We start from the raw sequence: 273,166 nt of genomic DNA, 5'->3' as shown, positions 1-273,166 counted from the left end.
TCTTGCATCTTTCATACCGGTAACACTTCCCCCCCAATTTTAATTGTACGCTTTTCTTTTTCCATCAGGGACTGAAAAGCAGAGATTCATTACAGCTAAAATGTGGACAAAAACACAATCGCAATTGATTCTGGTAGAAGTCCAGAGTGTAAAATCAAACATTTAGTTGCGTAGCTGTCTGTGTGAGAAGAAGAACACAAGGCTACAATAAAATAAAATTCAATATAAGGTTTCAGGAAACAAGAGTTTATCTGCAGTCCTGTGAACTGCGGTAGTTTCAGCTGAGATCATTATCGTGCCTTGAGTTCGCCTTCATGTGTGGAAACCAGCGTGCATCCCTGCTCTCACAGAGGCAAAGGTCAAGGACGGCAGTATCTGCAGTGACTTACGATGTGAAAAGAATTGCTTTCTCTTACAGTAAACTCTCAACGAATGATCCGTGAGGAAAGCGTCATATTCAATACCGCTGCCTACCACTTATCCTTTCCATGCAGCCATGCATCTGGAGTCATATGTTCTCTGAGTTCTGCAAAAATAATGAGAGTGGTCATCATAGTTAATCACAAGGAGCAGAACGCAGATATGATGCTTAGCGTCACATTATGTGTCATGTTTTATTCGTGAACACACGCTGTGAGCTGCTCCACATACATGGTTTGGATTAAGGGGAACGCAAATCACCGTTTATTAAGGAGCACTCTCGCTCTTTTCAAAACAGGCTCCACACGTCTAAATAATCAATCACCAATCAATTAATGCAAAGCAGTGCCACTATGAACTTGAGTAAGATCCTAGTTCCACATAATACAAGTGCAGACTAATGCAAGAGTGGCAGAAAAGGGTTTTAACTACAGTGTGCTGCAGTTTTGAGAAGCTTCTCTGTCAAATATCAATGAAGTGCACTGTCAAAAACAAGGCCCCGGCTTTAAATGATGACACATTTATTTAAAAAAAAGCAGGCAGATAACTAGCATACGCATACACTGAAGTCTGGACAGCTGCATTGAGAAGCTGCACACAATCCCATTTGTTTTTCAGAACACTAAGGCTCCTATGTTTTGCTGCTGACAGATAGCTAGAGGGTTTAAAATATAGCAATATCTCACTGAGAAATGTGAATACCTCTGCTGCTGTAAGGTTAAGTGAGTGTTCAAAGTAAGCAAGAATGCTCGGAATACAAAACAGCAGGAATGTTTAGGACACCCATTCCCCCTGCACAACGAATTCTGGAACTGAAAGCAACCACACATGTGATGATTGATTCTGTTAAGCTCTGTGTTAGAGCGATAAATATTTAGGATGCGATCATCGGTCAGTTATGCACTTCTCACAGGAGATCATATCAGCTCACCAGAGTGAGATAGAGCAAAACCCTTCAGGGTGAGGAGTCAGAATGAAACAAGCAGCATTCTCCCTTTTCCAAGTCAGTGAATTTTGAAGTTTCAAGGTAAAATCATCATCTCTAACCTTTGACTGTGGCCGTTTGGAGCAATCATGAGTATGTTTAGAATTGATGACTGCAGCAGCAGAAAACCTCTGGTACTTAAACCTGCCATTTTGCTGCAGTGATGCAGAATTGCACTCCAGTGTGGTTCTATTGCTTTTCTTGCATTGTGTGTGGTAGCTAAAGCATCACCCAATGATATAACGGCATGTGCTGGCAAATCAAATCAGATTAATGCAAATACAAACGCATACTGTAACATTCCAGGCAAGTGCAGGAAACTGTGATGGAAATCTTTAAAGCATTGCCGCCACTTGCATGTGTGAGAAAAAGATAGATATTCCAGATATGAAAGCTGCCAATTGTATAATTTGCATCCAAACCTTAGCGTCCTATACTGGCTGCGCACGGTGGCGTGTCGGTGCAGAGCGAGGGAGGGATAGAGGAGGGGAGTCAGCAGGAGAGGACAGTTTTGAGAGAGAAGCCAGCTGATGTGGATCCCTCACTGCAGCTCCTAACGAGAGCCCCTGCAGGTCTCAAGCCTCTGGCAACGCTTCGGGGAGATTCAATTTATACTAAACTTCCATACATGGGCAGAGCCTTGAAGATGTGAATAATAGAAAAACTGCAAAGAAGCCCAACTTAATGTGGGTGAAGATCTCCATATTTCAGCTTTGCAGAATGAGGCTTTCATGTACATTCAGTATAAATGTTTCAAAGAACCCCGCGTGGTGGCAGCAGGAGCCTGGTACCTGAGGAGACTCAAATCATGACTCGGAGGCTGCGGCTTGAATCTCACCGAACCACCTGGAAGAGGAGGACATGGGAAATGAACGAGACATGCTCATCCTGCTCTGCAAAAAACATCTGCGACTGGTGCCGGAAAAAGTTTGTGAAATGAACATGATGACTTAAAAAAAGATGTTGTAACATGCTTCATGCGCAAGGAAAAAAAGAGGGAGACATTTTTCTGACATGAAAAGTTTATGAAGGTCAGGTTGTACACAGGAAACAAGGGAGCGCTCAGCCCATACAGGACATGTGTCACTGGGTCACATGGACAAATCCGGTACGATAGGGCACAAGAGAGAGTACAGTCATGATTGAGAAGAGTCATACAATTAGAGGCGTAAAGTCGGAATTGAAATGAAAGTATTCTATATTATATTAAAGGATTAAGTTGTCATTTCATGAGAAAAAGTCATAATATCACAGGAATAAGGAAATATTTTAGGAAAATAAGTATCTAGGAATAATTATACTTTCTAATAATATTACTATTAATATTCTCGTAATTTGATGACTATATTCTCGTTGAATTATGACTTCATTCTCATAAATTCTCTTTTTTCTCATGATATTTCTTTATGGCCATAAAAACATCACGTTCTTATCGAAATTACCCATATAGACATTTTTCGTGCCTTCTTGTTCTTCCTTTTTTCAGATTTCCACCGGCTCACTGACTTAGACAAATAACTGTTTTACTTTGTTTCAGATTCTAGATTTTGAGGGGAATCTCCTTAGAAAGAAAACACGAGCCCTCACCTCAAAATGGATTTTGTTTAAAACCACTTTAATCGGCCAGATGTCCGAGACATTAATAATAAACACACGTGTTATTTAAAATGATGGATTATCCTTGTCAGAGCAGCGGTGCCTCTCCGGAGGTTGTTTTTTAATAGATCTTGGAAAACAATAGGAATCGGTGACCTTCAGGAGGAGGGTGAATCCGTGTTGCCTGTGACACACAATACTCTCTTTTTATTGGCTTGCATTTGTAACGATGAGAAAGCACTGGTATCATCATATTTATCATGTTTACCGATGTGGGTTTTGCTGCCCGAGCTTGACCTCAATTTCCACTGCACTAAATCTATCCTTTAGTTATTCAAATGCTGACGGTTCCTCCGGTTCAAACTACTGCAAAAAACCTTGTCTCTACACTTCAGTGTACTACAGAGTTTGTGCTTATGCTGTGAAAACCATAGGTACTTCACCAGCACCTCACATGGTGGAAAACGCACCCCCCCCACTCCTGCGGCCGCGTCTCTCGACTACTAATCATCGATAGTGAAAAAGGAATTATCATCTCAGTGAGAATCATCTCTTGCCGTGCTGTTTCACTCCTAAATGAATTTGATTTTAGTCTTACTTGTCCTGTAAGCACTTTTCTCCTGCCACATTTCATTATCTGCCTCCCTCTTAGACTTTGATCACATTATGCACATTGCAGAGTTTGAGAACATCACGGGGTGTGTAATGTACATGTTTGGGCTGAGGAATACTCTATATGAAGTAGCTTAAGTAAAGACAGCTAGTTGACAGTCTCCCACATCAAGGCACAGGCTCGCAAACTGCTGCTGCAATTGCAGCGACTGCGTCTGGTGGCCTTGCCTTGTTCAGAAAGAAGTGGTATAGAAATAGCAGCATTTCTTATAAATGCTGACAGCTCCCCAGATAGGCCAAGGTTAAAGGTGTTAAGTTTTTATTTCCTCTAAATCTTTCATCAGAGTGAAACATGAGCTTGAGAAGCCAGAACTTTGACTTTCTAATTGAAAAATTGATTATTTGAATCCTTGAACTCGTGGAGCACCCGCTGAATGTTTGAGGACTGGGACTTCCTAATGTGTCTCTAGTGGCGGAGAAATGCCACACAACAAGGCTACTACTATGCAGCCTCATTGAAAATTACGCTGCAGCTACTAGTTGGAGAGGAGCCTATGATTTTCAAATGCTGTGCTGACAGACCCAAGGAAGTTGTTCATCATGACGTTATAGTCACAAAAAAAATGGCACTTGAACAAACATCAGCGTGATAAGAACTAACTAAAATATTTTTGGGAGAGTGCACCTTTTAGTTTGGCCCATGTCTCATCCACTAACATGGAAAAGGCAGGGTTTATAGCCTATACTGAGGCCATCCCTCTTCAGTCTCTGGTCAGACCAATTGAGTTTGCATTGTCCAAACCTTGAGTGTATTAAATTAAGAAAGGTCACATTTAATTGCTTGTCGTTCTTTAGTGACACTTGCAGGAGACCACACAGGGAGAGAAGTACAGACAACAACAGGTTCTCTCTAATTGAAACAGATGCAGCTGCATTGCTGCACCTGTCTCCCCCGCTGCACATCCAAATCCCACTCTGATCGGGATTGTTCCTGCAAAAAATAATCACTCCTCAGATGAGCTGTTTACTGGGGAGCTTACACACATGCTAATGGAGTCACTGGAGGGAGGGCTTTAATAAGGGAGGTAATCGATAAGGCAATTTAAGCTAAACAGCTGAGTTCATCTCTTGTCACAGGTAATGATTAGGATTGGGGAAGAAAGGCGAAATGAATGCATTTATCAAACCTTTTAAATGGGAGGTAAATTAGCCACCTTAGAGCATTATAACTCCATGTAGAGAAGTAATCAAGATCTAAATTTGTGTCTAATAAAACAAGTTATTTTCACAAACTCATTGAATGTGCTCATACAATAAAATGAAATATAAAAGAATCATTGTTACAGCCCCATGTCAGATCCATTAAGAGCTCTGTAAATCAGGTATCTCGCTGTGTCATAGAAAAAAGTGAATCATTACATTTGAGCAAATAATAAAATGTATAATACAAGTCTACAAATTGAATCAAAAGTCTCGCAAAAATGATGCTAACAGGCAATAATTTACTAGTTTAACATGGTAGGATGCTAACATTTGCTGATTGTCACTACATCCTCTGAGGACCATGAACATTTGGACAAAATAAGGAAACTAATCTAAAAAATGTTGATTTTGGAACAAAACATGTTCCATGTTGACCACAGGAATCGAATCAGTTATTCTTTATGCAGTACTCTACTGATTGATTTAAAGGGGGGATTTACATATATACACTCATGTGTGGCGTGAATCTCTGAATAAAAATGAGTGCAGAGTTCCTCCAGTTTGAGCCGTTCAATCTTTACTCTTCATAGGTTGCACAGTCTGTGTGAACCCAGAACTTCAGCTGCTGTTTTGCCAGTGATTGTGTCCATCCAAGCTTGATGTAAGGGAAAAAAAGATAAAAAAACACGAGCCCCCGCAGGCAAGCTCCTTGTTTCTTTGTGCTGGAATAAATTAATAGGCAGGAAGAGAGTTTCAACAACTGACTTCTCCTCTTTTCCCCGATGCATGTTTGGCTGTGTCTAAGAAGTCGGACATAATTTATACCAGGATTTAGATGGGGACAAAATTTCTAGCCATGCAGAAAGGAATTTGGATGAATATTAATAGCATTCTTTTTTATTCGACACCATGTTGCATCTCTGAGGCAAAATTGCAAATGCACATCATGAAAGTTAAATAAAGTGCTTTCAGGGAGGTTTTATCACTCCTTTCTGATTCATTATCTTGTCTGCTTGGGTCTACATGAATGTATGCTCGTGTGCATACGGTGTATGAGTGTATTTTGCAGAGCAGGAGATGTCACTGGGACTCAGCTGTGTGTGGGTTGACAGCGGCTAAGGGGCCCATTGTGGCACGCTAAAAGCCAGGTTAATGCTTTCCATGCACAACGTGAAAGCTGGGGCAGCAGCGGCACATCTCCTCTCATTTAAATCTCACCGGCTTGTGTAACATCTTTTATTCCTTGAGTGGCAGCTCTCTGTCGTTTTTCTCCCCCCCCCCCCCCCAGCGGCTGCTTCCCTCCTCGTCCGTGGCGATAAGCGTTCTGTCTTGCAGCGGGGGCTAAATGCTGCAGCAAGATGTTTGAGCCCCTCAACCTCCCGCTTCATTTGAAATGTGCTCTCGCCACTTATCTCCACAACATAATAACAGCACCACAGGTACTGCAGCTCGAGGTGTGTGTCCTCATTGACTGCGGCATTGATTTTCAATAAGCATCACTAACTTGGCTCTGACTGGGCGTTTATTCAGATTATGCAGTGGACAGAGCATGATGTATTTCATGTTGACGCTTCTTGTTAACAACAACAAATCCATGCATCCGTACCCTTTCAACTCGAGGATTTTAAAGTGCTGGTTGGCAGGTTTTTTCCTCTAATACGGTTGCTGCTAGGTGGTCAGTTGCAAAGCCTGTGGGTTATTTGGAGTCATCCATCATTAAAAAAAATGTAGCAAAATCAAATATTTATCAAACAGCCTAATGTGTTAGTCTCCAGTTAATCTTTCTACATTTCTTGTGTTGATTGGCTAATGAGAGGTGTGGTGGGTGAATTTTTGAGAGATTTTAAGGGACCCAGAGATGGACGGACACATAAACATGTGGACAAGTAGAAATCCATCATCTCTGATCAGATTTTTCTCCATCGGACCATCCCGCCCTGGTCAGCTAATAGAAGCAAATGCACAACGCGTTGACGCACCAGCTGAGATTAAAGGACTTCTAACTTTATTATCTGTCAGTGACTGGCAACCTGGGCAATGAGCTCAGTCACTTAGGGATGCCCGTCTCCATTCGCCTCTTCCTCGCCGCACTCCTTACTTGTCAGCACTTCTTACCCTTGATGCAATCTGCACGACCTCCCATCGCTCCGGTTTATTGTTAGTCGGGGGGGACAGTAATCATGCACTTGGCTTGGCTCCACATGTCAGAGGGGGGGTGGGGGTGCTGGCGTCTCTTCAGTCAGGAAGGTGGCTGATGCACTTCAGCGTAAAGAGGCCCAATGGGGAAACTTCTGTTTCTTTTTTTTTTTTGCATTTAAGATAATCAAGAAAATAACTGAGTTGTAATCAGATCATTTACAGGTTGGTTTGCAGTCGGCACTTTTAAAAATAATCTAATCAGAAAAACGCTGCAGTGATATCGCTTTCCTGGACCAAAACAATGCACAATTACCATTTAAAAGATTGATGAGGAGGGTTTTTGCAGTTGTAGCTGTTCTCCAACACTAACGCTTATCCCTGTGAGCTCAGGACTTGATGTTCGACTACATCTTTGTCATGTCAGCAAAGGGGGTCGAATGGGATGCACGGAAACAAGGTTATCTGACCTCGACGTCACATTTTGGATTCAGTGCCATGATCTGATCATTCATGTAAAAGCTTTGCCGCTCCGTGCTTGTAAAAATGTCCCCTACATTAGCTGATTTACATCAGCTCCAACATGTCAACCCAACCGATCCAGGGCTTCTTTTCTTCCTTCCACGTCCATGATAACCCTGACCTCCCTCGATGGAACTTAACACCCTTGTCGGCCTCCATCGCCGCTAATGTTGCTGCGATTTTTTTTTCCAGCTCCCGATGTCGCCTCCTAGACTGAGCCTTGCCCTTTTATCTGTGTAATCACAAGCCAGCGAACAGAGATCAGACACACTGTCCGAGTGACTCCCCTCACAGGAATGCGAGCGCTCAAAAAACGTAAAGAGTATGCGACAGGACGGGAAGGTGTTATGTTTGCGAGTGTGTGTGCGTATTTACATTTCTCTTTTAGTGAATCTGTGAGTGTCGAGCCGCGCGGTCGAGTGTCAGAGCAACAACTTTCTAGTGCAAACACTGCTGGCAGCTCTCCATAGTAATCAAATCACACATCACAGAGCCCAGCGTGGATCAGCTCGGAAGTTCAGTCAAGTTAAAAGTTGTGTGGGTTGGAGTTTGTCTGTGTATGTGTGTGTGTGTGTGCAGCACAATGAAAGAATTAGCTTATATGTGCGTTTGTGTGCCTGTGCCGCTGATACTCCAGGGTCACAGGGGTGCCATTCATAGTCACAGTTTGTGACGGGTGCTTGACAAGCCCCGCAGGAGACGGCTTGATGTGCTGATACAGACAAGAATGTTTCCTTAAAGTGTTTTGCCATGGAAGAGAAAAAAGAAGAAGAGCGCAGGTCAACAACACGCTGCACATGCAAACTTCACTAACTGGAACAAAACAAATGAGACAAGTGAAGATAATGAAAAAGGGGGATGGATAAATCCAGCAAGGAATATCTCCCTTTTCACATGACATGCAAGTGTCTTCATCCGTGAGCGAGGTATTTCATGTGTTTTATCCTGATAGCAGATCCCGTAATCAGATTGTCTTGTTAAGTTCTTCTTCTAAATGCCGACAGTCACAAAAACACGGGGAAACTATTTGTTTTGACAACAACGACTCTTTTGTTGAGGTGATTGGAAAAACGCTGCCTCATTTAATCTCTGTTATGTATCTTTTTCAATTTTAGGTGTGTTGAGCACAACAAGTCCAGATCTGCATCTGCCGCAGTGCGTGTTGCGTGACAACTTTATATGTTTCTGTGGAATATGCACAAAGCATTTCTCAGAATGTAATCGATGGGATCAAACCACAGACTTTTTAATAAGTGGACAACCCGCTTTACCCCCCTGAGCCACAGCTGGCCTCGACACACAAGGAGATGGTGGTCTGTGAGGACTTTAAACATTTGCAGAACTTCCTAAATGCAGCACAGTTAAAAATAATTGAAAACAAGCTGTTGGAGTATTTCATCTTTTTGCAGACATGTCTCTGTTTCTTGTGAACACGAATCTAACAGTGAAGAGAGAGGGAAGAGTCTCAAAAGAATCTCTGTCTCTGGATTCTTGTACTGGCTAAACTTCAGCAGAAGAAAGCAGATAAAAGAGAATCATCAGCCTCCAAAAGTGAATCTGGCAGAACAGAACTGATGACCACAGGCCAACCCTAGATCAATTATTGGATGTTCTAAATAACATCTGCATAAATATCGTGAGGATCAATTATTATCGCCCCCCCCAAAAAACTGCAGCAGTGTCTCAGATCAAAGATTCAAGCACAGATTAACATCATTACCACTGAGCTTCCAAAGAGGAAGGACGGATGAAAAGGGAGACGGATGATTCACTAATCATCATCTACGAACTGGGGCTCGTATTTTTTTCAGCAGCTGCCCTCTTGACTACATCCGTTTGAACTCAGCGCCGCAGCCTCTCATCATTGGGAACATTTCTGTATCTGCGGCATAAAGGAGGAATGAGCGAGACCTTGGTGAGGACCATCTGTGTTAGGGAGGCTGTAAAAAAATTAAATGTCACCAATTTTTGGATATCGCTAAAAGCAACAAGTGCTCTTGAATAATGAATGAATGCATTCCGCTGGAATCCTTCTCTCTTTTCCTGGTTTATTTCCCACCTCACATTTCATGTGTGTGTGTGAAAGGGGGGGGGGGTCTATCACATTTGTCTCTATAGCAAACCCTGAAGCAAAGATAAATGAGTTTAAATGATAGAGTATTTGCATCACTGAGCAAGATTTTGGATGAATGAGCCGCGGCTCGGGAAGAAATTCGACTCCGGGCTCTCGGCGTGTAATTCCAATCACACGTGAGGCTTGTGCACTTCACTCGCTCCAGCAAGAGATGTCGTATTTACATTTGCATGCAGATTGGGGGAAGGGGGGAAGTGCGGATGTGTGAATGGGTTTTATTATGTCACGGGAGATAAATATAAGTGAGAGAAAACCCACAGGAGCCAGGAGTGCCATTTATTTATGTATTCTTAATTATATCTTATTTTCTCTGTGTCTGTAGTTGTAATATTTATAAGCCCGACATCATGGATAATTCAGAGAAGCATATACAGAGTGAACAGAGTGAAAGTGGCTCAACTTTAATGCATGTGGCTGTTGGTCTTGCTTCTGTTGTCCGTTGCGTTCTCTAACAGGGGACACGCGTAATGCAAACATGCATGAAACTTTTATCTATCAGGAAACACCCCAGAGAGAAACAGCTCTGTTTAGCATGTTTACTGCGCAATCTGTTTGTGCGGTCTGAGCTGACGAGGACAGAGCTGCTTTAATCCACTTCCTACTTCCTGCCGAACCTCCCCAGTGGGGTCAGTGGCTGTGTGTATCTGAATTTGCACTTAAGACAGTATCTGTGCACTCCTGCACCATTATCATCAAGTTAGATGTATTTATAGCAGGGCGGCACAATTAGGTAATAAAAACTCCAGTCACACACATTCAGGACTTCAGCTGCATCAAAACAAGCACTCCTGCTTTCTACCTCAACCAATGACGCGTGACATTACCACACGTGAAGCAGAAAACAGGGGAATGAGGAGAAAAGGTTTGTGTGAAGGACAAATTATATTTGCCAAAAAATACAGATAGAACGCAATGCTGGGAAGCAGAGCTAAGTCAGAGATAGTAGAAATCTATATAAAAACAGGTGTAGTGGTGTATTTATTGGGACTTTCTTACTTTAGTCATTTCTTTGAAAGGTGTGATTGACCTTTTTACTTTCCATCTATGTCTTCACTCCTGGAAGGGAGGGGTGAACTTTTGAGCAACTTTTAATAGTGTGTTTTGGGGTCACCGCACACTGACGGCACAGGCAATGTGTCACAGTTGGTTCCCAAGTTCGGGCGCGCAGTCCCGGAGGATTCGATACTCCATTAGGACTATTATTTCAAAAGTAGATTAATCCCTGTCATTTAATGCTTGGCTGATGTCCATTTGAAGTCATTATGAAGAAGCACTGACATTGTTTCATAAATTATTCACAACATTATCTGGGTCGCTCCACGCTCGCCGAGCAGGGCCTGCGGGCTGCATCGCTCGTCAATCGGAGGAGCGACTCGCTCACGTTCGCTGATGACATGGATGCATTGTTTTCTCCGAACAAGCGTGCAGGTGCAATTTCACAGGGAGTCTGTCGGGCGCGGTGTTGATTATGGGTCAGTTCATCGGTTAGAAATGTGCATTAGTGGCAGTATCCCTCCACCCAGGAAAAGAAAAGGTGGATTTTGTTTGCACAGCTTCAAATAAAACAAGACGCAGATTAATTTGCAACATCTTTATTTTTATCTACATCCCCCTATGTTTGTCAGCTAATGCTCAGTATGTTCTTTTGCTGGATACATTTGTGGCATTAGCTTGAATACACCACATTTGATCTATTATTATCTGTGTCTATGCTGCAGCAATAACCCAGTTTCCCCCACAGGGATGATTAAAGTTTCATCTCATCTAATTCAGGAGGTGGATTTCCTTTAAAGTCCCAAAAAAAAAAATATATATATATGTAAAAAAAATATGAGGTCTGTGAAGGAATTCTGAGGAATAAATAGTGACTTAATTAAATGATGGGGGGTAGTGTGAAATTCACATTCATGAGTGTGTGTTGACATTTAATCTGTCACGTTAAAACATGAACTCTGCTGTACAAACACAACATCTCCTTGTTTTTCTTTGTATTACGTGTCCGTCGTCAGTTCTTTAGAAGGCGAGCGCATGTGAATTCAGAGGACGGACGTTTTCCATTGTGTTGTTGACTCAAAGAGCGATCGTGGCGATATTAAGGATTTTTTCGTATTGTGAACAAATCCCATCAAACAAGAGCAAAACCAACTGTCGACTGATCCCACTGACAAACACGGCCTGTGGAGCCAAAGCCTGAGCGCCAATGTTTCTGATAACTATTAGAAATGCATCAGTGACCCACAATGTTGGACATGAACACAACCAACATATAATATACTTTTTTAAATGTACTTAATGTACAATTCTGTACATTTTATTCCCTTTCCTGTGTAAATTAAGGATTTTGAACCAGATTATTCTAAATGTAAAAGTTACTTCCTGCTTCATTTCGACATACTTAGTTATTAGGAGCAAAATAAACAGCGGAGGTGATTGGAGCCACCCCGGGATCCCCTTGGAGAACTCTGGAGGATCTGCTCAGTCCGCCACCCTCGCAACCATTGAGCCAAAAGCAGATTCTTGCCAAACACCACACATGCAGTTAATTTTTTTTTGTGTTTGCGTTGGCAGGATGTTTCACCGACATGCAAAGAAGGATTATAAACACCACACCTCTCTGTTATCATACGCCAAATCTACCTCAGGCATCTTCATGTCACGGAGCATCAAAGATAAACATTCCAAAGTGCATGAATGCTTTTGTCTGCAAAAACAACTGATGCTCATTTTTCATTTGTCAGCGATCTGATCAGTTTAGTTCTGCTTTCATGTTTTTTGGACTGACACGTTTCTTTATTGTGCTGTTTGAGCCGTCACTGACACAATGCCACACATCCAGCAACCTGAACATAATAATTATTGTGCATGAAGTTTGTTACATCTCTCTCATATCTACAACTCTCATAATGTTGCATTTTCACATGTTAAAACATTCATCCTATTTTATTCTACCCTCGTAATCCTTCTCAGGGTCCCAACAATAATTAGCTCCATAATAACGTCCCTGCTTGGTGGATATTGATGCTGTGTGTAGTTACCATTCCTCCCCTTGCCAATTATCTCAAGGCTGGCTTTAATATCTTCGCAGAGGGATTCACGAGAGTATGTCTAAGTTAATATCTCGCTAATTGATCTTTGAGTAAATACTGCCCGGGAGATTTTTAGATGGAAACCACTCGTTTCAATCATGAAATTAAAGATGAAATGATTGATTTTTTTGAAGTTGTGGTCACTCTGGGCTGCAAATGCACATTAACAAATGCATATTTAAAAATTTGCATTAATTTAGAGTGGTGCTTGTAGCCTCCTTACAAATATCAATAATCATTCTCCTTCCAGCTCAGTTTTCCTATCAACTCTAATGGGAAATATGTGGCTCTTCAGCGGCTAAATGCTCCACCATGCTCTCAAGCTTATTGCCAATTTTCTCTGTCAGCTGTTTGGGGCTGTGCAGGTATCATGCATTGGGTTTTACAAGACTGCTTCCTTAAAAACAGTGAGCTTGATGAAACCAAAGCACAGCTAAAAAAAATGTAAATGCTCACCAGAGCATCTGAACATCTAAAGATGTATTAACATGAGCCACCTTATCTCACATTACTTATAACCACTTGAGTCTTGGTGATTTTGGTGTTGTTTCTTGGAGAAGATGGACAAGGTTCTTCTCCATGTGGAATAGTGGCGGAGCTCGGATTTTTCTGGCTCATAAAGGGGCGACAATCTACACAGATGTGCTATTTAAATATGCACAACTCCTGATTTAGTAAAATGCACATTTAAGTCCTTATTAGTTTATTGTTCCTTGTTCAAGAACGCTGTGCATGTTAAAAAGCCTGCTTGCTAAATGTCATATTTATTCCAAGTATTGTCAGTAAGTGACATAGTTTATAAAACAAAAGAGAAACTACAAGCACACTTCAAGGGTTGATAAGATTCGCCCCCTGTGCCACGATCTTGGAACCACGCGACACGAGAGACATCGAACTTAACAAAATAAAATGTGCACAAACACAATAACTCAAAGAAGCGAGAGACGATGATTCTCACATGGGTGAAAAGTAATGCAGTGTTTATATAGCTCTCTGTGTGGTGACACAAACAACACAGAGACATAACTCATGTGGAACCAAAGCTTATGTCTTTCCTCCAGTGACTGTGCCCTTTGTCTTAACATGTGTCCTTAAATCATCTTCAATGGGAAAGAACACATCAGTAGTGATGTGTGTGGAACATATGGACCGAGCATGTGTGAGAATAGTCAATGCAAACACATGGTTGGCACATAAAAACATTTAGAGCAGATTTAACTTGCAAAGAGTCAAATAATCAACAGTTTCTATTCAACTTTTCAGCATTTTCCCTGGAAAACAAGCTCAGAATGACTTCCAGCACCTGTGTGTGTATGTGAAAACACAGCACCCACACTGGTGACATGTACACAACAAAACATCCTCTTGTCACACAGACTCACACACCTCACAAGTCACCACCCCTCTGTTTATTTCATCTGTCATCTCTCGTGCACTTTTCCCCTCCCTGCTGGCAGCCAGTTGTCTCTTCCTTGTTTTTCTGTTACTGTTACAGGTTTGCGCCGCAGCTAATGGATCCTAATGAAGCATTTATAATCATAATAACGATGAGCCCTGCAGCCAGCGGACGCAAACACCAACTCGCTCCAAGACGACTCCCAGGACCTGAGGCGCCGGGGAAGAAAAACCCAGGCAGGATGCAGCAGGTTGTCACCTCGCATTACCTCCTGCGAAATTATCCAATAAAATAACCTCATCTCGCTTCCCTGCTCCCTCCTCCTCCTCCTTGAAAGGAAATGATATTAAAATGTTTTAGAGCAGCAGGCATATATATATTTATACAGCAGCATGAGATGAATTTCTTTTTTAAAACATCACCCAAGAAGGGAGGGAATTACATTTGCGGTCGCACTTTTTTTGGGGGGGGGGCTTCCATGTTGATTTCTTTTTTTATTTAACAACAAGAAAAACTATTTTGGTTGTCATGCCACATTGCAGAGCCACAACGAACCCTCAGCCACGTGGAAATGATCAGCAAAGTAAAGTTTATGTCGTTGCCACAACTCAGGAACGCCACAAACCCCAACCCCTTTAATAACAAACATAAAACTACACAATACTTTATTTCTCATATACCCTTTCAACTTTTTTTACAGCTCTTATCCAATATAATTAAACTCCAACCTCAAGCTCTTTGCATTCATTTTTCATGAAGACGACCTTGATTATTCATCATGAATTCTCCAAAGTTTCCGCGCCACAGGAAAATTCTTCAAATACCAAGTTGCCAATAAATGCAGCAGAGCTGAACTAAGTAACTCTGCGCTCTGCTCAATCATCGTCGTTTGCGCTCTGCTCAATCATCGTCGTTTGTGCTCTGCTCAATCATCGTCGTTTGCGCTCTGCTCAATCATCGTCGTTTGCGTGGTTGAAAAGTGGAACTTTCCGGAAAAAAAGAAGAAGTTTATTTGCATCTAAATATGAACTGTTTCCTGGCATGTAAAACTTCTTTTTGTTGTTATTTTTAGGTCCTGCGTTCACTTTCGTCATCTCTGCCTCCCCCTCCTCTCTCAGGCGTCACCCATTATTTTTGTCTGTGCATATGGGAGTGATATTGCAGAGTGTGCTTCAAGTCATTCTGTCTGGCCTCGTTCGCAGGCCGTGGTCCAAGCCGCCATATTTCCTGTTTGAATTAACACTGACCCAGAATCGACTGCCAGGGATGGAGTCTGTGCCAAGGTGGAGGGACTTCAGCTGCTTTTTGTTTTGAAATCCTTCCTCTTGTTTTGTGGAGAGGTATGTATGACTTTGAACACATCTTGGCGATAATGTAAAGAGCATATGGGAAGCTTTCCCTGAAGCAACTTCCAGTAAAACTTGTTTTTAGTGGCAAACAGCTGGTTTTTATTTGCATCTGTGCTCATTTGACACAGAACGGTTATTGAATATGCCTTGATCAAACTGCATGTCAAATGAATGTTTGGAAAGAATACCCTGACACATCAATACACAATACTTTGGCTTCAGATCGAAATAGAGGGAGATAGCGGAGACAGTCGTCCATCTTTATACACAGTCAATGTCTCTGCTTTGCAGTTTGACCACGGGGACCCACAGCATGAAGCTCGTGATGAACAACAGCTGTGGATAAACGATTTTTACAAATGACCAGGGCATACATTGGTAGTACTGACCAAATGGAAAGATGGCATCTCATGGTAAAAGCCCCTGAACTCGTTATTGCACTGAACATTTTTCTTGCCAGTGGAGATGCACGGCTGAGGCAGCCAAATTCTCCAACTTAATGAGCATCCACATCTTTGCATCCACCTGTGGTCGTGTCTGATGATATGAATGACAGTATAGAACAACCAGCTCCCTCCACTCACCATAACTAGGTTTAAAAAAGCAACATAGCAAATATCTCATCTTCTCCAGTGCAGTCCTCCCTCTTTTGTTCTTCCTTTTTTTTTTCCGCCTCTTTGTTTTCAAGGACACCACTCCTCTCCTTTCATTCCCCCACATTAGCAGAAGCCTGCCAGTGTCGTCCAGGCATTGTTTGTGTAGCTTCAGCACCATGTTGGACTCATTATTGATTTCTTGAAGTGGCACGCCTCCATCTTGGCTGCTGAGTGCGCCGCCACCACCGAAGCCTTTTGTGCCCCCTCCCCCTCCTCCCCCTCAAACAAGCATTTTCAGTGCTTCGGTTTATTCGAAGGCATTTCAGATTATATATTTATATTCCGGAGTGGAGTTTGAAGTCAGCCTCCTTCCCTATTAGGGAGGGTAACCTTCTCCTCGCTGCTGAGCCTCTTCTCCAATTACAGTGACTATTGCTGATGAAATGGCGGTGCAACACGGTGACTTGTCATTTGGCCAATTATTCTTAATGAAGCACCACAGAGAGGGATAACTGTACGGTGCCGTGCTGCGTTTGTAATTTCTGCACAGAGACAATAGCGTAAGTGTTTCTGATTTGACTAATCCATCGTTCTCACCATTTGTCATACTCGGATCTGTCAAACTGTAATGGCCTCTGTAAGTCAACAAGCATTTGAGATGTGAAAGAATTCACATCACATTGTTCTAAATCCTGGAAATGGAGCTTCAATGTAGCTTTTACTCATCCAGGGAAAATCTGCTGAGCCGCATCCCTTGTCTATGCCTTGCTTCTCATTTAGACAGTTAGACTCGTTCACAGCTGGGAGCTGCTCAGCACAGCCACAATCTTCCACTTCTGGCCACTGAGCAGCTCCACTGGAGCATTTAGTAGTTAAGCGTCTTTCTTGAAGATACATCATGGGGCGATCTTGAGGGAATGGGAATGGAGAGAGCTGCTTATTCATTACTCCAGGCCTGATGCACACAGTCTATATCGAAATCCAAACCATATACTGTTGCATGTATTGTATTTATTGATATCTTTATGTGACTTGTTTCATGAGTGCTATTTAAAAGCTTCATGCAAGTTTATTTTTACTCTGTAGTGATAATAGCTTTATTGGATTTCTGTAATCCCTAGATAAAACTCTAAATACTTAAAATTATGAACCTCCACTTCACCTCTAATGCATTCAAACTCTGAAAATAGACATTATAATACCATTAAAACGAGGCCGAGGCACACAATGCAAGTGAGAGCTTCCCTCGCAGGCAAGAAATGCTTGACAGCCATTTGACTCTATCTGGTACAAATGCCCCTGATGTCTTAGAGACACAGACACTAAGACAAGCCAAGAAATATACAGTAAAATCAATACAAAGAAGGAGAAAATGAAAATAAACCAGACAAAAGGATTCAGGTGCAACCACATATCCAGTTTACAGCAGGTTTCATCAGATAAAATGAGTTCTCTCCCAGAAAAGTTCAGACAATAACTGAATCGGAAGTAAAAACGTATTCTCTGATCACTAAAGGATCAAAAGAGCCGGAGCCTCTCAATATTCTATCGCTGAATATTCAGTGAGACATCCACATCAGAAATACAGGCTTTTGTTGCAGGAATGGTGTCATATTTAAAAAAAAAAAAATCTAGGGACTCAATTTTTTCTCAGCTTCTCCAGCTGCTGTAAAAGAAACTTCCACTTGAGCTTTGTAAATCCTGTCTGAGTTCCATGTACAATATCATTTTTATGGCAGAGTTTCTTTATTTGGTTGTTTAGAGATCTGTTTGCTTTGTGATGACAGTTTTCTCCTCCTCTTTGTTTCTGCAGGGGCAGAGGCTGCAGATCATCCCACTGCAGCTACTGAATCTTTCACCAAAGTTGAAGGTTGGGATGGTGGTGAAAGAATAAAAATCATCCCTGAGGATCAGGCTTTTCTGGGACTTTATTTTTGTTATATTGCTTTAAAAAATACATTTACCAGGAATTATTTTATTTTGGCTTTATGAGGACTTCAATGTACTAAAGGTACATGGTTCCAACTGGCTGGTATCAGGTTCTGTTGATGAAGATGGATGACGTCCCGCAGATATACACGTTTGGCCAATCATGAGTGAATCTCAGGTGTCAATCATTTTGACAATTTTTTAAAGCATCAAACTAAAAACAAAACTCCAAGAAAAATTCACACTTATACAAAGGTTATTAACCTAAAATGACAGAAAACATCTTTGAGTAAAATGTGTTTGATGTGTACTCTGTCCCATCTACTAACATTGAAAAGGCAGAATTTATGACCTATACTGCAACAAGCTATAGGGTGGCTTTAAACACAGTCTATGACAATAAGTGGCAATTTTAGATCAATGCTATGTTTGGAGCAAAATATTCGACTTGGGCCGGATTTGGTCACATTGGCTTGGTTACTTGATGTTTTAAACTACACGAGTCTGTAAATTAGGAAAAACATCCGGCTCTGGTCAGGTTCAGATAAAACATTAGTTTGAGAACAAGTGATTCGTTATTGTAAGGTTCGTCTTTACATAACCATAGAAAACAACTACATGAGCTGCTAGAGGGCCTGGCACCACTGAAATTCAGGGGATTATCTGGAGAAACATACATTTTGTTGCAACCTTCCCACTGCAGTGAGTCTGAAGTTTGAACACAGCTTTCTGAAAAGGCTCAAAAGAACTCGGGAATGCAATGCTTGACTCGAAGGCAAGGAGAAGAGGTCAAGAAGGTCCAAAAAAACAAAACAAGAGTCGAGCAAAAAAGGCATGCAAGGTTCTGAAAACAATGTTGACCCCAAAAAGGGCAAAGAGACATGGCTGAGGGGCAGGTGTAGTGCAAACGGTGGAGATGATGAGGAGGACGGTGTGGAAAATACTGACGACTCCAGGTGAGATTAATGACTGCAGACAAAGGGTTAAAAAAAGTTTCTAAATGAACTTGATCGCCTTACGTATTCTTTAACGACCTTTCCAATTAGTATTCTATTGACCTTTACATCCAAGCCATGCTCGAACACCCCGCAAGGCCACCGCTATTACTTTTTTAAAAGGAGGTGCTGCAAGTTTAATTTTAAGTTGAGGGGAATTTTCAATTTAATTCAGTATGGATCCATGAAGTGTTAAATAATGTGTGGAGGTATTAAAGGGTCGATAGCAAATTTCTCCGCAGCCTCTATGTGGACACACTCATCAGCTAATGGAAGGCCTTGTTCATCTCTAATGCAGTGCCGCTTTATGTTTTCTGGCAGCTGAAAAGTGCGTATTGCTCACTTCCTCACATCTCGCAGAGCAAGTGATAATGTGAGGCAAATCACAGCCGTCCCTCATCTTAAATGAATGGCTTTCTTGACTGACAACCATAATGCATACAAATTACACTGCAGCACCTTCCCAGAAAAAAAAAAAAAAATCTAATCCTGTCTGAAGAGGGCTTAAGTCATGTTTGATGCAAATTAAACAAGAAATGATATAGTCAGAGCTGGAGGGCATGCACCTTTAAAAGCAGCGTGCCGGCCTTGGAGGAAATACTGGTACCACAGCGAAGTTGTTGTACCCAGTCCCTTTGAGAAGACTCTTAATTAGGGCACCAAATGGAAGCAGATGGTCCAATGGTTGAATATCTCTCCAAAGGAGTCTATTATTTCAAGGCTAGGCAATTGTGCTCCTTTAACACTTGCTGCTGGAAATTTGAAAAGCCTTTTCACTTCAGTTATTTGGAACCTTTAGATGATTTATTCCTTTCAGTTCCGTTAGAAACGCGAGTCTGCAACTAAGATCATCCCACCCACCCGCCCCCACACACACACGCACACACGCAGACACACACTAACGCATGCTAACACCACCCACCTAACAACAGAAGCGCACGTAGACGTGCAGACACAAATCCAAACAGATGCACACGCTCGCCCACGCAGCCGAAGACGCACATGAATGCACCCACACGCACGCACACAAATGCGGGCGTGCACAAAACAATCAAAGGGAAATGGTGGGCACGGCTCATCTTCCCGGTGGATTTCTTAAAATTCAAAGAATACAGAGACGACAAACAACATGTGGGCAAAATACATTTTATATAATCACCTCATTTTAAGTTCAAACCCACCCAACTGGATCTTTCGAAGTCTTTGGACTCACTGTCGAGGAGTCTTCCTTTTAATAATGCTGGAATGGGATTTGACGTGGATAGAGCTGAGAGAAAGGGATTTCTTTGGAGTAGTAATCACAGGTTAAGGATGAAGGGGTGGAGAGATGAAAGGAGGGAGTGAAGAAAGGTGAAGGTGGTGGTGGATGACCAACAGCCTGTTTCTTTCCCTTTTATTGATTTCTTTTGTATAGTCCTGCAGGCTGTATTTATCTTGCAGGTGCACATTGACATTTACTCAAACATACATACAGTACAAACACATGGACAGAAAGCATAGTCCAAACCTTGTCCACTAAAATGCATTAAGCTGCTCAGTGTCGCACCAGCTGATAGTTGGAGAAGTTATTACAGATTATAGTTGAGTTAGATGTAATTCCGGGATTAAAGCCCGAGTCGGACCAGAATGTAGCCGCTGCTCCAACACAAGTCAGACAATATACAATAAGTAAACAACAGCTACATTTATATTCTAATAATCTTTAAAATGTACAAGGAAATATGGTTTGTAAATTCAAATTTGCCATTCACAAAAAAATCAAAGATACTTTTGTATGATGTTGGTATATTTGGGTTTATTTTAATGTTGTATCGGAGCTGCACATGTTTTCATTTTTGCTTCTTCCTTAATTAGCATTGCAGCCGTTGCCAGCATTGATATTAGTCTACCATTACCATATTAGGCTGACTCAGTGACTCATTGGCAATAAACAGCTTTGACTTACAAGCTGAATATTTTAACAGTCCACACAGACGTGCAGGATTTTTTCGAGCGCTGCTTTACTTAACCCCACCAAAAAAGCCTGTATCTGTGTGTAAGGCCACTGTCTGACAGGGACAAAAACACGACTGCACTCCTGCCGATGGAGTCGTAACTTTCATAAATCATGAGGACATCTCATAAAATCAAGTTTGGTCCAAGACTGGGAATAAGATGTACACAGAGTCTGTGGGTATGTGTGTGTGTTGGAGTCTCCAGATTTAATTCTTAATCTTCCCACTTGCTGTTTCATCTGTTGTTGTGGGGGATTATTATTATTTCTGGCGTTCCTTGATGCCAGGTTTAATAATATCATTCTTCAGAGATAGATATCTCTGCCCGAGAGCCAATAACAGATAATTAAATCTGAAAACTGCTTTGTTAAACTATTACACACATTAAATACACATAAACAAACAGGTCATGAGCTCTGGGTTGTGTTTCACAGTTGTGGCGAGGTGATACAGTAATCCCAGAGACGGACGCACCACCTTCAGGATGATTCCACTTGACTTCTCCCCTGAGCAAAATCATCCCTCTCTTTTTTATTTTACAAATAAAAAAAGGAGGGACATATGTCCTCGAAGCAGTAATTCCAACCATGAATCATTGATTAATGGCTCACATCTGGCGGCGACAGTTGTTGCTGCTGACACACCGTGTCCCCTCTTCGGTGGTGGAGCTGCTTTTCTTTCCATCAAACGATTTCTGTCACTGCGCGCTAACCATCACCTCAGGAACCCGGCATCCCGCCGTAAAGGAAGAAATAGAGTCCTGCTCAAGCCAAGCGACGTGTCATATTCTTTTTGTTATTACCCTGAGAAACCTTTTTTATCAACTTTGTTAGTGGTGACAATGTGTTTTCTTGGGGAGCGGATGGTTTTTGACCTTGGGATGGAGCGCAGGATGGAGAGACGATACAGAGAGCGGCTTTGTTTTTCCATTTATCTCTTTCATTAACTCGAAACCACAAAGGCTCGATAGCACTCAGCGTTCTTCAGAGGAGGCTGGTTTTGTATTATTTTACATGAAAAAACACCTGAAAACACTATTGATAAAATAATAATCCGTTGTGTAAATGTTTAATGACCAAAGGCCCAATTTAAACTTCTAAAAATCTCAGTTTTAGTGACTTAAAACTCGGTCAGTGCATGAATGAGAGGCCCACGCCCGGAGGAAAAAGTTTGTTTTGCAAAATATCTGCATTAGTGCAGACAAAGCATAAGTAAAGAACATAAATGCACATAGGTGTGTCAGTCACCAGGTCAGCATATCTGCAGTGAGTGCTAGAATGAGTGATGAGGAGTGTGTCTGCCTTTATTGCCCTCCCGAGTCCATGACTGCTCAGGTGTGCATCTCTCACCAGGTCTCACTCCACCCATCAACTGCTGCCATATGAATTTGACGTTTATAAGATACCTCCTAAACTTCATTATTTACTGTATGTACCTCGGCTCCATTCCCTGATTGCCACTGTGCAGACCAAATGCGAAAGATGACAGCGTTTGTATCCAGGATATTGTCGGATTCGTTTCTGGATAGTGGAGACGCGACGGCCATCTTTATATACACTCTATGGATTGATTATTACAAGTTTAAAATGGGCCTTTGGTCATGAAATACTTTTATAACTTGGTGGTTATGTTTATATTGTGGTCACATTGTGCATATACTGTATCTATAAGGTTTTTGTGAAGATGATATGATACATAGTCAATGCGTTATTCATCTGACCATGACAGTGAAGATATTGATCGCAACGGTTGTTAACACAGTAAAATACAACCAGAGCAACGTGGACTCGTTGCAGTCATCTGGGCTCATCTGGGACAAAACTTGACAGGAGACACGTTACACAACGTTACGGTCAGCTCATCACTCCGGCATCCACACGGCGAACTACATCTGCAGCAAAGTTCCACTTGTCAACTCTTCGCCTTTGTCTGGAACGCTGGGAAAAGAAAAAAAGGAGAAGTGGCGAATTGGTTTTTAAAGTGTATTTGATCTACAGCATGGGCGAGGATGTCGGGGAGCCAGGGAGCATTAAGCCGCCAGGTTTCCGCAGATGCAGTTTGATGTGACATTCCCTCTCATCAGTAGAGAAAGAGAGCTGGCTAGTCACTGTGATGTGATGGTCCTGCGAGTTCTCTCTGAAATAAGCCAAGCCATGCTGAAACAATGTGAAATAACTGCACTGTAATTATGTTACAACTTGCAGTGTGAATTAAAAGGCGATGAGGTTTTCTTTTTTATGCGGGACAGCCTCCATTTTATGGCTCCCTAAATAATCAGAACTGTCTGTTGAAAGTGAAGACACAATGTCTTTCTTCCAAAGTTGGTTTGATATATTATGCATTTGATCGATTTTTTTCCCCCTTTTTCAGATGAATAAATAGCTAGAGCAAGAGCAATGTTTGTTTGTGATGTTTTATTATCAGCAGCAGAGTCAAAGTGCTTCTTTTGGAGTGCAGGAAATTACATGGAGGGAAAAGCAAATGTTTGGGTCATGTTCTGGGTGATGTTTTCCTGCTGGGGGCCTAAATTTGAAAATCATAACAAAGAGAAATGGCTGTATTATTATTTTTTTGCACAGGAAGGTTTTTATTTTTTATTTTTTTTACATAATCATGCAACATTCCTACATGAAAGGCTGAGGGCAAAGTCTGTGAAACAAGTCAATGGGCCCCAGAGCGTTGATAGCGCAACTGCCCGGCGATTCTTACATGGATTTTCTTTGTGCTTTTCTTCATGGGTGTTTGTTTTTTTCCCACTTTATCTTGCATGCAGCCCACAGAAAACAAACTACTGTTGGCGAAAGATAAACAGAATAAGTACATGGAGTTTCGCCATCGCGGGACGGGGGCGATCTCCTGCCTCGTCTCTTAATACCGTTGTCTGGTCGCTGGCCTGAGACCCAGCTGCTCCCTGATCTGCATCGGGTTTTTAGTGTCTTCACTCAGGGGAAGTCTGCACCACTGCACCAAGCATGACATCAGCCAACACTGGCTCGCCGTAGCCTTAGGAGACGCATAGAAGCCATGGTTGGCTTTTGTTTTTGTTGGATTCACATTTAATACACTTAAATGCCCCTCGGCTTTCTTTTTCTTTTCTGCATTCATGTTCCTTTCCTTTTCCCTTTTCCTCTTTTTCTTTTCCCTTTCAACCTCGGGCTGCAGGTTCTGTATCATAAAACTCTATTTGTCTCTTCGATTTAGCGCTTTCCACCCAGATTTGCTTTTCAAAGATTTGCAGCACCTGCTCTTAAAGGTTAGGTTCACTGTCGGAGAGGCGTTTGCCTCAGAGCATGCAAGGAAAGAAATGAAAAAGGAAGCTTTCTCTGCTGATTGAATCCACTCCCAGGTGTCAGGTGGAGGAAACTCGTGTGTGAGCTGAAACAAAGCTGAGTGATTGAGGCTATGGTTTTGATTTGTCAGAACTCGAAACAATGCAAAGGTTCACGGTTTGTTGTTTTGCAGAATTTCTGGCTCCTGCATGCTGGAAAACAACAAGAGAGTAAAATAACTCACTCAATGCACTGGAGAAAGAAGTTTGTTGATCCAACTTAAAAATATACTTCAATTGATAACACAATTTAATGAAGTTTAATCAAATCATGTGGCTGGTTTAAGACGTCACAGCGTAAAACACAGAACCACATGGAATTATAACTTGTTTTGTGTTGATAATAAAAATAGAGAGATATGATAAATGCAAATTTTTTTATAGGCAACTAGAAGTTTGTAAGAGAGTTTGTTGGAGGCATTGCATTCGACTCACCTTAATTTTTTGTCATATTGAATCGGCTTAAATGTAACATACGTTTTTCATCTTTCTATTTCAGTGTGGATGTGTTCTGCTGCCACATTAGATCGATTGTTTTACGAGGTCGAGAAAAAGCCCAAACGAAAAATCCGACGTCTCAGCTCTGAACACTGTTTGAATAGTAAGTGGAGAGTGATTCCAAAGCAATCATGACACAACAAATGCCAGAAGGGAAAGATTCTTGAGGCTTTACCACTTTCAACACCACTTTCCCCCCCTCAAATATTCCAAAAGCTATTTATTTTCCGGTCACAGTTCCGGACTAGAGGCCGTGTGTTCAACAAGGCTTAAGACTCCTTTCAAATCTATTCATCACCATTCAGCATGTAAAAAGTCACAGAATCTCCCTTTTTTTTCTTTTCTTCTCGAGATCCCAGAGCGGTGCCTGTTGTACATCTGATCCTTTTTGTACGCTGGGATAAGAGAGCGGGGGGGGGGGGGGGGGCTGACAACAATGAGGAGAAAGTAGAGGATACGTTACATCGCAAGGGGGTAATGGGAGGTCGTAATGGACCCGTGGAGATTTTGGGATGGTAAATATTAGAAAACTTGCCTGTGTCTAGCGTGTGAGGGAGGAATTCAAAAGAGGTCATGGCCGGTCGCTCGCAGAGAAAGCGCTTATCTTTGCTATCTGACGACGCTATCTGTCGCGCAACTGGATAGACAGGAGTCCTCTTTGACTCGGACGGCATATGTGTCACTCAACAGGCATGCCTTTATGTGCCGCTCCTTCCCCGTCACTCTGGATTACACAGCTCCTGCTTCGTCGTGGATAATACTGCACAGCGACATTTCTCCCTTTTCTCTCCCCATCGCCCCTCTCTGTCATCTTCCTCTGTAACACTACCTCGGCCCCATTCTCTCTGTATGTACGCGATGCCACAGACGGCACATGAGCCGCAATTCAAGTGTCATGCATCTCCTCCACTTTGATCAGACGGGCCTATTGTCTGCAACTCCGAGACACAGTTTGGAACTGCCTCATGATATGCCGCCGCCCCCCCCCCAACCCTCTTTCTCTCCATCTCTCTCTCTCTGGTAAAGTGAGATGTGAGCCCCCTCTGTGCTCTCGCAAACACAGGGGGCTTTTGTGTGCATCTATGTGTGTGTGTGTGTAAATGAGAGAGGAGCGAGTGCGGCAGTGCATTAGCATGGTTTGCTAGCCTGCACACTAATGCAGAGCGAGGCCCTATAATAGCCGGGGTTCATTCTGAGTCACTCTCCCACAGATTTCAGCAGCAACACTCTATATGGTGGAGGAAAGAAGAAAAAGGAGAATAGCGGGGGAAAACCTCTGCAGATGTCCGAGGCTGATTAGGGTCCCCTCTCGTTCTTTATCTGCAGCCACAAAGAACGGCCATATCTAATTTCCCTACATATGCCACAAGTATCGCTGTTTAACGCAGCCGTGGAACCACCCCACACATCTCATAGCAGCCAATTAAATTAATGAATGGGTCGTTTTGATCCGGCGGCCGATAGAGTTCCATCGATTCTTCAACTCTTGTCAACAAACGCCTAATTATTATTTTTTTCCCTTCGCAGCCACGTCGTCACTTGCCAGGAGAAAAAGGAAAACCAAGAGACAGCGACAATCCCTTTTCTCGTTATGTTAAGTTTTTTTTTTTTTTTGAGAGAGCGGAAAAGTGGCATTAAAAAAAAATGGCTTGCATCTTGATTAGAAGAGAAAGAAGAGGAGAGGAGGGGGGAGAGAGTGAAAGGGAGAAGGTTGGAGTGATTCAAATGAGTGCTCGGATATGCCTGGGGTTTAAGAGCCTTAAGAAATACAGCCAAAATGAAACAGGCAGCAGAGCACAGAGGGAAGGCTCCCATCCAAAACACTATTATTTCCCAGCAGTCAAATTAAGAGAGGCACATTTCCCCCCCCTAAAAAGGAAGGAGAAAAAAAGAACTTACTAAACTATTAATAAACTTAATAAACTATTAAGAGTCATGGAATATGAAAGAAATAAAATATATATTTTTGAAATGCCACCCAGAGCAGAGTTTGTTTTCAATATAGGTGGGTGGGACTATTTTTTATAACCAGCTTCATTTGACTCATTTACTATCCAGCACTGACGATTAAGTATTATAACATGACACGACCGATTATGTCCAATGATCTACAATCATAATTGCAGAAGATGAAGCAAAACATCTCCATGTGTCCGATGCATGTGCCCACATAAACCTGCTCTAACAAGGGCTCCAGCAGACTGATAACATTCCTGTGTAATTGCCGTCTGGGATACAATTTAAACCAGGAGGTAGAAAAATAGAAACGTCCCGAGCATAACGCGAGCAAAGCATCCGTGCTTAACCTGCTTGACCCAGCATGCTCAGGAATGGGCCTGCTAAGGGCGTTCACAACCTCCAGTTCTGATGCCCCAGAATAAATTAAAATATTTGACATGTTTAGAATTGTGTCCTTTTCTACGAGCAGATGATATTCGTGGGCAAGAAGTCTTGACTCACACTGAAAGTGTTTTTACCCAAAAGGTATTTTGTGAGTTAATATTAATCATATTCACGGACCAAGTAACTCTATTAAATCAGCACAAGAATCATTTGATATGAAAAAGGAATATTCCTTACCTTCATCTTGTTAATGTGTCATATAATGAAATCAGTAATATTAGCAATACTTTACATAACCTGACTAATATTGACATCATCATTTACTTGGCAGCATTCACCTTAATGAAACCCCAGTTTGCATGATTACACATTACTGATTGGGGATAAACACTTCCATATGGTCCTGATCATAAAAGCCTGAATGGATTATTCCAGGTTAAATAGATATGCAAAACAGACATGTGTAAGGATAATACACCTCCCGCAGTCGTGCACGGCAGCTGGCACGTAATCCGCGTTAAACTGCGATCAGCTTCTCCGCAAATTGCCTCATCAGGACATGGGATTACGACGCAGGAATAATGGAGTCATATGCTTAACCCCCAAAAAGGTAGAGAGGATCTGAAGCCAGTGTTGACTATTTGGGCCGATGATCGATGCCAACAAAAGAAGTTCTGTTTGAACCTGTCGTTGCTGCTCGTGCTCAGCGTGCCAGCCTCCTGAGCTCATGATGTTTGTTAGCAAGGAACCTTATTTGCATTGTCAACCAGGTGTCATGTGTTTTATTAGCTGAAGCGATACTGCACACGAACCAATAAATAATAAAAAACCGAAACCCTTCCGGCTTTGTCTTCAACCTGTTTACTTGTTCTGCTTAAATTAGAAGGTGAAAGCACTTGGCAGTTGGAAGAACTTGGCCTTGCACTTTTCCACTTTCTTTTGAATCCTGCCAACGTGAATCGTTACTTTTTCCAGCAAGTGGCAGCAACATAGAACCTCTCAGCAAATTTTTGGGTACTCAAGTTGGCCCTCAACCATTTTACATTTTGGGCTCTTCATGCAAAGAATATTTGGTGTTTTAAAGTGCATGTGTTCTTTGTGTCCTCCACGGTTTTATTAGACCCATTTTCAGGCCCTAGCAAGTTAAATGAAGCAAAACAAAATGTTCCTAAACAAAAAGTCATTTTCTGTTTTTAATTTCTCTTTCCCTCATTTGCTTCCTCGTCGTTATGGGCATATAACTATCAGCAGTAGGTCTGGGTGTTGAAATTACCAGCTTAATATACTTTCACTGTGTAAATCAGCATTAGATAAATGACACATGCTTGAATATACAAATGAGCTCCTGCCAGGCGAAGCACAACAGCCATTTAGAGTTTCTTTCTTTTTCTTTTTCAATAAAACATACAAATCTTGCACTTCATTAATTACCTTTGGTTTATAAATTCACCGTGTCACTTTTAAGTTGTCCCAGTTGTGCTGCTGATGACAGGAAAATGAAATGCAGATTTCAGCGCCGCAGACTGAACTCGTGTGTGTTTCGCTGTCAGTTTGCAAGATCAGTGGTTGAGTTTGAAACATGTCAGGAATGTCAAAGAAGTTGTCATGGAGGATATTAGCATTGTAAACTCCACGTGACCCTTTGAGTAATTCTGTGCCGCAGTACTGGACATATTAAAAGTCATTATTTTATTATTAAAGAGTGAATTCTTTCAAATTCGAACTCCAGATGTCATAATGCAACAGGAGTCAGAGGAGTGAAACCACAAACAACTCACACGCTCGACAAAGAATTCCAGTAAAGAACTGGAAAACCTGTCCACTTTTATTGTTGCACACCCTATAATCACTTTGTCCATACCATTAAACTGTAAACTGTGTGGTTTTTCTTAGCTCTTAAACATGTTTACCTTGCTTTCACTAGACTCTGAAATAGCTGCACCTGATTATCACTTTCTACAAGATGGATTCCTGTAAACGTTTTGCACAGATATTTTCAGAGAATGTACCCTAATGGGTTTGGTGGCTTTTCCTGCATGAGGTCGACATTATAAAGTATAACCCTGATGATTTGAGTGGGAACACAGACTTTAAAGCAGCAAACAGAGGAAAACATCATTGCTGCCTTTCAGAAGACTGATTTATCGACTTCGCATCATCTACTTCACAGATGTGATCATGGTTTTAGATCATGGTAAGGTTTTTTAAAAAGAAAACCACATGTCGTTGATAAAAGTTTATTTTGGTAAATGTTTCTTTTATCTTGGAGACATTTGCATGTGGTTAATTTAGCTAACAAACATAATATCATAAAAAAGGTGTTTAAATACTATGACAAAGATGAATTTCCATGACAGCGGATGACAGCTATATTAAAGTACATTAAAGTAAAAAAAGATGAGATTTATGAGAATAAAGTCCTCACATGATGACAACAAACATAATCCCCTCGTGGTCCACCTCTGCGGTTCTTTCTTAAGAATGGCCAGTTTATTGTTCAGGCTTTTTAAAATCCTGAAAATGATGATAATGTGGAGCTGATGAGCCAAATTATTTGTGTGTAACGACCTCAGACACGAATGCACGACTCGGTAAAAGTAGCGAATATAACAAAGGTTTATTTCTCGACAAAAAGGTGTACGAACAAAAGGCGCTCTCTAGGAGGATAAGAAACATTACAAAATAAACACTTGCAAAACCTGATGACGAACATAAACTTGGCTTGACGGTGATACTTCCATAAACACTCATGGACAGAACAAGAGGAACTGGCACAGGACAAAGGGAGACGAGGACTATTTATACATGAGGAAGGGGAAAACAGGTGAAACCAATCAGGGGCGGGGAAGACGATCACCAAGGCGGGAAAATCACACAAAAGGAGGAAGTCAGTGTCTGAAACGAGAGGGAAAAGGTGAGTACAAAATAAATCAGGAAGTGCAAGACGAGACTAGACATTTAACTTAAAATAGAGTGCTCAAAAAACACAAGACTTCACATGAACTAAACTCAGCTGACGAGACATAACAAGATGCTCCAAAATCCGGACTGACCTTTAAAACAACATATAGCCTAAAATCATGGCTTAGATCGAGTTAAATTCAACTTTTTTCTCATTATTAATCCGATTTTATCATCGAAATGTCATTTCCCTTAGATTTGGTCTAATATTATGTCGTACAGGGTAGACAAGTGATAAACAAGAAAAGGCTGAGGGCCACATGAGCGTCAAACTCTAAAAACTCATGTCCTCTTGCCATTATAATCACAATGACACAAACAAACACGAAATAAATAAGGGTACATACAATACAATTTCAAATATTGTCTCGCCATGTTTTTCACTGTCTGATGTGTATGCAGCTGTGCTTGTATCAAATTACGTCTTAAGATGGTTTCTGCTCGGACTTGGAATCAGCCCCCGGGATCAAAAAACCCATTCATCACTTCATTGTACAGTGTTATTGTCCCCACGGTTTGTTAAATACATGAATTCTGATGCAATTTATTCCTTATTATTTCCCTTAACCTGCATTTTATAGCTTCATTTCCAGACCCAAGGCCACAAAGCATCTTTATCATACACCAAACCATACCATGTGCCTTGATGAGCATGTCCCTAAAGAGCAGCCACAGATGAACAAGAGAGATGCTACAGAAGAGAAGCAAGGACATCAATTTAATATATTGTGAGCCTTGATGGAATATCATATGGAGAGCTGCAGTGATCTAATATAATGTCTCTGTTGGGCGCTTGAGCTCTCGGAGGCATATATTCTTGCACTTCAAATCCCACGTGAGAACCTGCACTCATCCCTGTGGCCTCTGCTGTTATTGTGCGACTGTTGTGTGAGGATAGATCCTCCCAGATTCTCGCTCAGCGCCTCAGCTCCTGCAGGTCCTGGGTATTAGGAGAAAAAACATTCTAAGGCGGATATATGGTCACATGTCTGTTGTTGAGAACACGTGGCCCACCTTGTGACTTGCTCTGTAACCTGTGGCTATGTTGATATAGATTCTCACTCCTCTGCTCCCGGCAGGGATCGCAGGCGAGGAAAAACACAATATGGTTTCTATATAATGACAGCTCATGTAAATCGTGCCCACGAGCGCACGCCGACATAAATCCACCGCTTCTTCTCTTACATTAGTGATCCCTGCTGAAGGGGGTTAAACGTGTACTTGAATCCATTCCGGGTCATGATTTGAAACCTGGAGGTCGCAACTGTTCATTTGGAACACCTGCTACTGGGTGGGCTTAGTGCAACCAGGTGTGAAACTGATGACCTCTGACCCCCCCAGGGATTCAATTCCCAGCAAATAAGGTAGAGCCACATGGCAGAAAAAGGAAGTTGGTGAAGTGACTCTGCATGTAACCCTTTTGAGCATAAATATCTCCCTTAGCCAGGAAGGATTCATTTGCTCTTTTGCTGACAAGTAAATCTTTGGTTTCCCGCGTGGAGGACCTGCAGTGAAATCCTGTCTGTTGCATAAGCAGATCTTTTAAGAGGCGCCGCAAAAGAGCTTAAAAAGTAGGCGTTTGCCCACTGATCAGAGCAGGAGCACTGATCTATAAGATCAAGTCATGGCCAGTTTGGTGTATTCTCTGTTATCTGCAAAACAACAGTCAGTCTGTGTTTGTATAAATGAGTGATTGATCAATAAATGAAAGTGGATTGAAAAATAGAGCGAGCTGTATTAAATGTGTGTGCAGAGCATGAACATGTGGCATCAGAATCCCTCTGCTGATATCATATGCGTCTTGATTCTGCCTCAGAGAGGCAACAGCCCAATTTTGATAAACATATAAATACATACAAAAAGGACTGAATGATGATGCTTAAAAAGAACTTATGTTTTGATGAGGAAAAGGGAGACTTTTAATTCTAACTCATCTTTATCCCCAGTTCTATGAAAAACAGAGGGAATGTCTGCAGGGTATGATAAACTCAGGGTGTGAGGTTTTCAAACCCAAAACTAGGAGCATATATGTATATTGCATGTTTGAAGTCGTGTATGCACCAATGGCATCGGAATTATTGAAATTATTCCAGCGCTTAACACACCTTTCCACCTTTTAAAAGCACACATGCTGTGAATTTTGCATTTTTTGTTTCCTGGAGTCAAGTCTGTGTTAAAATCCAGACACTGACAAATCCCAACACACAAAAAAACACCGGATCCCACGAACCAAACAGACAAACTGACAAAGAGAAACATGGAGACTAAAAGGGCAGCAGAGACAGCTGAGTACAGGGGAAACACATTGTGACAGGTGCGGGAAAACACAAGGAGATTTAAATATCCCAACAACGGAACGCAGCGGGAACAGGAAGCAAAGTCAGGGATAATTTGGTCCTGGATTTGGGCATTTTAGTGTTTTACTGATATTTGAGAGGATTGCGAAAATCCCCATTTGAAACCGCAATAAATCTGAGCAGAAAAGAAACACAAAAAGTGATGCTCAATAATCAGAATCCATAAAATCTCTACAGAACAAAAGTGCCAGTGTCAAAAACAAGCAGTTTTGTGAACAAGTTGTTATGCATAATAAAGCACTATTTTAAAAGCGCTCCCCAGCCACATGTCCCGTGATGGCTCCGGAGGTCTCATGATTAACCATGTAGCACCCTCGTTTATGAAATATACACAACATAACTTGATAACAGATCAGTGTCCTAGAGAAAAATAATAGCTCGGAGACTCTGTTAGTCTCAGAGGTTTGATACCTAAACATGTGAGCCTGCACAAACTGACTCATGATCCTCATACTGGCTTTGATAGTGTCACTTGGCAGCAGCACCAGCCTCAGGCCAATGCTATCCCGCTCCTTAATTTGTTTTATCAATTGCATTTAAATTACACAGGCAGAACATACCTTTCCAACTTCTGTTGCCATGACTTCATAAACAGGATTTGTTTTGATCGAGATGATGAGTATTAAGTGTAGCTTGTTGCTGGCACTTACATTGAGAGCCTTCTTGTATCAAAAGTAAAAGGAACATAGGGAGAAATAAAGTATGACTACATTTGTATTCATGTCATTGCTTGACCATTTTTCTCAAACATAAAAATCTTTACAGATGCTTCACAGTTTATAAATACAACGACATTTCTATTACTCAGACATTTCCTCCAACAGCTGAATACTTTAACTGTGAGCAAACATTACTCAGACAGGCGTAAACGACGAGCAACTAAATATACTTTATTCTGGAGAAAGCTGCACCACCAATCTGATTTTGTAGGCTAATGGGCAATTCAGCGTTACTGAAAAATAAGAACTTTAAGTGTTTAGCATCTTGAGGTCCAATATATAATTTTTTAATTGTGTTAGACTTGCTTTATCCGTGGCTTTGCCTGTCCCTGATAGAAACTTCTAGGCAAACAACGTACTCAACGTATGGCCAGTCGGCTGCTTATTCCTGCCTATGTTCCGCTGCTGCATGCTCTGTTGGCTGTAAAGGTGGTGAAGACAAAAATGTCCATGATCCCATGCAGCTTCACAATGTCATCGAAGTAGATCTGTATTATTTTGATTGAGGAGTGAGACATTTAGTTTCCTACTCTTGATGGAAAACTGTGCATTAGACTTGGAAATACTTCTTCCCACTGGCCTCTTTGCTGAGCAGTTCATTAATTAATCAGTCAGGCTCCAGAGAACGGCGTCCTGCCTGCTTCAGGGAGACAGATATTTTGTAGGTATCCGGGTGCCAGGAGAGACATCTTGTCTGTAATCAGGTAAACAAATTCCTAGGTCCTTATAACAACAATAAGACTGTTCACTGGAAATGTAGCATGAATTTCCACCAGTGTTCCAACAGAAAAATGTACCGCTGCTAATTAGGCTTGGTAAACAAGTTCACAGCAGCGAGGGATGCAGCTCTGTGTTTTGTGGAGTTCAGAAACAGGTTTTTTTCCAAATGAATTATAAATGGACAATGATAATACCTATGAATCTGATAAACCTACATATTTTAGAGTTTAAGCTTCAGATTTGCTTGATATCCAGTGTGTATTTTTAAATGTAGCCGCGAGGATAAACAGAGAGGACATCTCTGAGGAAAAAGATGATAACAGTCATTATCAGATTAGACAATCAGTCATCCGTCAGCAATGCAGATTTGCTTTTTACTGATATGTTGCCGGCCTGTGTATGGGAACTCTGAGACCAGCAATTTCACATCAGTTTTCTTAATGTTATCAACCATCACCTTTCTATGGGTGTATTTTCTCTTGTGGAAAAACATTGAAGTGATCTGACAAGCCCCTAAGGCTTTCATAGCTTTTACATTACTGTCGCTGTGTAACCATATTGCTCTGCGCTGAATGATGCATTTGGCAGTTTCAGAAATTCATATTCCTTCTGAAGCATTCAACTTAAAAACTGCAATTTGTGAAGCAATATGACACGATACATTTAAATTGGAATGTGTAACTATGAACGCAGATTTTAACATATATTATCATATTCTCGTTGAAAAACAACTTTGAGACATATTCAGAGTTTCATTTTCTGTACAATGAGGTTCCTGAAATAAATAGTAATAGTAAAAAAGTATAGTAATTTGCATTTTTTTGTTCATTACAATGCTAATTTCAAATATCTGGTCTTCACTTGTTTGCATCTATTCCTGATCTGGCTTAAATCACATTTGTTTTAATCTCTTGAACTACTTCAGCAAATCACTCAATTAGAAAACATTATTATTTGTTTATTATTATTATTATTATTTTGAAGGAATTTTGTGAGGATGGAATATAGATAATATTCCTTGCTGCTGCAGATTTCCATTAGATTAAGTAGTTGCTGATGTCAGCTATGTAGAATGAGAAAAAGGTATCACCTTTAATGTGGGGATTTGTGCCTACTGGAACTACACTTCCTGTTATCTTTCAGTTTCACTACTATTTTCTCTTGGGGATACTTTTTTTTAAACTGAAAGAAAGCACAAGTCATACAAGGAATAGAAAAGAAAGATACAACAGAGGATATAAATGATTTTCTGTGAATGGGGGGATTGTTTACGATCCCGCGGTGAATCCATTTATTTCGGCCTGATACTCTATTCCAAGTCATCCAGGGTGCAGTAAAAAGATCTTAGCATTAAGAGGGTGCAACCTGAGCTGGGATTAAGTCTCCTCAGTGTACATTTTATGCACTGATTGCTACTGTAAAAGTGTGGAAGGAGTACGTGGTTCTTGTTTTCTGTTCAAGAGCTTGGTTTTTCTGAGGCACCTCTACTTTTGTGTCAGGTTTTTATTTCCTAATTTAAAAAGATGCTGGCTGTGGTGCGCACTGAAAGAACGACTCAAGTAAAAGGTTTCTTTAAGTATATTTGTGTGCAGAATATTGAATGAATATTGTGTTACATATGAGAGTGTACGTTTTTCCACATTAAGCTAATTCCTGTCGAGGACGCAGCATTTTCCACTTCGCATTACATTTCAGAAATTCACATAAACAGTGTTAGGAAAGTTGAACCCAAACACAGGCATCAGATTTGAACTCATGTTCATACTGCTGGAGAAAAAGAAGCATCTGGGTGTTTTATCCCATGAAACCACCACTTTTATTATTATTATTATAACCTTCTTTTTAAATTTGTCAACAGATACATAGTGCAGTTCAAGTTTCACTGAAAGCAAAACGTGGCCCGACACAGTTCAGAGCTATTTATTTTTGCCTTGGGCTCTGTGCAGTTTTTCTTACAGCTGAGTGAGAGAATGTACGAGATGAATTTTCTAAATGGCCTCGGATGAGTTTTTGCAGAGAGACGGTTTATATTAAAAATGGATAAAATAAACAAAACCTCCCAATATATTTTTTCCACTTGGGATCAGCTCAGACTGGCAGACCCTATAGAAAAAGTAAAACTCATTGCGTTTTGCCAAGGAGCAAACAATAAGGTGAGGAGTTGGTTTCACTATGGAAACCAGATGAATCATTTCTGGAGGCCACATAGACTTTGTTGCAGATGAAACATGAACATGCTGTGTAAAGAGTTAGCAGGGGTGACGTGGATGTGGCCTGGTATTTACGTAACCCGCTGACCACAGAGGATCCAGCCGCTCTGCAGTGCTGCAGGAGCAACCAGAGGGAATAACAGAAGAATAACTTGCAAGGATCGGACAGCGCATCAATGCGATAGCACACCAAGAAGGTGTCATTGGCTTAGAGGCAGCGCGAGTTGAATCTGCCTAAACTTGATATCCATGCACATCGCCACCTCAAGGCATCTGGACGCACACACACAAAATTTGCAAGGTCGCGTAAGAACACGAGAACCTCACTGAAAGGTTTCAGTGGCTTACAGGCAGCGTTGTCATGGTGGGAAAGAAGTTGGAGTTCTCGATGTGCAAAAGCCTCACAAAGCCCAGTCGGTGAATACATTAGTTATTTTTGTTGTTTCCCAAGAACTGATTTATCAGCGAGGGGATTGTTTTTATCTTTGCTGAGGTGTGTGTTCTCAGCGGTGTGTTGGAGCGTGCACATGTGCACACGGGGGATGAGTTTGCGTGTGCTCGTTCCCTCAGACCCCTCGTGCTTAACAACAGAGCTAAGTGGGTCAGCATTCCATTTCAAATGCTCCGGCAGCTACATTTTGAAGGCGAGCTTCACTTAGAGCAGCAGCAGAAGCCTTGCAGGACCCCGTCCCTCTAAACAGGTCCTAACAAGTCTGCTTTGCATTTTTTTTTGTTGTGTTCATGCATGTATAACGACAAGGGTTGGGAGAGGAGTGGACATCCACTCTGTGCACCTCTCCTCCGAGGGGAAAATATATTAGTGTGTGCAGGCAGCTTGTCAAACAGTCGTGGACAGGAGCTATAAATTGTGTTGGTCCGTGTAAACACGATTCGTTATGTGCCACAAGGTGCCTGGCAGGCGCCCCTCTGTTGTGAAACGTGAAGGGGAGTTGTCATGCTTCTCCTCGTCCCTTTATTAGTACATGCCACACCTGGCAAACACACACCAGCTCTCCCTTGAATCCAGGCTGCAGCAGAAGGATAAGGCAGCATGGAGCAATTAGTGGCAAACATTAAGGGCTGTAGTTTAACAATCTTAGCATGTGGTGTGAAGTGCAGGGTGCTGAACATGAAAAGATGGTTGAAAAGGTTTGTACTTTGTCGCTTAATTAATCATGAGTGTGACCTGGGTGTAGCAATAAACCAATTCTTAGTAGGGAGCCATCTCCTGTTTCCTTTGAAAGCCACATGTTCTTGCATTTTAGTGGATTCCTCTAATGAATGGACTTCTCTGCAGATCTACGCATGTGTATGAAGAGGAGACTTCCAGTAGTGTGGCGTTAGTCAAAGCTCGGCAAAATGTTAACAATATGTTCGTGTGTCATATGCAAGACTTTAGTTTCAAGCTGTATTTTGAAATGTCAGATTTTGAAATGTCGTCTTTGTCCCACAGGAAGCCAGTGTAGTGATTTAAGGGCCGGTGCACAGAAGGCTGCAAATAAATGCAGCTTTTAAATATGCTGTTTAAATCTTACCAGGTTTGATAGCAACACAGGGTCAGTAGCATAAAGCGGTTAAATTATGTTATGTAAGTTGTTTTTAAACGCACTGGTAAAATATTAATACTGGATATCGGCCGATACACAAAGTGTAGGTTTGGGAAAGGGAAAAATGGAATCAGGAAATCTCTACTAACACGTCTATGGTCACTCAGATGTGCCCAAGTGCATTTTCTATTCTAAGTGGGGCCCTGAAGGCATTAGTCTGATTCCATCAAAAACACTTTCAAGGTGCTTGACCCCACTTTGCCAACAGTACTTTGTCCAAGTTTGCAAGTGGAGAGTTTATAACAATAGGTCACTGCTGATGCATTCAAAGTTTGTTTCTCAAAATCACTATCCGGTATTATCGCAATTCTCAAAAATCAGATTTCTTGATTTCCCTAGCACTTTGTTGTTCCTCTTTTAATTTCCAGACATAAGCAGTTTTACATTCAAGGGCTGTGACAAGTCTTTATGCTTTAGCACAGATGAGGACTTTGATTTGAGTTGTTGGCTCCCGCAACGTACATACACTCTTTTCCTGCTTAAACTGTCTCTCCATCCCTGCGTCGTGACAGCTCTCGCTACCCCCAACACTTATCACATAACTCTGCATGAATTTATAAATGTGCAGGCTAAGGAAATACAGGTTTACGGGTAGAAAATATTGTTGCAATTGCTTTCCTCGCCCAGCCAGAGGCGAGAGAAGGGATTTGTGTGGATGGAGATCAATGTGTAATTATTGTATTTTATGTGCACCCTCACAATCAATCATTAACAATGGGGGAAAGTGTGTTAAAAATTATGGGATCGTTATTTTTAAGGTTTCACTGGCATTGTATTGAACGAAACAAACTCTGCAGCTGGCTGGCTCACTTTTCACACTCAGCGTCGATAATATTGAAAATAAATGCACAGACATGTTTCACTGGGTCAAGCGAAGATAAGAGATGGCGATAATCAGCTGGAAATATGTGGTTGGAGGGAGTCTGCGACTTTTTAAAAATCATTTTATCACAGATTAGCGGCAGAGAAACTCAGAACTAAAAAAGCTTCATATCTTTCTATGAAAAGTGTTTTCATTGACCTTAAATTAGCATATAGGTTGTTATAGTCAGTGTTTCAAGGTAATACTGTTAATGGCACAAAGATCCTCTTTAATTGAAGCCATTAGGGTGATGTTTACATCTGTTCTTATTAAGCTTTCATGTATTACTCTCTCGACCTTACCCTGACTTCAGGTTATTTCTTCCAAAGTGATTACAAAGGGTAAAGGTTTGCATATTCATCAGTGAACATTGGTGGCATGGACACATTGCAACCCAAATGACTGAGAGTCCTTGTGTGCACAGGCCTAAACACTATTACGAAAGGTGCAGCACCTCATACTATGAGCAGCTTCACACATTTCAGAAGTTATTATGGTTTTTGTCCTTTTTCTATCTCTGGGGCACACACAGATTAGAGGGACATGAAACCTTTCCATTGATTTTATTTCCAAACAGAATACAAACAGGCACTACATTCATAGGTTGATACAAATGTTTTCAATTTCCCAATGATTCTTTGTTCATTATAAATGACAGATGCAACAGGTTACTGAAAGGTTCAAATATAAAAAAATACCGTGAATGGATATTATGCTGTGAATCACATAATGACAGATATAAGAAGAAAATAATATTGTACAGAAAATATCAATATCAATGATTCATCATTCATTATTTGTAGTGAAGATTTCAATTTAGTTTCCGTTAGTTTTTAAGATTCTGTTGTTTCATGTGACATGACTTTAAGAAGACATTCAAATTAGAATTAGATTTAAAAGACAAAGCAAGGGAATTCAAATTGCTTTACAGAGCACATAATAATCAAAAAAAATTAAGATAACAACACATTAAAATTGCATTTAAAAGGCAATATAAATACTTCGAAATTAAAAAAGAGGTTGCGAATGTTATTAATTGGGAAGTTTTCATAAAGCTTGTTCCACAGGTAGGGAGCATAGAAAGTAAAACCCGCCTTTCATTGCTTGCTTTTGATTCTGGGAAAATTGAGTCCTGTTCCAGATAACCTGAGGGGACTGTGTGCTTAATAACGTACAAGTCAGTCAGAGATGTTCTGTATTTAGGCCTGAGATCACTTATAGACAAGTAATTGGATTTTGAAATGTCGTCTTTGTCCCACAGGAAACCAGGGTAGTGATTTAAGGGCCGGTGCACAGAAGGCTGCCAATAAATGCAGCTTTTAAATATGCTGTTTAAATCTTTTCTTTCTTTTTTTTTTGTTTTTAAGATTTTAAGTTGATGCTCAAATTAAGTGATTACATCAAGGTGTCTGGCTTTATTTGTAGTTTCTAGAGTGGTGGATTTAAGTTGAGCGCTAATCTTTCCTTTCTTTGGCCAAAAGCAATTAAGCAATAAAATAATTATGTCAAGAAAAGTATTAAAAAAGATGTTGAATAGAAGAGGACCAAGAATGGACCCTTGAAGAACCCCACATGTTGTTTCATCATTAAAAACGGACAAAAAGAAGTTCCTGATTGAACTAGTTCAATACACCTCCCAAATCTTTCTCCACTTTCCCAATAATTGTATTTTTGCCTTTTTGTTATCTGTAAGATAAAACCCCCTTGGGATAAATCATTTCATTTTTAAGTGGTTCCTGTACACAGAAGACACTAGCTCTTTCAGTATCTTCTAGTCAGCTTTTGAAAGCAGCACTTCAATTTATTGACACATCACCACTCAAATAAAACAGGTGCACCGCAACATGTCCTTCACCGTCTTCAAAAAGCTTATTCACTTAGCCCAGGGAATATCTGTTGAAGAGACGCTTTTCATCTCTAAAGTTCCAGACACTTTTAGAATCTATGCCAACTGTCTATGCCAACCATCTGCACAATCCCATACCTCAAAATGATGAACACGGAAGTTCTCTGTTGACATCTTTTATTAATTTAGCCAACAATATCAACTCATGGTAGATTTAAGTATAGTTAGCTCTAAGAAGGTGAGTTATGAGGCAGCACAGACGTTTGACCAGAGCTTTGCCCTTAGTGTTAAACCTTCCTGTGCTTAGAGCTGCTCCCTAGGTCTGTTTCATTTATCGGCTGAACAATTAAATTAGAATGAAGTTTGATTTAATACGCTGTCCAGGAAGGACTCTGGTTTCCATAAAGGGAAATAGGTTAAGTAAAAGAAAGCCTACGCTCAGTAATCAAGCCTCTCCTCTTATTTTGTATGTGTGGGGAAAATCATCTTGCTGAGGTGAAGGTCTCACAGCAGTTGAGAAATGATGGAGGGAAGATATTTTCAGCATCGTTACTCTCCGCAGTCACAAAATCACTTTCTTGATCTACATTGAGCTGAATCTGTTTTACATGAAAGTGATTCAAGTGAACACTTCCTTTAAAAAATCTTTAAAATCGAATTACTAGGGGACAGAAAATCAACTGGTGGTATACTGTGAACACTGGATTAGAAGAGACATTAAAGCGTTTGTTATGCTTCCGTATTGTCAGCTGCCAGACAGATGCTACATTTGCCCATGTGGTGGAATCGAATTGGTACCACTGAGCCTGTGTAATCAATCACAGAGAAAATAAACAAAACAGTGTGACCCTGGTCTTGTGATAGAATGGACAGTCAGAGAGAAAAAGCTACAGGCATATCTTCCAGTATGGAAATATATTTGAATAAGTCATTGCAGTCAAAGCAGCACTGAAGAGGCAATCGCTTTAATATTCCAAACTTGAATCCGTTCCCAATTTAAAGGGAGCAATTCAGTAAGCTTTACATCAGAGAGAAAACAGAGCAGGAGGAATATGAGGGAAAAATGGAGCTGAACCCCCCCCCCCCCCCGCAGCAGTCACAGAACCAGGACAGTTCCCTCGGCAAGCATGCAAGTCAACTCAGCGACTGGGGGCAACCCTGAGGATGAGTTTTTGTTCACCTTTACCTGTGATGATGTCGCTCCCAGAATCCTCACATGACTTTAAATTATTCAGCTCACCAACTGCAATTCTGGCTTTTCGCTCACAGATGCATTAAATATTTATTCTGTTCCGACTTAGTAAAAAAAGGAGTTGATTCAATAAATTGTTGCCTGTTTCAGGTGACACTATGATACTCCAAAATCTGTCATTCAAAATATTGCAAATCAAAACATGAAAATGAAATGACCAAGGAATGAAACTATAATAACATTCAGGCTATCAATATTTTAATTTACATTACCTGGTCACCAGGAGTCAAATGTTTAAGCTTCATATCATTGTGCATTAACATTTGTGTTTGATGCCCTTTTTTTTATCCACAAAGTCATTGTTGCTTTTCATGAAAGATTCCTTGACGGCCTAATTGCTGCTTCTGAAGCTAATTATGCAAATTTACGCTCGCTGTCAGCTTCATCAGTGCAATTGTTGTCAGCTCGTGATCGTGCCATCAGTTTGTTAAGCTTTCCATCGTTCCACTTCCTAAATCTGCCCATGATGAATCGCCGTCGTGATGATTCATGGGGACCAGTTCTGGGGGATTAAGATACTTCATCTCTGCCATCATACTTTATTCCAACTTTCAAGGATGTGGGTACTCATGGTAGTTTCATATCCTCAGGAAGAACTACATTCGATCTTGTAAATTGGTAAAGGGAAATTCATGTTCTTCATACATTGCTGCAGCAGATACAGTTCAGCATCTCTGCGCTTTTGCTTGGAGTATTGAATTTTCCCCTTTGGTGTGTGCAGCCACTGGAAAAACAAGTTGGAATTCTTCAGTGGCATTCCCTGTTGCTGCGGTAGGTTGACCTTGCAAGGTCTCATGAGGCGCAGAACCCAACTGTAAAATAAACATCTACCAAACCTCTCCCGTATATACCAGTCTTTAATCTGTCTGAATCCCCCTGTGATGGCTGACAGAGCCCCCCCCCCCCTCCTTCTTCTCAGGGAGAAACACAACCCTCTTATGCTCACTCAAATTTCATCCCTCTCAGGTTTGTGCCTCAGTCTCATTTTCACTGTCCAGGGATTGAGAGCTACCATCTGTCTGGGTCATCAACACTCGCCTGCAACTGTTTGACTCAGGAGCCTTTTTGATCACACGCAGTCTCTTGGCTTATTGATATTCAAATAACCCTCATCTGGGATTTTCAAAGCACTCATGAAAGATGCAACAGCCGAGGAGAAAAATTAGGATATGATTCTTCTCTCTGTTTTAGAAGTTAAAATCTCAATCTGAAAGGGATTAGATCAGAACATAAGGCCTCATTAGCACCATCAGTGGTCCATGGGATTTAACAAAGAGGAGGAAGTGAGTTCCAGCCGATTCTGAATCTCAGATTTCTGATTTTGTCCTTTCTTTCCCTTTTTATTTTGGCTTGATATTCCAGCTGCCTGGTAGAAACCAACAAACAGTATTGGTGCTACATTAAAAGTGAGGGGGCTATTAAAATTATTATGATTCATGCTAATTTTGTGCTCATTTATCCAATTCTTTTAAAGAGCTCTGAACCAGAAGTAAACATCTCAAATCTCAAATTAGGCCCAATCCATTAAGTCGATGTTGGACTACTTCTCTGAATAAATCAAAAGGAAAAGTCAGTGGCCTTACAAAGTCATTAGAAATGATCCTCTGCAGACTGAGAACATTTGTACCAAATTTAAAGGAAATGCATCCTCTAGCTATCAAGATCTTTGCAGTGAAAAACAAAGTGTTGACCATATCGTCACACAAGTTGGAATCTCAAGTGTTTCACTGTCTTCTGGGCAACCAGGATGTCTGTACACATTTTTTTTGTGCCTAGCCAACCTTGCCATCTCAGGAGTCATTAGTTGCTTGTGGGGTTAAAACTGTGTTTTTTGCATCAACTGAGGGGTGAAAAACTAAAAATCAGACAGTACATGAATAAGAAAACACAATTATAGTCACAACAACCCTGATGATATCCTCCCCTGTGCTTATTTAGGCACATTAGGCACCACAGTTAGGAACATCCAACTGACATAACAGCTATAGTTATGATGATGGTTGTTATATTTCAACTGGAAATGAACATTGTATTATTCATTAGAACGTGTTAGTGCATAAATTCCTTTCATATGCATTAGGGAATTGATGTGATGCCATTCTTTCTTTTCTCTTTCTTTTCTGCCACTTTTATAACAGATTTTCAAAACAGGGGCCAATTAGGCCCATGATAAAAAGAAAGAGGTTTCTTCTACCCCCTGATTCATCATCTGACCTCAGGTGTAATTCTTTCTGGATGAGCTCATAGCATAAACAACTATCTTTATCTCACTTTCACAATGCTTCTCCTATAACGCTCGGCGGCTCGCTGATGCATAACATGCTGACAATGAAGAACAAATGTAGTCTTCTGCAAATTATGTCTTGATCTCACGCTCACTGTTCTTTTGTTTGGGTCCTACATTCTCGCTGAGGCAGCAATGCTTTCAACTATTGCCGAAAAAATGAGCAGAGAGAGAACTTATTATGTGCGGGGATGTGGCCACATGTTAGTTATGATGATATCATTTAAATTTAATATGATATAATGTATGCATTGTTTTCTTGTAATAGGAAAATGTGGAAGCAGCAAATAAAAGGCCTGGGGTGATACACACACAGGTATTTAGGTTTTTCTGAGGAAGAAGGGGAAGAAACATTGCCCCAGCTCCAGTAAACGGTCACTTTATCATATACAAACAAGAACTTTATCATATATATGTATGGTTTATGTGTATTAATACTGTCCAGTCTCAGTTCGCCGCAGTTTAATTTACGTCAAAATATAATGAGGTGAACACATTTCAAAATAAAACTCAACACCTCTAGATTATTTCCACTGCTCTGCTCTCGCTCACTTTCATACCATTATTTAACATCAGCTCCACTCTCATCTCCAATAATGTGAAAGTTAAAGGCCTTGGGCGATGTCAAGGGCTATTGAGAGTAGATATATATATATGTGAAGACTTTGGCTGTTTGTGCTAGCGCTGCAGGAACTCAACTCTGACCTGACTCACAGCGGTATTATCGAGGGGGTTTGTGTTCTGGGACGGGCACGTGTACACAAAAAGGACAAACAAATAAGTCTTCATGGAGACATTCCCCACCAGGGCCAGGTACAGTATGGTGACAAGGCAGATGGGCTATGAAATAAGTTTTACAGCCATTAAATATCACGCAGATTCACACACTATTTCTGTTTAGTGTATTGTTGCCTTCAGATACAGAATAACCCGGATCATTAAGTTTAATGATTACGCATAATGTTAAGTTTATTACTGCAATATAGAAAACACCTTGCATGTGTCTTCTTTTGTCTGTACTGTTTTTTTTTTCTTTTTTAGCTATTAAATGTATTTGTGTTTCACTGTTTAAAAAAAAAAACAGTTTATTCCATTTGCTGGGGAAATAACTTCCTCCTCCTGCATCGTGCCCTAAAGCAAAGTCTATTTTTCGCCATGGTGAACAAAGCAGACTCGCCGCGCATCTTGCTGCAGCGGCCGGCACAGACTGGCTCCATGATGACACATGACATCACGTGTCAAGACTTATCTTCAACTCATTTATTGTTGTCGAAATAAAGCAGATTTATGGCTCATTAAGATAAAAACAGATATTTAAAAAGAGATGGATGCACATGCATCTAAATAGAAATTGCGTTGAAATACTATTTCTAAAATTATCACTGGAGAAAAGCCGTGTCTGGACGTGTTTTTGATTTCCTCCCAAAAATCCCGAGCTGCTGTTTGTGTTCCAGTTGGCACGACTGACCACAGTGAGCTGAGCACAGCATTTTGGACCAAAGATAGATGTCACACTGCATTACGATACTAATGACTCAGTAGAAAGGACAGGCACTAGCAATTAGAGGTATGTGTGGATCTGGAGGTAGAATACAAGCTCCGAGCTGTTGTTGCACTGTGTAGAGCCACTCTGCCGCCTTGTTTCTTTACAGCCGAACCCCACATGTCAAATACGCTTTGTTGCAAAGTGGGATTCTTGGATATGTTCATTTACAATTTTGGAAATGTTGCCAATGAACAGATTTGACCCAGTGTTAGAAGAATAAGGCATAAACTGGTGCTATGTTTTATTGCCAATCAGTTGCAAAGTGCACTTGAAGAAAAGGTGAACTTGGGGAAAATCTCTGCCAAGAGTGACAAAGAAATTCAAAAATACACTACAGATTAATGTAAGAAAACTTATAGGACAAACACAAGAAAATAAATAATGTTAGGCCCGTAACCATAGATAAATACATCGTAGACCAGTGTTTCCCGAATAATTAATTCAATCTATAGTCATGCGCAACAGATTCTGAGTGACATACACAGACTAAAGTGTGAACTACAAGTTCTCGCATGAGAGAAAGAACTGCACTGCCACAACTGCAGCTGGAGCTGTGACTGTAAAATAAAAAATACATGATGCGACAGCCTGAGAAAGTGCAAAATAAAATACAATTCCTCCTCAAAGAAATGTGATTTTGCCATTGTGATTTTTTACATCTGCATCCAGGTGGAACAGGGTCATAAAGATGTTCCCTCCGGAGAACTCACGCTCAAACAGACCCAGCCTGTGCACAAGTAAACACAGCGGTTCACTTTATAGTCCAAACCTCTTTCATTTCATTTCATATTGGAATTCTTATTACAATTACAAGAAAACACTTAAACTGTCTCAACTGTCACTTTTCCAGTTTGCTCACAATTCCAAAACAACACACACTGTACATTTTCACAGTGCATACATATCGGCTTTAACAAAATGTAGATGTACACGGATCAGTTTGATTAGCCAGATGTTTGAAAGTTAGGTTTAGGTTAATAAGGTTGTTTGGTAGTTTAATTAAGCCTTATGAGAGAAACTGTGATTTGTGAATATGGGCTACACTAATACAAATTGATTGATCATGTGAAAGAAGTAAAGAATATTTTTCCTCCTGGACAGTTTTTAAATGCTCACAAATCTTTTCCTCACTTTAAATCATTGCTTTTCATTTGATTTGAAGTAACAGGGGTTCAAGTTGAAACGTTAACACAAGTTTCAGTTTGGAAGAAAACTGTTAACTTGAAACTGTACTTTTATACTATATATACATTTATTTTTTCCCCCCCGCTAGAACAATGACATTAAAGTTGTGCGGTGTATTATATTGTGTATTATTTTGTCAACAGAACCCCCCCCTGCAGGTTGTTTGTGTGCGACATGGTTCACTCCATACCCCCCTCCTCTCTGTGTGAACTTGGATGCTGCCCACCTCTGATTGGACAGCTGACCAAGACAAGGTGAAAGTCATCAACACTAATCAGGAAGCAGTGAACGTTGTGTTTTCTAATAAGAGTTTTTATTTTATCACTAGTTTCGATCTTTTAAATCACATTCAGGTAAGAAATATGTTAAAGTTAGTGCTGGTCTTTTTATTGACGCTGTTACAAACGACAGGATGGTGTGAGTAAGCAAGAATGAAATCAAAAATACAGACTACATATGGTAAATACCCAGAAAATGCTCTTTTAGTGGTGACAGCATTGTTATTTTTGTCCATTAGCTTCCTTTAAAAACACAAAATACTTGGTTAAGGTTAAGGAAAGATTGTAGTTTGGTTTAATACATGAATCAGAGAAAATGTGTTTCTTTCCAGTCAACTATAACCACAGACAGGGATGTGGATGAAAAAGCCCAGGCTCTGGTGTGACACATAAATAATCCAGCCAGAGATTTCTTTTCTACAACAACACATGCTGTTTTGTAAAGTAATGTAATCTGGACGAGATGGGATGGATGGAGGAGAATAGAGAGGATTTCGGACCTGTGGTTGAAAGAGGGATGGAGAGGAGTGATGACTGCTGCCGACGGCACCAGATGAACAAAAATGATGAAATGGAAATACAGGCAGGGAAAATAGAATGCCCCTATTGAAAAGAAAATATCTGGATGAGGTTTTTGTGTTATTTATTGAAACTATCCATAGAAATATTTGAGCAAAGATGTAATTGAGTACATGTAAGAATGCATTCTACAGCAAAGCAAGAGCCCGCCTGTGTGCAGGTTCTGCACAAGCCCAAACTTGAAAGAAAATGTTAGAGTAGCAAAGCTGGAGGAGATTTTGAATGTTTCGCCTGTCACCAGTACGTCAACATTGTTTTTCTCTAACCGGATGATTCCAGGTTCAAGTACCTGCTGTGGTAAGGCCAGGGGAAGCTGAATCTTGAAAATAAAGGTGCTGCGGGGGAGAGAGAGACACAGAACTTGGCGGAGCCTGGTAACTTTAACTCTAACAGTCATCTGCATAAACTCACACAGAGCGGTGGCGGTTATGAATATGTATCAGGAACTTATAAAAGCAAGGAATACTTAATCTCCTCACTCTGCAAACGATCACCGTCTGCGTGTAAATGCAAGAACTTTTCTTTTTTTTCTTCTTTCTGTTATTACCCTGGAGCACACATTTTCCCTTGGGATCAATTCAGTGTTTGTCTGTTTGTACAAATGGTAATAGCTCTTAGAGACCACTTTACAATCATAATACATCAACTTCCAGCATGTCTGTTGCAATAGTCTGTATTAGGGTGGCAGGAATCAATGCATACAAATCTTAATGAATCATTTATCTGATTAAGTGAAGGCCATTTTTTGTCAAATCCCATATTTACTCCATCTCTGCCAGTGAATCTACTTATGATAAAAATCTGTTATAAATATAAGTGTGACATGTGTATGTCAGGCTGGGCTATACATTAGTTGGGTTAGTGAAATTCTATTGTTTTACTGTGACTGAGTTTGATGATACTGAAATTCCATAAGACTGTGTATAAAAATGGACAACGTCTCAACTTTGATCCACTATACAGAAATGAAGCCAAATATCCTGGATGTGAATGCCGTCATCTTGTGCGTTTGAAGCCAGAGTCTGCACTGCCGTGGTCTGGGGATGGAGCCGTGGTCGTGAGGTCCCGCCGATACACACACTGGACCAATCGTGAGTCAGTCTCAACTGTCAATCATGACGGTTTCATCAAATAACTAATGAAAACCAACTTTAGAGGGAAAAAATTGCTTTTGTACATTAAGTAACAGTGTAATACGTCACTCACAAACACGGAGGATTAATGACCTATACTGCTGCCAGCCAGCAGATGGTGATCAAGATGCCTGGAGTATCCTATTGTGATTCTCCCTGAACTACTACTGGAAGATGTAGATGTACAGGGGAGTAAGCAGTGTACAGGGATTTGTTCCATCATGAATTCTGTAAGAGCTGCAGGCTGCAACATGCATTTAATTGACCATGTCACATAAACATCAGGTTTCCTGTTAGATTGTAAAATCTATATGTGTTGCCAGATCTGCGTCATGTGCCACCTGGAAAATGTCCAACTGGAAAAACCAGATCATCCAGAGGCTGCGATGGATGACGCTTACTGAGCTGTGCTGATAAAAGAGGTACCTGCTCTAAGCCACAACTACACACATTGACACAGCCTTAGCAGTTTGATCTATTAGTCTTGGAAGGTTTCAGCACTGACACTTCAAGCCATGGTTTTGTAGGTTTTGAAACCACATGCTGAGTGAATCTAAATGAGTGTGGTAATGTCAACCAATATTAATGGTGCCATCGGTCTGCGTTTTGCGCTCAAAGCAATTTTGCATCTCAAACATCCCGACCCGTTTAATCCCTGGAGCGTTAGAGCTTCACCCCATGCTGTCAACAAACTGTGAGCTAATTGCTACTGGCTGGACTAGTAGAAGAGAAGAAGAGCGGAGTCAACTTTGCTCGTCTCTGTTTTACTTCAACACGCTGACTGCGCTTGAGGGCAAAATTAAAAATCTATCCCAGTGATGATTCCTGTCATCAGACACGGTCAACACTGTAGCCTAGATCAGTTGGAGGCTCTTATCTAAATGTAATCTAGATAAAACTGGGAGCTTGTCCTCTGACAGGGGATTGATAGTTTTTTTTCTCAAAGGAGAAACTGTCCTGTTTTCTAAAAACATCATGGAAGTTGTTGTTTATTGATATCGCTTCAGGGGGATCACTTGATCTCATGATGCCATGTTTCTCAGGGGAGCTGTTTAATACCTTTGAGAAACCTCTGCAGATCTCCAATATTCTTAGATCACAGAATGCCAAGATTCATGCATTCTGTCCCAAGATAGATGTTCAATTTGGAGACCCCCTGACACAGCTACCAGGTCCTAGAGGACTGGGAGCAGCCTTGAAACGTTTCCACCAGGGTCTTGTCAAACCGCAAATTTGGCAACAGCAGTGTCCTGCCCGGGTGGCCAGCTATAGAGGTACATCTCCAAAGTGATCCAGAACACATCAGCCTACCTGCGCTTGGACTTGTCTAAATATCTGTGACACAACTCTCGATGCCCTTTGGATTGAGACACTAACACAAAGCCTACAATGTGATGCCACCTGGCTACCTCCAGGCGTTGTTGAAACCTCGTGCTGTGGCAGTTGCTCGCCTGGAGACAGATGCTCACGTGGGTGTTCAAGGAAAAATGTGTCTATTTTCTGTTCTTCTGTTGGAACAAGCTTCTGGCAAAGATCAGAACTAGAGAACACTAAACACCTAACTCTAAAAAACGTTTTTGTATTTCAGTTCAGCTTCAGCAGCATTAGGATTATGTTTTTTTTATATAAGTATGATTGTCTTCATGTGATTTATTGTTTTTCTCTGTAATACACCAACTGTGAAGTTTTAGAAAATATTAGATAACGTTGACATGTGAAAAAGCAAACCAGTATATTTGTTTTGTGCTTTCAACTGAGTCTCAACGGTGATAAAAGAAAAGCTTTTATCAGTACATAAAAACAGCCGAAGCAGCAGAAATATGAACCAAACACATACACACATGCAAGGAGGCCAAACAAAAGACAAATATTTGCTTCTCATAGTTGCACAGTGATACATCTAAGAGATGTGTAAATCAGATTACCTTTAAGAAACAAACATTGCAAGCTACAGTAGCGAGCCAACATAATGTAGCGCTGGGATTCCTGCACAGCATTTCAATTATACACAGTGTCTTATGGTGATGATGCCTGGAGGCCCGCTTATTCCAAGGCCATTAATATGAAAAGCCAGTATGTATAGGCCCATGGCATCTCTCTTTCTCCTTGTGAGAAACATGTGCATTTCAAGTCGTATCACCCTAATCCTCCAGCAAATGGAAGATGTCACATTGTTGTCCCAGTTGTGAATAATAATTAGCCGCTGGCAGCGGCAGACAATGAAAATAACAATTTGCAAATCAGATTTTAAATGGGTGTCACTGCTATATCTTCATCATCGCTTCCTCAACAAGTGTGCGCACCTGGGGCTTTCGAGGGCTCTCTCTTTACGCTATAAAGTAACAACCCCGCCCCCACAATTCTTCCTCACAATGCAAAACACGGACAGTGTTTAATAATTTGTGATTTTGGCTGAGGGGATGTGTCAGTCAGTGTGCACAACTCTGTAAAAAAACAGAACTGCGGTAACTGAGAAAGCTCCTGCTTCCTCGTGGTGCAGAGCAGGTTGGTAGGGCCAGGAGATGAGGGGAAGGGGGGGGGGCCTAATCCCTTGTTACTGGAAAGGAAGAAAAGGAGAAATGGTCAGTGCTGCCACGCTGCACGCACAGGTTGCTTACAGCAGAGATACTGCTGTACAGTAGATTGTCGGACGCCTGTCACAATGAACTCTTCCAGTTTTCAGCTGCTTTCAGGTCTCGATGCACGACCAAACACCACAGCACAATGGAAACGCTGCAGATGAATTATATTGAATGGGTAAATGGAGAGCTGTAGCTCAGCATTGGCATTGAGGTGCAAATTAACTCTGTCACTATTTAGTTTTGCTCACTTCTTAACTGAGGTGAACTATGCTTCCTTTGTAGCAAACGTAAGCGTGCTCAGTGTTAATTTGCACTGTTCAAACTTTCCCTTACATTACCTTATCAGCAATTCCAACCACTGCAAGCAAATCATTAGTCCGCAGAATGAAACGGGACGAACAACTGATTCCAACCAATTGAAACAGCCCCAGCTGTGCATCTCTGCCTCGGTTCCCCCTGCTGCACAGCCGAAACTCATTTCAATTAGGACTGTGGCTGGCAGAGCTAATCATACATCACTTTTAAAATGAACTATATTTCTGAGAGGCTGCGGAGCTTGAATGAGGTGACAGTGTCTCAGGGAGAAGAGGCCTAAATGGAAAAAATGCAAATATCAGAGTGAGCAGACATCTCCATTTTGCGTTTCATCATTCTTTCCACTTGCATCTTCTGATTAGTTCGTCCAATCCCCTCGGCTCGCAGGAGACAAACCCCCCACCCTCTTGAGACGAACGTACTCACACACTGCACAGATTAATTCTAAGAGCCATGCAGTGAATGATACCTACATGTATTTACACCTGGCAATAAAATGCAATGCAATGGAGTTGTGCATCGACATACGACATACATTGTTAGTGGATCTATCTAGTGCTTTTGACGTAATTTGGAGTCTGTGCAGTGGTGGAGCCGGGGTGGTCCCACTGATGAATGTGCTCGACCAATCGTCAGTTTGTCTCAGCTGTCCGTCATGACATTTCATCCTGTTTTTAAAGCATAAATAACTCATTACAGCATAACTTAGTGGAAAATGAACAATTGGACATACATCTCTGTGGTTAGAAAAAGAGGAATTATCAACTTTGAGCCACTAGGGCGCCATCCAGATTATTTTTCCTTGTTTTAGGCGGGCTGTCATGTTGTCCATCATTAAATTCAGTCTATGGTGCAAAAGCAGTAGCCATTAGCCTACGGATAGTCACCATCTTCCTTTTTTGTTGTGTCTTGTTTATCTTTTCGCAGATGGATGTGATGTCAGCTGCACAGAGCAATCACATCTCAATGTGGTACCTGGAAACAGAAATTAACGCCAGGTGTAAATGTAATCTCATTTAATTCCGTGTGTAGATTGAGTCTGAGATTTCCATATGTTAGTTGTTTGCTACTGCAGATACTGTAGTGATTATAATTCAAGCTAAGTGGAAGCAGGTCTGTTAGAAACAGCCTCTCTTGACTCACTACCGACAGAAATCATCAAACATTCCACATCCTTTTCTCTGAGTAGGTGAAGATGGAGATAGATGGAGCCCTCCTGATTGTGGCACTGAGGTGAACACAGCATCAAGCTGTAGGAAACTTTTCCTCACAGCCCTTTGAAGTTTTCTGGGCAAACTGTGGGACCGGCGCTAGAAGCAAAGTCTCCCCTTTTTTCCATTTCTTTCTTTCTTCTTTTTTTTTTTTTTTACCCCAAAAAGAGCAGCAACACTATTAAGACACAAACATGAAAGCAAATAAAGCCGCGGGGGAAGAGAACACTGTTATTGTACAAGGGCTCGGTTCTTGTCAGCCAATTGAGTTGTTTACATCCACAAATTTTGACAAAAGCGCGTGTCCTTGAACACGGGCAGGATGCAGCATGACCCGCAGCGAGGAGGAGGCAGAGGAGAGGTGGCAGGAAACTGTGAAAAGCAGAGAACAGTTTATGAACTTGTCCTTTAGGATTACCCTAATGATAGGGAGCCATTTAATGTTACATATTAAGGGATCACATTATCTGCAGTAGCTTTAAACTAGCACATTTTTACTTTTCTACTCCTACCTTCTCTAGGGAACTTTTTAACAACAGCAGCCCCACAGCTTTCCATCCTTAGCGTCCATTTTTCATTTGTGGCACCAGAGCTGAATAATTAGCATGAAAAGCAACAACAATAAAGAACAAAGAAAAGAACAGTGTGACTCCTACTCAAACCTACTGTACATGTACTGAACACTGTGTGATTGACAGGTGGTTTCTTGAAGTAAGAACTTAGTCGCTGTGATGATATTGCCCGTGAAGTAGCACATATATCAAAAGAATGTGTGCATTGAGTCTCACAGATTACCACTGTGCTAAATGAACACTCTAGCTTTAAGGTAGAAAAGTCATCTTCCCCCACACTGTCTGACAGTATCATATTTATTCATATATATTACATATTCCTCACTGAAGCTTGAGTTGACAGGAGGTTTTCCACTAACACAAATTCTGTATCGACAAAATCTACATTATCCAAGGTTGCGTTCAGTGCCAGGTTTCAAAATTACTTCTTTCTTACAATATGTGTGCATGTGCAAAAATGTTGCAAAGACAAATACAGGGGGATATTAAATAGAAAATCCACTTTCAAAGGAGTGTGAGGCTGATCTTAATTAGGTTAACTGTCACAGTATCGAATAAATTACTGGATATAACAATTCCACTTAGCAAGTGAACACAGAAGACAAAATGGATTGTGAAAAGGAATGGATAAAATGTTAAAGAGCCACTTCAGGTATTTTAGTATAAATGCTAATAGAAAATGGTATTGTGTTAAGAAATATCCACTTAGAAAGTGGTGTTGTTGAAGTAATCATTGTAATTGTAATCAATCTTATAGGGATGTGGGGGTTACATCAGTTTTGTTTGTGACCACAGCTCCACAACATGACTGGACGGGGGGGCAAAGAAACAAGCTGCTTAATCCATTTAGCATCCATTTTAATGTCACTTTCACTTTGCCTCTAATCTCCCTGGACACATCTTAATATCATCACTTGGCCATTTTAAGAGACATGCAACAGACGCTGGTAGGCAAATGAGATGACGGATTTTAGTAATCAAGCCACAGGCACAAGCAACAGTCAATATTTGTGGCACTGAGCGGCACTGGCAGTCTGCAGGCAGGCAAACATGACGTGGAACTGTGTTAGTAAGAGCGATGTCGTCAGGAATTATTCAGCATTTGTATAAATCTTGCCTAATCCAAACTGTCGAGTTTTCCCTTTTCCGCTTACTCGCCATCTGATGTTGTTTGGCAAATATGCAGAGAAATGGCGTCTCGAGGCTGCAGCAGAGTTCGGCCCACACAGGCAGGCAAACTGGCTATTATATATTATCATCGAGTTGACAAATGAGCTGCACAGAGGGGGACTATTTTGTGTATGGGCCACCGCTGTGTGCAGGTTGTGCTGCGGAGTGATGAGCAAGTTTTGAGAAGTAACCAGTGGTGGAGTCGTCATGCTTCGAGTTTGGCTTTTTGTCCATCGCCTACTTGGTTTTTCACTTGGTACCCACACCCCAAATCAGACCATACTCAATCGTCTATTTGACTCTGTATTGGACCGTTATGTACAACGTTACCATCATGCTGTATTGAAGAAGACTTGAAAGTAGCGGTTCAGATCATAATCTTCTTTAGGAAATGCCCCCTCTGCTGGTCATCTGAGGGAATAAATGCTTCAGGCACTTCCGCATCAGCTTCACTTTCCTGATTTCAGCTTTCCCTTTGTCCTGGTTTTGAGTGCAAATCTTCAGACCACTTAAATGAAGCCAAATCATGGACCATAGATCGTGATGGTAGATCGCGAATCATAGATCGTGATGACGAATCATGGATCCTGATGGTGTTGGCAGCTGATCATGGATAGTTGTGCTGGATCCTGATGGTGGATTGTGATCTTGATCTGATCGTGGACTATGATTACAACAAGACTGCTTGATATACAATATGCCTACTCATATACCATTACTGACAATAATTCCTCAATTCATTTGTCATTGCTGCTCCCTTCATCTCTATCAGACTTTTTCTGATATACAAATACTTTAAACATTGACACACTTTTCCATTATGTTACAAATTGTAAAGCTGTAAATACTATTATTACACATGGCATCTATTGCACTACTGTCCGTCCTGGGAGAAGGATCCCTCACATGTGGCTCTCTCTGAGGTTTCTGCCTTTTTTTCCCCCTAGATTTGTGAATCTGGGCTATATAAATAAAAATGGATTGATTTATTGATTGAAATGGCTGCAGTATAGGTTGTAAACAAGAACATAAACTCTTTATAGCAATGTGTCTACTGACATTAAAAATCAAATGATAAGTAGAATCAATTTTTCATAGACTTCTATAGAAATCATCTTATTTTTGCAACCAGGAGAGTCCCCCTCTGCTCGTGCTATACTTATGTAGTCTAGGATTTGCTGACTGTTTGAGATACTAGGGCTTGGATATGAAGCTATCCAACCTCAAACAGTCATGTAATCAATTATCTGGCTGATTAAATCATGCATGCTAATCTGTGTGAACAGGACCAAATGTACAGACAGTGCAGCTGATGCATATTGTCACTAAGTGTGATTTCTTTCTTCAAGCATATGGCAGCTTCTTAAAAAGGCTGCTGCAGCAGACTTTTCTTTTCCTCCGGGCTCATTTTTCATGATGTGAGAGAACGAGGGACAACAAGCAGTTTGAGATTATATAATTGACACAGCATGAGGTTTCTCTCTGTCTTTTTTTCATATAAGGCAGACATATGAAAAGTAGCAAAGTCTTTCCTTTCTTGAATTGCAAGAAAATCTCCCTGCAGCAAAACATGGTGAGTCTGTTTAACCCCAGTTTGGGAAATCTCTAAATTAGCACAAGAAAAAAAAACTTGCACCATGTTTTCATGATTATGTGGATGACATATTGGCGTAATAAAAAATGTTCTACATTGTCATTCCTCCTGCCCCTGGGTTAGAAACTAGCATTCCTAGGTAGCACAATGAGACAGCTAATGTCCGATGCTTGAATAATGCCTCACCATGGCCTGGATACTAAAAAGTACGAGTTCAAGCGCAATATGTTTTAATGAGTGAAGTCCCCAGGGTGAGTCCTGCTAAATTTCTCATTTGAGTTTCAGCAGGAAAGGTTAAACAAGTTCTCTCCTGCCATGGCAGAACAAAAGGAGAGAGCGATGGCGTGAAAAATCCAGCCAGGTTACAGCCACAAAATGCTCCCTTTGTTACCGTGCAGGTCAAATCCACACATTCTCTGCATATGGACTTTTAATTGTCCCCTTATCTTTTTTTTGTTGTTCAATAATTCATACGGTATCCATTTCCAAGCAGAAAATGAATATTGTAATGCAGATGTATTTTATTCAGGTTATTCACTGAGTTAATTGAGCTGCGGGGAAGTCCTCAGAGGACAATGAGTTTCATCTAATCCCATCTGATTATATCTAACCACACAGTCCGCTTTAATTAAGGGAGCTGCTGGGATCGCGTACTAATTATGCGTGCATCAGTTTGACTCTGACAACTCTCTTCATGAAACATGAATTCTTTGATCAAGATCAAAACTTTGAACATATGGAGGGACTATTTCTGCCGTATGGAAAACTAAAGAACGTCTTTTTATGTGTTTTCTTAATGTGACGACATCCTGAAAGGAAATTAAGCTCTTTCGGTAACTTGGGTGCATCTTTACCTCTCTAATCTAACATTATAATTGTTATTACGACACATTGAAGCATGCCCCCCGCTGGTTCTGCTTCCGGCATCTCTAAGCGATGTGGGATCCTTTCAACTATGCTTCATTTGACTCGTAGAGGAGGGGCTTCTTTCCACTAATGACGACAGTAAGTTAATACAACAGGATCAAGTGTGTGACAGCGATTGTGTTTGTCATTGAGCGTGCACCCCCTGCTTTTACAGTAATAAGCAGGGACCTTCTTCCTCACCGCCTCAGAGGCACATCACATCTAATAACAGAGATTATTTTATTTTGACATTACATTTACTCCACTTCCTCCTAGAGATACTACGATTACATTTTGCTCTTATCAATCCCATTACCTGGACTTTGCATACCCTGTTTGGAAGTGATGATTGCTATCACTGTTGTATGGTCTGGTTCAACGCTATAGAATTTCTAATCTAAGAACACTGTTAAATACATTTTAAGAAAATACAGTGATTACTTCCTTTACATAGCAGGAAACGCTGCCTTACATTTTAGCTTTCTGTGGCTAACACTACACGACTGGAATTCACTTAATTAAAACAGTAATTGACAGTGGCAGGGCAAGAAATTATTTTCGAGAAAAGCAAATTGCTGTTCTTGAATTGGTACAGACCCAATGTTTGTATATTGGTATCTGGTATTGGTATCTCCTTCCTGTTTCCTCCTCCTCTCATCCTCACAGGTTTAACCTGCTTTTGCTTCTTCTTCCTAGTTCCTGATGCAGACAGTATCATCCACTGCGCGACGGCTATATGCACACAGTACGCCACATCTCATTTCCCACAGGGTGCACTTGTTCCTCGAGTTAGTAGCCACTTACATGTACATGAATCGTGTAAAATACATTTGCGGTCCTCTCGGGGGACGCCGGTCTGACTCTTAGCATCGCAGGACATTTAAAGGGAACACGACGCCCACAAGCATTTGTTTCAGATGGATGATGGCTCGCCACTGAACTGCTCAGTGGCTTTTCCTGTCCATTACTCTGTGAAGGCGTTTGAAAGAATAAACCTTGACTCTGCGTTTCCCCCTGATTTTCCAGGTCAAACTGGACCCATTCACCAGACTGTAACTGTAGTCTTTGCAAGAAAAGTCCTTTTGCTTTCAATTTGAGGTTTTTATTTTGAATTCTGAACATCGTTTTGCAAGTGAATAGTTTCTTTTTTTGTTGTTGTCAAGATAAACTGCTGTGCTTGGACTTGTCAATTCCATTCAAATCATCTTTTATTTTTACTTCAAAGAAAGAAAAAGTAGTGAGAAGTGTTGGAGTTTGAAACTGTTTCTTCTTTTTGGTATTCAGACGCCTGGTAAAGAGAAAAAAAAGGACTGCAGACACAAGCCACCACTTAAAGAACACACACATTTTGTTCTGGTGAATCAATTATTGATAGCTCGATGTTACTGGTGCTGGAGAATTATATGATCAAGGTGCGGCGGGAGAGCTGGAGTTTCGAAATCGGCAGCACACAGTGAGACCCAGAAGAGATGCTAGTGTGCAGCATTTTTTGTGCTTCCCACTTCAAAAGTGCTGCAGATAATCTCACAGTAGGCACTTCTGTCCTACTTCAAATATAAGTTTAAGCGCTCTGAGCGAGGCATTAGGAAACATCAGTTTCACCTCGGTTGCCTGTGTGATTACTAACACAAGGAGAACTATTTGTATCAAACAGTGGAGCTTATCAAAATAAAAATAAAATCCCCCTCGCCAAATGTGTTGTCCTGAAAAGTGACACAAGTGTGGGCTTGGGTTACAAAATAAAAAATCAGAACAGGCACAGGTCCAGATTTACTCTCAGCGCATTGTCCATGCAATTATTTTTATGTCGCAGCAGCACTGCACTTGCAACTGCCTGCGTTGGCCTGGTTCAAATTGGTCACACTGAGCAAGCAGATGAGAGATAATATCAAGTCTTTTCTTTTGATATAAGTTCTATTTTTCAAGGACAAAGTTAATTGAAAAAGCTGTGTGTCATATGAACGTCTGGTAGAAGACCGAAATGAAAACAGCTGAACGGTCGATACTGAAGTCACCAGGCAATTGTTTGAAAAAATGTTTTTCTTCTGGCTTTGAATACAGTGCATTTGGAACATTCTGACCCCTTCACTTTTAAATATTATATTTGTTTTTGCTAATTTCATGCAGATTTTTTCTTAAATATTTGTTTCCCTTATTAATCAATGCTCAAAAAAACTGTAATGACATAATTTCAGAGGTATTGCAAATATATCAGAAAGGACAAATGCCTTATTTTGTCTCAGAGGTCCACAGGTCCAACGGGTGGACTGTCTTGGGCCAGCCTATCCCAGCATTCATTGCACTTTGGTGTCAGTATTGGCAGAACCTCACTGCCGTGCTTCCAGTGTTCGTATCTGGGATATTTATATACAGTCATTGGTTCGACTTTTTACTTTCTCATAAATTGGCGAGCTATTCTAAAATTCTGCCTTGGCTTTGCCATTATGAAGTATTGAGGGAATATGAAGGGGAAAATTAATAAGACATTTTTTATGTCTGCAAAGTAACACAATGTACAAAAGGGTGATGTGGTCTGAATAATTTTCTTTTTTTTAATATTTATTTTTTCAATTTCCATTAAACAATTAAATGTTTGCTTTTGGCTTTCTGCCTCAAATGGCAGATGAGGATGGTTCAGGGGGATGTTCCATTGATTCCTGTTCACTAAACAAACACGCACACAATATAAAAAAACATAATGAGGTGTAAAGCACGTGTTTTGTTAAGACGAGCACATGCCAATGAGTTTTATTTGGAATATTCTTGAAGGTAGCCCTGACTGAGGATGATGCTAACCTTTAAAACTTGAGTCAGAAATCTTTTTTTAGTCCTCATTATACAACTGTAATGTGTGGTGGAGAGCAGTCAGTTTGAGAGGTCAGATTCTGTAGCAGCTGAGCCTGATGGCTCTGCATGTTGAGATCTGGCAGTAGGATATTTTATTTGAGGGCACTTATCCTGGCTGAGTACCAGCGGTGGTCTGCGTCACATAAGAGGGACCTGACACAAAATGGCAGCATGAGACCACAGTGACGTGATCTCACATTTACATAACGATAAGAGGATTTTTAGTAGCAGACATAATGGTGTTATGTTAAATACGGATATTAGTATGCATTAAAGCGATGAAGATTTCCTAAACACTGGGTCTAACCCAGTTTGTTGTTTGATCCAAGTTTTATTCACTTTGATTTTCTTTTCTTCAGCTGTCTAGACTTTATTTTTGTTTTATTTTATTCATTGTGCGTCACAATGATTAAATCATGATTATATATTCCATCAAACAATAATTCTGCGCACTGCAGCTGGATGAGAAGGATCCTGCACCTCAGAAGGCTTTTGATTAGTTTTTCTTATCTCTGACATGCAACAACAGGAAATGCAAAGCAGTTTGGGAGACGCATCATCATCACAGCGGTCGTAAATGGCATCAGACGACAAAATCTAATCTTTCACTTTGGTTTGTTTGTTTGTAAGTCAGAGGTTAACACAGCTAAAATATAATCCCCCCCAATGATTGCACAGGAGGTCAAATTAACGATTCATTTTCCGCCAAGTATCAAACCTGCTTAAGATTGTAAAGGTGCTCTGCGGCAGTGCAAAGCGTGTCCCATGTATATACATCCTCAAAGAGTATATATTTCTTTTTAAGGTGACACAAATGCCTCAGCAAGCGGTGTCCTGTCTGTGCATCCTCCTCCGGCCCCTCCTCTCTCCTCCTCCTCTCTCCAGCCGAGCAGACTATTTTAACATCTGAGCCGGCGACTTGCATCAGACCAGGCCGAACTGATGCGGCCCGACACGCTTGACATTGATATTCATGGCGATCACGCAGGTCATTTAGACCCGTAGTAGAGGGAATTATGCAGAAAGTGCAGAGTGAGGCAGATTTGTCAGAAGACGAGATCGTCTGGGGCCAGAGGATGCCCTTGGATTGTCCCCCTTCGGTGGACTTCAAGCGTAGTGACAGGAGTGTTTATGTGCGTGTCTTTGTCCATGCTCGTGGACAGATGACAATTCGTAACCGTCTCAATATGTCTTCCTGCTGATGAGCACCTCATAAACTAAAATATCAGTGGCTGAATATGAATGAAAACATGAATATGTGAACGGCGAGACAAGGACGGGCCACATGAGTCTGAAGAAAGCGTCCTTGCAGGAACAGTTTTCACAGCAATCATTCGGGTTTCTACTTTGAGCATGTTGCATCTAATAATAAACAAACAAACACAAAATCCAATGCTACAGAGCTGTAATATTCAGCAGTGACTGAAAACAAACAAACTAAAAGGTGGGAATCCTGCAGAAAATATGCTGGAACAAGACGACTATATTTTTTGATACTCCACAAACTTTTCCCCGCCGCTGGAGCACATCTTTCAGTTCGTTGCAAAAAACGTCAGATGGTTTTGGTGAAAAATACCGAGATTTGCATATTATGCTTGACAGAGTCCTCACGTCTCTCAGCAGAACTGCATCAGCAGTGTGGAGCAAAATGGAAGCGATTCCAGTCACCACAGTCTGCTCGTGTCATTCCCTATCTAGGTCACCCAAACCGGGAGACTGGCGATGCTAAATGGCATCATTACTCCACTAAGTGCTCACCCCCTTTGACTTCTTGTGCTTTTCTGTTGTGCTTCTCAAAATTTCTTTTTTATTTAGGGTGGCAATTTGCGAAGCTGCGGCTGAAGCGAGTGGGATACAAAGCCTGGGTCTGATCTGAGGTTCTGGGGGTCTTTGCACTATCATCAAGCGATGCGCTCTTTGATCGGGACTGATTCTGGGGGGAACTCTCAAGTGAGGTCATCAAGACAACAGAAGACACGGCGGTATCAAAGTGATTGTGTTATGAATGGGAGCACAGTCTTCACAGGAAATACCAAACCGCGTTGGATTCTGGCCACTGAAGGAAAATCTGGCGGTGCCAAAAAAATGCTACTGATGTCACCAAGCTTAATTTGGCTCCTTTGGTCATCAAAAGAATCAGAAGATTTGATCAGAGCATTTCAAATGGATTGTCTAATGGCTTGAAAAGAAAGGAGATAAAAGCGAGTGTGAAATGTGTTTTCGCAGACAGAACAAGAGTTTCCCTGGAGCAAGTGTTTGCCAGTTGTTTGTGGCTTTATTGCACCAATTTCACCGTGGAATTATAGGTAATTTGTAGGGAGGCCGTTCGCACAATTACTGGCTGCAATTTTTTTTTACAATTAGGGAAGAATGGAGCCCAAAATCTTTGTTTTTTGAAGTGTGTTTTGTGATCTGCAACATGAGCTATCGGAAAAATACATTTGTCGCAACATGAAGGATTGTCCTCATTTGTTCTCATCGGGCAAGGATGTTACAAACTGGTTATTTCAGTAAAAGATGTAGAGATAAATGCAAGTGGTATTCCTCCTCAGGTTCACAGTTCTGACTGATGCCGTGTTGGGCGTTGTTCTGCTCGGCCCCCGTCTGTTTAGTGTCGACTCTCAAGTGTTCTAGAGATGGGAAATGTTTACAGTGCAGGGGCCGTGTTCTTTACGACACTGCGGGGGCCGGTCAGGTCTGTTTCCAGTCAGACTCTTACGAGACTTATCTGCTCTCACTTTTCCGCTCCTCTGACATGATGGATGTCCCTCCTGTTGTCAGCGGTTTGAGATCAAGGAAGTTCAGTGGCAGCGGCAGGAAGTGCACTTTACAACCCGCCACATGGTGTCCATTTACCTGTTGTAGCTTTCAGCAGCGCGGGAAATGAAATTCAGGTGTCGTAGTTTGCTTTAACAACATTAACCTGAATATCATGTTCGTGTTCAAGTACAGTGTTTGTGACGTTTTAGGGGCGTAGCTACTTTAATACTAAAACATCATTTGTAGATATTCATCAAAGATTTCCTTTAGTTTGAATTTTTTCATTTTTCAGAATTCGTTTCCATAAGGCTGTCAAAATGATCCAAGTGCATTCTCCAAAAAGATTCATTTAAACATTACAGCAAAGTCTTTTTCCTTATTAAGACAGCTATATAAAATTATTATATATATTACTGTTATCTGACAAATATTACTCAGAAGATAATAATATTATGATATTATTGTAAAACCACACATATTTTCAATTTATTATGCTTATTGAGACCAAAAGAAGTAGTTGAATACTGAAATTTGTCGCAACCTTCCCAGATCTGTGTTGCAACTGTGCCCAGGTTTAGGGTCATTTGGAACATCTGACTTCTTCCATTCAGGTTTGTCGTATGTCATCATCTTTCTCTTTTGTGTTAGCGGACAGATATAAGCTGAATATATGAATGTATTTGGTCTCGTCCTAAGTCTTTTCCCATACATAGCAAGACATTACATTTAATACATAGAAATGTGTTGCATACACTGCATTTACTTGCAAATTGTAGTTATGCAAATAGTGATGTACCATTTAGATGATTGATTTGAATTTCTCTACATCTGTACTGTAATGGCTGCTATAGTTATACAGCTGGAAATGAGCCAGGAAGTCAACTCTAAAATACAAGTATATTTGACTTCATCCTTTTTAAAGTATTTTTAAAATCATCCATTGTACAAAAAAAATGAGACAGCATATATTTATAATTATTCCCAATGACCTATTTTTTTGTCGTCTCTTTGAACAGTGATATCTAAACTGCCTTTCTTCCTGAAACATAACAAATGGTTTCAATCTTTGGCGGTTTACATGACGAGGAAGTTCCCTGTTTCTGTTTTCTTTCTGTACATCCTGGAGGTCAGATTTGAAACATCCGTTATATTCTGTGTTTTCGCACCATGTCTGCCTTTTAGTTGCAGATGATTGAAGTTGTACCATGTGGCTGCCCTTTAGGAGAATATAAACTCATCGGCTGAATCTAAACTGACCGGGTCGCGGGCTAAACAACCACATTTTTCTGATTAAGTATCACTTAACTTAACAGGGATTTTGTCAGACTTTTATTCCAGCTAGAAAAGCAAGACATCATCATTTACCTTTCACACAAGGAAGTACACAAACAAATAACAGTCCAAACACACACACACACAAGTGGCTTTGTTTCAAAAACATGCACTCATATGAAACTCTATCGCACAGGTGTTATAGCCGGTAATTCCTTCTTTACATCATCATGTTGCTCTTTACAAACCTGCTTAAAACCTGTAAAGGAGTAAGAAGATGGCACGTTTTAATCCTCTTACATTCAAAGTCTAGTCTTTTTTGGCATTGCTTTAATTATTTTGAAATCTGACCCACATCTGTCACATCAAAATATGTCTCCAGGCACGGCACCTTTCCCTCTCGTCTGCCTAGACGCCACCTTTCACGTGGGAACATCTTGCGGTAACCCAATCCAAATGCCAGAGTCTTACACAATACCTGCACTATCAGCACTTTATTATTTATGAAAGATGCCTGAGTTCTGAACTCTGCAAACAGTCCCTGGCATCAAAAGGACGCCTGCATTTACATTTGTTAAAATAAACAGGGTTAGGTCTGCTTCGTGCTTCGCTCACCCACCAGGCGAGTCATCGTTATGCTGAGTGTCTGTATGTAAGAATCATCCTCTCTCTAAAAAAAAAGCTCACAGGAGTTTACATTTAACGATGGAAATGTATTCTTGAGAGGGGCCTGTGATAAAGCCACATAAAGGAATTCAATGAGGTTCCACAGCAAAGACCAAAAGTGGGTCACGGGATTATGTGAAAGTATTTCACAAACAATTGTCTTCTTAATGCCTCAAATCTTGCCTGGCCTGCAGGATTATGTGAAGAAAAGAAGCCCACGTTATAAACACGGGTAGATAATGAAAATATTGATGGGGTAGATGGGGCCATCTTTCCTTGAGTCAGTCTGATTCTGGAGGAAATGTTTAAAGCAACAAAACACTCTGGTTGTATTTGAATGTTCAGCAACACATTCTCCAGGCGTTTGAGCAGCATTCAGTGCTTTACCTGTGTATGGACCTTTACCTTTCCAACCCCCCATCCTCCACTCTAATGCATTGCCAAAGCCAAAGGTCATTAGCTCAGATGTCGCACCTTGACAGCTCCACTCTCCTGTTTCAGCAACGAGATACCTGGGCCCTGTCCCTGTGGTCATCTTCATATATACACTCCAGCCAGCCCCCCCACAGTCATGCTTTTAAGTCAAAAGCTCATCAAGAGCCAAGACGGGAGCTCGAGTCCATCGTCATGACTCAAACTGCTATTTCAAGAACTCCGCAGGGTTTGGACTCGGCGAAGGAAACGTTTGTTTAAATGTTGACAGGTGGCAACAGGCTCTGAGCCAAATGTTTAATTTGCAACAGAAACCCTGTGTCAGAGTAATTCATCACCATATTACTGTAAACTGCAGTGATAATTCAAAGTGCTTCATGTCACAAGATTTAACAGTGTTGGTCAGATGAGTCAGAATCCAATCTGAGTGAAGATAAACTGTTGAGTCAAGGTTCATTTGAAGCAAAATGGTGTATGTAGCTGGTTTGTAAACATATATACAGTTTGGATTGTATGTAAACCAACATTTGCCGTTACCATAGAAATGAGGCGTGGAGCCAAATCAACAAGGGCGAACATCCTTTAGAGGAATTATTACTGCAGGCAATATTGACTCTAACTTTTTGGGCCATGCAGCAAAGATAGGAAGCGGCACTTTATCCCCTGTTGCTAACCTGGTTCACTTGAAGTTTATTGCAGGTGATCCCAGATAAGTGTCCCTGCAAGATGTTTTGTGGTGTGAGGGCCCTGAGCACGGGCTCGGAGCCTCTCCCTCTCAAGTTGTTTTACAAGGTCGACAGTCCCATTTGAAACCGCAGGATGACAGGGACAAGTGGTTCAAGGATCCTCAGTGTCGCTGGAGAATAAATGAAAAAATCCTTGTTCCATATTCAAAAATCCATCAGGGATTGGCAGGGGTCAATAATATTAAGGCAGGGGGAAGAGCGGCTTGCAGTTGTAGCGAATGTGGCCCTTTTTATTTAAATGAAAAATATAGAGCCTGTATGTGTTTTCGGCTTCTCCTGCTCCTGTTATGACTTTGTTTGTCATCTCTCGGTCCTTGGATGCCCTTTGCACCTCAATACGTAATAATGGAAGTGAGCTATAAATATAAACACTAAGAGGAAGCGTCAACATATGGAATGCTGAGTTCTTACTGCTAAATGCACTGCAGGGGAAAGCCTTACTTTGAAAGCAAATGGATGTTCTTTACATGAATGTAGGTGCAAATTAAGGAACGCAATCCCAATTCAATCATGCATTCAAGGCTAAGCAAGTTTAATTGCCCTCTAGGGCTTTGATTTATAAGTAAATACATTAGACTAACCACTTACAGTGCCTGGCTTTTAAAATAGTGAGCTGCATTTAAAAACAGCCGAATATAAGAAAACAAGAGGATATTTAATTCCTTCTTACATTAGGGATTTTCGTTCTATAACCGGCCACCCGCCTTCCTCACCCCTTAAATCCTGTGTGCCACTGTTTATCCTGTGGACAAAAACAGTTACCTCACGTTGACTTTTCCCTCGCCGGTTGTATTTAGATTGCCGTGACAGACTACCTGAGCTATTTGGGCCGTGGTAAACTTCGGTTGAGGCCCCACGTTTACTCCTCTGGCTCCAGTAATCATCACAAGACGAGGCTACAGAGGAATTATTTACCCATCCCTCAGCTGGTGCTCAAACAGGACACCCCAACTTGCAGCTTCTCTCTCTCTTACATATCAGGCTTGGGATTATGCACGATAACAGACGTGCTTGTAATTTTTTTTTTTATCATATTACATTATTTGCAGCATGACTGTGGGATAATATCTGCAGCAAGAAAATTATTCATAATGTTGTTAACAGGTGAACCTATTTCCTGAGGCTGAGTTCGTATCTTGTTTAGACACAATCACCATCAGCAGCCTTCCATCCTGAACACAATTGGTTCCCTTGCCCTTGTTTTTTTTTTTCTCAAATAAATGTTTAAAGCAGTGGAAAGGCAATTACTGTTTGCTTTTCACCCCATTCTAAATCCCTAGTAGTTGACTAACCAATGCCAAATAAAAAAAATTTGCAATCTATGTCATTTTGCTTCACTGTCAAAAGAATAACAGTCTTCTTACTTAATTAGATTTCCCTTATGTATTACTTGTATTATGTACATATATCTGTGAATGTATTTCAATGTCACTGCCAGGCATAATGTTAACACTGTATTTCCAATAACAAGTATTGTGGAAATCTTTGAGATGTTCAGAAAACATGCAGCAGTTACAGGTGCAGAAAAGATCGCTGCACCTCTACATTAGAAATAATTAGAAAACAAGTAGAATGCATACATATACAAGGACAAATCTTTCTCCTGTAAGTGTTGGATTTGCTTTTGTAATTGCAGCTGAGTGTCTTTCTCTATGTGAGCACAGACAGCAATCAACTTGTTTCTATGTATAAAGAGATAAAATCAACAAAATCTACGTGGACCCCGGTGAGGAGGCTGGAATTCAACATTTTACACCTGTATGGACGGTGCAGTATTTTCAGAAGGGCCTTATTTTTTCCATCCTTTAGGTTGAAAGGTGACAGACAGAAAGGCACAAAGCAATCAGCCATTTCATAATATGCCCGGTGGCGTTCTAAGAATCTGTCACTGTCTGGTGTTAAAACGCCATTACTACCAATAAGGCTTGAGGAGGTCACATGTGGTAGTATAGAGTCCACTCGGGGAAAGTGACTGGGGTTTGACTTTTTTAGACTTAGTTGATTTATTATTGTTGGTTAAGGCAACCAAAGTACTTATTTACATAGGAAAAGATCCTGATTAATGAGTAAAGTAGTTTGTTGTAAAGTAGATTTTCATTAATGTGGTGGAAGGATGTGGTATGGTTTAGGGAAGAACCCGTTTTAGAGCAGATCCAGGTTATTTTTCTTTGACAAACATATTCTCTTCTAAGGGAATAATTCATTGATAATTCATGTACCTTGATGAGAAACAGACATGTTTAGAGGACTAATATCAATGGGTGTATGGAATTTGATGCTGCTTGATTGAATTAAATGGGAACTGGTTTGCTTGAGCACCTGAGTGCAAATCTAGTTGCACAGGTGCTAGAAAGAGGTCCAGAGTTAAAGACCAAATGACACAGTCACAATCTGTCTACTTTGTGTACTGGTCCAAAACCAGTTAGCTTGCAGGTGTTGTTTCTGGGAATTTGGGGTCACTTATTTTTTTATAGCGGATGAGGTGGTTTGAGGGAATTAGGACTGGTGACCTTTGTAAAATCTTGAAAAATCAAACTTGAGAAATGTTTAAACTGTCGTTATAAGATGATGTTGAAAAATATGCAGCAGCAGCCCTGGGACATTTTCACAGAGCTTGGCTGATCAACAGAGGTAGCTTCTGCTGTGCACTAATAAATAAAATAAGAGATAACTTTATTTATTTTATGCCTTTCCCAACACATATACACTCATTTGCATGAGGATGATTGATGTTGTGCACACACAGCACATGCACGCACCAGGCGACAAGCTTACAATAAGAATACAAAAACTATTTGAATAACAAATAGGTTCAGCTGTTGCTGACGCCCAAAAAGGAGATGCTGCTTTGACAAGTGACAAGTGAAAAGTGACGGTGATACTAGAAGAGGAAAACAAGGCTGGGAGAGAGAAAGCAAAGGGAGACCACCAACTGGGAGAGAGAAATATGTGCAGATGCAGCGATGGTAGAAGAGGGAGTAAGATTGGAGAATTCATGTGTTCAAGGCTGTGGAACTGCACAGGAAGCGAGGAAGGGGACAGAGAGATACATGCGTGCATGCAGGGGGTGCTGAGAAAGAAGAGGGGAAAGACAAAAATAAGATGAGGTAGTGGAAGGGGAAGAAATAGACTCAAGAGAGAGGACGATGATGAAGGGACAATAATAGACAAAGAAAAAGAGACAGTGCTGGAGCTCGCTCGCTGTGTTTATAGGTCCCAGATGTCCGGAGGTAATTGTGCAGAGGGATTGCTCTGCAGACATCTGGCTGCTGCAGATCTCAGTATTCTCTCGAACACACACACATCTATCTCCGCATAATCCCATTGGGTGCATATCTTAAAGCAGAGTAACCTGGGTTAATTTAAGTCCCCAAACAAACAGGATTATTTTGTTAAACTTTGATACCAACTCTGAATAGATAAGAAGCGATGATATCGAACCGCTGCACAGATAAAAAAACATTAACGCCTTTGTATATCGCACTGTTACTGATTGTCTTGGTTAGTTGTCCACCTCTGTCAGCGCCTGAAATGAAGTTGTGCTCTTTACCTTCAGGCGTTGTTTTTGTCTTCTCGCTCAGGTGGGACTGGACGCAGTGGTGCCATTTGATGCCGTTGCCGTGTTTTCTTCTTCTTGACTCTCCTTGAATTTTCATTTTCATACTGATGCCTGCAGTCCACCTCGAGGACCCGACCACAGCACTCTCTATTCCAAATACTCCTGTCTTTCAAGTCCCAGCAGTCGGCATGCGCCTTTGGGAAGTGATCTTGAAACTCTGCTGGCAGAACACCTTTGAAACTTTGAAATCTGAAATGTTTGTATAATGTATTATTCAATTCTGGTTATTATAGCAGCACCACATAACTTGATTAATTCAGCTGTAAAAAAAAAAAATCTGCAGCTGCACCCGAGGCATTACTTTTGGTACAGCTCTCTCAATTGACAATAAGCCAATCATAAGTTAGCTGTCCTGACCTGTAGATTTTATTAACCCTTAACTCTACAATATATTCACACGACTGTGAGGGTTTTTCTTGCGTTACATTCAAATGCTTCATATCACCAATTGTTCTGAAATAAACACAACATAACTGATTCAAAAGATTTATAAAGACAGAAACAGGAAGAAAAGGTTTTAACACATCTGATGCCGATAACAAAATGAAATGCACACAATGAGGTAGAAGTCAGATATCATGGCTTTCTGCTGTGAAAATAAGAGTTCTTGGTATTATGTTTTTATGTTTATTTGAATTCAACAGGATCATGCGTTTGTTCAAGAGTTAAGGTTTTTAATCCATTTACCGCTCTGGTTTCCAGTAAAGCATCATCTGAGGAAGCCAGCAAGCTTCTTTCATCACACTTGTTGTAGGCAGAGCAGCTGTTTACTGTTTTGCGCAGTTTCATTTGTATTATCCAACCCGCCTCCATCTCTTGTCATATCGACCTATGACCTCCTCAGATTTAAAAAAAAAAGGAGTTCTTGGCATCTAATACAATTGCTCTTACTCACATTACTCCACCTTGCTATTCATGCATATATGTACAGATTTGGCCCTTTGGAGAATTGCAGTATTAGTAGTTTCAGTGCTGAGAATACACACTTCATAAAAATACTAAAAAGTAGCATTTGTCTCATAGGCTGCATTTTTTAAAACGAATGCCTCAAGGCAGTGGGTACAGAGTGGTACTAGCTACAGGCTGCTGAACATACAAGCAGTCTGTTAGGCAGCAGGATGCAATGTTAAGCTTCCCAGGAAGCCAAGCCAGAGTAGGTAGCCTGCCAGACAATACCAGATGCCTGACAGGAAGTAAAGCCATACAGGGGCAAGCCTGTCAGATATGAATTTAGCCTCCCAGGCAATCAGGGGACACCATATTGCCTTAAGATTGCCATATGCCTGAGAGAAAGCAAAAGATACTACAGGGAGGGGGGACAGGTTATCATGTTTTCTCAAATTTCCTGGCTTCTTTTCTTTGGCTCCTAGTGCTGTAATCTCCCAGAGTTGTTCTTTAATGTGACCTGTAGCTACTTTGACACATGTGTGCTTGAGCTTTGGGTTGGTTTGCTGGAAAATCTCAAATGTAAAAGTTCTTTTGAGTACAAGCATGCTTCTGGGTAAACACCTAGCAGGCAGCCAAACCCTTATCTGGGAATATTTAGAAAGCTCCTGCCTTGAACCCGGTCGAGCCCTGAGAAAAATAACCAAGTTTCTCTCCCCGAAACCAAACCCAACCATAAGCAGTTATGTAAAGCTCCACTGAGTTTGTCTCACCCTAACCCTCACACGTGGTTATCGATCGTTTTGCCGCAGATTACAGAAGTGCAGTATGAAAAATACTTGTCAAGATATTGAGCGTGAATCAAATCGAGATGGAATCTGCAGTGTTTCGGCAGGGCCATCGAGTCACTTTCTTAACTCAACAACGACGGGAAAATTGGTTCAAAATTGTGTAGCGTGAACTGGCTTTAAAAGAGAATGGATGGATTAAGGACCTTGAAAAGACAGGACATTTCTAGGGGAATTCTAAAGCAGTGCTATTACAATGATGTTTTCTTAACGTTAAACTTCAACTACAATCTGCAGACCAATCAGCCCTTATAGTTAGCAAACTGCCTTCCTCCTATAACTTTTAAATATTCTATAGATGACGTATTTGTAAAATAGTAAACATACAGATGAAGCTGCAGTAAAAGGAAAAACAGCAGCCTTTGGTGATAATGATGCTCTTAATAGATGTAATTTCGTGTGCCAGAGTTGTTAGTGCACTCTGTGGTTGCAAGGTTTTTCTTGAAACCCTTCTTTGCAATTTCTTTCACTGCACGGTGAGGACATGTGTGCATGTGTGCTTTTGTGCTGAAAAACAATTTTAGTTCTTGAGATCCCTGCAGGGGGAGGCGGTTGTGATGCTGGTGAAGCAGGGCAGCTTGTCCCTGAGGAAAGTAATGGCCGGCCTTGGAAAATCTCACAAAATAACTTTTCACAAACACTCACACAGACGCAAGAAAAGGGGGGGGATTTAAAAATTAATTACTCTACATCTTATCTTTACATATTAAGCTGTTGAGATGATATCAGCTTTATTGTACACACAGTATCTTGTCCCTGATAGAATCCTTGTCAAGGGCAAATTCAAGGAGAGGAAAAACGAATTGAGTAAAATATATGAATTGAATAATTATATATAGATATTTACTGGTCGAATAAAAAAAACCCAAAAAAAACAATATTCCTAAATGCTCATCCTAATCCTAAAACATCAACCCTCTTTTAATTATATTTGCAATAAGGCAACAAGGATCTAAATGATTTTCCCGAACAACGCATGCAAGGTTCTATTTACCGTCATGTCCGACATTAATAATTCAGATTCTTGGAATTTGTCAGTGCTTGCATGTACGCACACCCATCGCCATCAACACACCGCCTCCACCTGAGACATTACGAGGGACGACACCGCGCTGAAATATTTAACGCTTTCCTCTGTCTGTTCCCTGTGTCAGACTTATAGGAAAGGACAAGGAGCTTTAGTTGGCCTCCTCGAAGAAGTCGTGACTAAACTGGAGGAGAACAGTGGAGGGAAGACAAATGCTCCCTCCCACCACCGTAGCGCGCAGCCGCTCAGCCGAAGGGTACACAGTGTGAATAAGTCTTAAAACGGATTATACACAGTGGACCTGGGAGCGGTTAAAGTTGGAGTGGAAAAAACAAAATTATGTTCTTTATTTGATCTGAGGCACAATTTAGCAGTCAAAACGGATGTGTCACCCCCCAAAAAATGCATTTTTTACATTACAGTTGGTTGCTGCTCGCTTGCATGATCAAGTGACCACATCAAAGCAAATACACAGGGCGACTGAAATCCTCTTTTATGGTCCAAAGCTGTTACAGTGGAAAATTAACTCTTACAGCCACTTCACTTGTGGCTCGATGAAGTGATCTGTGACAAAACAGTCCATAAAGTAGAGAGAAAGTCAGTTTCATCTTCTTTTTCTTGAACATCTTCCTCAACTTTGAGCTCTCGCTCGATCAGCAGAGCGGGAAATAGATCCCACCGCAACAGTGATGTAACCCACTTATCTAACAGCCAATTGAAAACGATCCAATTTACATCAAGCACCGTCCTGATGTAAATGACCTTCTTCGTGGCACGCTCGGCGCTGTCAAACCCACCCCCCCCTTCCCCGTTAGCGATGCACCCGCAATCAGCTTTGCACTTCGCCACGTCACATCGATATGGCTCGCTATGAGAACACGTCGGACGAGTTGGCGCGCGCACGCACATGCAAATGTACACACAATTCAGTGCACTCAGACCAAGGGTTGTGACAAGGTGTCGAGACAGGGCTATGTGGCCAGTGGCTCTCGGGTCCTTCGGGGATGGCTGGGGAAAAAAATACTGTCACCAACTTTGTGTGTGTGCATGTGTGTCCTTAACTTGTGTCGCTTTTGAGCAACAGTGAGACTCAGTGGCTTGAGGACCATTACTGATATAACCCATGACAGCCATGTAACAACGCAAGGTCATTATATTCAAAATGCAGACTTAATGATAGCTGGATGTACAGTAGAAGGAGTGAGGATTGCAGACTAGTAATGAGCTCTTTTTAGTGGGTTATTTCACTACTGGAGCCCCCCCCCCCTTGCTTTTTCTTTTCAAAAGCCTAAGTCATTAGCCGTGCGGCTCCGGTGATAATTCTGTGGGTTCAGTGTGATAATTTTGATTTAGATGAAAGCAACCAGCTGACAGAGGGATGTTTTTTTTTTTTGCCGTCTTATTTGTGCTCAGAAAGGAAAACAAAGCAAAAGAAGAATGAACCTGTAAAGAAGCTCTGCGAGTATCCCAAGAAAAAGTGCTTATTTCTTTTTTCAGTGATGTTACTTTCCTGAATAAACTTGTGCTTTTTGGCACTTTACACTGCATCATCCTGAGTATTCTGCTGAAGGATCAGGAATTTTCCCCCCTTGCTGCTGGTGAAGAAAAATGTCAAATCTTGAGATGCAAGAGCTGTGTGTGTTTACAGTGGAACAGAATACATCAGTTGGTGACAAGCTACCAAGCTAACCGTATGATTGGCAGGACACGTTCCTGCTCACGATGCAGCACATCCTTCATCGTTTACATCTGATATTCACGAGCTTCTCATTCAAAGGGAGAGTCTTGCTTATATTCACAGAAACATTAATGAACGATCCGGGATCACAAGAATGCCATTATTGCATTCTGGTGCAGTGAGTTCAGTGTTAGAACTGAATGAAAGCTGGAAAAACGATTTTCTTTTTTTTTAAATGCAAATGAACTGTTGTGTGGGAGCCATGGTTGCCCACGTCTTTACTTCCCCCTGAAGGTGTTTATGTCTCAACCCTGCACTGTACAGCAGATTGTGTGAATCACATGTTAACGGGCCGCAGCCTGACTCCGCGCAATTCACACTTTATTTCTCCTGGCTGATGATGAGCATGTTTGAAAGTCTCTGTTGGGAAGTGACACATCATCGCTGTGGCAGCGTGGAACTCTTGCTGCCAGTGCGTGGCACGGTGGCTGATCACACACACTTCCAGCGTCACTCAGAAGAAACGCACGCTGCATGTCTGCTGAGTAATCTCAGCGTTTTGAGACATCAGATGTAACTTGTTTTGAAAGGGATATTAGGTCAAATTAGTCCATGCTTTAACATAAGATAGCCCTAAGCTGTTTTTGTGTTTTCACACGTAGAGCTTAATGCCCTGGAGCAGTTGGAAATTCATATATATAACAAAGAAGAGAACAAAGAAAAGTGTTTTAAATAAAATCCCTCTAATATTACTTTAATTTAATATTTAGTAAAATCTTAAAATATAATCAAATCTTGTGGATTTTTTTATACTTCACTGTCATCAAGTTGCAATATTTTCATACGTATGATAAAGGCACCTTTAAATAAGTGTGTTGTTCCATTTTTGTCACTTAACTCCAGCCGAACACACCTTCAGTCTTTGTTTAACACTGAACTCGGACCTGAAAACCTGTTAAGGCAGCTGGCGTGTGGCCTTTAGCCATTCTGGCAGATGGGGAAACACCGAGCACTGTCAGGTCTGAGGTCTGATCAATACTTACGTACACTTCAATGTTTTCTTCAGCTGTCCTCTTGTGCAGCTGTTGAGGCTTCAGGGTTTAAGAGGATGTTTTCTATGTTAATGCATTTTTGTAACTAATCCATCATGACATGAGCACATGCAGATTTTTACTGCAATCAGGATAAGTACATAGTCACTGGTCAAAAAACCCACGTAGATAGAAAGAAAGGCAAACTTGTGGGCAAACCCACATGTACCTACTGATTTTGGTGTGAAAGAGGTTTAAGTTATAAAGATAATTTAAGTTGTATTAATCGTTAAAGGGATCATTGCAAATCAATATATATATAGAAGTTCTCTACATCTGGGTTACTTAAGTTTGGTGACAGTATAATAGTTCTCGATGCAAGTTTCTGCCGATGATACTGTGATTTTCTTTTCTCACGAAATTGCTATTTAAAATTAAAATATTAAAATACATGTTATAGCTTTTTCCCAAAATATTCAAATATTTATTTACCTCAAAATACTTTTCCTGCAATATTTTCCTGTAATCTTCTGACTTAAATCTCAAAATAGTACATTTTTGTTTCGTATTTTTTCAACATTATTCTAATTTAGAATATTTTACCTGTGAGCACAGCAGAACAGGCGGAGAAGTGTGTTTTCTTTCCTGACACAGTCATCCTTAGAGGAAAGCACGGTCACATTCAAGCAAAAATACTGAGAATATTTCTGCTATTTTCTGCCTGAGTGCACCCCTGAGGTTGCTCGATCAAACAGTGGGAGTGAAGAAAACCGGGCGAGCCACGATAAGCGCAGATCTCGTCAAGAGCTCTCTCCAGGAGTCTATCTGTCAGTAGATGGGGCGAGGGAAGGTGAAGGGGGAGAAATGACATCCTCAGAAAGTTCTTCACAGCCCTTTAACATAATCTGGAGCCTAATCTCCTCTTGTGGCTCACGTCTTGGACAGCGAGCCTCTTCATGCAGGAGTGGCTCTTCAGTGTCTACACGAGGTCTTGATTCAAATGGTAATCACTTGCTTTCTATTGTCTCTCTTTTGCAGTTTATAATCCTCTCACTTTAGTTGCCTCTTTGAGGACTTCATCAGGGAATATCAGCTTTCATCAATACACATGGCCTCGTTTTTCTTTTACTTTTAAGAATTTAGCTCTACTGAATCAAAATCGTCTGTGAGTACGGGACAGAGCCTCTCTGAGGCACAAAGCATGGAGTTAAGAAAAAACGAAATCAATCATTGACTCCGTAGGCTTAAAGGATTTTTTTTTCCAATACGGAGGCTTGTTTTCGTTCCTTCAGGAGAAGCTGTTTGCTGCCACTCAATTCTATACTTGAAACAATTTGAAAAATGCTGTGGCTTCAGGCGAAGGTGATCCATCACAGTAAACATGGAGCCTTAATTTGGTGTTTGTCAGAGTTGGCTTAATTGTTGTTTCATTTGTGCCACAGTTGAGTGTCTTCGTATCAGTGCTGCATTAAGTTACGCTCTGCTTACTGTCAATCACCTGACACCAACAGGAGTGTGGAAGTGTGTGCAAGGGAATGATCCCACAAATCATGTCACGGTAGAAATATGTTTTCCTATTGCACGTCTCTTTTGAAGCTGGGACACTTAATTTTATCTCTAAGAATGTTTAAAAACCAACATTATAAAATGCCTATTGAATACAGTGTGTGCTCCGCAGTAATATGAGGACAAACGGTGTCAAATATGCTCACACTGTGACAAACTGCACTAGTATTCACCTTCAACACGCATGCTTGCTCTGCCATGGAAATCAATCTGGTGCAATATGGCAGTTATGAAGCTGACATTTTGAAATGGTTGAGGTACAACTGAGCTGGCATTTCCAGCAGCAGCTGTTGAGTGTCGAGGGACTCACGTTTCACACATTAAACTCAAAGTCAATCAGGACGGGTACTAGAGTTCAAAAGACATATTTCACAAACCCTTATTCACAAATCACATCTGAAATGCACTATAAAATATGCACATTTTTATATCAGAAAGTATTCTCTAGCTATGTGGCAGAGTGTGGAAGGGTTTGCAGAGGTCATCTACTGTGCGTATTTCTGCTGCACACAATTTATCAACGGCCGTGTTTGCAAAATGTTCCAAGAAGTCTGTGGCTTTTTGTCTTCTTCCAGCTCTGTGGAAGATAACCCAAACAATTTTTCAGCTTTTAAAGCCAAAATTCAGGAAAGGAAATATGTTTCTGACGACGGCCAAGGACTGTTTCAATTTCTGCCATCAACATTCATGAAAGACCAAAAAAGAGAGAAAAACAAATAAAAAAAATACAAACCATATTTATATAATATATCTTAACAATGAAAATTCATATTATTTATTTCAATATTTCCATTGTGTAGATGGATGAATCTCAGGATGAAATAAAACACTATGTGGATTAAATGCCAGTGTTTGCAGACGTTATTAAAAACCATAATGAAAATGCAAAAAAACCAGTGGCACCTGCGACTGAGCTGTTACATAAGTCTGTATGAAGCCACTACAGACACATTTGTTGATTGAAATAACGCCACTTTCGTTCAAACAGGTGACAGCTAAAAAAAGAGAAGTAATAACCGGCAACGCCGAGGCAGAGCATTACACTTTCTGCTCAGGACGCCATGCCTCACACACTTTGCAATCACATTAAATCTTTCATTTCATATTTTGGCAGCCAACAGTGAAGCACTTAATTGTAAATTACATTGCATCTGGCATCTCCTCTCTCCTCATTTCGGTTCCCTAACTGAGTGCACAGTGAGGAAACCTGCTAACGCCAATATTTAATTCATTTGTCTGTAATTGACAGCTGACATTTTCATGCACCGGCAAGTTTTATAGCCCTTGAAAGACAAACCGGAGCTTCACCTTAAAAAAGGCTGTATATGGAGATCCTAGTTTTGCACATAAATATAAAAACTTTTTTTGATGTTATTAAAGTAATCCCATACATAACCTTGCAGTGCTCATTATCTTGACACAAAAGGAAACAGGGCTTATCACAATGTTTCATATTTAATCCGTGATTTAGCGCATTGCTGCCCTGAAGTCACAGTGGCTGCTCCCTACCTGTAGCCCGTGTGACACAGTAAACTTTAAATTTATGTTATCCTCTATGTGCATTTGTGCTGAACTGCAAAGTCCTTTGCAATAACATGATTTAAACAAGCAAGTGGAAACTTAGCTTGTTTTTGCATGTTTTAAACTGCACTTGAAAAACGACCATTAGAGGTAAATTTCCTCTTCCTCAGAGCCATTACCCAGAAAGAACTTTTTTCTTTCCAAACAAGTCTTGGTCATTGGGATGCTTGCCCCTTTTTTATGAGATCATCCATCACTTTTGTCCACAATCAAACTGCTTAAGGCAGCATTTTACTCTGGAGCTGAGGATTCGAGTTCATTAGGTTCTTGATGAGGTAAGACATGCAAGTTTAAAACCTCTTAATTGTTTCCAAACTTAAGATTTAGCACTCTTTTTGGCTGTAAGTGAGTTTAATGTGCATGGTTACAGCTTTTCCGTTTGTAATAATGAACAATTATCAGTCTGTGACCTCGGTCACATAAAAAATCTCACCAAATCAAAGATTAAATGTATCATGCAACAGTGTTTAGGCCTGTTCTTTGCTAAAACTTTCATTCCAATGCTATTTGTATGCTAGCACAGACTACGAATGATGTCACTAGCTCAAAATGACAGCGTTTATATCTGGGATATTATGGCATCATTTACAGTGGGAAGTAGGGGAAGACGTCATTCATATTTTTGTTCAGTCTATGATTAAGATCATTAGCATTCCCTTGCCTGCTATCATATTCTTATAGTTGCATTAAGATAGATTTTAAGTATAGCTGAAAAAAGCAAAGCTAGCCCCCAAATTGAATAACTGTTATTTTAGCAAATCCTCCATGTTCATCCACTGTATGTTGAGGTCCCATTATATGTGCTGGCATATTATTATTCAAATGTTGAGATTTATTTAACAAAAATAGCCAACACCAAATAAAGGGAATGCCTTACAACGCCTTACATCCTTCCATAGCCTGCATACATGCTCAATATGTTTTGCAGAATAGGACCACAAGACCACTCATAACATCAAGTGCTCGACTGATATTTGATCCCATTCTTTCCGTACTCTTTCTTTCACTGTAAAGACACCCTTCAGGGTAACTCTCTTTGATTTTCTCCAAAATGGCAGCTGCTATTGTCGTCTGACTCACACCTGTGGACGTTTAACCCAGTTGATACAGCTGACACCTTGTTTCTAACCATGGTGCCTCAACCACAGTGCTTCAAAAATCACTTCCAGGTACCGAGTGAGCCGAATGTTGTCATGTGATATTTAGTTGTTTTTTTTCTGTCCCTCGTTTTTTTTGGTGCACTCTGTTGGTGTTTGTAATTCTAGGTCACTGCATCCGTTCATTAAAATCCACCAATGAGGTCAGGCTTTCCAAATGAAAGCGCGTATGCCCCCGTCATATTTTTCTTAGGCAAGCGAGGTAGTGCATGCAAAAATACAAAATGCTAAAGAGCTGGAGCAAGATTTAATAAGAGTGAGACAGCAACAAAAGGTCATCATTGTATTTATGTCCTCAGGTGTTGGCGCACCCCTGCAACGCTTGTTTAAACAGCCAGATGTCAAGGTGTTTTTTTATATATATTAAAAAACAAAAACTAAGGGAAAGAGTGTTTTTAACAAAGACATGAACAGTGCCCCCTGGGTTTTCAAGTACACTCTCTAATAGTGATTGACAGCAAAGTGCCAAGAGGACATTGTTTAAATGCCTGAGTGATTTCAGAGTCTTAATGCTCAGAGGAAAATAAACTCAAACCAAACAAGAGGGAGACCTGCAGAAGGCACATGCGCTGCAATCACAACCGTATTATCTCCTCCAGGATTTGTGGACCTGTTCTGCTACACTAGCCCAGTGTATAAAACAGATACGATCTTTGGAGATTTACCAGTCTCGCCTAACTTTCAGAGGTGATGCACACCATATAATTCCAAATAATAAGTCGGAGGAGGCTCATTTGTGTAGGTGCAGCAGGGGTGGCTAAAAATAGCCCAGAGGGTGATGGCACAAAAGACACCGCATGTGAGAATGCTTGTCAGTTGAAGGAGCACGGGACAGGGATAGTGGCATGTCGTTGCATTTTGCGGAAAGGGGAAGAGGGAGCGAATGAGATGGAGAGAGATTGTGTGGGAGTGGAGAGAAGAAAAAAGAAGAGATGAGAAACGGTGACAGGGAGGGAGCAGGATTGAGAGTCTGTGTGTGAAAGAGAGAGAGAGGTGAGGAGAATTGGGGAGAAGAGGAAAAAGAAGAGGCCAAACTCCAGGGGCTCCAACCTCTTTTCACCGAAACTGACAGCAGGCTCGAGCTCATGCAGAGAAGAAGTGTGTGTATCCTGTTACAAAAATCCCCATTTGTGTGTGTGTGTGTGTGTGTGCGCACATTTCTGTGTGTGTGACTCCTGTTGAGGAGTGTGACCTAGCTCACGGTGGATATGGCTGGAGCTCACTTGCAACAGTGTGGATGACAATGCAGTGTTGAAAGCCTGAGCGGTGTCCTCTTCACCCCTTGAACACATCAGATATGCCCCCTTACAAAAAAAGCAGATGAAAAGAGAAAAAGAAAAATGCTCTAAGGGATTTGGGCATGATTCACCGTGTCGGATGGACTCACATTTGCCTGTGTGCATCGTTAGGGAGGGCGAGGGTCTGCACGCAATGTGCGACGAGTTCACTTACGTCCAACAGATCATTTGTGGAGGCAGGAGCTCGTGAATTTGAATCAGATATTGATCTGCAGTCGGCAGAGGCTCACAGAGAATAACCACACATGCAGAAGCACACGGTGATGACGCTGATGCGCTGAGAGGCTGGTGAGGTGAGAGTGTGCATGCGCATGTTTCTGAATGTGGGCATGAAGGAGTGCGTGATGAAGAAATTAGCCCGGGCTGCGAGATGAGTGGTGGGTGGTTTCGGAAAGCACATGCTGGCTTCAATAAGCATGGAAGCGGCAAACTCGAAGGGGGGCCTACACACACACACAGATAATACAAATACACACAAGCCTGCATCCCTGCTCCCGCTGTACCCAGCCATGTGCACTGGGCCTAGTCCTAGCTATCACTCCTAAACAAGCTGGGGCCGTGTGTTGTTTCATATACACATTATGCGGTGTGCTAATCTGCCACATTCTCAGTTCCAGCTGAGCAACATAAACACAAACCAATGACCCACCTTGTTCTCTTGTTTTTGTGTGTGTATGTGTACTTGCACAGATATCTTTGCGAGGATATTTTGGTCGATCCTTTTCCAAAGGGCTGTTGGACGGTGTTAGGGGTTTGGATTAGGCATTTTTAAGTATCGCTGGACTCGTACACACGCGTTGGACCCGTCAATCAAAACGTTGCACATTCACTCGGGTCAGAAGAGCTCAACTTTTCATGCGGCAACGGAAGCACCAGCCAATCAAATCGTGTTAACGTGGAAGCGGAGGCAGCTGGCTAACCTAGTGTGCAATCATCTAGTTGTGCGTTTTATTACCTGTGTACTTCCCTCAATGCGATGTTTTGGTAACTAGCGTGGCACGTGGTCATGCAACTATGATTGTTGTCCCTGTGTCAATCATGCCATGTGGGTGTGTTTGTGTCACCAGTATTTACGTTCTCCTGACATTTATTGCAGGTGTTGGTACAATCACAGCGTCATATAAAACTGTCCTCTATTACATCTTGTGGCTCCTGGTGGATTGGAAATAAAATATAGGAATAAAAGTGTGTTTGTGTGTGTTATTGTCAGACGTGTGCAGTAGATGTAGTTTTACTTAAAACTACTCCTAATTAGGGATATTTTTTTTTTCTGGGTTCTTAAACCACAGTTGGAATAAATAATTTATACGTCCCAGATCTCTGACAAAGAAAAAATAGGCTTAAAAAAATGCCTGTGTGGAGGAACTGTGTGTGTGTGTGTGTGTGTGTGTGTGTGTGTGTGTGTGTGTGTGTGTGTGTGTGTGTGTGTGTGTGTGTGTGTGTGTGTGTGTGTGTGTGTGTGTGTGTGTGTGTGTGTTTAAATGTGCCTCCCTTCAGCTCTTGCAGCCTCTGTGCAACACAGGCCTATGGGTGAGGAATGACTTAATTGTTTTGACTTCCAACGTCAAGAAAACAACAGGAGGAACGCATGACGCCTAGAGCCGATGATGCTCGGATATTCTTGTGTGAATTAAAAGTTTGCCAAAGAAAAAGAAAAGAAGCAAATTCTGCAGCTCACTGTAAATGCCCTAGTTGTTCAAAGATGGCAGGTGAAAGCAACGGCTCTGTCTAAAACATCCACTGCTCTCGTAGATATCAGAAAGCTTAATCAAAATGACTGCCGCATCATTGACGTCAAAATGTTTGCAGTTTCCGCATGTTAAAAGAAAAGCTCAAAAATCAGAGTCACTTTTTAAATGTGGAATGAAATTTTTCTTTCTGTTAAGAACAATGTTTTCCTTTTCTTCGAGAGCAATCAGCTTCTCTTAAATCCACCAGATTAAGGACTGGCTATAATTCCAAATAAGAGGCTTCAAAAATCCACAGAAGAGACTTGAAGGATTTAGTGATTTCACCGGGGGATGGTCCTAAGCCTCTCAGACACACACACACACACACACACATACATACAGTGGAAGTGTGTCGCTTAGTCGTGAAGACTGAGAGAGTGGGGGAACTCCAGACAGTTGGGGGATGTGACCTATGAATCACATTTGATTCATGAGCCGGGCGGACTGGCAATTGAGACAGGTCCGCTGATTTGTGCCAGAAAACTTTAAAATCACTTGTTTCACTTGTTTTCACATGCAAGTGCTCTTTTTCGGGAGATTGAAAAGCAGACAGCGGCTTACTGACAGATTTTGTGCACTAATGACAACATGCAGCAGCTTTGTTCTTCTCAATATTGAAGTTTCCCTTTGTTATCTGGTACCTTACTTTATTTTAGACTTGATTTAATACTTTTATCCACTGGGGTTCTGCATTAATGTGCTTTTTCTCATTTTAAATTAATGGGGTTTTTAATATTATATAAAAAGTGACAAGGCAGGGGATACAACACCAAAGCTTTACTTGCAGACTACAATCCAGACGAGGGCTGGCAAAAGCATTTTTGGGGACCTTCCATAGACTGTATATAATAGACTGTATATAAGATGGACGACATGTCTCCACTTCCTCCCACTATCTAGAAATAAGGCCTCTTTCGCATTCGGACCCAGTCTGCGCTGTAGCAATTGTGGATTTGAGCCGTGGTAGCGAGGTGTCAATCATGACTTTTCACTCTGCTTCTGTAGCAGTTAGATCTGAACTGAAAAACAAGCACTTGAACATGTATCAGTGTGATAATAACTACCTAAAATTACAGAAACTTTAAGGTGTACTTTTTGAATTTGGTCCATGTCCCATCCACTAACATGAAGGAGGCAGTGGTGATTGAGGCACTTTGGCTTCACTTTTTGTCTATTGGCCCATCCAAATACTTTAGCATACTGTAAAATATACTTATTCACTGTTTAGCATATACATAAGCATACTGTACCATATATGTATTCACTGCTTAGCATATACATATACTTTAGCATCTGTAACATTTATTTATTCACTGTTTAAGCACTCCTGGTTGGATGAAAACTGCATTTCATTGCTTTGTACTTGTGACATGTGCAATGACAATAAAGTTGAATCTAATCTAATCTAATCAAAAGGGCCCCAACTCAAACTCATAGACATATCGCTCCTCAGGTGTAAGGCTTCAATAACAACCAAACCATGACAACACATGAACAGATGAACTGGCCTTTTAATTCATTCATTTCTTTCAAAACCAAAGAATCAGCTGGAGCACACGCACAGAACTTTATTTCAATCGTTTTTTTAACCTTTTTTGAGACGTTCCTTGCTGCAGAACTCGCCCTCTCCAATCAAATTTGGATTTGTGGCCCCCCTACTGTGCTAAACATCCTTTTTGTGGTACAAATTAAAACAAAAACACAGGTTTTACAACATCATTACAATAATTCTTGTTTTATTGTACTGACGCCGCAGGCTGAGCAGAGCGCCCCTTTATGAATGTGACTGCTAATCAGTGACTAATGACTGAATGGTATATATGAGTTTGACAGATAAGCACACACTCCCTGCCCTTCAGGCTTCTTATCATAAAAAATATGTCGCATGTGTCACATTGATTTCCACATGCAGCTGCTTTGCACTTTGAAGCTGCAAGTGAGGAGTGTTTTACTTCATGTAGAGTATTATATTGTGTCTTAAATGTCTAGATTAAGTATTAATACCATAAAAATCAATAAATTACTCTTATTCAAATATTAACCATACAATTTAAGTTGTAATGGGGAATTATATATGTCTTTACAGGATTATTCAACCGCTTAATGGTCTTGAATGTATGTAATGTATTTATATCTCGAAAAAGAAAAATCTCTGTTAAATGACTAAAGGTTTTTTGGGACTTTAGCCAACCCAAAACCAGACGTTTTACCATTTATTTTACAGTGCGAATTCTGTCCTCATGACTTAATTGTGAAAGCACAAAACAAAATGAAATAAAAAGCCTTATCTTCTTCGTGAATTGTCTTCTGCACCTGTCCAGTTTGTTCTACTAGATCACATTTGTTTGTTTGATTTGATTTCATAATTTTTACCCTTTTTTCTTCGCCACATCATTGACTTGTCATTGTTAGTATGTCTTTTTTTATAATTCAAAAGGAACAAAAAGGAACAATCTTGATCATTTTTCCTGCAGATGCCTTACAGTGTTGATTTTAGATAAAGAAAGGAAGAAAAGAAAAGATGCCTTTTCTGGAGTATTGATGCTGTGCAGCCGATTGAAAGGAGTTTTATTACTGAGTCTGTAGTTGTTCTTCTCTCTCTCCTGTTAGTCTGCAACTCATAGAATACACTACAGAGAAGAGAAGCAAAGAGGGAAGGTTTGTGTGCATTGTTGCCGTGCAGACAGAGATCATTCTGGGAGCAAAAGTTTAAAGTTTATGTCTCTAATTGATATGGCTTAGATGTACTTCTGGGAAAGTTGGACAAAGTAAAAAAAAAATGAGGCAAACAGACAAAAGAAAAATGAAGGAGAACTAAGAAATAGACTTACATCTCATCTCTTTGTGCTTTGCATGACAGCTCTTTGAGAAAGAAGCAGAAGATAGCTGCGAGCCACTGCAGCGGTAGCACTGATGTTGGCACACCATGTAACATTTAAATTGCACCATCATTCAGTGGAGGAAGGAAACGGATGCCTTGCGTCTTCTCCGAGCCGCGGAGGCCCATCAGTGATCCTGCTCAGTGTTCCAAGCTTGCCGGGCCGGAATCTTTTTTCCCGAAATGGGTCATTAGCTTGTAATATTATTAGAAACACTTAAGGCTCATACTTCAGCAGCATGATCACATGAGGACATTTGTTCTAATGCAGGGAGCAGGGAGTGGGACTTATGACTCTCTCTCTGTGTCATGGAGGATGTTTGCGGCCTCCCTCAGCCTCCCCCCTCTCACCGCAGACGGTCATGTCACACCCGACCTCGCTTCATGCTCGACGAGCTCCTGCTGTGTTTCCAAGACATAACAGGGGAAGATTGTCTTATGGGACACGCATACATGTCCCATACATGTTAAGCGTGCATGAATAGGCTTCTTCTCGGCTATAAAATCCAATTCACTGAATCCACAGAGAGGAAAAAAACTTCTGGGTTGAGGTTCATTGAGCTTTGCATTTTTTTTTTTTTCATATTGTATTGTATAGACAATACTTCTATATATGAACAAAGGCAGATTCACATTAAATTAATAATGTTTAGATAGGTCTTATTTATGTTGACGCTCACTCAACACTACCTCTGTCGCAGTTTAAAACTGTTATTATTTGTCTTAGTGTGACTCTATCTCAATACAAATATAGCATGCTGTAATAAAACTACAATCCAGAACAATGTGGAACTGATAACAAACACTACAAATACTGATCAGAATTTATTGCAGTACACTTGGTAAAGACTATGCGTACTTAATATCTCTGCTTGTAGTTTGCGAGATAATACGGTGTATAGAAGAGTGCTGTCCTCTAGACTACTTCACTCTATCTTCATTTACAGGGAAGTATTTAAGTATTTAATTCTAGGACTCCCTTGGTATATGTGGTACTTGACATACATCTTAGATTTAATTTATTATAGGCTTGACAGGGACTTAATGGTATTTAACATGTTGAAAGCTGCAGAAACCGTATTTTCATCGAAATCAGCTCAGTATGTTTTGTGTTTTTCTGCTGACAAACCAACCAACTACCCAACAAACCAATAGACAGTGGTGAGAATGTATCCTACTTAGCAGAGATAAATAGAAAGGTCCCCTTATTTGCTATGCTGCAAACATTCAATGTCTTCCACCATGGTAAAAAAAACAAGATGCTAAAATGGAAAAAAGACACATTCAGAATTTTGACACTTGGTTATTTTCCATTTTCCCTGTAGTCTGTTCTCTTTCTCCCTCGTTCTAAGTGGGCTGGACTTATTTTTGGAGGAACGTGACACTGACTGTCATGCCCCAATCAGATTTTATAGATATTTTGACTTAACAACCAATCTTAATGTAAACATTATAAAATGATATTGATGCTATACATGGTTTGTAGTCTGTAACAACCATCCGAGATCCCCTGTGAATCATCTCCTTTATAATCAGAGAGAATGTAATAAGGTTAATCCATAGGAGATAATGGCTTTTCCTTAAATGCACTTTACTTTACTATGAAAGAGTAACTGTTTCCCAATTGATTTACGATTTAAAAAAAAAAAGAAGGTCCTTCAAGAGAACTGAACAAAAATCAATCTGTTACTGTAGGTGTCCTTATGTTACCCACCATTAAATCCATCAATTGGTTATGGTCCCACTCACATTGTACATTTCCCTCTATTACTGGCCATCCATTTTCATTGAGCTGTACTGTGCTATATGTGAAACCTGATGAAATGTGGCACACACTCCATTAAAAAGGGAAAATCTTCCCTTAGATACTTTTACCCTGCTAGATTTCATTAATCTGGGGATTTTTCTCCCTCAACACCTTGCAGGAGCACACCTTTTTGGTGATGAAGTGCTGCAATTTGCTTTTGTCGGGCCATTTTATCTCACTATACATTGTTGATTTGTAGTCCAGGTGGTAGTTTCCTGCATATTCCCAAAATTCTGAGATAACGGCCACACTTCCAGCTGTGGAATAAGTAAGGACACACATTAATAGCATTTGGAGAATTTTCCTTCCATGTGTAGAAGAAACCAAACACTTGAAGGCTTTTAGTTTCAAGGCTACATCACATCCTGGTCTATTGAGGTGCAGAAAACTCATGGGCTTTAGAGAGAAATGAGGGTGGATTCTTTATTTCCCCTTTCATATAATAGTTTTTATCGGCTTTACCTGTGAGGCTGCTCTCAGAACAGAACACTCAATACAATACATCCCACCACCAAATACTTCTGATGTTCAGATGCAAAACTGGGTCACCGGCTTGGGTTTAAACTGTGTGCCAAGCGAACAACAGGATATGGGGTTCAGTGTCCATGGCTCCATAGCAAGCTGCTCCCCTTGGCAGCCAGCATCATAAGATCGCCCCCAGGGTAAAGCTGTGTAGCAGACTACAGTTCGGTATGGAAGTGACACACAAAGTCGGCCCTCACAATGGTGCTTCATTCATGGATGAGGCTCCTGAAGACACTACACAGTGCATGTATATAGTCACTTGATATGGATTCATGTCACTTCAGTGCCTCGAGTACATGCACCACGACAGAAACAAGAGGAAATCAAGTGCAGATAAGATCTAATTGAGCACGGTGGAACATTAGCAGGTATTTTACACTGGAAACACCTTTGGCAGCGATTACAGCATCGTCCGACATTTTACTCGACTTAATGCAAATTCCTCTGCTCAGTCTTCTGTATCACTTTACATAAATGTGCTTTTCTTGGATGTCTGTATTGCATTGTGGGATAGGCTCCAGCCAACCCTTACGCCCCATGACCCTGGATGATTAGAGAAAAGCAGGTGTAGGAAATGGATGGTTGGAGGGAACAAAGGGAGTGTGGTTCATTCCAAATCACGCCCCGTCTATTAAAGTTTGGTGATAGACGTGCCATAGAGAGATATCTATGCAGAAGCATCAACTGGCCTCGGATATCGTGCTAATAAACCCATTTTGAGAACCACTGGTGTTTGGAAAAAGCCAAAAATCCCCAGTGTTTCAGCACACCTACACACATACAACTTACATCCTCACCTCCTGCATGCAGTAAACCTTTTTGTTTTTGTTTTCCAGGAGTTGTATCCGAAAGCCTAATTATTCTGTATCTCTGCCACTCATTAAAATACCTCGAGGAATTAAAGGCGAGAAAGAGGCGCAGCCCTCACGTTGCATTGTGTAAGGCATTAATTGACTGAAGCAAACTACAGACGAACCGTGGTGAAACTCTTGGATGCAAACGAACGATCAATAATGCCGCCCAGAAGAGATGTTGTTGTGCTTGCAGATATGAATATTAATGGCTTGTGGTCAGAACGACGATGTAGTCTAACGGACCATTTTATAAAATAACTGGGGGAGATGTATAGATTTTTCAGACCACGCTTTGAAAGCATTTAGCTAATAAAGCTAATATATCATCTGCGGTGGGAATGAGACACTGGACACTCCAATAAGTCCTGTTTGCTGCGTGTATTAATGGAGGGAGCACAAATACTATTATTGCAATAATGTGCTGTGTTGTTTTCTGTTAGAATGAATAATTTATTGGTTTGTTTTTGAGTGCTGGTGGTGTAAAAATTCCCTACTTTTGAGTTTGGCAATTACATTTCAGGTCATAAGATGTGATTCTCTTCTGGCTACGGTGCAAAACAAACACGAGCCGTGTTCAAAACGAATTGTAAATAGTCGCAGTTGGTTACTGGTGTGTTGTTTGCATTCGAGTCTGCGGGTTTGTTTGGCTCGGCTAAATCCAGCTTGTGTGCTTTGTGTGTGTTTAAATATTATACGTCATGCATACCTCTCATCACTTTCAGGGCTAATTCTGAGTCACGACAATTAGAGCCATTGTTCATGTTGCCATATGATTGCATTGTGCGTGATTGTCATAGGTAAGTCAGTGTGAGTGCAGCAGCTGCATCTAAACATGAGCATCCCAGGGTCATTAGAGCTCTGCCTCCATAAGCTTAAATTGAACAAGAGCTACTTACCTCTAATGTACGACCATGTTTCATCATTATTGTGCAAATGTATGCAGCATGGTGCAAACAAACCTCATCACATCAGCTGTAGTGTATGTGCAGAGCCTGTGATGTTGGTGAGAGGTTGTTACTCTTCAGGAAAAAGAAACGCTGAGAGTTAAACTCTACTGTAGTTCTTTTCTTCTTTCTCATATATATATATATTTATATTTTCTGAAATCTGACGAGTAATTAATGTGCTGGGAACCCTGAATGCAAGTTCCAAAACCTTGACACAATCAAAGTTTGCACTTTCCAAATCTTTCTTCAAATTTAAGGACAAGTCTTACAAAACCCTGCTATACGTGTTTGAGTCGTGGTTGATTACCTATCTTATTGAATCTATTAAACAGTGTAGTTTTAATCCAACTTGGGCACCTCAGAGCGTTTTAGCTCATAAGCGATTCCATTTATTTGAAGTCAGCCCCTAGAGTAAAGAATCCCTCTGAACACACTTCTGCACTTTACTAATGTCTCACCTTTGGAGGTGAATATTACTTATGAGCCTCACAGGATCAAGCTGCAGAGCATAATTCATCTTCCCTGCTGTGAGCGTGTGTGTGTGCGCACAGGTCTATTTGCCTCTGTGAGTTTATCCACTTTAAATGATGCATGTCTCCATACAAATCTATCAGCATTTATTTATGTCAGCAGGGTTTCTGTACTCGTGCAGCATGTGAGTCTGCATGGCAAGAATCTGAAGCTGCAAGGTTACGTGCGTGTTCTTGCAAAGAGTGCTTCAGATGCATCAATTATGATAGCAAGTGGAGGAGTTAGAGAGGGTCCAGAGTTTCTCCAGAGAGAGGGGGTAAATTTGAAAGTCATGCAGAAAAGCACAGTGGTGAGAAAACCCTGCAGCCTTTATTGTGTGATTAAGGACTAGGTTTGGGCCGTAGTGGGGGGGCTGAATTATTCACACAGCAGGAAAACAACCACATGGTGTTTACACAAGTACATGCATGCACATGTACATTTGCACTGGGAGGACTGATAGCACAATGGGAGAAAATGTCAATTCTTTTTCCTGTCAGGGTGACTGATGTGTCAATTAAGGGACAGATTGTGCACTGCGGAGAACCTGTAGTTCCAAAGAGCAGGAGCTGCAACATTATGGACTTTGCACGAGAGCCCGACTGATACGGTGGTTGGCTGATACTTCTGCCCCAAATGATATGCACCAATATGAAAACTTGTATCTGAATATAAAAGCAGAAAAGATGTGCATTTATGTTAAGGTAGAAAGAAATTTATATTTTCTGAATTCATGTTTTTTATTTTTTATTTACACTTATAAAGTTTATGGTTAAACAGTAAAATATCAAGGCTCAATTAAATCTTGTTTCGAAACCTCTCTTTATAAAAGCTTTTGGAAATGTTTGATCTGCATTTATTTATACTGTACCTAAACTAAGTATACCTACATACCTACCTAAAATTATTTGAATCAAGGATAGTAGGTGGGGGGGTTATGATTAGGTAAAAGCCTAGTACTATCATCCCCTGCATTTTAAGTCATTACGAGCTGACAAACAGCTGCAACAACAGAAAACTGATATCATTTCAACATAATCACAATTTCTGTAATGTGTCTCAGCATTTACACTTTAACGAGCAGGATTGACTGAAAGGAACATTTATATACCCCAATATCTGCACCTACCCCAAAGCTTCATATCAGTCTGGCTCGATTTTGTACATGAGTTCTTTCTAAATGAAATCCAACTTTATGTGACATTGCAATTCTTTATTTCCTCTTTATCAGTTACAACTTCTGTTTATATTCTGTACAGCACTGAAGGCACACAAAAAAACAAAGATATAATGGAACATAAGTATATACAAAATATACAGAATAAATAATTCAATCTAGTTACGTAGAAAAGCTACAGAGTGTGTGCTTACATGAACCGTTTAGAAGTTGAATGCGTTTCCATGAGTATGAACGGAGTGTGCGGTATAAATCCTGAACTGTGATGTTGTCCACAATTGCAAAATGTCATTTCCCAGCAGTCCACTGCTTTAAATACGAGCTGAGTCTGTGGGCTTTTGGGTAGTAACGTTGCTCGTCAGTAACCATTCATGTGCTAATAGATTAATATTCCCCGACCTTTGATCAGTTCACAACAGTTCCAGGCCTGTTGACGTCGGCATGAGGAGTGTGCGATGCTCCTGAATGCTGTTTGAATATAGTCGGACATAAAATAGTGACATGAAACGCCATCTCTCTCACACACAAACACAAATCATACACATATCTAGCTCATTTTTTTCTGGCAGAATTTAAAAAACAAAACATCTAAAGTTTCAGCAGGACTCCGTTGATTGTCATGCACCATCTTATGGCATTTGATTAGTGCAATGCATTTTGTACAAGATTACAGTTGTGTATTATATACTGTACTTTAAGTGCTCTATTTACTGATTGAGAGAAAACAAAGCATCCTTTCTGCAAATATCACCAGTTTGTATAAAAATAAATAAAACGTCCCATGACTGCAGCTGTGCAGCGCGATAGGTCCATCAGAGGAGCCGACAGGAGAACAGCAGTGGAGCTGCACTCGTATCAGTGCTTTTCTGATGTACAGTTGGCGTTTTGCTGACTCCACGGCACAATGAGCATTCTGGTTACAGCTTTCCATCTGGATTATGTTGACAGAGGGGTCTAATCAGGTCACACTGAGCCAGGATAGACTGATTAAACAGCATTTCTGGGTCAAGTGGTGATTGAAATTCACTAATTTCTTCCCAAACATCTGCTTTATCCTCAGATGTAGGGTGTGTGTGTGTGTGTGTGTGTGTGTGTGTGTGCCGTGTGGATCAATTCATTTGGCTGTGATAAAGCCATGGAAATTTAATCAATCATAAAACCTTGATTGAGTGAGTTTCAAAGATGCCTGCTCAACAGACTGCGACCGCTTCTTGTAAGTTACATTTGGCCAAAAACATATGACACCTTTCACCAGCTACATAAAATGGCTGTCAATAGATAGTAACAAAAAAAAGAACCCAGTTACATTCTGTGCTACTGTTAAACTTAAAGTGATGTGCCCATGATACATATTTCACACTGTGGAACGTACAGCAGGGGAAACGGGACAAGGCACTTGGTTCAAAACATAATATATATATATATATATATTTTTTTTTTTTCTGCCTTAGCTCAGTTAAATGCAGTTTGATGCTCCAGAACCTCCAAGTAGTCCGGCTCAGTATGCAGGTTAGCCTTAAGCTCAAAGTACTCATTCTTAGTTTGCTCTAGCATGACCTTGCGCGGCCTTGAGTACATAATTGTCTCCATCAGCTTTAACTCCTCCTGGTGCCCCGGGACATGCATATCCACAGCAGACTGAAGCTGGGGCATGTTTTTGCGAAGGTACTCGCTTATTCCGAGCTGCTGCAGCTCCTTCTCCTTCTCAAGAATGTTCCTGTAAAAAGAGTTGGGGTTCCCAAGCGTGACAAACTCCGCGGGGCACTCTCCAGTCATGGGTCTGAACTTTGAGCTAGGGTTCCCTGTGAGGGGAGAAGTGTTCTCCTTCTCCATGATACTCCGGCAGACGTGATGCTTGCCGCTAGGCTCGTCGAGGCTATAATCCAAATCTGCGTCATGTTCCTTGTGCTGGGAGCAGTAGGTGGGGTTGCGGCAGATCTGAACAATGGGACTGTGTGATCTGTCCTCATACAGAGTTGCAGACCCAGTTCTTTGGGTCAGAGTGTGGTGTGTGGTTTTCTGCCCATACATGCTGTAATGTAAGTGGATGGGACTACTGTTGGAGTTTTCTCTTGGCTGCTCCTCTGCTGCTTTTTTCTTTGCCCTTCTTCGCCGCCGGTGAACCACAAACACTACCAGCCCGGCAGAGCAGAATATAATCATGAGAGCAAGAATAAGAAGGCTCAAGATGAGCACAGATAGTGGGACAGTGTCTGTGAGTGAGCTGAACAAACCCCTGCCACTGCTGTCAGGCCCCAGTGTGGCTGTCACACTCTCCTCCTCACCTGGGTAGTATGTCCCTAAGCCAGGACATAGCATCTCATGACGAAGGCTTCTCAGCTCAGCCTGCATCACATTCTTTGGGGTGTTACACAAAATGGAACCCACCACTGTGTCCTTTCTGAGTTTCTCCACCCATTGTTTGAGGCTGAGCAAGTCACAGCTGCAGTCCCAGGGGTTGTCCTCTAAATAAATCTGCTCGAGTGCGTCAAGTTGATCAAGCACGTTGCTTACTGGCAGGTGCATAAGTAGATTTTTCCTCAGGTTTAATTTGATGAGGGGCACATTGCGAAATATCTGCGCCGGAAGAGAGCTGAGCAGGTTGTTATTTAATGACAAGAGCTTCAGGTTTGGCAGGGGATTAAATGTGCCTGGAGCAATCTCTTTGATAAGGTTGTATTCCAGATACAGGTATTCAAGGTTGTGCAGCCCCACAAACATTGTGGAGAACATTTTTTCGATTCTGTTGCCGTTCAGGTAGAGTTTTTTCAAACTGCTCAGGCTGAGGAAAGTTTCATTATCTATGTAATCAATTCTGTTATTCGCCAAGTTGAGCAATTCTAAACCATCATATGTGACAAAATCATACTTCAAGAGTTTCTGGATCATATTTCCCGTCATGACCAGCTTTGTGGGGCTTTGCTGAAGTATTCCGATATCTGACACTTTTTGAATTCCTCTGTCCTGACAATGCATCAAAAACCCAGCCACAGGGTGATTGTGGCAGGAGCAGTGTTCCACACAAGGACTGCCAGGAGAGTGAGAGGGTGTCGGTACCTTGGCGTCATCTTTGGCGTTGATCAACTTAGGATTCGGAGACACTTTGGATGAGGGAGTAACAACCATATCCAGTGACTTTGATGGCTCCTCCAGGTTGATAATTGCATGGGACGGGCACAGCACGTCACGCTTCACTCTAGCCAGAATGGTCCCCTTAAGGTGCTGTGGCGTGCTACAGACCACATCCCCGATTAATGACTGGGCTCTCATGTTCTCCATCCATATTTTTAAATGTAAAATATCACAGTCACAGACCCAGTCATTCTCATCAAGGAGAAGTTCCATTATCCTTCCAATGTGCTCCAAGAACCCTACATAGGGCAGTGTCTGGAGCTTGTTTCCACGTAGGTCCAGGTGTGTGAGGGGCACGAACCGGAAAATGTTGTTGGGTAAAAACTCTATGGAATTATCATTCAGGATGAGGACCTTGAGGCGGATTAGTTTGTTGAAGGCCCCCGGCTCAATGACCCGAATGAAATTCGTGTCAGCCTGGAGAAACTCCAAATTCACCAGGCCTTGAAAAGTGTCCTCTTTCAAAGTGACGAGGAAATTGCTATTTATGTGGAGTTTTTTCAGTGAACTAAGAGTGCTAAAGACCCCTGGTTCCAGCTCTTGTATGCTGTTACCCCCAATGTGCAGCGACAGGGCGTTGTTAAGCCCTTCCATTTCCTCTGCACGCAGCTCAACCAAGTCATTTTTGTAAAGGTTCAGGTGGAAGGGCACACCTGACGGGACTTTGATTTGGGAGATTTTGCTGATGTTTCTCTGCTCGCAGTTAAAATGAAGGATGCCATCTTTCCCCTCGCAGGAGCACAAGGAATCACAAGACTCACTAATCGTGGATGATGCCTTTGAGGGATGGATATCTTGGGATTGGACCGCAGTGACAAACAAGGCGATGAAAATGATACAGGGCAGCATTTCGGGCTGAGATATCTGTGGAGAAAAGGATAGAGTGTGGGCAGAAGGGGTGGGGAGGAGAGAAAACAAATTATATAAACATTGTTATACAAGTTGACATGAATTAAATGAATGTTTCTGAATAATCATTCTATTTACATGCCTGAGACATAGATCAAAATTTAATGTGTTACAACACTTGAACTTTGGCTGTTGTACGTGTAAAAAGTGTAACAACGTAAAATGACATTTATGGGTGCATTATATGCATGAAGGGAAATCACACTCGTCTTGGAAGGAAGCATTTGCTAGTGTCGAATTGTCTGAACACGGTGAAAATGCATGAAAAATATATAACTTGAAAAGGCAAACCACGATAACATGCCTACTATTCTACAATTTCTATTTTTCATCATAAGGTTATCATGATTATATGCTGATGTTTTTTACCCATACGTGGTCTCTATACTACTGAGCAACACTTTCCAGTGTGGACATGAAGGATGGCAGCTAAACCAAGTGTAGCTGTTAATGGGAATCCTAATAATCCGTATAAAAAGCAAAAAAAAAAGGGACACTGCAATTTTAGTGATGAGTAAATACATTTCACAGGGGGAACAATGACATTAAGACAGCCTCTTTATCCAGTGACTCACAGTGGGATAATGGCACATATTAAAAAAAAAAGAATGTATTTCTCATTTGAGAGATTTAATGCCCCTTTAAATGGAGACCATTTTGTGTCCTTGTTACAGCTACATTTATAACAGGCATTCACCTCAGTACTGAAATTTAATGGCTTTATTTTTCAACCAATTAGCCCAAGACTCGAGTGGACTGATCAGAAACCAAGCCGAAATTAATCCGATTTCTCATACTACTCTGTTCATGTTACTGCGAAATTCCAAACTTTCCCCAAACTTTGCTGTGAGCACGATTTATGTTGAAAAACAGAGGGAAACACCGAAATGTGGTTTTTATTGACACAAGCCCTCAGCACCACATCTAAATCCATTACGTTAATTTAAATGGAATCACAATGGATCAAAAGGCAGCATCACACTCAGGGGGGAACTGGTGGAGAAGTCATGAGATGGATCTCCCCATGATCAAGGATAACTAAATATCCCGCCTTAGAAGATAATGCTTCAAAGAGAGAAGATTTGGAAGGATGTCAAGAACTCACTTCTGTTCTCGTAAACAAATCTGATTAGCAACTGGAAAACTTAATTCTGACCTGACTAGGCGAGCCTTGTTTGAACTCAACACATACTGACCAAAACCTTGTCTTTAATGTTAGAAGTTGTTACATATCAGATTACAGGAGATGAGTTGATTAGCCCCACATGCACCCGAGGAGTCGCCTGGACCTCGAAGAGATAAAGTCTCTTGTGCATGTTTGAAAGCCCTCTTCCCCCCAAACAGGGCTTTAAGGAGAACCCAATTATCCAGTGGCACTACTAAACATACTAAACGCGAAAAAACGGAGGAGAAGAGAATGAAAACATGGGATTTGAGGGCAGCACCACCATGCATGGAAGGCCATAGCAGGAATAAAAACAGCATTGTTTTAATTGGTGAAGACATATGCATGAAATCAGTATTTTCAGGAGGGAAAAACACACAGGGACATCTTTTTTGGATTATTTTAGGTACATCAGAGTGTAATCTGTAACTAAAGTGTAACAGAGTTTCCCTCAGCTCCCCTGACATTTGTACCATGCTCCTACACTATAACCTTTTTGCCTGTTAGACTTTGTCTGCTGTTGAGAATACTCAAGATCATTGATGAAAACCAAAGTCAACACTATCTCCAACGTTTTTGACGGATTAGTCATATACCCCAAGGTCGCTTCAGCTGAAATAGATGGACCTGAGAAGCACTAACATATTACAGAGAACCCTGAGATCATTGGAGCATATGAAATGGTCATCATCACATCAAACTGAAGACAATAAGATAAATAACAAGGTTAGAAAACGTGAATAATTATCTGTTTTAGGAATTACCACAACATCAGACAGATTACACCAGAATAATTAATCTGTTCTCGCCTCCGGGGACAGCCAGTGCTCTGAGTCAGTTTGCACAGCAGCACAAGAATAGGGAGACCCATTATTGAGCTTTCCAAAAAAGGGCAGCTAATTATAACTCAACAAAAACAAGGATTGTTTCTCGTAGTTTCTCAAATAGTGAGCAGTGATCTTCAGGGAACTGTAGTCAACTGTAACAATATCATTAATTTTAACAAAAAAGGTTTGTCATTCTTCGCCCATCTTTTTTTAAATCTTCATGATTTGTTTTACAAATAAAAAATGAATTGAACTTGAATTATAAACCATTGTATGCAAGTCTATACATTTTGAATCTTTTCTGAATTGTTTTCATATTGGTGCATATCAGCAAATATAAACTTCAATACCAATACATTGTCCTGCTGATATTGTCTGCCATATATTAGTGGGGCTCTAATAGAGACTTTAATTCTGCAGTCTTGATCAACACTTCATAGCTGTTTATGTCACTATTAAAAGCTTAAAGAATAAAACATTTAAAAAAAATTTAAAGCGTACATTATCTACTGAAGATGTAATTATCCATTGTGTTCAGAAATCCTTAGAAAGACGTTTTTGAAAATAGCAGAAATATTTGAAGTTACAATGGCAAACCATAAAGGATTGGAATCTCCTGCCATTGTAAAGCAACACAACAGTTAGGAAATGACCATCTTGAACAAATGACAAGGAGCTATGACGATGAGGTCAAATCAGCCACGTATATCAATGGAAGATAATGTGGTGAAAGTATAATGAGACACACAATTACAATTTGTCAAACCTATTATAAAAGCATTGCTTAGACAGTAATAACACTGAGAGAACGACTCTAAAAGCTGGTGCCAAAAATGTCTTTGGCCATTTTCCATCACTTGTCTGCGTTTTCTCATTCAGGAGTCTGGTGGTGGTCATGGCACCCAAGGCTCTCACCTCTGTGACCCTGATGGCTCGTGAGACAATACGAAATGAAACAAAGACTATTAACAGATGCTATCGCCTACTGCATGATAACACGCTGCTGAGGGCAGATATGGAAAGGCATTAGCTTCATGCAATCTTTGTTCTGTATTTCAAACAGACTCGTCTAACTGATCCATTTTTCAGGCAATCAATGTTGCATGGAACTCAGCGTGACGGGCGCGGGAGATGAAATACTCTTCCAGTGCCAGCCTCTTCTGCCGCACTCTCTCTTTTCCCAGATTCAAATGTGCATCTCTTGCTATTCAGGCAATTCAATTAGAGATCTACTGAAGCCCTATGAGATCTCCCATCATGCGAGTGAAGCCATCTCATTGTCCAACATCAAATGAGACGAGGAAAAGACAACAGAGGCAAAGTGGAGGAGAAGATTCTGTTGATGGAGTATTATCACACATCAAGCCCCTCTTCAGGCTCTGTGACATACACAATAGGCTATGGCCACTTGCACGGGCCATAAATGGCGTCTTCACACTTTATTTGGACCAACCACTATTTTACTGCACCGTCCCTGTGTTCTCTATATCATGAGACATCATTAGTCTGGTATGGTATCATGATGCAGTGACAATTCTTGCAAGTACTCTCACACAGAGAAGTCATGAATACACATGATCATATGGCACGCAGATACTTCCAACAGTGCAGAGCGGAAACAGAGAGAACTCTGAGAAACTACTGTCTTTCCATATTGATTGGATTTAATTATGTCCACCCAGTGATCAATGCATGATAATATACTCCTCTTACTCAATGCTTAAAAGATGGCACTGATATTAATGGGCAATAAATCAGGAGGAGAACGTAACATGGAATGGCCGAACAGAAACAAGCCTGCACATCACTCACAAGAAAAATGTTTAACATGCATTTAGAATTTTTACTTTTGGTCAATGTCCCATAACTTAACTAGGAGGAGACAGGCTTGAGTGCAGCTGAGACCTGCTGCTGTCTAAAGTTTTGTGTCTTGCTCATTGGCACTTCAGTAAGGCAGCCAACACTGCATCCTACTCTGTGAATGAACTCCCCTTGTGTGCTTGTTTATTTTGTACTTTGTCATTTCATTTTCTTCCTGGCTGTCTACTTGTGCGCCACCAAAAGCGGTAATTACAGCTGAGGTATTAGATTCACTGTTACGACCGGTCTCCGGAGAAACCAATGGTAATACAAATATGAACTTATCAAAAATATCTGCTCATTAAAAATCGCAATAGTATCGACACTAACAAACATTATCCTGCAATTATTTCCTTCTCAATCCATCCTGTCTCAGTATTAATGGACGTATTCACAAACATCTGAAAGACAGTGGCTTTCACTCCACATTTGAAAGAGAGAGGACCCCGTCTTGAACATGTTTTCTTTACTGAAAAGCTCAAGGCAAATGTACCCTTGCTTTACATTGATTTTGTACGCTTCATGCACCAAACGTCCAGAGCACTGCAGTATTTGTATCCCGTATACATAGTTTGCACTCACAAAACATAAACCTGGGTTTGAACTGTACCGATTAGCGCGCACATTTTACAGTTGACAGTTTGAGCCATTATTTTTAGATAATACGAACACATCCTGTAGTCATGTTCTCTAGTCGTCACTGTCAAAGTAACTAAAGTCTGCGTCTGGAACCGCAAATAGCCCATAAGGCAGAAGCCTAATTCCATTTTGTGTAGCGTGAGGCATCTTGATGTACAAGAATAAAAGGCTTGTTATCCCTAGTGGCACCCGACAGATAGAGCCATTCTCCCAACTCCGTCAAGACTGATAATGGTCACTCCGCATTTGTATTTCAAATATCGCGTGGATATCTTGTGGATACTCCCGGTGTATCTTGGGTTTCGGCTTGTTTCTAAAGGCTTCGCAGTCAACCTCAGTTCTTAACATTTTATGACCTCAGTCCTCCTCATTGCTTGGCTACCTGCAGTCATGGTGATTTATGGATCTTGACAGAAGCGAGGCTGGTGGGGAGTAAATTTTAATTCACTGAAGGCTGAGGTCCCCTGTCAGAATCGTATAAATGGTGTTTTATATATGGGCGTATCATCTACATGCATAAGACGCTGAAATGTAGATGTGATCTGTTCTCCGTAACATGGATGCTGAACTCTGAGGAGGCAGGAATTGGTTTCAAACTGAATATGTTTCTTAGACTCATTAGTGAGGACTGTGTGGGGAATGGTCTGAGTTTATGCAATATATGGTACCACGGTGGCAGGCTTACGGCTTATGGCACACAGCTTTGGTGTTTGAGGAAAGACGCAGAGAAAGGTGCATGCTTCACCAAGTCAAAAAGTGGCTTTATTTTTGTATTCCTCTGAGCCACTGAGCACCCTTTGCAGTACAAGGAAACTCAAAATCAACTGGACCAAACTGTGCCTCTAAATCAGCCCCACATTCTCCACCTGGATAGGAGTCAGGCTGTAGCATCCCATAGTCCTGTCAGCTGCTCTACCGTCAGGAATGGCCAGGGGAGCGAAGACAACGTCCCGTGCTCTGCTGGGTGTTACAAGGGTGGCGTCTTTAGAAATGTCATCAGAGGCCTATTCGAAAGACAGATCAGCTTTGTCCTCTCTCATGTCATGCAGCAGTTCTTACAGTTGGTGTGATAAGAGGCAGCAGTGGGGCCTGATAAATTGAAATGCCTTACAGAGGGGAACCTTTTATATCTGTGTTACCAGTTTCACTCGCCCTCCCTTGTGTACTGCATTGCCTCCTTACTGTTCTCTCCTGGTGGGCCTTAATGTCTGATTGAGAACATATGCATGATAGAACTAATAATAGCAGCACAAAGACTGTGTGTGGAGGGGGGGGGGGTGCTCGGCTCCCCTGGCAAGCGTGATTTAGCAGGCTTGCATTTCAAATGGTCTGTTTAACTAATGCGCAGTAATTAGTTTCCAGAAATGAGCAGGCGGATTACACCAGTGTATAGTGGCATCAAGGTGCATTTGTTAAGAAAAAAAAACACATCTGCACCAAACAGATGTATGTTTTCAGTGGATTTAATTGTCCCTTTAAAGAAAAAGGATACGTGCTATTCAGGAGTGACTCACCAGTGCCTAGCAGGGCTGGTAAATTGTTGATAATTCCTACAGAATACTCAATACAGCTGCATCTGGAACTCCTGGCAAAACATTAAGTTCAAGCACAGTTTTCTTTGTGACTCATTGGCTGTTAGGGGACACTAACAAAAGACCTGGTTTGATGAAGTCATGAAGCAGCATGGGAGTTCTATTCACCATCATCACCATTGAAATGTTTGATTGACATTATGCAGGAATCAGCGATGAATGTATGTGATGAGTGACATATATACAAACAGCCAACTGGTTAACAGCATGTTTCTCCTTCATCATACATCATTTGCACCAGATGTTATAGCGGAGATGGACAAAACGATGAGTAAAGCTGATTTGATGCAAATAAAAGGCTACAGAATTATTACATATTATACCAGTAATCTTTGAATTAGTCAGTATGTACTTCACATTCCACCTCAAGGTGGATGTCCTCAATTTTCTCAGTATTTATGTATTTGGAATTTTAAAAGAAATCCACCCACAGCAGAAAAATAAGGGCCAAAGGGTGACTGTGATCATTTTAATGACAGTCTTATGATTCACTCCATAAATAGGTGTAGATCTGCTGTCTGATATGCAAGCTTCATTCTGAAAGGAGCTGAGCATTAAAGGCGGACAGACCTGCTTACTGAGCGTAAACACTATGAAAAAAAGGCACCACCCAGAACAGTCTGTAGTGTCAACAACAACAGGACTGAGCAGCTCATTCAATGGTTTTCATTCTCTACAAAAATATGCGTGTAATTTGGTGAGCAAACTTCATTTTATATTACAAAGTAGCCTATAAAAATAAATGCTCTGTAAAAGATGTGAGCCATAAACTGGAGACATGAAATAATTTGGCTGTTTAAATGTTTAATTGGTGTTTCAGTCCAACCAAACATAAGTCTCTTAGGTTTATTTGATTAAAAATGACATGTAGGCTTATGTCCCTGAACTTAAGAACACACTGGAGCACACTTATAGTACCAGCTGTTTAATGGCAGATTACAGTGTTATGCATATATTTCTTATGTTTGTGGCATCCCTAATTAGCAGACACATAATTGGATTAAATTGCACCAAACTAAATCCTTAATTCTTTTTCATTCTGCCTTATATACAAAAGGATATAAGTCTGTTTCAAAAGATGTAACTGCCCGCTTACCTCCATTATGACGGCATGGTTGTTTAGCAATACATCTTCTACAGATCGGTGCAGAGTCAAGAGTTTTTTAACGAATTCCCAAAGTCTCTCCTCAAAAAGTCTGAAATGACTTCATCGTGTCCTATGATCATTTCGATCACTAACTGTCGAACTATTGGCTACACTTCCCCCCGACAGTTTCCTGTGGTAAAGTTGATTATGTCTGATTTGTCCATATCTGTAAGCTTTTATGAGATGAAATGATGAATTCAAACCAGGGGCTCCGTCCATTTCCGTATCTAACGTTGAGCAGTAATGAGCCTTTGCAGTACTGCTGCTAATGGTTGAAGCTACTTGTCATGAATTATATCTGATAAAGTGACAATTGGTTCAGAGGCCTTAAAATAAAATATATTTTAGGAAAAGTAGTGCATGAGATCTTTTTGTATTTAAGTTTTATACTTTACTGATGGCTACAGTGCCAGCATTACTGTCCAAATTGATTCTGTTCATTTTGGCAGGTAGCTGTACCCTTTTTATAATTTATAGAGTTGATATATATATATTTGAATATGTTGAGTCCAAAAATATAGAGATGTAAATAAACAAAATAATAGTGCCCCAATGTTGAGCACTGTGGATTAGCTTTTAGTTAACATAGCAAAGCATGTCCATAGTTTTTTCAGCTCTTTATATGTAGAAAACCAAATACCAGGGCAGGGGATTATCACAAAGTCACCATCTATCTCTTATTGTTTTGAAAACATGCACTGGCAAGTTTTACCTCTGACAGGAAATCGCAGGTTGGATCATGTACACCCACCTATTCTGATTGTTTCTGAGCTCGGCTTTCTCCCTATTTATGTCACAGGGATGAATCATGAGTCATTCCTGTGTCATACTGGGATCAGTATAGGTCGCTTTATGATGCGGGGCCCACATGAGTGAAACTCCAGCCCATCCGATACCCTGATGCAAATTTTGCCTGGAGGAAATCCAGTATATGATCAATGGACATAAAATGACTCAATGGAGCTGCCAGAATCAAGACGGCACAGAGTCTATCAGCACACAGATGGAGGTGGAGTTTCTGGATTGATGGGTAGAAAACATGCACAGGAGAATGACTGGTGCTTGGATCAACTTGACAGCCCTCAACTGGATGAGCTGGTTAGAACATGAGAAGACTGATAGATATCAAGATATCAAGTCAACGCAAGTTTGCAAAAATTAAAATTAGCATTTATTTGCATACAAAAGGATGTTTGATTGCTTTTTGACAAAACATGGAACACAAATCTGAATAATGGTAATTATAATGACTTTCACTGAGTAAAATCTACACTATAAAGCTCAAATTGATGTTAAAGAGACAGTTTTAATCTAATGTGCAAGTCTGAGGACGGTCCTGGGGGGGTCTGAGTTAGTGTGGGGGGGTGCTTTTCCAGAACTGCAGTCCCAGTTTGGGATTAAAGCAGATGAAAAAGGTTTATTTTTATATAAAGGTCTTGTCCAGTCACCAGAGTCAAGTTATTTTAATGCAGATTTCAAGGTAATTTGTATTTTCTGCCTCCTCTGTGTCATTTTTTTCTGGATCGGGTACTACGGCTGAGTTAATTGAGTGTCTGATGACTTAACAACTTCAGAGACTTGAGCTGACCTGCACTGTCCTACAGAACAAGACCTTTCAAGACCAATTAAGTAGGAATGCCACAGCGGGCAGTTAAAGGGGCTGGACAGCATTCTAAAGCTCCTGTTAAAACGTGTTCCAAGAAATAAAGCATCAAGTCAAATATAAAAAGAAAAAAGTCAACACCTCATAATTCCCTGATTGTTTTTTGGACAGCTTACTGCAACGCACCTTTGGCATGCTTACATCCATAACAGAAACAGAAGATTAAATGCATTTACAGACAACACTGCATGAACTGGAGAAAGGAGTATGCACGTATCACACATGACGTTGATGCAACAGAAGGGAGTGTTGCATTTCAAACAAAGGCAGAGCGGTGTTTATTGTCCTAAATAATCTGCTCAATGAGCATTTCATCAGAACTCCAACCACAGCTCTTCACATTGCACGTGCTAATTTCTGAACAGCAGGTTTTCTAATATTCAGACAGCAAATAAACAGATAGATAATTACTGTACTTAAGTAATGAGCACTAGTGCTTCTAAAGGAAAAACCTCTGGAGCCCTGCAAGAACTCTATTGACTCACCAGACTCCAATAAGAGATCCACTGGCCTGAATCTACCACCTCCTATATGTCTCTTGACAGAGAGGGTTCAGAGCAAGAACACCTTTCACTGAAAGAGACTTTTTTTCTTCCAGTTGTTTGAGGCAAACACACACTCCTGGACGACAGCAATGCAACAAGGAGTGACTAAGCACAAACAGATGATACAGAATGTCCTCTCTGATAATTATATAGAATGCTTTTTACAGTGCTGCATCCAACCAGCTATTTGCCTCCAATTTACACCTAACTGTAAAGCAAGAAGCAATATTACCAGGGACAGGCAGGGTTTAGTCTCCCCCCCTCTCTTTCATCCCTACTCATTTTGGGGTCACCAAGTGACAGTTGCGTGCATCCACTGACACTTTAAATGAAGCTGCTTTTGCTCGGGGGCTGAATGAGAACGAGAAAGTAAAATGGAGAATGTGAGATGGCGAGACCTGTTGCGTCCAGCTAGGGGGAGGTTGTTTCATTTCAGCCTGACATGGGATAGCAGATTAGAGCTCCCTGCACTCTTATTGCTTTAGCATGCATGTGTGGGAAAGTGTGTTATTGTCCTTGCGCGCGCACACTCCTGCAGCCTTGTTTAATAAGTACGCCTTTTCGCCCTGACCGTCCATCAACTTCCTGGAGCGCCCCGGCAGTGTTCCCGGGCACCAATTATGGTGGAACTTGTCCCTTTCTTTCCTCTGTATTGGAAGTGATGTGGCTTGCCCTACAGGGTCGACACCACCGCTACACCCACATATCTGCAGAGATTCTGCGAGTGCCCAAAGCCCTCCGCAGCAATCCTGGAGAAATGATAATTATGACATCCGCCCACTCTAGAGGCAAGAGATAGTTCAACTCCCTTGCCCCTTGTTCCAACCTTTTTTTTTTTTGACTGATTCAATATTCTGCTGGCTAGCGCTGCCTACTCTCTCCGTGTCTTAGAGACGCAGAGGCTCTCCCAGTATATCTGCAGGCTCTCTGTCTGAAAGTAGTGTGCTTGAGTAAAGTTTCACAATGCCTCCTCTCATAAAACTGCACACTGATCACACCAATTTCTTGTGATTGTTTCACACATGACAACAACACCTCTTTAAATGTGTGTGTTTGAATAGGTTTTGGTTTTAGTGCAAAAGCAATTTTTATCTATCACTGCAGCACCTGATTTCCACAACTCGGCCAATTCCTAATATTTACAGTACCTCCATGATTATTAGGATTAAAATAGTTGACCTTTAAAGATGAAGAAAATGGGCAACGCCATTGTAAATTGAAATCATTACATGCAGACATCTTGTTGACGACACATGCGCGGAAAAAGCTGGAACTCAAACAAAGCAGCGAACAACATTCCCCCTCGTGTTCTGCATAATTTGTTAAATTGCTCCACAGGGGCTCAGGCCTCTTTAAAACCCATCAATCAATAATTAATCCCAAGTCATTCAGGCACATTAATGCTTTAAGCTGTATGTACATTTATGGTATGGAACACTTATAGACCAAACCACTAGGGTTACGAAACGTCGATTCATCCAACCAAAAAATTGGGATCCAAACTCAATTATGCAGCCCAACTTAAAAGCTAATTAGACACTTCTTTCCTCCATTAACTTGTCCTTAAATGGGAATACAACCTCAACCTCACATGATAGAAAGTGCAAACTGATTCAATTAAGCTGCAGTAAATACAATTATATCCGTTTATGTATGTTTAATACTAACAGGGCAGTATACAGAGATTTAAAGGGAGATTAAAGGAGGAATTAATAAAAACAGATCTCCTTTCTGATTGGCTGAATTTCGTTGGAAGTCGTGTTGCTGTCCCTTTTAAAACCCATCTGTGACCACTCACATGCTTTCAAACATATTCATAAGCCATCACTTCGTTTAGTTCTGTCCAAACAGCAGAAGAAGAGGAGCTGTTAGGCAGTGCAATGTTAACAAGCATTTTACGCATAATATTAATATCCAAATAACTCTAGGGAATTGTAATAAAACAGTGTGTAATAAAACAGCCACTATGCAGGCACAGCAGTTCCCATTTCCATACGCCTGCACAGTGCCGTGAGATACTGTAACTGCGTGTGGAAAACAGCCAGGTGTGCTCGAGGTAATGGAGCCCCCTCGGGGAAACTCGCTGGTCCTCTCTCTGTCAAGTCCAGCCACTTTTCTTTTACAGGACTCTGGTATCATCGTGCACATGATAAATACATTCTGACAGCCCCATTGCCACAAACTGCAGGAGAGTTAAATGTAGCTGTCAAATATGGATGGTTTAAACTGCTCCATAACATACTTCAGCTAGTTGGAACCTGCCCCATAATGGACGCCTGGATTCCATACCTCTCCAAAATACAGCTGAGGGCAACCTCCCGTAAATGAACTAATTAAGCACAGTAATGACTTATTATTTTATGAGACACATATTAAATTATTCACCCCGCTTCTCCGTGTGACTTACCGATTAAAACTGATGGAAAAGAAAAAAGGGAAGGCTATTCCAAAATTCCACCGTTCTCAGTCCATCAGGATGCGGGGAAGCGACGCATTGGAGAGTGGGGTGGGGGGGGCAACCTCCACAACACTTTTCTCACCAGTCCACGAACAGGCTGAAACACCCGGGGGAAACTTCACAGTCAGTCCCTGCTTTCCCACTCGCTTTACGCAGCTGTCACACGCGAGCGACTCAATATTCCGTTGCGCACGGGGAGAGGTTTCCACTCCGGTCCCGGGATGATCAGTCTCTCTCTCCTCCCCGCTGCCGAGCCACACTTTAATTTTGACTGAGTTGCAGGTAAAGAAACAGTGTTGTGGTTAAAAAAAAGACGAGGTGGTTATTTCATCTGTATAAAGTCCACTGACAAACAAAAGCGCGCACCGTGTCCTCCTCTGGCGCCGCGCTGCGCGCTCTGTACTTGACCAGTGCGCGGTGTGAAGCTGCTCAGTCATTTACACGCTGTGGAGGTGCACAGCAGAGGGAAGAGGAAGCAATGCCAAGCCAGCAAGAGTGCACAGCAGGAATTCCGGTGATGCCTTTCAGAGTAAAGCATGTTGAGTGCGTAAAAGGACAAGTACTTCAAATGGATTGTGCATGTTTTCCCCTTTTCCTCTTTCTTTTTTGAATTTTGCAAAGTTGAAGGCGTTTGAATCACGAATAAGCAACACATTTACATATTGATTTAATAAAATCAGGACGGAAATCCTCATTTCCGCTGTTTTCTTGTCAATATGTCCTTACTTTTCATACAGTGGGGGAGGCTCTGTGGCTATTGCTCAGAGCTCCTCCTCTTGGAGGTTCTGGAAGTACCAGAAAAAAAACTTGCATTGATGCTCTTTAAATAACCTGGATGCAGCACCAAGCCTGAAGGATGAATATAAATCTATATTTAATAGACATATAGCCTTCTACTAATTCTTCCAAAACATAATGAGAAAATTGGCCCATGAACATTTTAATATTCAGAGGTTGTAACTGATAGAAACATTTTTTTGCCCGAAAGTCCAGTGATTAAGTCTTAATGGGGGATCGGCGCTGTGAAACAAAGCACAACTTCGATCCTGCAGTGAACTGGGAGTTCAAGCTGGTCTATGTCCTTGAGCATGACACTGAAGTGCACCACCAGCTCCAGCCAAGCTGCGGATCAGCATGACCTCTGAACCCCCCCGGGACCGATAAAGTATAATCATAATTATTCTGTCTCGTGCTTCTGTGCGATGACTTTAAAAAGCCAAACAGTTGGATGTAACAAACCACCGCCAATAACCTTGGGCTGAGGGGGGTGTAGTGGCTGATTCGTCTGCGTGTGAACTCTGGTTGAAATTATGTGCAGCAAACTGGTTGATCACTTTCATATGGGCCAGGAATCTCTCCCTCACGTTGTGGTGTTTTTTTTGTCTCTGCCAAGTTTGTCTCAGCATTAGAGTAAAATTGAACTCCCATCTGGAACAGCACGGCGTGGAGTAGCCTATAAGTCTGTGCTTGGCCTCACTGGTGACCCGTTCCAGATACATCTTCTCAGAGGATGCGGTTGAACGATTTACAAAGCAGAGATAAACAAAAAGGTGGAATATGACAACCCTAAAAATACTTAGAGAGAAGTTATTTTCTCAGCCAAACTTTTATTTGAATCATTGTTTGTTTGATAGTTAGCAGGATTACGCCAAAAAGTCCTGGGTGGATTACCATGAAATTTTGTGGAAGAATACAGAATGATCAGGGTTCAAATCCAGGATTTTTTTTCTCTCTCTTTAAGACACAAAACACACAAAACAGAATCAATGTTTAAACAGTGCGTGTCATTTTAATAGCAGTTATATAAGTTGTGTACACTGTGTATTTACAGATATTATGCAAATTAATCAAAATACCTCCCCGAGCTGATATATACTGTATTCTCACATGTTGAAAAAAGACTATTGAGGAGGCCATTAAGCATTACTGTCAGTATGGTGTGGGTTCTTAATCACATGGGCGTGATCTTATAATAAATCAAATATATGAAGATAAGATGCATATCTGCATTGTTCTCTTTTTTGTTTTGCAGACTGGAGCCAGGACCAAACAGCTGTTGATATTGCCGTCATCTTGACAAGGGCACGGTGAGTTTAATTATTTATTTCCTCTTTTTTATTGATCTATTGTTTGATGGCAGGATGAGGTGCTCTTTGTTCGTAATCAAAAGCAAATATTAACATCGCCGTAGTGCAGATGGCTCATGACGCTCAGCTTCATGCGGCTGGATGAAATAAAGGGTCTTTGTTGGGTTTCGGCAGGGGAAGTTGCACAAAAGGTAAAGAAGATAAAGAAGTAGGAACTTGACTCAAATCTATTATTCAAAGCGTTGCTCACAATTCAAGTGTCACCCCCTGTTTTTCATGCCGTATTGCCGCTCAGCTGTGTGAGGTTAAATTCGCTGGAAGGCGACTTTATACATTCTGGGAACACCTAGGTCACGGGTCACAAAATAAGAGAACAGGGGCCCCACAGTAAAAACACAAAACCACTCATATGAGGCTGACAATGTTTGACTGTTTCCGAAACAGTTTGAGATGCTGATTCTACCTGATGGAGTTTGTTGAAGCCGGAGTTTGTTGCAAGCAAATGTCCTGTCAGTGTCTCTCGGGTGGCATTGACGTCCCGCTTGTGACAACTATGTCTCCGCGTTGCATCAGCTCAAGAAGCAACATATTGAAAGCCCAGTAATTCTTCAGCATGTCTATCAACACGGATGCTGAAGCAGAATGAATTTTATTTACGAGCACCATTTTTGATTTTTTGGTTCCTTTAATGTTTGCTTTTCACCATGGGATTCCCAAGATTTCCCCGCTGCAGTTTCTGAGCCTTAAGATAGCGAGCCAAGTGCACTAGGCTGTAATGCTTGTAAATCTGATTTAACATTTTGTACACTGAACACCATCATTAAAACTAAAAGACAACTGGAAACTGGGGTGTCACTCACAAAGGAACCATCTGTTGGCATCTGCTCAAACACACCTGTCCTATTTTCATCACAATCATCAAATACCTCACAGCAGAAAAACAAATCTTTGCTGCGTATCCACACTGTCTGCAGCCTCCTCCCAGCGCTCCGTCAGTAATGACTAATCTGCTACCGCTGTGTCCCCTCTATATTTTGAAAAGGACGCAGAAGCTATTGCGTCTATATAAATACATGTCTCCCGTGTGTATAATAAAGCAGCTGATATGAGATTTGTGGGTTGGAAATCTGTGGCTGAGCATTGGAAATTATTGTTTAATTTGAGTGTTTGACTTGCAACAACGCTCCTCTAAAGAGGATATTACTTCTGGTAATGTTTACAACAATACTTGTTGGAAGGAATATTCATTGAACTGATATCTATGATTGTATGAAATTTGGTGGCTTGATTGATAATTTAAGGAATGGGCTTTGGCAACAGGATGTTTTCATTTGCATTTGCTTGTTGGTTCGCTAGATTACGCAAAAGCTACTGGACGGATTATCACAAAACTGGGTGGAAGGATGTTGTATGGGTCAGGGAAGAAGCCATTTAATTTTGGTGCAGATCCAGACCAGGGGTTGATCCACATTGTGAAGGAGAGTATTTTTTTAATCCCCTGATTTCGTAGGGGATTATTCAATATCTGGTGTCCCAAGTTTCTTATGCATAATTAAAAAACTCAAGTCGCAGCTTTTTCATGCAAATCTTGTATTTTCTGATAATTGAGTCTTCTGAAGAACCTTCCTTTCACCAATTTTTACATAATAGTTTGCATAATGGCTCTGTAACAATATGCACAATTATCATCAACATATTCCACAGCTGTTTTTGTCCATCAAGGTCAAATTCTGTGCTGCATTTTTAGGAAAGCAAACTCAAACTGTATACATGTGTCCCTGGCTTTGTTTGGACCCGAAGGCTCACAGATTTTTTGCGACCTATCCAGAGCCATATCCTGTCTGCTGCTACTTTTAGTACCTCTGATGTCACTATCAGTCATCCTCATGCAAGCAGCGCGGTGCCCAAGAATCCAAAAGAGTAAAAAAACCCTGCAGCGTGACGAGATTCAAAAGACAGGGCCAACTTTTGCTTCTCTGTGACGAGAATCCCTTCCCCAAATAACGGAAGATCCTTCTTGAATCTGTGTGTTTTCTTTCTTTGGCCTAAAGGAGCTTGGCCCACCCACAGTCCTGCAATGCACAGTTTGTGTGCTGCAGCCTGAGATGTCTCACATGCTCTGCATCAGGGATCCTTATGAAAAAACAGTCTCGCCAGGACCCAAACTGGGTAATATTAGTCTCTCTCTTCGCTATTTCTCCTGTCACAAGAAGACCCATCAGAAAAGAAACAAGCCTTCCAAGCCAAACTTCAGAATCCCATTGAGTCCTTAACGCTGTTTACCTTGAGCTATCTGTCGTGAAGAAGTGGTTAGTAAAAGTCCACAGACTGATACTGTGTGGGATTAAGGTCACTAAAAGCTGAAAGCTGCTGGAGCTCAAGAGATCCCTATTAAAATATCAGTAAGTTTCCTCATTTAATACGATGCTGTTATTTCTACACTTCTGCATCAATGAAAACACTTCACATTTTTTTCATGGCTGCACCATTCAATCAAAACTGAATAACAACACATTGTTAGTTCTGAGCAGCATTTGTATACAAGTCCCCCAAAATCCAACTTGACACTCTTGAGCAGAGTTTGCTTTTCCTCGGTCTCTGCGTGGGTTTTTTTCCGATTTTTTCCTCCCACAGTCCAAAGCCATAAAGCTTTGGTAAATTGAGGACTTCTAAATTGCCCATAGGTGTGAGTGTGAACTGCTGTTTTGTCTCCATGGCTACATCCACACTACTTCTCATCACCGTTCTTATGTTCACGCCTTCCAACCACATTACTCAGAGAAGTTTAGAAATGCTGCTGGTCCCGTTTTAGTTTGAAAAATAAAGGGTGGGAAAAACATTGGTAAATGATGACACAGTCACTTGCATTTGCTTCTGACATGAATGGACGAGGATCACTATAGCGATAAGGAGCTAGAACGCCTGTGTGGACGACCAGATGCATCGCGAACGTTACTCTCTGAATCAGATGCTTTGTAGGCATTTATATTTATAGTAATGGTATATATTGTTAAATAATTTTCAGTGACTGAGTTGTAGCAGTGGGGTTGTGAAGTGATCTGGGTGGTTCAATCACTTTAATAAGGACCCTCTTGATACTTGTCCGTTATCATGAAGAACCAAATCACCCAGAGGACACATGGATGGGTTTCTGTCTTCGCTCTTATCACCTGTTCTTTAAAACCACGTTCCAAAAAGCTTCCTTTTCATGGTTCTCCACCTGTAGCGACTCCTGAACTTTCCCATGACATAACCCAGGCCATGTGATCAGACTTGTTGGATATGGAATGTGAGACAGACGCAGAGGAAGTGGCTGAAACACACCGTCTCCCTTTAACTGTAAACATCTCAGATGGCATTTAGATTCAGTGTGTACTTTAATGGCTGTCAGTGCAAATGAAAAGCCTGAGGAAGCTAAAGCAAACACACATGCTGCTCAGTTGATATTTGCACGAGCTAACTGTTAAAGCCAGCTGATGACAGCCCCTTCATCAAGTCGGGTGAGCAGCGTCTGCCAGCACAGTAACTTGCAGCTTCCTCCATCTCGAGTCCCAAACCCTGCCTTTTTGACAAACACGCATCAGGCGAGATGAGAGGAGCATGCTAATTACCTACGCTGACTCAGGTCCAGGCTCGCAGGATATTTGATCGCTACGCTGCGGCTGTCCAACCTGTCCTTGTGGTGTTGTGCAGTGAGGAAGGAGCATGTTTATATCCACAGCCAAATGCAGAGTACAGAGATCTGTGCCCTTCAAAGCACCGTAGCATCTTCATAGCTCAAGGCTTCATCAGCCAAAATGTTTTTATTCAAGGCGATATGGAAGAACGAGGTTTGGGTGTTATTAAAGTGAATCAGTTTCATATAAAACATAACAGAGAATGAATATCCTAGTCTATAATTTTGGCAGGAAACAGACCTCAAGCTCCAACACGTTTTCTCCCTTACCTTAAGTGACAGTGGTTTGTTTTCTACCTCGTTGCTCTCCCTGTTGTAAGCAATGATTTATCGGTTTGTAATTACTTCCCTCAAAACAAATGGTTGTTTGTTTGAGTTACCACCAGCAAAAACAACAAAAAATCCTCTTTTAAATCTTTGTTAAAGCCACAATTTGTATACGTCTTAGTCTACCTTCAGCTTTTCTACTTCTATGTATTCATTTACTTTCCATCCAGCTCTGATCTTACTGACTATTTAAATAGTTTTATAACATTTTGTATTTACTCTTTTCTCATGGGTAACGTGCAATTATGCTGCATGCTCTTAAAATTGCTTATGTTGCACATTTGAAACCAAAGTCTGAGCAGTAGCGATCAGGGGACGGAGCCACGGTGCTGAGGTCGCGTCGATACCCAAAGTTAGTGTGGTTTTTATAAGAATTACCTAAAATGATAGACGCCATCTTTGAGAAAACTCTATTTGACGTGTATTTTGACTTTTTGGAAGTTGTCATGTTGTCCATCTTTTTACACATAGTCTATGGCGCTGAACTGCTTTGAGGGCAACAGTACAACTCGCTTTAATTTCACCTCCTTCCTTCACCCTTATGCCAAAAGGTCCCTGCTGGCTGAAGGAACCCATACAGCGCAGCTGACATTTTATTCTGGCGGGGCTTTGGTATTTCTCAGGAGTTTCTGCTGGTGCTTTGTTTTCAATTCCACTTTAACACCGTTATTGCGACAAAGAGGGCAAAGGTGAAGGCACGGCAGCCAGATGCAAAAGGCACGGCAGGCAGGTTGTCTGATTTGATCCCCACCCACCCACTCCCTCTCCCCTCAGGGCGACACACTTCAACAGTATGACAGAGTGTAAGGAAACAGGTGCCAATGGCTGCCTGGGCAAGTGCTGAGATCTGACATGAAAGGACAGAAAAGCATAAAAGTGCTGCATTATTTCCTACTGGCAGCAGACAAGAAGAAAAGCTTCAGCCTTAAACAACAAATAACTAAAAACCAACAATGATTCAGCTCAATTTGATCCACTGCGAAAAAATGAGACGTGCAAAAGCTCTCAGAATCCAGCACCTTTTAAATCGGAGCTGATTAAGCGTTCCTGTGCCCCGTTATGCAGGGCAACATGGGAAATGTAGTTCAACAGGCATGGTCCTCCAGATTGAGCTTGAAAACCAAAATAAATGTCTGAAACATAAGACATAAAGGAAAATCAAGGTTGTTATTCATAAACATAAAGTGAAGAAATGGTACAATGCTCTTATTAAAATAAATTTGACTGCAAGGATCTGCTGCTATGACAACACATCAAAATCTATTTACAGAGAGAATAAGCAGAGCTGTAAGAGCTGAAAGCAGCAGGGTGCAAATTATCCCCTTCCTCCCAGCCGCACACACTCGCTTTTCAACTTTCACGCCACCTTCAACCAGTTTGAATTGCGCAAAGCACAAAATGCACGGAAGCCCTCCTCGAGTGTTTTCTCCTTGAGTCGGAGTCGGAGTCGAGCCAGCCCCTCTCGCATTACTCAGGCCGCCTGAAACCCATTGATCTATTATTGAGCCAAAATCGTATTAGCAATCCAATCCCATTTGTCATACAGCGCCCTTCCCCTCAGCATCATGCCTCTTTTCTCTTCTTTGTGCCACGTGAGTCATAAGTGCAATAGGAACAATCCTTGAAACGTCTCTCTTGGAATTTTCCGTCCTCTGCACACCTGTCTGCTCTTTAGAGATGTTAGTTTGACACCGGTCCAGTCACCCTCATGTGAGACCCCCCCCCCCCCCCCCCCCGCGTCCATCACCCCACCCATCCTGCCACATAGTGCTACAAAAGACGACTAGCTGGGCAACGTCCGGCTTATTGTTCACCTGGGACGAGTTTTAATTAAATCCTAACGCTGCTTTTGTGTTTCCAACAAAGCAACCGGTGCCATTGTCGTCAGACAGGGAGCCACCTCTACTTTTTGTGTGTGGGCCGCTGATCTATGAGCCACTTCCAGGTAATGCAGCGAGCGGCGAAACCCCCCCCCCCGACCCCTGTGACGTCAATTCGGATTGAAAGAGGACAGCTTATTTTTTGCTGATGAAGTGGTTTTGTGAAGGATCAGAAAGGCCCCGGGGTGCGATCCCTCTGTCACACGGTCCCTCTGTCCATTGCTCGCTGATTTCCCTCGCAGTGCCTGTCACTGTCTCCTTCTGTTCCTCCTGCCCTCTGCGCTCGCCTTAAATTCCTAGGAGCGACATGCAAAATGTCTGTGTGGACTGGTGCAATTGGTGGCCATTTTGGGTCAGTGGTGTCAGAAGTGGAAAGAAGCGAGTTCAAACAGATTTTTCATGCAGGCGTATTTCCAGTTTATAGGATATAATATATAACAGAAACACAGAGGGGGGCAGAGAGTTTAATTTTGTGGCACAAATTAATTAATTTCATGTATTAATTAATTAATTTTTTAGTGGAAGGGAAAACTAATTAATTGTTTGCATCCCACTGTACATTTCAACAAACCACTGCAGACTTGAGGGGAACATACAAGTGTATTGTTAATTGTTAGTTTTTGTCGCCCTCTGCTGGCACATAACAACAAGTAACACTGAAAACTGAGGCTGATGAAGAGGAGTGAGACAGAAAAACATAAAATACATGATACCAAGTATAATCTATAGTGAAAAACATGTAGGGAAACAATGAGACGTGTTCTTATCCAAGACTGATATAAGGTGATGACGAGATGGCAGCAGCATCATTAAAAATGTCAACCTAAATGATAATATATATTTTCCATGACAAAAAAAGAGATAACAAAACTTTTTCATTTTCAAAGATGAATAGATCTGACAATATATCCCAAATCGATCCACCTGAATCAGACTGAATATTAATAAAAACAGTTTGAATCCACCTTTAATGGAGGTGAAAGCTTATTTCATCAAATGCAGACATGGTAGTTAACCTGTAACAAAGGTGCAAACTGCATTATGGCAAATGTAGTGAAGTAAAAGGGTTAAGAAAAAGGTTCCATGCAGCAGCTGAGATAAGTGCGACTGTTTGTCTAATGACCTTTGATTTTTCACTTCTTATTCATGGGGTTTTGATTGTTTCGTAATTGATATTGATTAAGAGAAAAGCCCCTTCGGAGGTTCGAGTGGGGGTCCTATGAGCACAAATTCAAATACAGACACCTCACTCACCCTCTCAGCACAGCTATTTAGATGAAAAGCAAATTAAAAGCACAGACAGGTGGTCGTGAGATAAGGATTAGTATAAAATAAAAACACAAACAAGTAGACAACAAACCAAGTTCTACTGCAATGTTTACTTTAAAACACTCCACCCTAATGTCTTGAAGGAAAACTTGGAGGATTGTTTTCTGTGACTCTATATTGTCTCTGAATAGCAGAATTAGTTTGAGACTATGTTTTGTATTATTTTCCAGTTGTGTCTTTAATGATTGTGGTAACTGACTTCATGTGTGTTAAATCACATTCTGGATGATTGACTACAACATGGACTATATAAAGTCTTTTTCTGCCTTGTTGATATGACGATGAACATTACAGTATGTACTTAACGCCTTTCACGTTCTAGTTTCCTGAAAAGCTGAACACGTAATTGTAAATTAAAACCGTAGGTCAGGCTCATACACATCTGCCAGGTCAGGACTGTCCACTCTGCAGTGTGAGGAAAGTGCACACAGGTGGGTCACAAACACAACACTATCTATTAATAGACCAATTCATACACTGCATATATTTGTGCATGTGACTAAGCAGAAAATCCACTGTGTGTATAGAGTATTGGCTCATTGGACAAAAGCAGCAGCACACACAAAATACACTGACACAGACACACACCATCTCTGGGCCTCAGCTGCACGTTGCCCTCCACTGGCAATTACTTTCATCCACAGACTGTGACCAGGAACTGTTACCCATTGGGTGAGCGTACACACACACACACACACACACACACACACACACACACTCACTGCTGAATGCTGATTCTGGGCTTGTGTCCACACAGCTCTGGTTTAGACTCTGGGCCTGATCCCTTCCTACACAGTGGCAATCCTCCTAAATGCACCCTGATGGCTGCGTGGTCACTGGTCCCTGCCCGACCATACCGGTGAAACTCATAAAGGCACGCACCCGCACACACTTGGAGTTTTTACTGCCCCACATGTACAGGGGAGGAGGTTAAAACACACACACAGGGAAACTAACCTGTGTGAGCCTTGAAACGCCTTGAAGACAATTAGAATGAGAGCAAATAGTGAGTGAGGTGTTTGGAGAGTGGGGATTAGGGCCCTAGTGTTTGGCTGCTGGGTGCTTTACAAGCGGGAGATAAGCTCTCCAACAACTAAAGTTCACTCACCAAACAGATTGAGTGCTTAGCAAGGATGAGAGGAGGATCTTTAGTGGCAGCCAGGTAGAGCTGAGGAGAGGGAGAGTGTGTGAGGGTGCACATCTATTGTATGTATACATTCTGTATATACTTTGTACGAAATGAGCAAATCAACGTTCTGACAGTGCGTCTCCATGTTTTGAATTTGGTCTGCTTCCACCATCGTACAGTGTAATAATAATATAATGCATTGTATTTGTATAGCACCTCTCATCCGTTAAATGCAGCTGAAAGTGCTTTACAGATAAAAAAAGGATGAAACATGAAGCAAAACATGCTAGTATATAGAGGTACATGAATCAGTAAACATGTTTCATAGGAATCAAATATATAAATTAAAGAGATAAAGTTAAGGCCACAATAAAAACAAACACAAAGAGAGTTAATTTAATTTTTGGTGCCAGACAAATTGAGGAAATACACACACACACACACAAAACAAACAGCTATGCACATATTTCACATGTCATCTTTTTATTGATTAATTTCAAAGTTGGCAATTGTATTTAGAACACAGCCTGGCATGGCAGTGAGCAGAAAAGGAGCCTGACTGACATACGACTCACCATATTGCCTTGTGGGCCGTAAACATCACCGTGGTAGACTGCTGTGGTGTTGGCGTGTTGTTTTTGTGTGTGGTGAAGATCCTTGAACATTGGTCTGTGAGACTTTGAGTCGGGTCATTTAATTTGGGTTCTTTCTCTTTTCATGGAGACTCCCTGTAGCGTGAATGGTGGCTTGTCGCTGTATGTTAACCCTGCGACCCCGTGAATCTCAGCTGGGATTGGCTCCCAAATTGTAGATCAGGGGGTCGATGAAATGTCCTGCGGGGAGGGAACTTGTTGTGAACCAGGTTTTCATCTCTCTGACGTTATTTTCAAAGCAGAAGTTTCATTAGCAGAGTTATTCAAGAGTTCATGATTATTTTAAAGCTTGATGCAGAAGTGGAAATCAAGCAAACATGGAAAAACATAGGCTGTGTCTGACAATCCCACATTCCCTAACTGGCCAAGTGTGTGTTGACTTTCTTTTTTGAATTCTTTACACAAACTTCTCACTTTTCTCTCCGTGTGTGCAGCACTATGAAAGTGAAGGCCTATCAGTATAGAGTTTAAAATATATGCTTTAATTTAAACAATTAATGCATCTCTAGAGAAATGGCTCCCTGAGTAGTTTGGTTGTTTCCTCACTGTCATTCCAGATTTCCCAGATTAGGTTTGTATAACAAGATGCTCATCTTATAGGTGACATAACACATGATTACTTGACTGTTTGAAGACATAATACAATGTAATTTTACAATAGGAAGACTCCAGCCTATTAAACATTCACGTCATTAACTCTTATCTACAATCAAAAAATGCGTGAACTCCCCGTCATGCACTTCAATTAGACGTCTCTGTTCACGTTACAGCTGGCAACACCTGTCAACCCACCCACCCACCTGCGTGCCTGACCCCCGCTGTGATTCAACTCAAGAAGCCCGCTGGGTTTTGTAACAGCCGGCCTTGTTTAGCACCAGGGACAAGGTCGTTTAAGTGATAATGAAATCGTCTCATTACTCTAATGAGACACATTTATAATGAAGGTGATTTGCCCTAAAAGAAAAAGGTGCCTGCTCACATGCAGGTACACGCAATCTGACAGATGAGCGGCCTGATACATGCACCAACGTGCACATGAGACAAAGGCTTTCAACATGGGGACACTTGTGCTCTCATCACAAACACACACCGGCCCTTCAAACGCACACACACATACAAATAAAAAACCCCAGCACAACCTAATTATCCAGCAGGCGAAACATAATGTACAATCTCTGTTTGAGGAGAGTCCCCAGCTCCCCCCCACCCCCTCCACCGTCAGCATCAGTTATATCTGTATCTTTCTATTAGTTTATCTGTTTACTTTCAGCCGCCACCTCCGAGCTAATTACGCCGCAGTGAAGTCTTCCACTGTCAGCGGCGACGCCAGCTGTGGTTTGACTCGGGCTGTTATTGCTGCAGAGCTGGAGAGATAAATACGTTATAATTGGCAGGAAAGTGCGCGTTTGCTTGATTTCTTGTTTTAGCACTTTCATGTCTTACAGCCTTATTATTAATCCAACATCAGGATGATTTATGCTGCACGCAGTGTATGTATTGGGGTAGATAAATTGTGTGAATGTCATTGCTCTTACTTAATCTCCTTACACTTTGATTAATTCTACTAATTCTAATAATAGTATTGTAATTGTGTTGAAAACAGACGGCCCTCCTCTGCTTTTACTGTCAAAATCTGCAACCTCCGAAAACACTTCACTTCCAATGACTTTAAAATACTAAAGGTAAATTTATTGGAATGAAGAGTTTAATTGATTTATTTCAAATTAATCAGATGATAATTAGAATTTGAAGTGCATTTATTTTTAAGAGCTGTCGGGTAAAGTATTGACCCCTTGCAGTGGTTGTGTTGTGCATGAAAATGAATGTGCACACACACACACAATGGAGGTACACGTCTATTTGATCAGCCACAGCTGGTCAGGACTTTGCAATAACTACCATTTATTGTGGATAGTCTAACCAAAACCTTGTACCCAACCTTAACGATGACCAACCCATGCCTACCTTTAACCTGAACCTCAGAAATTAAGTTTTGCCTCATTAAGACAGTGTGTATGCTGGAAAAGGTTCTAACAAAATGTATATACACACACATACACACTTGAGGATGCAACAACACAATGCACTGAGTCTCCCCTGGGCTAATATGGCAAGTGTAGCTTAGCATTGTGCCAACAAAAGGCAGGGAAGTGAGCATGGAGGTAAAAATTTAAGAATTTAAAATGTTTGAATAATCATTATCTCTGTAAATGTTTAATTAGGGATGATACGCAGATTGTATTTTGGTGTATTCTGTATTTTTCCGTTGTTTACAAGGAGCCTCTTTAAATTTCAAAGAGGAAAACACAGAACATGTGATGTAAACAGCTGAAATCATGTTGCTTAACCCTTGAACAGCTTGAAATTCTAGAAAAAATGAAGAGAGATTATTACTCAGTCTGGCCTGGACACGACAGATGAGGCAGGATGGAAACTCTCGGCTTCGCCCTGTGACACATCATGCAAGCTCAACCATCTCATTAGACACACTGAGTTCAAATGAACATATTGTGCTTTAGGACACTAAGATGATCATAGCTGTGATTTTAGACTGAAATATTCCTTCAAAACCCCGTCTGTCACTAAAATGTATCCAACAGCAATGAAGTGTCTTTATTTCAAACAGCTGGGACTATTCAAATGAAGTTAAATGGGTCTGGAACCAAAATTTGGAGGCTGTTTTTAAACACACATTAAGTATTTCCTTGATAAAACTCCAGGGCTCTATTCTATTTCTGTTCCAAGAAACTGTTAAGAGCTGTGTCGCAAACACAGCGGTTTGATTATCACACTGCATTAACGGAAGCGGTCAAAAAAAAAAGAGATGTGACAGAAGTCGAGAGGAGTTTAAACGAGGAGAGGGGGAAGAATTAGATGACACGAGGAACACAGGTTGATGGATCTGTTTTTTTGGGCAAGTCTTTTTTGATCTTAATACAATGTTTGATGTGCTCTTATGTGGGGCAACGTGATTTATTAACAAGTGAAATCAAATAATAATGCACTGGCAGCTAAATGTGCTTGTTTTTAGTAAGAGTGTGCTTAGACAGGTTGAATTTAAATTTGACATTTCTGCTGTGCAGGCTGTGCATGCCCCCCCTGCTGAGTCACACATTTGCCAGACTCGCTTGGGACAGATTTCACTGCATCCGTGTGACACTGAAAGGTTCGCTCTCTTATTTTGCTCATCCCTCTTCAGCAAAACCCCAAATGAATGTAATATTTTTTTAAATAGCAGCTGTGGAGTTGATGTTTGGACACAAGAGGGCACTGGTGCTTTTCCAAAATGCTTTACTGCAAAGCGTCCATGCAAGTCAATCATGCTGCATTGCCCCTGTGCATGTAGCTGCTTAATTCTGGAGCTTGTTCATATATAAATACCCCCCCTCCCGCCATGCCCAAGGTGAATATCCTATAAATTGCTTGTCCATGAGTAAAAGGTATCACAATTAGGTTTGTCATTGAGACTGAAAAACAGAGTGAGACCTTATGTCACTCTCTTGCCACCGTGCATTTATTTCCCCTGTTTGCGTCTTCGGCTTACAACAGGCACATCAACTCCATAACTCACCTTTGTAGTAGTAATGGCCACAAAAAGGGCCCCTCCATCACAAACACACATTCCAGCCCCCTATTATTTTGTCAAGCGCGCCCAACAGACAAGTCTTTGAGGAGAGACATGCATCTCGCCGGTCCTGGCTGTCTGTCTCGCGTCTGTTGCGTTGCGGATGAATGGACGCGGGGCTGTCTTGTAGTGAGTCACAGGGGCGAGGAGATGAAAGCGGAGTGGGCCCCTGCGAAAAACTAAAAAAGAACACGGGCGCATGCACATCGCTGCAAAGCAAGTGAGAATCCATGACAGATGCAACAGTGTGAATGATGGGTAAGACTAAAAGGTACAGTCAAAGCTTGAGAACATTGTGTGTGTGTGTGTTGTAGTGAATATTTATTTCTTTATATCAGATTCCTTTTTATGCATTTGTTTATGTTGACATCTGGGTGTGCTTCCAATGTAAGTGCTTGGGCTGTGTGTGTGTGTGTGTGTGTGTGTGTGTGTATGTGTGTTGCTTCTCATCTGTGGTTTATTCATCCCTGTGGATAGCAAGACTGTACATGCTGAAAGGATGCATCAATCATTGGACTGAGAGAGGGGGGTGAAAATAGATAGACTCGGTTGAATACATATGTGTCTTGTTACTCTGGATGCAATCTCTCTGGAAGATGCTCAAGAGGAGGAAAGAACAGAAGATGGGTATAAGAGCAAAAGAAAAGTAGAGAAAGAGTTTAATTTGGTTTCCCTTTTGGTCCACATTTAGTGGGCTCATCACAGCCTGAAAACACGTCGGGCTCTCTCCGCCCTGCCACCTTCCAATCCCACACACTGCGAAGCTCCTGCCGTCCATATCAATTAGCAGCATTTATCTGGCCGCACCACTGTGCTACAGATGACTACATTCCCCACGTCTCAGCGAGGCAGATTGGCTCCCATTATTAATGGCACCACTGGGGAGGAGATAGTTGCCGAGCGCTACGCTGCGAACCTGCATTTGAATTCTTGCCATCAGAGTGCTGCAGGAACCTCCCCCTCTCCGCTAAAGGTCACCTCTTCAGAGATGGGGGTACATTTTTTTTTCTTCCAGTTGCAGCACTTTTTTATCATGAATTCTATCAAGTGTTTGGCCCAGCTGTGAATGCTTTATGCTTATAGGCAGTGATGTCAGCTGTCAAGTGGGGTAGAGAAGTCAATACAAATCAGGGAGGTGTGGTGCTGCTGCAGAGTGCAAATATTCAACAAGCGTGCATATATGATGTAAGCACATGTACACATTCTGCCTTTCCTCACATGCACACATACCCTTGATGGACAGGGAGGGGTGGGGGTGTGGAGCAGGAGAGGCAAGGGTGATGGATCGATATTGGCTTGGTGTTAATAGTTTCAATAATGGAAGCAATGACTCCTGTTTGTGTGTGCAACCGAGTCAGTGGGGGCGCGTGCGCGTCTCCAAAGCTTATTGATCATGTGCCAGGGGCGTGGGTTAATGCTCAGCATTTTCAAGTGCTCAGGGCCAAAGTCACTCCATGAAAAAGTGCCGCTGGTGAGGGATTGGCATGTTTAATCCTTAAATCAAGAGGAAGGGGTTAAATGTGGAGTGTAACCTTCATCTGTAGTGACTCTTGGAGTCTAACGGCGCTCAGAGAGGGACCACAGGTGCCTGGTCAAGCACGAGAAGGCAATTCAAACTGGAAAAAATCAGATACAGACATTATAACATGGGCGAACATGAAACTGAATTCTATTGAGAGAAGTATTACTTAAAGATATATGTGTGTGTGTGTGTGTGTGTTAGTATCTTATACTGTAAGTAGAGTTTTTGCTTTTTATATTAAATGCTGCCCCACAGCAGCATTCCCCTTTTTTTGGTCAGCAAAAAAATTGATTTAAAGGACTCATAGAAAATATGTTTAAATGTTTGATGTGAGCATTTGTTGCTGCAGCAAATAATCTGTGCAGAAAGTTAGGCAGGGACAAACTCTTCTGCCTTGAAAGATTTAGGTCCCACATTTCTACCAACAAGACAGACTGAGGTGAAAGTTGGTTCAATTTATGTACAAGGTTAAAATGTTGTCAAGATAAGAATCAGGGACTTGTTTGGTGGACATGTTGTTTGTGTGCCTGGGAAGCTGTGAATCTGTCAGGTGAGCAGAACCGTCAGGACTTAAACTGGACTTTTTGTGAGGAACTTGTTCTTTTAGGATAAAAGTTTCATTATGTCAAACCTTGAATATTGTAATTGTAAATCTTGTGAGTATTTGAAAGCCAAATCTCAATATCGCAAAGTGAACGACCTTTTGTATCCTCCATCTCTAACTGTAAATGAACTAAAACTCCTCTTGTCCAGTTGGCTTTTATTTAGGTGTTGAAGGCTAATAAGTATTTTGTAACTTCATCCTCCTCTCTGGGGGAACCATCACGGAACACTATTAGAATTCCTGTCCATTTACTTCTGTACCATTCCCCTCACTTCCTGCGTGACAAACGATCAGATTAACCACCGTCCTGTCAATGTCCTCCGATGCTAAGCAGTTTAAATTGCCAGTCAGGTGCTGGACAGTAAGTTCTCAAAGCCAGACGCCCCAAACACCTGCTGCAGTATTTTTTTTTTTGGGTCACTGGAATTGATCAATAACCCCACAGATGATATGGTGTGGTCATTTTGTTTTATGTGGCAGTATAAATCTCACTCATTGCCCCTTTAAATGGAGTCAGTGAGGGAAGTTTAGTGTGTAACATCGATACAAACGACGATTGCTGCATTTTAATTCCGCTCTTGGATTTATCATTCCAAGGAACGGCACAAGTGGTCGCTCTCAGGCCTCAGGGGGTGCAGCAAACCAAACTTCATCTCCTTTTCCCTCTTTTTTTGAGAGTGCGTGTGCAGGGTGGGGGGTTTGCTAATAAACTGCTGATTCAAGCAGCTTGATTGCTGGCAGCATACACCTCCACTTAACTTAACGGCCCTCATAAAATTAACAGTGGCAATAAAACACATACCACAAAAGTATGTTTCTAATGACACCTGGAGCCCCGCAGGTCATTTACATAGGAAATTATACAGTAAAATATTATTGAAGCCAACAGCTGCAAAGGATCAGAGTGCAGGGTTTTGGTTCTGGGGGCGTCGGGAGTTTGAAACACAGCAGCAGTTTACTTTTGACCTATAACTCTCAAACTAAAGTAGAGGCAACAAAAAAGGTCATATATTATATCTTATACTGATATATTTTTTTCTTTGATGCTCAATAGAAGTGAACTTCCTCAGCTTTTAAAAAACGGAATCAAGACATGACATATGTGGCAGCTGTTTTCTGGGATAGCCATTACCCGCGGCCATTACTATACACCTATCGACACTTGTGTATTCCGCAGTGCTTTCTGAAGATAGCGGCTGGGGTGTAAATTGTATATCTATAAGCTACCTTGCAAGTCAGGGGGAAAAAAAGTCATTACTCAGGGCAGATCCTTTCAATGTGTTTCAGAAAAACCCAGGAGGTACATGAAAATTGAAAAATCATCTGTACTGAGCTGCAATATGGAGTAAATGATCCTACGCTTTGGGGGGAGGGAGAGAGAAAAAACATTGGTTGCTCCTCGTCTTGGGCGAGTCATTAAATCCCTCTGCCTTAAGGAACATGTGTTTAGGCAGTATAAGTTATTTTTAAATCTTTGGCCACATGCACTACAGTGGTATCCATCAAGGAATCCATCCTTTTAAGTCTCATATATTGCTGTAAGTAATGCAGGAGCCCCTACAGCCTCTACAGTGTGTTTGTGGGTTTGTTTTGACACATAGCCGCTTCTTGAAAACACTGTGGAAATACATTGTTGTTATTATCATCTATACTGTCAGCTCACCACTACAGAAACCTAAACCAGCTGTAATTAACGTTATTGTAAAAGTATTGCAACCTTTTAATCATGATATTTTAACCTTTCACCAGGTGGTGATTGAGATGCTTTGGCTCCAGCATCTTTATATACAGTCTGTGGGTGGACCCCTCAAAATAAAGATAAACAGCCATTCAAAAATGCGACTAGGCTTATGTTAAATAGTTTTTGATTATTGATGTTCTCAGCTATATCAGGAGACTTCCTGCATAAATACTGCTTGGATAAAACAGGAAGTGAATGCATGTGAAATTGTAAGTTCTTTCGACGGCAGGATATGGCAGAAGAAGACGTGCAAACTCCATCTTTATGCTTAAAGGCGAGAGCACATTTATCCCGTGAAATATTAACATGATAAAAATGCCTATTGATCACGTGTAAAGTCAGGGATGAATGTGTGTGAAGAATAGAAGTGCAGTTTACTGTGTGACAGCAAGAGGGCATTAACAGCTTGTGAGTCAAGCAGGAGAAAATATGCCTCTCTCAGGACTGGTAAATGTCATTCTCTCTCTGTGTCTGTGTGTGTGCAGCCACAGGAAGCTGAATTCTGTATATTTAGAGGCAGAAACAATGGCCTGATCTCTCTGGTGTTTATGCTCATGTCCCATTTTTCTGCCTAACCACTCTTGCAGTCCTCTTACACAAGTGTGCCGCAGCACTTAATCCATTGTCATTGAAATCAGCTTGTAAATAGCATGTCGCATAGGCTAGCACAAAAAACACCAGGTTAAAAAATGAACTTGGCAGCCTCCACCCAGTGAGTGTGTGAGGAGTGCTGATGGTGCATGGGGGGGAGAACAAATTCAAATGTAGTGTAAGTCTAAAGTGATGCTCTGGTTGCTCATGACGACGCAGCTTCCCTAAAAATCCCTGCTTTTCAAGATGATGACTCAGGACAGTAGTTCATTTTAATGAGGGGGGAGTTCTGACTTTAAATCACTCCTGCCATGTGCTCCTGTCTGGCTTTAAATATATATTTAGAAACTATATTTTCATAGTTTCTCCCTTCTTCTCATTTCTATATTGGGCGTTCATGAATAATTTGTCAAATGATAGAAACATTTTGGGCACCAAAACGTTTCATTAAACTGTATTGGATGTGGAGGAACAGAAATCTTGAGAGGATGTCTGTCCATTAAACTAACATTTCTAAAATAGCTTACTTAACTATAATGTGGCTTGCAGGATGTCATAGAAAAAAGCTAAAGTAACGGTACTTTTTGAATAAACAGATACAAAATGAAAGTGTGGGGAGGACTATCACCCAGATGAAAAAGAAGAAACATTATCATTTGTGGTGGGTAAAGTCACAAAAAAGAATTTTTTTGTCATTGTTCAATCAGAACTGCAGAATATCATCAAACTATTGATTGCGAGGGGGAGTGTAACTATCAATCACTATAGGTGCAAAGGGAAGGTCTTGATTACAACCCCATAGGGGTGAGGGTGTAAGGAGAGAAATTGTAATCACTCTCCCTTGGAAGAAGGTTATTTGTCTCCTTGTGGTTTGAGCTTCCTTCACATGCCTGTGTGTCTCAATAAGAGGAAAGTGATTGTTTTGTTCAGCTAATTTTCGACAACACAAATCAAGAAAACAGAAGAATGGACAATTCTGGATAGGACATTGGCAGAGCTATATGGACATGACAAATACTTGGTGAAGACACAGTCGGCTGCAGCAGGAAGCTTCTGTGCAGATTTTGCAAGTTGTCCGCTTGTCTACGTGGGATTTCTCCAGCTACCCCAGCTCCCTCCCACAGTTTAAAGACCAGCAGATATGGTTGATTGGAGAATAAATGACCAAGTGGATGTGAATGTGAAAACACTTGAAAACGCATTCCTTCTCACCTATGAAGAACCTGGAAGGAGATTGTTGGGATCAGAAGCGTTCACAAATGTCATTCAGACAAGGGGTGGCGTCTTGGTTGAAGGAGGCAGGATATGACATTTGAATTCAGCTGCAGAAAATCCTGTTTTTGTTTACTGTCACACTTGAGAGAGGTGAGGACCAAATGCAGATGCACACAAGGACTGGATCAACCCAAGTGTTTGATACGACGTATGAGTAGAAACACAGGTAGGCAGTTTCAATCAGTGCCATAAAAAAAAGAGATTTTTCTCACATATAAATTCCCAGGCTAAATTCCCATGTGCTCAGCGCTGGCCCCCTTATACCCGACTGTGACTGATTAGGCTGTTTGTCTCCACACCACACGCCAGTGGAAAAAAAAAAAGGTTTTCTGTTTTTCCCCGACACTGCGACCTGCTACTCCGATTAACGATTAGGAAGCTGATGTTCAATACGATCGACTGATCACCTCCTGATTTCAATCGGACAGATCTCATCGTGTTATCAGTGTCGCTACCAGATGAGGTTAACGCCTGGCTCGGCCAAGCACTTGGCAATAGCTCTATGTGGGGCCACTGCTTATTTGTGCTGAACATGTTATTAGCCTGATATAATACTGCGTTTCATTATATTTTGAAGTTGGTGATGTTTCTGGGTACCGTTTAATTTTTTGTTGTAAAAATCATATCTTATTATAGACACATTACACAGCTTATAATTCAAGTGCAAGCCTTGTTGATGGGCTATTACAGTGTAATGAATTGCCGTCACAGACTTAAACAGGTAGGTGTAACCCAGGTCGCCATCTCCTGAGGATGGAAATTGATGAATGCTTCTCTTCTTTCATACCTAATGCCCTGGAACAGGAGCCCCGCTAATATTGGTCAGTTCAGTCACATCAGACGAAGATGCACAAAATAAGAGCAGACATTTAAAAAATCGAGCTGATGAGAATACAAATTCTGACAGAGAGGCAACCCTGACGAATGGGAGAGAACAGCCAAATTCACACAAAGGACCCTGATGAGAGTCTCTAAAAAGGGCAAAACATCCCCCAGAAAATGGTCCCAGATGCTGTTAGCAGCACCAGGCAGGAATGAAGCAACCAACTCAAAAACGCTGACACTTAAGATCCATCTCCGATCAATGAGGACAACTCCGAGGAGATGTAGAAATGTTCCTCCCAATCTGAGGCAGACATTTGAAAAAACCCCCCCTTCCGGCAACGGTCAATATGTGACTCCAGTGCACATTTTGCTATTTTGGTTTAAGTGCAACACTTATTTCTCGCCCACAAGTGACAAAAATGTGATGATAAGCAGAACTATTTATTTTTCCATCTAATATGCCATTGATTTAGAGTGTTTGCTTATGATACTGACATCTGTAATGTTTTCTCCATCAGTCAAAAATAACCTGTTAGCACTCACTTTTCTGTTTTATTATTCCGACAGTCCCTTTAAGCGAATTTGTCATTGGGCGAGACTTTGCTTGAGTCCTAAAGTTTCCGTAGAGTCTGGAAATATAACTGAGGAGTTTGATGATTTTATGATGGGCTTGATGTGAGCCTGGAAGTAGAGGGCGGAGTCCAGAATGACACCTGGGGTTTGCGGGTGGAAAACAACAGCCCAGCTTTGCTGCTTCTCTGCTCCAGCAACGTGGTGGAGCTCTTGCACCGGCACAGCACTGATGGGGAAAATAGAGTATGGATATTGCACGGGTACATTTGGCGTGCGGGTCATTTCAATCCAGCAGGGTCAGCCTTCCTATTACCCTATTGTTGACTTTATTTGTTGCAAATTTGTATTTATTTTTTGGTAGAATTTATATTCCTTTTCCAGGAATATAAATGGTGCAATACATATACAGCTGTAGGGAAACTGCTTATATAACAGACTCTTTGAAGCTCATAAATACATGTTAACATGGAAACGTTATAAGCATATAAGCTTCAGCCTCAAACTCATCCACCTCCTGGCCAACGACTGACGTTTTACTTCCTCGGCCTCACCGGACTCGAACCCACCATCTGCTCAGGTGAGCTGGACAGATACAAAAATCATTGTCCGTATACAGCCGAACAACATTTGTTAAAAGGTTGCTCTGGAACATCTGGTGTCATAACCTTCGATATCTCGGTTTTGTTCATGGGCGTGGTGTTCCTGAAGTTGGCGACCTTGCCAGGAAAATAAAAGACAGAGATGCTGCAATGATAATGCAATGAGGAAACTGTTATAACTTTTCAACCTTAAAATAGCTGCTTGAAAATTAGTTTGATGGTCTGAGAGAGGTGCATAACGGACTGATAGTCGCAGCATAAATTGCCGAACTGTAGATCAGTTAAAAAGACTTAGTCATTAAAATCCAGCGTTGCTCTCCCATATTAAGTGAGGAATATTTTCAAATGTGAAGAATTCAAAACTGAATTGTGTATTTATTGCAGCGGCAGCTCGTCTGGTTCAGGGAAGCCAGGAATAATGGGTAATATTCACAATTCAGTGGTGTTTCAGCTCAGTAGACTAAGCAGTCGGAGCTCCTACTTTCAGAGTTACCAGAGCAGAGTTGGCCTTTGTCTTTCCCCCTGTTATGCATCTGGAAGATTTTCTGTTTTTTTTTGTCTTCATAAACAACTTCCTGTAGCCTCTTGTAGAAACATACATGAACAGCTAATCTTGGACAAACACACGCAGGATGCCCACAAATGAAATTTATGCCGAGCTTCTCATCCGGCTCTGTGTGTAACGACAAAGACACAGCTTACTCAGGTTTTGTTCCGGCATAATTAAACGTGCTGCCAGAGAAAATTTACACATGCAATATACATGACTGCATTAGGATGCTGCATATGTATATTCATTTTTGTATATGTGCTGGACCTTTGTATGTCCCTGCGTGCATAGATTTGTGAAATTCTGAATTCATGTGAGTGGGTGTATGAAGTGCATATATGGATGTCCTAAATTTAGCTTTATTTTAATCAAATGTGTATTGACTGCATAACTGTGATCTACAGCTGTGACTAGCTGACAGGAACACAATGTACTGAATTTCTAGTGTCCACATGGTAAGTCATATATTATCTATACTGAACAGTGTGTCACCGAGGCCTTTTTCAAGGCGTAGTGCTGGGGTGGAATAGAGCAGGGGCTATAACTTGGCACAGTGCCTGTGTGACTCCTGCTGGGCGCCTGAGCTGTCCCAGCCCCCCGTCACTGTGCAGTATGTGTGTATCTGTGCCATTTTGCAAACGAAAAAAAAAAAGATCCACAGGATGCGAGTGAGCGTGCGCTGGCATGTGTGTGTGTGTCACTGTTGCCCTAAGCAGAGCAGAATATGGCTCACAGGAGAATGAGCGGGGAGCTGTCACAGGAGGGGGAAACAGCCACGGCTGCTCACCCTCCTTCCTTTTGCGGAAGACACACACACATACACACACACAGTGTAGATATAGCGGGGCTTGTGTGCCTGCCCACGTGTTTTCTGACACCTCATTCATTCACTTTCTCTCTGATTTATACTGCATGGAGGTTAGAGGACCAGGGCACGAGAGGATTTCAAAAGGCAGCATGCAGATTTCACCACCCACCACCTGCTGGTCACCAATTCTTGTTTACATCTTATTCTCTTCCATCATTCCATCAGTCAGTCAGCCCCTTACACAATGCCTTATTTATTGATTAGCTCACATATTCTCTTTGTTTCTTTTTTGATGTTCTTAATGGTGGTAAGAATGAGCACACAAGGCTTTGCAGCAAGAATCAAAAGCAACTATATTTTTCCCTTTTCCGCCACTGAATCAGTTTAATGAAACAGCTAACAGTGCCGTTGATGTGACGATTTTCGACTGCCGGATAAACGAACAAATGCCACTGCGTGCCAACTTCAAATGATGATGATGGCATGAAGAGTTAGTAAGCTGTTGCTAGCACTGACAAGCAAGGGATTTGCGAGTTGCAATCCAAAGAGGAGTAGACACGAGGAGGAAGGGAACGTTTTGATGGCTTGAGTGCCGTTTTTTGCCCAACTTCCCTGACCTTGGCATAAAAAAAAAAAACAAGCTGAAAAAAAGAAGTGAAATACTGTAGTTCAGCCTGGTCCTCTGCAGAGGATTGATACTGTGTCTGAGTGATGTCAAGAGATAAAAACAGCAAGCTGCCCTGTTGGTGATGAATAGAAGACCAGATCTGTTGAACGCCGCTGTGAGCTTTGCACTGAAATAAGCTTCGTATCATTGAGTTCCGAAGCAGATCTGAACCAGCAAATGTCCCCATTATCTCTATGTGCTGCCACAGTGTCAGTAGAGGATCTATATGCTGATGATGAGGAATAACAGTTTGAGCATGAAGTTTAAGGCTTATAAAACCAAACAGAAAACATCAGCTGTGATTAATTTAGCACGTGGCTGCTTTACATGCTACTTAGTTTGAGAAGTGAGCCAAGTGCTTAAGGCTGGAGTGTGAAACTTCTAAATATGAATGAATCATCCAGTATTCACAAGCAAAATGACTACACACAATGCTGATTAAGAGCATTAACAGCGGCAGGTGGTGTCTTTCTATTTTTGCAGCACACTTTAGTTTTAGAAGGCTACAACGAGGTTGAGGATGAGTCAGAGATAAAGTATCTCTGCGTTCCAAATAAGGATTATTCTAAAAAAAATTGATTGACGGCAAGAGCACCCATGAATTTGACCAAGCCATTCTGCAAACTTCTTGTTTGGTTAAGGGTTGAATTTTGGATAATTTTAACAAATACACCTAAAATAATGTAAGTGATTAATTAATTGGCTCAATATAACTTCAATCCAGCCATATGTTTAATGGTCAGACTTCTTGCACATGCTATACGGCTGTATGTTTGTTTGAAACTGTTCAGATTCAGCAGAATGAGATTATAGAGAAGATCATTCGGCTTTATCTGGGGGATGTGTCGTTTTCTGTGGCTTTGAACGACTCGCTGTGAATTAACATCCACTCATCCGCCACCACATCATTAGCCAGCGGAGAGAGAGTTGAACTCGTAATTTGCATCGTCACATCAGAGGAGAGCTCCAAATTATTCTGAAACAATGGAAGAGGTGGCTGCGACATCAGCCAGGACACTGCGGTACTTTGGGGGAGAACAGGGTACATTATTTCTCCTTTTTGGAACTGACATTTCTACTAGTTGGATACAATTGTGACAAACACTTATTGTGAGCCCAGCAAATTCAGGCTTTCATTTTCAGGCACATTTTATTTCTTGCATAATGAGATGCTTGCATAAAGTAGACACTGTGCCATCTTGTGCTCATCTCAGCCAATACTAACTGAGATGAAAAAAACACTCAAGTTCTTCCTAATTAGTCCAGATCCTAGCCTCTCTTTATTTAGCTGGCTGTTCAAGGAATAAGTGAAGAGCTCATAGAGATGCAGATTTGCAAGCTTAGTAACTGTTTTTAAAACTTGCTCACTTGTCTGACCCTTTGGCCTTTTTCACTGCAGGAACTGAGCATGTTGCCCGTAACACAGGTTTTCCTTTTGTTTCCCCTGCTCTCCATTTGCTTTGGAGATGAGCTCCCAGATCTTAGGTGTGGGGATAGTTCCAGGTATGGTCAGGGGTTGCCAACAGCACTGCCAATCTTGATTTAGCGAGCCAGTGAGAAGTCACATGACCTCAAAGACAAAACAACAGCTATGCCCATATTATTACTCCCTACTGGGATAAACCAAGATGCTGAGAAGAGAGAATTCAACAGGAGACGAAATGAGAAGACAAAATGGGGGTTTATTTCCTGCAGTGCAACAAATGACACCCAAAACAGACCAAGGGATTGGTTGAGCCAGCTTCGACCAAGCAGCATGTGACGTAGATGCAGCGTTCCTGACTTGTCCCATCAAAGTTTTACAATAAACCAAAACATTTCTTATACCAACAAAACAGATCTCTACCTTGGTGTTTTGCTCCTTTGCTGCATTGTATAGCCGTGTGCACTGCTATTTGCAGTAAAGTGTTTTACTGTCCGTGTAGACAGTGAGACTTTTATCGTTTCAGCTGCAGTTGTGTGTTTAGAGAACTTCTCTTTCACACTGTCAATCTGTTGCTGGTGAGAGTGACCCTCCTGCTGTACACCCCTGCTACCACCGTAGATTTATAGAATTCTGTGGGAAACACTGTAGACAAGAAACATGGTATTCAAGGGTTTATTGTCATATGCACGACGATTACGTTTAGCATTTGCTGGCAATGAAATGCTTGAATCCCAGGCTCCCCTTTAGCCATGCTCAGAAATTACACAAGGATAAACTAAAAATAGAATATATAAGATGTAAAGTACAAAGTACTGCAGTATGAACAGTGAGCAGTTCAGAGGCGAACAATGTGATTATTGACCATTCCTGCACATGCCATTGTTTCTCATGTCAAACTACACGTAGAACTGCCCTCTTCGAATCTCTCTGATGCCATATTTCTCATTTTAGAGCTAATTGGCAGATTCTATATCCACATCCCCCAGACATCACAACTACAATGAAAGTATAAGCCGTCTCCTGTATTATTTTTAGCTGGCTATCCAATGTGCCGGTGTTGAAAGGGCTATGCATAGAGGGTCAAATGTGATGCCTTGAATTCCCGTGTTGATATAAATGACCTATTTCTTTATCTATGATGTGCTAGATACTGCAAAGGGAGAACATGTTTTATTACTGATCTGGGAAAAAAAACTGTTCATTGAACATCTGTAGATTTCCAGTTTATAACGATTTTACAGGTATTTTCTAACAGTGTAAAATACTTTTTTTAATTTAATACATATGTGATATCAGGAGTAACCTTTATCAAGAATGCTAATAATCATTATAGCATTTTTATTGGCGAAAACAAATTGCTACTGGATGAAATTGGTTTTCAATATGTTCCTCATAAACTTCCATCATGTAAGCCTTTTTTCGTTTTTCTTTCTTACTCCACTCTGGACATTGTGTTCCATCCATTTTGCAAAACCAATTTACGTCATAATCTTCCGAGCACCGACATCTCAGGTGTAAGTGTCGCAGCTAACATCTTTCCTATAATTGCAGCCTTATTAAATCCCATCACCTCACGAGCATCGTTTGGGAGGCTGCAACAAATTTCATCAAGCAAACTTATAATCCTGACATTGTAGGAATTTCCAATGCAATTAGCTGCACACATGCTGCACAAAAATCAATAGGCAATTTTGAGTAGTTTCCAGCATCTCATTAATTGATCTGGTTTATGTTGGTGCCTTTCCCTTTCCATGGTCGTATATTTCCTTGTCCTAAGCAATACAGAGCAGATCATATTAGAGAGATAATATGAATGCAGCATAGTGACTCTTTAGAGAGTATAATATCTTAATTTTACTTTTATATAAACGAGCACAAAGTCGATTCCGAGCACAAAAACAAGTCAACAACCTTGTATTAACTTTCTTTCTACCCACGGCTGACTACAAAGTCGATTTGCTCCCTCAACTTGACGGCCACCTTGCCATTCGTGACCTGCTTCATCTGACTCAATGAGAGATTTGTCATGTGCCTAATTTAGATATTCTATATTCTGGCTTTCCAGACCCACAGGGAAGGACATAATTGAATAGGCTGTGTCAAAGCCTCCCCCACTCCAGAAAAACCTCCCAGGGACGGGCTACCGTTAATTATCTCCCATTGCAATATGGCCTAGTTTTATAATTACTGGTCCTGCCAAATATATTACAACATACTAACTCTCTCACCAGACAGTTATTAATTTAGCGCGTTTAATCTTTTGACATGTGCTGTACAATATGCTTATACCTTATTTACCGACTATATTTGTGGATGAGGGGTTGATTGAATTGTGTGTCGCAACCGCAGTCTCGATTAACTCTTCATTTCAACATTAGTTCTCATTTCAGCTTTAAAAATGAAGTCTGTGCATTTTTCACAGCTAATTTAGTCCATTTGACACAAGGAGTGCAACTGAGGTCAGTTTCTTTGACTTCTGTGGCGCTGAAGAAGTTTTCTAAAGTTTCAAATTGTGCGTGCAGCTTTGCGAGCATCGATTCCCGATCATATGATCATATATTTCCATAGTGAGCAATTTCTACAAATTAAACGCAATCCTGCTAACTGGCTCTCATTGTAAAAACGTTGCCCCCTAGTTAGAGTATGCATGCTGGGCCTTTATGACCGTCAAGAGCCACCTGAGGACATTTTTATGGCTTCAATTAGTGAGTGCTATTCTAAAATTAAGGCTTGCAATTAAAACTCACGCACCACTTATCCAGATTATATCATTGACTAAAGGTTAACAGCGAGCGCAACCGAATGTAGGTCGCATGACGGAAAAGTTCAGAAAAGCAGAACTCTGTAGGCTTTGTTATTTTTTTTTGATGTGGTCCCACAGCGCTCGCCTCACAAGATAAGGCCACAATACATCCAGTTAACCCTCTGCTCAGGTTTTATTGCACTGATCCCACAAGCGATGATCTATATAAAGCAGGGCCTCCTCAACCCCATTAGCATAAATACTTGCTAAATGAAAGCAAAGAATGTGGTCTTCATTGTGTCCTACTTTTCGGGAAATGACTGCGTGTGTGTGTGTTGATGGCTAAAACTGAATAATATATCATTTTATTTACATTGCTTCTCACGCTTAGGTTTGGCTTTTTTTTTGTTCTTTATCAAAGGGAATAAACTGCTGCCTTCAACCTTTTTACCCAAACTGCTGTTAGATTGTAGTTTGTAGATCCTTCCGGGGGGAAATGCAGACAAACTGTCACAGAGGTGAAGCGGCAGGGTTGCACAGAGGTCACAGTCAGGAGAAAATACTACACCAACATTTAGTGAACTAATGTGCTTTGAACCAGTTTTAAAATAGTTATTATTATAATTGTTCTGCTTCTTTCTACTTCCTATCGCTACATTGCTGAAAAAAATCTTAATACTCCATTTAAATGACAGGTCATTTATAGGCCAAAAGAGGAAAAATGACATTCTTGATATCCGCTCATCCGAACGGCTGTGTCGCTGCAAGGAAGTGCGTTTTTCACCTTGAGGTTTTTTCAATGATTAGTTCTTGTAAAGAAACAGGAGGAACTAGCCCATGTCATGGTTTTAAGAATGGTGGAACTCAACTGTGTGTGATACTGTGTTGTGCAGCGGACATATCACAGCTTTTTATCCTGTGACATTATATTTAATTCACTCACCATTTGTCCTTGTTTCCACTACATCACAGTTACTGGAAAAAGTAAAGATCTTCTTGGACATAAAACGTCTTGACTTCTCAGATTTATCTTCAACCATCACTTATGCACTGATGCATTCATATTAATAGTCTAATAATAATGTTCACAGTGTATTTTTACAATGTTGCATAGGTACTTTTATCTAAATGGCAGATGATGACATTTCAAACAATGTGTCACAGCCTTCATGGTGCAGAACTGTAAATGAATTACTCAGTTGACTTAATGCATTCAACTCAAACACAGTTGCATGGAAGTCTACCTCATACTGGTCATTTCATACAGATTAAGTGTGAGTGCCATATTGCTTTCCATCAAATACTGAAGCCTTCCTTCAGATTTACTGCTGGAGGACAGTAAATCCTCTGGCCGTTGTTTCAACTCAACTGTGATCTTGATTCTTGTCACTGCTCATTCGAAGCGAAACACTCATCGGATCATTTGTCAGCCGTGAGTGCCTCTCTGCCCGGGCGTCACTGCCGGGACAGCATATGGTATCGTAATCAGTCACCAACCTGCTTCTCCATTACTGGCATTTCTCTCCGGACTCGGCTTCTGAACAAAGTTATCTAGAGTAAAACATTTATGTTTTCACAGGAGAAAGTAAGTCTTCCAGACGTGTGTTTGTTGGGCATTGCACCATAAGGTGCTGGGATACAAAGAGTCGAGCACAATGACCTTTATGGAGTTTGAATCACAGACTTATGATTGATAGTTTATTTATGACCTTTGTTGTTGAATATTGCTTATTCCAGGCTCCAATTTTTTTTTTATTTTAGTCTCCTCTGATGTGATTTAAAGCTTAATTGTTTATGTTGGTATTATATGGTATTAAACACATCGAGGTGTTGGAAGTGTACACTCATCCTCACAGTAAGAATCGTCAGTCTACAATCCAAGGTTTGCAGCTTCTCCATGTGTGTGCAACGCTTGTAAAGACTTGTCAGGTGTGTTGGAGACACAGGAATAACTGTCTGTATGTCTGTGTAAACCCTGTGATGGACTGTTCATCTCCACATGGTGTTTCCCCCGCTGTCTGCCACGAGCAAAAACGCATGCTGGGATCAGCTCTGAGCCTGAACCAAAAAAGGGGAGGGAAGAAAATTGGCGAAGAAAAGGAAGAAATGGGTGAAGGATCATGTGAAGTGTAACACTCACTAGAGAGATCTTGATCTGGGTTATGCTGAACAGTGCTCGAGTGTTTCTGTTGTTGTGCATTGGAAACTTTAAAGTTCAGGGTAATATTACAAGAAACAGCGATAAATCCCATTAATATGATGTTTTAATTTGAGGTTTGACTTGTCATATTTAAGTCATGACGTTTTGCTAATGGTTAGATGGCATTTGACTTGTGAATTAGCACCACCAGCTGTTTGGTAAGCTTTGCTCCTGTCATCCTCATAACAGAAATGGATGGAATTGTGAATAAATACACAATTTTTCATCATTTGCTAAATAAATATAACTGTATTGAGGTCAGATGATGCCCATGTGTTCAAGCTGTGAGGTAGTTGACTGACAAAGGTTTAGAAGTGAACTAAATTCACATATTTGAGTTAATTTGTTAAAAAATAAATTTACAATATTTACAGGTTACTCTTCACCAATATTCATTCCTTCAGGTATTATTTGCATGTTTGCAATGACAGGTCGTGTAATGAAGGATGCTGTTGTGAGTCGACGACATTAAAGTGCAGCTTAGGAAAGATATCTGTCTCCATCCTGTCCTGCTGTTTATACTCATCTGATCTGATCTGAGTGATAGAACCACCACACATCACGTTACACAAAGAACTGACAAGTAACATGCGAAGCCACTTCTTCTGATGACAGAAAAAATAAACACCAAGACGTTGTGACTGATTGAATCAACCTTGTCATGAGTTAACAACTGTTCTTACAAGTACAGTACAAGAGACAACTTGCTTTGGGTCTTGGTGCAAGAAGTAAGGAGATCAGATTCATCACATGATATGTCTGTAATTCTTCAGAGAATTAGCAAATCTCAACATTCCAGAAGAATTTATTCTACAGTCAATAATATATTTTTTTAAATATTTATTTCAAACTTTCAAAGGAGGCCACAGTGGGATATTCTGCATAGCAAATTGCCAAGCATGAAAGATGGTCTCCCTCAAACATACTGTCTCTTGAACAACAGCTACAGTGCTGAGCTTTATCTGAAGCAGAAATGAAAAGCAATTCAAGCACAGCTCTGTGCAGATATTCTACCATGAGCTTTAGAAACAGGCAGGTGTAATGAGCTCAGTGAAAAGAGAAGAAGCTTGTTTGTTGTGTTATTTGGGTGCGAGTGACGAAGGAAGGGAAAGGGACTTGTTTGTCTGCAAAGTGACGTTATATAGGTTATACATAGCTGTGATGCTATTTTAGGTGTCTTATATGTGACCGTGCTGCAGGCCACTGTGAGACGTTCCTTAAGAGTAAAAAGAAATAGCCAGATTTTCCAGTCACTGACGACTTTTGGAACTCACAGACCTTTTTTTTTTGTGATTTATCTTTATTCATGAGCATGGAGTTCAGATTTTGTGACGCTTGTCTGTTATTAGCTTTTCTAGTCTTGTTGACCACTCAAAGCTCTTTAAAGCCTCCCCTCAAATAGACTCCTTCGTTGGGCCCCTGAACACAAGATCAACTTAATGGAGGCAGATGTTGTCCAATTTCTCATTGCTGACTTACGATTTTCAATTACAAGAAACTTTTCTGCATAATCACTCCTGCACCAACAAGACCAGTTTAGGTCATCTCCTTCTACCTGAGGCTGCAAAGTTACTATATTAGTCACTCTTTGTATGGTAGTTTGTAATATGATACTAGAGTTGGAAGCATTGTGGCAGTGAAATTAACTTCATTCTCAGACAGATTTTATTTGAAGGTTAATGTGAAGAACATCAGTTTTTTCATTGTGGGCTTTTACCTGTTTTACAGCCTGTTGCGCTGTCCAAGGTGCTGAAACTGCTCGGTCTGTTTCATGCAGCTTCACTATGTGTAAAAAATAAAGGAACATCTCTCATCAGCCCTAAAAAGAGGTGTAGTCCTAATTGAGTTTTTAAATGTTTTGGGGTAAAAAGTCACAATGTTGAATGAAGGAACAGGAAAATCATTCATCTCATTTGACAGATGGTAATAAGGTATAACATTCACAGAGCTTTTCACCGACTATTATGCCATTCATCGTCTCTGGCTTGGTACCCCTAGCTAGCGATTTTATTGTACTCAGGGACTTGGTACATTATCATTTTGTGTCTGCACTTTTCTCCTCAAGGCTGTACAAACCCTCTTTTTTTACTACTCCTAGCTCATTCATTTTTCATTGGGCCGGGCCTTGTTAATTAAAATGCTGAAAGGCACACTTTAGGTTGCACACACACAATTTTGTTGTTTGACCTTTTCTTTTTAGCCAATATGTGGCACTGCCTGAGTGTGACGCGTTGATGAATGGATAATGGACTATCCCAGCTGACAGGCCTCTTTGGGAAAATTAATGAGAACATAGCGAGCATGAAAAGGGGGATTGTTGAAAAGGGGAGTTTCTTTTTTATCTTTTGAGGCCTGAATTACTCTTCTGATTATGTTAATACTAGTCCTCACAACTGGTTATAGGATATAATGTATCTATTTATCATGTGGGCACTTGAAAGACTGAGTGATAAGAGAGTGGAGGAATATGAAAAAGGTAAGCAGAGGCAGGCAGGAAGAAAGACGAGCAGAGGTTGGCAGAGACAGACAGTGATAACCATCATGGGTGTCATCTGTCGTACCTTCATTAGTGCTAATGTTTGCTCTATCCTGTTTGTTCTGCTGGATGTAAGAATTAAATATGCAAATTGTGACACAAACCGGATGTTTCTGTAATGAATAATTGTCAGACACTGTCATTTATTGTACAAGTAGAATTAGGGAGCTGAATTTCAAACAGCTTGGGGCTAAAAACTGGGATTTCACCAGATCACAAACCAATTGATTGATTGATTGATTGATCTACTAATGAACTGTCACCTTTTGATTTTTTTAATCAGAGAAAGCTACAAAAAATGATATGGAAATGAATAAAATCTATTATCCAGCGCAAATTAGTTAAGCCTTCTTGACTATCTTATGAGTCATTACTGGAAAAGTGAAAATGATTCTCAAGTAGATTAACACATCTTTATAAAATGTAATAAATGCCCCTTAGCCTCAAGGATGACCACATGTGTGGTAGATAAAGACTTTCTTTGAAATGGAAATGTGTGTTCATGGCTGTGAGGTGCAATATTGGATGAGGCCCAGAGTAAAGCCAAATTGGACGCTCCTGGAGACCACTTGATGCTTAGTACCTACAGTGTCCATCTGGATACATGGACACACACACACCAAATATGTTTTGGACATTCCAGTCCAAAACATATTTGGTGTTAATGTTTAAATTACCATCAAGCCTCTTAAAATTGTGTATTTGGCTTAGTATATATTTTTTGCACTTAAAATGTAAATTCACCCCTAAATTTTGGCCTGAGGGCCTCTCTCTGGAAATTAAAAAAAATGCCTTTTGAACGCAGAGCTGGGAGGGAGAGCTAAGACACGAATAACTACCCCTCCTCCTCACACGTACAACCTACCAATGAGCTTGTCAAGCTATGATTTTAGTAGCAGCACACACACTTCGTCTTGCATAAAGTAGAGGGCTTCTCACCTCTTGATAATTAGTGTAATTTAGTTTACAGCTCTAAGAAGCCATTTAAGTGGAATAGCTCTTTAAAATCTAGTTTCTCCACACACGAACTAGGAACCAAATCGTTATTTTACCAACTTATTACCAAACCAGCACTGATTCAAGAAAGTCATTTCACTCGAAATACTGCCCCCAATGCTTGGGGCTTTTTCTTCTCAGACCTTCGATGAGCAGCTTTTCATGCGAGTCTTTAGGTTTTTTGAGTTTACATTACCAATAAGATTGAGACGGTGGTTATCTCAAGACGGAATAAAAATTACAATTTGCCTGCCACGGGGCCAAAGCTTTGATTTATGACTCTGAGTCGTGTCCTCATTATTTTCTCAATGGATTTTTTAGGGCATTTGTGGGAGAGAAGTGCCTGAAAACACGAATAATGTGAAGTGATCCTCCAATTTGTTGGTTGTTGTTTTAAATAACCTGCCTTTTTACTCATGTTGATGCCGGCTAGGAGCTCAGCCACCTGATGCAACTGATCCTCCACAGCCTGAGGATAAAGTACTTAAGTGGGGCTGCAAACAGTATTTCTCTATGGTTAGATTTGCAGATTTGGTGTTAAAACCAGGGGTGTCCAACAAGTGCTTAGAAGTTTGATAGTTCATATGGACATCTGAATATATCAAACTTTTCACATTCACTTTTTTGAAGTGTTATAATCCTACAACCAAGTATTAGCATGTTATCTCATGACAGAAGCAGGAATAAAAAAACTGCCAAAGTCTGCTGGCTGCTAGGAGTAGTATTCACAGGTTAGGACAGTACAAATACGTTATATATATATATATATATTGTGGTACTTCCACAACCTTCAGGCAAATTGTGACCAAAAAAGCAAATCATTTGTCGCGTGCGACCACCAACTTTAGGAAAACACTTGAGTCCAACACAGTTTGTCCTCAAACCAGATAATTGCCTGTTCCAGAGTTCTGCATACACAGCGAGCACTGACCAAAGAGGTATGGACTGTTCCAACAGTAATGGTCATTATCTCCTCTGTATCCGTGGCTTTGTCATCCACTCATGTCATTTGCTCCAGACAGAGCTGGATGTGCTAATTGGTTCATCAAGTTTGAGTGTCAGTATTAAATTGTAGCTGCCACAGATAACGTTCTCCCAGCACTTCACTGCAGCTTCTCCGCACTGCCCTCACCATAGCAGCTTTATTTAGAGTTTAGTTCTACATTTAGAAATTAGCGGATAATTCATTTCCTTTTCATTCCTTCACTGGAACATCACAAACCACCTGACAACTCCCCCTCACAGGTGAAATTATTGGATGGTAAGAAATTGATTCACGTGAAATCTCCACTACATGGGTAGACAAGCATTAGTGGATGTGCGGCATCAATCACGCTGCTGTTTGCTCCAGCGTGTGTGCTTTTAAAGATCACCAGCGTTCCCAGGGAAGGACGCGGAGGTTTTTTTGAGTTTGCTTGCTCAGAGGCCATCTCTGGAATTTGAAAGATCACTTGTTTGTATGAGAAAGACACAAAAGGAGAGAAAAAGAAGGGGAAGAGAGCACAACTCAAGTGGGTGTGAGTTGCGAGGGTATTGATTTACGATTATGTTTCAGGGTCACCCTGATCCTCGCTGTAGATGTACATTTATATTATCAAAGTTTGATTATAATCGGGAGTATTTCTGTTTTTTAGACAAGAAAAAGGAGCAGCATGATTTGTTTTTTTTTCTTATCAGATTATTGCCTCTGCCAAGTATGTTTGTCAGCAGGATTATGCAAAAACTATTGACTGGATTTCCATGAAAAGAATGGAACATGGGCAAAAAAGAACCCTTTAGTATTAGTGTGGATGTGTTCAAATTTACTCAATTGCTTACATTTTTTTTAACATTTTCACTAATTTCCAAGGGAAGAATTCCTGGATTTTGAAGAAAGAAAATCTGGCATATTTCGGGGACTAATAAAAAGAGTGTGTACAACCAAGTGCAGCTTGACTGACATGGGAATGTTGGACCTTGGCAGAGGTATATGGTCTAATGAGTTCTATTTGTATTATCAGATTACAGTTCTGATGGTTTCAAAACCTAGGTAACTTTCTTTTGAAACATACAAGATCTTAAGTGATTTGAACAATTGATCTCAAAACATATATTGACACTAAAACACATTTTTATTCACAAAACCTTATTGTCGCTAACTTACCCATCAAAAATATTAGAGAGACAGATAATAATGTGTTTTAAAAATAACTATTAACAGGCCTTTACGTGTACGTATTTTTATTTCCCTCAATGCCAATGCCAAAAAGTCATGCTGCCAAACTGTAATTACACAACTTGTTGGATTTAAGTGAGGGTGCTGTCTGTTAAACGTGGATCATTATGAACTCCCCATCAGAAACGTCTCAAACAATAAATCAGCATCAGAATGAGGTTTACGGCACAGTCCCTCAGCCCCGTCTCATAACAGCTGCGCATAATGTCACATGGTTGACATCGTCTAATCAAGGAGGCATGTCTCATCTATCAGTGGAAGACAGGGGGTAAAAGTTGGCACACAATAATAGAATAGACACTACTATTTTCATATTGTTGTGGTGTATGTTATACTGCAACATTCAATATGCCACAAGTGTCTTTTCCAGTCAGTTAATTATTTTCTTTGGCCTTGATCAAAATTAGTTTTGATTCCACATACAGTAATTTAATCTCAAAAAGAATAATAATAAAGAAGTGAATAAATAAAATGCTTTACTAGCTGCAGAATGGAGACGTGCTGTAGCTCTGGTGTGTAATGTCTTTGATGAGGCGGTTCTGTCAGTGAAATCATAATTAAGGGAGCTGGTTGTTGCGTGCGATGGTTGGGTTTTTAAATGTATTTGCTTTTATGTGTCTCTTCCTCCACAAACACACTTGTGTATGTTTTCTATGTACGTGTGTTTGTGTGTGTGTGTGTGTGTGTGTGTGTGTGTGATAAATGGTTCATCTCAGGCCCGTCAGCAACCACAGCCATCTCTCACGCATTGTAAATCATCAGGGCTGAGGGGTTTAACAAAAAGAAAAGAAAAAAACATAATAAGAAACTCTCCAGTAGGGGGATTACTGATGCGTGTGTATGTACGCACACGCTTGTATTCAACTCTCTGTGTGTGCATCAGTGTGTGTGTGTGTGTGTGTGTGTGTGTGTGTATATATATGGGATCTGTCTGCATCTTCCGTCTTCCTCTCCTTCTTCTTTCCCCTGGGAGGCGGTTTGGGTTTTCGTGTCGGTTTTTTTCCTTCCCCCCCACCCTCTCTCATTTTTTAATGTAGGACACTGCTGCCTGGTGCTTTAAGACACCGCTGCGCCTTCTGTTTTTGGAGGACTCGAGATATGATTCAAAGCCCTGACAATCGGATGCAGAGGAGAGGAACAACAACTATTTTGGGTACAACGGCGGCTCACCAAACACAGGATGTTCCGAGTGAAGACGGTACAGAGCCTCTGCTTATTGCACATTAGAGGAAAGAGTCTGGGAGGGAGGGAGAGAGGTGGGGGTGGGACGAACTAGTGCTCAAGCCGGCAGTGGAGGATACTTTTGAACAACATGATGTAAAGTGAAAGGGTCAGGCCAAACCCACTGAGAATAAACACTGCGGTCTGCGGTGGAGCTTTTGACTGCTCACAGACAGTATGGTTCTAGATTATTTCAACAAACAAGCACAGGCAAGCTGAGTGTGCACAACACGCTCTGCAACAGCAGAGACAAATACACCATAAACCCGTTTAAATCTATAACTAGTTTAAATCTCTCTGCCTACTTTTTCATATGTGGTTGTAAAATGAATATCAGATCTCACTGATTTTACAATTGATCAGTTAAGAAAACAATGGTTAAATGCAAAAATAGGAACCCACTCATATCAGACACAGAAGGCCCATAGTGGTATCGGAGGTCTAAAACTGCACAGGGAACCCAAGTTACACACAGGTAGCCCATATAAAAGCTTTAAGAGATTTTTTCTTTTAGCAGTAAATATTTCACATGAACTGTCACTAACAATTTGTGGTAAATCTCCAGGAACATCCCCTGACTCAGAGGAAGTTACTACATTTACCAGCAGCACAAATGGACCTTTGAGTAAGGTCACCTAAAAGGCTGTGACTGCCTGTGGATGCACAGTTTTCTGTACTCCCCTCAGGGTGGATGCACAAGACACTGATTATTAAATATCAATCAGCACAGATCATAAACAGGTTCTGGGGGCTGGCAGCTTTGAATATTTTTGTGACAATGAGTCTGTGTCACAGCACTTCAAGGTGAGTGAGCCATAGACCCAACTGGCAGCAACATGACACCCACAAGCCAAAAAGGTCAACAGCAATGCTCTGCTGACAAGTAATCTCTAGGAGGCAAGAACAAAAATAAAAATAACACCAGATATATGAGAAAAACACACAAATCTTGCAGATTAATATCTGAAGGGAGACGGTAAGGGATGAGAGGAAGACAGGAGGAAGAGGAGATTAAAAAAGAAGAAGATAGCACTGGAAAATGAGAAAATAAAGGCTGCATGATAGTGAAGGAATAAAAGGGGGATATGAGTAGAGAGATGAGGGGAAGAGGATAAATATCATACAAGGATTTAAAGGCAGTGAACCTTTTACTACAGCACGTTAATAAAACCCCTCCGATGTAATTCGACTCCCTACATTGTTTCAAGTGGGAGAAAGTTATGCTTGTTATGAAACAAAGTGATTAATCTCTACAGTTAAATAATAGGAGGCTCTTTTTTAATGGTGACTAAGCATTTTGGGGTGTGAAGTATTGGTCATGGCCAGCTGGTAGATTTTAAACTACTTAGGGAATGAGCTGCTGCTACAATCGGCAAGAAACTGGATTAGCATATTAAGATTTTAAGCCTGACTTACCCCTGCTGTTTTCATCTCTGACAAAAAAACCCCAAAACAAAACAAAAAAAAACCCACTGGTGTCACCTCCTAAAAACTCAAATGGCATTACTGATGCACTATTTTATTACATTTTTTGTCAGGTACCGTAATAGATGAATCACACTAAATGCTAAAATATTGCACTCAACAACTCGTGGCTCTCCTCAGGAGCAATCATAAAAAAGACCGACACCAGAGAGAGCAAAAGGTGGTTTGAAGGCCAGGTCTAATATTCTATTAAATGAGGAATAATGACTTCTTTTTGCGCCCTCGTTCTGTATCACGTTCGCCCGATGTTGTCCGCTGTTCGCGGCTCCAAGGAAACACACAGACAAGGTCCTTATCGTATGCATCATCTATGTTCATTAGTGCCACTATTAACGTCTGTGTCATCTTTCCCACTGGCTCATGAGGCTGGAACTGCTTCCAATTTGGACGTCATCTAAAAGATCCGCCTTCAGTGTAATATGACCTCCGTGACGTCTCGGCGAGAATCATGACTAATGCTTGGGAACAGAAATGGGCAGCCGCAAAAATTCCCAAATGACCTGAGCTTGTAGAGTAAATAAATCAACGAGTCCTCCAACCTGAACCAACAAATGTGTTGTTTGTTCCGCTGCTCTGATAGGACCCACAGGAGTGTCTCCTAAAATAGTGCCCCGACAGCATCTGATATACCCAACCGTCATTGTTATGTCTTAAATAAAAAACACATGGTTAAGATAATAGAACAATTACGGTTTGTTAAGTCCAAAATAAGAACTCTATTAAGGGTTAGAGTGTCTTACCAATGTGCATGAACTTCTGTCTTCTCTGGTTACACAAGTATTCATGTGTAAATATACTCGTATAACACCGCTGACAGCATATCCTGAATAGAAAAGCATCTTGAGTAGAACAGAAATGCTTGAACTGTCAAAGTCCTGATGTGCGTCTTGACTCAACATTCATTACAAATACAATTATTATTATTATTATTATTGATGTAGGCCCCACAGCCTCCAAAACACATCTGACTGATGGCAGCTAAATGCTTGCTTGACCGTTTCACAGTGTATTCAAACACTTTCACGAAATGTACCAACAATACATTTAACTCCTCTGTGAAACTCCTTTCGTCACTTAACTGTCGAAAAATATCATTACAACCCATTTACAATGATTGAATGACATGATGAAATTAATTACATACATCCAATTCACTACAATTCTGACGTTTTCCACAGATATTAAAAACTATATAAAATATTTGTGAATATACATTTGTGTATTGCTTCTGAAACTGGCTGCTTTTTGTTGTTGTGAGTCATTAAGCTCACATGAGTTGTGGTGTGGATGGATATTGTAGGTGGCAGAAAGTTGGTGCCTGAGACAACCTACTCCGCCAAATGGTTATTTTTCCAAGTTGACAAAGATGGCTTCTTTCATCCCTCTTTCAAACCATCTGAGGTTTGAGTGGCTCTCCTATGTTGTCTGTTCCCCAAAGTATTGGTCTGAGCAATTCTTGCTGACTGCAAAATCCACACTGTTCCATGGAAAGCAACACTGTCCAATGTTTTATACCTTAAAATGGCATCTTCAATTGTTGATGGTACACTGACTTGGAATAGGAAGCATGTATTCCTTTTGATTGCCCCCCAAAAAACACTCACACTGAACTCTAACTTTGGTGAGTGGGTTCAAAACTGACTGATAGCTTAAACTGCCAGAATCAGGCTGAGCAAGTTGGAAAGTACATAGTCAGAGCAACAGCTTGATAGATGTTTTACTTTTGTCTCCATAAAATCATCACATACTGCTTGAATTATACCAAATTGACTGAAAGTGTATACAATAATATGTTGAAAAATGTTCTATTATTCAGTCAGGCTTTTACCAGCAGGTAACTGAAAGGTTGTCAGGCAGCCATTAAAGCAGCGATGGGTCATCACCCAGCATTATTGTTGCAGTAGCGCTCAGTGTAAAGCATTCAACACTGTCAGAGGTGAGAATTTTTTTTTTTAAACGTTTAATAGAAAACTTTTTACTTTTTATTCTTCAAAAACCTCTCTGCTATTTTGAAGACATTTTGGGCACATGTTTGGGCGTGAACTGAGGCCGTGGCATTTGCTGATCAAAGTGGTGACGAAAGGTTTCGAGAAGGCACATCATTTGCAAAAAAAGAAAGGGTTTTTGCTGTTATGACAGGACTGAGTCACTGGTTTTCAAATGTCAGGTTCGTTGCTCATGGGGCATGACTATTCTTATTGTAATAACATGATATTTGTTATTATTTTTAGACCTCTCCATGTGGAATTTCTTCTCAGCTCCTATATTTACCTATATGCATGCTTGTATTTCCATCAACATGACGTGCATGTGTTTCCCCACGGCTCAGAAAACGCGACAATGAATAATTCCCTTTAGGAATAAGAAACTAGCAATGCGTAGGGAAAATCGAGGCAAGTGAGAGGTGTCATGTTATTTGAGGACAGGAAGGAAGTGGCAACATGTGTGGAGGCTGAGCTTGCCTCGCCCCAGCATCAACAATGGCTGAAAAATATGGTTTTGTTATGTGTCGGAATTCTCTCAGGAAAATCACATAATGGTCTTGATTGCTTGGAAGTGTAGTGAAGAAGAAAAAAATCCCTAAATTGATAAACTGCAGTTTTTCTTGAACGATTTACCTTGAATGCCTTGTGGCTTTCTGCTCACTGGGTTTCTTTCTTCCTCCTGCCCTACTTTCGGGATTCAAATCAAACCCAAGTGTAGTTTAAATTGTTTTGAAACTATATTCAGATTCTCGAAATTCAAGAAAAGTTCATTGATTAAGCATCTCTTTGCTAAAAAGAGGATTTTCCCAAAAATGCTGATCCTAAATTGCAAAAATCAAAAGTTCATTTTCTTTCATTATCACTTTGGAGACACTTATTCACTGACTTGTCTAACTTGAATGTGACTTGCTCAGTGTTCATATAACATTAACAAATAAAAAGACTTTGGAGAGAACTCCTCAAACTGCCTGCACATTTACACACTTTCTCTCACTCCACCTCCCCATCGTCCACAGAATGTCTCGACTCATGTTGCCATGGAAACAGGAATTACCAAAAGCTCAATAATATCCGGATAGAGGCCAGAGAAAGAGAAAGATGTTGCCTTGGTACAGAAGCAGCAAGTTTGTTCTTCCTTTTCTTGCTTTGCAGTATAGGATTGTGGTTTTCATAAAAAAAGGCACAAAAGTAAATTGTTGACATCTCCAACACACTGTGGGTGATAAATCATCAACCAAATTGTCAGCACACATTATATTGTAACACCGAAAGAACTCACTAAAGGGGCTAATGATAGACTGCGTGTTGTGTTGTACACACTCTAAAGCCCTCCGAGGCAATTTTAGTGATTTTGGGCCTACATAAATAAAAGTGACTTGACATGCCTCACAAACATTTAATTCCTTACCTAAGGCTCTTATACGCTGTGCAATGTTGAGCTGTCGTGGAAGACAGTTGACAATGTTGGAGAAGAAATGGGTTGACACGAAAAAAAACAAAAAATAAGAACCACAAGACATGTCCAAGTTCGAGCTTGGCAAACCAATGACAGCCAGCGTTAAAATTCAGACAGTGTCAGATATTTCAAGGAGTAATCCACCAATTAGTATACAGTTGGGGGGATTTACGAAAAAAAAATGATTTTTTTTTTCGACCTAGCAGAGGTTGAAAAATCTCAACTTTCATCCCTTAATATAAGTTGAGCTCCAAAATCATAAAATCCCGTATTTCCTATAACGCAACATGATTCCTTGTCTGGCAGAGCTCTCTACTTTGTAACATAGGCTTTCTGATTCTGAATGCATCACTATAACACATCAGGTTGACTGGCTGAGGACAAGCAAGCTGAATTAACTTTTTTTTTCGCAAAAAAATAATAAAAAAAAATAATTCCATTGTATGCACACTTATAATAGAGAGAATGGCGTCTCGCCACAACATCCCTGAAACACCATGTAGCTGTGGTTGGAACATTTCAAAAAGGTTTTATGGAATTAAAAAGATGTATAATTTCATGCTGCCTTTTATTTGTGGGAGGGAGCCAAGAGTGGCCAAAAGGATGCAGGAGAGCTGCCGACCCCGGTGAAGAGGCTGCATTGAAAGCTTTTGGGGCTGATTGGGGGGGGGGTAAAAGCTTCTCGTGTGATGCTTGATGTGCATTTGTCCCGATGCTGCAGAGTGTTCGTGTGGCAGTGGAGCAAAGAGCGCTGAACACAACTCTACATGGAGGAAACATTTAATTAGAGTTGTGACAAACCTTTTACAGGCTATACATAACCCCTCTGATGCTTTTCATTCTTTTTGTTGGGTTAGATTTCAGAATGGTTATGGGTGGGCAGTTTCACATGACGCCATCCCAGCAGTGGTCAGATTTGCACACACCAAACTCTGCATCCCTAAATACATTCCATAATCCCCCTATTATCACTCTCCTCTTTTATATGCAAAGGATTTCATTCAACATTGCTTTTATACCAGCCTCACCCATCATTTCTCATTTTTCTTCAGTCATGAGATCACTGTCACATACATCAGAAATCTCTGGCTTTTGCTCCATTCAGCACATCCCGCATGCACATGTGTCAAGTCAATCGCCTGTGGCACATTAAATCTTCCTCCCACCCCCCTGCTATCACAGACATTATCGCATGCCTAGCCACCACGTGGCAAAAGGCGAATGTTTTTTTCCCCCTTCGCCCCCGATGAATTAATCTGTCTGGAGCAGGATCGCAGTGTTCTCCCCCTCTGCTTCTTATCAACACTCTGAGGCAACTTCTTAAGTGGGAACATGAGATAAGATGAGTCGAAGGAATGAGATATCACAAACTAAAGATTTAATTTGTGATGGAATTTCAAAGCAGCGTCGTGTCACACAGCGCAGGTAACACTTCGGGAGGTTTGAGCTCTCCATCTGGGCAAACAATTGCTCTCCGCCTGTGCAAACAATTCCTAATTACTTCTGTCTGATTAACTGGAGATTTGGATCCGGGGTCTCAGACACAAACAAGCCACAGGTGTGTGTGGGGCAGCCACGCAAAAAGACACGGGCACACAATTGATGTTTCCATTTTGCAACTGTTTTGCATTGACATAAGTCAACACTATAATAATCCAGCCAAAGACTGCATTGTGATTGTGTCTACTTGCTGCAAATGCTGCTTGTTGCCTTGTTGGATATATTGTTTTATAAAAGCGTGCTTCCTATTTCAAACATTTACATTTTAAGACTAGAATGAGAGTCAGAAGAGTAGACAGTCACACATGAACAAGTGTTGGATGCAAAATGAAGCGATGTCTAGTCATACGACATTAATCCCCTGAGTTACCACAAAGCAAGGCACTAAATCAGACCAACCTACGTTTTCCCAGTTTGTTCCACCCTTCATCCAAACGTGTAGACCCCAACTTATCACCCACTGATAGGGGCGGCCCTCTGCAGCCCTCTGCAGGGTACAGTGCCCATTCTTGTCAAAAATCATAAAAAAAGAAGGATTCATCATTAACGAACCTCCTTCAACTTTCTTACTTTTATTGAGATGTTTGCTTGAATATTCAAGAATCCCTTTCATCCAGAACCGTCTATGCCGGCGTGTCACTCCTGCCAAAATTCCTCTGTTCGTGCTCATCTTTAAAAACTGAGCATCTCTGATCAAAAGTAGATAAAAATAGCATTGAGATAAAGGAGAAGGATCAGATTCTGTGCTGTATTATGCAAAAGGAGCTGCTCTGCACCCTTTACATTCTGAGCATCTTATGTTCCAAGTAGGAGGTGTACGTTTCCAAAAGCTGGGGGAGGAAGCCTTATACGCGTTACTTATTTTAGATGCATGGCCACTTTAACATTAACAATTTTCCAAAACAAACACATGCTTAACAAAGATGCTTTGAACCACGGAGAGGAAAAGAGAGAGCTTTGCCTGCATGAGACTATTTTTGTTAAAACTCTTTTGCTCAGGTGTCATACACAACATGGCCTTTCATTGTTTCCCTCTGAGGACATTCTTGTATACATGGCTCCCGGCGACTAAACAAGAAAAATGTTTTCTGAAACTTTTCAAGTTTTTTGCCTCAAACTGCCTCCCAACTATGCATGATTTGTCCTCCCGTGTTCCTCTCTTTTTTCCCTCTCTCAATCTAACCAGTGCTGCCCTGAATGGTTTCTTCCTTAAATGGAGGTCCCCTCGGTCGCTTAGAATCAAATGACACCTAGGAAAAGACTGTGATCCACTTCCCTCCCCAGAGACCCGAACTGAACTCCCTTCCTCCAACGAGGGACGTTCGCTAACACCCCGTATCTTAATTTGGCCAGTTCCCTATCTCAGCCTCCATGGAGATATCCAGAGTGGTGGAGGGATTCAATGTGCTTTTTTTGGGATAACAATTAATGACTCGCTGGCCTTGAATCTTCAAGTGGATCCAATTTTCTGTGGGGATTAGATACACTTTTCCCATGCAACTCTCTGATTGAATCAGTTAATGCATCTATTCAGTGATGGACTAAGGCCAGTTGAAGTGTGTGCAGTGCATCAGAAAGTAAGAAATATGCTGCTTGTGCTACTTTACAGACAAACACATGGACCCCCAGCTCAGACTGTCTATGGTGAATTTGCTTTCTTCAAAACAGCACCAAAAAAAAACATTCGTCTTTTGGCTCAGCGCATTCTTGAAGTGGTTACCTCACTGTGATTTGCATGTTATTTAAATGCATTTCTGCATTTCGCCATGGATCTAACTCCAGCATGTGAACATCGTCGAACGAGGTGTTTTAAATAGGAGAAATCCCATTTCAGGGTTCAATGGCTCTTTCGCAGCTGCTCATCCGGGCAGCTGTGAAATATATGCCCTTGTAAAGCTTGTCTGTTCAATCAATTTCCCTATTTTCAGTTACTGACATTCCCGTGCTGCATGCTACTGTTTTCTTTACACTGAAGGTATTAATCCACTTTATGGGTCGATCAACGCTGAGGACAATTAAGTTGGCTGCAGATAAACTGAGATTTATGTTAAGGTAGATATATTTCATCGACCTCCTGTACATCTTTCTGAACATTATTTATTTTGTAACTTGTTTTTCATTGTAAAAAATCACTAACTTGTACAGTGCAGAATAAAAAACATATGACGAGAGGCTGACAAGTTAATACACTAAAATCAAAGAAACAGACTTTTCAACCACATATATGAGAATGTGGGAGAAAAACTATGACATACACAGACTGAAATATCCTCCAGTGCTTTGTCGTTTTTTGTGCACATAAAAGTGCATATAAGAGCTCCTCTCCTCCTCTGATGTCAGGTTACATCACGATACCCCACATTTGCATAGTGTCTGCAGTCTTGTCTGGCATCCCCCCTAACAAAGCCAGATAATGCCAGAGCTGGTCAATCAGAGCAGACTGGGCTTTACGCCAGAGACATGAGTCAAAACCAAACCCTCAAATCAAGTAAAATTATGAACGTGAATATGTCCTATGTGTCCATATATCCTTTAATTATGAGAACTTGATTGAGAATGTTCCAATTGAATAAGCTTAAGTAATGCATTCTTACATTGGGACCTTTCACCAAATAGCCACCTGTCAGAAAAAGAATGGCAGTAAAGTCAGGGAGACACACTTAAGGACAGAAGTTTCAAAATAAAAAACGGAGCACACAAAGTGCAAACAAAGAGAGATCCAAATATACAAAGAACATACATAAGCATTCATAGTGCGTAAAATCAAAAGTCCAAAAAGTCATGATAGTGCAGACAAATTTATTTTATCCCACTAAAAGTGCTCCTGGAAAGTTAGGGCTACAGGTTGAGAATTATTACTAGTATATATATATATTTTTGCATTTGGATACCATTAACCCTCTAGCTGCCTTAATGTCATTTTTGAATAAAAACCATCAGAAGAAAATAATATTCGTTATATTCAGATTTCTCATTTGGTGTGGTTGAAGACCTACAGCTGCATTGGCCTTTATATTCTATACAGTTAACAATGTTGGTGAGTAATTCATAATTAATGACCAGTAATTCATTAATTCCAATGACAGCTAAGGCTATAGCCTTGATGTATCTCATTTTAATTTGAATTGCACAAGGGGTGGGCATACAGCAGGTCGTCACAGTTGTGACCCTCCGGGAAAAGAAAAGTGAGAAACTGCCAAAATTATAAAATAAAGTGCCAGCACTGATAATTAACTTCCTATCCAAAATCCATCTGTTTATTATCTATACTGCTTATACTTGGAGGGTCCTGGGGGGGGGGGGCTGGAGCCAATCCCGGCTGACACTGGGCAAGAGGCGGGGTACACCCTGTACTGTTCGCCAACCCATCACAGGATCCTTTCCAAAATACCAAGTCACAATGGAAATAATTACAAAATCACAATTTCAGTTTTAAATACAGATTATTATGGTCGATATAATATAATATACATTTCAGGACTATGTTCGAGTCCAGCTTTACATACTTTAATGATTCTGCTTCATCTCTGTTATTGCACGAACAAGCTGGCAGCTGGCAGTCAGTAACTCCGCATGGCACCATTTCTTGTTTTCCTATATTTGGTTTTTCTGCTTTATGTGCAAGATTGGAGAACAAACCTGAGCTCGACCACTGTAAAAAGCGGCTGCAGTCTGATCTGGTGTGTTTGTTGGGCCATTGCAGTAGCAGTACATGGTGTGTGTCTGTGTGTGTGCCAGCCGGACACAGAGAAAATGACAGTCTGCCATATGGACCACCAGCAGTGATTTCGCGTGGCAAGTCAACCTGGTCACTTTATAAATCTGTTCCATCCAGACCGGTCCAACCAGCCTGCTGGGATTCCTCCCTGTCCTCCTGATTAGCCAGTCCACACTGCATTAGGAGCCTGGCAGTGTCCATCAGGCTGATCAACCTCAACACTTCACTCCGCTCGGATTACAGAGCTGAGCCATTGTGCTGCATCCAATCAAAGTCTCCATATGTGTAAATAAAGCGAAAACGAAAAATTCCACGCCTGGATCTGGCTCGTGTTTGTTGGTAAATGGGATGCACTGAGATATAAAGTAAACCATCCGGCTATTTATTGCCCCTACTCAGCAGTTTGTTGGGACTAATTGGCACAGATGATTAATTATTATATAACCCATGACAGGCCATGATAAATTGGAATTAAATGACTGGCTGACATTGCATGTCCCAGTTCAGCTGTGCAGTAAGTTAAGAAGGCTTCATCTACTGCTTCTGTATCCGTCTTCCCTCTGCACTCATCCACACAAGAGAAGTAAACTGCACATGGTTGGAGCTAAACACAGAGGTATGTTTGACAGTGAAAGGGACTCGACGAGTCATAAGACACACAAAGATGCCAACTATTCAGCTGTCTGTCAGTGAACCATCTGTTATAGAGAATAGAGCAAACCTATCAGCAGTTGTTCCACTGGGTTCTGAAACATATCTTTTCAGGCACTGACTAATCATCAAATGTAAAGGTATTAATACAAAGAGAGATTTAAGAGACCGAATTAAGATTTAATAAAGAAATACTAACTGGGATTTATCTACTATTACTACTATTTCATGATTTAAATAAATATGACCTGTCTCCCTATTGACTATAAAGAGAAACGCCTTTGAAAGTGTCTTGAAAACAAAAATACGGTGGAAAGTCAAAAGTAATTTTCTTTACATATATGTATGCATACATGCATACACATATATCTATATATACATATACTTATATATATATATATATATATATATATGTCTGTGTGTGTATACATATATTTAAATGTGCTAACGTTAACCTTGTGAATATGTCAATTTGTTTTAAAAATATATGTGTGAAAAAGCCGTTATAATATATGTTATAGTAACAATAATAATAGTTAGCCGCTCTCCATAATCAGCAGCGATGGTTGAGTATTTTCTCCATTCACTACCGGTTTTACTAGGAACTAAATTAAATATACATATTTTCACACCCCTCACATATAGATCTGCCCGGTGTCCATAAGTAGAAGTTCAGTCCACTTCTCCAACCAAATTCAAAATGGCCGTAATGGCGCTGTTGCTGTTTGCGTGTCAGTGTTGAGACTGCTAATGTTGTGATATGCACAGTTGCACTCTCTGCTCGCCGAGGATGGTGGATAAGTTGATAACCCTTTCAATTTTCGTTTTTTTAAATCAATGACGTCTTGCTCATGCTCTCTGTTGCATTCTTTAAGGATCTAATAACATGTAATTATCAACATATTTGCATCTTGAGTCCACTCCTGCCTCCCTCTGTGCCTCTCTTGCTCTCTGTTTCCTTCTCAGCTTCCCTCTCCATCTCTAAATAATTACTAAATGAATCTATTGATGACGCAGCGACGACGCAGCCTTAACTGAAATGCCAGTCCATGGGAGTGATTAATTCCGCTGCAGGTATAATGCTTGAGTGAGAGCACAGAAAAGGGACTCTTTGTTCTAGAAACGTGGTGTTATTATCCACATAAGACATTTGTATGGTCTTATGGTAAAAATTCTAAATTGTTCACATCTGAAGAGTGCCTTCTAAAGTGCAATGGCTTAAAATGAAGTATGGCGGTACATGTCAAAGAGATTGATTGGCTGTTGTAGTGGCATCAAAGTTTTCTGCTATTAAATCTATAAACCTTTGATCAAATGGATGTCGAGACTGACTTCTGCTGAGTGCATGCTTTGTTCACATCCCTGCGTGGCTTCTTGATCTCATTTTCCACTAACACTGATGCACACACAGATTTCCTCATTGCCTGAGTATCAGTCACACACGACTGCAGCCTGGATCTACCCGTAAAGAAAAAAAATCATCTTTTAAGTGTGCAACACGGCATCCGTGGACTTCATTTTACCTTTTTGGCGTTTGGAACATTTTGTTTAAATTACAGTTCATATGTTCCACTCACAGCGGTGGTTCAGATGTTGTAGATAAAAGATGAGCAACCTCTAGGGTGGAGGACTTGACAGTTAACCTACAGCAGGTTTAGCAAACCTTTGTTGTCATGGTAACAATAATGAACATCTGGTCTAGGATGTGGAACTGTCCTGGGCTGGTTAGGTTCAGGCAATAGTCTGCAGACATACAGACATCGACTCAGTACAGAAAGTTAAGCTGATACAGAAGTGCATGAAACCTGTATTCTCTTGACTGACCTTCAGTGGTTGCAAAAAGAAGTCCGTTTTTATAGACGTCCATGACAGAACCACTCTCACGTGATTAATAACATCAGTAAAAATGTTCCTGAGAGGTTTATGACCCCAATCTCTAGATTCAAGTCTTTTCCAATGCAACATGATGTTCATTTTGTAAATTATTGTCGGATTTAGAGGGAAATAGACGATAAAGTGCAGCATGCATTGGGGCATGGATACTTTGTGACCGACAACAAGTACCGCCCAATGGGTGTAGGTCACAGGGGGTCCGAGTGCTCTCAGTCAGGCTTGCTCTCCGCTGCCTCGCAAAATGGTTACTTCAGGCGCTGGACAAAATGTCGAATTTGAGGCTTCAAAGCCAAAGCTCACAAACCAATGGGTGACGTCACGGTGGATTGCCACTTAGTTCAGGCACAAAAACAAATATTGTGAATTGGGTAAAATCACTAAAGCCATAGATGACCTAGTCGTCAAAGCACAGTTAAGTTTTTGGAACAGTCATGGATAAAATGACCCCCCCCTACTGTTGAAAATTGAGGATAAAATATTGCCTGTTATTTTCTTGTAAAGTGAATGGAAGCTGTAATGTAAGTGGGTGCCATAGTGGCAAAACAGCCCTCTTGAAATGAAATGTAATATGAGTAATTTCTGACTCTCATTAAAACCATTCCATTTTTTAAAAAGTAAGAATTTAATAACTTCTCATAACACATGGTTGATGCAATTTATTCAAAGTTTCAGACCCCTTACACTTTGTGCAGTGGACTTGTTTTCCTTCTGTGGCAGTCGCAGAAGTTTGAAGCATACTAACTAGAAGCTTTAAAATAAAATCCATCAGATGGTTAAATACATTTAGTTCAAAAGGCTTTGTCCTAGATGATATTGTTTACATCTCTTTCAACAGAGCAAAGAAGTAGACATTTCAGAAAGTGAATGATGTTCTTGGCTGGAAAAAGCACTAATGGTCTAAACCTAATTATACTTTCAAATCGGAGAAAAGGCTACGAGCGCCTCGGTTTGTGTGAGTTGGACGCACACATGGTATTGCAACACTTTCATCCGTTGATTGGCTCAACAGAGCCGGGAGTTTTATATTCTACTAATTTTGCACGGGAACACAAACTAGCCACTCAGCTTGAGGGACTTTAGAGGGAAGAACAAAGACACATGCACACACACTCTGGTTCTACAGTTGTCATCCCATTTTTCAGAGACACTTCAAACAATCAATGCCGTCTCCAGAGTAATACATATTCTCCATGTCCGTGTTTGCGAGACATAAAACATCAATTATTGTGTCAAATTTTATTCAGAAGTCAAGAATGACAAGTGGGCCATACAAATGAGGCCTGGATACACACAAGCGTGCACACACGGGGTCGTGCATAAACTGTACTTGCGCAATCTCATCCTCTCCTTCCTCCTCTCTTTGCCTCAGACACACAAACACACACACAACACCACCCGAAGCCATCCTTTTTTGAAAGGGAAAGTGGGGGGCTGAGAGGGGCGTGGAGCGCGGCTCGCTAGCTAACGTACATAATGAAAAGTGCAAGCTCTGTCATTTTCTGCAGATAAAAGTGTTCTGATGAGAACCGGAGACAATAGCAGCACATTAATCTCCTTGACGTGCCGAGCTTTGGCTTGAAAACACTCACTTCCCCCATTCAGAGGCTCTCTATCTAAAGCTATGCTCTCCCAAAGATTAGTCCATACACAAAGTACAAAAAATCACACTTGCAAAGGTTTTACACAGGACATTTCTAGTAAATGTGTGGTACATGCGCAGTCAGGAATACTCATGTATAAATTAATTACAGTGCGAGTACAAATATACATCAATGATCACAGTCTGTACTGTAAAATGTGGTTTTGAAATGTTACAATGATGTTAATCAAAAAACAGCAGTTAACAGTAATGCATAACATCATACTGCATAAAATAAACCAACACAATAAAGTTAAAGTCTTTCCTACAAAACATGCCGCCACTTTCTTAACTAAATATCTTAAATCTGTAGTAATTCATTTATTTTCTGGCCACAGGGCCACAATAAAACCTGTAAGCACACTACAGTGCTGGCACATTGTTAAATTTGCAAACCGTAAAACCAAAACAATGAGCGGAAACTTTCCAAAAACCTTGAGGGGGGGAGTCTAGTGATTCATATTCTGTGAGTTGGTCCTTTCTTAATGTAAAGCCAAAATTAATTCATGTTTAAGTAATGAAGAAAAAGCCATAATCTTATTCCTGTGTCCTTGTCCGTGTCCCGAACATGTTAACACAATGATAAAACCCACAAACATGCACATGGACATTAGCATTAACGTGATTTTGATTTTCAAGCGAGCAATTAATTCAAAAATCATTGGGTGGTTTGACTTTCTGTAACATCTGTATTTTGAACGCCGGCGGGAAATCTGACTGATAAAAACACATTCCTGGGACGAGCGTGTGCGTGTTTGTGATGTGTGTGCACAGAGCATTATGTTGATGTGTTTGTCATAGCTTATGTTTATAATGTTATGATACGATCATCTACGCCTATTGGGCTCCACCGATTGAGCAATTTTAAGATGACACAAAGCCATCGCCATCAAGGTATATGGTTACCGCTGACATTTTTTCCCTCTCTCCCTGTTGCATTTTAATCTTCTGTTGCTGCGTGATGTATGGCTCACTGTCGGAAAATAATGTTTTGAGGGACAGTTGAATTATTTCATGCGCTCTTTTACGTGTCTCTGCTTCCATCCTGCATAATGATGACTGCTGGGAAAGGCTGAGCCGTAAAAAGGTTGGAGATATATGTGCTGGCGCTTTTCCGTCCAGGTCTTCGGGAACAATGTGATCTGAGGTTTAGGACGAGCACACGGGGTTCAGGCTCAAATCTTGATATTATCTCTCTTCAGCAGGTTCTTGTTTCTTTTCTTCTCTGCCTTCTCTACCTCCACTTTTGCACAGTCTGGTCATTTCTGCTGCTGGCTCAGCAGCACATTGATTTGCATTCATGCCTCACAGCTACAACATATAGCTCCAGTCCTCTTGTGCAATTAACTGCACACTGCCTTGCTCAAGAGGATCTCAGTGCTTGTTGCTCTAGGTGAGGCAGCCAATCCCATTCACCTTGTATGTACAAAACAGCTTTTTTCCACACTTATTGACTTTGCTGCTTTTCAGTGTGATCGTGGCAATCTAATAAGGAAAAACAAATGTGTAATAGACACATGCATTGTAAAATGAGACATCCTAGCTTGCTGGTAGAGCAGTCTGCAACCCGATTGATTTTTTCCCTACAATAAGACGGGTGTGCCGCTGACCCCTCTCAGCGTTCCTCCGTGACCGGCTAGGCAAAGGCGAGTCCATAGGAAACTCCTTAATGTGGCCCCTGACAAGTGCCTCCAACCCTGCTAATGATGACAGAGGAACTTCCCACACAATCAGCCACTGCATCAGTCTCCCGTGGAGCGAGCATGAGGTGGAGTAAGGGAAAGAGAGAGAATGTGTGTGAGTGTGTGTGTAGGCTGGAGGGGTGAGTAAATCCAGTTGACAGTTGTTTGGCAACGCATACACACTTAAGTAATATGACCGAAGTAAGTGAGATGTGAAATGTTTAATAACACAAGTTTGTGTTTGTTGTTGGTTATGTCAGAAATAAGAAAAAAAAGATCTTTGTCTCACTCCGAGCTGCAGCGGGGGTGTATCATAGATCACGGATGTGCAACGCCCACACTCTAGCTAATCTATTAGAATGTCAGAAGACTATTTGTCACAATTTTGCTCAATGTATGTTTTGGGGCATAGCTACTAGGATTCAAAGGAAACAATTTAAAGGATATGTAGTATATTATAACATATATAAACACAACATATTAAAAAAAAAATATATATATACATATATGGATGCAAAATGTTAACACTGCTTTTAATTTCAGAAAGGTTAAGCCTAATTATCCATATAACCATGATTATAAAATATTTCTCGTCTTGAAGAAATTAGACACATAATATATGGTCTTTTGTGTATAAAGAAAATAAACAGCTCAATGTAAGGAAAAACATACTTGGATTTTATTTGGACAAATCCACTGGGAGCCAAAATCACTGTTACAACTTGCATCACATGACAGTGAATAATATGCCTGCGAGCCTCTGACGAGTGTTGGCAGCAAAACCAGAAAGTTTGTTTTTCACTCGTCTTCAGCTGTCGGCTCACATTTATAAATCAATCTCAGAAGCCAGTCGGTATGCAGCCTATTGCTGTTTCATAACAGGCTCGTCTTGCTTAGTCAGACTGCTTTTTCTCCTCTTTTTTTCCCTCTTCTCCATTTCATCTCTCTTCTTCCACTGTCGGTTTCTCTCCTCTTTCCTTGTCTCGCTCGCCTCCTTTGAATTCTGCCGCTCGCCTTGTTCTCACTTTGTTTTGATCTGATCACGGGGGGATGATGTCAGCAAGCCTCATTGCGGCTACATATGATACGTGCATCTTGATGTAAATCTGCTGTGGTGTAAATCTACCCGGGGGCTTGTCTTGAGTGCTGCTGGCAAAAGCAGCTAGATGGCGTTATCTGTGATGGCGTGAGTGCTGTTAATAGGAAGAACCAACGCAAAAAATAATGAAGGGAAAATAATTAATCATTCGTCGGCTTCCCTATGAGACAGGATCTGTGTGACTAACACGCACACACACACACAGTCCAACAGTGGCAGTGATATTTAGATACAGCAGGGTGCAGTCGTTCTGTTCTTGCAGCCTTGGAAGATTGCGATTGGTGGTGCTGCCAACTTCAAGGCAGTGGAAGTCTCCCTGGGGACAGAGCCATGCGACAGTCCTGTGTGTGTGTGTGTTCGAGAGAGATGGAGTGAGAGAAAGGGTATGTGCTTGAATATGTGTATTAATCTGCATTGAAACAAATGCAGATAAAAGTGCTGCTACAAATGCCAAATGTGAATTCTCTGCCTTCCGGTCAGCTGAACAACATTTCCAGCTTGTCCTTCAAGTCCATCATCAACAAAAGGCATCAGCGTGAGGCCGTCCGTCACCACTCTGCAACTCTTACTCCACTGTGATCCCACTTTTCCCCCCAATTAATTCAATTAAAGAGTCTGACTGATAGTTTGGGTCTAGGCATAAAAGAGCCAGGGCCAAGCGAAGGGGATGCATTAGCATAACTGTCACAGCTAATCTCAAAGCACGGGGGCCAAGCAAATATATGAACTCGGTGCCAAAAGTGGACAGTGGGATGGAAATGTGGAGTGAGAGGTAAGATAATATTCAAGGCTGTTTGCAGTCGTTTAACAAAAAGCTGGCAACAATTAGAATTGAAGGAAGTATGGAAACATAATGAGAGAGAGCATTTGTTTTCTGCCAGAGTAGACAAGATACTTTTTCTGAATCTAATGCTTCATGTGTTCACCAACATTTTTTTAAAAACGCATGAGTAATATGTTCGCCATGAAGCAGCTGCTGTTATCTATTGTGAGTAAATCCCACATACAACTTTATGAAGTATCAAACAGTCACAAGCATGACTAATGTGTACTGATATGCAGTTTGCACAAAATACCTCTTATATAATTTTCGTGCAAATGTTGAGATTTGCAACTATATGTTTATTAGGTTAGAGTTCTGAATACTAAAAGCTAAATCTCCTTGATGCATCAAAGTACTTGTTCTGCTCAAAACATATTCTGACATTACTTGATTATTCATGCAAAACAATAACGGATATAATAGTTGTATTTATATTATATTGTATACCATTGCAAATCCATACCTGTTCATATACAGTATTTACACACATCTTTATTTAATAAGACTGTATATTATACTATTATATGGTATATTAGAGCTAAGTTTAATGCATTTACATATGTATGAACAGACAATTTTTAAACTCCTATTAATACTGTATACCATACCTGTCTATATATGCATATATTTACACGTTTAGTTTCATATATCCTTATAAATACGTGGAAATACATTAGCCTATACATCCTTATGTAATCGTCCTGTACCACTGCACTTTACTCAAATCCGTTTCTCTCTGTCTTTAGTGAAAGGTGTATATTGTGTACATATTCTCTGTATTTGTATTTATCTCTTGTCTGCCTCGTTTTTACTGTTAATGTAACAAGTGAATTTCTCCAGCATTGGATCAATATAGCTTCTTATCATATCATATCTTATGTACTTTGTTGCATTTCCCCGTTTATCAGTGAGATACCACAGGCTCGGTGCTCAATGCCGAGGTACAGATGCAGAAGTCTGGAGAAAAAAGACAGAACGATTCTACCCTCTCGTTGTCAAATAGCGAATACACCTAAAAGTGTCTTTATGCACATTCAACAGCGTCAGCTATAAAAGTGCTTTCAGACAGCAGGCAGTCGCTGCCTTCACTGTTTGCAGTGTCAACAGGAAGGCGCAAGGTCTTCTGTCTGGGTCGAGTTGATGCAGGAGCTAATTTTACAGTTCCCCTATGTTAGCTTCAGTGCTCTCTGGTTTGAGACATTAAACAATTCTTATGACACGATATAGAAAACGGTCTATTAAATGTGCCATAGGTGCAACCTGTACATATTTAGCACGGTAGTGAGATTGAATTAGGATGTGGATGAACAAAGACCATGCTTTGTTTTATAATTAACTATGTCTACATTCATTTTAATGAACATCAGTGTGTTACATTAATGTAACACATGAATTGATAATTCCACATCATTACCTAATATTTCCTTGTGTGTGTTATTTTTTCTTCTTCCCCGTGCCTGAAAGCTCTCTTAATAAGACGACATGCAGAAAGTGTGGCGGGCTAAAAATAACAGAAGGCTTGTGCTCCGTCACTGAAGTAGCCTAATGGGAGCATCGGCTCACACACTCTGTTGAAAGCTCCTAATGCTAACACGCCAGCACAGTGTCAGCCATGAAGCGCCCTCACCCACCTTTCACTGTGGTCTGACACGGCGGCAGGGGGCCAACATGTTCTCAGGAAGGAGAATGTTCCCGCAATTCTCCAGCAGTCCATCAAATAGAGGTGGTACCACTGTAACACTGTACTGGGTACTTTGACTCAGGTTTTGTTGCGTAGAACTGTGGACTGCATTAACATGGTAAATAATGTTAGTAAAAGCAAAACCTATTGAAGCAATGTGAGCAAAAACTTGATATTGAATGAGATCAAGTAAAATTATTGCGCTACATTACACATTAACTTGATTTCTACCCTGATTTTCCACTAGCTGACACATTTTGGAACTCATAGACAAAAGTCACAATCGCCTTTCGCTAAATGCAAACCTTTCAAAGACACAAGTCAAGAGGCTTGCCACTGAACCATTTCCATATCACCTCTTTTCCAGCTTGATAGTCTGTGAGCCGGATCATTCTTACCTACCGTGTCACTAATTGCATGTTCGTGATCAAATGGAGTTTGGAGACCAGACATACTAGTCGGGGGGTATCTTCTGGTGAAAGATTGTGTTGTGTGTGACCCCCCATTGCCAGTCTGTCATGTACTATGAACTGCACAGTGATCAAACGACTTTAGAAGTCTTGTAATTTGAATTTGACATAATCCTGAGTGAATGTCTGGTAGGGTTCTCACTGTTCCATAGTCTCTTTAGAGGCTCTTATCTGTTTTTCGGTTTTCTCCTGTGCTCTACCTTGAAATTCAAATTGATATGATTTTAGTGTTTGCACCATTTTCTGTTATATGCTGTTTTTTAAGTAGCATTTTGGAAGTCTGTGCTATATAAATAAGGTCATCACTCAAATTTTAAAAAGCAACACATTTACAGAGCTGTCCAACAGCTGCAGATTCATTGATTTATGACACATGACCTATGGTGCTGTCACAGCAAATGGGAGACAGTAAAAATGGGGTATATGAATAATATACAGTAATTATACTGGTTAATAACTCCAAATGATACAGCATAATACATTTATTTTTTCATACATGTTCAACTGTTAGACTGTCTGAATAATCACTAAGCTAGTCCAACAGTATTACTGAGGAGAACATACTAAAACTCCAGAAACTAATACGCACATTTCAGCAATTTAGAGCTAAAAATTACTGCACCAAGTTAAAAAGAAATAATCAGACAGCATTCATGGAACTAGTGGTCCTGAAGTCTCGGAGTTTGCAGTGTTCTCATTGGCCCTTTATCAGCTCAGGCCCTGGGGCATCAGCAATAAAATCTTGCGTCATTCTGCTCAGTGACGATACTGCCTCCTGCCTCTGCTTTATGTGTTTCCATCACCGTTTCCCAGAGTGTCATTTGAACCATTTCAATGAAGCGAGAATGCTTGAGGGGGACTGGACTGCCCACTGTCCTATAAAGAATGAAATAGTTGGCTTCAGTGAGTAACAGCAATTATTGAAGCAAATTGACTGACTGCAGTATTGAGCTCAGACATAAATGTGCACAACACATACTGGATACAAACACGGAGTACTTGGTGTGAAAGAAGTGGACAATATAAGGAAATGCTACATGAAAGACAGGTTTCCAGCTTTGAAGTAGGTGAATAACTATTACAAATGCACAGGAGAGTCATTAATTTGAATGGCAGTCAGCGATATGGGTTTGATTAAGAGGTCTGACAATAACTTCTTTAATGTGACTTTACACAGCAACATGAGGCAGCAGGAGTTTCAAAGAGGCCACAGAATGAGTTACAGGTGCATTGGCCACAAAACATATTTTTTTGTTTGGCAATGGACTTAAAAAACGAAACATGCCGAGCAAAACAGAGGGAACGACTGAACATAGTTGGATAGTGTTTTGAGCCAAAGTGCACCTAGAGACGGGAAAGATATTAAAGTTGTGGTTGCTAAATCGCACAAATTGCAGAGGCAAAAACAACTGGCTGTGTACCTCTTACAATCAAATGTTGGTTAAGATGCAATATACAGTTGGATAAAAGGCGAAATTCCTGAAGTAATGAGCACAACTCTGCATATTAGGAATTTTAAATGGGCCAGCAACTTTCTTTTTTACTCCCTTTGATATTTTTTAAATCTTTTTGCGAAGTTATAATTGTAGCCTTCCCGAAGCAAATTTACAAATGAATCATTTAGGAGCTGAATTTTTGTTTCCACCATGGCACAAATAATGTAATGCCCTTTCCTCTTCAAGTATATACCAATATTGTGTCAACATATAGGAATTATTAGAAGTACATGCTCAAATTTGAAACTAAAGACATCTGGAACATCTAACAGAATTTGATATCACTAAAAAGTCAAGTGTGAGCATCCCACTGCTCCGGCTCTGGAGGCAAGTAGCCAGAGCATGTTGAGGATTTTAAATACTTTGGCACTTGCACTGATCACCTCTCAGACCAATGGTTATCAGATAGATCTCCAAATGACAACAATTCCTGTTCTGATTCGGGAACACGAGGAGGCCGTCACTCCTGCAGATCCTTTGGGGAATCCGTACTGACCTTCAATATTGCTTCGTGGTTTGTAGGGATGAGTGCCATCAACCTGAAACCCTTCAACAGGATTTTAAAGATCAGCAGTGGGATCACTGGGGGGTGGGAGCAACTTCACATCAGCCATAAACAATGGAGAATACAGAAGGCCTCACACTCTCAGCAACTACAACATCCTCCTGTCCCTAGGGCCACAACTAGTTTACTTCTACCTGTCTTTCTTCCTTCTTTTACATATCATTTAGCGACTTCCAATATTCTATTAGGGGCAATTCAGGGTTCTGTATCTTGCCCAAGGACACTTCCGCATGCAGATGGGAAAGACAGGGATCTCCTGGTTGAAGGACAATCTCAACTACTTAACCTTCCCCATCCTCACCTGTTCCCTTCAGGGATAACAGACTGATTAACAACCCCGTCTCCAGGAAACTGACTGGCTCCCCCACCAGCATGCAAACACAGGCACCAACACTTCAGCCAGCATTGTCACTGCCCCTGTCTTTTATTCTGGAGACCTGTTCAGAGCGTACCCTGCTTCTTGCCCGATGTCAGACGGGATTGGCTCCAGCCCCCGACCCTGCAAGGAGAAGCAGCACAGCTAATGAATGAATGTGTCTTAATTTGTGAATATTATGTCTCATGGATGCACACAATCAACTAATCATGGTCATGAATGTGCTAAGATTACTGGCGATGGTTGCGTTTGTCTTCTTTGTTTACCGCACAAACAACACTACTCACGGAAAACAAATATATTTGGATTTGATTAAATTTGAAGCATTAATGCTTGTTACTTAGTTGCTGACTTCCACTTGATGTAAGGCAAAGTCAAACAATATTGCTTTGGTTAATTGGTCTTGTTTTGAGGTCATATGGAGTGGGACCCAGTGAAGGAAACATACCTTTTCTGAGCAGATTATATTGGATTTGATAAATCAGGAAGGTGCTAATTGGGTAAATCTCTTGTTTGTCGAGTGGATGATACAAGTAAAGGTTATGGCATGTTAAATAACCACAGTTTGGTAGTGTGTGAATGTCTTATTACTTATACAGGGAAGTATTGGGCATATTTCCCATTTTGAAGTAGTCAAAGATTACGATGTTCAATTGAAGATGCGTTTGAATGAGTAATACAGACAAATTCTTACAGTTAGCAACACTTTTGCTAACACTGCAGTCATTTCAAGTTGCTTCTTTTCCCCAACATAATTTAAACTGTGAGCTGGGACACCTATCTTGCACAGCTATTGCAGCATAAAAACAAAAGCACACCACCATTGAGAGATAAAATACCAAGCAGACTGTTTAATAGTGCACATTTAAGTGATTGCTTGGAAATGTCAAATACAAGTCTAGGTTAATCTTATAAGAGACCATTGAATTCACAAAAAAAAACCAAAAAACTCCCGAACAATTTTCTGGGGCAGCAGCTCAAAGACTGATTTTATCCGTCCATCCGTCTTTATCAGCAGTGGAAGCAGTGAAGGCAAAATCCCCCCCTCCATCCATGCGCTACCACCTCCTCCAGGGGATCCTGGGGCTTTCCCAAGACCAGATAGATGTTATCCCTCAAGCATGTGTGCAGATGACTCTGGGGTCTTCTCCTCATTGAGAATCCCTCCAAAGGGGGCTGTCTAGGAGACATTCAAATCAGACGCCTAAACCTAGAGGACCATCAGCGCTACTCTGTATTCAAAGTGACAAGTATGGCAACATGCAATGCACTATAAGCATCCAGATGGTGCACTCAAGGTTGAGTGTGAAAAGCTGGACATCCATCTTGGATGCATCGAGGTAGAGGAGCGACCATCAGCATATTTTCAATTTTGTGAAAATGGTGGAACATGTTGTTGGCACCAATGGCAGTGTATAACTTAGTGGGCACACAGAAAATTGACCGAAGCAATTGGCAGAGATCTTGGCAGTCATATTTTTGGCCGACAACTGTGGTCACATGTTGCGAATGTCATTTCTGGTGTGTGCACAGGCTTGTGTTTGATTTGACAGTGCCCTATCATGATTCATGTATTGACTGTAGTATCTAATTTAAGACACAAGAACGATCCTGGAAACCCTGTGAAGGAAATTTATTTGGATCCACATTTCAACTGGTTGAGCTTCACCTTCAGACTTGGATCTTTTCACCATCTCATCCAAACCACCAGTAAAGAAACTTAAAATTTAATTTTGATTGATTTTACACTGCAGCAAAAATAATCTGGAAAATAATACCCATTAGTATTCATTTCTCTCTGTTTTGCTCCAGGGCTATTGTTGCTATAGTCAATAGTCATTAATTCAAAACCATTCACTGTTAAAAAAGAAAAAAAACTTGTCTAATCCTTTGGTTACACCTGGAGTTACCATTATAAATTCCTGATGGCATTCATGTCAACTTCCAACTAGTAATGAAATATTAGCACTTTCCAATAGGGACGTACACAGAGAATTACATACAGATTTCTATCAGCCAATAATGCATAGTAGCCTAAATTTAAATTGATATAGTCATATTGTCAATTTGAATGCATTCCCATGCTTCCCCTGCACCATATGCAGTCTTAAATATTCTAATAATAGATAAAGTTCTACAATGTTAAAATGTTGAATATTTGAATTTGATTAATTGACACAATCAATACTGCAATAAGAGCTGTTGAGTATGATATATTTATTTTTTGGAGCATATATGTGGATGAGTTATAATACAATGTGGAACTGCATGAAAGACCATTTCGCTTGTATATTTATGTACACATGTAAATATGCTCTCAGAGTATTTCCCATGCATTAGCACACAGCTTTGATCCCATTCTGGCCTTTGTCAGAAACAATAGTGCAGGTCTTGATCCACATGTAACCACAATACGTTAAAACTGCCGCAGTTATAGCTTTAGAAGAGAGACACACGTCACCACATATGGATGGAACAAATTCTGCACTAATACAAGTGCTTTGATGACATGACATCTCATTGCTCGTTAAAATGCATGGGAATCCTTGCATTTCTACCATTTATCCTCTCTGAGGCTCTGATTAGTTGTGCAAAGTAGTAAAAAAAAGGTAATTGATTTCTCCACCAATAATAACAGGGCCTTGCCAGCAATCAATAACAAAACTGTGGCACATATAAAAGCATGTACATGTTGCTTGAAAGAGGTTCTTGAGAGCTCAATTGTGCAATTCACCAATGTGTCTGAACATAAAAGCAACACATTTATCATTTTGCAAAACGCGGGTCGACAACTTATTACTCGGCATCGGCTGTAAAATCTACATCAATTCGACTACCCACTCAATGTGTCTATGTGAAGTACACAGGTAAAATATTGATGCTCTGTAAAGCTGCAGCCTGCCCTGAGCACACACAACAAAATATCTGATCGATGTAGTTTAAAAACCCTAGGCTGCCAATCCTTATGTTTATGACCCAGAAATATTACTCCCTTAATTATGAGCAAAACAGGAGCTAAGGGCAGTCTCCTATGCATGCACTCACACACAGCTCACAGGTTGCAGTGTTTCATAATAACTTTAATACCAGAGCCTTCACTCCTGGGTAATCAATCTGTAATTCATCATTATTTATCTAGCACACAAAAAGCCCCAAAGGACTCTCTCACATGCACACACAGTACAACTCCACTCACGTGGGAATGGGCCGGCACGTGCACATAAGACACAAACACGCGCGTGCACACACTCACAGACACCCTGGAGGTGTCTTTGCCCACTTGGAGGTATTAAGGGATCATGGAGGAGAGGTAATTACACAGGAGAGAAGGGGACAAACACTGCACGCTGCACTTTCTGCAGACAAGACAAAGAGGGAATATGAGTTGAGACACCTTTAGTCTAGGGCAGGAGATCAGTGCATTTATGCATGAATATGGTTTGCACTTTACCAATAAAACTTGAGGGCCATTTGTAGCTTGGCAACTATCCTAAGAAAAACAGGTATCCATTGTTTATGCACCGTTTCACCACTGTACTCCTTGTAACCCACTGTTCGTTGTATTAGCAACTCATTGAATCATTTATGCAACTTAACTTCGCTGTGACGATGTGAATCCAAGATATTCCCACTGTAAAGTCATTTTATGTATCCAGGTATCATAGTGGTATCCTTATGTTTTTTGGAGTACAACTTGCCAAACTGGCTAAATAGAAGAATAGCTTTTTCCCGTTTCTAATGGCATTGAGCAGTTTCACAGTAAATTAAAATTCTGGCCGGTGGCAACAGAAATACATTGTTCGAGGACAAATTACATTAAATTAGAAAGATTTTCAAATGCCAGGTGACATTGAATAATTTTGATTGTTACAGACAATGGTGCAACTGAGTGACTCAGTGTCAGTGTTAACTCGGTACTAGATTAAAGAAAAAGGAATGTCTTACACAGCTCAAAACTGAGAAGTTCACGTAATATTACAACTTTCAGAAAGAACACCACATCTGGAAAAAGAGCAGGTTTAGGGAACTGTAATTCATCTTTACAGCTCTCGAAAAACACACAGATCCACCACAAACACAGCGTGCTGCAGCCACGTGTGAGTACTTCAAAACCCCCATAATACACAAGAGATCCAAAGATGTCCACTTTAAGTCCATCACAGCACAACCAAAGCATGAAAAACATTTTTCTTGCCCATGAATTGACTGCTGCTATTCTAGATACTCTAAAAAGCCAAATGGGGGAACATTCTGCGATTAAGCTGCAGCGAATGTGAAAGATAAGAAAAGATACTTTTAACTGTTCCTTTTAACCTGAATGAGCCACACATTAGCCATAAACTACATAATGCAGCTCCACTTGGCCTGATGTAATGCCATTAGTGGCTCATTGTTGCACCATTAAACATCCTGTGCCATCAAAGGGTCCGTTTTGCTATGACATGACACACAAAGCAGTGAGGCACATACCGGCTTTTTGTGTTAAAAAAAGGCAACTCGATGACAGCGAGGTCAATGAGCTGCTTACTTATTGATCAAGGTTGTTCCTAATTAAAAAAAAGAGAGAAAGAAGGCAGACGAGATGGGAGACGTTTTCTTAAGCTGCACATCACTCTTGCTGCCATGCCTGCATAACTGACAGGAGCAGGCCCACTGCACAGTCTGCCACTGTCCACTGTGATCATTGATTCCCTCAGGATCTCAGCCTCTGCCTCACTACTCTCCACACAGAGAATCTCACCGGCTGTTACAAGAGCCCCTTGCAAAAAATTCTGCTTGTTTTGCATGTTGGGACTCACATTTTTTGTTGCTCAACCCACGTAGACAAGATTTAAATCTGATTTATTGTCCCTCTAATTAAAAGTTTCACAGCTTGAGCATTACACCGCAAAACTCAGAGCTCTGACTTTGGAGAGAAACACAGATTCTATTTTCCATATCTACTGTTTTTAGGGCATCTGAAATATTGATTTGTATTTCTATACAGATGATACCACGTGGTACAAAAATTGCATTCAACAGACATAAATGGATACATTGTTAATTTCAATATCAATTAATCTGACATAATTTCCTTGATTGATCATTTTAAAATAATCAACTTCCCTTTACTCTCATTGCAGTGAATTCCTCTATTGTGAGACCCTGCTGTTTTACCGAGTTGCAAACCCAGTGTGTGAGCAGTTACAATACATGGGCCCCTCAAACAAGAGTGCAATATTTTTTAGACGAGTTCTCCAGGCTTTTGATTATCACTGATAATCACAGGGGACTCTGAGCTCCATTTTGACAATCCTGCTGACTCAAAAGCGATGGATATTAAATATGCGGTGTGCCTATGGATATTACACACATCAAAATGGACTCGTATGATCACACTCTGGACTGTCATAAGTCATGGACTGTCAATGGAGCAGACCTGTTATCGGCGATGTTATTTCTGAGGCAACAAAAGAAGCAGTATAATCATTAATGGTGAATTAACTGTACAGTCTGTAGAAATGGAGCGAAGGCTGTTATTGATTTGTGCCAGCTATGGGTTGGAAAGGATTTTTTAAAGGTCTGTGATGATATGTATGGTCACCATGATATCCTTATGTCTGTTTCAGTTCAGTAGCTTTTCCCAAAGAACTCCTGTAAAAAAATCCAATAACACAATTAGAAATATATATAAATTATTTGTGTCACAGTGAGGACCATTACATTAGGACATAAGGGTTTCAATATATTTTTTTACCAATGACAGGCTACAGCAGAGATGTAGGATGATTGTGAAATGAGAAATATTCTTCTCATGACCATAAAGGCACAGTTGAACCGAGGAGTGGGCTCATTGTTGCATAAACCCAAAAAATGGAGTCATGTAAAAAAAAAGAAGAAGATCTTTCATATGACAGAGATAAAAATTGAGAACAGCTGCCATGCCACGCCACTCCATCTCTCGCTATCATCCATCAGTCTTGAAATGAAGACTTGCAGGAGATGCATTGTTGTCTGCCAGCTGTTGTCAACAACCATCCCCGTCCCTCTGCATTTTGAAACAAAAGTGTTAGAGATGCAAAGAAATATGACCATTTTCTAATTGACCATATTGACAGAAGGTATACACACAAAGGCAAGAGAAATATACTTGCCTTTATGTTCATTTTCTTTTTATATTCTATTACCATATTGATAATTATGTTTCTTTGGACAGAAATAAATAGAATCAGACGCCGCTATTGCTGGGCCCCATGCAGCGCCAACACCTGACTAATTTCATCCAGCCATTCAAACGGCTGCCTCCTTTGGCTCATATGTGCTTCCTGCCGGCTCCCCGCTGAGCAGGCTCACAGGAGAACAGGTCAAAGTAAATGAGCTACAGACCTTTTAAGGAACAGCTGGCTCTAAATCAAGTGTATTTAGGAGACAAAGCCTGCCCTATGTCATCGTCACAGAATAGTCAAAGCATTGCAGTTATATACAAAAATAGAGGTGTAGTAATGTAATATATGATTTGGTAATTAGAAGAAATTTCGAAGATGTGTTGAGTGGAGTTTTCCATCCAATTTTCATCTTCTGTATTTAGAACAACAGTTCAATAGTATTGTGAGAAATCAAAACTGTGAGGTTAGGCATTTAACTCTGTAGGGAATGAAAAATAGGGCAGCGATTTAGAAAAAATAATAATCTTCCTACCGCATTATTCTAGAAATCTCTGTCTGCATGTTGAACACATATCTTGAGAAATTAATTTTATCGCTTTCTTGGCAAGAGTAGGGCCCAACGAAGTGCAGTGTCAAATTTAGTGCGGTTTGGACCCACAATATATTCAATATTAATTTACAGGCAACCAGCACTCTGGGACCTGACGAGCTTATTTACAATTCAAGCTAACCTGAGCTTTGAATACACAGGTGAACAGCTCTCTGTGCAGCGGTGGTGGCGCGGCAGCTGGGTTCTGCAGACTGAGTCCAGCAGCTGGTCTTTACTGAAGGGCACTATTACAGTTTCACGAGGGGGGCAGGTAAAACATTTGCTTCCTGTGGTGAAGCAAATCTGCAGCGTGGCTTTGCATGCAGTTCAACTTTGATTCGATTTCATTCATGCGTGTGTGACCAAAGAAAGCTCCACTCAACAGCAGCCATGTTTGGAATGGGCACTAGTATTTCTAAAAAAAAAGGTGAAAGCCAGGCCTATGATGCATACACAGTCATCACAACAGGTGAAACAGAAGTACTAACATTTCCCTGCTCTAATTTATCATTCAAATGGAAATATAGAGCTCCAGAGTCGTCTAAAATATCATCCGCTCGTGAAGGCTGGTGTGATATATTGTGCTTGTGGTACGAGTCTGTAATATACATGTGCACACATACTGCCGCCAATTTCATACACACACAGAAGAGCAGTGTAATACCAGTGCAACACGTACGACATGATTGAACAAATCTTCCAGCCACAAACAAGCACATGTTCTTGTTCATTATTGGCGTCTGAGAATTGAATTAGAAAGTCATTAATCCAATAAAAGAGTGGGGCCCTTTGGATGAGTTGGATGGGTGATATCAAATGCATGAAAACATTTTTTTTTAAAACAGATGGAGAGAGAGAGGCCGACCAAATTGTTCAAAACAAAGTATTTAGTATGCCGAGTGTGACGCCCACACACAAACAGGAACCAAAACTGTCATTATTATTCTTATGCATGTGTTGCAAACACAGCCGGATGTGTCCTGAAGGTAAATAAAACAGGATTTACAATACAATATTACAAATGAGGTTGTAATTGAGCTGTGGGGGATATTGCCTGTCAAGTAGTAAACCATTCCCATGAAATGATTTGGTATTACCACTATTTTTTCCTTGGCTTTTACAAAGAGATATTTTTGGTTTCAATTTGACTCAAGTTTAAAGTTTGGGACTTGAATATTGATATTCACGTTCCCAGCACAGATGTAAGTTTAAGTCTGTTAATGCATGTTGACATGCATGCTGGTGCATGTGTGTGCAAATAACCTGTGTATAATCAACAACAATTTCAACCACGTCATATTTTTAGGATGCAAGGAAGTGCAAAACTTGGCCATATTATCAGGGTGCAGAAGCCATACTGCTTTTTTCTAGAAAGTTGAATCTCACGCATTACAGTGAAAATGATCTTTCACCAAACTTTCCAGTGTCTATCTTTCTGTACCTGTTTCTAGAGTTTCTGTTGACTGACTCCATTCATTTATTGCAGGACCGGAAGATGCACGGCTTCATCGTGGGATCGGTGAGTACAAATGCCTTCTTTTCTTCAAGGAAGCAGTCACACCAGAAACTTCACATAGCAGCTCGGGAGCCGTCTAGGCTGCACATGCTAACAGTACAGTACGACAGAACAATGCATTTTCACTGATATGTTCAGTAAACATCAGTTAGAACGAGCTCCGAGTCGCTGACTTGATACATCATATCAAATGTAACAGTCATATATATATATATAACACATACTTAAGTAGTATAAATCAATTGGTCAAATCAAACAGACTAGAATATCCAGCAGACATTCAAAGCAGGAGACATCCCAGCATCCAGAAATCACACAGGAGACACTTTGTTCTTTACTGAGACTAAATGGAAGCATCCAGGTTCCACAGCCAAAGGCAGAATGACTGATCTTTAACTGAGCACAAACACACTTTGAGCTCTGCTCAGGCTCAGGGTGACATATTGCTGGAGATGGTGAGAGTGTTCACTAACGCAATATGTTCTCAGTTTTGTTTTTTGGATTTGGTGATATACTGTGTGTTCTTTATCATTTTCAGTTAGAACATATAATTAGGACAGCAAAGCTTTGCTCTGTTTCGCTTTTGATCACTTTTTGTTTGTCTAGAACTCCACACCCCAGCAGCTAAGTCTTAAAGTGGGCACATGCAAGATTTAAACCACTACATTTATTGTATTCAACATTTTAACAAAGCCTGAGTATTTTGAACATCCCTCAGAGCCCTGCCAGCTGTCTGACAGGTGCTGTGTTCATGTTTGAAAAGTAAGATGTTCATCTGTATACCTGTAACTCTGCAAATGACGAAAGGACTAGTTCACTTATGAAACAAAAGGCGTTTGGCATTTCCTTTTCTCTTAAATTTAGCAGAGGTAACATGCATACATTTTATATTTTAGTTCTCATACCAGCGCATTCTCAAAGACAAATTGCGACGCTATTTACAAATGATTTTCTTCCTTTCATACCAGGGGCTCAAGCTCAACCCCCCCAATAATCATGCCATCACACAGAAAAATACAGTTGGTTAAAGAACATGATAGAGGTTGTTGGTTCCCTGGTTTAAATGTAATAACTTATATTTCACCTCAGTTTTATTATAGCTATTTACTAGCCAGCTGGCATGTATGAGCTATATAGGGATTATTTCCATCTGACCGTGCAATGTTCAACCCAAAGTTGCACCCTTGTAGTAGAGGCTACTTTTTACAGCTTTGCTCAAATGGAATCATTTCTGTAAGAATAACTTTGTCATTGGATTAAGTATTCAGTCGTCTCAGTGGAAAGATATATCTGCTAAGAGTTGTGTGGCCTCAGGAGCAGAAAACGAAGACATAACTGAAGTTCCCTTTGTCGTAGATGAAAAAGCAGCAGGCAGTGGGGAGCTGACTAAATCTAAAAACAGGAGGCTTATACACAAACAAACAGAATGAGGGCAGCAGGGCTGATATAAGTAGGAGACAGCTGATGAGAAGATGGGGAGCAGGTGTACATGTGTGGGTGGAGGTTGTGATGTGGAAATAGGTGGGGACCAGCTGGAGAAAAGTGGAGGTTGAAATGCTCGATGGATTTCTAGATTTCAAGATTTCTATTGTCATATACTCGAAGATCATCACTGCTCATGGAATTCTTGGTCTCATAGCCTACTCAAGTTTTTTATTTAATATTATTATGGACTTATTTAACACTAAAATTACACATTTATTGTTAATGGGACATACATTACAGAGGGCAAAGATATATTACAGTCACAATAGTTAAAATAACTTTGATATAAATATAAAACTGATAAAAAAAGAACTTTACAGGCTGAAACAACTCAATCAGTGAACACTCTATTTCTTTTTAACAAGATGGATATAAAACATGATATAAAACAAACAAAGCACGTTTCATGGCAGAGGATCTGTCCCTACGAGGGAATTAAAAGTTTAACTTAACTAAATTGAAAACAATCACCGATGCAAAGCCACACTTTACTTAGTAAAACTTCAGGTGTACGCAAATATGTACTTTGATGAATACCGGAGTGTCTGTTTTCCAGACTGGAGAGTTGGTACGTGCAGTTTTCCAGGTGAGAGTGCAGCAAAGAGGGATGTCAGGTGTTGCTTGTGTGAGTTTGTTTACAAAGGTTACAAATGGAGGGGTCACTGTGTAAAAATGTATTAAAATGCTCCATCACAAAAGGTTTTTCATTTCAAAATGGTCGCCCCACCGAGGTCACCACAGTTCGGACCGTTGTATTTTTGTCTTTTATATTTTTTATCGAGTTGTGTAGTCGTAAAAGTGCGTGTGTGTGTGTGTGTTTGTGTGCAGTGAATGAGCTTTTCCTTACTGTGAAGTTCTTAATCATCGAGGTGGTTCTTTGCCGAAGCATGATGCTGAAATTTCCTTGTGCAAAACTTGTCGATTATTGGCCTCAATTGTCAGACATCTGATCAATAGCTTAGTTAGATTCACAATTAATGAGGTCATATAAATTCCATCCATCGGAGGATGGAGTTTAGATGGGAATTTAAACACTTTTCCTTCGATTCACTACAGGTAATGGGTTGAAATGCATCTAAAAATGATCCCTATATATTTTGATTTTCCTTGAAGATTCTCCTTGCATGGGCCCGTAACATTTGCATATAAATATCAATTGGCCCCATGTTTACTTTTTCGTCACTGACACAGACGAAAAAATGAAAAGACTGCATCAATCAGAGCTCCTCAGCTTTGAAAAGGGAAGAGATGCACAACAAGATCAGGGGGACCAGAGATAAAACTAAAAGAAAAGAGAGAAGGTGATTGAGATGAGAGAGGAAGAGCAGGTACACTGCGAAAAGCTGAATCAAAGATGAAAAATATTAAAGCAAGGTGATATATACGCCTGTCGGAAAAGATATTCCTCCTTACCAGGGAGTTTCTTTTAATGTTTTAAATGTTTCAAGCTTATGTTTGCTTGTTTAAAAATCAGGTGGAATTTTCTTGTTGTGGTTGTCGGCTGATAATTGAACTTATTTGAGAGAATATTCCACCATTTTGTATAAGCATTACGTATCTGTGCTGATTAACGACATGAAAACTGACTTTCACATTCAGATAACATAGGCTTGATTTGTCTCTGCCGGTTCTCACAGTTTCCTGTTTGTCTTTCTTGTCGTAATTCAAGTTCACATGTCCTCCAAGTTTCCCTATCAGCTCCAGTCAGTCCTCTGCCATGCGCAGCCTCCTCTCGTTTGTCTGCTCGTTCAGTCTGGAGCCTCAAGGAAAGCAAATCCCCCTGTCTGACAAAACACCAATAGAAACTTACATTGTGCAACCATGGCCAAGGAGGTCAAATACAGAATTGTTTTTTAATGTTCAACTTCAGATTTGTGAGAGAATGTTTGTCATTATCTGCCCCTAAATAAGAGTTAGCAGAGCGGCTTAGCAGATAATGCTACTTCCCACTGGCATGGTTTTTAAAGCTATCTATTTTTTTCACTCGCCCAAAAAGTGGAAATGCACATATAGTGGGGTCCAAAAAGTCTGAGACCCCTTCCCCCTCTATATAGATCAAGGAAGTCTATTTCATCTCGTGCCCCTGAAGCCCCTCAGCAAGCTCTGATTTTGCACCTCCAGTATTTCTACACTCACAAGATATATTTAAAAATGAAGTACTCGGCTTTCTTCTTTACACTTGCATAATATACACGTCAAGTTACATTTTGTCACTTGACATTTTCGGCTTTAAAGCCACAAAACCTCTTTTTGAGCTTAAATTATGCACTTTCATAAAGTTGACTCAATCAGCCTAGTGGTGCAACCATGTTTGAAGTACTGTTACTACAGCGCTGAGGCGGCTTTTAAAGCCGACCACTGGACCAGCCGAGCTGTGGGGGGGTGACTTTGCTTCCAAGTAGACATACAATATTGAATATATATGTAGTATTAACAGTAAGCATCATCAGCTATCCACTACAGGCCTTGCAAGTTTAGTTATTTCTTTGGACAAAGTTTTAGGATGTGCAGTGAAGAGTGCTAAAACTATTGCCTCATTGCACCTTCAATTTTATAGGGATTCTAAAGAAAACATTGAAGAAAATATTCAAAGCCATCCAAATACAGTTAGAGCTTTTACTGTGTTATCACAAACAAATACAGATCCTCTTCCTCTTGATTCCAACGTAATCATCTGAGGTACGTGAAGTGATTTGACCTTCTCCCCTTCCAAACAGGCGTCCTCACTGCACAATAGTTTTGTTGTGGATAACATTAAGAATGAGCCTCTCACTTACTCATCTCCATCGTCTTTCAGACAGGAGAATACATCATCAGTGAAGTGCACTGGGTACAAAGACAGCTGGCTCCTCAGATTAATTTCACCATCTCCTCTTTCTCTCCTGCACGGAAAAATAATTCATTTACTTGATATTCAATGCAGGTGAATCTCTCCCGTACTCGTCTCTTCTTCTCTGTGACTCTCACTACCATTCTCTCGTCTCTCACGTAGACACACACAAGAACGCACTATTGCACAATGTCAGGGACAATCGCTTTGACCAGGCACAGGGCCAAGGGCTGCATGAGAACCGTAATTTCATCCTATTGCTTGGCTAGGTCACCTTATTCTTGACCTACCCATTTGTGTTTGTGTGTGTGTAGCTCGGACAAGGATGTATCCACAGGCAAGAAACCATACACTGTTTAATGGTATGGGAAAACACTTCCAGCTTTAATGGGCTATGGTGAATGCTACATATTGGTGACATTATGGGCTCATAAACTGTGCAGCTTGTTGTCTCTTCCTTTATCTCATCTTACACTGGCCATAAAAAGGAATCCTAGTTTTAAATTGTGTTACTTCGATGGAAGCCACTGCAGATGAGGGATTATATTATATATAACTGTTTTGTAAGCGAATGCATGATTAAGTGCCTTTTAAAAAGTTTGAGGAAAAGTTAGAAGCATACAGTAGCTCTGTTCAAGCAATTCTTTTCTGCACTCAACCCTCAGAATTTACACAAAGTAAAATTTTCCCTTTTGTTCATGCATTTTGTTTTTATACCTCAGTGCTGACGACAGCAAGTGACTGGAGGCATTATTTTCTTGTACCATTCTTGTAAGCTTGAGATCTCAAGAACACCTTGCTGGAACTGTATTTATCTTTTGTGCAAATGGAGTTGAGCATAACCTGAGTGTATGATCAAAGATCGAGCAAGTAGCACACAAAACGTTGTTCAACATCTTCAGAACAACTTGAAACAAAAAGAATATCTCAAGCCTGCTTTTAGGGGATTTCTTCAAATTTTGAACAGAAGTTATTTGAATACAAAGATAAACTGATTGGATTTCAAAGGTTAAAGGTCATGGGGACCTCATTATGGTGAATTAAACATCCTTGAATCATGGAGATGAAAATTGCTCTAAACTCTCCACCCATGTTGGCGCATGATTCCTACATCAAAAAAGACATTTAAGGACATGTCCTGGAGATACACCAACTAAGAAGACAAGAATGTGCCGCCATGTGTCATTTCTGAGATAATTTCAACCCAGGAATTCCCAGGATAACTTTGAATTACTCACGGTTCACGCACACACCAACATAAACAGAAACACAATATCTCATCCCATCTGCAGTCCCAAATGTGCACAAGCAGAAATGATGTCCATAATGCATGCACAGAATCCCTCTGATTTGCATATCACCCAGGCATCAACTTCCGACCCAAACAATAAAATAATCAGCATTCGCTCACATTATCACCCAGTGCAGCCATTAGTAGCTTTCACTCATGCCTCCGTCTGTCTTCTCTGGAGGGAATGAACTGAATTCTCCTGGCATGGAGAAAATAACCCACTAAAAGGTGCCATAAAGAAACACTTGCAAACTGTGGCCCAATTCATAAGCAGCGTGGCTTTGACCTACTAAACTGTAGCCTTGAGAGTCTGTTTTTGGAAATCAACCTACACATCTACGTCCAAAAGACAGAATGTAGTCCATCGCCCTTGCTGTGAGGCTGTACAAATGCCAACACCATTCTCACAGTGGCAATGCTACATGCTGATGTTGACCACATATGACATTTACCATCTCCGGCTGAAGTGCTGGTATTGAAATGCGCAGGATATATTGGCTTCATTTCTGGAGTGGAGATATGATGTTTGTTGAATAACTTTTGCAGTGATACTTGAGTTTACAGTACAATTTCATTCATTTTACTGGCCTTTTCATTTGCTGCATATGTAGTTTACGCATGGTCAGCATCTGTTTCATAGTTGGTGGGTGCTCTCAAAATGAATGATTACAAGGTGTGTGAATGTTTGTCTTCAATAGCTTGGTCTTTTGAGTCCAACTCAAAATGTAGTGCTGGAGAGTGATGGCGATATAAATTATTTCCGCCAAAACTTTACTTGAATGTTTTGCATTTCTTTACCATTTTTATCAAACCTTGAAAGCTCTGACAAGCAAAAAACGTATAGTTGTCCCCCTGTGGTGCTCATGGGGAAGAGTGTTCAAACAGATGTTCCAGATATATTTTTACAGAGCGTGACAAAGGCTGAAAAAGTCTTATCTCTCCAGCTGCAAAGGAACAGGCGTTGCCAAATTCCACCATGCTGTAGGTGCAAAGAAAAATGAATATTTGTTGTATTATCATCTGAAACATTCATGAAGTTTAGCTAGGGAATGATGCAAAGATTAGATTAGGGAGTAAAAAATTTGGAAATCAAAGATCAGATTGGATTTTGACTGAGCAGTTTTGATTGGACCGGAGTCTATTAAGATAATGACAAAATATAAAAGTGCAGTCTTATGCTCAGGGACAATTTGGTGTGTGTGACTTGTGTTTTTATGCAACTGATTTCAAATAAACCATTATTACTGTTCAAAGTATAAAGAAATGACTGCAAAGAAACCACACTGAGCAGAAATAATATCACATCCTAGCATCTGATAAGACTTTTGGGATCCTGGTTATATTATATTCATCCTGTTTGCATTTGCAAAGCGTCTAAAATTACCTTTTTGCCTGCCAACACCGGTATATTTCCAGAAGGAGATACTTATCATCTCTCTTGCTCTTGGCTAACCTTAAGGATACAAAAAGTGTGCTCAGAAAGTTTGCCATAAAAAGCACAAGGAAGAGCCCCAGGTAACAGATTGCATAATTTCACCTTGACATGCATTCTGAACAGTGATGATACTAAAAGTGATAGATGTAGCACTCAGGTTTGCTTTTTTTTAAGTGGACCACAATGAGCGAAACTGAACTAAGTCACCATTTCAGAGCTGCTATGACAACTGGAGTAGCTGTTTTTTCAGCAACAGGTTTCTTTTGAACAAATAATGTGGTTTATGACACCATAGTGTAATTCTTATTCAAGTTGATATATATGTCATGTGTTTATATAACATGTGCAAAAAATATATATAGTGAAATTGTATTATCAACTAATGGCAAAAGACAAATTTGCAGGTGTCAAGGAACTTGATTGCTGTAGTGGGGTTTGTTCTGATGAGATTTCACAGAGAAACTGTTACAGGGACTCAGACATTCAAACAATGAACACTTCTCTACTCAGTCATATTTTAAGTGACTAAATGATTTGAAAACAGTTTTACCTCTGCCAAGAAGGACATGTTTTGTTGGTTTGTGAGGTTGGATTACGCCAAATTTACAGGACAGGACAATACTTAGTGGGAGACAGAGACATGGGCCAAGAAAGAACCCATTAAGGTTAGATGTGCGGATTTGACAAATCAAGGCATATTTAGGGGACTGGTATCAGTGTGCACAACTTGGTGGGACTTTTGGGCTTTGGTGAAGGTATGAGCTCTCCTGACAGTTGTTCTGATCCTGCATAGTTTTTAGTATTGTTAAAGAAAGAATAATGGTAATCCATCTGCAGGGCAACAAGAAGTATCACACAATAAAACCCCAACAATGCTGTAACTCTTTAAATAAGGAATATGCAGTGTCTGTGTAACAAATGATACTATTTTAGTTTGGTTTCTCCATTAAGTGATATTAGATCTGGGACATTTTATTCTAGACTGCATTTGCTTGACACCTTAAATGATTGATTACTAAGTGTTTTTATTTTGTCTGGGCACTAGAAACATTACTCTTGAAGAAAGACCTATTGAGTTCCTGTGCATGGTACTGATTTAATAACAAATGAGTATATTAGTGGTTGTTCAGGACATTTTAATTCAATATGTAGATTAACTTTTGCATAAAAGTGGTAGAGCCGCAACCCTTGAGAGTGTGAGAAATTAGTTGCAAGATTTCTGAGGCCAAAGTAAGAAGATGTGGTTTCCATCATGTCCGTTCTTGAAATGTATTTGATCAGTGCAAAAAAGCAAGTGTGGATAACATGTCCTATCAACCAAACAGAGACCAGTTGCTCCAGCATTCTGCAGGTAGCAGAGGAGACATGAGCTTTGCTGTTCTCAGTGTGAAGCTGTAGACATGACACAACGGGGGGGCACAGTTTCCACACATCTATTGTTCTTACTCACCCAGAGAGTCTAATACAGGTGAGTAAACAGGGAGGCCTGAATGTGCCGAGCGGGAAAGCCTTGGAGACGGCACTCTGTGGTGTGTGCGTGTCTCCTTGTGTGTGTGTGTCTGTCTCCGTTGCTTGAGCGAGGAGCAGTTCTCAAACAGCTGGGGGGGTCTTGATGACGAAGTAACCTCTGCAGGCCACCGACAATATTTTGATTCACCATCCAGTTTACAGTCCGAGTAGTTTCTTTTATCATGAGCCGCAACTCAAAACACAAACAGTGACACTTTTTGTTGGTGTTTTAGGTCCAGATGATATTTTGGTTCATCTCTTTTATCAGCTAAATTAGAAAGTCAATGTGTCCCGCCCTCTTTTGCTCTTCAAACAGACCACAGGCAACCAGAGCCTGCTCAAACATGATTGGTCAATTGACGACAAATTCTGCTTAATCGCATACAAAATCTGTTCAGAGATTAGTTCCGGCAGCAACGTTGCTACAAATTTCTGTAAGTAACAAGCAGAATAGAAGATATTCTCCCTGTTTACACGTATATGCCAGTCGTATAGATGAAGCAATACCAATCGTACAGAGCTATTTTGCAAGGACAGGGTAATGCCCATCAATGACTGGCTAAAAACAGGAGAAACATTGTTAAGTTAAAATCATGCTTATGCAACATTCTGAAACCAATGTTATAGACATGTGCACCTGTCTGTCCCTTTATTCTGCACTGGTTTGTACACATTTTGACAGAGGCCTTTCGCAATAGACCCTCAGCCCTCCCCTTCAGGAGTCCTGCTTTTCTTTGCTCAAGGCAACCACTGTTCCCCCACGACTCTATTCGATTTCAGATCCTTAGACTTCCACAGGTCAATTCATAATTAAAATCCTCCCCTGGCATTCCTTAAAAATGAGGCTTGCTGAAGTGCTGTTGATGGCATTTTGATATCCGCAGGGCCAACCTTTGGCGAGCACACCCTGAGGGGGTTGCATAGGAACGTAAGAGTGCGTCCCTCGCAGGGGAAATGTCCTTTTTTCACGTCCTATATTATACGCTGAATCAAAATGATGATACCAGTATATGGTATGATGAAATATAAGAATAAAATGTCAAAGACTATCCGAGAATAACCCGACAGTTAACCAGAAGGCGATTACTTCACAGTTTGGTAGAGACCTTTTGTAGATGTGCTGTCAAAAATAATTAATCATTTGACAGTTCAGCAACACTAAATGGCACCGTGAGAGAGAGGTAATGGTAAATGCAATGTGGACTGTGATTAGGTCTCTAAGGTTTAGTATCGTGTGAGAAATGAGATGAACACCACCTACAAACCAAATGCTAATAGATTTCAGCCCTGGCTGGTGAGTCTCTCAATAAAGCCAATACAGAAATTAGTGTTTAAGGAGGTGTCTAAAAAAGGCATTTACTGAGTACTGCTTTAACAAAGCTGAAAATATAACAAACAGTAAAGAGCGAAGGGGCAAAATCTAAAATTGGTTATGGGCCATATGCAAATAAATGGTCCTTGTAAAAAATGGAATGGATAATGTAAGAAAGGGCAATCGCAGAGCACATACCTCCACCAAGGCTGATTGGTAACTTTATCGATGTGTTGGGATCAAAAACATCCGGATCCACACCAATATTTCACTTATTCGTATAGATATTGGCACTCTACACCTGCATTATCTCTCAACAAATTTGCAATTATTGCCTTGTTAAAGACAGTGGGTAAAAAAGGTCTACCACCCTTATTGAGTCCGTTCTAAAGCTTAATGGGTTCTTCCATGTCCCACAACCCACCCTTTCACCAAATGGCAATGAAATATGTTGTGTAGTGTTTGTGTAATCCTGCTAACACACAGAGACATAGTTAAATTGTTAGTTTATATTAGTTATACAATTGCATAGATCCAGTTTTTATTTGGATCTGCACAAAATTGCACAAATTCCTAAATATCCATCAGCAAAACATGCAAGATATTTTCTTTTAAATCAAGAACCATTAATTATTCCTAGATAATTCACCCAAAACATTAAATGTGCTGCCTCTGGAATTTTAAAGTGCAAATAAAGTTTCTGTATCGGCACTGAAATGTAATGGGTCATGACCCTTCCTTCCACAAAATTTCATGGAATTTGGTTCAGTAGTTTTTGCATTATATGCTAAATAACAAACACAGACAAGTTATTTGTTCAGATACTGATTCTGATACTGAACTAATGCTTCTTAAAATTGTTCCACTTCAGTTTTCTTTTAGTGCAGTAAGAAGGTGCTCATCAGATCCTGTGATCTCAAATGCATGTCAGAAAACCGTATACACTATATACTTCATGTCTGATAAATACATGTATGCACAAGTTTGCCTGTTTTTATTGTACATGTACTCAAAACCCATTAAACTCGGTTCCACTCTGTTGCCGAACCAAATTAGCTCAGGTCTTGAACCTCACTTTGAGTAACGTGTTACAATTTACTTGCTCAATTAGTATTCTGTTGGAATGAAGATGCAGTAATCAGAAAGAGCAGGAGCATTGAGGGCGAGAAGCCATTCCATGAACGAGCAAAAGACCCACTGTGTACAGAGAGAACTTGGAGGCAGTGTTACAGAGGGGAGAGATAAATCTTAGCAGGAGCTCTGCTCTTATAATGCCTGCCCTCTCTCTGTCTTCCTCTCTGGTCGTTCTAAATAGAGCAATTCAATGAAATCCCACTGAGACGTGGGATGAATCAATTTTCCAACACCATATCCAACGTATCTTGGCCTTTTTCCATCAAAAGCTTTTTATTGCTTATAAATTCTTTTTTTTCTTTCTGTGTATGTATTGATATTGAATTTGCATCATAGTTGGGACATTTTCTAATAGTCTATACATTTTTTTTTTTGAGAATATGAGAATACAAAGTTGCAGTGTGTGGAAATCAGGAGAGAATGTGATGCAGTAAAGAAAATGCAGGAAGAGAACTATCGTCGCAATTCACAATCAGCCCTTTTTTTGTGTCGTTTCATGTGATGTGGTTGTTATCATCAGTAGGCAATACGGCGATTTTGTTTCGCGGGCTGTTGACAGGCTGAGAAACTGATGTGAATGGGTGAGTGGACCTGCCAAAGAGTATTTGGTAGACTGTCAATTACAGTGGCTGAAGCTGCCCAAAAAGCTGCACAGCTTGTCCAGCACTCTGGATAAGACCACTACATCCAGCCAGCAATTCACATGCTCAACAAAAGAGACACCATGCATGTTCCAATCCAATTGTTGGTTTAGAATGAACTGTAAAAAGAAAAATGTCATTAAAAGTAAAAAGACTGACCGCCCTATTGGATGATAGCAACCAGCAGGAGCTTCAGATATAGGTGAGTAGTCCTTTTTGAAGTCGCCATGGCAGACTGATGAGTCAGGCTCCAGTCAGTTGTCCTTTCGATCGTAGATTCAGGTTTCCTTGACACTTTCCTATTTTAAGACTTTCTTTGTAAGAGTCGAGTCAAAGTCAATGAAACAAGAAAAGTCAATGAAATGAAACAGCAGTAGTGATCTGTATAGATTAGCCCTCATACTCTTCATTCTATATCTAGAGTTGTAACATTATATTAATCAGACGGCTCCCTCCCTCGAGAACTATCAACAGACTTTAGTTCAGGAATGAGTGGGCACTTTTTGTGATGACCTTAAATCTCATTTTCCAACCTCTGCTTGCTCACCTGTAAAATAATCCGCAGATACCGAGGCCAAGACCTTAAAAATAACATTGGCAGGGTATTGAATGAACAATCACCTCCTTATATGGCGCCATATTCGGTTAACCTTTCCCCCACTCAAGATCCCATAAAAGGAAATGGCGCATTTTGTTGTTTTCTTCGTCCTTATCCTCACATCCTCCATCTCTATTTTTTCTCTCACTCTGTAAGACGACCCTCTTTCAGTTCAAGGCCCTGTCTAGTCTTTCTAGTCTTAGACACTCTTTCTTTGAAATGTCTTAAATGTGCTTGTAATCACAGTCTAAGGTTCTTTGATGGCAGACTGTATCCTTCGATCCACCCCGCTGACATCAACAGGGTGGGAATTACATTCCATATTTGATTGTAGAATACACAAACAACTTTTTTGAGGTATAGGCAGCAAACTATTTTCCTACTTGTGCGATGACAGTTCATATTACACAACCATTCAGGCTTATGTGCCATCCCTTGCACTTGCAAAGTCAAATTAATTTTAATAATCACTGATATGAAGCCTGCTACATCACCCTCTGTTGCTCACAGTTCACCCACGTGCTTGAGCAGTAAAAAACAACAATTTCCATTTTGAACTAAAAAAACAGTGTCCGAAGCTGTTTGTATTCTTTAGTAATTACCACTTTAGTAATCGTTGTATTTTTGGAAACTGACATTTAGTTTTAAATTAAAATCAACACACAGGGTAAAAGAGTATCAGTGGGCTTCTGACCATGAGCCAAATCACAGTTGCAGCAGTGGTTAGGAGGTATAGGAACGGTACCAATCAGAAGAGACGCAGTGGCTGTCCTCGAAAAAATGCCTCCTCACACAATTTGCTATTTACGTGACCTTGCATTGAAAAACAGATGGGTGAGTGCTTGTGACTTGGCAGATGGATTATCTGTGGAAACTGGTGTTTCAGTCACTGATCAGACAGTGTGAAGGACATTGCATGTCGATCTCCACGGACCCGATCCAAGAAGAAAACCATTTCTCACAAAACGGCAACAAACCACAAGATTAAACTTTGCCAAAGAACATGAAAAGGAGACTAATGACTATTGGCAGCACCTCCCTTTTGGTCAGATGAAAGCAAAATAATTGTGTTTGGATCAGATGGGGGGTCCAGCATGTTTGGTGTTGATCTGGCCAGGACCACCACTGTGACTGCAGTGTGCCAACTGTGAAACATGGAGGTGGGTGTGTGCAAAGGCTTGTAGGAGGGATGACATTTATAGATGCTGCTATGAAAATATAAAATCTCACAAGCTCTTAACAAAGAAAAAGAAATGCTCTGACCTACCTTTGTGCATTAGAAAGGGCAGAAAAGATATAACAACACAGTTTAGCTTGGACCTTTGCAAAGAAAATATAAATACCACACATAATAATACAGTACTTTGTTCAGCCTGAGTTCTGACCCCTGATGGCATCGTCTCCACGGTATTGTCACATTTTAAAGAAGACCCTTTTTCAGGATCGAAGTGGCTTTTGCTAGGAAACAAAAGCAACGCTTTAAGACCCAGTTCAAGCGCTGAGTACTGTAGAATAGTTTGCTGCCTGGAAGTTTTTAATGGGACGATTATCAGGTGCACAATCAGCAGAACAGAGAGGCAGAATAGAGAAGCTCTGCTGCTTAAATGACTTGATGAAGAGATTTGGATTCAAAAAAGCGTGATAAGGTGCACGTCAGCAATGCTGTTGACCTCTGTTTGGCTTTGTGAAACTCCTCATCAGACTAAAAGTAGACGGTGATTATGACTGAGAACCACTTTGAGTTGGATTTGGGTAAATTTGATATAAAGCAAGAGGCGACAAAAAAGGTGCATGCATTCTTTGCATAACGTCAAAAAACAAGGTTGGCGGTTGTAAGTTCCTCATTATTTTTTCACTTTAACTTCAGACATATTTAAGGTTAATGTAAGTTATTGTTTTTGGGGAAATGACAACATTCACAATAATGAAAGATCCTCCCAATGTATAATTTTGGTTGACAGTCTGTCCCCCGGCTATGGGAAAGTATTAGTCACTTCAGAACCGCCACTGAAGTGGAGACAGTGTGTGGGAGAGGAATGAAAGGCATAGATGGGTGGGAGAGTGGGGGGCTGCATTGGATTACATCTGTGTTTCCATAACACACAAGCATGATAACACCCCCCAAAAATGTAAACAGAGTTTATTACTGTGGCTCGCACACACCGATACGTTTTTTAAATCCTTGCCCGGCAGCCTGTGTATACAAACATTTGTTCATGTTATCTCCCAATTCTGTAATGGTGCCCTCCGTGAGCACAGCTGATTAGATTAAAATTCAGAAAATCTCACCACCCGCTAGAGTCACTGTCACTCAATACATTTCTCTGGGTTTCTTTCGTTCTGACGTTCTCATCAATAATCCTGGATTTACTGCAGTGGGGTGGGAGATTTATCACCGCCCTTTACACCACGAAGCTGACAGTACTCTTTGGAAATGTAGCCTCTTCTGCTGCACATCTTTTGATTGTTCTAGACCCGAGCAGATGACAGTGTCGGTTGCTTGGTCCAACACTTCCGGCAAACCTAAAGTATCTATGAAACTACTGGAGAAATTGTGCACATACTTTCAAGGTCTCCAGAGGACAAACTATACTGACGTTGGTGATCCACTGACCTGGTTTGAATTTATTGGTTATAGTGAGGTATCTTTACAACTATTAGATAAAGTAGAGGATCATGTAATTTGGCACATGCATTCCCAGAGAATGAACCCTTGTGATGCACAGAAATCCAGTGTTTATCACCATTCGACTGCAAAAAACCTGCAACCACACTTTGGATTTCTTCTTTATTGGTTGTACTTTTGTATAAATATTCTGAGCATATTATCTTTTAGATGCTACTATTAACTTTAACTGTTCTTTAAGCACATGCTCATAGAGCTGATATCCTGGACTTTGTTTATTTCTGTAGTTCCCAACCTCCCTAACAGTTACTTTTGAATTAGCAGTCTGATCTCTGGGGTCTATAAGAATAAAAGTTTTTTCTTACCTTTAGAACCTTGCCAAATTTATGTTGAGGTCTGGTTTGGACCCTATAATACTCCCTGCCTCTGGGGCATTGCACCATGTGCAAAGTCCACTGTGTCTCCCCTCCCTGTAGGAGGCATGGCTCAATCACCGTCCTGACAAGTGCTGCCATCTCTCATTTGGACATCCGTGCTATCCAATTGGCAATGCTCATATCACTGGCCTGCCTCCCCCCCTTTTCTGGCTGCTTGATGCAAACCCGCTGACGCAGCACAACAGCAACTTTCTGTGGGCTGCCGGAGTCATCTGCGGGGGGGGCGGGGGGTGATTTTAGCTGAGGTCCCCTCTAATCTGTCTAATTCTGAATCGGGCAGGACCATTCCAAAGGGGGTGTGCATTGTGCCGGATTAATCTTTTGGTGAACTGATGCTGAACTCTTTATCAGCAAGGGGGAGGATGTATAATTGCCTGTGAGAGAGAGTGCGGGGAGGCAAGAGGAGGCGAGGCAATCCCACCTCTCTTTCTCGCTATCTCACTCATGCTCAACACATAAACTGTTGTTTGGCCAGCACTTTTTCCCTCCAGTGTGAAAACAGTAAAAAGGTTATCTTGTCTGGACGTGCTATATTCAGCGGTAGACGTCAAGTTTCAGCCTCATCATTATCGTCATCATCACGGATTTATCCGCCTCTATGAGAGTCTCACCTTCCAACTCTCTCCTTTTCCAGTTAAATCCCTGGATTGAACAAGAAATCATTTAAATTAAATATTTCCAATGAACAGCCGTACAAAAAAAAAGTAATGAAAGGATGTCACCTTCTCCCAAATGTATAAAAACAGCTCCAGTACAGTTTTTATCATGTCCTCTGTCACTGAGAGCATACTGTGTGTTCTATATGGTTACCATGCATTTGTCTTTTGAGGGGAAAAAAAACGGCTGAGCAAAATGCCAGCTGCCGTGTTTGGTTTGGTCATGTGTCTTCTAAAAGCTTCACTTCGATGTAGAGGTGGAGGAGGTTTTGTGGTAACCTAAATAATTACACGCCTGTTCTCCCAGAGTGATTAATTATATCTGCGGAAAGGGATTTCTTATTTTAGAGCCCTCCACAGACAAGGGCTGGTGGAGAGAACGACAAGAAGAGAGGGGAAAAAAGAGAGAATACAAGAAGGCCCTTATCAAACCTTTCATGACAGATTTAGGCTGTATGCACGACTTGCAAAGTAATATCTTTTCGCTTGCTGGTCAGCTCATAAGAGCTATAGTGAGGGCATGAAGGATTTAAAGTGAATCAGTGTTTCACAGTGGGCATAATTAACTGCATTTGAGGATCTTGACAGGATATTGGGAGACATTTTTACAGCATTGCACATACCATTTGGGTAGGATTAGTACTTGTCGTGCCCATTACTTCACATAATTCCTTCATTTCCCTTATCTGTGTGTGCCAGAGTGGCCTATCCGGGAGGTTTGTGAACATACATGTGCAACTTTGCTGGGAGGGCATTCCCCATGTGGCTGACTGCAAGCAAGTCTGATTTGCCTCATTGGGAACCTGCATTTTAAATTTGTTATGATGCAGCTTAACATGTAGTTGGGCGCTTGGGGTGGGAGGTCGTAGCGGGATGAGAAGCCAGGAAAAATCTCTTAAAACGGACTCCTCATTGGTTTGTGGATGTTTTCCCACATGGCAAACCCAGATTAGGATTCAGCCATGTAATATAGCATGCACTTTAAAAAGGAAAATGAGGAAACCAACGTGTTTTGATGGTCTAAAATAAGACTGATTCAAAAATCAACCGACTGATGTTACAAATGAGTCATGGTTAGAACGTGAAGAGCAAAAAACATGGCTGATCCAGATGGGAATAGCATTTAATGATTTAAAACTGAAATTGCCCGGGCCCTTTAGATAATCAAATCCCTTCCAGAAATATACAAAACCAAGAAGCAACTTCTCTCAATAATTTACTCAGCTGCAACCTGCACAAAGCAGGTTACACTGATGATATGCATAAAATGTTAATAAAATCTTTTATTAACTAGCCACACATCTGGTTTTACTCTGTCCTTTTAATCTATAGAATGGCCAAGCAATAATATAAGAAACTCATTAAATATATTATGGAAAACTTTTATTATCATTCATCAATGCAAGTAGATAACTGCTCAGTGCCAGAGCATAGATCTTTACCCTCTAGCTATGCACCACTCTGCCAGGCAAAGGCAAATTTAGCACCAGACCTTTTTCAGTTCTTTTCTAAATGGCACACTATCTACGATATGCCCTCAACATTTTGCAGGACGGCTGGTGACATAGTCGTGAAACTGTCAGTGAGTCCAAAGCCTCCTCCACGCGCCCACTTGGTTCTTAAGGCTCATTTATGCTCCCTTTATGTGCTAAAAGAGATACTTCTAGTTTGAAACGATGTAACCATCACTCCCCACATACAGACCGTGTCCCTCCCGTTGGCTTTGTAAAAGAAGCTGGTCCAAAAGTCTATCTTCTAAAGTTTCTGCCATTGTTGAAATTTCTTCTTTGCGATTGTCTTGCTAGAACTATTGGCTACACTGCTGGCCTTATGATTTATAGTGGTACTGCTCCATTTTGACAGTTTTGTCCTTGTCAGTAATCTTTTACGTTTGTGAATACGAGGAAATGAACGAACATAAAGCATAGAGCATAAATGAGTCTGTATCTAGTGTTGCAGGGTCTTTCCAGTATGTCAAAGTGGCTCATGCTACAGAGACAATATAATCCTCTGCCCCTGCCCAGTTGGCCGTTCTGGCTCAAAGAAGGCTTACTTGACTCTTTTCATATGCATCTGGGCTGAGGGTGTGAAGGGGCTGCTCCTGCTGAGTTTGCAGCTCAACCCATAGGCGGATATACTGGAAAACATTAAGCCTTTTCTGCCTGACCAGGGTTTATCATTTCATAGCAAGCTTTACAGGTGAATACATGTGCTTTTGACTCTTCATCACTGTTACTTGTCTTTCAGTACTCCTTCCTCATTACTGCAGGTTGTTTGTGCTTCTTAACACTCGCCAGAAAACTGTGAAAAATTGCCACGTTTGATCAAAAAAAAAAAAATCTCACTGCTACTTCCGAGGTATAATTTTTGTCCTCAAAGGCAAAATGATGGCACTTTGGAGCAGTAGCTCGGTTGTGCCATAATTCCAAGTGCAAGGGAAGACATTTCCCCCTGCTGCTGCTTCTCTGAGGCGCCCAAAGTACCTCTGCAGAATCCTGACACCTCAGAGGTTGAAATGACATTTATTTTATATCTAGCAATTACTATGTGGCTGAGAGGTTATTCATGTACATGTAAAAAAAAACAGCAAAATGTTTTCTCAATACATTACCCATGTGATGTTACTGTTGCACAGGCATGAGTAGTTGGATATCAGAGCGGGGAAGTGTGACTTGAAGCAGGTTGAGTCAAGTGAGCATCTGTCCTCACTGGTCTTTGGTCAATTAAGGATGATGGCTATTCACTATGAAAGTAAAGAGCTCTTATCATGTGTGCATGTGTGCATGTGTATGTGCGCTCACACTTGCACCATCATTGTACTACTGTTTTATTTTTTTTATTTTGTTATTTGAGCCACTCTTGCATCGTCATGCATTTGTGCTGGCATACAACGCTCCACCCATAGACTGGATATGAAGATGGACAACACGTCTCAACTTCCTCTTATCGTCCAGAATTTTGACTGAGAATATGTGAAGTAGCATTAGGCCTCCTTCACTGCCAAGCACCTCAGTGCTGTCACTGATGAAAATATGTCACCCTCAAAACTTTCCTCTGACAAATATACAGTAGAAGCCAAAAAGCAGATTGCTTAAATGCTTGCAATTATACTTCCTAGTATACATTTAGTTAAATGATTATGCAAAGCAATCAAGAATGCAATGAAATAGATCTATAAAATCCAGATTCCCATCCGACAACGTCTTGTTAACATGCATTAGCTTTCCTGTTAGAGCTAAAATTGGATATAATTAAATTTGCATTGAACAGTTTCTACCAAAAGACATCAAGCGAAACACCTTATTTATCTTTATATGAGAAACTAAAATGAGTCATGACCTTCAGTAAGGCCAGACTAAATTCTACTGATTATCGTGAGCTGGCCAGCAATTTGGAAACAACCAGTGAATGATGTCTTGCAGTCTCATGAAAATATGGTCTCAATATAGGTTACATGTTACAAAATTGCTCCCTCTGATTCGAGACACCTGTGGTGCCTTAAAAAGCAGTCAGATTTTGGGGGAAATAACGCAGTTTAATTAACTTTAATACCAGTGAATATTGCTCAATTTGGCTTTCCAGCCCCTGGAAATGATAGAGTGGGTAGTGAGCAGGAAAGTGAAGGTAGAATGATATGAGTGTGTTTCACAAAGACATTCAATGGGGTTCTTTTAAAAGAGAAAAAGATGGAGGTGGAGTGCGTAAAAGAGATGGAAAGGTTTAGGACTTGGCTGAGGTGATGGAAAAGATAAGAAAATATGTACATTTTAATGAAATTGGGGCTTAACTAGCTAAGAATTCACACTGAAAAACGGCTTTGTGTGATTGCTGTTAAAGGAGCATCTTTAAGATGAGATAGAAACTGCCTGACATTAAAACCAAAGAGGAACATGGGGCTCCTGTTGAATATGAAAGAAAACACTACAGAGACATATCACATTCAGTTGAGGAAACAAATTAGTTTTTTTTCTGAATTATTGAGAGAGCTCAAAATCCTTTACAAACTAATAAGAATGCCACCTGTACCCAGTAGGCATTTATAGGGGGAAGAGGGGGGACACTATTCCAAATATGACCAAACCATAGAGATGTTGCCATCACAGGCAGGTAGCTAGGATTCAGCAGAAACGGTTTACTTTCCAATAAAAATTGCACTGTTTTGTCTCTAGTTAATCTAACATGCTTCTGTGATATACTCGCACATACAGATCCTTACAATATTATTGGTATTGTACGAATTAAAGGTCCAGTGATGAATATAAAATAATCCTTGTGATGTTTTCACTGTTGTGTCTCATCTAAATTCTATGAATTGTTGTTTAATTTACCATAGAATGGGCCCTTTATATCTAAAAACTTTAGATTTACATGGAGGGGTGTAGCCGTCATGATTTTTACTGTCATCACTGGACAAACTAAACACCTTTTGAGTTCTCATGACAACTGAAGTTACCACAGGTTCTTTTTCATGTTTGGAAGGGGAGGGTGAGATTAGGAGTATTCAGCTGCAACATGACACTTCACTTCTAGATGTCACTAAATTCTATACACTGTACCTTTAAGCAAATCCAATCATAAAGCCCTGAAGGAGGATTTGCACTCTGTCTAATGCTGCTATTGTTTTAATTGAGTAATAATTATTTTGTGACATAGAACAGAAGAATGGGATAAGTACCTGAGGATATTGACGTGTCTTGCAGTATAAAAACTGTATGAGAGTCAGGGATAAATGCTTTCCTACTTAGCCACACTTGGGGGCTTTTGTGATGCAACACCTCAGTCTGCTCGGCTGAAAAACTCTGAGTGAGTCAGACAAGTGTGCACACTCTGAACGTGAGTGTCGTGCACGATAAAACACAGATTCAAAATTTTACAATAACAGAGGGTCGAGCAGGGCACGCTTTGTTGGTTGCACTAAAAGGAGAAAAAAAAAATCTGGATTTTTTTTTTTTTGTGAAAAAGAACTTCCTTTCATTTTCTCTCTCATCGGCTGATATGGCTAAATTAAAATTGTCAGTAGCTCTTGGAACAAAACACAAAGCTTTATCCGTGACATGAATGCTTCATCATCTTACCATTTTGTATTTATCTTTTTCAGCTTTCAATGTGCATTCTTCCCACAAATGCAAGTGGCCTTGAGACGCCACTTCTGTTAATGTTTTGTTAATAACATCACTTCTGGCAACCTGGAAAAAAACGACGAAAAAGTCAGGCACTTTATCAGAGAGCATTCTTTTTATTTTTATTTGAATCCTCAAACAGAGGCCTTGAATACCAAAGGAACACATTTGATCAATCAGTGACCAAAGGCTGTTCTGGATCATTGGACAGACACCATCTGAGGTCTGAGAGCAGGAGAGTGAGGAGGCGAGAGAAAGGGAGTGAATATATAATTTAAAAAGTCTTCTCCCATAGAATGAATAAAGGACTTTGCAAACAGTCAAGTTGAAAGACCTCCACCATTTAATTATCAAGTAATTGTGAGTCCATAACAACAGAGACCTGAAAGTGGGAGACAAGGGAAGAGGAACAGCTCCAAGAAAATGTAATTAGCTGAATATCATTTCTCTTCTCTCTCAGCCACTGTAGAATTTAAGGGGGCGAAGAAAGAAAAAACACAGGCCGGTTCCTTTTTAAGATAAAACTACACAGTGTCACAGTTTAGATCTTCAGTGACTCGGATCAATATGTAATTACCTCTGGGAGGGAGAAACACCTTCGCTCCTCATCTTTTTACTCTCTCTTTAACCTCTCTTTATTTCCAGTGACGGATACAAACTGGCACTGAGAGACTGTCAGCATGCCCATACCATCAGATTTATTTCCTTTCTTTCTCTTTCATTTGAGAATTCCAACAATTCATTTAGCTTTTTTCTTATTTTTTAGTGGCGGCACTTTCCCTAACTCAGGTAGTGCTCATTCAGGTGGATAAAAGGGACGGCTTGTAGGAAAGGTTGAGAAAAATAGGGACAAGTTCAAACTGACAATGTCACTTAATGTGACGGGTCTCAGTACAATCGCTGCTGCAAAGTGCTGGTCTCCTGTTATTCATAGTTTATTAAAGGTACATGGAGAGGGTCCTCTCGACGGCGGCTGAAGCTGCTTCTTTTTCATGTTTGGAAGGAGAGGGTGAGGTTAGGTGTGTTCAGCTGCAACATGCAACTTCAACACTAGATATCACTAAATGCTACACACTGTACCTTTAATATTAAACATATCAAACCAAATTTGACACTGCAATACCTACGGCACTTAACAATACACATGCCAAGTGTGAAGCAGATGCGATGCACAGTCTCAAGATATGCATTCCACATATTATTTGGAGACTTTAAATGAACACATCTGCAAAATCAATTTGTTTACTGGAATTAATCGGAAAAAGTTGATTATTAAAAATGTCTACCTATAAGCACAAAGCAGGATGTGATGACTTTTTCAAATTTGAACCAAATCCATGAGTTTTTTCCCCCTAATCTTCACAAGATGCATTTTATCCCAGGTTATTCAATTGTACTTCTGCTTATTTTGATTCATCAAGCACCACAAATCATTTACTGGAGATCTTTTTCATTGCACTTGGCTCCCCAAAAGACATTTGACAAGTTCTCTAATTCACTTAGCATGAACTCATGCTTCGTTTTACAGCTGCATGTTGGAAAATTGGACATGAATCATGAATATTTAGAGACGACTACTTGCCACATTTCGGTTTTGTTGTACCGAATCAGTAGTTTGTTTTTTCTTATAAAACATGTTGCGCATGTTGTATTGATTATTCTTTGCTGTTATATTACGAAACTTATTATTTATTAGGATTGTTTTTAGACCTTTCCTCCCCTTCCTATGGTTTTTTGCTTCCAGAGTCCAATCAGCAGTCACAACTAAACCCCTGGCGACTCTGACCATATACTCTTTGCTTAGAAGTGCAATTTGCATGATCCCTTCCGCTGCCAAAACAGCTGTCCAGGGGTCATTGTAATTTTTTCTGTGTCTTTGTCTGAAAACACATTGTCCGCTGCCGCAAACAGTTGAACCAGCTACTGGTCTTGGAACGTCATGACAGCCCCGTCCTCCACCTAGCTTCCAGGATAAACAGCTGCTCTGGCCTGATTGTGTCCTGTCAACGGGGACTGAAAGCTACATACTTTGTCTATAGTGTGTCCAAGACAACGCTCTCCCCCCGAAGGACATATACTCTGCACTGGCTAATTGTTGCTTTTTCTGACAAAGAGCTGACAGAGTGAAGGAGCACAAATACAGAAGCTCTACTCAACTCAGTAATGGAGGGATGGATTTTGGGAGATCCCAAATTAATAACGGGAACAATAGTTGTCGGATTCATCAAATTCCGTCCTGGAGGGAGGATGTTGTTCGATGAGTTCTTCAGCTGTTATCCATTATACTGACACACGACCCACACTGTTGTCATCACATGACATCTTTTAACAAAGACTGTCGAGAATTTAGAACAATTCATTTTTCAGAACTTGGAGGTGGAAAATAATTCTCTTAAACCCAAAGCATTCTGAGCCGAGACACCCCTCCTGCACCAGTGGTTCCACTGAAAGGACATTTCAGCAAACATCCCTCAACCACTGGCATCAATCTCCTGTCATTATGGTGTAACTCTCTGCAACTGAGATCACCACTGAAACCGACGAGTTCAACAGCCGCTCCACTCTAACTTGTGTCAGGTGGAGGAATGATGGACAAGGCGGCTTGCGTCACTTTCTGTGCTGCCTTTTCTTTATGACTTGTGCAGGAATAGAATAAATGCACTGGTCTGTCACAGTATTTTAGTGTAGATTTATCAACTAAGATTGGTTTTAATTGATTATTTGATGCTATGAACTGGGGTTGAAACATCTCAATAGACAGCTGAGACTCTTCCATCTGTAATATGGATATAATATATGATTTAGCACAATATAATACATCATTACCATTTATTATATAGAAGCGTTTTCTGAAAGTTGCAAAACTAGCATGTTTGTACAGAGGGCACTGATAAAAAATGTCAGTGTTCAGCCACAAGCATTTTAGTCAGATCGGGCACTGATGCTGTGTGAGAGGAAAGTGGCATTCTAGTTTATCTCATAGGTGATAGGTTCAGTAAAGTTTATTCGCCACCAGACTCAGAGAATAGTCTCTGTATGGATTCACCTTGTACACGGGGACATTGCCTTCCATGGTCAGGAAGTGAACCCAAAAAAGAACTTGACTATGTCCCAAGTGGTCTCCTCACTTTTGGTCATGTAGTGTGAAATTAATAATCCAGAATAACATGCGACTAAATGATAGCAATAAGCAATTTCTTTTTATCAGACTTATGACATGGCATTATTTTTGGTGACCTTAACTCTAGGTGGCTTTTAATATTTGATGCGACGAAGGGGGAAAAAAATGCTTCCTCTGTAACACATTTCCGTTTGCATCAGATAAGGTTCCTGTCATCTCGCTGCTATAAATAATGCATGCTTTCTATCAGTATTGTTTGAAAGTATCACAGGGGTCTCCCCAGTTCTCTTTTACACACGCACACCTACATACACACTTGCTGCGTTTTCTCTCAACATGTCAAATAACGTGACATTCAAACTCTCAACATAAGCCACAATCTCCCTTCACCTGAATGATTGAAGCTGACGCTGACTTATGATGCACATTACTCCCTTATCTGTATGACAGGTCCCTCTTGAGGAGTGAGAGTGTGGAGGCATAAAAGTGGGAGGAAAGAGTAATTTTATGCTAATGGTATGACTCACCCCAAAAAAAGACACTTTCTTGAACCGCCCCTGCCCCTTATGTTGCCAAGTGTAATCTATTGTTTGCTTATGGATACAGTATGCGATGGAACACTGGTATATATCTTGGCTGAGCTGTATTTTTGTATCATGAACATTGATTGTTGACTTTCAGTCGGAGACAAACAAGTGTGCTGAGTCTGTGTTGATTTATTCCTGCTTGCATTTGTTAAGATATGTTTTGTTATTTATATTATTTTATTGATATTTCTATATTCTCCCAGAAATCTAATCCAAGCTGACAGAAATGATTACAACCTCAGATCCCCCCAATATGTTTTACAATATTCGTCGGTCTATAAATTGATACCAAACATTATGTATTGGTATATACAGTGGCTGCTGGGGTAGCCTCTAGTCATTTTATATCTTAATTGTCATTTGTTCTCACAAATTTAAATATATTTAAATATTTATATGCGTGTTGGATGGGGTGAAACTAAATGATTGACAACTGAGACTTATTTGAGATTAACTACCGAGGCTCCATCCCCCAATCGCTTCTTCAGAAAAGTCTACATTCTTCTTCTTCATCTTGCGGCTTTATTTTTTACTAAACTTTGCTTCATCTACCTTTTAAAATATTCTAAGGCCATACAAAGGAAACCCCTTGCTGTTTTATTTGTCTGTTGTGCTGTAAATAAAGATTGCAAGTATAGAGCCAAAAAGAAAGATAGCGAGCTTTAATGTAATGTTTCACATACTGGTAATCATGTAATGATGTATTAATACAATGCTGCATTCATGTAATCTTGTCAGTATAGCACTCACTGTGTGAAATCTGTTTTTCTAGGCCATAGGCATCTTCGGCTTGTTTTGACTCTCCATCTAGGCCATCAGGGAGTGCACCAGAGGCTAGACAAATCCTGATTCCAGATATATAGAGAGACTCACACACACAAAACACACACACAAGCTCGCTTCCAGTATGAGGCAAGTTGCTCTGTCAGTGCACCTAGGGGATAGCTTTAGCCACCAGCCACCAGCCCCCAAATCCACTGACTGATCCAGTGCCCAGACTGTCAGGCCCTGCCCAGCCTCTGCACAATCTCTCAACCTTCACTTGCTGCTGCGAAGCCTCCAGTACTTTACACTGTGAAACCAGCAAAGGGGTTTTAAAAAAAGAGAGAAAGGATCTCCGAGGAACACAGAACCTTTTTTTTAATGTGGCTCAAGAGATCGGAGTCGAAAGGTGGAATGAGTGACAAAGGCAGCGTTTGATGGAAATATCAAGCTGTTCAATCATCAAAGCAAGAGGAAAGAGATAAACCTCAATAAAAGCAGCTTTTGTTGTGGACGTCTAGCTGTTATATCGAACACTGGAGCACCCAAAGCTTTGCTAATTGTTTAGAAATATTTTTTTCTGAGACTGTCAGAAGGTTGGAGACAGTTTCCTGTCTGATAACCACCTGCACACAGAACTGGAAACGGTGAGACGTCTCTGTCACTTGGTCTGACTTCCTGATTTGACGAATATATAAGAAGCTGCTAAATTGATCTGTACGCACTGATATTCTTATTTGGACATTTTTGAATATAGTTTAATTATCTTGATTTTAAATAGAGGGCAAATGGTTCCTCTAGTGACTTGTAAATCCATTATTGCTTGTTTAATTGGCTTGGTGAGCCTTACCCCCCCCCCCCCCCCTCACTCTTCCCATCACTCAAAGATTAAAATCTAGCTGTGAATTTTAATTTAAAATTGGTGAAAGTGCAGGTTTAATGACTAAATGGAACTAATAATCCTATTAAAGAATTGCACTCCTCACAGTTGGAGTTGTTTGTAATTAAAAAGAAATATGTGTACAGAAATAAACTTGTTTATTGATTTTAGCGAACTATGGTCAAGATGTTCGCTAACAAAAGGAGAGCAAGAAGGCGAATAAGCTGAAAATGAAAACCCATCATCCTCTTCTGTTACCTGTTATTTTCTACCCTGAAGTCCAACTTAGTGGTGCTCATTTTAGATTCCATCAAGGCTTTTCAGCCTGAATGTTGATTTATCCAACTTTGTGTGTTGCAGGTTTACTGATATGGGAAGTGAGGGACACATAACAATACTCTTTTTTCAACCTTTTGACCTTACTCTCTTTGACTTTCACAATTAGTTTTGCATTGCAGGTGATGTTTCGTAACTTCTGTGCTATACCTCTTTAGTTTTATCATATGACACAGTATTAGGGTCACTTAAAGGTACAGTGTGTAGAATTTAGTGATTTCAAGTGTTGAAGTTACATGTTGCAGCTGAACACCCCTCACCATGTCCAGTCTGGACAATGTAAAAAACATGGCGGCCTCCGTAGAGAGGGTCCCCTCAATGTAAATATAAAGTATTTAAATATAAAGGGCCTTTTTTGGGGGGGTAAAGAAAACTACAATTCATACAATTTAGATGAAATTAACTAGTGAAAACATCATGAGGATTATTCTCCATTAAATATCTGCCAATAGATCCCTTTCACCTAAATCTTACAAAAAGTCTTACCAAGAAACATATGAATAAATGATGAGATTTACTTTCCTTAATGATTGATTCCTGACAGGATGATTAACTGACGGGTTGGTTAGTTAAACTTGCAAAAGACATACTTATTTGCCAGTGCATCAAGTCCTAAAGTGCACTCATAACCTTAAAAGCCTTCATGCTTGCTGACTATACAGTCAAATGAATGGACCTGAGTTGCTTATGGTTCACTGCTTTTGTTCCCATCCACTCGGCTGATAAAGTGAGGATGCACTTATCGCGTTGTCAGCAGTTGGTGTCATTAAAGCCCCTGGTTAAGTTTGCATGTTACCGATTCAACAATTTTAAATTACCTCGCCCGCGCCGGCTCGGGCCAAGTCATGGCGAAAAAAAGACGAAGACGAGGGCTCCCTGTGCAACCCCTCTCGTCCTGCCCTGACCATCAATCACGGCTGTCACAGCAGCTAGGGTCCCGCTCTGTTTTTTTTTTTTTTTTTGTGGGGGGCGGGGGCTCTACATCATCTGCTCCTGTGATGAATGCACAGGCCTTTGCTGCGGGGCATTCGATTTGAAGCCATGCCACCGACAGTTACCTGTAGTATCATGACAAAACAAATGGCCGATTATCAAGTGTCGTAATGAGGTCGATGGAGAAAAAATAATGGAGTCACATGTTTTTGTAGGGCAGGGAGTGTATCCTTGGTAATGGTATCATGGCTTTTATCAATGATAGAAGACGGGTTTAGGTCCGTGCAGAATCAGATATGTTTTCAAGACGTCATGTTTCTTCAGGATTTGTCCAATTTCCCACCTTAAAACTATTCTGTGAACAAAACAGTAATGTCGCTGATTCATCACAAGGTGAATCCATGATTTTTATTTGTCATTTTACAAGTTCCCAGGGAGTAATTCTGGATATCTATGAGTGTGAGGGCCTTGGCGGAGGAAGGGGACTCTACTGGGTGTCATTCTTGTGTTCCAGATTTAGCACAATAACTTTACTGCAACGTACAACTCTGGGGAATAATTTGAGATGTTACAACTCGCAAAATAACCTCTATACAAACATACTGAGGCCTAATTGTCTAATTATACCAGACGCATATCAAGAAAGTACACTTCCAACTTGTATTACAAACTTTTAAATTCTCTTTGATTTGAATTCCTTTATTTCTGGCTGACACAGAGAATCCCTACATTGACAGAAACGCATGAAATATTAAGCTTACGGGGGAACCTTGCTGACTTTCCACCTCACGGTCGAAGAGAAATCTATTTCACATGTTGAAAAAGTTGTGTAAATTGTTGGAAACAGGGAGCTGATATCTGTGGGTCTGCTGCACCCATTTTTTGTTGTACCATTCATCACCAATCTGACAATGTGGGGCAATAAAAAGTCACATATTATTAGTGTTGATAGTAATTTGTATATGTTTAATATAGATGTCAAAATGAAATACAGCTAATAAGCGCATATTGTATTTGCTTTTATGATAGTCACATTAAATGTGGCACCGCGAGGGCCAAATCAATTGTGTGGAATGATTGGTGGAGTGACACTAGCGCAGAGCAACAGACCGCTTCGCCTCTCCAGTCCGATCCATCCTCGCTTTGTCTCATCAGCCTTCATTTTATTACGGGGGGCAAACAGGGCTTCCAGGGTTTAGTCATTGTTTATGTAAAGCAATTTCTCTCGGAGAAATTCCTCGCAATTCTACACCCATCTTGTTATCAGCCGAGAAAGATGTGCCGGTCGGATTGTACCGTCAAACCAAAATTGTTTTTCTAATTCCATATTATCAGCGTTTTGAATGGATCCTGGCACCCGGAGACCTGTTGTAGACCTACTGGGTTATGTCGGAAATTGCCAGCAGCACCAATTGGCTTCTGGACACACACAAGCCAAATGAGACCTCACAAGTTAATCATAGCACAATGCATGTCAGGCTCTGCTGACAAAAGAATTTGCCTTCTATTAAGGCAGGGAGAGATCTCAATACACTTCCTGCATGATGATACGTCCAAATTGTAAGATTTAGAAGTAAAATAGGTGCGGTAGCATTTGTGCCTGCTTTATAGTATATCTGCTGATCACACATAATGGGGAAAGGTCCAGTAGACACATTTACCCTGTTTTATTCACGACAAGCTCGAGGCAGCACACTAAGCCCCTCGCTGAACTCAATTCATCAAGAAGAGCTGTAAAATTAAATGCAATTCTAGGAAGATGAATTCTAAATATACCATTTTCAAATTAATTTAACAAAAAAATCATTGTTGCAGGCTTTGTGGTGTACGTCCTTACTGAGAAGTTTTCTTTTTTGACACTTTTAATTATTTCCCCTAGTCACTGCTTTTGGCTCATGGCCTGTCTACCAGAAGGCAATTCCTTTGATATCACAGACAGAGTCCGGAACTCCAGACTTTGGTTAAGAATACCATGACAACTGGGGCCAGATTACTCTCAGCTCCACATTAGTGGAGGTTACAGGTTTCTAGCTCTATTGATCGATGTAGTGACCTTACTTGATTAAACTACTGTTTAATATTTCAAATGTGAACGACCAATTTAAAGGGCCAGATGTTTTAATTGTATAGAAATAACTACATTACCCATAATGCTCTGGGAGCAAGTGTAACACCTCCATTGTCACTTGTGTATCCTCGCTTTTTCGTCCACTAAGGAGAATCTCTATTTTCAATCCAAAGTCTCGTCTCATCATTTTAAAAGTCTTATTTGAATACACACACAATTCCACACACTCCAACATACCAACCACCTAAACATGTCTTAAATGGTTTAATCAGGATTCACAATGTTAAAATACATTTAAAAAAACACATTTAGATGTGTTGGAGAGACAAAACTAATTTCTGGATGTGCTCCCTGATCTGAATTCGCACCAAACTCAGATGAAAACATAACTTCCTTTTGCATTACCTCATAGTTGCTATTCTAATTGTGATGATGACCGTGAGAAATATTTCATTACCTGTCTGGTTCATGCAAGAGGCAAAAGTTCAACTCACCATTATATGAACTTTCAATTACCATTTAATTCCGTCAACATTTTTCCCCAGACGTGATTATAATGGAATGTTATTTTATGCAGCTAATCTGTGTTAAAAGCTTTCATGTTTGCATGAACCCATTAGCCTTTGCGAAGGGCAGATTCATGTTCATACACACAAACTTCCAATTTGTGTGTACATGCATGCATGTGGCTTCATATGGGAAACATTCCCCAGACACACACACACCAGTTTAAAGAACCTGGACGATCCAAAGTTGTATCTATAAACATTGCACAAACACAGCCCAGCCGTCATCATTCAGGGTTTACATTATTTAAGGGCATCTACCTGTCACATCAGCACTCCACAAAGTCATTTAAGGCAACAAATGAGTTCGGACAGCTACTCTCTGCCTCTCAGGGGAGCCAGACACATTCCCATCCAGAGGGAGGGAGCGAACGCCCTGCTGCATTTTGTATTCCAGCCGGGGGTTCCATAGATACCGATTTGTCCATCCCCCCACAGGATAGCCCACTGTTAATACGATTACAGAGCGAGAGACTTTAAGATAATTCAATGCAACTGCACGGCTAATTTTTGGAAAGGCGGCACAGATGCCACATCTGCTTATTGCCGCTCCCTGCATGCTAAAGAGAGCGTAAGATTTGACTTATTACCACACAATACTGACTAAGTGGGAAATCTCTTTGGACATGGTAGTCCACCATATGCTGGATTTAATTCGATTTACTGTTCAGGCTTTAGTCGAGTGCTTCTAAAGTTTCTTGTCCCACAGCAAAGAGGGTAAGAGGGCAGCTGTGGCTTTGACTTGATTTGCTCTTTCAACGAGGGCCAGATAAGCCACGATTTGGTAAAAATACAGAGCGCCTGCAGCAACATGGCAGCATTAGGAGGCTAAAATGCAGCAAAACTGGATTATGCATAATCCTACAGTTAATTCATTTCTTTCAATGCAATCTCTTTAAAGAAATGTGTCTCCTGACTATAGGCTTAATCCTTGCACTTTGTCCATAAAGAGATCTAAGGTGAATTAATGTTTTGCTTGACCTTATTTGTCTGATGCAACTTTAATCCCAACTCTGAGCTGAAAGTAGATAGAAGGTCATCTTTGAGCTACAATGATACACAGAATGAGTATGTTTGTGTTTCTACTGTGCACATTGTCATAGCAGGTGCTCAAACAGCCAACAATGTGAGGGAGGGGAATACAAACAATGTGCAACTGCTAAGAAGCAATGTCTTCCAGCGGGCTTGTCTGAAGCAATATCTTTCCCAGACGGGATAATGAAGAGACATGATGGATCCACGATGACTGTCAGGCCAATATACATCTGCTTCCTGCTTCTCCCTGAGGAAATCAAAGGGCTCCTTGATGAATACTGCCAGTATTAAGGGAAGGGAAGCTTGTCCTGTCCATTTGTGGCTTTCAAACGTGTGGAAAAAAACTGCCGAAGATGTTGAGTGACAGATCTAATGGTTGTTGCTGTTGAATTAAAATCCACTGACGCACACAGGAGCCTGAACCATGCAAGGCGGCCAAGATGCCTTTTTTCATCATTGTGCTGCCCTCTACGGGTCTACATCCAGCCTCCCTTATTCTCTTCCCCACCTTCCCTCCCTCTCCTCCTCTTCCTCCTCCTACCCAAGCCCACCGCCTCCACATTACCATGCCCCCTTAAAGACTATTGCACACACTAAATAGCTTTTCATTTCCGCGCCGAGACGGTGCAGAGATTGGGGGATTTATGCCTCTTTTTTTGTGTGATTTCTGCTGTCATAGGATGGTAATTGTGTCATAATACGTCCATCGCTTTAGGGGATGCGCTGGTTTGCGCCAACCAAGATCAAGTTCCACTAGTTGAAACGTTGGTGGTGGTGGGGGTGGGATAAAGCTTGTGTTCGCGCATTGTGCGTGCACATACGCGGGATATCTTTTGACCCATGCAGGACTGGAGACAGCGGATCGGATTCTTGTGTCCAAAGGTGCAGAAACAAAGCTGGAGGAACGCTATCCACTGATGTGCGGTTGATGTGTGTGGCAGCTGAGAGAAAAAAGAGACCTTGGGCAGATCTGTACATAAACTGGTACCAGCCGCACCACTGGCACACAGACAAGGGGGGATATCCGTACCTCTCTTCTCCTCCGCGCTCCGCCAGTGCACATGGATGAAAGTCACAGTTAAAATGCATGCGGCAGGACGCGTCTGATGTGGGATTACGACGCGTTTGCGAACTTTGGCCGTGGTTCTCTCCTCCGACGTGACTCTGCTAATTTCGGCCGCCGCTGGAAGAACACGGGAGCCCCCTTTTGCCGTCACGTTCTCGGCGTGAACAATACCGCGTATATGCCCTCGTCGATGCCGAGGTTCATGGAGCTAAACGCAGAGGAGACTTGACTTTGAGGATTCTTTTTTTTAAAAATTACCATTCGTATTTCTTTTCCAACGCCTGACGCAAGGTGAAACCACGAAACCCATGTTTTCACAGCGGCTGGAGGGAAGAGAAGGGGCACAGCCGTGATTTTCGGGATGCTTTGGCGTTTACCGGGATCAACACGGTAAGAGGACAATGCTTTTCTCTCTCTCTCTCTCTCTCTTCTGTCTCTTCTGTCTCTTCTCGACATTACATGCTTTAACATATTAATTAGAGCGGGATCTGTCCATGGTGCTGAAATCACTGTTTTCTCGCCAGGCGCAAAGTTGATCCAGATTTTTTTTTAAGATGCTGTCGAGCGACGTGTCTGCGGCTGCTGTGGCCACAACAAGCCCCTTCGAGCCTGCGTTCCTATGCACACACACACACACACACACACACACACACACACACACAGTTCCATTCGCTCCCAATCATAGCATGCACCGCCACTGCGCTCTCAAGTCGTCTTCATTTCATCCACAGGCGACGGGCATTTCTTGAGGTGGCGATGATAAACTCAAATGTAAGACACGATAAGCAATGAGATTGGGACAGACATGGGCCAACACATTCAGGGGCAGCATATCCCTGCATGTTCATATGAGCGCATTTGGGTAGATTTAGTAGGTCGATGTGTGTAGGCTTCTGTGTTCTTTTTAAGAAGCGCACAAGGACCGAATGTGCATGCGTGTACGTGTGTGCACGCGCGCTCACGCGTCTCTGGCGGACAGAGAGAGAGGAGAAGGAGAGATAGAGGGGGGGGGGGGGGGTATCTGTAACCTTTTATATAGCAGATGCCATACAGAATACTTGATTATAGAATTATTTACTCCATGTCAAAATGCATTGTCGATCAGAGGCCCGCCATTAGATCACCGACACATGCTTTTTTTTTTTTTTGCCTCTGATCAACTCTCATTTCTTTTTTTTCACCCGTGGGCAGAAGAAGGGCTGCGACTGTCGCCTTGTAGGCTGATTTTCACATATATACACTTTTTAATCGCAGGTCGGATTTTAAGATGAACACCGGCTGCCTTCTCGCAGCCGACTCTTCAGTGAGAGCTGTTGTTTTTGTTTAAATCAGGATTATTTTAATCATAGCATGCGAATAGATCCCCCCCTCCCCTTCCTTATGGTGTTTGGACGGAGCTGGAGAAAAGGGATCCGACAGTTTCCCCACTGTTACCAAGTCGTCGGCAATGCAGGGTGAGTGAGAAATCTTTGTGGGCAGGAGAGAGGAGTTCATCTCCTAGATTTTAATGTTTGTTTGAGGGAAAAATGTTGAATCGCAAAGACAAATTAAGACGCCGACCATCTGTTTACGCAAAGCGATGTGCGTTGAGATATCTCGATAGTGAGGCTTCTTTTTTGGGGGAATTCTCAAGGGTTGCATTAGTAAAGAGCAGATGTATTAGTCTGCACAGGGTGGATGGCGAAGCTTTTTTTTTTCCTCCCAAGATGAATTGGAATTCAGGCGAGCTATCAAAATGCGCAGTGGCCATCCACCGCGGGGAGTTGTTTTATCAACTGGATTATTTGATCGTTTAGGTGCTTTATTATTGAAAAAAATCATCTGGGTCACTTGTTTTCTCACACCGTCACAAACCAAAATGATGCCGACATTGCACATCTGCATAATGAACACACATCTATCAACACACACATCTTGTCTTTGCCTCCGTGTTTGTTATGAATGTCTTATATTTATTCATCAGGGGTTCGGCTCCTGAAGGGGTTCCTTCCCCTGTATACACATTTTTGTAAATGCATGTTTTCACATGTGTTATTTCCATGCTCTATGTAAAACAGAACCCATCCTTTTCTTTCCCTCCTTAGATGACTCCTCATATTGGTACCGCACTTGAGTGAGCTGGGGCACCCTCTCCCAGGAAAAATGCATATCTGGATCCTAAAAATAATCCTTCTGATTGCATCATCTCTGAGGCTGGTTGAGATGTATGACAATTATGGGGAGATCTGTCGAAATCTGTGCACATGCGAGGAGAAGGAAGGGATCCTGACGGTGAGCTGCGAGAACCGGGGGATCATCAGATTGACGGAGATCAGCCCCGTCCATTTCTCCATGTACCACCTCCTGCTGACAGGGAACCTCCTGAAGAAGCTGTCAGTCAATGATTTCATCAATTACACCGGGGTGACCATCCTGCACCTGGGAAACAATGATATCTCAGAGATAGAGTCCGGAGCCTTCAACGGGCTCCAGGGATTAAAAAGGTTGCACCTGAATAACAACAAGATTGAAGCTCTCAGAGATGACACCTTTGCAGGACTGGAGAGTTTGGAATATCTACAGATTGATTACAATTATATCACCAATATAGAACCCAATGCCTTGAGCAAACTGCACCAACTAACAGTTATGATACTGAACGACAACCTACTCTCTGCCCTGCCTCCGAATATCTTTCGGAATGTTCCTCTAACGCACTTGGACCTGAGGGGAAACCGGTTAAAAATGTTCCCCTATATCGGCCTCCTGGAGCACATGGACAAAGTTGTGGAATTACAACTGGAGGAGAATCCGTGGAATTGCTCCTGCGAGCTCATCGCTCTGAAGGCTTGGCTGGAGAGTATAGCCTATACGGCTCTGGTGGGGGAGGTGGTGTGTGAGACACCGTTCAGGCTCCATGGCAGGGACCTGGATGAGGTATCAAAGCAGGAACTCTGTCCAAGAAGACCCCCAGAAGACACGGTCAGGCCTGCGCCCCCTAGCAGCACTAATGGATATTACCAGACCACACCTGCTGCTGTCACAGCCTCTGCCACCTCCTCGGCTGTTTTTAGGTCCTCCTCTAGGCCTACCAAGGGCACGCGGCAATTTAACAGAACTAGGACAAAGCCCACATCCCGAATATCAGGCGGCAACCCTCACAACTACGGCCCCATTATTGCTTTTCAGACCAAATCTCCTGTGCCTTTGGACTGCCCCACTACCTGCACATGTAATCTGCAGATATCTGAAATTGGGCTAAATGTCAACTGCCAAGAGAGAAAGATTGAAAGCATTTCTGATCTAAAACCCAAGCCATACAATCCTAAAAAAATGTATCTCACTGGAAATTACATCCCTGTGGTACGGAGATCAGATTTTGTCGATGCCACTGGATTGGATTTGCTTCACCTGGGAAACAACAGGATAACACTGATCCACGACCGGGCTTTTGGGGATTTAACCAACCTGCGTAGGCTGTATTTAAATGGTAATCTCATGGACAGGCTTACAGGAGAAATGTTTTTTGGTTTGCAGAACTTGCAGTATCTTTATTTAGAGTACAACAAAATCAAGGAGGTCGATGAGGGAGCTTTCCGTTACCTCCCTAATCTCCAGCTGCTTTTCCTCAACAACAACCTCCTGAAAACCTTACCTGTGGGCATCTTTTCCAGCCTCTCTCTGTCTAGGCTGAATCTGCGTAACAACTATTTCCAAAACCTGCCTGTGAGTGGTGTATTAGATCAGCTGAAGCTGCTGGTGCAGATAGATCTGTTTGAAAATCCCTGGGACTGCTCCTGTGACATGGTGGGGATGAAGATATGGCTGGAGCAGCTCAGCGCTGGCACTGTGGTTAATGAGGTTGTGTGTGAGACACCCAAACGGCACACAGGAATGGACCTACGCTCCATCCAGTCGGAGCAGCTCTGCCCAGACTACTCTGATGCATATGTCTCATCAACTACCCCAACGGACGAGCCAATGGACGACCGGGTCGTCACCACAGCGGCTCCACAGAAGTTCAACACCCCGAGCAGCACTGTCCCCCTCTCTGTCCTCATCCTCAGCCTCCTGCTTGTTTTCATCATGTCTGTCTTCGTGGCCGCAGGGCTGTTTGTTTTGGTGATGAAAAAACGCAAAAAGTCACAGAGTGACCGCACTAGCACCAACAATTCAGATGTCAGCTCTTTCAACTTGCAGTACAGCCTCTACAACAACCGCTCCGGCCCCAAAGTTAAGGCCCCGGCGAGTCACGTCTATGAGTATATTCCCCACCCCATGGGCCACATGTGCAAAAACCCCATTTACAGGTCACGGGAAGGAAACACAGTGGAGGATTACCGTGACCTCCATGAGCTCAAGGTCACATACAGGAATACCACGGATGAGGAGAGGGATAGCAGTACGATGAGGAGCCCTACGTACAGTGTTAGCACCATCGAGCCCCGCGAAAACCCCTCCCCTGTCCAGGATGCAGACCATTTCTTCAGAGGCATCCTGGAGCCAGATAAGCAGTCCCCCCATCAGTCCATCCCGTCCATCCCCGCAGGTGCCAATTTAGAGTTCAAGTACACAGGGCCTGTGTCGTACACATACAACCCAAATTTTGATGTCAGACGTCAATTCTTGCACCCGGAGAGGATAAGAGAAACAGTGCTCTATGGCACGGCACCCAGTACTGTTTATGTCGAGCCCAATAGAAATGAGTATTTGGAGCTAAAAGCTAAACTGCAGTCTGAGCCCGATTACCTCGAAGTTCTTGAGAAACAGACCACCTTCAGCCAGTTCTGAGCAACGGAGTCATTAATGTAATGAAGCATTTTCTCTCTTGACCCTCCTTGAAACAGTGGCTCAGTTTATAGGGTGCCTTGGCACAGCTCAAACAAGCGAAAACGAATGGAGTTTAAAAAAACGGGGTGTGCCGAACAATCTTATTCTTATTTCTGAAACATGACATTACAGGAACGGATACAGCTTTCTGAAACACGGATGAACAAAATTGCTCTACTTAACTGATGATGCAAAATCTATTTTTCTATGGTGAAGATTGAAATAACACACAGAAATGTAAGTGTACAGGTAAATCTTACCCAAACTTCATTTTCAGGAATATAACCATGCATAAGGTTTATTGTGGATCAAAAAAAAAAAAATGTTTATAAAAATCACTCCCGGACAAAACCATTGTACAGCAGATCATCAAAACTGTGTTGGACTATTTTCTGCTGTAGACTGTAAGTAAGTATTTATTGATATAATCTGCCATGTCTTTTCAAAACTTTTGATTCTACATCAATATTACGTGTGTCATCATTCTTCATGATCCTCTGAAAAAGCTTATGTTTGTAGTTTCATTTACTGTAGCTCTGCATTGTAAAAGTGGCTTATTTTAAAAGTGGCACACCCCCCCCCCCCAAAAAAAAAGACTGCCTCATTTGAAGAAAATGAAAAATAAGTGTCTTTGTATGCTTTCTGCACTTTTTGGAATTGGAAGGCGAGTTAGCCTTTAATGAGTCTCATAAAGATTATTATATTAAAAATGAATATGGGTATTCATTTTCAATATGTAGAATTGATATGTTATCAAAAGCAAAATTCATAAAGGATATTTGAAGTATTAATTATGTTGTGTAATACTGCTATTTTAATCAATGTAACACCTATTTTTATACAAGCATTCGCAGATTCTCTATCCCTCTATCAATTTAATTTGTTTTGATTGCTTTGCACTTGTTGCACTATATTGACCAAACTATGTTATTGTCATCAAATAAAACATGATGTCAGGTTCATATAATGTGCTCATGAGGAAACTGAAGCTGTTGGATTTTCACATTCAGACAGGGGCTGAAACAATCATCCAACACAGTGCGTCCCTGCAGGGCTACGAAGTTATTTTGTTTCGTAATCAAATAACAACGCACTCCGGCTGATGAGAATTGGCTGTGTTGTGGACTCAATCAAAGCAGACCAAGGCACACTATATATGTGCTTCACTCGGAGATGGAACTAATGTTTCAGTGAGGATTCGAATCAATGGGTTTCAATCAATGAGCATTATCTGAGGCTGTCCCTTTGCAATTATACCATAACAACAGCGTTCACATTGATGCCTTGGCAAGTGATAATTTGGTCAGTTCTCTAAACAAAATTGGAGCTTGAAATGAAAATAAAAATGCAATTTTAGCTTTCTAACAATGTCACGGGTATAAACTTTGATGCTGATTAAGCTGCTGGATTGGGTTTGTTTTTACATTTCTACTTCTGTCATTATTTTGTATTGGTTTAATTCATGTGTGAAAACCACTAGGACACATTTCTTTGTTTTCTCAAGCCAGATATGTTGAGAAAAGCTGATGGGTCTTCGATCTTTTACGCACTTGTTTGGATTTTATTTGATAACTTGCTCCGAACTTGACCCCCTTAAATCCAATATGCAAAGTAGGTCTATAAAAATGCAGAGGATGAACCACACCACCATTTTCAGTGTGCAGCGAGCGTGACCATTTAGGAATTTAGTGTTCTTTAACTGAGACGGGCAGGGATCTCTCTGGAGAGGAGGCAGACACCTCCCCGAAATCTTAATCTATCCCTTAATTGTTCATTCAGAGGGAAAGTTTGTCCAATCAATATTGATTTTTATGTATTTTTAATAAGAAATGATCACAGTTACTGTGCCTGCCAGTAAAGATCTGCAAGTCCCCTTTTTTCAATTAGAAAAATGTAGGAAATGAAAACTTCTGCTGGATCTTTTCATAGAAGCCCAGCATGAGAACAGAAGGCACCATTTGGGAGATGAAGCGCTCTGGAACCGAGTGTGCCTGTGGATGTGTCATACATGTAGCAGGCGATGTGAATCATAGCCAAGAAGTGTGTGCAGTCTCCCAGCATCGGTGACCTATGGGACGGCACAGTGTTGACAGTTTTTGACATGGATTCTGGTCCTTAATTCTTCTCACGCCAGCATGAAGACAAGAATCATCCATAGAGGTGCAGCAACACGAGGAAGCTCTCAGTGCGAATAACAATGTTTTATTTTTAAATGTGTTCCAGATGGTAATCTGTTGTTTTATTTATTTTCCTTGAATGTTAGATTTTTTAGGATGATTTGGCCAAATTCACAGAACTCCAGAAGGAAACAAAAAACTGCTTGAGCGCACTTACATAATCACTGAATCATGCAATCCAAATGGGCTTGTTATTACTGTGTGAGTGTGTGTGTGTGTGTGTGCTGAAAATCCTCCCACCCAAACTCCCAGCATTGACCTTTACTGCTATATGTCCCAACACCCTGTCCCACAATGATGGGTGTGTGAAGCATTCCAATGTAGGAGGCTATGGTCTGTGTGTGTGTGTGTGTGTGTGTGTGTGTGTGTGTGTGCGTGTGTGTGTGTGTGTGTGTGTGTGTGTGTGTGCAGACAGCAAGAGACTCTTGCCACTTGGAATGATGCTTTAAATAAGCCAATGGAGCTAATGTCCAAAAAGAAATGGGAGCATTAAAGAAGGGCAGATTTTATATAATGTACAGCTTTTCCGACTGTGCAGCTTTCTGTCAGTGTGTCCACTACATCAGTTCAGTTGAGATCATTTGAAATATAGTCATAGGAAGTAAAAAGTAAAAAAAGTATTTCACAGCATGTTGCCTCACACTACACAAGAGGCCGCCCTGATTTATGGCTCGACCTGTTGTGCAGATTCTGACGCAACACAAGGCGTGATGTTGTTGCAGATGTAGATGTTACTGTCTCACGCTTTGCTCTTCATAAAGGGAATTTTAGTTTGTATAGTTTAGAAGAAGGTTGCGAGACATTCATGGACGCTTCTTTGTTCCAAAATTCTATTTCACTTATTGCCTTTCATGCCATTTGAGAGTTAATCAATGTGGAATGGCGGAGCACTTGAAACGCATGAAGCTGCATGCAGTGTTGGCTCAACACTCGGCTATTTTCAGTACGCTGAGTTTTACTTGGAGGAAATTATTTTCTAAGACTGAAAATACCAGGCTAATTAAACTTTTTTTTCTGGGTTCGATTTAGCAGAATAAAACTGCACTTCATCACTTATCAGATAGCGCTGGCAGAATGTTGTGTTTACGGTTAGTAAAATCAGCTTGATGCTGCACATGAACGGGGCCAGATAAAGCTGTGAAGATGCCCTGGGTCAGAAAAAAGGCAGCGGAACCCGATTTAATGCCCATATCTCCCCATCTGTTGCATTTAAGTGCTGGGAGAATATCTGCTCAGTTTGATTGGAGATATATTAATTTTGTCTGTCTGAAAAAGATTACGATTTTGAATTTAAGCTTTGAGTTGCCCTCACCCCTTCAGTTTATGCTGTGGTTTGATGGTTTAAGTTCCCAAAAACCTTTAGATGTACACAATCAACTTTTAATCTTCAAACGATGATGAGAAAGGTGCACTAGATGCACTTCTTCTTGATTGATTGCTAAACTATAGGAATAATTCAACCAACATCACATCCTTAGTGGTTTCAGATTTGCCTTTTCGTTTTCCTCTTGTGTGACTGAACTAAATCTCTTATGGATTTGGACAGAACAAAGACAAGATTATTTGTGTTTAATAGATTAATATGGAAAAATAATCATCAGTTAATCAACAATGAAAGTAACTGTTAGCTGCGGCTTTGGATGTAAATCAAACTGTGGCTCATCAAGATTAACAGCTCTACTGTTCCTATACACCTAATCACCCACATTTGGACTTGAACCACCCAACACAGCAACCGTGTGCATGAGTGATAATTAGAGCAATATGTGGCCGTCCTCTGTAGATTGAGACTGATATAGGGGGTGGACATTCTACATATGCTCAAGCGTTGCTTCACTTACCCCCCTGCTGGAGAGGCCTCGTCCTCGGCGCTGCCTGCCTGCCACCCGGTCTCCGCGATGATGTGAGCAATTGAGCTCAAGGAGATCTGGGTAATTGAGAGGGCAGGGATGGCATCTGACAGGCACCGATGGCTCCAATGATTACTTTAATCAGAGTGGTTAATGGAATTCTTTCAGGCATGTAGAAATGCTCAAATGTTCATCAGCACTCAACCGATATTTACCGCTGCACCACCAACACCTTCTCTCCAACGACTCCTCACCGAACCCACGTAGCTCTAATTACTGATCACTCAACTCTCTCCGCTTTCTGTTTCTGCAGCATCCAGTGCAGCAAAGTCTTTGTTCCTGTGGAATGTTGTGTAAATCTGAAGTGTGAACCATTATGTGAGGAGGATTATTATATGCTTTACGAATTAGGTGTTTTCCACGTGTTGTGGCAAATCTGTAAGAGTCAAGTATCCACTGTCGTAGCATGTTGTCTCTTTCAGGAACAGAAAGCTTAACATACAATGCAGGTAATCTAAATCAAGCACAAGACATAAACACATATGTCTAGCTTTTATTGTTCAGGAAAATGATTATCACATTGTTAGCAATTATGTGGCACTCTCTGGTTTATTCAGTCTCTCTTTCAACACTCCCACTGTCCAGCCTGTGTTGAATTGACTTTTTACAGCTTTTAAAACAACTAATGCCATCTGCTTAACAACCAGGCCCACTCTTTACTTTCTTTTTTTAACCTGCCCGTGGACATTCTTATGTAATGGAGAAGATAATAATAAGCTTTATTTGTGTCGCACTTTTTAAATAGCTCCTCCACAAAAAATGAAATTCACACAGATGAAAGCTGTTTTATAAGGACATTTTAAACATGTAGCATTTCTTTTTACATTTAAAGGTCCAGTGTGTTTTAGGTGAAAGGGAACTATTGGCAGAAGTCGAATGTAGAATAATCCTCAGGATGTTTTAACTAGTTTGTTTCATCTAAATTGTATGAATTGTAGTTTTCTTTACCCCAGAAAAGACCATTTATATTGAAATACTTTATATTTACATCGAGGAGACCCTCTCTACAGAGGCCGCCATGTTTTTTACATTAGTCCAGACTGAACAAACTAAACACCTTTTGAGTTTTTATGACAACTGAAGCTACCACAGGTTCTTTTTCATGTTTGGAAGGAGAGGGTGAGGTGAGGGGTGTTCAGCTGCAACATGCAACTTCACCACTAGATATCTCAAAATTCTACACACTGTACCTTTAAATTATTTTGAGGATATTTTCTGAAGTAGCATTTCTTTTTTGAGCAGATACCATTTAAGTTGGACTCTTGGAACTGCACGGAACTATCCTATCAGCTGTCCTGTCTAAGATTGGCATGCAGGCTCATAGGGAATTAAATCCTTGATGCACAAAGGATCTTGTTTGTGTAAAGCCTTGAAAGTCATCAATGCAATCTTTAAATCAATGCTGAAACAAACAGGAAGCCAGTGCAGCCAGGTCAGCATCTGTATGACGTTGATAATCATATAGCAGCAGCATGTTGTTCCAATTGAGGTTGATGCAGAAATCTAGCAGGGAAAACATAAATCAGAAGGATTTCATCTTTGAAATAAAAAATAAATTGGTAAAAGAGAATCATACAACCTTTTTTTCGAATTTTGCAAAACAACTACTTAACTGAATCCATAGCATTGCTTTCTTTACCATTCCAACAGTTCTGCTCAATTCTGTGATAATAATTCCATTTTCTTTATTTAGGGGACTGATATTCATGAGTTTGTGCATTTTAAAAGACGAGATCTAGGAATTAAAATGTGGCTTTGAGAGGAGACAGGTGGTTCTTGGCTGAGGTATGTGCTCAGAGAGCCATTGTCGTGGTCATTGAGTTGAAGAAGATTTTCAGAGCAATTCAACCATCGCCTCTTGTGATGCACGCAGGATCAGAGAGGAAGCTGTCGCAAAATAAAGCGTTTGTCGACAGCTTCCTCTCTGATCCCAAATGTTCTGCTTGCATTTAAATATGGTTTCATACGAACCGCAACATGTACTGCATATAATGGTATGACAGGAAGAGCCTTTCCCCTGAACTCGCTGATTTCCTCTTTGATTTACCACCACAGACGGAACTAATGGAATTTTCAAGTACCTGTTATCAGATTCTTCTCCCTCTCCTGCTCCAACGCGAACGGTACATAATGAAGTTAATATGGAGATGGAAACCCTCGGTACAAACCAGATACCAGTTACTCTGTGAGCGATTGATGTTCAGTAACACAATAATCTATTTACAGGAGCAAGTGTTGTTGTCATGTTATGTTAAAAAAAAAAAAAAAGTAGTGGTTGGATACGAAGATGTTTCTAAAGCTTTTAAAGATTTATGTTGTCACCTGTGGAAAAAGAGAACAAGAGAGACGCTGCTGTATGTTGCTTCTTTTTTTGTGTCAGGGTTTTCTTCCTCCCCTCCTTTGCCTTCCTTCTCTGTTTCCAGTGGGCAGCCTCCCCCCCTCCCCGTTTTCTTTGTTTGTTTACGCCGGCTGCACCCGTCGATCCGGAGCCGCAGTAACCCTGTCGTTTGATAAATGGCAACAATAGCATTACTGACTCCCCAGCCAAGCCTGGCGACGCCCAGCCCCCAAAAAATACTAACAGGTTGATGTATGGCTTCCTTCCGAGTGTCAAGTCGTTTAACTAGAGCCCGTCCAGGCAGAGGCGCTCCTATATGGATCCCTGCGTGTGTGTGCTTAAAATCCAGCCCTGTCCTGTGCCTCCTCACTTGCGTCATCAGATTACACGCTGTATGACACAAAACAATTATGCTGGTGGTGGATAAGGCATGAACAATACATTATTTGTAGGTTATTGTTTGGAAATCCTGTAGGAAGACGTTGAGTCGGGGAACTTCACTGTCAAGGATTTAGGATATTTTTGCCATTTTATATGTTTGGATATTTCAGGTATTAAAGGGAAACTTAGCAATTCCACTTGCAAAACATTGATTTAATTTATTGATTTTATTCAAATGTTACTCTCTGTAGACTTGACCCTTCACCTGCTGCTCAGTAGCATCTTTCATTTCACTGTGCCTGGTAAATAATACCTTTCAAAGTAAAATGTGCTCATTTCAGCTGTACTCCTTGCTGTGTTTAGTAATAGAAGTGAAAAATATATGTTGAAATCAGTGTGTATATACTGTCATTTCTGCCGTGTTATTAACTTGATCAATACTTGAATTTAGATATCATTATATATGGCGAGCCCCACAAGTTCAATCAATATTCTTCAAAAAGGGAAACGTTTACTTTGTAGGAGTTCGTTCACAATTAGATGCTAAAAACTGGTCGCTGGTGTCTGCATGATTCTAAGACTGATGACGAGAACGCTGACGAGGCTCGCACGTGGGTGGCATATCCACCTGCACTCTATCATGGCTGTGCATCATACACTCGAACAGGTTTCTGATTTACTGTAAAAACTAAAAATCAGCTCACTCTCTCTACCTCTTTGCTCCGGTTTCTCTCCTGTCCCCATTTTGTTTTCAGTCTGGCTATTCAAAGTGCGGCGAAGAGGAGTCGGCAGAAATCGGGGACTTGCTAAAGGAATTAGACTACGTGCTGGGAGATCGCTCCGATAATGAAATGGTGGGAGGTAGAAAAACTCATTTTCTCACCCACAAGAGAGAAATAGAGAGAGAGAGAGAGACATACTAATGGCGTGGAGAAAGGAAAAAACATTTGATTTCAGCTCATGAGATATGGACTTGCTGAAAGGATTAAATTTGGCGCCGGGTTTAACCATCTATAATGGACTTGTCATGAAGGGAAAACTATTGTTCCAACTGTTTCGTCCTCCCAGAGCGCAGTGAGTGACAATTTGCTTGTGTTTGGACAATAGCGAGGCTGCAAGTGGCAGTGTGGGTGTGCTTGATTAAAAAAAATACAAAAAAATAAAAAAGCTCCCGTGGAGGAGCTCTTACAGCAGCACTGACATCAACTACTTGATGTTCCCTGTGCATGTACCTGAGAGTGTGTGTGTGTGTGTGTGTGTGTGTGTGTGTGTGTAGGCTCCATGTGCGAAGCATAAAGAGCTGGAGTCGAGTTAATGGCGAGACTCAAAAACAGAAGCTGAGGAATGATACAACATGCAGCTATTTTTAATTTACAAGCACAACAGCATTCCATGCACGAAATATTCTTAAATCTTTATTTTTCAACACCTTGTATATCAAGTTTACATCATCACGGATCCACACACTCTGAGAAAAAATCCTGCTGTGAGGTCTGCATGGATAATAACCGATGTGCCTCATGGAAAGTGAGAACATTAGGAACAGGACCCTAAAAACAAATTGTCAGTGTTTTTTTCTGTTCAGACGTGAATTTCATGTAGCTTTTGCTGATGAATTGTAGCTTTTAATGTGCACGGCAAGGCTGGAGTTGCATAAAACCCACTCTGTGTTTATATAATTGAACTGGGACAGTAAATGTGTTTCGCACAAAGGTTGTTCTCCAGTAAAGAACATTGTGTTTTCACTCCTGTTTGTTTGTAAGCAAGATTGTGCAAAATGACATTTTGAAGAGGAAACAGGATTTCTTTTTCACTTTCATTGCAATATATGGCATTTTTAATCATTGTCCTTGATTTCTCAGAACAATTCTGACTGTGTGCAGTTTGGTGCAGCTTAATTGAATTGAAGGGGACTGTTGGGCTGTGGCGGAAGAATTAGGAAATGTAACTGGAGCCAGATTGTTTTTTTGTTTTTTTAAATGTAATGATGATATTTTGTAAATTTACATGTTTGGCAAGTATATGTACTGACTTTTTTCATCAGAACTCAGGAGTGACTTTTTGTTCTTCAATCAATGGATTATTGTTTCTACTCTAATCAATGGAAACACATTAAAGTAGCTCACCTCCAGTTTTGTGCATCAAATCAAGATATTTAACCCAACGACTTTGTTCTGCACGCCCGTTCTAAAAAAAGGCACGATGCAAACAGCGGGAACAAGTCAGCGCTACATATTAGATCTCATTTGCCGTGTTAAAGTGTGTTAACAGGAGAAATTAGTACCGAATGAAACCACCAGAGATTCACCAACTCATCTAACTGTCAAGACGTTATTATAGACTCCATATAAATGTGTTAGGTGTCATGGGAGAATGTGGTTATTGAATTAAGTGAAAATTAAACCATTAGCAGGTAGGAATCAATCTAAACAAGTGGAAGCTTCGCTGAGTTGCTCAGCAAGGAACAATGGTTGCATTTTGAAGTCTGTATTATAAGAAAATGAAAAGGAACGCTACAGGAAATGGTTTACACACTGACCTGTGGAACCGTTCCCTGCTCTGTAGCTATAACCTCAGCAAGGACTTTTCTCACATAAAAAAAATGCTCTGCAGAAAATAAAGAGGGATTTAATTGTCCCGGCGGTAAAAGGTCTCTCCAGTCTTGCACTCGACGCTGACATTCTCATTTTTATGCCCACAAACGTAAAAGGCTGGTGATCTGAGTGTGTCAGCACGAGCCCTGCGGACAATCGTCCTACACAAAAGGACACCAAGTGGTTGCGCATGATTTGACAGTGCTTGCAGGTTTCGCGACTTTGTAAAACAGTACTTAACTCCATGAATTAGCAGCAGGAGATCATTTCAACATTGAGGCTAAAGAAAATGAAATGCATATCTTAGGTTACCCCAAATTACTTTTCCTGCTGACTGAATGTTAACTGCTAATGGCTCAACTAGCCAGTTTCTAATGGGATGATTTGAGAGTACGACCTTTGTGCTTTGTAAAGGATCCAGTTTAAAAGTCTGTGCAACGTTTAAGCATAAGTATACTTCAGCAAAAAATACATCTCCGACTTTTTGAAATATTAGCATTTTCAAATGCACCTTTGTAAATTTGGAACATATTTGAATATGGACACAATTGAAATTGACGAAATAATAACTGAATAATATTGTTGTGTCAACCATCAGCACCCTCCTCTTTTCACTGTAACATATTTTAATATTTATTATTTCCACTGTTGATGAGAGTGATTAAAAGCAATTGCATTTATCCAGTCACAGTGTGATGAAATTAATCATTCATATCGAGATAATTACATACATCGACTTGTGTGTTTCAGAACTTGTTATTAGTGTTTAAATGAAAACTTGATTTAAAAAATGGAAGTGCTGTGGAAATTGGGGTCCAACTTCATGTGAAAATTTAAATAATCAATTCGTCCCTCAGAGATTACTTATGTGGTAATAATTAAAGCTGGGCAGGCTATTATAAACACAAGACCCACGGAAGCTGGAGCGTTATCTCCGAGACCTAGTTTTTCATGTCAGGTCTCAATACGTAGCTCACTCTTCTTCTTCTCCCCCTCACGTTATTATCATCTCATCGCTCTGTATATGCAGGAGAAAATGCTAATAATGAAAAATTTGGAAAAATCGTTTGGAACAACAAAAGGGATACGTCATGTGTGGACTGCTGCTCATGTTCAGTCTTCGTTTTCAATTTAAATGTCAATGCATTTTAATTTTGTTTAATATTTTCCCCACAATTACTCTCAGTCCTGGGTTGCTCACAGCAGCAGTTGCTATATGCCTTCCACTGCCAAAAAATGATCACGTCAGAGCTATTGAATCTATAAATGTCTCTTGATCTCCAGTCTATTTCCTGCACCTTTGCCCTTGATGCATTTCTGCCCAGAATACTTATGACATGTCTTCTGACTGGAGTTGTGTTATGTAAGATCAACAGCTCAATAACAAAACTTGCATGGTCAATGGATTTCAGCAGGGTTTTCAGTGGTGATGCTGAAGCTTCCGATGGGGGATAATTCATGCCAGCGTGATGGTTTGAGCATGTTGACTTTATATTATTTTCATGCTGGAAATTACGAGCGTTCATGGTTTCCCCATGTTGGTAAGAATTTGCTCCCAGCTGGTGTGGAAAAGCTACTAAACCCCCATGGCACAGTAAAACTCCCCCTGAATCCCACTACAGAATTATTTTCCTATGGTTTCCAGCTGCGTGAACCGCGGATACAGCGATCAATACACTGCAAGTGGGTCGAAAAACAACCTCTTTTGAAGTAGTTTTGTGAATAGTGCAAAATATTTCAGAGAGCTAGACTCTTATTGTCAAATTCCCAGTGAATTTAAGAATATTAATGCAATCTTCATAAAATATATTTTTATAAAACAGAATAAAACTGTATTTTACAGTTAGTTGCTCTAATTTCATCAACTCTTTGATTTTGCTGTGCCTACCACCCCAGTGTGTAATTGTAAAATGATTAATAATGTATCATGTATAAAATATATATTACCACAATATTCATCATTAACTGCAACAAAATATAGCTATCCAAATTGCTACTTTTACTCACTGATATACTACGTGTAAAACTGTAATTATCTTTAATCTAATTATCAGATTACATTTTACACTGTTACCACATCAAATGTTTAAATTAATGTTGATTTGAGAGAAAACCTAGGGTGACTTAGTGTTTGCAGTAGTTATTGTACATACCTGACAGAATTAATAGCAGTCATTGAGTTGTCCCTTTGTATTTCAATAGAAAACCCACCATTAAAAGTCAAGTTAACCCTCATGTAGAAATGTAAAGTAGCGAAGCTAAACAAAAGAGCGATGTTCAAGAAATGCCTGGAATATGACATGCTAACCGATATTTTTGTCATAGAAATAATAATTAAGGTCAAGGACAGAAATATGAATGGACAATGGTCCTCATTTATAAATCCCACGCATGAAAAGACCAAATGAGCAAAGAGGAATAGATCTAATTGCATTATAGGGTATATTTCTAAAGCTGTGGTCAAGATATGTGCCAGTAACAACTGTAAATTTAGTATGTGACCATTATTGGATTCTCATTGAAATGTCAAACACTGCCAGACACTGTACATCAGCTGTATTAGCGACATACTTACCACAGAGACATGAATGTGGTCTGTTGATATACACCTTTGATATACATTCGTTATATATGTTATTTAATCATCAGCTTGTGATGGACAGGCGATCTGTCCAGGGTGTTTCCTGCTTCTCGCTCAATGTCAGCTGGTTTTGGCTCCAGCCCCGTCACGACCCTCACATGGATAAGCAGGACAGCTTCGAGGAGCATGGGTAATTCATCATATGTGAATTTTGTCGATACATATTTATTCTGCAAATAGAGTCCCCGGTTCCCACAGAGGATTTTACCTCAGCCTAAAACATGTGAATGCCCAGTGTCACCATTTTAAGTGATAATGCAACTGAGGTAATACTTTAAAAAGCATAGAAGTATATCTACTTCAGTTTATAATAGTAAACTTAAGTGCCTACAGTATATATTTAGATGGAAAATACCAAGTCATGTCTGTGAAGATTCTCAGTCATCATTGGGACTCAAGTCATGATTTCTGAAAAGAAAAGATATTAAGATTTTAGTTAAATGCTTCCTAGACATTTTTTTCTGGAAAAAACGTCATTTACTAAATCATTTACAATAATTTCAGCATGTCTTTTTTGCTGCCATCAATTATTTTCATATCCCCATACGCAGCACAACCTCTGACATGGAGTGATGTCACCCAAAAGCTGCACTGCACTGCAAAATGTAAGAAAGAAGGCCATAAATATTCCACAGTGTAATCAATCATCTGTACCAGAAAACATTAGGAACGACTCTCAAACCTCAGAGGATATTTTATTTTTCTTTGAAGATATTAGGTACAGATATTCAGACTTGGGTGACAGAGTCTCTAAATCATTCATAGCATTTGTTTTAACCTGCCCAGAGTAGCAGATGGCTTGGATTTACTTTGTCAGGGAATTTTAGATCATGTCAGACTTGGTGTCAGTCACATATCATGCATGAAAATAACTGTCAAAGGCTTTCCTCTGACTTTAATATATGGCAGTCTGTGCCGCAAATACTTCTTTTTTGGTGAAAAATAGATTTAATGAGCAGAACAGAAAGGAATTACGACTTTTTCCGTGTCATTGACTTCAAACACACGATTTATAAGTTTGTGCTACATGGTTCTTACCAATAACTTCTATTGGGGATGTAGCGACACAGCAGGAGCGAGGCGGCCTTCAATTAACTTTAAAAAATAGTCCTGTAGTTCCATTATAGTATATACATTCTATCAATTTCAGAGTCCAACCTGATGGATGAGTCGCCTCCCGGGTGTCCTTGCGTCACCCGTACAAGCTCATGGTCCTGCGCTGGATGCCTCAACCGGTTTTCTCTATGAACAAACACTTGGGAGTGAGGTGGCGAGGGGGAAGTTTGGAAGGGGGGGGGTGTTATTGATCCTATTTAAGGCTAATTATCCACTCCACTGCCAGTTCCTGTTATCGATGTCCTGCTCTTCATCCCTGCTCATCACACTAACTTAAGAAAAACAACACACTTGTGATGGTCACCTGCCCGGTGGGAGGGAGGAGGCACTTTCACACTGCTGCCACTGCTACTATTTGTTATTTGCATGAAATATTATGATGTCAAAGATAGTGACGTGAAAACAAATGTGGTGACTCATGAACAGCCGGGCTCGCGGTTATCAAGTCTGGTGTCCCAAAATGGGGGTTCTGACCTGCAATTAATGAAAAGAGAGCCTGCAGTCGCCACATTCATCATGACGTGAGCTTTCAGATCACTCTTAAATATGCTTATATCATGCCAAAATTTAAATCAAATAGACCAGACATAATGCACAGTCACTGAGAGAAGACAAAGACCCTGATTGATTCAGGATGTCAAATCCCCTCACAGCGATAAAGGCACATATGGGCAAAATGTCCTTGGCGCCACCTTTTTTATTTTTTTAAGCAATAAATTAATAGCTGCATTATTCACAGAGAAAAGGTGCGCAGTGAATTCCAACGTGACCCTGGCGTTAGAAAGGACCGGACCCTGTTTATTGAAATGGTCCAGCCGTGATAATGAGGGAACATTAATCTATTCCAAAGAGTTTGATAAAGCATTGCCAGTGCGCGCCAGCCATGTATATGGATTAGAATTTAATATGGGGCCGGTTTTTATTAAAACAAGTGTCCCTCAGGAGAATCCTTGGCAGAGGGCTGTTGTGGTAAACAACGGCCGCAGACTGACAAGCTTTCTCTCATGTCACACCTCTACATCTCTCCGTCTCTCTCTCCTTCCCCAAAGCCCATCACTATGCAAGGGAAGTGATTGATTTGCCTTCTCCTGTGAGCGATGATAAGCCGCAAACTCATTAAGATGGCTGCTGCCACGTCCTGAGAGCAGGTTGCGCAAGATCCAAATTGTACACAATCCGTCGTCCTTATGTGGAACTTCCCTGAATTTTTGAGGCGGTTTATTTACGCGAACTGCACGGCCCTGAAGAACGAATCGCACCCTCAAAGTGACGGATTCAAACTTTCATTCAAAGATACAACCAGTCACTTGAGGGACTATAGAAGATAGATTTAATCCTCAGGGGGAAATGATGAGCTGCATCTCTTGAAACTGTGGGAAAATAGATAGGGGAGGGATGCAGATGCTGGCATAGTTACTGTTGTGATTTCAACTGCTGAAGGTGCTGATGGGATTTTGCCAGTGGCTGGCGTCATGTAGATAAATCATTTACAAACAACACTCAGTTGCCAGTTTATTAAGTACATCTAACTGAAACTAACTCAAATCCAGCGTGGATGCTCACGGTGATTGACAGTATATGTATCGTTGCAGAGCGTCTCGTGGTTTTTGTTGCCAACCTTCTGTCATGAGTGAGATATTGTAACACAAAGATGTAGCATATCAAAAAAAGTATTTTCATATTTCTTTAAAGCATCAACATTATTATAGACAGTGTAAGCTTTTGTCAACTGCCAATATTTTAAAGCTTACCCCTGCGTAGTTTATTTTAGAACACCTGGTTGTTGTGGTTGGTAGTATTTTTCACTACTGTAGCTGAAAATGGCAAGAATATATCTTTTAATAAGCTCCAGTTTGAACTGGATGGCTTCAAAAAGTCAGGCACTTGTGTATAAAGAGTTCAGTGTCAGACTCACAGGGCAGAGTATCATATTGATGCAGCAGAAGGAGAGGTATCACCTTTTCCTCATTTTATTCTTCCTTGTCAAAATATGTTGCCTGCATTCCCCGCAAATGTGTATACACGCAGTCAGAGCATAGACAAAGAAATAAAAAAAGATGGATGACATGTCTCCACTTCCTCCTAATATCCAGAGGAGTATGCACAGAAGCCATCAGTGCATTGAATCGCAAAATCAAAGTCCTACCTGCGCATAAACTTTCATCACGCTTTTCAAGCATCAAATAAGTAATTAAAACCAATTTTCCTGGAAAAATTGACAATTGGAAAAGACATTTTTGTTTTCAATTAATGGGCCATGCCAGATATACTAACATGGAAGGGGTGCGGTTTATGATCTATACTGCAGCCAGCCACCAGGTGGTGATCGAGACACTTGGCTTCACTTTTGGGGAGCTGTCATGTCGTCCATCTTTAAATGAGTTTCAGCTCATTTAAAGATGGCAAAAAGAATTTGCGTAGCTTTTTTCACTTGTGTAGCAAATTGTCAATAATCCCTCCACCTAGTTCTTATACCAATGAGACGTATTCATATGGAAGCTGCATGCAGGGCTTTACAATGGTTTATTAATGCATCATAATTAGGAGACAAACTAAAGGACTCAATATCTGAGTCATGTGTCGTCCTCCATGCAGCCACCCAGTTCATTTGGGTCAAACAGGGCCAATAGAGAGTGATGTTCGGCAGTACTCTTTAGTCTATCATACTTCCCGTAACATATGCAAATGTGACTAAATCACTTTTAATCTCACTTGGTGTCACTCAAGTCAGTACTCGTTGTGCCCACTGCCCAGTTGGCATCAGGCTACACAGGCGGAATCGCAGAGTCGAAGTGATTGAACACAGATTTTCATTCGAGGTGGCAGGAACGTCAAAGGACGCGAGGTCAGCCCCCCCTGTTCCCTCTGCAGGTATATCTGGGGACCTCATGAAATGGCTCCAGGCAAAATACATTGAGACAATTCTAACCAATTTTTTCCCATTTGTGCCAACTCGAGCATGACTATTGAAATATCGTGGCATGAGACCCCACCAGATCATCTGATTTGGATGTAAAATATTGCATCAGTACTAGTGCAACTAATTCTGTCATTGCTGTGAGCGAGCTTGCTTGGCTATATGAGGGTTAACCCTCTTCTCACAGGTTTTTAGAAATCCACTTTCCCACTGTATCTGAATATAGCTTCAAGTAAATCCTTGGCCCCATCTCAGTGGGAAACAAAGGAGAGGTTCACCCATTCTCACTCACATATCCTTGGTGATGTAACCAGCCAAGATAACCGCTGCCAGATTATCAAATATCTTCTTAGAAGTATTGGTCCATTACCCTCTATTGTCAGAGACAATCCCGTAGCCTTCATTCAAATAATTTTATGCAAATCCTTTTTGAGTTCCGGACATCAGAATTCACGGCGCTCAGGTGATTTACTGGGCTACACTCGACAATGGCCCTCGACAATGGCCTCTTACTCAGAGTTATTAACAAACAAGTTGAATACTGATCAAAACAAGCGGTAGCTGCAGAGTGCTGAGCCAGTTAAGTGGTAAATACATAATAATTGTATATGCTTCTAGAAAATCTTGAGCTTGCTTTGAGGGTTCAGAGTAAATATAGAAGAAATTTGATGGTAAACAAGAAAAATGACTCAAATCACTCAGAGAATATAGAATTATCAACTGAGTAACTTTGTTTCAGACAAGTCTTTTTCCCGAATCGAGGATTTTTTTTCCATCTCAAGTAACCCACCAGCCACCCTGTTGCTCTTCTAAGAGAACCAGACGTTTCACTTTGGGAGGCATCTTATGCTAGTTGCCAGTTCTGAAAGGCTCACTAGCGTTACACTGCCAGCTGCAAGGCTGGCTTACGGGGGAGATGTCGAGAACGTGCAAGATCATGACTTCAGTCCCTGCAGGGTTTAAAGGCAGTTTAGCATTTGGACCACGCACACTATTCTGAATAAACGGCTTCCTCCAAAAATAAATGTGTTTACCCAACCTGATGTTTGTGAGTTCTGCATTGATGTAAAAAGTCGCAACCTTTATCGCAGCTACAGTTTACCCCAACCTGTTGTATATGATTTTAAAGCCGGTCACAGGCAGAGAGATTATTTTGCTCAACTGCAACTAAAATGATAAATGATAGTGTCTATGAGCACACACAGATTTTCACTTCAACCTGCAATCCCCTTCTCCTTTGAATTTTGTTTACGTGTGAAATAATGACTTCTCAACATGACTGTGGACTTTTTCTTCAACGGACAATTTCCCATTTGTTTGTTTTTTTATAAAAATGTGCCTCTCTGTCCAAATGAGAACATAAATACGCCCAAACAAGGCCAGTACGTGGGGATAAAACTCAACAATCAGCAAGTACCACAGACAAATGCTGTGCTCCAAGCAATATCGGGTTAGGTAGACACATGTTAATGCCGATAATGAGGTGCAGTGATACTAAATTTACCTGGAAACTTTTAATTAGACGTCACAGTGCTACACAAAGAGAAACGTGTTTATTTGCGACGTTGTTGTTGGTGATCATTTCCCAAAAGCTCAGTTGTACATATACACACGGATACGAGAAAGACCCAAATCACTTATCACACTTTGTGTAATTTAGCAAATTCCTTGCTCAAAGACCCTTTAGAACCCATAGATTTTTGATAAAGAGTGAATTCCCTCTCTGACTAACATCTGATTGTTATGAAGGCTATGTGATGGATGAGAAAGGCTGCGACATGCGTGAACACAACCCAGCAGCTTTGCTTATAGGATAACAAATTGATAACGAGTGACCTCTACCCTCATATCCACCTCCCCTCTCCCTTTCCATATTATCTACGGATCAGCTCGTACACGGGTTTTACGGTTCCAGATCATCCTATAAGTGCTGAGCTGAGTGAGTGAAAAGGCCGGTTTAATCTCACTCTGGTGGCCAGTGGACATTCGGCTTGGTTGATATGGTCATAGGTGTGTATACGCCTATATATAGCACGTACATAGGTTTTACCAATGAGGCACAGCTCTGCAGGGAAATCAAGGAGCCAGGGTTGTATAGAACGTTTAGCGTGACAGCAAAATGGAGTAATTGTTATTCTTAATGGGGTTTGGGGTCTCTCAGGATAGAGAAAAACAAATGAACAATAAACACCATTCGGACATAGTTTTCAGTTGTAACGAGGGGCTTTGAAAATGGTCCATGAATCATTAACTAATGCTTTAAGATCACGAATACGGGGGGAATATGCGTTGACATTTTGACATTTCCCATCAGCAATGTTCTTTCTTGAATTCTTAATTTATTAAAATAAAGCTCCTGTCAAACTTAAAGACTTGGTTAACATTATAAAGTATTTTAACATATAGGTACTTGTTAAAATTGAAAATAACAGCTTAATGGGTAATTATAATGAGATCAACTTTTAAAAGGACTGTTTAAAAGGACTGTTATAATGACATTTAAATGGTAAATGGACTGTATTTATATAGCACTTTTCTAGTCTTATAAACTATTCAGGGCACTTTACAGTACAAGTAACATACATCTATTGGTAACACACATTTATTATAACACTTTTTCTATCTCACCAGTCATATACTGCCATCAGCAGCAATTTGGGGTGAAGTATCTTGCCCAAGGACACTTTGTAAGAGCTGGGGATCGAACCACTGTCCTTTTAATCAGTGGACAACCCACTCTACCTCCTGAGCTGCTCATAAAACAAGAGACTGTAGAAAAAATCACTGCCTTTTCAGACTTCCTATCATAACTGCAGCTCCAGTTCAGGCCTCACAACTGCATCAGGTTCATAGTTTCCTACAGATTTAAGTGTTGTTGTTTTTTTTTAGTGATACCACTGCAGCTTCAAGAGTTAATGGTCACACACTGAAAGCAAAGGTTAATGAATAGATATGTAGCTATTAGTCTTGCTAGTAGGAAAGGTCAAGGGACGACAATGACATTGACAAATATATCAACAGCTATATCATGACGTTATTATACGATGAATCCTGAGATGAGATGGCCGATCACTTGACATTTCCCAAGTGCCGCCATGATTTTACATTTTGTTTTCAACAATGGCAGAATTGTCATAGCAGGCACATTATGCACACCCATACATAATATTTTTAGTTTTGAATACAAACCTGTCCCTTTCATGCTAGACAAGACAAAATGATTCCTGTTCATTTTGTCCTTTTATTCCTATAAAATTTCGTCCAATTTCCATAAGAAATTTGCCACAAAACAATAAAGTTCTCGCTAAAATGGAAAGAATAAAATAATAATGTCATAAGAATTTAATATTTGACCATAAAAGTATAGCCTGAAGTGATCGGCCAGTAAAAATGGAAGTTTATAGGGTGATGTATTTGTTCATCACCTTATTTTTAGAAAGTGTATAAACTTGCAACGTGAGCTACATGTTTTCATCCCAAAAATCGAATAACATATATATGTGTTTATTTATAGATTTTACTTTGTTTTATTGAACTTCCCTATCCCCTGAGTTCATATACACTCTCTCTCGATTCAAATAAATTGTGAATATTGTGTTTGAGTAACTTTAATTGTGTATTTTTGCAGTATTTAACGCAACTAAGGGGTATATTACTTAAAAATAAAAAAGGGTGTTAATTGGCTAATCAACTGTCAAGGTAGCTACTGGATGGGTTGCTGTGAAAAGCTACTCGTATCTCAAATTATATATTATATTCTTGGTACATTGAACATGCCTGCTGTTGAATCTTCCTTATATTGAGTCAGCTGAATACATGAACTTTGAATTCAAAACATTGCAAACCTTGCTGAGTCCTCCACAGACACTCTTCTTTTGTGATGTATGAACTGTATATTGTCTAATATCACCGATGATCTTTAATGGAAGCGACAATGAGTGAGTCTGACAGGTGTCGTGTGTTGGAGAAGAAGACGGATGGTTGGATATGATGCGCAGACCTTGACACGGGAGGTTTGAAAAAGCTTCCCCAACATCGACACACACACACACACACACACACGCACACACGCCAGCCTTTAGAGCTGGCTTTCTTCTGTGCATGCACCTGCTGTGTTTTGTCTGGGCTCGTTGCTCAGTGATTGTGAGTGACAAGTGTCAGAGGGATAGGAACGTCGGAAAAGTGATTTGACAAATTTGAAAGGGAAAATTCAACAAAATGCTATTCTGGTTTACTTTGATCAGATGGGTGACATATGGTGAGGACCGTCTCTCATGGAGAAGAGGATACAATCACTAGGGGAAGCGGAGACATTGTGCGTTTGTGTGTGTGTGTGTGTGTGTGTCGCTTTCTTCAAAGATCTGTCCTTGTATGTTGGATTAGCTCGTGCGTTTGACATGGTGCTGTTTGCGTCCACAAAGAATTGTCTTGGTGCGTTCCATCCCAGTAGGTAGCCATATACAGTATATACATAAACACCTTCCTGTTGAATGACAGGTGAACAAATGGCAGCAAAATCCGTCGTCTGTTCCTCCTTTCCTTTACATTTCATTGTCAGCTTCTTGGTTCAGATCCCTGTCGGACTGTTTGTCATTCTTACCACCAAGCGTGCGGGACAACAAATGCTCCCAAGGAATTAAAACACACACACACAAAAAAAACCCCACCATCTCTTGAGTGTTTGTTTTACTTTTTAATGATGCCCGCGTTCGAGTGCTGCGAGTTTACACCCACCGTTTCCTCGTGGCTCTGCCCCGGACTATTCCCTCGCATCAGACAGCCAGTGATGGATGGCTTAATTAAGGTGAGAGACAATGAGTGAGTGCTTTTCATTGTGTTTGGTCTCAGTGGTTTGTAACAGAAAAAATGAATTACTCTTTTAAAATGGCTCTCCTTGGGGAAATGTCACAGATATCAGTTAAACACATCTATCTAGTCCCAGTGAAATAACTCACACACATGCACCGTCCTGGATGTGTCAGTCACATGTGTAGAAGGTGGATCGACTTTCGTTGTCGATTTACAAATGCACAAATCCCTTGGTTTTATTTTCCAAATTAAAATACAGAGCGAAATCCTCAAACAGCAACACCTTGTACAAAAACACACCATCATCCTCTTCGGAACACCTTACCCACACACAGAACACGTTATGCCCACACAACCTTGCGGTGCCATTATCTTCTGCTTTCATCCCCTCCCACCCACTCACTCACACAGCCCACCTTTAACCCTTCTCCCAGACAAGAAAAATGAAGTTGCCAAGTTCCGTAGGTTGAAACGGAACCTGATGCGTGTTTCATCTTCATAATGCCGTCGGCTCAAGTTCAAAATATAGCAGAATAGTTGTGCAACATCTCCGCAGCTTTAAACCACTCTATCATCTGTTGGATTTATGTTAATATCAGTAAATCTGTACTTTACAATTTCACATCCAGAGCTAATGTCCAACGCCACAGCTCCAAGTGGCCACTGTATGTGCTGTGCGATCAATTTCCTTGCACTGCTCTGCTGCAGTTCCTGGTTTGAATGACATGTTCGCTGAAAACAGTGTGCAACAGGCATCACAGTACATTCTCTTTAGTTGCACACAATGGATTCTAAAGTTCTCTGCAGATGCTGCTCACATTAAACACACATTTAAACCCATGACATCTACCTACCTATTTCTTTCACAAGAACGACAAGATTGGTCTTCTCAGCTGCCATATAGTTGCAACTCTTGTGTATCTCAAAAGGGTTCAACGCAACAGAGTTTATATTTAAAGACACGTTTTGTCCAGGCTGAACGCAGCCCAGAAACAAGGGTGTCAAGTATTTGATTAATTTAGCTTTAATTCATATCGAACATCTTTCCTTAAACTCTTTTTCTTTGGAATTTTCTTTTATTTCCTGTTTTATTTTGATCTTCCTTGACTTGTGCATCTGCTTGTTCACTTCCTGACTTTGTCAAGTGCAAATGCTCATTTCTGCAGCTATTTGCCTTTTTCCAATGTCTGCATACATTGGAAAAAGCATACCTTGGTTGAGTATATAATCTCCGCTTTTTTAGAATCAAGTATTGGCAGTGCTGTTCTGCTAATGGGGCTGCATCTGATGTGAGTCCTTTGTCCAAATGTATTCACATTGAGCCTTTTATAGAAAATTACCAAAATAACCTTAACAAAGTGTTCCACCCATGTAAATTATACAAATCTTAACATAGATTCAAATGTTTCTGCAGCATAGAATCCAGGCCACATCACATACTCTCAATGACAAAACTAGCAGCAAATTTGTGAGGCTGCAAAATAAATAGACCAGGGTGTTTGGATGCTGTGTGCTGACCTTCATGACGATTCAATGTTATCATTTATCATATTTGAGTGGTGTTACAATCTTATCACACTGTCACTCTCTAGATCAATGTTGGCCAAATTAATGCATTTATGTAAAGCTGTAATTAAATACTAACAAAATGTTGTTATAGCAGTTCAGGGTCGAGCTCATGCACCAAATCAAACTAGTATTGTATTAATGATTCTACTTTTTCTCTAACGTCCCCCCACTCTTGTTTATAGCCCCACATGGCTACACCCATACAACGATCCCTTAAGAAACACCAGGACTGCCCCAAATACCTGTTTTATTGAAAAGGCCCCAGAAACACACATTGCTGAAGTGCTCTGGAGTTGCATTGCTCTAAAAGTATATTTTTATTTACACCTGAGGCCTGAGGGAGAAGCTGCGGTAGTAGGAAGAAGCGGCTCACCTGGGAGAGGCCGAAGCACAACCACAGCCTTGAGGTGCCGGAGAGCGATCAGCTCCAAAGTAGCTGGTTCAGTGCCCTGCTTAGTGGCATGCTAATTAGCCTTCTCTGTGCTGCCCAACATTTTTCTTCTCCACCCTGTACCCCCATCTGTCCGTCTTCATTGTTTCTGCCACTCCTCACCATCAACTTCTTTCCTCTTCACTTACAATCCCTTGCCTGCCTGCTTCCTTTCTCCCTTTCCATCTGTCTTATCCTTTTAAATATTTCCTTCTGTATAGAGTCAGATTTCAGTCCCCCCCCCCATCTGAAGGCACATGCCTTGAAGCACTAGTTCCTGGCAGCACTTGTTTTGCACCAGTGCTCCATCCCTCTGTTTGTTTTCTGCCTCTCCTCTGCTGTCGGGAGATTCTGATGCTTTTCTGTTCTCTGTGACTCCTCGCGGGATTACTGTCCTCCCACGTTTGATCTGCCGTCAAAAGACATGTGCCATGTGTGCGTGTCTTGCTTGGACTACATGTGCGACCGTTTGTGTCCACCTCTGTCCATGTCATGTTGCACGTCACGCTAACACTCACTCCTCACGATATTCTTGCATTTGTTACTTGGTTCTTTATTTGTTTGTGAGCATGTGAGCACAGGCTTAGTCAAACATTACTGCATCCATTTCCTTATCTGTAAACAACATGTATGACATATGTGAGCCCGTGATGTTCACATGCATGACCACAAAAGCACTTCCTCTGCTGTCGTGCTTTCCTCCTGTATACTCAGGAGCATTCACTGTACATGCACAGGAATATGGTTGTACAATATGTTTAAGTTGCAAGGAGAGATGCAGCATCCTTTCTTGACCGTGTATGATCAATTTCTTTTTGAGAAAATATATATTTATTTATTTACTCCCCCTCCAAGCAATTCTGCACAAACAATCAATTCACTTTCATGTGTTTAAAGCGGCTTTATGAAAAGTTATGGCAGCACTGGGGTCTAAACGGTTTCCCACAAACTTACGATCAATTATTAAAAACGAGCAAATTGGTTTTCCTAAAACTATCTGTCTTTTTTATACATCATTGTTTTTATTTTCCACTGTTTGTATTAGTCTCTTGCAATGAATCACGATTTGTCATTACCATTTGCTGCGTTATGACAATAAAACTTAAATACTTCAACCGTGAACATTATTTATAATTATTTTTATTATTTTTGGACAATTAACAGCATTTTTTTTTTAAATTTGGTCTGATGTTGACAGAAAGCAGCCATGGGCCACAGCCAAGCTGGAAGCATTTCCTTTGAGCTTAATGCTAATGTTAGCATGCCAACACGTTCGTAGATTTTATTATATAACCGTGTTTACCATTTTAGCTAATGTGCCCTGGTGGAGGTTGTTTCTGGTTTGCTTTCAATATGCTTGAAGGCCTGTGTGAGAAACGGTTCTGATGTGACAATAATAGGAAAAGACAAGAGTTGACATTTAACATCCCTTTTGTTGTTTTTTTTCTTTACTTCACCATAAATAAATGATTGTTTAAGCTGACGGCAGAAACTCTGAAGGACCTGTTCCAACATACTAATCCATCATTATCACATTTTTCCTCCCGCCTTTAGAAAATGACCATGCGACACTGTGTCTCCGTGTCTATCACCTCTCCAATGTGTACAGCTCCTCTTCCCTTTCATGTCATGCCCCCCAGCTATGGGCAGTTAACGTTTGAAAGAGTGAGACTGATGTGTAACTCTGCCTGTAGCTCTCTCATGTTCTCCATGCATCCCCAGTTTACCCTTCAGTTCTGTCACGTGTAATGTCTTTAGTTTTCATCTCCGCGCACTCTGAGCGAAAGGGGTGTGCCGTAGCAGCAGTATGTTTGTTTTCAGCACGGGGGAGCAGTGGTCCTTACGTGACTCTTGTCGACATGTCGCTGGTTGTACTGCCCTTTCTTGTCAGAGCAGGCGCAGCATAACATGCCGTATAGCGCTGTGGCAGCAGGAAACTGAGCCACTCGTATGACTCTCTGGCTGTGACACTCTGGCTGTGACACACGGCGTGTGCATTTGATTCATTCCAGCTCGTCTTCCTGAATGTTGTCAATCAGGCAGGGACACTACATGTCACCGTCTTGCCAATAAAAATATGAAAAAAACCTGGCTGCTAACAGCCAAAGATGTGTCACCTTCAAGTAAGGTTAAATACGAGGAAGCCAAATGAAGGCTAGGGATAATTTTTTCACCAGGAGAAACTGTGAAACAAGTTTCTATATAATTCGGGACATTCGGACTGTTTTAAAAATGGAAAAAGTTTGCTGGGTATGACTTTGAAAAGAAGTCTATGAAAGAAGAAACCACAGCCTTTACAATAAAAAAAAAGCTCAGAGTCCAGTTATTTGTGACAGTCTAGTGCAGCAGATTCTGACTGAAGACGTGTATAAAAGCAGAAGCTTAACCTGTCTTTCTATTAATCCCTCGACTCTGCAGACTAACTAAATCTTTTAATATTCCTGCAGAGAAAAGTCAATAACTGTTCTCTCCTTCATGTTTGCATTGGGAGTTTCGTTTTTTAATATTGCAAAGTTTTAAACTCAATCCATTGTCTCCCGCACCTGTACTCTGTCTGTGCACTGGCAGCAGAATCAAACAGGCGCCGGTGTCTCAAAGGCTTTTTCATCCCAGTTTCTGGGTCCTCTTTCGGCCAAAGCAACAGTGGCCTGATCCTTTGCATGCTGTTGTTGTCCCTTGAATTAACCCAGTACACATCCAGTCTGTGTACAAGTCCTGTGCCTTATAGTCTTGTGCAGAAATAGGCACTGTTCTATTTAACATTGATAGAAAATGGCACCATTGGTTTTAAACAGGGATTTTTACTTAATTATATTCTACAATCTCAGCTATTCCTTCATCACCCTCTCGCATGGTGAAATCTAGCACCTTGGGCAACAAATAAGCTTGCCCTTTTTAACTGCAGAGCTGCACAGTGATGTGGATGCGCGGTGTGAGTCGTAATGGAACACCTACTGTGACTGTGAAGGTTGAGTTTCATAATGTGATGAAATCAAAAGAAATGGCCCGGACCTTGAAACAGCTCTTATGTTCTGTACACTCCAGATTTAATTTTTTCTTACCACATGATGTTGTGAGGTTTTAAAAGCACAGGTGAACTGTTATAAACAGACGGGTTGAACTATTTTTTTTAATTGAATGTGAAATGTGCAGAGAGAATGGGGAGAGACGTGCAGCAAAAGGATGCTCCTGACCGCCTGCTGGAAGGTTACATGAATCTTTAACATGTGAGAAATATTGGTCCCCTTTCACTCAGTTTAAGCATTGCCACAAGCTATTTCTCCACAATCGGCTCCAGTTTTTGCTGTGTAAAATAGCTACATGAAAAGCATAAAACGTAGCTTGCTTACTTCTGATTCTCTCTGCAAAATAGCCATGCACACAGACATCTCCATATCAACCAGCACCTCTTTATTTGGGACATTTGGGCAAACACATGATCTAAGCAGTTTCCCCCTTGTTAGCATCGTAAGTACAGTGTTAGCTGTCAGCTCGTGGCTCGACAATTGGACCAAACAGTAAATCGTGAGCTTATGCTTTCCATCTGAGACGATTTACTTTAACGACATTTCTAAAGCTGCACACTGCATGCCCAGCTTTACACATATACTGTCTGATGTTGAGAGTCTAGTTTCGGATGAGTCCTCTCAGTTTGAAGAGAAGATCTGCTCACTGAAGCAGCTGATTCCATTGATCGTTGCTGTAGCGGAGCAGCATGAGCTGCAAACCTGGCTGCAGACCTAACCAGGCAACACACTCCTACCTTCCAGCCAATTACATATTGACTTAAAACACATGCATTCAAAGGGGACATGACAAGACAGTGGAAATCTATGGACACCTGCTCAATGGGAATTTAATAATCCCTGAATTAGTTACAAGTGTTAGTTTCTAGTTGTTTTTCAAATATTGCAAACAAAAATTGAATCAAATTACATTTTTCTGTGGCTTCTCACCTTGTTTTCAAGATGTGATGTGGTGTTTGGCACCATAACAATATTTATATTAACCCATCTTGTATATTCTTGCCATGCTTGTTTAGTTTGTCCACCAGATCCTATGGTTGCTGTACCATGTGACAGTGAGTGCTGAGCTACTATAAAGGTTGTCTCTGCTCCAGTGTCTCTCGGAAACAAAAAAGAAATACCAGCTCACTTATTTCACTGGGTGGATAAAGTATTTTGTGATTCTGTTGTCTGGTTTGTTGATTTTCCTTGTTATGAGCATCAGCTCAATGCGACATGTCGCACCTTGGGGAGACAGCACACGACGTCTGGCTCCAACTGTGAGACAAGTGAGTGTGTTTGTCTTTGCAGTTCAGCGAGTCTCCTGTGTGTGTGTGTGTGTCAGTGTGTGTGTGTAGTTGACAGAGTGAGAAGACAGTATGATTGCAGCACTTTGGCTTATTGGTTGTGTTTTGTGAATGTTTTTTATTTCCTGATCTGAAACTTTGAATAAAGGTGTCTGACTTTTAATCCTGCCGGGAAAAGGTTGGCTGTTTTGTCTCACGCACTGTGACAAAAACAGGTGACGGATGGAAAAGTGCAGACAAAGGGAAATATTGCTACTCAGCAGTGATTTCTGAGAAGTTGTAGTATAATTTTTGGCAATTAAACCATGTCACAGAATGTCACTATGTACCTTTAAATCTGCAATACAAACTAAGGTATGATTGAAACATGATTTACTACTGATTACAATAAGTTTGTGAAAGGAATTACAAATCAAACCATACATTCTGTGTGTAACAAACAGTATGAGGTGATTGTGTAACTTGTGTGAAGAAATATTAATCTTTTAAAAAAAAAGCAGTCTGACCAAATTGAAACATAATGGTGTCAAAAGTAAGCACAATATCTTTTTAAAAAAATAGTAAGCTGATTAAACAAAAGATAATGTGTCAAGAATAAGCAAAGCTGTTTAAAAGTAAAAGAGACAAGCCTGGGCATGTCTAGGCAAAACCAGTGTAAGATCCCAACATGCCCAGTGGAAATTTCCAGAGCTAGAAAATGGACCAATAAAATGTTGACAAGTGTGTCCTCGAAATAATGATAAACCAATGAAATGCCGACAGGTTTGGTCTCTAAAGGGTTTATAAGAAAGCACCACACTACTGTTAGGCAGAGTTCTTCTCTGGTGAAGCTCCGGCTCGCTACTGAGTGCTCTCGGGTTTTTTGTCGACAATAAACTCTACTGCTTTTAAGTTGACTTCTCCTGCTTTTTATTTGACTGAATTTTTTGACTTTTGGACCACGAGTGGAACTTAGTAATAAAGTTGTGTACTCAAACAAAATAATTTAGAAGTGATGGCATACAGGAAACATTTGTTGTAGAGTGTAATTGTGGATGGACTTTTACTGTCATTTGAGGGGGTGGATAAATGGACTTAGTACGCACCCCTGTGGAATGATGGTATTGAGAATAATGGTGGGTACTGGTGAATTGTCAACCTTTACTGCTTATGGTCTGTTAGAGAGGAAGTTATGGATCCAATGGACAACTGGGAATGAGACTTGTCGGTTTCTTAATCACATGATAGTGGCTGTGCAGTGCGGACCGTCTGTTCCAGGAGGAATTAAGACTCGGTGCCCGGTGAAGGCGTCTCTTCGTCGACCGCTCACCACTTCACCCTGCATTTTGGCAGGGGAGATAAGCATTTGTCACCCAGCTCTGATACTTCCTCTCTGCGTGACGCAGAGTGTGACTGTGGATCGTCTGACTCAACAAATGTTCCAGGGAGGAACGGTAACATCTACAGCTGGTGCACTGTCAGCTCCAATTGTTTTTGTTCCTCCTCGTTTCTCCATACCTGGAACTTCCTCCTTTTCTTCCATCACAGCCAATCAGTGTCTGCTGCCCACACAAGAGCAAAGGTAATTAAACGTTAGTGAAGGCACACACTAAAACTTGTTGTGTTAAACAAAACCCAAAACTAACCCCTAACCCTTTTTTTATCCGCATCCACTATTCCCTCTTTACTGTGACTCCGACTACATCCATCTGTGTTGGCAGATTTATGGAACCAAGTGGAACAAAGACAGAATTTGTTGCAGCTATGTGAGTCAAACGAAAAAAGGAAATGAAGAAAAAAGAGGGAGGAAATCTGGTTTGACATGTGTCACAACAAACCAATCCCTTTACTCTTTCTCAGCAGGAAGAAATGGCGGACATTTTCTTTCCTGTTTCTCACCTCATGTCCTCGCAGGTCTCTGAAATTGTCTCTTTCAATTTCATTTCATCAGTGAGATCCCACGAGACGAAGCTGATAATAATTTTAACAATAATAGTTTGTCTGAGCATGCATTGTTTTCTTGTCTGTTTAACAATACGCTGTTTGCTATATTGTTTCCACAACAGAAATGATGAGCAACTGTTTGGCTGGCGAAGAGAAAACAATTATTTCTGAAATGAACAGCCGAGCTACATTTCAATTTAAAAATGACAGAGGGGAAAACAAACTTGTGTAAACACCAGTGTATATCTCTGCAGCTACAAAAGCTGTTGAATATAGCTGTAAAATGTTCCTTTTAATTTACAGTGAATCTTTCTCTCTACATAACAAAGCTGTCAACAGGAGGTCAAAAATGACCACACAGAAAAACTCACAAAAATAACAACATAGACAAAACCTAGTTCACTGCACCAAGTTCCGACCAACACATCTGTATAAACACACCCACACACACCTGATATACTGCCACTAAAGTGAAAATCCAGTCTCTAATTGTTTTATAGATTCTTTCTCCTCCACCTCCCTTTCATTCTCCTTTAACTATTTGAAATAGATGGCTCTTGTTTTTACTCGTAGCCTAAGGTGTCTGAAGTAACAATTGCCTCGCCGGTTTGAAACTGCCACAACATGTCTGCTGCCTGACATAAAGGACTGGCTTCATTATGTGTGAATTGAAAAGAAATGGGGTTTGTTGTTTACAGTGTTGAAGTGTCTACAGTTCCAGACCTTGGTTAAAATGCAAAACAAAATGCAAAGACGTTACGAGAGACAAACAATTACACAAGTAGAGCTACATACATATATGCAGGAATAAATAATTAAATACATAAATAAATGAAAAATAAATACAGTTTGGTAGTGAAAAGGGCTATTTATTTATTTTTACATGTATTTAGGGAGGTTATAATGAAAAGTTACTGCAACTTTAAACAATTTAAATGTATGACTTTTTAAGATCATGACAAATTAGATTCAAGACCAATAAACAGAGACAATTCAAACTATGGATGCTGCCAAAACGTTTCATTAAAAAGGTAAAACCAAAACACAACAGAAGTAGCATTAAATGAACTTGAACAAAACTCAGACGTGCCTTAATGTTTTTTTTTTAATGTTTATTTCATTTATTGACTAAGCAAATCAATTTTAAAAGCAAAAACACAAAATCTTGAATTTAAAGTCTAGTAGGTAATGCAATGTAGATGCATTGTTTTTTACAATGCCTAAAATTCAAGTCATTCAAATTTGTGTTAAATGCAATTAAATGTGCATCAGTTATCTGTTTGATACACAAATGAAGCACATGCCCGTGTCCGTCCAGTAGGGTGTCCATCCCAAAACATTAGTATTTAAAATCTGCAGGATTAATCCCAACAATCAGCTAGCTTTAATGCTACACAGAAATCCTGATGATTTCATGAAACCAGCTCGTTTCAGGCAACAGTCCAGTCGATCAGGACTTTTGAATGAGGGTTAGGAAGTCAGAGAGGCGGAAAGAGACACATTTTGCTGTGTCATCTTGCAGAACATGACTGGGCGAGTGAGAGTGAATAATAGGAGGAGGAGGGGAAAGGACGGACAGAGCGCCTCACACGGGTCACACACCTCCTTGGATCTCAGCTACTGAAGGCCTTTGATTCCCTCCTTTTGATCCTTGACTTTCAGAGTGGACAGAGTCTCATAAATACAGAGGGAGGAAACAGCAGGTGCGAATGCATAACTTATGGCCCTGTGGCCTCACCTCCATCATCTTTACCTCCGTCATTTTTTACACCCCCCACCAACACATGCACTGTAGCACTCTCCTTTCTCTCCTCCTCCTCCTCCTCACCTCTCCCTCTTCCAGCTATCAGCCTGTGACGCAATCCTGTTGCCATGTCGTTGTCATTCAGCACGGCAGAATTAGCTCCTGCTCTGCGATGTGTGTCGCCAGTGTGCAGATGTGTATATTTATGAGTGCATCACATATACACTTTTGCGTTAGAATGCTTGATTTGTAGTCGCTGATGTGTGTTTCTTGTGTCTAATTTATTTGCATGCCCACGTCGGGCTCGCTCGCTATAAGTCTCCGTCAAGGTTGCCTGACATTGGTGCTCACCTCAGTCTAGGAGAGCTGGAAGGAGCCCCGGCTGCTGAGTCAGGCTCTCTCCAGTGAAGAGACTTCAAAGTGGGTGGGGGTGGGGGGGTACGACATATAGAGAACAGGAAGGAAAACAAGAGGGTGGGCCTCGACTATCAGCCGGTGTTTTGATTTCATCACCCTTTCTTTTATTTTTTTCTCTCCCTCCGCAAGCAAGACAGCCCTTCTAGCTTCCGCTCCTAATGAATTACACCCTGCCTCACTCCAGGTAGCAGAGATCTAGACAATGACTGACTGTGTGTGGTGAAGGGAGACAGGAGAGGGGGAGGGTGTGGAAGGAAAGACAGAGAGATAGAAAGGAGAGGATGGAGTGGAAGTGAGCTAGCCAGAGTCTCATTACTCTCTTCTGCTGTGATCTCTTCCTGTCAAGGATGCTGAGTAGGGCTTTGTTGAGTCAGAGAGAAAGAGAGAGAGAGAGAAAAGAAGAGAGGGAGAGTAAGGGAATGAATATAAAAAAAGAAAAGGAAATCAAAAACAGATAGCAGCAGCAGCAACAGCTCAACAAGGAGCACCACAGACACAGTGAAACGAATAATTTACCACCCTAGTCCTCATCTTTTCTCTTTGCTGGAGGAGAAATTGGGAGATAATCCATTGCCCTGGCTTTGAGGATTGGCTTTGAAGGATGAGACGGGGGAAAAAAGGGGGCCTGTGCCAGAATGGGCGAAGCTAAAATGTTTTGGGCGTTTGATGGCTCAGTAGAAGCCTTCAAAAGGAGACGGCACAGCAGAGCAGCTGCTTAGCCTTGCTGGTATTTGCGGTATACAGGCTTACATGTGCGCCACAAGGAAGTGAGCCACATTATGTCAAATCATGTTATGCTTTGATTATGTAAAGTGTGAGGGTTACTGTGAATAAAATTGATTATCGTCCTAAGTGCATGTACACTGTTGACCATCATGCATCCTCATGGAGAGACAGTCTCGACACACTGGAGCCTTCAAAGCTTACAGTAGCTGACAGGGCTTTACTCTACTTTGCCCGACAGTTCCAGAGCTCGCCTTTTTCTCTTTCACCTCGTTAGCCGGCGCCGTGGCAGCCCACCGTTTGGCTCGCTTGTAATCCCGCCCGGGCTACCTCTGCTTCTCCTTACAAATGGCTGTCCTGTCAGCACCTTTTTTTCAAATGAGGTCCCGGACACCCTCGGCTCGCCTGACAAGAGGCCTTGTTCGTGCTTGTCACGCGGGGCGCCGCGTTGCCGCGACGTCATGTCAGTCTCGATGAGACGCAGAGGTTGACAGCGGGAGTCTTCCTGTCCAAGAGGCAAAAGAGGAAAATGGTGATATGATAAGAGAGCAGTAGTGTTGCAGCTCTGTCGGCAATTGTCGGCGGAGGCATGAATGCGCTTGTCAGTTTCCTTTCTTGTGGCTTTTTTTTCCACATGCCGGGGAGATGCAACCGGTTACTTTCTGTAAATAAACAAGGTTGGGAGACTGGGAGGCAGGAGAAACTGAACGATAAAGCAAGATAACTTCTAATGGACTCTGTCACAACTGTTTTTTGTCCTACTTCGCTCAATACCTAGAGGGCCAAATCCAACAAAATGGCATAAATAAATTGGTTCAAGATATTTCTAGAATATAATCTGCCTGTTCAAAGATTTTTTCAGTGATATCCAACTATTTTTTTCGTCTTTTTTCTTCTTACTTCTTGGTCAGATGTTATGCTTAAGAGCAAAACGTAGATCTAGAATAACTAGAAAAAGAATAACAAAATGCAAAGATTTTTTTTTTTAATAAACATTTTACAAACTCAGTATAAATTAATTGTATTCACTAATATCCCATAAATGTTCCATGTCTCCCTGTTCTCTTCTCTATGTCTGTGGGGTATGTGCAGTGTATTGGCTGGCTGGTTAAACATATCGACGACAGGTTTTATGATTTTCCGCTAATAAATTTATAATAGCTTTCAGACAGTTACCGCTCAATACCATTTGGAGTGAGGCAAAGTGGCCTACCAGGGCTTTAAAACGGCAAATATTTGTGTAAGAGGTCGCTCAAGTGCCCAAATACCCTCGAAGCTGCTTTTCCAGAGCATTCCAGGTCACAGATTGATTTGACCAGCTTGGCTTTAGTCAATTTATGTCAACAGTAGTGTGGAACATAACCTTCACAGGAGCTCTCTTTACGCACCGGGGTACAGGAGTGTTCAGTCAGCACGTCACAGTGGTCAAGATAAAAGCAATGAGTGCATTTTAAGGAGCTGAATTATTTATTTGATGCATATAGACATACTGGATCTCATGAGGTAGTATAAAGATATCAAAAACATCCCCCCATAGGTATGAAGATGTTTGATTTACCAACAAACCAAGATGCTTTGTCATTTATCTACCTCCTGCAACAGCGCACCAGTGGTAAGTGTGCCAGGTCTTTGCCCGGTGGTGAAATCAAACATTTTTACTTGGTAAATCTCTATTCTGTCACTTTTATCAAATGTGCGAGCTGTCACTACACCCTGCCCATGTTTTATTGTACACCCTGGCCTTGTTATACTCTGGCGCTATGGCAGCACCTGTCATTCAGACCCAGTCGCGCCCTGTTTGCCCTGCAGTTACCCTCCTGTGCTCCTGACTCCCCCACCCACCAGTACACCTGTTCCCCATTCTCCTTGTTATATTGCCAGCATATAAACGGGCCCATGTGATAACCAGCTTTAGCAGTGCAACACCTGGCCCTGTTTTTTGTTTTTTAACGTTTTTGTTTTACACCTACAGCGAACAATGACAAGCAATAGCCATTATTGGCAACAGGAAAAGATTGATACGTGCTGGAATTCCAGGTTACGTTCAAACCCTATAGCACAATCGTTTTTACTCAAGCTCTCTTTTTCAGCTAATGGTCTGACAGCCAGACTTTAGCTACCAACTCTGATGAAACTTTCTCTTTTCCCTTTTTGGCTTTTAAACCTAAATCCGTTGTCGGTATGCTAAAGAGTACAACTCATTTACAGTTCTGGGACTCTGTGGCTCCTGTTTTGCAGAGAAATCTCCCCCTGGACTGAAAGCTTTAATTTGTTTCTCTGATGGATGCACTCTGTGAACTGAGCACTCTGTATTTTACACAGCCAAGGTCACATTTTGTTGCCATTTGTCAAATGTTCAGCTGAACTCAAATTTGCACAGTTAAGTTAATTCTATTATTATTGGGCTGCATTTTTTTTATCTGAACCCGTCCGAACCAGATCCTATAGGCAGCTAATGTGATGGAAACATTGCATCTGGGTAAAATTCGTCTTCTTTTTTATTTTTGCAGTCCAGACACTGACACTGACCCTTTTCTGGGGCGACTTCATGACGCACATTGAATTTCCAAGCATTGACGTGGAAATAGCCATGAGAGTTTGACTCCTTTATTGTTTTTTTACATCTTGGGAGCAACGTGCAACCGTGACCTTTTAGTCTCTGAGGCCTTTGTGACATCAAACATGAGTCACAGAGGCCTAGCTAACTTGGTTGCTCCTGTTTCCAAGACGAATGTTAAAATGTTTAAAAAATATATTTTGGCCCTTTTTAGCAGATGCGTACAGATGTGAATGGTGGCTTTTTTCCCCTGCCTGTCTTCTCCTCTCCATTCATGGGATGAAAGTAAAGGGCATTCTCTCCTCTGACTATTCCTATAATCTCCTTAACAATGTGTTGCTTCGCTCTTTCTCTGCAGCTGCTGAAATTCAACCAAGCTTGGTGATTCGACATTCCAACTGTACTGCTGTGCGGTGTTGCCTATGAACCATATGTTCCTTTTGTTACACTCTGCACTAACTTTCCTATTGTCGAGTTTGTTTGAATAAGAATCATCAATTGTCCACGTATTAGATTTGACCTTATCATTTAATCGATTCATAGGTAGTGAATTCACATTCACAATACTCAGTGGTTGGAGTGTTATTTGTTTATTCTTTCTATGCATCCGCCATGAATATCACTATTCTCCCATTATGCTGTGGAATGCAGACACTAGTGTAAAGGATGTATTCCGACACTACACGATGAGACCACAACAGCTCTGTATATGATGGGCTCTGTGCCATCCTGCTTTTAGGCGTGAAATTACTGAGTCACAGTGTTTTTCGTTCATTTGTGTATTTGTGCTGTTGACACGTTCTTCTTTCTCTTGGATGATGACAGAGGTCTCCAGAATGCAGTTCACCTTTTAGGCCATTTTGGAAGTACTTAATTAGAAGTCTATATACTGTATAATCTACAAGGTAACCTGTAGTGCTTATGAAAGCTGCAGTTCTCAGAGTGGCATTGATGAAAACATTTTATTTAATGGGCTACACCCTTCTATCTGTCAGTCATCTACTTCATGCATGAAATATCAATTGTGCCACAGCTAGTAGGAGGATGTATGAATGGTGGCACTTGTTAAAACATTTCAATGACAGAGTTACAGATATGACCTCAAAACCAACTTCCATTTTCTTTGGAGCATTTAGCGTCACTGTCATTTCTTAACATTGAGCGCTCTAACTGCTACTCTCTCCCTGACTGTGTAGTTGATTGCAGGCAGAGCAGTAAACACAAGGAAAAACAAACACCGGTAATCTGAAATATGGTTTTGTTTGTTCCCTGAGAAGTTTAATCCATATTGGCAGCCATTATGATCATAAAGATCTTCATCCTGTGGTGTATTTCAAAAATAGTAGCTCAGATATTAGTGGATACAGGACCAAGATAGGACTGAATACTATGAGCTCAGGACCAGCAATAAGGATTTCTGTTTATCTGACTTAAACTGTAAAAAATGTCTAATATTTGGTAGATAATCTGTAAGGTTGTAAATGAATGACATTTTGCTTGGCTTTACTGGAGGGTAAATGTTTTTTTCATCAACATAGCAGTGGAATTAAATTCTATGCCTATGTGGCCAATTAGGAGCATATATGGTGAAAGTCTGGTAGTCCACGTATGGATCCATCAACAGTATCAGCTGTTCTTAAAAGTGTCAGTACTGTGATACTGTCTTGAACCAGACAGATTTTTTTCCATAAATGTTTTTTTTCCTCAGCCTTTCAAGTAGTTCCAGAGAGACCGTCCTCTAAACGCATTTTGCAATGAAAGGTAATTTTGGAATTTGTCCGCAACTGCTGCATTCTGATGGATCGAGGCCAGATTTTTAATGAGTGGTTATGCACAAGCCGTCTTCAGATATTCTGGGACACAGCCAGAGGATAAAGACATGTTGAGCTACCACGGAGCAGTCACATCTAGTACATCACAGGGAAACTTTGGCATTATGTCTAGCAGGTTTGAGGAGTGTTTGAGGTGCGCCACGGTGATCATAAGCTCGCTTATTGAGACTGGCATAAAAGTTGATAAAATAGCACAGTGGGGCAGGGGCACCAGACGAATGTGGAGCTACATTTTGGTTCTATGTCACTAATTGTTATTTGGTCGGCGTTAGGGTGCTGAACACAGCTAGAGTATTCCCTTCCATTACTTACTGAAGCCTCATCTTCCTTCACTTCCATTTCGACCTTCTACATTCTCTTTTTAGTGCTGATTTCATTAGCAGTCCAGGTTTAATCTCAAACAGTGACTAATTATTGTCCCAAAAGGTGTGACAGAATCTGAAGTGGTTGTACAAAGGAGTTTGAAGTCATTCATCAGCTTGTCTGCGTCTCTTTAATTTACTATTACCGGCAGGAAAATATGATACACATTTAATACAGTGTATTCATTAAAAGTGAGGGTATTATTTGAGTCTTGATTACCACTTCAGTTTGGAAAGTGCAATCAAATAAAGTATGCGATCAAATCGTACCATTCAAGAGTGTATGCAATAAATATTTATACCTGCATGATGTTGTTGCACAGCACAGGTCGCCACCAGAAAAAATAAGAGATGATGAAATACAGTATACATCCTTTTTTATTTGCTAGATGTTGGAAATGTTCTGGATCAGATGGGAGCAGAGACAAGTGAACGTGTTTTGTTAAGTGGAAATCAAACAGTTAAGAAGCCGAAATGGGCCCAGAATCTGGGGCCGCTGTGATGAAGTCTGTATCTCTGTGCTAGTGTCTTTCCTAGTCAAAGCAGTGCATGCTCATGTTTCAGCCTCATAATAATAGACACAACTGACAATTTCAGGCAAATCCACTCAGCCTTTTTAAAAATGCACTTGCATTAAACAGATAATTATGGATGGTTATCATAAATGCATCACTAACTTGGAAAGCCATTTATAAAAGACAACAACTATAAAGGATTATTTGCACTCAAGACATGTTCCATCCTTATATTACTGTGTTTTATGGAGGCAGTGATTGACGCCTGAAGCAAATCAGCTGTTGGATTGTTAATATTTATCCCAAAGAGTAAAGTGCAATATTGCATTATCATGATTGTTTGTTTTACCCGCAAAAACCACCATCTGGCAGAAAGTAGCCATATTTGTAGCCATTATTATTATTAGTGTTATAGTAAGGTACTGGAAATCATAGCAGATATTGCAGTTAAGTGGTTATGCATATGTCAAGTGTTTTTACAACTTTTCAAACTAATTCCAGCTGTTTGAATAATGAAGATGCTGCTTTTTGAGTCCCATCATATTTGCCTCTCAAGTACCTTTTTCTAGTAGGGAAATATTGATTGTTTACAAAAACATGTTTGCAGCGGCACCCCGCAAATTCTTAATTAGACATAGAAACCTGGATACTCGAGGAATACTGCAGCCCTTTGAAGTCAAACCACTCCGGGAGGGAAGGAAATAATGAAAGATAAAAAAAAAAATGGGAGTGCTTCTCAGAGGGATATAATATTTCAAGAGCACACATTTCTCTCACACTCCCATGTTCTCCTAAGTCATTGGGGACAAGCTTAACGGTATGTAATTACTCCAACCTGCAGCAGTGCAATGCCGTCTGAAAGGTAAACTTTCCTGAAATTCCCTGTGAGAGGACATCTTATTTTATTTCTTTGAAAACAGGAGCTCTTTGATGGCGGGAACGCCGTCATCTCCACCGCAGGTATCCTGTTTTAGAAACTTGGTATCAATGGCATGAAAGTTTACCCTAAGGCGAAGCCAATGGGACTGTGTGCGGTGAGTTAAGTACAAAATTAGTATGGAATAATTGCAGTGCTACTAGTGCACAGGGGGAAAATGTTTCTCCTGAATATACTGACACTTTCAAGCACCCAGTACCTTTGTGACTTTCACCTCATCAGCACAACTTGAGTAGGAAGAAAAATACACACCACATTTAACATATACACATATTCACATATATACACTTCTGACAGCATCTAAACACCACTTGCTGTTACTATTGAAATGATGGGTGTCTTCTTGGACCTTATGGTGACCTTTCGATTCTTTGTCTTTACTTTTTGTGTTTTGGACTTATACTTTGTTTTCCTTGCATTTGTCTTTGTTTGCACCGTGAGTTCTTTGTCTCCTGTTTTATTTTGGAACTTGTTTCCTCGTGTTTCTATTTGTGAATCTATGCTCTTTCATCTGTTCAGGATTATAATGGATATTTTAATATTTGTGAGAACACATCAACTCTTATAGCAACTCTCATATTTCTTTGGGCAGATGGTGAAGAGGAACTACCATTAAGCCAGAGTAGACCTTTAAATGGTTCTATATTCAAACCAGACAACAAGCTTATTCCACATCTCTTTTGAAAACACAAGGTTTTTTAGAAAAACCTTTCAGATAAGTTATTATTCATATAATTTTTAGGATGTCATTCCTTTTCGCTGATGTCACATGTCAAAGAATCTGCAGCATACCACAGTGCTTTGAAAGATATTTTGACGATTCAAGGATTGAGGATAAAAACCTGAAAGCAAATTTGTCCAGTCAGATTGTCTCTATATCAAACCCACTCAGCTGCCGTTGCCGTCGCTGGATAATAACTTTTAAATATGGTGGATGCACACAATGCATCTCCTTCTCCAATCTTCTTACAGGAAAAAATACATCAATTTCTTGTAAAACCACTCGAGTTGTATATCTCATCAAGATTCCTTGTGGTAAAAGCAACAGAAACATAATTCTTCAATGAGGAGCTTGAGTCCAATTGCCCTACAATTTGCACAGACAAAACATCCTCCTGAATCATATTGATACGCTAGAGGCAAAGAATAGCATTCTTTATTTAGAATTGACCCATCCCTTCCATTATAATATGAACTTTGTTATATGAATATCTTGTCCTGTATCTTATTTCATGCAAATATCAAAAGGGTATATTCTATGCCCTCTCTTTTATTTAAACATTTAAATTGTTAATGTAGTGCACTGGAAAACCTTCACCCACGCCTCTTCTGGATGTGATGTGAAGTTTTTAATAATGATCCATTTTAATAAATCAATGCAGAGGTGATTAATGTGTGAAGGATTTAACCTTAGTCCTTTTTAAATTTAAAAGCATGCACTGCTAACTCAGCACAGTACACTGTTTAATCACCTGGGAGTCCTGTCTTGGATCCCGGTTGTTTGACTTTTGCTATATATGAGTCGATTTCAACTTTGAATCCGGTCGTGCAGCCTCAAGGCCAGAGTCATTATCATTCTGAATGAGGATTGTGCTCTCTGTTGTCAGCACTCACCTTCTCTTCTGGGATCCTTGCGGGCTAAGACCTTGGCCCCATGGTCATGTTTCTTGAGTTGTGTGTACCATTTATATGCCAAGAACACTGCGGTCTCTTTTCTCATCCACCCTCTTTCACACGTGTTGTGTTGCATGTCTCTACATGCCTTGCAGACATCTCACAGTCAATCTCAAGCATGAGTTACTCTTTTTTTCCTCCCAAAAGATGGTCCTCATCTCTATGGGTTCCCTTTTTCACTGTGCACCAGATCATAGTAGCATTAATAAAGGTGTGACCCTGGTGAAAAGTTGCCAAACCAGAATGCTGGATCAGGCAATATATTAATAAAATCACCACAACTTATTTCTGGTTGATTGGCTAATTTCCCCATCACTCCATTGGGATGTAGTGTTGATTTTTTTAGTTACCCTATGCATACTAATACCTGCATTGTAACAAATTCTTCCTATCACAACATTGTTTTTTTCTAACCAACTTGCAGCCTCGTCTCTTTGCCTCTATAGCCATTCCAAGAAACTGAAGCTGGTCACACCTTCAACATCCCAAAATTGCTCCTCGCTGTCCTCCGGGTGGTCTTAGGTCAATTGTATCAAATCCAAACAGTGAATCTGTTCTGGCACACCACACTTCCAAGGGATTCACACCCTTTAGCTTCCATTTTGCCCTCCAGTGTTTTGTCTGTCACTCCTGTCCAAATGGTCTTGGCCCTCTGTCTCTCCAGCCGCTCCACCAGTGGAGTGACCCTCCAGAAGTCAGTCAGCAGAGTCACTCACTTTTCCTCTTCGTCTTTCCGTCATCTTCTCCTTGCTGATTCACTTCACCGCTCTTCACCACACTTTAATTGCTCTAAAATGTTTCCCTCCCTCTCCATTTATCTTATTAAGGTTAACTTCCACGCACCTGAATTGCTATTCTCTGGTTGCAACAATATTGTCATGATAGTTTTGCAATGAGTGTTATACCTTTAGAAATGTGAAGGTAATTTAGGTGAAGTGAGGAAAGCTGATTTCATTAGAAGTCTGTCTGAATTTGCTAATTTGATAAGATGTTAGAAACAGATCTTGTCTGAAATAAATTAGCATTTAAACAATAAATGTTTGAACATCTGGTTCTGGTTCAAGTTCAACATTTTCTTTTTAACAAAATGAATCTTTTGGCTGCTTTTATCTGTTTCCTGCGAAAACAAAGCTGTATTTTATTGTGTCTGAGGCAAAGAAACTAGAGGTTGTCTGGAATTGACTTAAAAAAGTATGAGCTGAATACTTTTGGTGATCACAGTTTATGCTATGTATCAGAAATTTCAAGGTATGGTGCAAAGTTTCCAAAGTACGTAGTAATGCTAAAAAACAAGCTCTGTGCTCTGGCATGTCTTGGCAGTTTTGCAGCTTAAACTTTGAAATGAAAATATGTGAAGTTGCATTCATTTCTAAAGCGGTTACATCATTATTCTGTCAAAAAATATCCGCAGAAAAAAAATTGTGTGAACAGGTTTCTTCGGGCTTCACTCTTGAATAGCAGGTATATTGAAAATGAAATGGTTGTATTCAATCATATGGTCACATTTGTGTCCAAGCAGTAGGTGGTGAGCTTTGAAAAGAGGTGAATGTCTTGGATAGAGAATATACTGTGTGGGAGACAACACGCAGCACTGAATTCTTACTTGGTTTCTTTTCACAAATATAGCCCAATGAATGTAGATAGTTAGTTTCATACATGGCTGTTGGGCAAAATTGAGTGTGTGCCCAATCAGCCCCCCACTGTGTCCCCCTCTCTGTGCGAGTTTTGTATGTTTTGAGTTGAGAGACATTTAGCTTTAGTTTTCCTGACTTCATTAACCACTCATTTATTTAGGAAAAAACACCATGCAATGATAAATAAATAATGTAGGCCTCAAAGTTGAATCATAAATATCAAAACCTGCATTAGAAAGATGTGTCACAGTAGCTACAGCATTAATACACATACAAATATTTATAATAATTTATCAGTGCAGTAGCCATGGTTAAGTATTTGCAGAGAGATGAATTCATGCATGCAGAGCATGTGCCATATAAGTCATATGCTTCATAAAAATAGAGAGCGAGAGGGGCACTCTGCATATACCTCTGCCAAGGCTGATTAACCATTTAGTCACCATAGTGCAGAAACATGTATTGAGACAAATACATCACAAATACACCACGTATAGAGAAAGATTTTCTTACTTACTTATCAATGTCAAAACAATCTTACGATATTGAAGATGGTCAAAATAAAAGTCCTGGGATCGCTTCCTTAATCAAATCCACTCGAAAAGGGCAAAATGGGTTTTTCTTCTGGTTTGGTAGTGAACCGGCTTTAAAGTTCTTGAAAAACCTGATCAGAGTCATGATGATTGATGAAGCCAATGAAGCCAATCTGCACGTTATAGTACATATTCCTATATTTTCTTTAATTCTTTGCTGCTAAGGCTGGACATAGTTGGTTTTAGATTGTGTAGGCTAACAGACACTAACTTCAGTTGTATTTAATCATGTATTATCTAACGATTGGCATTTTTTGTGCGACTATCTGTTCATGCGACTGCATGCTCTACAGAGCACTATTTTCAAAACAGCAGAATTAAATAGAATAGATGCCTGTTACTTACCGGCATTCTCTCTGCTTTATTGTTCATTGTTTCTGCCACCCAGAAGGACACTGTGGGCTGAGGAAAGAGGCAAACGCTAATGTGAGCCATTGTGATTATGGCCCAAAAAAACAAAACAGAAAGAAAACAGAGAGAAAATATGGTGTTTAGCTGGATCTTTGGGGGTAGTGTTTGAAAAATACAACAGCTCAACAATATCTCAGCAGCAATAGAACCTCATAAAATGTGCTCAGGGGGTATCAAACAGATGAGGCTGCATTTAATTTTCTTTGAGGTGGCCCTGGCAATAAAGTGTGGCTCATGGTGATAAGCAGAGAAGAGCTCAAGCACATCATTTCAGTTATGTAAACCATTGGAGGGATACAGTGGGCATTCTCCTACACAGTGTGGAAGTGTGTGTGGCCTTGTTTTACTTTACTTGCAGGGTCCAACAGCTTTGTTGGGACACAATGCTGGACCCTGTACATTTAAATGACCATTTGTTGGTTAAGACCTGGTTCTAAATTTAGAATTAGAAATCCTAGGCATTTGATTGCCCTATTAAAGATTTGAGTAAGGAGCTAATAAATGCATTATTTTAATGCCAAGTCCCCATGATTATATTAAGACGTCTACGTGTGTGCGTGCTTGTGTGTACTACATTAAAGCAATCCCTCTGCTTTTTCTAAGCTACATAATTTATTTCCCTCTTCCAACTGAAAAAAATATTTAAGAAGTCTTTCCCAGAAAGGGTTCGTTCGTGTATTTATAATTCTTCTGGGTCCTTTTCAAAAACTACCTGATATTAAATAAGGTGAAACAGTACCTGAGATTTTTCAAGCCTGGCTTTACACCGCGAGCAAAACCTCCATCACAACCATTTCTCATAACAGATGGGTAAACATCGTGTATTTCTGTACAGCTAGTGCTCACCGCATAGAATCCTTCTTTCACCACTGCTTGACCTTGATACTGTATAGTAACTAAACCTTCCCAGAAGTATTTTTTGTCACTAGTCATCCTCATCTCCATCCTTAATCTGGAGTAGCACGTAGTCCCCGAATCCCAACACAGCCCTCAGTTTTCAACACTGAGTCAAGAGGAGACAAGATACTTTCTGACAATCGGGGAGCTGGGTGCCAGTTTAAAACTGTCATCCAGCCGTCAAATGCAGGTCACATCAAATGTGCCTCCACGTTTACAGCAGATTTCCGAAACAGAATCACCGTATGAACAAATTTGCTTCTCCTAGAGGTAAAAAATGCTTTTTTTATTTGTTACGGTGACAGGTGTGATGTCTGTGTTGTCCCACTTAAACATGTGTCCATGCAGTGTCATTATCTTCGTTTAAAGTCTCCTAAATTGAGGCATCACTGAATGTTTCAGAGTTCCCCGAGTGGAAAGTGCTTCGCTATATTTGAACCACAATTATAATAACAAGATGTTTAATTGTGTTACCTTAAATGCATAATTATGTGTTATTAATTTTCATGGCAATTTTGCAAACTTCTGAACCATAGCGGAAGCAGAGAAGCATTAAAATGGGTCAGCAAAAGCTGATGTACGGGGGCATGAAGATTAATCAGGAGTTGCATTTTAATAAGGCGGTACGTGTTGCTGGTATTTATTCATCTATTTCATTTGTGAATAGGTGTGTGTGTATGTAATATAATAATTAAGAACATTTCAATTATAACTTAATACAAACAAATCTGCATATCAACAACTAGCGTCGTTGTGGGGCCATAAATAGGCAGTGACGTTTAAAAACATTAAAGATGTCATTTGTCACAATTCTTCATTTAAAAACTAACAGACCTAAGTTACAGATTTTGGTGAATTGTGTCCAAAATGTTTCCAACCATGTTCAAACCCTGAAAAATTCCCAATTTTATTCAAGAAATGTTTGAGGCATTTTAAGTGCGTGCTATCTGCTTTGCCAATCTATGCTACAACTTCTTGGACAATGGACGTATTCATTCATTGCCATTTGCAGAATAATGCAATTTACAACATATATATATATATATATATATATATATATATATATATATATATAACCTAATCAGTCAATAGTATCCTTTAAAGGTCCAGTGTGTAAGATTTAGGTGAAAGGGAACTATTTAATGTAGAATAATCCTCATGATGTTTTCACCAGTTCATTTCATCTAAATTGTATGAATTGTAGTTTTCTTTACCCCAGAAAAGACCCTTTATATTTAAATACTTTATATTTACATCGAGGGGGTCCTCTCTACGGAGGCCGCCATGTTTTTTACATTAATCCAGGCTGGACAAACTAACACTTTTTGAGTTTTTATGACAACTGAAGCTACCACAGTTTCTTTTTTATGTTTGGAAGGAGAGGGTGAGGTGAGGGGTGTTCAGCTGCAACATGTAACTTCAACACTAGATATCACTAAATTCTACACACTGCAACTTTAAGGGTCGTGGAGTGGAGCAGAAGTTAATCCCAGCTGACTTTGGACGAGAGGCGAGGGAAAGCTTGGTCAGGTTGTCAGGGTATCGCAAGGCTGGTAGATAGAGAAAAACAACTGTTCACACTCACGTTCACACCTACGAGCAGTTTCGATTCTCTTATTAACCTAAACTGTGTGTCTTTGGATTGTGGGAGGAAACTGGAGTACCTGGAGAAAACCCACACAGGTGTGGGCAGAACTTGCCGACTCATAGGCCCCAGTTAGCCATCAGGTTCCAGTCGCAGACCGAAGTATTGAAATTTTGACCTGATGGTGGTGGTAAATGAAATATTAAACATTGAGTGTCTGCACAAAATGTCTTGGCAATCCACACAGTCGCTGTTGGTGGACTAACAAAGCAAGAGAAGCTGTCATTTTTCACCAGACTGATAAAAGGTCCATTTGGTGATTCAATGCCAATATTCTGTGCAGTGCATCATCCTGCGATGTAGAGTGCAGTGTGGTTCTGGCCCCAGTCAGCAGCATTAGACAATTTGTAGCATGATGGATTAAAATGCTGGAGGCTCACACAAAGTCCCTGCTTCGGACGATAATATCTGGCCTCTCTTCTTATGGAATGGCACCAGTATCTTCCCTCCACAGTGGATGAGGATTTTTAAGCAAGATGGATTTTCATGTTTTTTATTCCTTTGAAGGTTCCAGGAGACTAGAGCAGAGCTACACACACACACACACACACACATACATACACAGAGTAACATACACACATATATGCACGCTGCTTTTTTCCAGGCAGGGAGTATTCGAGGTTCTGAGTTGATGAATGACTCGAGGCAGAGAGCCGACTGTATTTAATTGGTACGCGATGCTTCCCAAGCTTAAACCTGGAGATTAATTAAAAAGAGAGAATGTGATGTGAAAGAGCAAGAGGGGAAAAAAGAAATCAAAACAAAACAGCCTCTCTGAGTTTTGACATCCACAATCCCAAGATATGAACCATTATATTTCCTCATGCACCCACTGTGACATTGCAGTCATTTTCTCATTGTTAAATACCTTTTAATATATTTTTTGAACATAACCTTTAACAGAGAGGAGGTAGATGCTAATGCAATTTGCTTTTTAGAGTGTTCCTCAGTCGTACCTTGTTTTTGTACAGCAGCTGCTACACATTTCATGGTGTTCAGTTTAGTGTTTTCAGGAACATCAGACAATGATTTATTGTTGGTTTAGTTTTCCAAACCTAACGATGTTGTATTATCCTGCATTATCATGCAGTGGATGAATCGTATTATACCTTGCAATTCGATGTAGCAATCAGGAAATTCACATGGTTGTAGCCCAGCATCTCCATTATCAGAAGCATCTCGACTCTGAAGAGGCATTTCCGTGAAATGGGCCTTTTTAGTAGAAATCAACTAACTGAAGTGGAAGAGGTGATGTGTTTTATTTTTTTCTGCATTAGCAACTCTAATGAAATTGATAGATGGGTATCAATAGACATGTTTAAATGGACACCAATATACCAATATGAACCTGATTAAGTCAGAAGTCTAAATAACACTATTCTTTGTAAGCAGAATTTTCTGATCATCTAAACCCAAATAAGGCCATACTCAATAATAAGCAATAATCAAATTAAGACGTGGAGTATTCTCACATTAGTCTCATCATTTGCATTTTTGACATATGGCAATTACCTACTGCTTGATGACACATGCACTGAAGCCAAGTTTAAACTTGAAGGTTTGAACAAGATTTCACACATTTGGGGTGTGGGAGACACTGTAGTTCTGCTACGTGTGTAAGGAAAGTTAGTGTATTGAAGTTTTTGGATGGATAGTCGGAACTTTTGTTCTCTTCAAAGTCTCAGACTTGGGTTTTTCTTTTACCTGCAATGGCTCAAATACACCATTGAAACCAACTTTAATGATCCCTTCACAACCATTCTAATTATTCCATCTCTATCTGTTCCAGTCTTTAAACAGTAAAGACTGGAACCACATATCTACATTTTTGGACTGTTTTAATAAAGACCAAGGAATTCAATACATGTGTTGAATGTATTTCCTATCTTAGAACTACCCGTCTATTTGTATCCACGTCGCTCTATCATGCCAGTTCTCTGGGCAACCCACCAAGCGAGTGCATACTCTGTGATCATAATGGCCTAACACATAAACCATCCTCATCACTGGTTCAGTAAAGCAGAAGCACTATGGATGGCTATCTACCATTGCCTCAAAGTCATCTATGTCATTTTTCTCCTTCTTTTTTTTTTTTATTCCTTAGGCTCACGAATGCATTAACATGTAATTTCAGGTTTTACCGTGCATGACATAAAGCTGTCTGATGTACTCAATGAAATTAATTACTCAATCAAAATCCAATGATGAAAGCTCATTAATTTTTGAAAAGTAAAATTCAGACTGATTAACTGAGTGATAGAGCGCTCTGAGGAGCATCTTTTCAAACAGGACACTCCATTATTTTCATTCCTTTACTCTTTTTCAAATTTTTCTTTTTTTTTTGATGTGGATTAACAGAGAATAAATTATATCCTGCTTCAAAACCTGGCTTCAAGTAAAAGCGAGTATTCATGTCATGCGGTGAAAAAACACACAACAAAGCTGCTTTTTAAGCTCTAACTATCATTTCAAACAAAAAAATACTGGTGTACATGACAACCTTGAGACCCAACAATTCAGCTTATATTCTTAATATCATTGCAATACTTTTACATGACAGTGTCACCATCTATTTTTTATCCACATTCCCCTTTACCAAAGCCCTTTGTTTCCCCATTCTCATTAATTTATTGGTTTACTTTAACCTCCAGCACCAAACAGATGGGGCGAGTGTGACAGCGACACACTGCCCGGGCAGCTGTGCGAGTGTGTAGACAAGAGGTAATGAATAATCAGCCACCAGCCTCCAACTGCTTCGTATTAATAACTAGGTGTTCTAATTACATTTTTACAACTTGTTGGGCCCATATAACCAAATGTGAGACTGGTGGATAATGGAAAAGAATAAAAGAATCATAAAAGAATCATTTGCTTTTGTTTCAGTGACAAAAAATTCGCAGTGGTGGGATATGTGGATTTCTTTCTTTTATTTCTTTCTTTTCAAAAAAACTGCTGCTAATAGAAGCACTAGGAATGTATGTATCCATGGGTGACTGGCAAACTTTACTGTAAAGTGCTTTGAGTGTTTATCAAGGCCAGAAAAGATCCATAAATACAGACCTTTTAATATTTGTTTGTGCGCAAATGTGGCTGTCAATGGTTGCTGCTCTCTATATCCTTGCATAACAATAATAACAATAATACAACAATAATAATAACAATGTTGACTCTACAAACCTGGTCAAAGAAATGAAAAAGTCCAGTCCACAACAGTGGTGCATGTAGATGGTTGTACAGTCTTACTGCTGCAAGAAGGAGTAAAAACACTCACAATGACCAAAAGCATTGAATGGGTAGGTTTCAGAGGTTTTTACCTTCAGCAGTCACACAATTGTTATAGTCAGCGCTCACTCAGGGCAGGAACAGGCCATCACATCAGTCACAAAACAACCCAGGGAGCGTTCAGGCGGTCGACTGAAAACGTGGTCCACGACATTAAAACAATCACTCAGCCCTCTAAGCCACTTACAGCACTCCGATTCGAGAAAAAGCAATAAAAGTAGCTCAAATAAATACCTCAGTTAACTCACCCTAGAAATAAGAGGTAGGGTCTTTGCAGTCTGAGAATTTAAAGATGAGCACCTTGCACCTTTTTAACCTGAGGTTCAGTGACCTGACCTTTAAGGTAGACCTGTTTATCCTACTCCAACCCAGACTCACGTAGAATGTACTGACCTTTAAGGTGGAACAGCTAACCCTACCACGGCTAATAAAGATTAGCGATAAATAACACTGGAGCACTAGAATTTTCACCTCACTACAGGCGCAGAAAGCATAAAATGATTTATTCAGACAAACATCCAAGTTAGTCCAACAAAACTGCGGTGCAGCATTTTCCAAGGTCGGTTTGCTGAGCATTCATTGTTACTGCCTTCGACACGATTGCACTTGACTTCGCTAGGCACCGTGTCCGAGGCGCACAACAAATGCACTTTTGAAAAACACCCCTTGATGTATTATGTCTCTGGAAAGTTTTATTGCTTTACTTGTGCTCCAGCTCTGCTCTGCAAGAAAAGAAAGAAGCTGGATGCTGCTTAATGCTCACGCTGCTACCTGGAGAAGCATTTAAAAACAGAAACAGTAATTCCTGTTCCCAGTGTTTGATGATAGAGCGATTTATTTTATTCAAATATGGCTTATTTTTAGTTTGCCAGAGAGAGACAGCTCAATGAGGATTAACAAACTACTGTACCTGGATGTCTTGGAGACGACTTGTCTTTCTAGACAAGATATTCCATCATGCATGACAAATCTATAACCATATGATGATATATGCATGTTGTATTTGTTGCAGTGCACGATGCTAAGATGCTTAAAAAGGACTTCTTATTGCGTGTATGTGCTGACATCCCACATACTTCTGTTGACAATAAGGTTGTTTTAATTCAGGGAACAGCATTTCCACCCTAATCCTCCTGAAAATTGCAGAGCTATTGTGAGGACCCTGTGCTATAAAGTTAATGTGTACAAACGAACAGATGTCTCCCTATGCTGCAAGTCAAAGCATTAAAGGCTCAACCTGATGATGTCATCAGGGGACACTTCCTGGAGATGGCCCATTGAAAGTGAATTATTGACCCACTCCGGCTGCACCGTGAATGGGTTTTATGTGAATGTGGGGCTTCCAGCTGGGTATCGGAATATGTGCCCATGCACCAGTAAAATCACCATGTCTGCTGTCAGAGTCGTAGCAGTTGTGCCATTATTCACTGTCTGTGGAGCAGCTCCAGGGTTTTGTCTCCGGATGACATCACAGTACGGTCCGCTATTCAGCTTAAGGGGAGGCTTGTTTAAACGCACAAATTACTGCTGAGCTGAGCTTCATTGAATTTTTCTGCTTCAAGGTTGAAATCAAATACATCTTCATTATAGCAACACCCAACAACAACCCAGCAACAGTCAAATCGTTTTTTAAAGAAAAACATCACATTTTACTATAATAGAGTTGTGATATAATATCTCAGGCTATGTGTCATTTGATAGGGGGAAATGTCAGAACGTCAGTTTGTCGCCTATGTTTAAACAAAGAATGTGGAGCATCTTGCTAAGCTTTAAAATAGGTTTCACAAATAACAAAATACCTTGTACATCAGCTCCACCACATCATGACCTGGAAAAGATTGTGCAACACACTGTGTCTATTCTGCAGATAGAACCACACCTTTTTATGGAGGAGGGAAATGCAAGGTTATCGATGGTTACATCTCCATGCATTTTGTGTAGTTTCTCAAGCAACAATTAAATTGGTAAAGATTTTGACTCCAGGAGGAGTGGAACACTTGAGAGTCCTCCTTGCAGCTTTAATCATTTTTCTCAAAATATTATGACTTTTTCCTCATTAAATTGTGAGTTTATTCTTGTAATGTTCTGAATGTCTTCTCGATTAACGACTTTATTCTCATGATAATACGACTTTACTTTTGAAAGCTCCATTTTTCTTTTCTTAGATATCGCCCTAATGTTGCGTCATTTGCACATCACCTCAAACTTTTGATGATATTCCACACACAGCTCGTGAATGGCTGGAAATTAAGGGCATTATCATGGAGGCTGCAAGGGTGTACAGAGGTGATGTGAGCAAGCCTCCGTGGTGCCTATCTCTGTGACAAGAGTGGGGAGAAGATGAGGGGGTGAAGTGTGGCGAGATGGCAGCCAGGCTTCACAACAACATGCATATGGATTCTACAGTAGAGGCAGATGGGACGGAGGCAGTGACATTGTCAAGGTGGAGAACACCTGTGCAATAGCTCTCCAGGCCCCACTAGTTTGTGATCAAAGTGCCTTGTCTGCATTTTTGATGAACACGTGCATCACGCTCTGACAGCACCAAGGTGTATGACACAGCGTGACAAGTGCACTTAAGAACATGTCCTGGTGGGGGGCTCTGAACTCTTTTTTCGTGACTGTCTCAGTGCAGTTGTTCCTTTTTTTTTGTTTTGCATTGCCAAAAAAATAACTTAACCCTTGTATGCTGTTAGCGGGTCATACATTGGGATTGCATTAAGTTATAAATCAATACAGCCAAAACAAATGTATGTAAAAATACTTAACAGATGTTTACTTTTTATGCAATATATACATATATGGTTTTATATTTGCTATTTACTTTCAATCACAAGATTTTTCATCACTACTGATGTTTATTTCTTCGAACTTGAATAGAAATTGAACCCATGTCAGTGGACACAAAGCTTATTCATGCTGGCCTATACAGAACATTAGGGACAGAGTTGTGTGTGTGTGTGTGTTGTATATATATTTAATGCATTTGATGAACTTGCAGTCTTCCACTGCATCATCTTCCAAAGTTTCTCTCTCTTTAAAAATCATTTCTATGGACCTTTGAGCAGAGAATCTATTTTTTTGCCATCTTGATCGATTGTGATAAGGAGCCACAAAGGCAAAGCTTCTTATTTGTTGTGAAGGTGCATAGTATAAATATGTGGGGGGGGGAGTGTACAGCGTGTCCTTAAAATATGTTGTTTCTCATGTTCTTAACAGGAAATGAGCCGAGGCTCATGAGTCTGAGGTTGAAAAAATAATGAATCACATAATGTTTCCTTTAGCAAACACTGAAAACAGCTCCCACAGACCCAAACACCACACAATACTGATTAACGTGACATTGGGATTCCCTACAGCTTTATTTCCACTGATGGATTCATCTAGTTGGGACTCACAGATCTACAATGAACTGGAGTCAGAATCTCTGATCTCCTGTGAGAAACCTGTCATCCAGCATTGAGGCAAATGTAGATACACCCCAGTCACGAATACTTACTTTATTTCCCCCGTGGAGGGACACCGGTCTATCCTCTCCTCCCTGCTTTCTATTCTTGATAGACACCACCGGGACAAGGAGGAGGAACTTTCCAATAGGTTCGGAGATGTGTGTGGGATATTTAGTTGCAGAGACCAATGTGATTTATATATATATCTTTCTCCTTCTCCGTCACTTGCATTGCTTTTTTCTTTTCTCGAGAGGTTGTCACACACTGACTGTCACTACCCACAAGTTGCTCTGCACGTCTTAGAATCCAAACACCCAACATCTGCACATTTGGCTTTGCCCAATTCCCCCACCTCCAAGAACACCCTCTGCAAGGAAGTAACTATTTTGCCACATGCCAATTACACTGATGAAACCAACAACAAAATACCAGAGCTGCTATAGTAAAAGAAAAAGACAGCTGTTGAATGAATTGTTCTTGAGAAATACAGTGTGGTTGAAGACGACATCCTTTTGTTATCTTGTGAAAAACTATTGATTTCCACTGCTGGGTTCACAGATGAGACAAAGACTACAGCATCATTTGAATTACACCACAGGGAACAGACAATTGGAATAATTTGAAGACATTGACATGGCACTGCTATTATAGACGATCGCTTATACTCACCGTCATTATAGGCATGATACCAAATTATAGGCTGCATCAGCTGCTGGTTTCCATCACTTTTTATGATATATTTACAAAGAGGAGCCTGTCTTTACGGAGGTTGATTAGTCATGTTTCGTGGCTGTACTTTTCAGTCTTTGCAACTGAGCTAAACTTTCCTGGTGCTAATTTAAAACCACATGAGACATGAGCAGTGAGATAACACTCAATTAGTCATGGAACATGTTTGTCACCTTTATAAGAAGTAATAATAAAAATTAAAATAACTTGGGTTTGTATAGCGCCTTTCAGGGTACCCAAGAGAGGAAATACAATAATAAAAAAAGAAACAAACAAGAAAACAAGATAATAATAGTGATGATTGGCTGAGGCTAGAGTCCATAAGCTGTGGTGAACAAGTAGGTTTTCAGGACTTTTCTGTAGGTGTCCAGAGATGGGGCATTGCGGATGTGTGATGGGAGAGAGTTCCAGAGGGTGGGGGCCACCACGCTGAATGCTCTGTCGCCAAACGTTCGCAGGCTGGTGCGTGGGGTCGAGAGCAGACCCGAGTCTGAGGACCGCAGGTTCCGGGATGGGTAATAGGGTCAGAGGAGGTCAGATAGGTATTGGGGGTCAAGACCGTGGAGGGATTTGTAGGTGAAGAGGAGGATTTGTCTTGACCGGTAGCAAGTGAAGTTGGATGAGGTTGGGGGTGATGTGCTGTCGTGGCCTGGTGCGGTTGAGAACCCTGGCAGCTGAGTTCTGCACATACTGAAGCCTGTCCAGGACTCCATTGCAGTAGTCCAGACGGGAGGTGATGAAGGAATGGATGAGGGTCTCTGCTACGGAGTCAGAGAGCGATGGCCGGAGTCTGGAGATATTTTTGAGGTGGTAGAAAACAGATTTTGTGATGGATTTGATTTGAAACTGGAAGGAGAGGGTGGAGTCGAAAATGACACCCACGTTGCGGACTTCTGGGGAAGGGCAGATGGAACAGCCTTGGGGCCACAACCATGAGCTCTGTTTTGTTGCTGTTGAGTTTGAGTAGGTTTGATGACATGGGGTTGTTTACTTTTAACACACGACTGAAATCAAACATTTTAAAGTTTCTAAAAGATTTTACAAACCACAAAATACTGAGATAATAATCAGACACAATTCTTCTTGGATGCAACCATAAAAATATTCAGGTAATTAAAGCTTCGGGCTTGAAGGATTATATTCAATATGCATCCTGAATACACTCAAATGGCGATCATTGTTCCCTGCAGCCATTTAGCAGATTCATTAATTTCTTTGTATGCAACAGCAAAGAAAGGAGTTAATTATCTATTTTGTGAAAAAGAACATCAGATTGCAAGGTTGATGCATCACAAACAAAACCAATCTATGTGTTTTTGCCTTCTACAAAAATGCATTTCCTCTGTCATTTATTCGTCTGTTTATTACATAAGCCAGTTGCAATCTGTTTTTCCATGATTCAGATAATAATTGGAATTTACAAGCCTTGGAAATATTTGGTTCACGCACTCATAAAGCTGATGTGGAACTGGCTAAACAAATTGTTTTTTAACATCCAGAAATACTCTTTACTCTTGTGGCTAACATTGTTCTGGGTTGATAGACAAAATAGATATACACAGTTATTGACATAATTTTGATCTGAGGATGGAAATCTCAACTGAAACACTAACATTTCTACTTTAAGCTCTGATTGCATAAACCCTTTAAGGCTTGTTCTGAAGATCTTCAGGTTCATTGCTGTTTTCTGTTTGCCTGATTCTACAGATCTTAAGGGTTTAGGAAGGGATATATGGAAATTACATTTTATCTATTTTGGTTTTGCATTGCCTTCAGCCAGTAGGATCAGGAAAGTTGAGGGCGTTGAGACCAGATGGATGAATAGATTTCTGGTTATTCCATTTTTTTTTCTCACATGTATTTGTAATAAGCAGCAACTGACATATTTTCGTCTCGTTGTGCCTGCAGTCACGTCTGGCTGTGTCAAAGACTTCCTTTTTAAAATCAATGTCGCTTTTTTTAACATACAGGTGTGGTGTGATTTTCTCCACAGGGGAGCTTGTGTATGTGACCCCTTCGTTCAGGCTTTGTGAGCATCAGCAGGATGCATTCTGGGTCAGGAAAAGGACACGGATGAAAACAGGGGTTCTACTGACTCCTTCCATATTCATGAGGGAAGCTGGTAAATGTAAGCAAAAGCTGCTGAGACAGAAAAGATCTGAGTGGGGTTTACATGTTCATATTATTTTGGAGGGGGTGGCATCTCCTTGTGAGTTTGATCTTGCCTGTCATATATAATAAAAAAAGAAGATGATGAGACATAAGTCAAATAAAGATTCCATGCATGAAAATGAAGACATTTACCAAAACTTAGCAGCACAAACAGATACAAAAATTAAAGCCACAATTAAATTATTTTATATCTACACCAAAAAAGTCCAAAAGGCACAAAATTGGAAGTACAGCAGTGAAACTTGTTTTATCAAAGTAATTAAATAATCTCTTTTGAAGATCAAGTGCTGAACTTCAAATAAAATTCCTGTAACATTTGAAAAAAATAAATATACACTTAATTTGGTCCAAGCGAGACATGACATTTGGGCGGGTTTCTCCAAAGCGCGCTGTGATGTGTGCGCTGTGATGTGTGCGCTGTGAAACATCCCATGCCAAGTGTCCTGCAGGCCTCGAGGAAAAGAGCGAGCTACTGGGTGTCTAACAACTGTGCAAACAATCAATCACGGGCAAGATGGCAAGTGGATTACGACCCCCTATCTGTGTTCATGCGCTTCTGGGACTGACATGAAACATGTTCGCCAGATACACTGAAATGGACTAAGTGGTGCGAGAGAAGCCACTGCAGTCTCACAGGAAGGCCTCTATCAGAATCATGGAGTAAGTATTGCTGCTTTATTGCACAATTGTCCTGAGGGAGGCTGTGTTTCATTGTTACTGACACCAGACACCAGACTCCCGTTTGGAGAACATCCCACAGGACTACACGGCACAGGTCCATCTCAGCTAAAGCCAAAGCTTTCATGTCGTCATATAAAATGTGTGGGACGGGAGGGATACAAAGTCAGACAGTGAGTGGAATATATTGAGAGTTAAAGCAATAATCTGTTCGTATAAACTAGAGGGGCACTCAGAGAACGTCTCCTGACAAAACCACATTTAAATTCACCCAAATTTTAAATTTTGATGGGCACCAAATTGCACAAACTCATATATATCAGACCCTTATAACATGTTGAATTTTTTTCATAATTATCTCACAAACGCAAGCAGAAACCTAACCTCCCTGGTGGAAGTAATACCTAAATTTATGAAAGATTCAACCGCAGAAGCCAGATATTTTATGCATGGGCTTGTGAGTAAGTATTGTACAAAGGAACTGCCATGAGACCAAGGAGGGCATGGCAGCTGGATCTGGCCTGAGGCTGGTGCAGCACACTTGTTGTATGAAAACAGTGTGGGTTGGTGGGTTCATCTGCGTTGCCTGCATGCGGAATTTGCATCCGAGGTTGAACCCAGAGTGTCCTACTCGAAATTCAGGCTTCAGAATCCAACCCACATGCTTGATTGACAGATTCCCTATGCATTGCGATATAGAAAAAGGCATGTCAGCGAGCACTAATGATGTCAAAACAGAGCACAGGAACCCCACTGACAACAATATAAGCTCCTTATGATAATTTGCCTTTGTCTGTGATCTTGATGGCAGCCTGCAGCCACTGAACTGCATATTGCCTCAGCATTATCAGTAACATGTGAGATGTGAGGACGCCTCTCGCTCGTGGATGCAAGGTTCTTGTCGCGCCGAACAAAAATCATAAATTTGCCACAAGTTATTGCTGCCCATTCATCATTTTTCGGAGAGTTATTGTTTTTCCTCTTCTCTCGTGAGGATATGAGACAATCTTTGCATTGCAGTGAAAGCTGCACGAGCCTTCAATAGATCTTGTCATGAATGAGCACTGTGGGAGAAAAAAAAAGGAAAACTGGCTCTGAGCGAGACTAATCATTGTTTGTGAGAGACAGGCCGAATCAAAGAACCGCCAAAGAGACGCCGCATGCCCACATGAATTAGCATTTAAACAAGAAAACGTGATCTTATCATGATGTTTTAATAAGATGTTTAGCTTTTGTCAAGAGTTTGAGGACACAAACATTGACACACAAATGTACGGACACATGCAATGTTAACAAAGAAATATGGACTCGCACATGTCCACCTTTTGTTGGACTATAAAATTAGTTTCGTCCCCGATGTATCCAACTAATGAGTCCTCACCAACCCTTTGTGAAGGGCTCTGATTGGTAGACAAGATGCTCCAGTTGCTGTAAACTTAATGTAATTCTGAAAGGTTTTTGGGGGATGCGGCAGCCTAATGCAGTGATTAAAATTGTAGCGAAAGCGGCTAAACCGAGTGACAGGGCATGAGAGGAAGAGCTTAGACGTCGAATGTTTGTTGTTCGGCCCAAACAATGCCTCAGATTGATTGACAGATTGAGACTAACAGAGAAAGACAAAGTTTTGCTGCATATATTCCAAATCTTGAAGGAATTGCATCACTGGGCCATGACTGAGGAGAATACAAAAAAGGATAAAACATATAGTGGACAGATGCTCTCCTGTTGAATAAAGCACAGGGGAGCATTTGGTTAATTACATTTAGTAATCCAGCATATAATCTTATTCCTTAATCTTGCAGTTGTCCTTACAGTTTGAAGAAGTGATTCCCATTATATGTGAATTTTCCACTGTCTACTTTCAATGCCCTGTGTGCCAAAGTCAGTGTTTTCAATGTCACATGTAATCTAAAATCCGGTGAGGCTCTAACTTGGGAGAAACCGTCTGCTGCTATTAAAAGTGCTGGTTTGCAAAGACGACAGTGAAGGTTGTGTACAGAAAGAAAAGTGTTTCCCCTATATCATCTTCCATCTCTGGAAGCAAACAGCCACAGCAAAAAGGTTTTTAGTTTTTTTTCATCCAATATATTTTTTCCTGCCTGATGCAGAAAATGTATATTATGTTCCTCTCCTTCTGAGACGGCAAGATACGGTAATCTTAACAATGAAAAAGGTGCCACACAAGGTGTCTCACCTGTTTCCTCAGCAAGCTGGTGGTAGTGGTGCGTGGTGGTTTTCACCAGAGCGTTTTTTCTCGTGGCATGTTTGAGAGCGCCTTGCATCGATCCTTTGGCGCTCAATCAATATTAATTAGAAAAGCATTTAATGACTTTGTGAACTCCTAACCCCAAATGTTGCATAATTGCTCAGCTAGTGTGTGTGTGGGTGGGTGGGTGGTGTTTTCTGGTTAAGTAGAGACGAGTAAAGCAGACTGTAGGGGCTTCAAGTGTTTGCTGCAGATTTCAAGCAGCTGTTTTTGGAAGAGATGTGGGGGGATGGATATTTATTGCTGGTGAGGATGATGCTGCCAAAACATCTTAAATGATGCTCTTTCATTACAGCACAGCCTCAGGATTCAGCAAGTTATTACACTACATGTACAGTGTAAAGGGACGAGGATCCAACAGATCACTGCAGCTGTTTTTTTTTTGCGCTACACGCAACCTGATTAGCTTAAAGCTTTGGACTCTTAACTTTTTATCTGCCTCAGCCTTTGTAATTGTTGGCTTTAAAAAAGGGAAAATCAATAGGGGGTAATAGCTTTTACCTTAAGTCACCTCTTGAGGAGTTAGACTTCCTGCTTTTTTACATTCACTGTGTTCTTATGCAGAGGCAGCACTGAAGGGAAGCTTTAGAAAAACAAATGAAATGCCCTTAGATCATGTTTGGCAAGTATCTTGAAAAAAATGCAATAAATATCCCACTGAGTGCATGATTTTATAAAGTAAAAGTACAAAAGTAACTGGCTACATTACTCATTACTTCTCTTTCAACATAGAAAAAGGGCTTATGTATTCTCCCCTGTTCATTCGTTTGTTTGATTGTGGGCAAGATTACGCAAAAACTACAGGACAGATTACCACAAAACTTGGTGGAAGGATGAGATATGGGTCAGGGACGAATCCATTAAATTAATGTTGCAGAGCCGGACCAGGGGGCGGATACAGGCCTACTTTTTGCTCTCTTATCATTGAGAGATAGAGTGTTTTTCAACATTTTGCCTGATTTCTTAGAGGATAAATCACAGATCTTAATGCATGTGCAATTTGCTGCAGATCTTAGTAAATTGAATGTAGGGGACTGTTGGGATTTGGGGGAGGTATGCGCCTGAGTGTCCTTCTCGTTTCATCATTTGCTACAGACTAAAGTAAGTTTTATGTTTTGTAGGACCTTTTGATAAGTGATAGATTAACAACACATTGTTTCCTCGAACCAGGCGATCTTTAAATAAAAGTGGCAGCCTGCAGTGAGCGCCTTGCAGATATATGATAATTCCTTCCCCAGATCGATAAAGATATGCAGGGCTTGTTTGCATAAAATATATAAGTCTATGAGCTATTGCCGGTGCCAAAGTTTCCCCTTTAAAAGTGATATTTCACGCTGTTAGTGCATTTCCAATCAGGGGCAAAAACCCAGCCGAGTTCTGGAAATGCACAGTCATAATATAAAATAACATAAAAAAATAATCATAACATAAAATGTTCCTACTGGTTTTACTGAAATGGGCCGAGTCCCAAGCTTGTCATTCCTCACATGATCACATATTGGCATTAGATGGAACTGATTTGCTGTCGAGCTGAAGATATTATTGGAGTGTATCAAAAACTCTTGGTTTTATCTGGATGATTTGCTTGGGTGTGAAAGTAAATAATGGTGCTGGTGCCAAAATGCTAATATTGGCAGGGTGGATTGTGTTTGCATGTTTCCGTCTCGACAGCAATTGACTGTTTTACTTCTGAGCTCTTATTCTGATGTGTTAAATTGTTTTCAAGGGATCTTTTCTCCCTCTTTCTCTTACAAGGCTGAATCTTGGTGATATTACTCTGTAATATAGTTATGCAACATGTGTAACTGTAGCTCTGCTTCCTATTTTATAATCAGTTCATTTTAAATTTGAATATCCCATAAATACTGCCAGAAAAAGGGCTGAAGTTGCAAATTGACGTGTCACTGCTGCAGGCCAGTAAGCACTTCCATAGTATTGATCACCCGTGTCTAAATGTGAATGGCTTTACAACACAGAGCAGGTTCATTGAAATTGATTATCTATACCTACGCCGTTGATATGATCTGGTGGTGGTGTTTTAAGAACTCATGAGCCTTTCGTGTTGATGTTGATTTCACAGACAGGTATCAACACTGGCAACGCCGATGGAAGCACGGGATGAAAACGCTTGTAAACTGTTTGATCAGAGAACGGGTGAAGTTACACAGCTTGGCACAAAGAGAATGCTAAAACGCTCCCAAATGTGCAACTCAAAAAGGCGGACTGATGGCAGAGGAGCGATGTTTACGAGTCATCTCAGGGACAATTACTGCTTTTTACTGGGATGATTCTGCACAATGTGTTGCTGATTGTAATTCACGGTAATTTGCTCTGGGAGGGGCGATGCTTTATGTAGTCTGCATTGTTAAATCCTATCGTAATGAACACCTGACAAAATGAAGCCACTAGGGCGAATGGAGTGGTAACAAATAGAGAATAAAATCAAATATTATGATCGTTTAACATACCTGCCACCAGCAGAATAAAACAAGAGCTTTTTTATAATTGTATGTTTATCCCTGACAGTGATGTTTTAGATATCTGGGGCAGGCATCCAAAAGGACACAGATGTCACAAATTTGATGTGACCCAGATGTTCCAGAGTTTGCACAGCCACTGAAACATGGGATGCATTTGGACGCTAAAAAGAAAGATCAGGATTCTACCCATCTGTGCACATAGTCCACGGCACAACTGGCAGCTGTTTAGGTATATGGGACAATGCATGTGTGCAGCTGATAAAAGTGCTTACAGTGGGGGAAGACTGCGGCACCAATGGTTATTCTTGTGGGTTCATTCTTAGATTACAGCTGTACACATTCATTCATTCATGGAATCATACATACATACACGCATACTATGTGTGGTAGAATTTGATGGCTGACAGAATAAAAGGGACAGAGCCGTTTTGGAATTATATATATATATATATAAAGTA

General features: G+C 40.7%; 2 protein-coding genes and 2 long non-coding RNA genes across 7 annotated transcripts; 3 read left to right on the top strand and 1 right to left on the bottom strand.

Moving 5' to 3' along the window:
- The first annotated feature begins 7,679 nt into the window (after positions 1-7,679).
- Positions 7,680-15,996, top strand: LOC138407095 (uncharacterized). Its single transcript, XR_011240527.1, has 3 exons — positions 7,680-14,340; positions 15,293-15,430; positions 15,731-15,996. It is a non-coding gene; the product is annotated as an uncharacterized lncRNA (long non-coding RNA).
- A 30,920-nt stretch (positions 15,997-46,916) lies between these two features.
- On the top strand, positions 46,917-175,369 carry LOC109638882 (uncharacterized). 3 transcript variants are annotated; one of them, XR_011240403.1, is made up of 6 exons: positions 46,917-47,024; positions 47,808-47,902; positions 48,492-48,619; positions 48,985-49,083; positions 108,822-108,876; positions 175,328-175,369. It is a non-coding gene; the product is annotated as an uncharacterized lncRNA (long non-coding RNA). The 3 variants fall into 3 exon arrangements; XR_002203360.2 differs by lacking the exon at positions 175,328-175,369 and adding an exon at positions 144,404-144,598; XR_011240404.1 differs by lacking the exons at positions 108,822-108,876; positions 175,328-175,369 and adding an exon at positions 73,527-73,672.
- On the bottom strand, positions 90,868-107,203 carry slitrk6 (SLIT and NTRK-like family, member 6). Its single transcript, XM_020102062.2, has 2 exons — positions 106,739-107,203; positions 90,868-94,848 (listed from the first exon to the last, which is right to left on the bottom strand). Exon 2 carries the CDS (start codon positions 94,831-94,833, stop codon positions 92,305-92,307), a length of 2,529 nt encoding a protein of 842 aa, XP_019957621.1. The 5' UTR covers positions 94,834-94,848; positions 106,739-107,203; the 3' UTR covers positions 90,868-92,304.
- A 31,897-nt stretch (positions 175,370-207,266) lies between the features above and the next one.
- LOC109638883 (SLIT and NTRK-like protein 5) lies at positions 207,267-222,674 on the top strand. 2 transcript variants are annotated; one of them, XM_020102064.2, is made up of 2 exons: positions 207,267-208,175; positions 209,870-222,674. In XM_020102064.2, the coding sequence occupies exon 2, from the start codon at positions 209,928-209,930 to the stop codon at positions 212,553-212,555; it is 2,628 nt and encodes an 875-aa protein (XP_019957623.1). In that variant the 5' UTR covers positions 207,267-208,175; positions 209,870-209,927; the 3' UTR covers positions 212,556-222,674. The 2 variants fall into 2 exon arrangements, with proteins under 2 accessions (XP_019957623.1, XP_069377449.1); XM_069521348.1 differs by lacking the exon at positions 207,267-208,175 and adding an exon at positions 208,814-209,239.
- The last annotated feature ends 50,492 nt before the right edge of the window (positions 222,675-273,166 follow it).

Source organism: Paralichthys olivaceus, chromosome 24 (assembly GCF_024713975.1).
Source record: "Paralichthys olivaceus isolate ysfri-2021 chromosome 24, ASM2471397v2, whole genome shotgun sequence".
NCBI classification, from domain to species: Eukaryota; Metazoa; Chordata; class Actinopteri; order Pleuronectiformes; family Paralichthyidae; genus Paralichthys; species Paralichthys olivaceus.
The sequence above is the reverse complement of the archived record's forward strand: the minus strand, read 5'-3'. Positions and strand labels throughout refer to the sequence as shown.

Excerpts from the sequence above, each read along its gene's own strand:
- slitrk6 (XM_020102062.2), bottom strand. The coding sequence starts at position 94,833 with ATGCTGCCCTGTATCATTTTCATCGCCTTGTTTGTCACTGCGGTCCAA.
- LOC109638883 (XM_020102064.2), top strand. The coding sequence starts at position 209,928 with ATGCATATCTGGATCCTAAAAATAATCCTTCTGATTGCATCATCTCTG.